The following is a 287,649-nucleotide window of genomic DNA, read 5'->3' on the forward strand; positions in this document are numbered from 1 at the left end:
ACTTAATTAACATTAATCACATTTTGTTTTCAATGCGATCAGCTGATTGTCTGCACATGCAAGTGAGCAACAAGCTAATTACATTTGGCTGAACATCTTGAGGTTTTAGTTCTTTCTGTACTTTTGGCTCTTCAGCTAGGACATTTCTGAATGACTTCAGTTCCGTCGCACGGAAAATGAAATACTTTGAAGCAAACTCTGGCTTCTATGTGCGAAAACACAAACTTGAAAATACATGGCTGAAAGTGGTGCAATAATTCAAGTCAAATGACGGCTGACGTCTACACATAGCACCCTTCCAACATGAGCTTACTTTTTACTCTTGCCCTGATTGAGATTACTTGAAGTTTTTCAGAATGAGGTAAAGAAGGCCGACTTTGAAAAGTGCATGTGTGGCTCATCAGGAAGTTGGTGTACCTCTTCTCTAAATAAAACGAGTCACCATTGGGAACGTGAATGATTGGGTTGTTTGTGACTCGGAATGCCTCCCACCTGTGCTGGGAAAACAGCTCTATTTATACAGTGAAGCATCCATTTGGGACCTCCTTAATGGGCGTGGGACTGGGCCAGCTCTTGTTTTGGCTGCTGATCTGACAGAGACTCTTTACCTGCCAAGATGTCATGTCTAATGGCAGTCTGATTCCAGGATGGACTTTGTGAGAACAGATTTTGATTACCTTGTTAAATGAATGCAAATGTTGAAACTGGGGCACTTGGGCACAAGAGTGTTTGCTTAATGAGAAAGGAGAAAATAGCCCAGTGAGGTTGGACACAATTATTTGCCATTGGTTTAGTTGTTTTTTTACATAAAGAAAAATATCAAGATGTTATGAATTCTTATCATTAGCATCATAGTGCTGTCATAAAACACACACAGAATTTTATCCTATATCAATAATAAAAATGTTATTTAGTTTTCATTTGTTAATAAAGGGATGCCCTGACTGGTTCACCAATGTTAATGAACTCGAAAGGTTGCCAAGATAGGACCATAGCAAGTTTAACTTTTTTTTTTTTTTTTTTTATAGGAGCAGTTTGAAATCCTTTGATTTGGAAACATTTAGATTAAATAAGTATGAATTATTTCCTTAATCCAATAGCAATAATTATGAGTTTGAACGTCATACCCTTAGTTAGCTTCAATAATTCAAAATCTTTTTTGAATTACAAGGTGTTGGGTTTGACCGGCATTTGCTCAAATCTGAGCTGCTTACCTACTGTGGTGTCTGGTATCATTTTGTGGGTAATCCTGGTGCCAGACCACCTAAAACATTTCAGACTGACTCACCTTTGTCCAACTGCAGCAACAAAATCAGTGTGATTAATGTCCAGTTCATGTTTCCTGTCCAAATTGAAAGTGCACAATATGTCTTTTACAAACCTATTTTTAAATTAGAACCTTAAAATAGATGTCAATGAACTAGAAAAATGGCTTATTATACTCAGAGAGTAGGGGGAAAATTCAGGTTAGAGCCAAAAATAGAGCCATAGTTTTGCAGTGAGGTCAGTGGAAAAACAAAATTATGGGGTGACCAACTTTCTTCCTCGCATGTCCCCTCCCAAAACAAAAACATCATTCATTATGCAAGTTTAGCTGGTTGTGTTTTATAAATATTGTCAGATCAGGAATACAAGAATTATAGTATGTCCAAATACCGTTGAGGTGAATATTGCCATTGGGAACAGCAATTTGCTAAATAACGCTACAAATGAAACCAACCCTGGGAGATGCATTCCTCAGATGGGCAGTGTAGTAAACACATCCACCAACTTCTATGTGGTTTATTTGGGCTGTCTGACTAGCCCCACCTTCCTCAATCACCCCTGATCATGATGAAAGGAGTTTCTTGGTGGCTGAGGAGTGGAAGGGGAGCGGATGAATGAACCTCTTGTACCGTCACGTCTGCATCAACAACTTCATTGACCACCAGTTGTGTTGACTTTAACACCAAATATAGAAGCGCTGCACGACGTAATGTGCCCTCTTTAGAAACTGCAGTGTGAGCGTGCGGCTGTGACGGCCCGGTGGTATGACATCTCCCACAGCCAATCATTCAGTACGTGTTTTCCACCTCCAATCCAACAAGGCTAATGGTGAAAACAGAGCCAGATGACATCACTGTGCTACCGTTACACTGCTACAGCAGTTTCATGGTCGACGAGAACACAAGGAACCAGGCTACACCAAAGCTATTATCACAAAAAAAGTCAAATTGCAGTGTGATAGATGATTGATACATTGATGTTTTAACACAGAATTACAACCAAAGATAAACAAAAATGAGAGCACAAAAAGAACACAGTTATTCTCCAAGATGGAGTCTTTTTTGCCCCTTTCCGACTGCATGCTAAATACTACTCTATATTGCACTTTTTTGTTGATGTCAAAAAGAAGATACTTGCCGATTCTACAACCATTTCTAGTATCTGATCAGTTATATTTCCAAGTGTGCCTTCAACAAATATTAATTAGGAATATCAATTTAGGTTTTGCTCAATCCCTCTAGACAACACAAAGTAGTGAGACCAGGGAAAAAAAAGCATTTGTACTTTTGTAGCTGATGCGCCACTGTGAGATTGTTAGTTTGCCCTCACAGAAGACGGTTGAGAAACCTCCTTCCTTTTTTTACATGACTGTTTATAAGCATTGGATGTTGTCATAGAAACTGTCTCTCGAAAAAAAACACACGCATAAGCACAAAAACAACAATGTGATGGGGAACGTGTAAACAAAGTGGAACATTTCCTCAACTACTAAAAATAAGTGAGCTGAGTGTGTATTGTACTGAGTGATTCATGTGTATGCCGGTTTAATATACAATACAGCATTTCAACAGGCCAGATGGTTGAAGAGTGGAGCAATAGCGGGGGTGAGGAGAGGTTCTACATGGAAAAGCTGTCTGGGTCTGGCCGTCTTCCTGATCATTACCAAGGGGTTTCCCACCACTCAGCAGTAACTCTGACCATCTTTACCCGTTTTTAGTTTCTCTTTCCAATTCTCCAACTCTCTCTCTCTCTCTGTCATACCACCCTGTTCTGTATTCTCTGAAGAGTTGGAACCTTTCCATATAAGGTGTTGTGACAATAGGCCAGAGGCCGACTTCTCCCTGGGAGCTAAGTGGTAGGTGTTTCCCGAGGCTCCCGCTGACAGACTTAGACGTGCAGGAAGGTAAACAGGAAGCAGATAAAAAGGGCTGACATCACAGCCTGTTTTCTTACTGCCTCTGTACGTTCATTTAAGGTAGTCAGATGTTATGTCTGTGGTGCAAGCCTGGGAAAGAAGCTTGCTCAACAAAAAGTTCTCACTCAGCAGAAATTGAGAAACAAAGTAATTTTCTTGTCATGCGGGCCTTACTGTATTTCTGTGTCTCCGTTGAAAATGTAGAACGCACAGAGATAAACATTTTTTTATGTTTTTCTGCTTTCTGTGCACTTTTTAGGCCACTTGTATATAGCCTAAGGTACAAATTCCAGCACACTTTCCAATTTTCGACAATGCAAGTATACAAAAGATTTAAAGATTTCCCGTGGTGAATTATGTAAAATATATATACTATATAACATATATCTTCCGTCTTTGTTGAGGAATTGTTCTGTGATGGCACCTTGACTTTGCCCTGATTTCTGCAGGTTAAAATTTTAATTGATGAAAAGAAGGGTGACAGATTTTTACTTATTGGTTTCCTTCAAAATTACATTTCAGTTTCATTATGAACTTTGACTGACTAACTTGACACTTAAGAAACAACATTTTTGCATGCATTTGTCACTTTCATAGATGATACTTAACATGTCAGTAGACCCTATGAGATGTTGACTCTGGTCGTATTTGCTGTGCACGTGCCTCCTTGATTTGACTGCAAATGAAAATTGATATTCTGAGCCTATCCAGGAAATCCCTTGAGTCCCCCTAATAACATTTTATTTGTTCTCTCAAAGTAGCAGGGTAGGTGCTAAGTCGAGATAATCAAATTAGGTCTCAATCTATGGCAATAAATAGAACAGCTGTATGGATATAACTTTCTCACACGGAGAACAATGACCCACGTAGGGTGACAGTTCAGCTGACGAAAACAGCCTTCAGGTTTTAGGTGGATAAACAGGTATAGCTAACATTGTTGACATTGGATGTGCAACTTATTATTTTCCAAGCGATTAATTGGTGAAAGATTGAGGTTTCGAGAGTATGCTGAAGAAGGAAACATTAGTTAGAACATAAAACTAGCACGTGGGTTTTGGTCACATAGGGATGATGAGTTGAGATATACTAAAAGCACTAGAATAAGAGTTTCTCTTCAAAGAAGAAAATCAAGTCGACAAACTGGTAACCTTTGACATTGTATGACTCATACTCTCACTCTGATAGTATACTAGCAACACCTTGCATTTGCATTGCAAACTCACGCCACCCTGCACACACAATGTTGCTATGGAGCAATGTGGAGCCTTTGTTGTTGATACTGGTAACCAGACATGGAGTAAGACAAGGTGACTCATCCAGAGAATAAGTGACTACTGCCTATTTGTGGACTGAAATGTTCCAAATGGCAGGAGTTTGTCACAAGAATTAAGTCTAATTGTATTTGTAAAAATAATGCGCTGTAAATAACCAAAGAGTATAAGACATAGCAGAGTGTAACTAAAACAAATTGTGGTCAAACTCTTGTCCTGTGCTTGTCATCTGAAAGGCTTCCCGCCATGTACCGTCAGTACAGGAGAGGCAGTAGACATAATTGGATGGATGGATACATTATTAAAAGGATGATCTGGGTGATAACTGTTGGCATTCTCTCTTTAACTTCCAAAATCTTCACCTGCAAACACCGGTCAATAGACTTTAAAAACATAACCTGCTTGTCCTGTATGCCAGATGGTCTTGAAAAAATCACTGCTGCTGCCAAAGAGCGGAAGTGAGAAGACTGACGACCAGACATGACCAGGGCGCACTTAAACCCATGGGTCAGTGTGTCACATCATGTCGCGAGCCTTCAGCACATGGCGCTTTGCATCTGTCAAGATGTCTTTACTTCCGCTTGGAACAGAGATCTTGTCGGGAATGTCAACACTTATTGTGTTGATGTTCCAACCATATGCTGTGCACCCACTCAGAAAAAAAGCTGTCTTGGTGTATTACCAGCCACCACATCATCTTGTGCTGCTCTTCTCACTTGTTGGTTTTGTCGCTAACCACAATGGAGATAGACGATTTTGTCGCTAACCACAATGGGGACGGAGGGTGACACACGTATTGTACTGACATAACACAGTTGGCTGCAGAGGATGTGAATTCAAGCAACATGTTCTTTAGTAAACCATAACAGAAGCAATGTTTTGTTCTGTTTTTTTTGCTCACTTTTAACGTTGGTTTACCACTTATATAAGAACATACATTGGCCACGACATCGACTGCACTTGCACAATTGAACATGACTAAAAAATAAAAACAACGGTATCATACAAGCTTGCAGACATAAAGAAAAAATACGTGTTTTAAGTGACACTGTGAAAGTAATTATTATGATCTTGTTTATGACCATAGCAGGTGAGTTCAGTCAGTGCAATTACTATTATGTTGTTACCCAATACTTTTATTTTTAATACAGTTGAGAAGTTAAAGGACAATTACAATGTTATGTTTATCACTATGTAAAATGTATCCAGAGTCTAAAACAAGCATCATGTGATTCTGAATGACCTCAAAATGTATGCATAAAGCTCTGATATTACGCAAGGGTGAATAAAGATGCAAAATAAAATATCTTCTGATGACTACAATGACAATTGGTTGTAATAGTTATAATGATTTGCTACTTTAGTGAGTGCAAGCTAGGCCAGTTTTTGAATGTGTTGTGATTCTTGGTCAAAGCTAATAAGGACCGAAACTCCGTCCTTAACCTGAATCGCAATCAGTCAGTATTTGGAAGTCAGACATGCACTTTGTCAAGGGCGTCTGTGTGTGTGTGCGTGAGAGATACAAATCAGCAGCCTAGTAATGTTTGACTTGTGGCAGGTGTAGCTTTGGGATTCATTCTAATTAGTTTGTCTCTCCTATGAAATAAAAAATGGTGATGACTTACATAAGATGAAGAAAGGGAAGCAAGTAGTTGTGTAATCCTGGCATGACACTCTTATCGGGACACACACTGGCCACTCTGAAGGTCAACTGATAGGTGACATGATTAATTATTCTTGCCCATAAAATATTGTTACATGAAATGTCATGTCATCACCCTGACAGAAAAATCTTCATAACTTTGAACATAATCATTTGTTCTATTCCATTCCTTTTAATTTTCATGTTCCCTTCAAAGAAATTGTTTGGCCAAAATTTTGAATGCTGTTTCCCGAGCGCGGCACCGCTGCTGCTCACTGCTCCCCTCTCCCCCAGGGGATGGATTAAAATCACACGGGGATGGGTTAAATGCAGAGGACAAATTTCACCACACCCAGGTGTGTGTGTGACGATCATTGGGACTTTAATCTTTAATCTTTAATCTTAATCTTTGATTCACAAATTTGCTGCAAATGTTTTCACTTCAATGATTCAACATATGTACAATATTATCTTTAAACTCATGTGGTCCATGTCATCTGGGGGTTGTTATGTCATACACAACTCGAAATAAAGAGCAAGCTTGTCATTTTCTGTGATGCAATGCTGAAAATAGCTCTGTCGCATCAGTTATTCTTGGATAATCTGTGATTTTCTAGAGATAATTGCCATGATTCATATTTTCTGTATGGTTCAATGTCAACATCGGTCATAAAGCACATTTGACATTAACACGAACCAGACGGAGTTCTCGTGAAACATTATTCAGGGTGCAATTGTCTTGTCACGTATTAACCAGCAGCAATTTTCGCAGAACTGGACATGCCCAATTCAAAAGAAATTGTTCTCATGCTATGTGATATTAAAATTCACCACATTATATTTTAAGAGGTATTAATGGTATAACCTAAAAATGATATTGATAAGTAGCACACCTTTTGACCCTTTATGCTTATCACTCGTGGATACTTACAGTGGAACCTTAGACACAACACATTACAGGAGGCTGGTTGACTTCTGATTTATTAAGTTTACAAACAAGTCAACATAGGACAGGAGTTTGAGAACTTTCATATCAGGCTATGTTGTTATGGCTGCCTTTGAAGGGCAAAGTTACAATGTATAAGCGGTGTAATGGAAGGCAAATTAAAAAAAGAAGAAAAAAAAATCACAATTCCGTCTGTACCTTGGGTTTAAATTCAGCGTTTGGTTCACATTAGAAAGGGTACAGAAGAAAAATAGACTTTTTAGGAAAGTGCAATATTAATAAATTGCCATTCTAACAGACAGAATTATTATGCTATTAAACACATTCATACTCAGAGTGGCCTTTTGTATTTGCTTTGGCATCTTCTGTAGCGGGACGGTACGGTGGGGCACCGGTTAGCACATCTGCCTCACAGTTCAAAGGATGCGGGTTCGATTTCACCTCCGGCCACTCGTACGGGGTTTGCATGCTCTCCCCGTGCCTGCAAGGGTTTTCTCCGGGTACTCCGGTTTCCTCCAAACTCCCATAAACATGGTTGGAAGGCCGAGTGAACACTCCAATTTGCCCATAGGTGTGAGTGCGAAAGCGAATGGTTGTTCATCTCTGTGTGCCCTGCGATTGGCTGGGTGTCCCCCGCCTACTGCCGGATGACTGCTGGAATAGGCTCCAGCACAACTGTGACCCCCGTGGGGACAAGTGGTACAGGTTAAGGGTAGTTATATGGATAGATCTTCTGAAGCGCTTGAGAAAGACCGTTTAAATGGCGCATTTGGATCACACTGCTTTTTTGTGTGTGCCGGGGTGATATTCAATTGTCCATGACGCCATTTCACATAAGCTAACATGTTTGACCTTTTGTCAAAAGTATGTCACAAGGCGTGATGTCCGTTAGTCAGAAACTGAGCTGGACTGTGTTTTCGGACTAAGCATGTGGCCAGCGCACAAGGCAGCTGCACTTCTTTTCCCCAACCTAATATGATCTGTGTGGTGAACCTTAATCATTGCCTTAACGTTTATGGATTTGATTACAATATTTTGATGAATAGGTACCGTATTTTCCAGGCTATAATCTGCAACGTTTTGCACAAGTTTTGAACCCAGTTTAGTTCAATTTGGCTTATCTATGGATTTTTCATGATTTTTATGATATTGTATGAGTTCTGCATATTCTCTTATATATGGAAATTAAACATTGAAACACCTCGGACATATAGTCCAGTGCGTCTTATTCATGAACAAAACAGGATTTTTCCCTAATTCTAGCTGGTGCGTTTTATATTCGGGTGCGGCTTATTCAGTCCAGGAATTATGGTAGTTATTAAAAGAAGTCATGGAAAAAAATGGCATGGGCCACATCAAATTCATGGATGGTCAGATCTGGCCGCCAGGCCTTAAGTTTGGCCCCCTTAAAATGGGAAATCCATACTTGGGTAACATCTTCATGGCTGTTAAGGTTTAAAGAATCGAGTACCTTCACAGACAGTAAAGACTAACTTTGCAGTGTATCGTCTGTTGTTCTAATATTAACCAACTTCGCCATATTGTAATGAGTAGCCAGACGCAAGTGTAATCTTTCCTATGTCACCGCTTCAATCGTCATCTTTTCCTTCTTGTCATCACAGGACAATTCTGTGAGTCATCGCAAAGAACACACTTGTGGAGCAAATGGTTCAGATATTCTCTGCATGAGATGTAAGACTATTTTTTTTCTTTAAAATATTGGTCTGTAATCTGCATTTTTATAGAATGCTCAGTCTTGATTTAAATTGTGGGTCACTTTGCAGGAATTAACAGTGTAAAGTGATTGCATCTGAATATGTTGAAAGTTTTTCTTTTGTATCCCTACATGGGCAAGTTACCAGTATTGGATTTGAGCCAATGTCTGCAAAATTATTTCATTGTTCCTTTCTGCATTTCATAACAAATTATTTTTGGAATGTGGAGAACACTCCCAAAAGAAACTGGTGAATGCTTTTACTTGTCGACACTCGTGCAGGGGAAACACCCAGGAAAAACTCATTCATCCTGTGTCAAGCAACACTCATGTATCCCAGATATAGCTTCCCAGTAACCCGCCTTGTTTCGGTCTATGTCATCAGGAAGTCATTCATGAGGTGGGCTATTTTAGGACTAATAACTGAAACAGGGATGACTCCTTATTACACTTTCAAGTCTGGGTGTCGCAGTGTTTCCAGCTGTGCTATTTTGTCTCCGCTTGCTTTCATCACCATGGAAACGAGTTCCAACCAAGAGAGAAACCCATAATCAGACTGACTAATCATTGCTGGGTAACTCCTTCTTGGCTCATGTCAACAACATGCTTCCGAATAGAATATCACTGCCAAAATTAGATTCCTGTGTGCTTAATTACACAATCAGAAGGACATTTTGTTTTAAAAGTTGAACTAAATTGAATCAAGCATTAAGGAGAGGGTAGGTTGGAAAGTGATTCACGCCATGGTCAGCATTGGAAATCCTCAGCTCAGAAATGTGTCACGGGAGTCCCAGCGAGAGCTCTTTCGGCAGAAAGCAAGACAGAGTTGACACAGTGCCTGGTGGTCATTGTGTGTCACAATGTGTGCTGCTGCAGCCTGTGCCAGTGGCCACCAAACACTAATTCCTTGTTAGGCTCTTTCAGATAAGTCGATGGATTATCTCTGAAGAAACCTGAAAAAAACGGTCTTGAACTTTACTTGTGATCAAGTGTTGGTTATGCAATAAGCTATGCAAATGCGTTGATTTATTTGATCCGGTTACCCGAGAGTAAAGAGTAGGCTGCGTTTATGTATGCAGCTGTCTAAATAGCCAATGAGGCCTTGAAGCACTCTATGTACAGTATGTTGATGGGTGTATGTGTGTGCATGCTTGCGTGTGGGTGTGTGTGCAAACTGGCAGCCTGCATGGGAAAATGTTGAAAGACACAGTTAATGAATTTAGCACTGATTTAACTTCGTCAAGCTAAAAAAATGGCTAAACATAGTGCAAATGGCTCTTAAATATGAACAACAGCGTGCAACCCACCTCATTGAACACCATTATTCTTATCATCTCTGTATTTCTTCTATTGGGGTGGGATGGGGGTTGTCACACACGGACACAAGTGATCAGGCTGGAATGCAGTCCATTAATGGAGTAAGTGGAAATCTCCTAGCCGTTCGTTAAAAACATATGCACATCAATCTCCTGCATGGACTCCAGCCATGTAGACCATCTCCTGCGCTCAATTTAAAAAAGAACAAGATGTGCTGTTTACATTTGGCAGGAAGCGAGTCAGCTGTGTTCACACCCACAATGCAAACGCCCGTTTTAATTCCACCCATGTGCACAGTTAGACTGTGCTTTGCGCTATACTTGCACTGGGCACAAAAATATCACCTATTCTATGCATACAAAATTACACAAGGTAAAGAGGCAGGATATCTTCTTACTGTTGTTTTAGTTACTTTAATCGTAATTATAACGTAAATATAATCTTTAACTAATTGAAAATCTGCAATTAGATGTTTCAATTTATAAACTTGCCAAGTAAAAGTCAAAGCTAAAGCAAACTGAATGTCATTCATATTTTCATTATAGCTAAACCATGAAAGGCTGCCATGAAGTTGCCAAACAGGTTAAGCTTATCTGGTTAATGATCAGAATGTATGCACTAAACACCAACACCTAAACACCACCAGCCTCGCACTAACACTAACACTATCAAATCTTCTCAGCTTTAGGACTAGAAATAGAAGCTATTATACACTTTATCCTCAATCTCTTTGTTATTTGTCTGTACAACTGAGCAAATCCGTTCTGAATGGAGACTACTCTTCGTGATGTTTGTGTTTCAACATGCTACTGCGCAAATACTACAAAATTTTTGTGGTCTTTTTTCAACAAAAATATCCCCGAATGTTCTTCTGAGTGACAGTTCACACTATAAAATAACTATCCACCCATCTCCTTCAACTGTCATTTCAGGTTCCGAATTTTATATTTTAAGTGTGTGAGTGCGTGTGTGTGTGCGTCTGTGTGTGCGTCTGTGTGTGCGTGTGCGCTTGATTGGAGGTGATTTCAGGTGTGGTGTGCTGGAGTCACTCAGCAGCAGTCTTCCATCATCATCAATACCCTACTTAAGACAGACTCAACCACAGTGTCAGATTTTCAATACTCAAACACAAACTTGTATATCTAAGTACTGCGCACCATTTTGCGACTTTAGAAAATCCTGATGTACTTTTGCTCCCAATTCCCAGTGTGCAGCACTGCCCATATTGCAAACACCCAGCAACCTTGGCACTGCTCCTGCTCCTATCACCACTCTACCCTGCTGAAAACAAATTCAGAATCATCTCCACTCCATACTTTTGTCCTTCAACTACATGTGGGTCCTTTTGGAATCCTGTCAATTAGTTCATCAAAAAGTAAGGAAAACCAAATCACCCCTCTATCCAGATACGTATGTGCCAAAATATAACAAAGCAAACATGACTAACATATTGTCGCTTATGTATTTGTTGAAATAAAATGCTACATTTCATACATTACCACCCACTGAGTAATCCTTTGCCTACGCAATGGGGCTGCTCTCATTTGACATTAAGGGCCTGCCAATGTGGGCAGAAAGCACAAGAGTGTCCACTGTTCTATTGTGAAAGCCCTTCTACACACAGACTGCAAGGACACGCAGTTACATTCCTAACAAGGATGACATTCTCTGCGCGACTGAGCACATTTAGTGTGTTGTTTGGTAACATCCACGGGGATGAGCATCAACAATGTAGGTCAGAAAAATAGCTGGTGGTTTTCTCCTCAATAAGTTTGAGTCTGATTATTAGTTTTATTTTATTTTGTAAAAGAGCTGCAAAGTGAAGGTGACATGACAATTACTTACTGCAGTTAAGATCTAAATGGCTTTAAATGCTCCAATGTAGGGAGTTAAGCAACAGTTTTGCCTGCTTTGCTTTATTGGTGAATAAATAGGATTGTGTCAGTGCACCGGCGACTTTGAAGGCATAGTGTGTTAAATCTGTCGTTAATCTACAAAGCAATTTTGAATTTTTAACTGCATGGGGGCAGGCTAGATAAAGTATATTTTTGCAGACCACCTGCAAGCAGGTCCTGCTTTGCACATTTAAAAAAGGCGTTTGCGTCTTTGTAAGCATGAATACAGTCGACTCCGCCAATCCAAGCGGTGCGTCACATTCCTTTTAAATGCCGCGCGAGAGGCATGCAGACAGTCCTTGACATTACAGACGCAGAAACTGATTTGCTCTTGTCCCATGGCAGGTTGAAGCGCAAAATTACGTTTATAAGGAACAAAAGTAAAAGAACTCCTCGAGTGAATGCTGTCTAGGCAGATATGATAAGAGGTGGCCCCTTGCAGACCCCTTTCCACAGTGATCATTTATGTCCGTGCGTGGGAACTACCCAACAAATGAACTTATTTGCAGCTTGTAACCCTATTTGAGCGCCTCATGCCTTGGAGTTGGAAAACATTACACTCTGATTGGCTTTTGTGGTTAGAATCACATTATTTACAGAGTAAAAAATTTTAGGAGTGATTTGAAAGGTGCCAGCATATTGTAGCTTGTTCCCAAGTTGTAGTGCAGCTCAAGTCCATTTTAGCTACTTATCAGCCAAAATATTATCTCTGCCAAGTTATGAAAATATCTTGATTAGACTAATTTTGTATTTCTTAATAAAAGGCCCGAGCTGATCTTTGAAAACACTGAGTTACGTAGAAGTTATATAGAAGTTTTCTTTTGTGTTTTGTGACGTGTTTTAACATAAAACATTACACATAAAATATGAAGATGTGAATCCTTTCGATTTACACTCCAGTTGAAATCCACTGACTGTTAAGGTGATTAAACACCAGGCAAAGACACAAGAGAGGGCAGTTATGAAACCATGACCCTAATTTGTCCATTGTTTAGGTAATGCAGTACAGACATAGTGTACCCCTACCCAGTCTCCACCACATACAGTTAGGCCCTTCAAAGACATTTCAGCTAACTATAGTCAGAAGGAATGTTCTCTCCTCTGTGAGCCCCATGACCTAAAAACTAAGCGAGGAGCCTGAGATTAGTGCGAGAGGTTAATGCGCGAATCCATGTGGGTCCGTTGATCCACCACCATAGAATGTCGCATACCATGACTTTAAGGGTAATGGAAAATGTGTTGGGCTCCTTGCATACCCCGAATTAGCATATCTGCACACATACACTGTGTGTGGCTCACATGTGTCTAGGTTGCAGGCAAACTGAACTCAAGCTATTGTACAATGATTAAAAGAGAGAATAGCAGCATAAAGCAGCAATATAATATTGGTGAATGGGGTTTTGCAAGACGCCCACAACTTGTTCCAATAATTTTGCATTGTAGTCAACTGCTCATGTGGCCAGACTTTTGGGACACGCATCACAGATGGGTATTTTTAGAGTTTAGCACATGTGGTACACTCTTGGAAGGATACATGGAACATTAAATTATACATCTCAGATTGTATCAATTAAATGTTCTGGTTGAGAATGTAAGAGGAAGAGCAACCAATGACATTATATAGTATGTGGCCACCACATGCAAATAAGGGTTGTCTCGCTTGCTTGAAATACAATATTGCTCCATCATCATTTGGGACAGCTTGAAGTGTCATTGACATGCAGTCACGCTAAGAAGACATGACATGTGCATTCATTTTGTCCTCAGGTAGATCTTTAGTTCATGGAAAGATTTTAACAGCGCCTCTACCACGGGACATAGCCGGAATTTTTCAGTAGGGGGGAGAGGGTGACAAAACATTCCAGGTAATACATTTAATTCATTAATACATAATAAAAACATGTTCACTGCATATATAAAAGATCCACTATCCTAACCCAACCTCAAAGGGTCTGAAGCAAAACATAATCACATACCGTCACTTTTTTCCATCTACAATTATTACTACGCAAGTGTAACACAAAACAGCTGAAGAAACTAACCTTTGTCGCAAAAACGTTTGAATCCATTTTCTTTTTTTTTTTGCCTACTTCAGGTAGTATACCGTTCAGCAGTATAGGAACCAGTTTAAGAGGTGGGCAATTTACCAAACTTTGTGGTTCAATCATCTGTCCTTTTACCTTTGATTGACACCGACAGTAGAAATCAAACCTTCCTCACATAGATTCTAATAGTGTTTGCATTAAAATCAATTGTAAATGTGTTTTTTAAACGTACAGTTAACATGAATAAATGTTGGCGGATTATTAAGGGTTTAAGATCGCTGCGTCTATTTGAAAATGACAGGAAAGTCAAGTCCCCTGGCCACCATGTAGCGCCGCCTCTGTCAGTCCCCCATGCAAAGTCCTGAGAAATTGCTGCAATTATTTTCAAACATCAAATAAGTAAAACTATCACCTTTTATAAAGAAAATGGTGAAAGCTTTGGCTCCTTTAATAGCGTAAATAGTAGGAAAATACACTTAAAATGTGAAAGCTATACGTATTTAGATTTTTACCATCGCTTTTTGGTTCATTTCGAAGGATCCTCAGGAGAGGTCCAGCAGAATCAGGAAACGTGTGGCCGTTTATTTTGCAAAGGTCTCAACAGTGACACTGGGAGTAACCGCCGCCCTTGGGCGACCGCCCACTGCTTTGACAGCTGAGAGGAAATGACACTGAGACTGGCCACTGATCCTTCCTGTACAGCCAAAAAGTCGACAAGTCACAGTGGGCGTGGAGGAACTCACTTGTCTCCCATGCCCAGCCAGAAGTAAAACATGCTTTGTGAGACAGCATAAAGAAGAAGGCTTTCCAGCATATATTTAATTTACAATCATTTTTACTCCAGGCTTCTGCCAAGTTTACTGTTAAAGTCCAAGCTTATCCTACATTTCAAAAACATGTTTCTTAGGATAACTAAAGACTCTAAATTAGTGAGTTTGAATGCTTGCTTGTCTATTTATCCCCTCGTGATTGTGACCAGTTGACAGTGGACCATGCTTCTTACCCAAAGTCAGCTGGGATAAACTTCAGCTCACGCACGCCACAAGTGCAGCCAAAGGTTTTAGCTTTGACTTGCATACAACCTGTTTATCAGGCATTCTGAGTATCCCCCCCTTTTTTTTTTACGTGTGGTCAACAACTTCCTGTGTTTGAATAAGTGTCTAAACACTACGGACTTCACTTCCCAGGATTATTTTTCCATGTAAAGTTATCTACTAAGATTTTGGCTCATGCCAGAAAAAAATGAAAGTATGCCAAAGGTTATCATTCACATGAATATGAGAAAAAAATATTTGGTATGGGTTGTATTTTGTTGAAACACATTTGCATTACCAAAGTTGGGTTAATTTGCAGTTCTAAAGCAACAGTTACATAAATAGAACATTTGAAATGAATCACACAATCATTAAAGAATTGGAAAAGTTTCCGTTTTTAAAGTTGAGTGTATGTATTGTTTATAATAGGCTCAGAAACAGAGCAAATATGAGTCAATGGTGCATTAAGTACTCAAGCAGTCACAATTTCCATTTATTCAAACTCTTATTTATATAAAGCGTAGATGTCATGCTAGTTTCTTCTTGGTTTAGTTGATTCTTGGAAGCAATTCACAGTAAATATTGTTAGCCACATGAAGAAATTATTGTTTGTATTTGTCGCTGTAGCACCTCTATCATTGTTCTTTTCAAGCCTTTATCAGTTCAAGTTTACAATCAAGTTGTCGAACTGTCAGGGATTACTGTAAATTCCTTGTATTTCATTTACTGCTGACCTTTTCAACACATCTGTAGAGATTACATGTGTTTCTAAAAAACAAGAAGTCTTTAAGTTACTATTGATCCGATTCTATGAGATATGATAGTCCTTGTTAAACGAGCCTCCACTTTCAGAGAAGTTGCCTAACTAAGCTCAAGAATTACATTGCACATGTTTGTCTTGATCCACTGTCCATTTCGTGTAAGTCAGCATTGTATGTAAAGCACTTGTCGTGCACTTCTATAGTACAATCAGCTCAAACAAAGCAGAGCCTCATTTGAAGAACACACGTGCACATAGTCCCTTTGACTGGGTAATATTGCGTGTGAAGACTAGAGTCTCAGCCTCCCGAGATTACGCAACACAAGGTTCGGCAATACCGACTAGCTCAATGGAATATGATCCTTTGCGTGCCTGCTCCCTGGAACATTTTCCGGCTACATTTAAATGTCTGTTTGGATTTAATTTAATGACAGGTTTTATTGCAAAATGAAAAACAAAAACACAACGCTGAATTTTAAATTAGCTCAGGCATCTTAATTAAAAATAGTTCCTCTGGAAGATATAAAACTCAGAAAAGTGAAACAAGGATAGAGAGGAGAAAAATGAAGTTAAATAAACAAACCTAACATAATTCTGTTTTTTAGGACTCAAATCAAATAAAGGCGGACTACATTTCCACTTACATAAGAATCCAAATTCCACATGTGGCTGCTATGAATCACACGGGAAGCTATGTTGCCGTTTGACCTCCTTATGCAGACCAACCCAGTCTCATCAAAATCCAAATACAATACAAAATCTCAATCTAGTAACAATTTCTAAACAGGATTTATGATCAACCCAATCATTTTTTGCATGCTGTTTCTTTTGTAATGTAACATAAAAGCAAAAATATTTGCATTCAGGAGTCCTTGTACATATCGTAATCATTGCCAATTTTGTATGAGATTAATCTATTTACATTTCTGTTACGTAAAAAGCATGCAAAAGAATATGTGGAGTAACTCCGATTTTGTTATTAACTGAGTGTTTCTCTAAGCTTGCATACTGTAAGCTATTGACTGACAAATGTGTGAAGAGGTGTGTGTTTGAGCTTGCATTTATGCACACTATTGTGTGGTGAATCAGTAAATGCTCATTTTGTTCTCAACGATTAAATCTACAGGTGTTACACAAGCATTGTGGTCTTACCCTTTCCTTTCTACATTGGCTCCAGCAACACTGTTTGACAACATGAGAGAAAAAAAAAAGACATTGTTCTGCTGACAAGCCAGACAGACAAGCACAAATGGTTGTGAAGGGTGCCTTTGTCAATTGGAAGTAACTTACCTTGACCCACATTAGGCAGAGGCCCACCGTTAATCAGCCTCTGGGGTGGTAAATCACTATCTAATGCAAACACACCATAGCGTGGCAGGACATAAAATTGGCACCAACCACAGCTGTTGGTTTTAAACTCTGAAGGCCCTGACCCGGCATCACTCCTTGGTTATCTCAGAATATTGCTTCACATATTGATGCTAGAAGAGTCAATGAATTGTGTTAGAGTGAACCCCCACATACCCATGTAATGCACAGACGCATTATTTAATGAGGTTTTTTTTTGTTCAATATACGTATATTCTAGTTCTTATGATGAAAAATGTAGCTGTGTAAAATACACTCAACGGAGATTCAGAAATACTGCCCTGGGAGGTTTATTGTTACCTCATTATCCAGCAGATTTGCTCTCGTTTCAAAAGCGTGTCAGTCAACAAGGTAAAGCTGCTTAAGAGTTCATGAACTGTTCTTGTTTCGCTGTGCCATAGTTGTGTATTTGTCAGTTGCTGTTCAGTCAGACACTTTTCAACAGTCTTTACTGTTACTGTGATCGTTTCACAAGAGGCAATATATGTTTCAACACTGTGTGTCTAACCTTGAATTTATGATGACATTTTTATGACTATGCGAACAAATTAACACATTGACACATATTCCACTCACGTGTTTTGTAATTTCCAATAATCACCATTATTTATTTAAAATGGAATAATTAATAAGGGGTCAGTTCCCCTTCATTAATAATGTCTACATTTGGAACGACTAAGACATTTAACTAAAATGTCAAGATTGGTCGAGCAAAATGTGTGTCAATGTGCCAGCAAGTGATGGTCAGAGATGACCTCATGAGAATTCAGATGGAAATTGCACAACAAAGCACATTCATCATAGTTCCAAATACCCTGTAAAAAAATAGTATACATATCCATTTAGTATCCATTTTCTTACTGCTTTCCTTTACAAGCTATTGCAGCTGACTTTGACACATCCTACTGTACGACCATTCTATGCTTTTTATTTTTTCATTTTTTCGACTTACTGCACCATCAAGTGATGGTCAGAGATGACCTCATGAGAATTCAGATGGAAATTGCACAACAAAGCACATTCATCATAGTTCCAAATACCCTGTAAAAAAATAGTATACATATCCATTTAGTATCCATTTTCTTACTGCTTTCCTTTACAAGCTATTGCAGCTGACTTTGACACATCCTACTGTACGACCATTCTATGCTTTTTATTTTTTCATTTTTTCGACTTACTGCACCTGCAGGCCCGTTGTCACATAGTTTGCCAAAATATACATAATTTAAACATTTAAATCGGGAAACAGCAATAAACACAATATCATGTTCAAAACAGTCTATTAAAGGGACATGATGTACTCCCATGGCGTGCTTTCTCTGTAGACCATTTATCATTATTACTGTTAGTCAGCTTTGAAGACGCTGAGGTGTCGATTTGCCTTGGGGGAGTTCATGTCGGCAACTAGCATTCCCAGCTGCTTGGTTTTGAGCTGACGGAGTGCCTGGGAGGAAGATGCAGCGTGTGAGAGTGCATCATGGAATGATGCCTTCGAGAAAGCAGACATACTTGAACTCATACGCCAAGTGCATAGTGTACATTCTCATAGTATTGAAATACAAATCAGCACGATGCAATTAGTCACCGGGTTGTAGGAGCAATTGAACTCGAACACCAAAGCAGGGGAGTCTCTTTTCTAAATCATTAGCCGACATTATAGTCTAAAGTACTCATTTGTTTGCAACAGCTCCATTTTAATCGCACAATTTTACATCTTGCTGTCCTTTGACTTTTTAAATTCCAACAAAAATCATTTGTTATGCCCTATAAAACTTTTTAAATATAATGTAAGCTGGAACAAGGATGTAGTTAGTTGAATTGCTTGGATTGGTTTCCGCCACTTTTAGTGAGATCATTTACATGACCACTTGTTGCTATGCAGAGCTCATAAGCCTAAAACCGTGTCACCCAATTGACCAACACTGGCACATCCAATCACACTCAATAGATTCTGTTCAGACAAATTAAGATCTAGCAGCACGGTGATCCAAGGAATAGAAAAACAACAATACAACAATAAAAGAAATCAAACAGCCATGGGATAGGGTAAATAAATAAGATAAATGAGACAGATTGAGATTGTTATTAAATTGGTTACAGTGACCAGAAAACAGATGACAGTATATTACTCTGAATGATGACCCAATTAAACTAATGGAACTCTGCAATAAAGCAAAAAATACCCTGAAATATGAAATAACAGATAGCAAACTTGGTGGTGTGTTTGTTGGAGCAATTTGAGCTTGATACACACATACTATTTTTGTCTGTACTGTAGACCATAATTCTAACTTGGCTTGGACTCGGAGCTCTTTAAACGTGGTGATAGGAAAGACGAAAAAGGGGATTGCAGAGTGTGAAGTTAAAAATAACCATGTGTTTTTCTGCACATGGCTCCAAGTCAAACATATGTCTCACTAGGATCGCATACAAAAAGCAAAAACAAACTCAGCAGCAAAACACAAGTCGTCTGCACATGCACTGGTAACGTCCCACTGTGAGACTGTTATGCAATGGATGACACAGTTGCCCTAATAAGTGATTGTTGTGCTGACTTCTTTTAGCTCAGGCAGGCACTGGCTAGACTCTTGGAGTTGGAGTCTAATTGGAGTTGTGTTGTTTGCTACGGTCTATGACTGCTTGATGTGATGTGTGGTATGGTGTTGGGATGTGTGCACAATACAGAGCCTGACAGTAAACACGCACAATGTTACATAAAAGTGTGCATGTCTCCCCTGCGGCACATTCTTCACACCTTATGATCACCCCACCCTGCTCCAGTTAGTTGTGTGTGCCACAGTGTCTGCTACGCTGCTAAAAAAAAACGGTTCGGAGTGCTTTCTAAGATGTCATCACATGGCTGCTATTGCAGTTTTTTTCTCAGTCGCCTTGATACATTTCTCAGATCAGTTGCAATTTGCAAAACACTAAATGAATGCAATTCAGTTCAAGTGAGAACTGCCTGCTCTTTTGAGGTGTGGACTGCCACTCAGGTTTTGATGACAAACTGAGTATTCTAAATTGATAATTATACCTTTGTGTATGTGGGCCATAGATTGCAGGAGACTATTTCATAGTTCACTTTTCAAAATTTGGCAAATTTCCAGTAAACTGGCTGATGTTGATCTGGCATACGTATGCAGAAACACATTATAAAATAAACCTGGATGTTTTGACATGTTGTTTAAAATGGAAAATAATAGATGGGAATTGCAAGGGGAACAAATACACTGATGCACAATATCTATTTAGTAACACTCTACATTTGACTTCCAACAATTGTGTCAAGTCATACACAAGTGGATGATCTGGACTGCATACTACATGCATTTATGTAATGTACTCCTCATTTCATTGTGATAAGTCTTATGTGGGTTTTCTCAGAAAACTCCCACTGGAGAATTGTGTCACAGATGCTCATGTGAAGTCTTAAGTTATAAATCAGTGCTGCTGCTGAAAGACTGTGTGCATGTCTTGACCTCCTCTCACGTGTTAACAATGTAGATTATGCCTATAGCCTTCTCAAAGATGCATAGTGGTTAAAAAAAAATCATTATTAATATGTATGTTAGATGAAGTAAACGAAATAGATGAGTCAAATAGATGAATAGTTTTAGAGGAAAAATAGAAGTTGTGCCTCCACTAAAAGAATGCTTAATAAATGACTGACAGAGATGCGTTATATAACAAAATGGTTATCCGTGTTATTTGCGTGGAATTGAAAGATGGCTCTAATTCTTTGAAAAACTGGAATGAAGACCCCCAAAAGAGTGGTATCATTAAAGTTGAATTGTTGAATCAACTTGATGAAGTGTCGAGCCAGTATGTTGTTTTTTTCTGTGCCGCAACGACCTTTGTCCAAACGTTGCACTGTGAAAGAAATGCATTTGTTCCTTTAACACTCTACATTAAATACAAAATCAGATTTGACAAAAGAAAATGCATATGGAGAACATGTATTGGACCTAACCTCAACTATTTTAAATGTAATGGTCACGACACCTTGTCTCTCTACTTGGCCAGTTCCTTCTCCAGAGTCTAACATTCTAACCCTCTAACAGTCCTGTCGACAGACACAACAAGGAGCTTCTAATGAAGACAATTGACATGTTAACAACAGTGACCCCTCAGTTTGAAAACTACAGAGAGCAATTGTGGCTCATTTTCAGATTATGTAACCAGCTGTCAGCAGTCATTTGCAGTCCTTTTGAACATCTTTACTTAGAACCTGGGCCAAGTCCTTACTCATATTACAAGAAATGCCATCTGCATCCAAAATGTCAACAAACAGTTGTTTAATTGTGATCTAACTTTTTTCAACAGTGACATTTCAGGGGAAGCAAAAGTTGTGATGGTCCACCCAAAAGAGTAAATTCTCCCTCTGCGTGCGAACTTAACCACATTGAGGAAAATGTATCCCAGCGCAAGGCTAGAATTTCCATCTGAAACAGATGTGGGTATGATGATTGGTAGCCTTTTTTTTTTGTATTGCATAAGACTTGAAATCCAAAACAAACTCTTTCCTTTGCCACTTGATTGTGGGCAAAGTTCAGTCGAGTGTTTCTTACAATAATCATAGTTCAAGATCTTTTCAATTTCTGTTACAACGTCTTATAATCAGGACAAAGTACCGCTGTTGTTGCTGTGGCGACCCGAGTCCCTTAATTCAGTGTCCGGTGGACCAGCTGGCTCAACTCACATGTTAAACACAAACACTGCAATGAAAAACACTTGTTGATTGGTCGTTTTGCATGTTTGACCTTTTGCTTCTAAGCTGCAAGCTGCTTCCCAGTTTGTGGAAATTTAAGTAAAACCTTAGACAGTCTCAATTTTGAGGCCAACTTTTCTATATAGGGTTAAGCAAAGGAAGTAAAGCAAAAACCTTCTTGTTTGATCTTAGTTCTTAGCAAAAATGAAATGGTTTTTTTTTGCAAAGGCAATGGAATCTTGGTAAGTTTCTAGTGATTTTCTAAAACAGAATGTATCCAAAAACGAATCTACAAAGACTGGTTTGGTTGAGGCTTCCTCAAGCATAGAGTCAATACTCAATACAAACAACTGCTGCTCCCGTTTGCTAATTTAAACAAATAATCCATCCGGACGCTTATTAAACAAGAGCCCTGAATATTACTCATTAGTTTTGTCACAATACACAAGTTTCACCCAAAAAAATAAAAATAAGGACATTGCGTTCACTGGCTCGTGATTTGATCCACGGAAGTTCTTTTTGTCTAGCTGTCAAGTCTCTGTGCTCACAGTGCTGGATGGAGGACAGTCCTATGTAGGAAAGCCACAACATATCAAGTTACACATAGGCTGCACTGACTGTCTACAAATATGTCTGAGGGAAAATGCTACTGGGGACAAACGACCAAGATTCCAATCTACTGGAATCAGCATAACTTCACTATCATTAGTGGCCACACGGCTTCTCACACCACTGGAAAGAGAAACTGGTTTTGGAGATTGCTTTCACCAATACTCCACACCTTAACATTGTGAGACGTGTCTGTGCAAAGTTTGAAGAGCAAAGCAGGCTTTTGTTTTAATGAAAGCACATTTGTCCCGAGTAGGAACCTCATGGCCTTGTGCGTCACCAGCCTGCAATTTACACATCACATGCTTTTTATTGTCAGGCAGCCAGTCTGTAGCTCACAAAGTTGTTTACAAATACACATCATTTTGCAGACTTGTCACGATGGAGTTCCTATGACCAGGAATGCACGCTTTGTTTTGCCTTTAAGGACACTGAATGTCACTGAACTGCATTGCTGATTGATTTCACAACCATAGCGGCGCAAAACGAAGTCAGCATGATTACACTTTTCAATTTTCCTGGACAATGCGTTCTTTTAAATTTAACACGCAAGACTATAGTTTGGAAAGCAGTCAAAGAACAGATCAGCTACAATTTATCATATGTTTACTGTCAACTGGATAAAGTTACTGAATAATTTAATTAGGCCAATGAACACTTGACATAATTGTTAGTTCTGTCAGTGGTAATAATTTCGCAAAACTATTGTGCGTGTAGTCAGAGTGCATCTCTATATCACTGCTATCACACAGAGGTGTTTTTAATGTTTTCATCTCAGGTAAACAAAAGTATTAAAACACCAACATGGGTCAAATTAAGACAAGTAGACCGTGATTGCATTCTGTAAACATAAGGTTTATTGCAAATGTGCAGTTGTATCCAAAGAGGGTAGCAAAAAAATGTTTTGTGGATACCTTACAGCAACAATACCGTTATCTTTACAAAACACAGAAATCTTTAGGACTAACTAGAAACAAGACTTCTCCTGTGAAGTTTTAACCCATGATCCTGCTGGTTGGCTTTTCTTTCTGCTGTTTTTATTAAAAAAAGAAAAGTCTTTGGTAGTTCGAAAACAACAATCAGCAGAGCTTGAAGTAGAAATCTGTTTCTCTTACAGGCACTGTTGTCATGCCATTGTTTTAAGTTGGCATCGGGGTAGCAACACAGCAGATGCTATCATCTGAGATACCGTCCACTGCTTCTTTGTTCACCCGGCGATTTTACTTTACGCCTTCAGTGTCAGGAAAATAAACTCCAAAGAGCATATATTTTACAAAACAACTGATTTTGTCAATAATAAAACAAACAACGAACAAAAAAACAAAACAAAAACAGAATATGGCCGGATGAATTTCCCACATGAGCAGCAAGCCCCAACTGCAGACAATACAACAGATTATTGATCAGTACAGTATATGAATCAGTTCACCAGCTTGATTATACTGCTCTAAGCTTCACCTCTGCTCATCCTGTTGATTATTTTGGTTTAAGTACATCAACGCGTAATACACGGAGGATAAGTCCTTGTTAATGTGGACGTGGGAATCCTTGAAACTAGCATTTGGACTTGGAACTCATCCAGGAACTGGGGACTCCCCGCTTGTTAAAACATCTTAGGCGGGCCGACAGGAAGTAGCCTCACGCGTTCCAAGTCGGCGCCGGCAGGACCAGCCCAAACGAGAGCAAAAGGACAGTCGCTGGCAACCTTCCGTCTGAAAGCAAGCGCTCTATCGTGTCCAGCGGGCCCGCTCTTGATTCGGTGTCTGGCAGAAGACACTGTTGGACGGGATCAGAGGACAGCCCTGACACAGCGCCGGTCTGACTTTTTGTGCTTATCAGAGTCAAGTGTTTGTCCCATCGAGCATTTGCGGCCACAAGGCCATGCCCTCATTGCCACGACAGTTTTTCAGCGGCAGCAATTGTGTAGCGCAATAACATGGAGGTCCATTGCTGAAAAGGGACAGTGGCTCTGCCCGCCCCAAGGCAGAGCCACTTACACAGCAGAGCCAGTATTGCGGCTACAGGTCTGCTGCTCCGACGTCACCTGCACGCTCTGATTGTCCAATGGGAGGAGAACATCTGTGGGGATTCGAGACTGGAACTTCTCCAGCTGCTCCGGACTGGCCAGGTTTTTCAGCAGGTAGTTCTCTCTCTCCAGCTGGTTGTTCTTTTCCGCCAGCTCCTTGATCTGCTCCTTGAGGATCTCCACTTCCTCCCGCACGGCGTACATAAGATGGTTCTTGACCAGGTCCTGCAATGTCCAGGGAGGGAGTTGGATCAGCCATTAGTGTTCATGACTATCTGCAGCACCGACGTGTGCATAAAGGGGCATGCGGATAATGACTATACAGTACAATGCAATTTTCCCCAATTGTGTTGTTTTACAGGTTGGGATTTCAAATAAGAATCTGAACACAATAGATTTTTCCAGATAAGGGATAACGAAACTAAACAACATATTAAAAAAGTCATGTTTCCTTATATAACTGCAACTTAAAATGACATTATTCTCAGTTTACATGATAGAAAGATAGCTCAGTGGCCTAGTGGTAGAGTGTCCGCCCTGAGACTGGAAGGTTGTGGGTTCAAACCCCGGCCGGGTCATACCAAAGACTATAAAAATGGGACCCATTGCCTCCCTGCTTGGCACTCAGCATTAAGGGTTGGAATTGGGGGGTTAGATCACCAACTGATTCCCGAGCGCGGCACCGCTGCTGCTCACTGCTCCCCTCTCCCCCAGGGGATGGATTAAAATCACATGGGGATGGGTTAAATGCAGAGGACAAATTTCACCACACCCAGGTGTGTGTGTGACGATCATTGGGACTTTAATCTTTTAATCTTTAAACAAAACAACTCCTGCTTGCATTATGCATTTTAGGGCATGTTGGGCAAGTTAAACTTAACACTAAAAAGAGCAGTCGGTGGTACTGCAATAGTAGTAAAAGGTCAAGGAAAGCAAACTTTGTAGAATTGCATAACATGAAGGAAGCACTTGTTTTGAGCGTGTGTTTGCAGCAAGCTTACCATTGCCTGCTCTATCTTGTTGTCAATGGCCACCACGCTAGCACCAGAGGCACTGTAAAACAAAAAGAGAAACTGTTAACTTGGAATCCCCCACAATAGTAGCCTTACACGAAGACAACATTTCACCCCCAGAGTACTTCCAACATGCATCGAACAGTATAGCAGCCAAACGAACACAAAGAAACACTGCAGACTAAAGAAGACATTTTGTTCGGTTGGCTGATTTCATGTCGGTCGCACACCGTGCCCTAAATTATTTGCAGCATATTTTTTGGGAGCAAATATCAAACAAGCAGCTGTCGACACGAGCATTGCTGCCTTTTTAGATTTTCCGGTGACAGACATTGTTGTTTTTGCAGCACACAAAACGCATTACTTTTTTCTTTTGGCTACCGCGTTCCAATATCGAGCGGACGTCGTGATGTTGTTTACCTGTTGTCAAGTTTCACTGACACGACATCTCCTCCGAGTAGCGAGGAGAAGAAAGATATCGAGAAGTTGTGCAGCTGGTACACGGCCACCTCCATCGACGTTTTAGCGAACATCTCCGTGCTCATGTTCAGTGCCAGACTCGTTTGAAAAATGCTTCTCGCCACGTTTGCGAGTAGTTTGTGTCTACTAAAATATCTAAATAAGTCCTCTTTGATTCGGTCGAAGCACCACCTTCCAGGGTAAGTGCTGTGTCGTGATCTTTTCAGCTTCGCTTCCTTAGTGGGCGACTGTCTGCTGTGCTATTTTCTGCACCCGACCACTATATAAACGCCCTGGGTCCGTGACGTCAATGACGTAGGAATATTTTAGTCAAATTAGCTGATGGCTTTTGTTTTTCTTGAGGGGGGGGGGGGGGGGGGGTGCATTTTCTTGAGGGGGGGGGGTGCATTTCAGTCCCCTGGGGAAAAATAATAACCTAAGCATTCTTATCTTCAAAAACACGAACTTTTGGATACAACTTTTGCATTTAATCTCATTGTTTTCAATGTATTCATAGTATTTCTGAATAAATAAACAGAATAACAGAATAAACAGACATTGCATCTAAAAATGTGCAAATGCTCACACTTCGCTTGATAGAGCCCACATACTATTAAGATCCATACCACACTTTGAGAATCACTTCTTTAGTTACCAATGCCTATGCAGTTTTAAGATTATTGCTGATTAGACATAAATCGTCAAATTATGCAACTATAATATTTATACAATTAGTGGAAAAAGTGGGAAGGCTAATATTAATGGTACTGGCTTGTAAAGACACAATGGCATAAATAAATATTTATTAAACAATGCACAGTTGGATTTGGTTTTATTATTTATATAAACACTATGCAATTCAGTATTGGTAACAAAAAGGTTTGAATTTGGACAAGCCAACACAGTAGTTTGTTGTTGACAAAATTTCATACTGTATTTGTTTCAAATGTGATGGTACAGATGAACCCGCTAAACATCTGCCCAAGTCACGCATACATTTTGTCATACAATAACAATACTCGTTTGCAACGGAATGTACCGTACTGCATGCACCAAGTACAACGTGAAGGTACTTTTCCATTCTGTCTTCAGGAAAATTTTCCCCCCTCTCACTGTCTGCATTCTATGGGCCTCTAGTGGACAAAAAGTATACAACAACAGGCCAAACGTGCAGTCCTATGGTGAGTTTTAAGGACATAGGAATTTTCCATGCGGCTGTTAGTGAATCCATAAAGAAAAACTACCGTCTTTTCCAGGCTTTGCTTTTCCATACTGTTTATTTAAAGAATCAAAACAACTTGTTTATGCAGACCAGCCATATGGAACTCGCGTGTATCAGTAATATGTTAAATCATATAGAGAAATTAGTTATGTGACCTTTGGACATCACGTCATTGGATTATTCCTATCAGTACCAAACCTCATGCACAATGTGAAAACGATTTTAGTGGTACATCTTGTCCACAGAGTACACCGAGGGAGAAAAAAACACACCTGTTGCACCCCCCCCACACACACACAATGTGCGCTCATAATTATTGTGCAATACAGCTTGTTTTCACACTGACCTTAAATAAGTGCCTGTGTATGACACAATGTGTGTTCCCATCCTAACTTTTAATTTGTTGCTTGTAATGAATACCATTGTTTCATTTAAGTTTTTGTATGATGCCAGTTGTTCCCAAATGCCACATACAGCATTGTCAGCAAACTATTTGCTTCAATTTTCTTCTGCAGTTTAACAGTACACTCACATAGGATTGATTGAATCTAGGAATTGTGTTGTTTGAGTGGGGACAGTCCACAATTATCCAGGAGTAATGTGAGGAAACAAATAATATTTCATGCAGATTATCTGTGAAATTACAATTTAGCTAATGGAGTTCTGCAAAATGAAACACACCCTCAATGCATAGATTTGCCTCATCTCATTAGTAGCAGAAAAAAAAACATTGCAGTCCAAACAAGTGTAGTGTGAGGGTTGACTTTTGATGAGCTTGTGAGGTTAAAGAGAGAGCCCACTTGCTGGGTCATTGCCAGGGCTCAAAAGGCCGAAGTCTGTGACAGTACAGCTGTCAGCTTTGATATCAAGCTCTGTTCTTGGGATGAAGGGCTTATCTAGGTTGTCACATGAATTTCCTGTAGTTGGTTCAGGATGCGCAAAAAAACTACAGACTATAGGGAACATCTTGGTACCGTTAAGTTATTCCCAATACGCTAAATGCAGGACAACAACATACAAACTGAGAAATGTTTCAATAGAAGAAATTATTTTCTTTAATTATGACACTCACAGGCAAAATAACCCTAACCCTCATCCTTAAAACGTTGCAGCCGTTCTATGTTTGGTGTGTGCAAATCTGTTCAAAAGCTTGCAAGGACGGGACCTTTTCCATCAAATGTTCCCTGTGCTATAGCCAACTAAGTTGTATAACACTGTGATTCATCTTCACCAATAGCTGAAAACGATTGGGGCGGAACCATAACATCAGTTTCCTAGCTCGTGGAGCACTTTAGGGCCAAAAAAACAAGAATGCGCAACACCATTGCATACTGCAAAAAAAGTCATTCACGTTCACAGAAGAACACTATCAGAAAAACATCGCTTTTCCATTTCCACCTGTACGTGTTTGAGTACAGAAAGCCTCGAGGCTTACCAAAGGGTGTCTGAAGGGAGCACTAAAGTGAAGTTATAACTCTTTGTGCACTCTAGAAATAAACCTTAACCCAACTTTCTTCAAAATACTCTGAAGTTGAACATTCGTGATAAAGATTCGCATCTCTGTCAGACAACAACCGTCTACTCACAACGATCAGCCACAGAACTTACCGCCGATCTGGCCTCTTGAACAGACTTGGTGAATATGGAGGTGAATAGCTGAAAGGTCTGTCATGATAGGCAAAGTGCTGCAAGTGACAGCCAAATCTATGGGGTGGTTCAGCCAGGTGGAGGGCACAAACTGATGAACGTTGAGGTAAATTTGCATCGCAGCGACATGTGTGACGCTGTCCCATGGTGGCCTCCAAGTAAGGCAGCACCCCTTTGACTGCCGCTTGTTCCCACAATGGCACAATGGCACAATTGAGAACAGGCAACATCTCTGGACATGCCGTCATGAGGGTGCGTACAATGCTTGAACTGACACGCCTGTGATGTGCCCTGCTCCACAACAACTAGCAAACAAAAAGTTTATGTTTGACATTATCCAAGCAGCTATTTTTTATTCATTCTTTTACATAACAGCCCCCGGTCTTATGTAACCAAAATGTTGTACTTATTAACCCCCCCAACACACACACACGCACGCACGCACGCACAGACACACACGCACACACACACCTTTTTTCTTCTTCTGTCTATTACCATCACTTTTCATTTCACGTCTATTACAAACTGAACAATCATTTTTGGACGATAAAGTGAAATTGGATGAATTCCTGCAGCACCTTGCACGGCACCGTGGTTGGCAATCACTGCTTTGGTTTTTGTATGAAAATGGCAGACGAGCCTGATCACCTCGCTTCAATGTTAACATTGCGTAACATTCTACTTCAACCCTTCAAAAGACACTCAAAGTGTTACTCTCCTCTTTTTGTACTGGATTTTTAATAACAGAAGAAGCCTATGATTTCTTTTTCAATATGAGAGTATATGTAGACCTGTCTTTGATAATTGGCTGGGAGAAAATGCCTAACAGTGTCTCAAACTACTTTCATGAACTAAATGCAGGTTCTTGTTGCCGAAAATGCTGACTGACCGTGATAATTGATTCACGCTCATACAAAAGGAACCAATCAACAGTTATAACTACCGTAATTTCTGGACTAATAAACCGCACTAGCTAAAATTAGGGGGAAATCCTGTTTTGTTCATATATACGTAAACCGGACTATAAGCCGTATGTGTTTGAAATGAAATGTCCTCATTTTTCGTCTTCGTCTTCTTCTATCTACCTGTATTACCAAAACAAATCATTTTACAATGTAATAAAAGATCATGAAAAATCTATAGATAAGCCGCACTGGACTATAAGCCGCAGGAGTCAAAGCTTGTGCAAAAACTAGAGGCTTATAGTTCGGAAAATACAGTGATAACAATGTACAATTTGGAACCAGCTACGTTTGTCATGATAAAATGACTTTTACCGCAACATCAAGCACTCGAGCAGTCTTAATAGAGCTATTTATTATTATATAAGGCCAGTTCTCAAAGATGATGGCTTTGGCCAAGTTTGGACGCAGTTAAGCGATTGCACTAATGATCCAGTGGGTGCGCTGCAAAATATCAGGATGATCTGGCTCGATTGTCAATGCTGAGTTAAACAGCAGGAAACTGTTCAGTCACTTTACCATTCCAAGTGTTCAGATTCAAAACACCCATCCAACTTCTATAGTGATTGTCCTCATTGGGCTTAGTACACCCCAGACTGGTCACCAGCCAATTCCAAGGAACTTATAGACAAACAATTAAAACTTGTGGACAATTTAGTTTTCAAGATTTTTCAATTCGTCTAATGCATGTTTTATGAATGATTGAGTGAATGGTGGTGGTGGGGGGGAGGTTTGCATGGCTTCTGCTGCATAAAGTCCCAGAACAGAAGTTTAGCTGGGTCAGAACCACCTGGCGGCATTCATCTTCTACTTTTCCTTCAGCATAGTGTAGACTTCAGCTGTTGGGACTCGGTGAGGTTTGTGCGTGTCGCTCAGCTGTGGAAGGTGGACACTGACGGCCGAGTACATACTGTACTGAACCCCAGCACAAATTGCTCGTGGTACAAAACAATAGAAATGCTACAATCCAGAAAAGAATGATTTAGGGCCTCGGGGTGGGCAGTTAATTTTGTAAAAGGCCACATGAGAAACTGGAACACTTTTCAAAGGCCAACCCAACAGGCCAACATCAACTTTGTCTTTATTACTATTTTTAACGTATTTAGAAAAAGCATATTGTCATGCTTCAACAAATCCTGACATGGTATAGGTATTGTCACAATTAGGAAATAAAAATTTTAAACAAAATTATAAGTGCTCAGTAAACGTACGTATATCACATTTTGAAAATTATAACATTAATTTTATTCACCAACTGCCACTTCACATTAGCCATTCCTAGTCAGAATTGCCAAGTATCTGGTGGGAATATAATATTATTTGCAGTGATCTATCATGATACGATGATGACTTGTACTACACCCAATACGGATGCTATATGACACTGTAGATTTGCATACAGCAAATCTTCTTGACACACACCCCACACACAAACAGACACTCACACCATATAGGAACACTTTTGTCATTTTAGCTAATCTTTTTTTTGGGCTCATTGCAAGAGGGGTCTGAATAGAGCAAAATGATTTCCAAGTTGGCAACACTGCAGACAAGACGTTGCTCTACCTTGCTATCTCGCTTGTACTAGTATCCATACGTTTACGCCTAAATAAAAGCACAGCATTCAAAATAAAAACACCACATATCTTATATTTTACTCAATGTATATTGTAATCACTGTAAGAGCCAGTAAGAGACTGTGATCGGGTCGGATGTGGCCCCCGGATCGTACTTACCCTTGGTCTTATTTAGACCCAAACCAGGCACCCAAATATTTTTTTTTCAGATTTGATGTTCACTGCAACGTCACTGGCTATAATCACACATTAACATTTCCTCTCACTTAAATGACAGACTGCACATTGCCAGTGTTCCCATAATGACATAAATGGCAGTGTCTGAGCCACATGGGTGATTCCTGGTTGGATTCACGCAAAGAGATCACTTAGTAAGGCAAACATTGTGGCTCTGGTTGTCAAGGCTTCAGTGCTGGAAATAAACACCCGACTTACATTCCAAACTTGTGAAATTTGTTCTAAACATGTAATTCATGGGCCAATGGCTTCCAACAAGAAATCCTAATTATTTTTACAAATATATAATTAGGCCTTTATTGAGGTGAATTCTTATAGGAAAGCAGTCTAGTATTTGAAATGTGTTCTTCTCTTGAGACCAAAGGGAATTTCAAATCAAAATGATCTGACATCATTGAATTCGACACAGCCTATCTTGCTGTCACACCATCTTAATCCAGTCTTAATTTCCTTGCTTTTCTCATCTTGTTCCAGTTGGGCTTGCAGCTGTATGACCCGAGTCACAAACAACTGGGACAAACCCTGGAGGGAGCCGTGCCCTCTGTGTGTGTATGTGAGTTTGTGGGCTTACTTGTGTTTGTTTGCGTGCAGTCGGCCACGTGTTCTCATCCGTGCACACCCCAGCATGTGTGAATTTCTCAGATGGGGATTTTTGGTGCAGCGCAAACTCTTGCAAACACTCAGTCCATTCCCACAGACTCCAGCAGACTTGCCTGCAGAGCTGTGGAGCTGACTGGTTGTCACCTGTGACATGAGGATGAAGAAACAGCTACGTTCCCATGGGTAAATGCAGACAATGTCATCTGCGGTTACTTCTGAGGGGACTGAATGTGTCGACAGCTGGAAAAACCGCTGGCTATGTGGATTGTTTACATTATGTGTCAGTTTTGAAAAATACACAATTTTAGGCTAAGATGCAAGTAATAGAATATAGAGTCAACTACCTGTACGTATAGTGGGAACAGTGAACACGGATCCCAAATTGCTTTGGAAGAAAATCCAAATGCCTAATGATTCTTGTATTCTTTAGTTTTTTTCAAGATTATTTGGTTTGTTTGGAATACATTTAAAGTTTTGGTGCATCCTACCTGGTTTCGGAGGACGTGATTGCTCATTGGTAAGAATGTTAGTGGGAGTGGTTGTTTGCCTATAAAGGGTATACTACATAAGAGCGGGGGACCAGTCCAGGGTTACCCTTCCTCTTGCCAGATGGAAGAATGATGGAGAAATAAAAAAGGCAAATCGTGCCATATCATTCTTTTTGTGTAGTTTTGATAATATAAATGTTTGATACATACGTATATTCAGACCGGGTCAAGGAATAGTTTTCACCTGAAGAATTTGAAGGTAAATGCATGCCATTTGTCCGGCAATCATCCAAATTCATAATGCTTTGGAAATCACTTCTTCCCATGTTAGTTTGTTTTATAGCTAAAAACATAAAAACAGACCAAAATTCATAGCAAAAATAATCAAAACATTTCACCAATTCAATTTTCTGTTTGATTAATCTACCACTTATCATGACCTTCTCTCTAAAGATGTTGATACTGTCTCCTGTTACACAATAACCAACAAGCATTGTTCCTGCAACCGGTCTTCCGCTGATCTCTACAAGCCAAACAAACAATTTTGTTCTTTTTCAACAAGAACACAAGAATGACACAGATCATACTTACGTAATTATCTTTCCATTTTCCCTATGCGTGGCACACTCTGTTGCCCATATTAGGTCATTTTTGTGCACGACATGACTGATAAGAATCCCACTGAACACAATGAAAATATCTGTACCGAAAATAGACAGAAAAAAATATTACATTGCACAAAAATTAATTAATTCATTAATCTAAATCATTATAGTGAACTATATAATTCATACAAACGCATATCAGAGTGCCTTCCAAAGGAGTAGAGTGCCTATACTATGTACTTGTCCAGTACATGTATAAACTACTGGGCTTTAAAAACATGATTGTAAGAAGAGTAATCTTAAATCATATTTAAGAGGCTAAGGGTATGTATTGTTCTGTGTGCCATACAGTACATACCGAAATATTGTTCTGGATATGCATGAAAGACGTACTGTTGTGGGAAACAAACAGAATCATTAAACCGTCACACTGAATGTTTAACTGTTGACTGAAACAAGTGACTCTTCCCCCGTTCTCACACAGGAACCAACCCGCCTTTTAGGGAAGACTGTCACTCTGTCAACAGGTTATAAAAGAATGCCACCCTTGAGAGCTTTGATTGACTGCTAAGAACACAGCCACTGTTCTGTAATATCTCAAGCAAGTGTTTTCACAATTCACACAATTCACAATTTCAATATTCACAGATTCAGACAATCCATAGTTACATTAAGGCTATTCACTTTCAGTACGTTTCACCCAAAGGGTGTTCAGCTGGGATAATAGGATGTCTCAGACTTGGTATATGTGTGTCACTCCATCACATCTATTCATTCAACTAACGAGGCTAGAAAAAAAACGGTAGTGGGGTGACGTGAGAAGCAAATAAGGGGCGGGCCTGAAGAGGAGTTGGCGTTACATTGTGTACCAAAGTTTTCCTCAGGCTGTCACAGTGGTAAAAACAGGCTCTGCATAGGACAGGCCAATCATTTATCTGGTTTATTCCACATGTGCAATGCACATTATGATTATTACAGGAAACAACAGATATATAATGAATTTGCCAAACTATTTAAGTCTTTGACCAGTACAATCTATTTCTCACAGCCCAAATTTATATTTTCATCCAGTCCTCCACCCTCCAGTCACAAGGTGCTGTCATAACCTTAAGAGACTGTGTTGAGTACAAAAAGGATGAATGTACAATTTTTAAAAATATGAGCACTTTGTACAAAAATTGCACACAATATTGACCTGTAATTTTCACAATCCCAAATTAACAGGGTCCTAGTGGTCTACAACTATTATAGATCATTAAGGCATTGATAGAGAATCTCGTTTTATAACAAGATAATCTACAAAAAACATGCATCCAAAGGTCAACGTTTATGCTTCGGTTGTTATGTCTTTAATGACTTGCACTGTCTGTGTAAGAAAAGGCATCAGCAAAACCATTCCAGCTAATTCTTTATTTATTTATTTTTATATGTGGTTCGAATATAGTTTTCTATCTAAAACAGAAAGGCCTGAATAAATCATATTTGATTTATGCTGCAGTGTTACAGAGTTGACAGTGTGCCTGTGATGGGTATAAAATGTCACTGAATGTTTACATGACTCAGATTCATTGCAAGGATGGTTATTAATACACAAATTATTTACATGTACAGGAATCCCATTTGCATTGAATTCTACCAGTACATAAACGGTGTTGAAAATCTATCTATCTATCTATCTATCTATCTATCTATCTATCTATCTATCTATCTATCTATCTATCTATCTATCTATCTATCTATCTATCTATCTATCTATCTATAGATGTGTGTGTGTGTGTGTGTGTGTGTGTGTGTGTGTGTGCGTGCGTGCGTGCGTGCGTGCGTGTGTGTGTGTACTGCTTATCCACATATACCGTATTTTCCAAACTATAAGTCGCTGATTTTGTCATAGTTTGACTGAGGGTAAGACTTATACTCAGGAGCGACTTATGTGTGAAATTATTAATACATTATATCATTTCACGTGTTATTTTCACACTAAACCACAAGAGAGAGCTCTCGGCCCGTGGAATAATTGGAACTGCAACTGACAATGAGTCTGACTTAAGCGATGTAGAAGAGGAAGCGCCACATCTTCTACTTCCGGAGTTAGCGGAGTTGTTTAAAAGTGACACGGAGGATAAAGATTTCATTGGATGTAGTGATTTGGAGTGACATGGATGGTTTGATAAACTTGTTAGCATGTTATTTATGCCATAGTTATTTGAATAACTCCTAATATGTTATGTTAACATACCAGGCATGTTCTCAGTTTGTTCTTTATGTGTCATGTAACATTAGCATACCGTATTCAGCCTGTTGTTGCCTCTATTCTATTTTTATTTTAAATTGCATTTCAAGACGACATATCTGTTCTTGGTGTTGCATTTTATCAAATAAATTCCCCCAAAAAATGCGACTTATACTGCAGTGCGACTTATTTATGTCTTTTACTTTTTTTATGCATTTTATGGCTGGTGCGACTTATAATCCGGAAAATACGGTATGTACATTACATCTTTAAATGTGTATAAAAAAGTCTGTGAATATCATAAATGCATTGAAAGACCATAAATCAGCAAATATGAATGAAGAGTTTGTTTCTGTAAATTGTTCTTAAACTTCTATTTAAAAAAAAAAAAAAAGAGGTCAAGTGAATATTTCTGCTCCCTCTATAAACAGGAAACATTTCCACTTGTGACTCTTGAACTTGGAGTGGGCCACAATACACACGAATTATCTTTTGACTTTCCTGGTTTCAAAGTTACACAGATGAACACGTACGAAAATACAACCAGCCAAGACAGTGATTGTATAATAAACACTGTTGGTGTGTACGTGAGGATTCCAAAGTTCAAGACACCATTATTGTGCGTCTCACAGGTGGCAGGTACGCAATGGACAAGACCAGCGACACACTTATGGACATGCAACGGTGTGCACTCAAGCATGGAGGCCAACCACACAACAATTCAGGTCCATGCATGCAGCTAAAAACAACAGGCAGACTCACAATCTCACACACAAAGTAAATCTACTGTACGTGCATGTCAGGCACGTAACAAGCACCCAAGCATGAAAAGTGCTGAACATACTGTAACAACAATCCGGTTACGACCAAGTTGAACAAGAGGTCAAAATAATGCTAACGATAAAATTATGTGCATCCGTTGAAGACGGCGAAATGTGGGATGAAACCCCATGCAAGCACGAGGAAAGCGCCAAACTCCTCACAAAAGACCAGCGCTGAATTTGAACAACCATCCTTAAAACTTAAACAGCTTGAATATTTACTGGAGTCATTCCAGTTTCAAAATCTTTCATCGGATTTGTCATTGGTTAAAAAAGAAGTGCGTATGAGGCCTTTGTTGTTCAGGTGCCCACGTAAGCAGCTATCTTATCTTCACGCCCAAACTGCAACAGGCAATAAAACAACTTTCTACCAGTGTGGCAATAGAATGTGACAGAGAATTAAACCCCATGACATTTGTTGTGCCTTCTGTATCATCCGGAAATGGAAATACTGTCTGAAAAGCAGGAAGCTATTTTAGGGAACTACAGTCGGATTGCAGAACAGAAACAAAATCAGGCATTTTCTTTTTCCCACACCCTTGTAATCTATCAGTATATTCAACATGTCTTTGTTTCAGACAATTAACCATTCACCACATTCATGTAATGTTCTTTAATTATATAGTGTTGGACCACAAGGATTTACTGCCACATAGTTTGCAAATTAAAAGGAACATTAGCAGTGGGACTGTATCATTACTAAATGTACCATAAAGAAAATGAAATTGTTCCTTTTATTTTGTGTCTCACGTCTGCCACCTTGTGCATGGCCGTTAGTCCTGCTCCTGCCGCCTCAATGTCTTCATCTGTCCCCTCAACAGCCCATGAAGCACACCTTCCTCCTCCTCCTCATTCAAATCTATTGTTATTCCTGTCCTTCCACACAGGCGCTGAGCAGTAAATCCCATCTGACATGCTTGAGCACGGCCTAACCCTGAGTCGGTGTCAAGGTAATTATCCTGTCACTGACCTGTCTTGTCACAGCACTCCCTGTTGTCTGGTACATTTTCAACTATTTTGGGCACAGGTAGACTACCCATTGTGGCATGCAACCTGTGAGAGAATGTTTGCTATGTAAAGTTCTGCAGTACTCATGGCATAGCTGTCATACCTTAGCATTTATTTGCATGAGTGCCCCTATGCATTTTTAAGGACATACACACCAAACTATATAACATTAAAATTACATTAAGGACATCGTCAGACAACTCTTATTTGTTTATTTATAGCAATTATTTTTTGACACACCCAATGAAAGTCCAGTGTGCATGTTCCCTCAAACACAGAGATAACCACAAACATAATTTGATGTAATGCTTCCTCCATTTGGCTGCAAGGCATCATGTTACGAAACACAATTCTCACTAAAGCCCCATTATGTCAACATCTTGTGATAAACTTTATAAAATATTGCGGTAGTGACCTTGACTCACAAATTTTAGTGGTCTGTAAATGTTTTTTCTCAAACCTTTTTAGAAAAGGCCTTATGTCACCTAAAAAGAAACACCAGACTCTCCAAATCAATAAGCTTATTACAATAAAAGTATACCACGGGACCTCAGAATTCAAATGGTTCATCAGACAAACAACCTCAGAATTCAACTAAAATAATCTGGAAAAGGTGGTCCAATCACACTTTCTGTAAAAAACAGACAACCATTCACCTCCACGTTCATACCTTCACTGAGTCACACAATTAACGAGAATTGTTTTTGCCCTTCTATGACAGTTTGTTCAAGAGCCAGTGTGTAGTAATACGTGCAATCTGAATTGATAAAATACAACAAAGGGCACGCATATTCAAGCATGCACACTCCAGAGCCACAGAGAGACTATACTTTGCAAGCCTACCACTCATTTCTTCAGCAGAAGTGCAAGCAAAATGTCATCACAAATGACTTCTATTCCTCCCTCAAGTGATGAGGTAAATGCATTGCATTTGTTACACATGCTGTAGTTATTGAGGCAGCAAATTTGTAATCGGGTGATTGTTTCCTTCCGGTATCTGTAGCAGTAAGACGGCGTTGACACATGTCAGCGTCCTGACCTGAGTACTTTGTGAGATAATTAGCGATTACGAGAACTACGATTATATTAAAAAAAAAAAAAAAAGTGTTTTTTTGAATGAATGAAGACTAAAAAGTATGAAAAGTTCCTTTAACTATGCCAAAATGTTACATACAATTTTAAATGTCCACTATAACTAAGTTTCGGGCACTGTGGCAACATACGACCGCTACTCATGGACCAGGCACCACCAGTGACTGGTTATCTAACATTAGTTTAGAATATTAGTGCCTAGACATCTCATATTTTGTTTTAATTCAGAGATGTGCAAGATGCCTGGTCAAACCTAGATCCACACTAATACATCATTAGTCAGTTTTAATTCTAAACACACGATTGTTTATTCCAGACCATTGCTTTCATGTTTGTTTTGTCGCTGTTGCCTTTAAGCCTTGTTATCGTAAGGTGGTCAGCCATAAACAAATACAAGCAGACAGATCTGGAAATTATAACAAAACAAGATTCCACAGTATTGTCAGGAGGGCAACCAGTTAGTTGGTTGATCGCAGAGACGAAGCGGCCGTGCAAACGACATAACAGGAAAATACAAAAAATGAGGAAGAGAGAAAGCGGGGAGGAAAGCGACAGAAGCAGAGAAGGCTTTCGCAGCTGTTGTTAGGTGGCATTTCCTCTGATTGGAGGCTTTGGCTGTACTCCCAGTTCTTGAGGTAAAACTTTTCAACATTGAAGACATTTCACTTGACCCAAATGCTCCCAGCAGCAGTGAAATGACGCCACACTATCTTATAAGCAGCAAACAATTAGGCAATTTAAACTATTCTTTTGTGTTGTGGATGAAGATTTGTTTATTTATTTATTTATTTATTTATTTATTTATTTATTTGTTTGTTTGTTTGTTTATTTGTTTGTTTGTTTATTATCTGGGGATGCCAATCTTGCTTACTTCATAACATTGCAGACAACTGCAAAATAACAGTGTAAGCTTCATATAATGGGATGAAGGGAGATAAACAGCATCGAAGTGTATAATCTGCCCTGTGCCATGCCTCATTATGCTTATATTGGCCATGTATTAATTAAAGTGTTACTATAGGCCAAAATATTTGTTTTATCTTATTTTTTTACCTTTTGACCCTGCACTGTCCCTTAATACACAAAATGAAGAAAACAATACGGCAACAACTCCTACTCACTAATGTGTGGAATGGGCTTAATTTGATCAGTGTTGGAATAATTGTTTTTGCAGAAGCGCTGGTCGGCCTGAACCGGAGGCCTCATATGTTCGCTCAAGCAAACGTATCTGTCTAGCTCTGGGGAGTTCTTAGACTCCCTTCCTTTCCTTATCTGTGAGAAGCCCTCACTAGTTATGAACAGAACACCTTTGTTCTTTGTTTAGTTCAAGAGAAGTTCTTTCTCTTTTATACCTTGTAGTTTCTATTGATAAATTGTTGTTGACCAGGACAGTTTTTAAGTTATCCCATATTTACTCAATGTTTGTTTAAGTAGACTTCATGCAAGTTATCTCACATCTACTTAATGTTTGTTGCAGTGTATGTACGAGAGGTATCTGATTATTTACTCATTATTATTATTGTGTGATACTTAGCAAGAAAGTCTAGAGCGTTGTTTTACAGGGACACGGCACCCAGCACGTTTGAAGATCGCAGCCTAGGACAAGACTGCCAACCAGCTAAGGACTGACTCTGCATTGGTGGGGTCACATATCGGCCAAGGCCTCGCACCACACAACATCCTTTAGTTAGCTAGTTGTGCTACAGCCACAATCTCCCCTCTCTTTAGTGCAGCAACGCCTCTTGTAACCAGGGCAACCCAAAATAAAAAGAGGAGTTAGCGGAAGAGGAGTCCAGAATTGGTGGAGGACTGTAAGTGGGCCTTCTACGTAATTCTCCTCGCGAGCAAAAGGAATACTGGTTGTCTTCTCCTCTTCTTTCAGTGTATAAAATAATGTCTTATGGTACTTAGACCTGACATTTGATCAGAATAATCCAAATGTGGTGTGTATATGAAGCATTTTTATTCCGATCAGGCTTTTACTCCAAATAAATGTGCCCATGTAAAGGTAGCCATTGAAACGCAAAACTGTAAATGTGCATTTATGTATGACAATAACAGAGCTGTGCTGTCCAATAACGCCCTGAACGCTAACATGTTACGTCTCTAACACATCATGATTGTTCCAAATATTTGTTATCAGTGGACGCCACTACCATTTTTTTTTTTTTTTTATATTCCTCCGCTCCCGCTGTCCGGCAGGTAGCGCAGGAGCCCCAGTGGCCCCCTTATCACCCAATAGGAGTCCCAGTGAGCCTGTCATGGCGGAGAGACTGAATAATTGTTGCATCTATATTCGCTACAGCTGGTTTTTATTGGATGCAAGTATCCTGTTTGTTTTTTATTTGTTTCTTCATTTTCTAGCTGGATAAAATGGGAGTGAGCTTTATTTGTTTGTACTTTTAATTATTTTTTAAATCAAGATGTTTCACAGAATTTCTTGCTGACATGAGCTACAATAGAATAAATTTACCAACGGTGGGGTTGAAAGTCAGGGAATATGTGTACAAAAAGAAGTCCTTTAATCCTGTCACAATAATTATTACATTGACAAAATGTCCAGATTTATGTAAAGATTACCTGTGTTTAGTCAATAATGGCATAATGTTTAGTCTGCCTGTTTGTTATGTAACATGGCAAGAACGGGACACTGTCTCGCCGCCAGACGCCAAAATAATATTGGTATTTTTCATCTCACAACACTTCGGGCCACGAGATGACCTTCACCTGCCGTACTTTAAAGGACTCGGCGTACACTTTCATTCATACAATTACATACGTATTGTACATGTATTTCGCAAAATGAAGTGAGTGTGTGAACCATTGTTGCAAATGATGCATTTTTTGTTTGAAACGGCATTTTCATATGTGTTAGTGAACTCATTTGACCGTAAAAAGATTTGGATTCTAAAAAGGTAACATGCAAATTTAGTCAACTCATCCCCATATTGTCAATTAATTAATTTATTTATCATGGAATATTTGTCCATGTTTCACTTTTTTAATTCATGGAAGATAATGAGAAGATGCTTTAATTTGGTAATTAGATAGAGGTTCTGCTAATCGTCATGTGAGCTACAAAGCTTTTTTCCCCAACCTATTTAGTGCAGATCACTAAACTAGGGTTTAATAAGTGAAGGGAAGGTCAGGGGTCGCTCTTCCTGGTCAGTAAAGCGGGGGGGGAAAGACAGCCCTGTTGACATAAGTCTCAGTTCACATCCACGCCAAAGCACTCTGAGGCACTGAAAAATTGACACCTCAAGTGTTACATAAATTCCATTCTTTTGTCACCCACTGCCAGAGGAGCGCTGGCCTCTACTTCCCTTTTATATGCCACCTTGCATTAACAGCAGACATAAATAGGTCTGTGGCATAAATGGAACTTTATGTGCAGGCAGGCTCTTGACAAGGATATGGATGGGTGCCTGAGTGGAATTTCCATAAGTGTGTCTGTCGACTGTTTGTGAGATGAACCCATTCCAGTGCAGTGGGTTCCAGTGCTGGGAAGTTAGCAAGAAAACAAGCTAATTGCTAAAATGAATACTTTGATCAAAAGAGTTTTATAGGCCTAAAGACGTTTCTTTGTCAACACGAGTTCAGGCTCTAAAATTATACCATCAGGTTACAGAGCTGGAACAAAACATGGAAATGATAACTTCCTTCATATGAGCTGAGGTCGTAACTATCATTTAAACAAGTTGGATAAAAACGAATCAATTTCTTCCCATCCAATCCCCCTCAAATGTTAACAGGATATCGAAAGGAGGAATCCTAATTTTTTTTTTAAACTCATGTTGCGCAAAATGACCTATGACGCACAGGGCGATTTTGATTTTCATAACTTTATGATTAGGACTTTACTTTGTTGTCTGCCTGACTGCACAAATTCTACTGGAATTATTTGAAACAAATTATAATCAGAATATCTGAACCTAAAGAGACATACTTGATGTAAGTACACTATGTACTGTACTGTATTCAAAAAACAAGTTCAATGTCTGTAATTATAGTTGTTTTGCAGTGGGACTTTTGGAAGAAGATCCGGCAAACAAACAGAACCAGCAGATTAAAAAAAGTGGAGTAAGAAAGTGTCATCAAAACTCCTGCCTGAGTCCACATTTTCTTGGCAGCGTCCCTCTTGTGAATCCAGCATCAGCGTTCAGACCCATTTCTGCAAAGCTTACATTGACTTTGTGGTTAAACAAATGATTCACATGGAGCATATATATCAATGCGGGTCTGAGTCAATTTTTCCCACTATGTCAGCAGAAGGAATGTAGAACTATGTCATTTAATGTCCCAGGCTTGATGGTACATTGCAAAAACTGCGCCCATTTGATCCAGGGACTGGGTTCAGCTGTTGCTTTGAGACGCAGGGACACAAAGACGCAAATGAGGTCTTGAACAGGATACATCTTGTTATTTGCACTCTTTTGACTCTGAATTAGGCACCCTCTTATCTCACTTCCCATCTTTGAGCTGAGGAAATATCCAAAAGCAATCACAGACTCACTGAAACTTGGCATGTTCTACTGTTTTAAATTTCTCAGAAAAAAAGAGTGACAGGGAAAGAGAGCGAGAGAGAGAGAGAGAGAGAGAGAGAGAGAGAGACTTTCTACAAGTTTCTAAAGCATGAGACTGTGTTTGTAACGTCAGCGGTTACTGATGTTTGCTCTGATAGTTTGTTACAAAAGTGTTTGATGGGCTTGAGATAGGGCTGTCAAGTTCTTGGAAACCAAACTTGCCGAACCTTGCTTTGTCCACCAGTGTGCTGCCGTGTTGGAACACAAAAGGGCCTTCTCAATATCTAAGCCACAAAGAATCTTTGTAAGATGAAGAATCAAAATTTAAGAGGAATGAAGGAGAGCCTAAACCCTGATAGAGGAATTATTTAGGAGCGATATGTTAAATGTTCTTTTTTCCGCCCAAGGTTTTGTTTTTCTCACATGTCCTTCGTTGGTATAAAAAAAAAAATGAAGGAAATGTTGCAGTTTGGAACCACCGTTAGGAACAGGAACCCATATTCATTAAAGTTAAAGATTGATTCTCATGATACAAAGAGTCATTCATAGTGGCGGGTCATAGTTCATTTAGTGGCAGTTCAGTTCATCTGCCAAGCCACAATGTACCCAACAAGTGGGCTCATCGCTTGCTTAAAACCAGCTGTATCGCAATAGTTCAATGTTTTGAAAATGAGGCAAACTCTTCAAATATGTTAGGGCATTATGTACATGCAGATCAAATTGAAAATTATGTGAACGTGTTTTCTGGTCAACAGTCACATTTCAAATCTCAACGTTTAGCAGACCAAAATAACTTAGCCAAGTCTGACACACTCCCTGAATGAAATTGATTTTCTTTCCTGTTTCTCCAAGCTCATTTCCTTGTTTCTCACTATTTGACATTTGACTCATGTTCAGGGAAACTCAAATGGCATGTTTGCCGCAACAGTTACCAACTGTTTATGAGAGCAGAGTCTCTTATGTGATTGGACTTGTAGGACTTGTACTGTGGAAATCTTGGCCTTTGCAGTAGCAAGCTTTTGGCAAGCACACTGCTCAAGTATTTCTAACTTAAGCACGAAGGAAGAACTTCCAATGCATGGGTGTGCGTGTGCGTGCGTGTGCGTGCGTGTGTGCGTGCGTACGTGCGTGCGCGCGCGTGTGTGTGTGTGTGTGTGTGTGTGTGCGTGTGTGTATGTATCTATCGATCTATGAAAATCCAAATCTGCATTTCCCCATGATCTTAACAGAGATCCCAGAAGTTTTGTGTGCCACATTCTTCCTTCTTCTGTTCAGCAATTTAAAAAAGTTAATTCCATGCCAATCAGACTGGGATAGAACAAATAATCCTTTGCTCCTCAGCCGTGGAGTCTTAAGCGTGAAAGACATTCGAGTCTAAAGAGAAAAAAAATGGACTGCAGATATTTTCTTTTTTCACTGCTGCAGATTCTTGCACGCCAGCTTGCAGGCTGATGAGCAGAAGAGTGCACTCGACCCCTCATGGCCTGGCTTATGCAAGGTGTGTCAACGTCTCTTGTCTATTTAAAGGTTGTAATTGTATCATATTGTCTATTTGTGAAACTATTACTCAGCACTGTCTGGTCTCATGTCACGGAAGGGGCTCTGTGTGTGTTTGTGTGTGTGTGTGTGTGTCTGGGTGCGCGTGTGTGTGTGTGTGTGTGTGTGTGTGTGTGTGTGTGTGTGTGTGTGTGTGTGTGTGTGTGTGTGCGTGTGTGTGTGTGTGTGCACGCGCGCAGAGGAAAGTTTAGATTGTGTGTGTTGACAGACTTCTTAACTATATGAATGTGTGCCATTGGCAAGGTCCAAACAGATAAACCCAGCATACAAGTCTCCAAAATCTCCAGCCTCTGCCCCCCCCCCCCCCCCACACTCGTTATATAAGCGCAACGACTGCCAAACAACACAACTGTGATGTAGACTGAGGCAAAGTAAATAGGAAGTTTTAAGAAATAGGAAAAGGTGAGGATGTGCTCTATTCTTTTAACAAAAGCGTGTTTGTGTGAAGAATGCAGGCTTGTGTGCTTTTACACATTATTCAATTAACTCTTTACAAAGCCACTTTGTATGCTTTTACACATTATCCAATTAACTCTTTACAAAGCCACTTTGTATTATTTTGACCCATTTTACATTGGAATTGTTTTCGCTGCCATTTAACCTCCTATTAAAGGTGTGTTTATGCGACAAACCCACGGGTTTACTTCAAAGAGTTCCCTGCAGACACCACAACATACTTTAAGGCTTTGCTTCAGCACGTTCCTTGACACATGGATATTGAAATGTTATGATTTACGAGCCAGTACCGACAAAATGACAATTGTGTCTTGATACTTGAGATTTCAAACTTGATGCTCAAGTTAAAATTTATTTTTTAGCAACTAAGGTGGGGGCAACAGTGACTACATTTAGCAGTTGCTTCAGGGTTTTTGGTTTTATGAAGATGTATTTACTGCGGTGGATGAGACGATGGATAATCAGCAAGCTGTCATGTGGAGGATTTGACTTTCTAAGTAGAATAGAATTATAATCCACCTGTGCTGTCTGAGTAGCCGGTTATGGAGGACAGAACAGCTTAGCTGGATTCGGTTGACTCATCAACAACAGCGTTACAGTGTGGGTCACCTTTATGAACTACGCGCGTTCATATGCGTAATCTGATATGTACAGTATGTTATGAAGGTCACAGTAAGGTTATAGCTGAGATATTATTGTATTGTTCTTTGTCTTCGTCCTGTGTAATAAATATAACACAACCAATTTCACCAACATTTGAATTTGCTGTGATTAAAAAGAACTGTTTTGCTAGAAAATATACAATATATTTTACTGATAAAGATGTTCACGACATTGTTAGTCAAATGTTTTAAGTGCTCATAGTTACACACCAAATCAAATCAATATTATACTAACTTCAGTGACTGCCTTTCTGTAAAAGCCCTACACACCCGAACAACCAAAGCGGCAATGTGCAATGTCACATACTTGTGACACGTTGCATCAACCGGTGCGGTAAGAGTGTGGGTTGATCCTTGTTCATGAACATTGTTCTGTTTAGTGAGACTGTTCCAATGTTAAATGTCAGCTATGCATCATGAGATCTCACGCAAAAATCATCCATCTGGCGGTTATTCAAACAATTCAAAAGTTCAAAGAGTTCATGCAGATAATGTTGTATTTCTTTCTGCTGGTCCATTTATTGAGTGTACTTTCTATTGGATATTATATTATTTTAATTACTAATGAGAAAGATTATGCAGTTGTCAACATTTTGAGTGTGCAGAGTAGAAAACAATCACATCACTATGTAGCTATATCTGATGTTGGCGCTAATTTGAGGTGGTTTTGTTCAAAGTTCTGTGTGTATAGACTTTTTTAATTTCATAGGGACATGCATGAACAGCATGAATCTGTTTGTTGTCAACTACGTTAGTCCCAAATGTGTACAGCAATGTATGGGTCTTTGTACTTAATTGTAATCTCTGATTTGATGTACAGCGTCTACTATGGATTGTGGTGCTAGGAGTTTCAGAATGGAATGCTATCCTGTAGACAGCCAGTGTTTTATTTTCCTTCCTTGCTTCTAAACCATAACCACACTGTCTTCTCTTGGTGCTTGCTATTGTGAGTTTTCCCATGTTTTCCTAATTCATTGCGCTGCAACGTAAACACCCCGTCATGTACTATGATCCCTCACTGTTAGTGTACACTGTTGGAAGTAGTCCGTTCAGATAATGCTCTCAATACATAACTGATCCTGTATTATCAGATGTGGCCTGCATGTCTCTGGGCAACATTAATTTCCCATGTGTCCAAAGGTCTCACACACTTCTGGTCATCGTTATATACGGAAGGTATCTTTTTTTGGATTGTATGACCGTGTGTTAGTGGATCGAATAAAGGCTTCTTGCACTGAAGCTATTTTCTGATTTGTATTTGGATTACAGAGTGGAGTTTTTATTCCCCATGGGGTCTGCACACAGCTGGATACCGTCTCCACGGCATTGTTGGACGGCTGTTCAGTAGTCCCCTGGACCATGGCCAGAGCTGGTGATCTGAGGCCAGTGTGAGGGACATTTGAAGGCGTCTTCTTGATCACTCCTTATATCGAATATATATGGGAAAAGATTATGCCTATCAACTGGTTCTTTTTGTTTTTCTCATTCAAAATGAAGTCAAAACTCAACTACTCGGTGCAACTTCCTGTCTTGCATGCAACTTATTCTTTTTTGGAATGTTATATTTTAAGCTTTATGATTTTATCATACTGGGCTTCAGGCAGGGAAAGTCTTGTTTGGATGACTTATTTCAGTTAATGATCTGATTTAGAGGACTGAATATAAAACTGACTGTCTTATCGCCACTGTTAAAAGTCTGTAGGTTTTTTTTTTTTTTCACTTGAGCATGTGATTGGGTAAGCATCAGAGCGGACGACTCTTTGCTCCCCTTTAGCGTGGCAAGCCGGGTGTTTACTGGCTGCTAAACATCCATGAGTGACTGTCTGAAATAAAGTTGACAAACGTTGAGCTCCCGTCCGGGTCGAGCATTGCTTTCTTAGTTAACCAGCACATTTCCTTTTAGTTTTATTCATCAGCGTTAACAAACCCGAATCCCCCTTAGACTTTCCTGGCTCAATATGCACGCAGGACTCAAAAGTCATAATTGACCTTTCAGCCCGTTTCTGTGACCCTTGAATCACTTACATAGATAAAAGGTTTGCTGGCCTGTGGCCGATGTTTAATTCTAAAAGATAACCTGGTATGCTCTCTATTGCTAAACACGGGCTCTTAAAACTGGCATATATGCAAGATTTGATACCCGGGGTAAAGTCAAGGCATACAACTGCTCTATTCAGGGCCTCACAAGCACTTGAAAAACACATGAACTCCAGTGAATCTCAACGAAACAGGACAGCTTCCTCACTCTTGTTTCAACTGACAGGATTAAAATGCTCAGCTTTTGAGAATGAATGTGCTCGTTTGTGCTGCCGCATGTGTGCAAGTGCAAACAGTTTTCTAATTTTGACAATACTAAAGTCTAGCTGTGACAGTCACATGATCCGTGACACTGTTGTCTTTCAGCACACTTTCAGGAACTATATGTTCTAGCTGCATGCAAACCTGTGTTTGTCTGGCAAACAGAGACAAGATCATTCTGGCATCTTTCCTCTGATGCTTGAATGCCAAACATGTTATAATTGTTTTAATAGAAAGTCGAAAACTGGTTTGTAAGTACCGTATTTTCCGCCCTAAAAGGCGCACCGGGTTATAAGGCGCACCTTCAATGAACGGCCCATTTTAAAACTTTGTCCATATATAAGGCGCACCGGCTTATAAGGCGCATAAAATAGAAGCTATACTGCATCAAACTGAGGTTGACTAGGGTTGCGGTATGCATCCACTAGCCAATAACCAACGAGCCCTCTGTAAACAATCGCGTTTCTCAAACGATCTCCTATAAAATGATCAGAACTGACTAAAGTTCGATCTAACGCATTGGTACTACTTACCTATGTTTCCCTTCCATATCGATCCGTAGATTTACTCGAAACATTAACAGAGCAGCCTATTTTGACATGAAATAGCCTGGTACGTATAGCAGCTATCGCAATAGCATTAGCCATCCGCAAAGTCTCACGAGCCTCAGCGAAGTGTAAACAATCGCGTTTCTCAAACGATCTCCTATAAAATGATCGGAACTGACTAAAGTTCGATCCAACGCATTGGTACTACTTACCTATGTTTCCCTTCCATATCGATCCGTAGATTTACTCGAAACATTAACAGAGCAGCCTATTTTGACATGAAATAGCCTGGTACGTATAGCAGCTATCGCAATAGCATTAGCCATCCGCAAAGTCTCACGAGCCTCACCTCGCAATCTCCCATGAGCCTCAGCAAAGTGTAAACAATCGCGTTTCTCAAACGATCTCCTATAAAATGATCGGAACTGACTAAAGTTCGATCCAACGCATTGGTACTACTTACCTATGTTTCCCTTCCATATCGATCCGTAGATTTACTCGAAACATTAACAGAGCAGCCTATTTTGGCATGAAATAGCCTGGTACGTATAGCAGCTATCGCAATAGCATTAGCCATCCGCAAAGTCTCACGAGCCTCACCTCGCAATCTCCCATGAGCCTCAGCAAAGTGTAAACAATCGCGTTTCTCAAACGATCTCCTATAAAATGATCGGAACTGACTAAAGTTCGATCCAACGCATTGGTACTACTTACCTATGTTTCCCTTCCATATCGATCCGTAGATTTACTCGAAACATTAACAGAGCAGCCTATTTTGGCATGAAATAGCCTGGTACGTATAGCAGCTATCGCAATAGCATTAGCCATCCGCAAAGTCTCACGAGCCTCACCTCGCAATCTCCCATGAGCCTCAGCAAAGTGTAAACAATCGCGTTTCTCAAACGATCTCCTATAAAATGATCGGAACTGACTAAAGTTCGATCTAACGCATTGGTACTACTTACCTATGTTTCCCTTCCATATCGATCCGTAGATTTACTCGAAACATTAACAGAGCAGCCTATTTTGACATGAAATAGCCTGGTACGTATAGCAGCTATCGCAATAGCATTAGCCATCCGCAAAGTCTCACGAGCCTCACCTCGCAATCTCCCATGAGCCTCAGCAAAGTGTAAACAATCGCGTTTCTCAAACGATCTCCTATAAAATGATCGGAACTGACTAAAGTTCGATCCAACGCATTGGTACTACTTACCTATGTTTCCCTTCCATATCGATCCGTAGATTTACTCGAAACATTAACAGAGCAGCCTATTTTGACATGAAATAGCCTGGTACGTATTGCAGCTATCGCAATAGCATTAGCCATCCGCAAAGTCTCACGAGCCTCACCTCGCAATCTCCCATGAGCCTCAGCAAAGTGTAAACAATCGCGTTTCTCAAACGATCTCCTATAAAATGATCGGAACTGACTAAAGTTCGATCTAACGCATTGGTACTACTTACCTATGTTTCCCTTCCATATCGATCCGTAGATTTACTCGAAACATTAACAGAGCAGCCTATTTTGACAGGAAATAGCCTCGCGGGTACAACAGCTATTCGGTGACGCCCCCTGACTACAGTTGCCGTAATGCTGGGAAGCGATGCGACCTTGTAATTTATTAGTCGTACTAAAACGTACTGAAACATTTTGGCAGAGCACTGTGTACAACCAGTATGGATCAACAAATTCATCAGTTGATCCATATATAAGGCGCACTGGCCTATAAGGCGCACTGTCGGCTTTTGAGAAAATTTTAGGTTTTTAGGTGCGCCTTTTAGGGCGGAAAATACGGTAAATGCAAAAAAATCGTGAGGCCCCAGTTTGTTTCTCAAAAAGTTTGTAAGTATAGGCGTTCGTAAGTAGAGGTACCACTCTATTTGGATTCACCTGCTTCAAGATATAACCCCCCCCCCCCCCCACACACACACACACAGACACCATTTTAAAATTCGTAATGTTATTTTTCCTATTTATGGATGGATGATGGCTTGAACCAATGAGCATTTTTGTAAAGCAAGTTCGACGAAATTTACTGATGTAAATATGAACGTTATTCAAAGTAAGCCGTGCAAACACAGACCGCAATGAATAAGAGTTAGTCTTAGCGAGAAGCTGCGTCTGACACACAGTACAATATTGTCATGAATGTTTGGGAAGGACTCTGAAGTTTGATCATAGATTATGGCTGACATTTGTTTCCTCATTTTTGTTCCAGTATGAGTGAAATACGCCCTCTTGCTCCTACATGTAATTAAGAACATATTTTACTTTACTAACCTTGTGTTTCAAACATTAAAGTATTCTTATATCACACGACAGCAAGTTAAACAAATTGGCATGTAGCATGCCAATCAAGTAGTCTGATCAAGAAAAGTGATCTAGCAACAACAGAGGTATTTTCCAAAATATGCCATCACTCAGCTGCAGTTTATATCAAATATATCAAAGCTTTTGTTTATTACTGACTGTTTTATGTCTGGTATACTGTGTACTATGCATTTGTTATCCTCAAAACAGCTCAAAGATAAGAGCAGCATTAACATGGGTAAAAATTAACTAGGTTTTATTTGGTAGCTACAATTATTTAGTAACTAACAGAGATAACAAGTACCCTTGATATCACTAGTCTAGACAAAATCTGGGTTCAAAGGATATGTGTTAAGTAATGCAAGGTGACCTTTTACTCTCAAGAATGAAACATTATACTAACTCATAATATATCTATTGAATAAGACAAAACAACCTCATATGTTGAAATATGGTCAGATTAATTTTTTTCACTAATTATTACAAATGGTCCATCGTAACTTTATTTACTCTATACAGTATTTTTTATGCAATTGAAACCAATTTAAAGCGGTGAAGATTTGTCTCATCAATCTGCGGAAACCGTGTGGTGGGACCGTCACCTTTACTTAAAATTGTAATTTATTTTGGACAATAATGATTCAAGAGTTTTTTTTTTTTTATTCGCCATGTTTGAGCGTGCCAAACAAGGAATTTGACTTCGGTAAATCCCAGCCTCTGTTCAACAAATGAGTAAAAATAGTAAGGTTAGCTACACCTAAATTAGCTTGTTAATTCCAAATAGATTGTTGTTCTGCTTCGTAGCAGAAGGACCCTGATGAGTCACGGAGATAAGTCAATGTTTCATAATGATATCAATTTCATATCAGCTCAGTATTTTACTAATTCCATCACTCATAGCTCCAGACCTTTACGAAGGTGTTTATGAAGATGATGTAGGACAGATATTAGCTTTTGTCATGTTTAAAAAGGGATATGCAGTGGGGGATGCTCAACATGACTGCGGACTGAATCAATATCAATCAATGCCAGCGTAATAAATTTGCATTTTTTTAGCATAGATTGAATGTATTCTCTGGGTAGTGGTGTGTCGACGTGAGTGTAAAAGCATTTATGATAGCAGTATAAGGAAGCGGTGTCTGCCGTTTATTTGATTTGACAGCGACAATATAGTATTCTCATTTTGAGTCTGAGCACTATGGTAAGGAGGCCTATTATACAGCGCTCACTCACTTAGTGCAAGTTGTAGCAAAAGAGATTAGGGGTCGTCTAGCCAAGGAATGTGCTTTTAAATCACCAACGCAACAACAGAGAAAAATTTGCATCTTCCTCAAAGTCATAGTGTTCTATAAACCAAGAAAACCGAAAGCCCTCAAATTTAGAATAATGAAGACTTTCCAGAACATGTTCCTATTCATTTTCTAGAAGAAATTTGTGGGGCGGGGGCACTTTCAACATGAAAACTGGTCTATTCTTCAACAACATGCAGCATCCCACAGTAAATATCTGCCACTGCACCACGACAGACATGTGATGCTGTTATACTTTGCCATAAAACGAAATATACTTACATTACTTAGTTGAAAATGGTTTATCAAGCGCCTCAAAAATATGTCCACATCATATATGAATTTTCACATAAATGGGGTGTTACAAGGTGTGTCAGAAAAGTTACAGGACTGATGTCCCAAGAGATATATTTGGAGCTGTTTGTTGTTTCGATTTCAAAGTCATTCCCTGGGTCCTAATGCCCTGTGCCAAAATTATTTGGTAAGCTTTCATACAATCCTGGAAGAATTTATATGGGATCTATGGTAGCTCTGTCAGCATGCCCGTCTTGATGTCCTCCTGGTTCTAAAACCTTTGGAAGCATCATAGACCCAGTTAAACCCTGGAGAGAAAAAATCTTGGAGCTGTTCCTGCTTTGAAGACACCAACATAAGCAACCAGGTAAGGTAAGAAGGGAGGTTACTCTAGCAAGGCGATGTTCTTCATAGCCAGGAACTCTTGGATGCTTGGGGCATTGTGCGCAACCGTCATTATAGACCAGCCACAAATTGTCTTAACCCTCTAATCCCTACTCTTACCTCTTCTCACAGGCTGAATAAAGCAAAGCAATTTTTTTGTAGATGTGCTGGTTGATTGTCTGGCCCATAGTGAAGGGAAAATATGCATGTTGAAATCTATACTTTATGACACCATCTCTGACACGCATAAAACATACATTTGGAGCTTTGTTCTGGCCTTGCTCAATGTGTAAAGGGCCTTAAATTAACTTCTGTTGAGAATTGGTGCTGAAGAAAAGAAACTAACCTTCACATATTTAATCTGTGAAGACCAAAGGTCTCCCAAGCAAGCGCTGTACAGTAACAGTCATGAAAAGGCACTACTTTAAGGCTGAAGTGATTCAACAGAAGCAAACTAACAATCCATCTGGCAGGAATCTATCTTTTCCTCGCAAACCTGTTTTTTTAAACACCATTTGGCAGTGATGCAAAGGCCTCACACGGGTTTTAATTGAGCCCTCGTCATAAAATATCACCCAAATTGATTCCATGTGATGTCATTCTCAATTTGTACAATAATTATGTGTTTGTTCCCTGCAGGTTGGATTTAGTTTACCTCACTTGGCTTTGCGGCCCAACAATGGCCTTTATTGTTTTCTACTTTAGGTGTGAAAGTTGAAGTTGTTACAGGAAACATGTTTGACAGTGTACTGTACAAATCCATTAACAATTCACCCAGTCGAGCAGGTTGCAAGGGTTAAGAAGTGATCATCATGTTTTGCAACTTATCAGATTGACGCGGAGATATGAATAGACGCCCTTTGGACTGGATACACTGTATTTAATTCTTTGTTTTGGACCTAAGTGAGAAACTTTATCATAACCACAATTAACCCGATCCTTAATGCCACACTATTAACACTTAGGTCAGCCTTTTGAGGAAAAAAGTGCTGATCCAAAGAGATTAGTCTGCTTCAGCCATCTGGTTCATGTAAAAACAATCACGAGCACATACTGTATATGCAAATAAATGTGGTGATGCACATGCACAAATGAGACATGCAAAATCAGATTGAGAAACAAACCTATGGAAGAAGAGCAGGATAGACAGCATGGTCTGGTCTATGTTGCTGTTGCAGATTCCCTCATTGAGCAGGAAGCAGGGGTCCCTCACTACCGACTCAAGCGAGTCCTGCCGCATGATGTTATTCAGCTTGTCCGTGTTGAGATTTTGGTACATCAGCTGGTTGCGGAGTTGGCGGAAGTGACTGACACTGGGACTGGTGGGACTCGCCAGTGTCGTGCTGAGGCCCTGAGACACCGAGTCATCGCATCCGTTAGCCAGGTCCAGGCAGCAGCTGCAGCAGTCCAGACCGATGGGTGAGCGACACTCATCGTCTGACATCTTGGAGAACAGGTGGATCAGAAAGGGAGGGTACGGCAGTTCCAGGCAAGGATATGAAAAGTAAACGCAAAGTCAGGAAGAAAGTCAATATTTTATTGCACTCATCAGCTTTAACAGATCTATAAAAAGGAAAAGAACCTGCCTTATCGTCACGCCTGCAGTCCAGGACCAAAATGAGGTGTAGCAGCAGGTTCAACTCCTCCCTGAGAAGTGCAGTCACACTGGGCCCCTTTGCCTTCTATCCTCGTATCACCCCTCCTGCGCCTTTGCTGCGTTTAGCCTTTTGTCTCGAGCCAACCCCGCTGCTGTGCGTTCCTACTGTTGCAGGAGAAAGAGTGAACACCCCTTTCCTGAACACACAAACATGCTCTCACACACATTCAGCGCGAGTGCACTTGAAAGCAACACCCAGAAGCTGCTTGCTGCTTATCACTTTTTTTCCTTGCACTTTTTTATATTGACTTGTGCTTGAGGACACAGAGGGAAGGAGCAGAAGCAAGTATGGTGACGGAGAGGGCGGGGAAAGCGCTGTGATTGGTAAAAAACAAGACTCTGTGGTTACACGCACCAGGGCCCTCCTCTTTTAGGTTTTAGCCAAGCTCTGTGCACATTAGGCAAGAGAGACAGCAAGGGAGGGAACATTTTGGAGCATGCTGGAAACGTGCAGCTAAAACCTGCCATGCTGACAGCAGAAGGATTGGCTTGAGGGAACACACACAAAGCCACGCTAGCAGGAATTCATTGCTGAGCCGTGAAAATAAGAGGAGGAAAATCAGTAAGGATGAATCATACACTCCAAATTAAAAGTATACAGTACCGTAGTACGTCCATGGTTAAGAGTACAGTATTATTATTATCTTCAATAATTGAGCTTTTTCCTGTGTGCAGCAATTTGTCTGTACAGAATTCTGTGTCAAATGTTAGTTTAATATGCTTTGTTTTTGGAATCAAGTCCCAGTTAGAGATGTCAAAATTAATCGATTAATCGACAACAAATTGATTATCAAATTAATCCATCCATCTTATTCCGCTTATCCTGGGTCGGGTCGCGGGGGCAGCAGCTTTAGGAGGAACGCCCAGACCTCCCTCTCCCCAGCCACTTCGTCCAGCTCATCCCGGGGGATCCCAAGGCGTTCCCAGGCCAGCTGAGAGACACAGTCTCTCCAGTGCGTCCTGGGTCGTCCACGGGGTCTCCTGCCGGTGGGACATCCCCGGAACACCTCTCCGGTGAGGCGTCCTAGAGGCATCCTGATGAGATGCCCGAGCCACCTCATCTGGCTCCTCTCAATGTGGAGGAGCAGCGGCTCTACTCCGAGTCCCTCCCGGTTGACTGAGCTTCTCACCCTATCTGTAAGGGAGAGCCCGGACACCCTGCAGAGGAAACTCATTTCGGCCACTTGAATCCGGGATCTTGTTCTTTCGGTCACGACCCATAGCTTGTGACCATAGGTGAGGGTAGGAGCGTAGATCGACCGGTAAATTGAGAGCATTGCCTTTTGGCTCAGCTCTCTCTTCATGACGATGGACCGGTACAGAGTCCGCATCACGGCCGACGCTGCACCAATCCGCCTGTCGATCTCACGCTCCATCCTGCCCTCGCTCGTGAGCAAGACCCCAAGATATTTGAACTCCTCCACTTGGGGCAGGATCTCATCCCTGATCCGGAGAGATCAGAGGATCGGAGGACCATGGTCTCAGATTTGGAGGTGCTGACCCTCATCCCGACCACTTCATACTCGGCTGCGAACCGCTCCAGTGAGAGCTTGAGATCACGGTTTGAAGAAGCCAACAGCACCACGTCTTCCGCAAAAAGCAGAGATGCAATGCTGAGGTCCCCAAACCGGACACCCTCAACGCCTCGACTGCGCCTAGAAATTCTGTCCATAAAAGTTATGAACAGAATCGGTGACAAAGGGCAGCCTTGGCGGAGTCCAACCCTCACTGGGAATGAATCCGACTTACTGCCGGAAATGCGGACCAAACACTGCCATCGATTATACAGGGACCGAACCGCCCTCAGTTGGTTCGGCACCCCGTACTCCCAAAGCACCCTCCACAGAACTTCCATGAGACACGGTCGAACGCCTTCTCTAAGTCCACAAAACTCATGTGGACTGATTGAGCGAACTCCCATGCACCCTCGAGGATCCTGCCGAGGGTATAGAGCTGGTCCACTGTTCCACGGCCTGGACGAAAACCACACTGAATCCGAGCAATTTTCTCTTGCATTTAGGATTGTAAGGTGATTGCAGCACCTGGATACTAGTGTGAATGGAATGGGTGAAAATGCCAATATGCCAACAGATCGCAGCAACCTCTTTTTCTTATGATCGATTGGGGGGGAGGAAAAGAGCTTTTTCATTTTTGGAACAATGAACTTTCAATTATGAACTATGAACTGAATTAATATTTTTAAAAGTTGTGAACTGAACTTTGAACTAGTTCATGTAGAAAATGAACTTTCCTAACACTGACTGTAGCTCCTTCTTATCTGGCCTGTTTGTTTACAAATACGTCAAGTCCGTTTTCGCTTCTCATACAATTTCACATTGAGTAAAACATAGTCATACTGCTGCCGACGAAATGCTTCAAGAGGCCGTAAATAGCACACAAAATCATCACACATCAGACCTTGTTCCTCGTGGTAGAGCATAATGACAGGATAATTGCCTGTGGTATGTGTGCAATGCAATGCAAAGTTGGGTAGCAGTGGGGTGAATTAAGCAGAGTGAATGGCTGACTATTGTTTTATTGAATGTGCAATGATGTTCTCTGGCGGCATGCACGCGAGTTGGACTAATTCAGGCGCACACTCCCCTCTTGTGGTAACTTGCTAACACAGCAACTTAAGTCATCAATTTGTCAAATTTCACCTTGATGCTTTCACTAGAAAACAAGAGGGAAAAACAACAACCAGATTGTTGATTGTCCATAAGACATGAATTGGAAATCCTACTTGAGTTATTTAAAAACGACTATTAAAAACTTTTTTTTTTTTGCTGCAGACAACAAACGTCCCTTCCACAAAACATGTGACTAACATATTTTTTGCAGTTTTAGGAATGCAGTGTGATCACAACCTGCTTTCCAAATGGCCTAAGGGAGGCATATACTAGCTATCTCGCCATCAAATGAAATGCAATCACAGCCTAAACTTGTGTAGGAAAATCGGCCCCATTGACTCTCGTTGAATTAAATCATCAACATTATACTTACAAATGTGTTAGTTATGTGGAGTGTAAAAAGATACTGCATCCTCGAGGGCAGATTTTGTCCTGAGAGGGACAAAATGTTCACAACTCTCGGTTCCACAATACAGCTCATCAAATTACAACCACAATAATAAACTTGCAAATCTATTGTGCATATGCACCTAATGTTGTGGACAATGTATTCCAACATAATTTTACTCTGTAAATCCCGATTTCCCTTTTTATTTATTAATACTGAGCTCCACATTACAGTAGTCTATGTGGTCTTGAAGATTGTCCATAGAGAATAAGTAATTTTGGACGTTAACATATTTGGGTCAGAAATGTCTTCAGAATTTAATTGTGAACTGATGTCAACATTATATATACATTATCCATTTGATCAAAACTGAAAGTGTCCACTATAAAAAGTAGGTCAATGAAACCAGGGTACACATTTTTAAAATTCTGCACCCCAAAAAAGGAATTAATTATGTCCTGAAGGTGTATATGTTTTCACACACTTATGTCAGTGTTGCCCAGGTCTGGTCCTCAAGAGACCATATCCAACCTGTTTCCGATCAATTATGTGTTATTAAACATTTAACATTTGTCTCTGATTTGCTGAGAGAGAGCGGGAGAGAGAGAGAGAGAGAGAGAGAGAGAGAGGCTCTCTCTCTCTATGTAATCCTCTATGTAATGCTATAAATGTTCAGTCAAACCCCAAATAGTAGAAAATTCCAAGAATTTAGCAACTCCATGTTGTCACCACCAATCACTGTCACTATTAAACTGGCTTTTCCACGAGTATTGTACTACCAATATATTGACACAAGAGGGCCCTGAAAGTAACCAAAACACACCATTGAAATTTGCTATAAATTCTTCTTCCTCCTCTGAGACCGGTCAGACAGGATCAAACAAATTCATGCACTGCTTGGTGGGATATGGCATTTAATCCCTTAACCTTTTCTTCACAGTCCACTCATCTTTGTAAAGGCTTCGGGTAAGGCTTCTGTTCAAATCAAGCACAAACTATTTGTTGACTCTTTCATCACTGGGAAAGTCCAAAAAGTAACCATTGGTACTCTGTGAAGCAGATACAGGCTATGAAATAAGCCTCGAGGTAATTTTCACGAAAACAAAATGTTTTTCCTGCCCCCAACTGTCAAGGTCAAATCTCGCAGGCTCTTTTCACAGTGAGACTGTCTGTCTTCTAATTCTCTTTTAGCCTTATCTCACACTCACACTCACTCTTCTTTATTGACTTTGACTTCTATCTGCCACTGTTTGGCCTCAGTTTGCTTTCTATCAGCTTTACTCGACACGTGTGACTGGTTTGCCGTCAGCGGTAAACCCCTCGTTGTGCCCTGTCACTTGTGCTTTCATGGAAAAGCTAAAGAGTAGACATTTCCGAGGGTTTTTTTCTGTGCTTGCCCCCGCATTATGATCCTAAAGTCACTGTAAGGAACATTGTTTGAGGTCCAGCATTCCGCCTAGGGCTGGTAAGTTGACTTTTTCTCTGTATATTTTGCTTATTTGGAAGCATATTTAAAACAAGTTACTGTATAAACTAATTTCAGACCTCACGGTCAGTCGGGCGGTGTATTGAGGGTATGCTAATTTTTGTGGTTATCAACTTGGCATTCAAATTTAATGGAGAGGAGATAGAAAGTTGTGATCGGGTCAATTCTGCCACTATATAGATGATGTTTTTATTCATGTATTTGTTTGCTTATTTATTTAATGTATTTTAGACATGCATATTCTATGTCTCTCTGTTCCTCGGTTTCAAGATACTAACAAAATACAGTAAATTTGTTCAAGAAATAAGTACATTTAAGTACATTTTATACGTCCTTCTAGAATTCTTCAATCAGAAAATTGGGAAGAATGAATTAAGGTTTACTACCATGTCTTTGGCTGAACTTGGATCCTAAAAGAAATGGGAAAGAATCACTTATTTCTGTGCCTTCTTGATGTGTATGACACAAAAAGCATCACCGTCTGTAAGAAACAGCTCACAATATACGCGTGGAACTAAAAAAAATTATAAAATATATGCATAGAACTAAAAAATTAGTTTTAGTAGTGAACCTACAACTGCTGTGTTTATGCAAGCACCATTGCTATTCACATCTGCTTGCGCTGCTTTGGCGTACTTTAAAGCAACTTCCACAAAATGGAGCTAATTGCAAATAGAAATCAATAGATCATTGATTGTCTTTAATGGGGGCAAAAATAAGTGAAAGTCCCTGGCTAAATGGCACTGCTTGTTCAAAATTATCTTTATACAGCACTCTGGCTTAACCCTTTATAATTCACTTGTTGCATGTTCTAAACCTCTACTTTCTCCATTTTTGCAACAAATTGTTAACCTATTCATGAATTAATGGCCCTGCCTCCTTTAGGAGACGAGATTATCTGTGGCCTCGGCAAAATCAGCAAGCTGAGAATTGTCCAACTGCACAACAGCGACTGCTTTAAAACGCCACCTATTTTTGAGTCAATTGTCCTCAGCAGATCAGTGAAAGAATAGATGTCTTTATTTTGAACTTTCCAATGCTTTGGTGATGACAGACGAGTCTAAAAACAGAGTGGAAAACCAACAAACGCCCTTAAAAGCTGTGATGTGAGAACTGTTTGGGGATTGATTGACTGCTGCTGATAAATGCATGTTTGTTTGTTCCTGCAGCTGTCTCTAGTAGTCGTCATTTGTGCGGCCATTGGCTAGTCTGGGAGGATATGCGTCTCAAAGGCACATTATGGGGGAAACATGCACTGGCTGCAACTATTGGTGAAACATTCATGAGAATGTAGGATTTCGTTATCATAAAATACTCATTTTAAGAGTGCATGAATTTCTGCTTCTGACAAAACAACATTTTTATTATTATGTGAATTTGTCCTAAACAACATAATCTTTACAAAAACAAAATTTTGATTGACACTATCACATTGGTATTCATTTCAAAATGATTTGTTTCATTGGGGGTCTCAATCAGTACAAAGCAGGAGTGTTAATAAAAAAGGCGTAAATTCATACATAGAAAAAAAAAACGTTTTCCATTGCTCTCTGTGAGGTCAAGCAGTACATTGAATCCATTCACTTAACAAAATCAAAACCTTGAAAATCTAAAAACGTGTTGGTATTTTTTGTACCCCCTGGTCTATGATGATGATTTTCCACACCGGTTTTTGTTTCATAGAGGACTTTCATCCTTTATTTTCATTTTTAAATTGATGAATTGTCTACAATGGCGATCCATCTAAAATTTCTACATAATAGACTCTTCTTCTTCTTTTTTGTAATGAAAATTAACGTTACAACTTACAACAAAAGACAAGGATAATCAGACATGTACTTTAACAATCAGCAATCAAACCTAAAAGTTTAGTTTTAAGATATATGGCTCTAAATTCTTCACATTGCATAATTTTATACCAGTCAGCCTCAAGTTTATTCCACCAACCTCTCTTTCTTTCAGTATATTGACATCAGATTTTTTGGTGGCTGGTTAAAAAAGAACTCAAAATAAGGGAGCTAATATGGAAGCGGAATATAAAATGGATGGATAGAGCATGCGATCATGACTCATTGGTTTGATACTAATGTATGTATGTATGTCTAATTATTAGTAAGTTTCAGAAAGTTGGCCCTCTTCCCTGAGAATAATCTCACAATTGGTTGAGTATCACAGTCACACTTTAAATTTACGCTACATTTCCTATTGCCTTTTTTTTCTCAGCCAGATCTGGATCACACATCTGGATAATATTATTTTAATAATCTTTTTTCTTGACTGCAATTGCTTTTATGGATGACATTTTGATTAATCAAATCACCAAAAGTGCACAAAGAATCAATTAACAGTCAGACACTCAATGGAGGTAGTCCATTTGGGTGAGCTGAATCTTCCCTTAAAAACTGGGGCATTCAATGAAATAGGACATGTGGTAATCTTGTTCGCAACGCTTGTGCTTTTCCAAAGTCAAAATGAAGACCATGAAATTGTTGCATGCCCTCTACATCATTTCACATTGAAAGTTTGAAAGAGGGCACATCAATGCATGTCAACATTCCACAGGAAAAATGGTTTGTTCACAGTCTCAACATGCTGTTGTGGTGTGTTTTTTGTCATTTTTTTCCAGCGCGACGTACCGACAGTCGGGTCGACGCCACCGGGTGTATGTGTCGGATTACTCGCTCTTGGTCTTGTCTTTTTGTAATAAAAAAACATATATATAATAAACATTGAATAATAATGTTATGCCAAGATTAGATTGTTATTTGCAGGTGCGGCCCCCAATGTGACTGTCTGATCCAGTTTGTAACCCCTGTTGAAATTTGGTTGAACACCGCTTGCGCTTTGAATTCCTTTCCTATTTCACTCAAAGGTTGACCCATCTGCGGTTGCCTGGTAACCTCTGTCCAACTTATATGCTTCGATTCCAGATATAAATATTATGTTATTATACCAAGGTTTGCTCGACTGAAGCTGTCTGTCCCGGGAGTCTTATTAGTTTTTTTTCCTGCAGGAATAGAAAAAGGCATAGCTGGCGAGGGTGGGGGTGATTCTGATTTATAGGCTGCCTCCCCAGTTGCACACAATCATTATACTCAACTTCTAAAATGGGGAAAACATATTTACATTGCCTTTACATGGAATGCAATATCATAACTTGAGCAGAAATAGAGTATATTGTATCTGTATGGATACATTGTTAAGTTTTGACTCAACACTGCAAGAAAAGTATTAATTTAATAATTGTTTACAGTGAGTCCCAACCACAGAACCGGTAGTGGCCGTTGGACCGACCCCTGCAGGTACAGTCAAACATATTTGCTAGTCAAAATATTTTAACGCCACATTGGCAGCTCCATGCTTCTATATAAAATGCCGATGTATTTGGAAAGTTTCTTTGCGAAGGGGAAAGGGTCCAAGTCAAGATTCAACACAAGATCTTATATTATTGTATTAAAGAAAGAAAGAAAGAAAGAAAGAAAGAAAGAAAGAAAGAAAGAAAGAAAGAAAGAAAGAAAAAGGTGCACTTCACAGATAATACCAGGAGACAGACACACTTGAAATATTCATTCATTCATTCATTCATTCATTCATTCATTCATTCATTCATTCATTCATTCACATTGGAGTCCCCCAAGCATTGCCAGTCCACGATGGGTATGGAAGTGTTTTATAAAGTGGTCCGCAGCGGAAAAAAAGCTACGGGACTACTGATTTGATAAAATTTGTAATTGTGGCTGCATCTTGTGGTGCTTATTTAGCAACTTTGTTGGTTTGACAAAACCATCAAAAGTCAAAATGATACATTTTCATCCTCATCACTCTGCATAATTTGTCCTTTTCAACATTCTACCATTTGATATAATATCCTATGAAAGATAGGGTCAAATTGGTACATGTTTATCTGTCAGGATCCCATTTTAAAATGATTTTGCTTACTGCTAATAAGGTCGTAAGATTGTTTCGTGGGAACACTCCACTGTCATCTGCAGTTACTATTTGATGCAAAAGACAAATGGCATGTTGTAGACACTGGAAACACACGTTGCTCATGGGATATCTAATCTCTGCAGTGCCTCCAGTGTTTCCAGGAGTGTCACACATCAATAGTCTAAATAAGAAATGCTTATATCGTGAGAGGAAGCAGCTCAATTTTGAATATAGCTTACATTTCTGGTACACACGCGCACATACACACACGCACACTTACACGCGCACGCACACACACGCGCGCGCGCGTATATATCTTTGCAGTATGGATATTTCCATATTACTTTCTTCAAACTGATTGGCAAAAGGGGTCGTAAATAAAGTAGCTTCATAAAATACTTTGTATTGTGAATGTGTTTATTAGAGATCATTCATATCATGAATGTGTAGCACTGTGGGGAAACGAGTCTTAAGAGAAAGTGACGCGGACGCGAGGCATTGAGGCTCCCAGTGGGCTGGTCACGTGTCCACGCCAGGGGAGCGTCAATTCTAGTTCGTGGTTTGCCTCTCTTTCTTTTGAGGACAGAACACTCATCAGAGATTCAGTCCCGCGATCTTGATATTGTGGGGCGTCATAGTTCACACAACCCACGCCGGGGTGTGACACACCCATCCACCTGATCCACGTACTCGTCCAAACTTCTGTCTGCTGAAAACGCTGATCCTGTCAAAACGCTTATGGGGGGAAGAAGATCACAGTGAGTAACACGCACCTTAATGTTGTCGTTTGCGAATGACTCGAGTGCGGATGACATTTAAAAACAAAGCGACGTGCATTCGATTGACGTTTATTGAGGAATGCATACAAATTGTAATATTGTCATCCACTTACCTAATGTTGTTCAGCGGGTTGTTAAGCACAGAATAATGAAGACGTGTTGATATTCCTTGCAAAAATATTTTTGTCATTTTCCAACAAAGAAAGTAGTCTGAGATGAACTCCCACTCCTTATATGATTTGCTGGCACGATTTAGCTGTCAGATTACGGCGCAGCTGCACAATTAAATTAAAACAAACACAATAGCTGTCTCCCAAAAATTTGCCTCTATGAAGATAATTATGCAGTTTTGCACCAACACTGAGGCATTTAACGGCGATCACGAGCTAGAGGAGAACTGCAGTGCATATGCTGAAGTCAAATTACATCAATTTGAATGGATATTCAATTTATACTTATAAAATTGTTTCCCAACCTTTATCAACCTGAAAATCTCAAGGCACACCACCATCAGATTATATGTCTCCGAAAAGTGATTACTGGATGCAGGTTGATTATGTGCCTTCAGTCATATAGTGGTAGAACTTTTAATTGTTCTCCCCAATATGGCACTGGCATACAGAAGAACGAGGACACAATATTTCTTTTGAGTAAATTATGTATTTTTAGACCATGCATCCATCATCGGAAAATTCTACCTGAAATTTGATGAATTCTCATAACACACCTGATGATCACTCACATTAATATGCTTCAGTACAATGGTTGGAAATCATTGCACAAGTGAACTGATCGCTTTCTCAACATTTCAAAGCACAAGTGAAACCGAATTACCACGCTAACTTAGTTACTTACTCCAGTCTGTGTTTAATGCGGGCACAGGCTCCTCTGTTTTTTGAAATGGCCCATTTCCTCTTGAAATTGTAAAAAGATCAAAACCCAATTTGTACATTTGCAAACAGACAACAATGTTGATATAATTTGAAACTATTCAAAAACTATAACAATGTCTCTCTCTCTCTCTCACACACACACACACACACACACACACACACACACACACACACACACACACACACACACACACACACACACACACACACACACACACAAAAAAGTCCATACATACATTGTATGTTTGCCACTTATTTGCTTCAGTGATGTGCCCGAGGGCTTTGATGACATAGGACAGAAAAGGATTTGTAGGCAGTTTTACTTTCAGTTTTACTTGCTTGACGGGTGTTGGCGAAATAAAAAATAATTTGCAAGCCGAATTCAAATACCACTTAAGTTTTATGTGTTGGGCATATCACCTCAAAGCAAAATACCGTGCTCAAGATAAGCTGCACATTTCTGAACGTGTCTATCAGCCAACAACAAAAAGCTCATTGAAAAACCATAAATATTTTTTTTGGGGGGGGAGGTGAAAATCATGCTTGTTTTTACTGTTTGAACACTGTCATTTTGAATGCAACTAATGAGTTGCTCATGTTGTACACTAAAAATTATTTAGCGAAAGATTTCTTCTTCGTTTGTGTCTTCTGGTCGGTTATCGTTTCAGCGCATAGAGTTTCTGGTTCATTGAGTGGTTTTTACTGTCTAGTTGGAGCCAATTTTTTTGCTGCCCTCTTTAAGTACCTAATTGCTCCTAAAGGGATTCTGCCAATAGAACTTGACCCTCTAGGAGACATTTTGTTCCAGTTGGATGCATACAAATGACCCCTAGTATATATCATGCATCTGCTCACACTCTTCTGTGCCTTATTGCACCATGGGCTGACAGTTTTTTTTGGTGTTTTTTTTTTAAACACGAGTCACATCCGGTACATGCAGGGAGGATAACGAGTCATTTTGTTGTTGATGCTGTAGGTGTATTGATGGCAGTTATGCCTGCTTGATCCCTGTGACCTACATTACAGAGTAAACGTAAGCGTCACGGATGATCCATTGTAGAATTGAACTTTAAAAATTAGATAAAATTGAAAAATCTTGTAGACTTTAGACAACAAGGGATTGAGTGCAGTTGGTTTCAAGTTTCTGGACTGGAAGCATTCACACGGATTCAATTTAAATTTAAATGTAAGAAAAATTGTTGAATATCTAAGAGCTAAAAACCTATTGATCGTTGATTATTATGTGAAATGCCTAATTTTCTGTTGGATATTCATAATTGTTCTTTAACCAAGCAAACACGTTTCATTCAAACGTGATTGTTTGATAGAATGTTGCGTCAGGCAAATATAGTTGCACTTGCATAATGGTGACAGTTTGACCCTGTGACACTTTACTACGTACTTATTTCCTATGGGCAAAGTCAGAACAAATCAGAAGTTGACATCCGAGAATGAATTGTGTGTGTGTTTGTGTGTGATTTAGATGTTTCGCTCCGCCTCAGTTTTATTGACTTTGACTTTGACTTTGATTTCTCCTGCCAAAACCCTGACAACCTTCCTCCAAACATCATCCATATGTGCTTCCTTTGAAATAAGTATTATATTTTACATACTTCATGCTGTGTGTATATTATAATGTTGCTCTACATGCTCATTTATAGCGAATCCTCTTCGGTGAAACAGGAAATGGCTAAATTCTTATTTTGTGAAAGAAAGAAAATCATACTTCTGTTTTGGGGTGGAGAAGTTATCTTAGCTGATTCTCGTTTGTGTGAGAATTGACTATTACGCCTCATGTCATCTTGTCCGAGGGAGTTTCACACAGAACCCCTCTGGTTATTGGAGAAGAACCAAAGTCCAGCTTCCTGTGGAGAGCAATGCATTTGATGACATTTATTATCTGAAGGATTAGATTACATAATGTTTTTGCACTGCACTGGGTTATAATTAGAGCATGGCAAATGTTTTACTGTGCAATTCTAAGAAATCTTTAAAGAACTGTGACAGATCATTTTGGAACTGGTACTTTAGCTGAAGGGCGCAACTAATGTGTTTTTAGCAATCCTGTTTCCTACCATAACCAGCAAAAGAAGTCAAAATTGCATCCAATCCTACACTTGTCTTGATAGATTCTTTTTAGCTGTTTCTGTCCTGATTTCTTCTGACTAAGTCTGATATGGTTCGGCACAGGATGTCAGTAAAGGCCACATCCAATTTGGTCTATGAAAAATAAAAATTATGTTCAGTTACTCATGCTATCATCCTATTAATTTTGAGCAGGCGATGCTAAACTGAGGTTAAAAAATGTAATACTGTGTGTCACCTTGTAAATATTAAGTTCTGCTGTTGTAGAAGCTCATTTGGTAAAAAAAACACATTTCATGGTGTACGCCATTAGATATATCTTCAGTTTTGATTGGAACTACCAACAGTCATTGTACCAAATTCTTCAGATCGGTTATAAGAAAAATTAATGGTTGGTTGACTGTTTTCTCTGCCCATCAATTAAAGGTGAATCAATGTCTGAATGGTTGGAACTCCCATTTGCCAGTGTTGTATTGAACAGATAAAGGTTTGCATAGACGTTGCTCATATAGCTGTCACGCAGCCTTCGTAAAACGGCAAACTAATCAAAAGTGAATCAACAAACAGTTATTTTGTTTGCAGCCACATATTGCACTCCATTTTGCCTCAACTGACACATTTAATCAATCCATTTCCGATTCATCAATTATTGTGCTTATTTTTAGTTCTCCCCCACTGGTGTATTGAATGCAATAGAAAATCCCGAAGATGTTTGTTGGGATCATTTGTGGTTATTTACAACCCATTCTTCTTAGTTAATGAGAACAGCAGTTTTGCTTGCTTCATTGAAGCCCTGTTGTTGTGCAGCATTGCTCAGTATTAGTGAGACAGACATGAAAAAAAACAACCTCAGGGGAGACACAATGTAACGCTACCACACAAACTTCCACTGACAGGAGCACCACTTCTCATCTACAAGCTACTGGTGTGCCTCACCACTCATCATCTGTTTATTATTCAATTACTCGGGTCCTTGAGTTCAAGATGGGCTCAGTGGAGTGGAAAACAGACCCACTGATTGATAAGCGTTTGTCTCGGCTTGCAAACTTGAATGCATAAACTGTATGTCAAAGACATCTGTGTTAAAGGTTAAAGGTGTGTTTTTCCAAAGGCCTGCAGAAACTTTCTATGACAGTGTGCCAAAACGTAAACTCCCACTGTGCTTACAGACATCTATCACGCAGGTTGTGTTGACAAACAGTCGGCAGCCAGATAAAGAGGCAAAGAGAGAGACAGGTGGCAAAATTCACCTCCCTTCCCCTTCTTCTCATGGTGGTTTATTCTTCAGCTGTCAGGTGTCTTTCAGTCCTACTGGTGGGCTTTTACTTGGTAGTAGGAATGTAGGACCAAGCTGTCGATGAGATTCACAGGAGCCTATGGTGGGAGAGCAGTTGTATCCTCTGGGGAACAGCCGCCAGAAAGTGCTACAAATTCCCAGATACGGAACCTGCTCACAAATAAAGACATGCATGTCAAAGCCCCACAAAAGACTGAATTGAGTCCTTTAAGGGTTGGCTCAGTTAAAACCCTGACTCGAGAAACTTTTTTTCTCCTCTGTGCCCTTCAGGCACATGTTGATTAGCAAGTCAACGAGGAATTATCATGCTGCATGACATCCTACATTATATGATATTATAACATGAGTCTATCATACGTGATACTAATTCTAATAGCATACACCCCTCATTAAATCTGTAAGAAAAATGTGATTCCCTCCTGCCATTTACAGCCAGATTATCTCTGTCACGTCTTTTGATGACTTGATTGGAATGTTAATTATTGACGCTCATGGAGAGTCATAACGATCAACCATTACAGAATGCCTTAACTGCGGCTTTACTTTATCTTTGGAAATATCTATCTTTGCAGCTTTTTTGAGCATTCTTGTGAATACTGTGATTAAGTCTGCTGTCACGTGTCATATTTCCAACCGTCAATATGAACATTGTAGGCAGTTTTCTTTCTTTCTGTATTTTCCTAGAGCTTGCATCGGTTTGCACCATTGTGGGATGGGACATGGCATGCTCACAGTCAGTCATCGCAAATCCCCTCATTTACATGAAAATCTCAGCGGTTTAAGCGCATGCGGGGCTTGACATTAAGGTAGCAGAAATAGATTTGCTGATTTATTACCTTACCAAAGCATGTTGGCAAATCCATATTTGAACATTGGCATGCATCCTTCTCCAGCATTGAGCTTTTCACACTCAAAACAAAGGCTTGCACTATCACCCATGTTCTTCCCTCTCCCAGTACAATTTTGCTCTTAACCCCCCCGCACAAAAAAAGCATATTCTCATGCCGCAGCACTACTATGTGCGGAAAATGAGTTGGAAAAAGCTATTCCCACCATCCCCTTCGTTCTGCAGCTGTGTGAAGATGATGTAAGACAAAAAAAATGCTTTCCTGCTACCAGTGTGTTTGTGGATGACAGGCAGATTTCATTCTTTGAGCTCAATTCTGTTGCATGTTTTTTTTGGCTTTGATGCTAGCAACTTATCGTGGAATTTATCACGTTTATTATTATATTCTACCTTTCTCTCTGTCGGTCATATCGTTTTAATTTGTTGTATTTATCCGCCACACCTGAAAGATCGGTCCGTGAAATTATTGTCTGACATTAATCCGGTCCTTGGTGCTAAAACCTTTGGGGACTGCTGAATTAGGGAGTAAATTATTTCAGTATTCATACTATTTGTGACATTTTTGGTGGTGTAGTGTGCTGTCAGTTTTTTTATGTGAAGAAGGTGCTTAGTAAAAGTTTGCTTTAAAGGTTGATAAAAGTTTCTGGCACTGCAAATATATCATATTTCATACAGTATCAGACATGCCCATCTCATGCATTTCACAGACATTGTGTGGTTTGTGTGATTTGCTACTCCTTGCTTCATGAGATTCAATATTTTCATCTAAAAACTGCACAAGTAGGGCAAGCTATTGTGTGATGTTGTGGAAGGAGCACACAATCCCTTTGGGTGGTCAGGCAGTCAATGAAGGATTCACTTAAATGTAGACCTACTTTTCCAAGTAAACGTCAATCAACATTCTTGAAATATGTGTGCAATTAAAAAAAAATGCTAATCAATATGAAAAGTCATACTAAATCACCCTACATACTACATTGGACACACCACCTCATTTTTCATGACCAGATGATATCTGCTCCGGGCACATAAGGTCTGACCTTGAAGTGCAGTCACTGCCCACACTGCTCCCAGCAGCAGGCTTGATAGAGGAAGTGGTCTTTTAGAGAGACAGCTTGCACAGTCTGTGTAAGGCAAAAAATAAGTGCCACAAAAAAGGGCCAGATAAAAATAAGGGTAGCTGCTTGCTCCTCTTGAATAAAAAATGTAGATCTGATACTGAGCATAATCCGAGCAAATTAACCAAATACATTCTAGTTGGCAGTACATGACAACTGGTCTGTATCATGTTTTAAAAGTTAAAGTTAAAGTCCCAATGGTCGTCACACACACATCTGGGTGTGGTGAGATTTGTCCTCTGCATTTAACCCATCCCCATGTGATTTTGATCCATCCCCTGGGGGAGAGGGGAGCAGTGAGCAGCAGCGGTGCCGCGCTCGGGAATCATTTGGTAATCTAACCCCCCAATTCCAACCCTTAATGCTGAGTGCCAAGCAGGGAGGCAATGGGTCCCATTTTTTTTATAGTCTTTGGTATGACCCGGCCGGGGTTTGAACCCACAACCTTCCAGTCTCAGGGCAGACGCTCTACCACTAGGCCACTGAGCTGGTAAAATCCTTATTTTGCCATTTGAGAAGAGCAAAACATTGAAACTTTTGTCTAATGTTACAACCACAGACTGAATAATAAATATACGTGTTGTTAAATGATTCCCTCTCTGACAGTCAATCAAAATTGAGGATTATTGATGTTGAATCAGAATTGGACTCTTCATTACAGTATCTGCAGGTGTACCTAATGCTGTGGTCACAGAAGTCATACTTTAAGCATTTGTATTCTAATCCTTTCTACACTGTTTTTGCCATTATTCACATGTCCTGAGTGTTGTTAGTCACCTATATGTTGAACAGAGGGTGTGTTTTACCGAAGTCAAATTCCTTGTTTGGCACGCTCAAACATGGCGAATAAAAACTCTTGAATCTTGAATCTTGAATCTTTAACCGACTTTATTAGATCATTCTTGCATCCCTTTTAAAGCGTGAAGATTTGCCCAGAGTGTTTGCGCAAACCTTCTTGATGGCCTCATTTTCCTTTGTATGACATGACTTTTTTAATCCCCTGTGGCACAAAAGAGATGTGAGCCCATCCTCCATCGGACAGTGTGGTCAAGGCATTTTCTCATACATGACAATGACATTTCTGAAGTCACTTTAAAAAAAACATTGGGAAATCACACATGGCACCAGTAACACTTCTGAATAACATTCTTGTATATTATAAACAACATAATAGCAATATTTTGCTGAGTTCAACTAACTACGTAATGCTACATACTGAGGTGTTTTGTCGTTGTGGTCAGCCCACTGAAAATTGTATGGTTATGCCCCTGTCTGGGGGGTTTTGTGCCTCAGTGACCCTAAAGCCAAAAAAGTCCATGCAAGTGCTGTCTCCACTCATTTGACGAACACCTCACTAGGTTTAAGGGCTATCCCAAGTGAAGCTCTGTCTTGAGTTGGGAAATCCAGGCTGGACTTATCTCTTGGAGATTGGACACAGCCACTAACCTAATTCCATGAAGAAATACAACAGCAGATACGTATGTGGGTGCTTGATGAGTAACCCCCTTCCACATTTCTTGCAGTCCCTTTATGAATGCATACTTAGAAGTAGCCTTTCCACCCTGTACACCTCCAGCCACCGGTATAGCAATTACTTGTGAACACACTCACACAGCCGTTCAAAGCTGAGGTCTTTGTGGCTGCAAGACGAGCTCTGTTTCATTATGCATTTCACAGCATATGGCTCCCACCAGTTGCTTTGTATTGAATTTCAGCAACAACAAAAGCTCACGTGACTTTGCTATTCAATACTTCAATAGACTAGACACAGCCGTTTCGATGTCTGTGGATTTTCGAGTGTTTATGCCCTCTCCTTTTTCGGATGTCAAGTCAAAGTCAAAGTCAAAGTCAGCTTTATTGTCAATCCCTTCATATGTCAAGACACACAAAGAAACCGAAATTCCGTTTCCTCCATCCCACGGTGACGAGACATACAAGTAGGCGACACAAAACAAAAACAAGAAGGCACAAACCATAAATAATAAATAATAAATAAAATAAATAAAATGAGCGATGAATAAAAACAGACCAATAACCCATTGAATATGAGGGGCAAAACCGAGCCAGTGAGCATACAGCAAGAACAGGACGCTACACTGAAAGGGGGAGCGAGTTCAGGATCCTAACAGCCTGGAGTACGAAGCTGTTGGAAAGTCTGGTGGTGCGGGAGCGCAGGCTCCTGTACCGCCTCCCAGAGGGCAGAAGTTCAAACAAAGAGTGAGCGGGGTGACTCACATCACTCACAATCTTGGTCGCCTTGCGGGTGAGATGGGAGGTGTAAATGTCCTTCAAGGAGGGGAGAGAAGCACCAATAGTCTTACTAGCCGTTTTCACAATGCGCTGCAGGGCCTTCAATAATCATGTACTAGAAGTATTGGAATAAAAAACTCTTACATGAACTGAAATTGAAGAATACTAATCATAGAATTGAAATAAATAGAAATAATAGAAGAAGAATAGAATTTTTTTATTTTTTATTTTTTTTAGTCTTCTGCAAAGACTTTTTGTGTGGTGGGGTTTCTGTTTTACATTTATGTGGTTGGAGGTCACAGATGTTTGACCTAAGAAAGGCTCTGCCTCACAATGCTTGTTTTACCCATCCTTCTATTTTCTATTGCGCTTGTAGTTGTTAGAGTTGATGTTGAGCTGGGGTCTATTGCAGCAGGACTTTAGGCAAGAGGTGGGGTAGACCTTGGAATAGTCACCAGTCAAATAGAAGGCACATAGACAACTAATCTGACTCACATTCACCCCTATGGATAACCTATGGAGACTTCAGTGCACTTTTGGGAGTGTAGGAGATAGCCAGAGAAAACCCATCCAGCGGGCATCATGTCAATTCAACATCAATATGACATGTTTGATGTCAAATTGATGTTGAGTTGCTATCAAATGCCCACTGGGCACACAAATACGGGGGATATTTTGCAAACTCTCGAGACACCGTTCAAAGTCAGAACCTCTTAACTGTGAGCCGGATGTGCTACCCACTCAATCAGTGTGCTGTCCTATCAGTTATCGGTCACTAAAAGTGTTCATTATTAAAGTTCCTCCACACCAGACTCATCCAAGCATGTTTTCGCTAAGTTGAGGGCAGAGAATTGTCCCAAAATTAATTGGTAATAGAATAGAATAGAATAGAATAGAATAGAATAGAATAGAATAGAATAGACATTTGTCATTTTTACAGGCATAATAAAAATCAGTTGAGATGAAGAGGTCCGGCCCAATCTGTTTGATGAAATAAAAACTTTATATCTTTTGTACTTGAGCATCAAATAAAAAATATTTATTGTAGTATGTAAGTTGTATCCTTTGTCTTAACGAGTGTGTTTACAGAGAAGACCTATAAAAGTGAATGGACAAATCATTATGCTGAGCTTTTAGGATGCCGTCAGTTTGAGAATCCGTGACTCATCCAGATGTTTCCTGCACTTGCTCAGCTGAAATTTAGTGTGTTTTTCCGAGAGACACTAGATGGCACTCTGGATATGTTATTCTGTAGAAGTGTGATTTCCTCTCCTCCCAATTCAAGTCGGGTTTAGGTGGTACAAGAGCAGAGTAGAATTGGGCATAAGGGTGATTGCTTTCATGATACGTGGGAATCAGAATGTGTGCTTGTGCATGTATCAGAGAGATCACCTTATTTTATCTAGAATCTCAGGTATTGAAGAATAATTACAACATAAGCAATATTATGGTACTCTTGTCACATCAATGCAGCAGGGTGTACATGTGCGCCTGTGAATGAGGAAGGGAGGGAAAAAGGTGATTTCCCCAGCTAAGATCGTCCTTATGTCTGCAGCATTTACATCCGTGGGTGGGATTTGCTTCATTTTCTTGCATTTCTTTGCCTTCCTGCTTATTTCCCTCCCCCCCCTTTCCTCTGCTTTCCTCCCCCTTCCATTCCTCCCTTTTCATTTTCCTTTATGTTTTTTCACTCATTTAGTCTTCTGTACTTTGCTTTCCATTTCAGGAGTTTCTTACTGAGCTTCATTATGCAACAGACCGACAGCCTATTAATGAATGACTTGTTTCTGTGGATCCCATTAGACTGGCCCTCCGCATATACTTGCCAAAGCTGTTGTGTATCTCCATCCCATGTGACCTTTTCTTCAACCGAACCAACAAATCAATCACAGAGAATGCTCTCTTTGCTTTAAACAAGTGCTCTCCAATATTTATCCACACTAATTAAGGCACTTCATAGTCAAGAGAGCTGTCTGGCAAATTTTGTGCGTGTGTGTGCGTGTGTGTGTGTGTGTGTGTGTATGCGTGTGCGTGCGTGCGTGCGTGCGTGCGCACGTGACAGACTCATCCAGGCAATATCAAGCCCATCAAAACTCAGGTGACAACAGAACAAAAGCATTTTCACTAAAGCAGCCTTTACATACCAAGATTAGTAAACAAGAGGTTGTGTGATTTATAGTATCATATAGTGCCATTTAAAAGCTTATGGACTTTAGGCATGTGAAAACTTCAAAGAATTGGATATTTGCGAGCGCTGCAATATTGTATCTTCAAAGGGCTGCAAAAGAAAACTATGACATGGCACCTTAAGGCACGTGGCACTTAGTTGACACTGATTAGCAATGCAAATGTTTAGGCCAGGACTGTATTCCCAGCTAGCTGTATTTATATTGATGGAGAAAATTAGTGAGCTATGAAGGGCTTCAAACCTTCAATTCAAATGTAACACAAGCTAAATATTTTTCAGTATGTGCGATTGGCTGCCAACCACTCTAGGATGTACGCACCTTTCGCCCAAAGTCATCTGGGAGAGGCTCTAGCTCAGGGGTGTCAAACTCATTTTTTTCGCGGGCCGCATTGTAGTCATTGCTTCTTTCGGAAGGCCATTATGACTGTCAACCCAAATAAATGTATGAGCACCTCATATTATATACAGTAAAAGCTACAAAACAAACTGACAAATAACTCGTTTTCAAATCAGACGAGTAAAAACTAGTCAAATATTTAAAGAAAAAGATATTATTAAAAGTGAAGACAATTTGCAATTCTAGTAATGACACACGAATTTGATGCACAATTTGTCTTCGCGGGCCACATAAAAACTGGTCAAATATTTAAAGAAAAATATATTATTAAAAGTGAAGACAATTTGCAATTCTAGTAATGACACACGGATTTGATGCACAATTTGTCTTCGCGGGCCACATGAAATGACGTGGCGGGCCGTATCTGGCCCCCAGGCCTTGAGTTTGACACCTATGCTCTAGCACAACCTCGACTCCAGTGAGGATAGCGATATAGAAAATGGATGGAGGGATTGGATAGATGAAGTCCAACAGCATTATTGAGTAAATATGGCTTTTTTTCGCTAACTCTTTGCTGCTCCGACTCCACTGCTCCAGCTCTCCCAGGTTGATGTATGCTTTCTCCATACTGCATGTTTCAGATCCTTCAGCAAAGAAATTTGATTATTGATTCACGTACAGCCAGTTCATAATCGTCTAATGTTTTGCTCTTCAGCTGAGTGTGCAGGTGTTTTGTACTCATAGTGGAAGACCTATGACCTGCGGCTGAGACAAAACTTTCTTTTAATGGGCAGCATATTTATCTCAAGTCTGTATCACTATTAGAAAGAATAATGGCATTGTTATACTTCCAACATGTTAGCCAGTAACAGGTGTCATGTTGAGTTTGAAAGTACCCCTGACTGCCTTAAATTCCCCTTGTTAAAATCGCTTCGATAACAATGTGTCTTAGCGCGTTGAGATGCTCGCCTCATGCTGCTGCCAAGGACATTTGTCATTTGTTCATTTCCATCTGCAAAATTCAGCAGCCCAAAAGAACTCAAACAAAGGGTGTCCTGTTATGAGAAGTTCAAGCGGGTCTGTGTTCTTTTAACTTGGGAGTCCAGAAAGTGTCTGCATTAATCCATTTGCTTGCTTCTTTGTGTCCGTCTTGCGCATATGTGTCTGACATGAGCAATTTGGGAAAACCCATGAGGTATTGTGCCACTGTTCTCTGTAAGACTTACCACAAAGGCTCCGTTTGATGCTCAAACTCTTTAGAAGCCTGTAGATCAAATATGCCCCTGGGTGGGTAATGGGCTTTATTGTCAGCGATTTGCTTGAGGTTTGTATCCTCGGTTTGACTCATGGGAATTGTTTGGCCTTGTGTGGTGCATGTTTCAGCTTTCAGTCTTATCATTGTGTAAAGTCCCATATTACGTATGAGCCGATGAGGGATAAATTAAGTCATTGAAGGCAATGCAGGGAGGGAGTTCACTCTCGCTCGTGTTCTGCCAATTCATGTGAAACTGGAGTAGACCCGCTGACGCATTACTTGCGCTTTTAAAAAAATCATTCAACAATCAGTTACTATGTCTTCTCTTGAACTGCATTACACAAAATCTTCAATGGTAATGAGGCACATTTTTTTTAAAACACTCCAAGTGACACCGCAAAAAGCCACGATGCATCGAAATATCCACAATATTTAATATTTTTAAAAACTCGCGATGCACTGAGGCCGTGAAAGACAAACTGCAAAATAGTGAGGAATCACTGTACAGTCTAATGTTCAGTTCTCATGAGGGCATATTTTTCTTTTACAAAAATAGTTTTGTTCAGAAAGCAATGTCATTTTTAAGAAAGCAGCATTTTCTTGAGTTTTTTTCAATGGGTGAATTTTAAAAATGTCCTTGCTCAGAAACCTTTGGAAAAATAAGACTGGTACCGTAATTTTCGGACTATAAGTCGCACCGGAGTATAAGTCGCACCAGCCATAAAATGCCCAAAAAAGTGAAAAAAAACATATATATGTATATAAATCGCTCCTGAGTATAAGTCGCCCCCCCACCCAAACTATGAAAAAAAACCGCGACTTATAGTCCGAAAATTACGGTAATTGAAAATTCTGGTATTTTCAGTGTACCGGGTCCCTTTTTAGAATGTGTTTCACAGTAACTACTTTTTGGAGCATAGCTGCGGGTGTATTGACGCTTTTGGCTCTGAAAGTTTTTGAACAGTGTAGGGCTTTACTTTCCATGGAACTTTCTACTTACTTTTAATATACTATATTCCATTTTAGTTTAGCAAGAGTGCAATTGATGACATGGCCCTGCGAGTGTCAACAAGACCGTTCATGGTGCTGAATGAATTTGTACAAGGTTCTACCTGCTTTGTAACTTGGGTCAAGAAAGGATAAGACATTTGCAAATTGGTGGAGACTGGACACTTTATTCTTCACCAAGAGGATTCAGCACAAGTTAAGTACGTGTGTGTTGTAATATTTCACTCAGTAGAATTAAGAACAAATCTCGCATATTTATTAAGTTTAATGACTCGCACTGAATCAATTGCTCGTGATGCAAATCTTTACTGGATCAAGTTCTGATGCGCCTTCCCGATGTACTGTTGAGTTCTAAACAGTTTTGTGGGACCCCATGTGTAAATCAATTACTGTCAACTGTATGTTGCCAAAATTCAGAAAAGTACCAAAAAATAAATATTCACTTGAACAATTTCTATAACACATATTTGACCACTTAATGTCTTTTCTTTTCCTGTTGTGCCATCCTCACGCTGTCTCGTAACACACAAAATCTGTAATTTGTAACTCGTTTGGCAATTAATTAATTGTTTGACACAATAGTGGCCTGTAATTTCCCTTTCTTTTTTAGGACGTCTTTTTTTGCCAGCACACAGAAAACTCAGATACAAGCTTGCATGAGTCACTCATACATTATCCTACATTATTTGATGTTTGTTTGCCATCGAAGCCATTTGAAGACAAGCTGCTAGTCCCTCTAGCGAATGACAGCAAGTCTTGGGAAGTTTCAAGGACATGCCGAACTGCATTCATATTCATGCATGGTTTTCAAATGTAAACGATTACCCCAAGGATTATGGTAGCAACGCTTCCTCTCGCTCACAGATTTCTAGATACTTGTTTTTTTGTGGGGGAGCTGCACAGCAGTTTGAGTCTCAAAGGACCAACATATTTTAAAAAAGTGTTCCCATTATAAGGACTTGCATTTTTAGGCAGTGATTGCAGCCTCACAGTAAATGTGCAATGTTGTACCGACGTTGTTCCCTTACTATCAAATTGTTACACCATCAAATTAACTTTACTCACTTACTTTCACTTACTTACCATCTGGATGATGCTGATTACTGTTGCAAAAAACTTGCAGTGACCACTTAATAAAACAGGCTTATTGTTCATTATTTACTGACGAGCTGTCTCGTCTGTGAAGCCTGTCATCTTCATCACATTGTTTCTCTGTCAATGGCTGACTTTGCACTAGCAAAGCATCCTTGACAGCCAATGTGATCAAAGAGTGGCAAGAATGCCTAAAACAACATCAGGCACTGTATGAAATATTTAGATGGTGCAGAGGAAGACGGTACAATGAGAACAGAGCAAAGCTTGAGGAAATGCTGCAGGAAGACAGAGGACTTGGAACGCTTGCACTCATCAACCTCTTTCTCAAGGTCAATTTGATGTGATCCAATTCTTCTACTGGTTGTTCTCTAGTAAGTAGCTGAACGGCAAAATTCACGACGGGCATTCCATCCGGGAATGTACCCATAAAGTTAGTGGTTCAATTAGGATGTTCCTCCGGCGTTTCACATGTTGACATCATAAGACCTAGATGACAAGGACTGTTTAGCAATACTTGACAAAGTTTCACATTGATTTTGAAAATTATGGACCGGATATGGTGTCCTCCGGGCCAAAGAGGAAAAGGACCATGGTGATTGTCATAAGCATAAAGTTCAGAAGCCTGCACTTGTCATGGTATGAGAATGAGTTAGTGCCCATGGCATGGGTAACTTTCACATCTGTGAAGGCAGCAATAATGGTGACACATTTTGGAGCAGCATATCCTGCCAGCCAAACAGCATCTTCCAAAAAGTCCCATCTTAGTGAGACAGTAGTTTGAGTATTTGTAATCGTAGTGCATTCCTTCCAATTGGGGATTGTACGTTAGCAAGTTCTGACGGGATTTGCCAGCGGTAGCGTCATGTCATTCTCAAACCAGGAGAGAAATCGCTTTATACTTTCAGGGAAAAGATTTGAACCCTGCATCAAAAAAGAAACCCAGCTCAGACCAGCGCCTGAGTTTGTGTTTTTTGTTGCTCATGCTGGTGCTGCTTGTGTCACCAGCAAGAGAAAAACATCAGTAGCAGCAGAAGCAAAAGAAAACAGCCAAGCAAGATAAACATGTTGCTGGGGTCCAGCTGGTCGCACTGGTGTCACCAGCTACTAACATGCTCACAACAGCATGATGGTGTTGCGCAACACAACAAAACCATGCTGGTTGATGCTGTGTTTGTTTTTTGGTTTGTTTGTGTGAGCAGGGAAGATCACACAATAAATATTCATGTTGAATTCATGTCCTCATATAGCTGTTGCAAGGAAGAGATTACTCATTAACAACAAACCAATAAAATGGTTTTGGCACACTTGGGACCCACTGCGTTAGCATTCCCAACCAGACTTACGTGTGATACACTTTTATTGACCCAAGCACCTTTGGAAGGGGTGGTCGTGGGCTTGCGCATTTCACTGGCACTTGCACGAGCACCCAACAAAACCACCATCTGCTGAAATAAATGGAATGACTCTAAATACAGTAGAGTACAACTTTATTTATGTAGCGTATTTTACAACAGCTGCAGCTGTAACAAAGTACTTCACATACAGCAATGGGGCAACCACAAAGACAATGAAAACAGTGAAACACTCTATAACAGAATATATATAACACAAAAATAATTGGAAAGAATAATGTAATGGCATAATTGCAGTTTTCCAAGAACAGAACAACTCTTTTTTTTATGTGAAAACAACAAAGAATACCAACTAAAGGCATTTGTTTTGTACAACCTAGCTCTTTTCCATAAAGGTATATCTTGAGAAATACTATTTTGCTTTGACACTTCATTTCCAGGGTGTCTTAGCTCGAGCCGACCCCAGCATTACCTCTGTTCAAAGCTAGATAGTAGTAATTGAATACGGTAACACAGTCTTCCCTCTTGTCCTCTGTGCTCCAAACTCATGATTAGCTTGTGTATAATGCACTGCAAACACCAACTCATTTTGTCATGTTCATAGTTTGTTTTCGATGGCCAATATGAAAAGTCATTTTCCAATTTGGGCAAGGTGGATGTGGTGTTGGACGTTAACATGATTATAGTACATAAAGCAAAGTATTGAATAAGCCTGTCAGTGGCTAGTGGTCACAATCTTCTTGAGATGACCTACTGTAGAAAACTGTGGCTTGGCTAAGTGAGTTAGCTGCTCTCATGAGGCAATTTGTACTGTGGTTCGTTCGGCCAGTTAAGGGTAATGGTTGTAATGGGCGGACTTCCATCACTGCAGTGAGGAAACTGTGGTTTGGAGTACTGGAAAAGAGGGGTGCAACATTTCTTTTCATTGAGAACTAAAGCTGAAACTATAAGTAGATAGTTGGAGGCTGAGTCATGTAGCTGTTTGCTTGAAAGAGCTTCATGGGTGTAGTCCATTGAGCAGATTGAGCTTCAATTTTACTCAATGAATGAATTGCGAAAATTGTGAAGGTACAAGCTTCACAGGATGATGGCCAAATAATTCCCAAACACAGTCTTCAACCTTCATCACAAAAAGCCTGACAAGTTTGTGGCCAGAGAGGCCTTTTATCCATTGCCGTGGCTTTTTAGGAGTCCGCAGGTTAACACAAGCTCAGCTCCCCCCACCCCACCACCACTTGTGCACTATATGTGGAAATAAAATACTATTTTAACAATTATATTTTTGACACTGGCTTATGACAAGAAGGATAGTGTCTTGATTATTGTGGTGACCTTGAATCTGTCAAATTGGTGGACAAGCTTAGCCATTGCTTACACGATTGTGTGTCATATGTGAAAATTTTATTCCACACAAATAGGATCCTGCATCTTGACCATTCATTAGCTTCTTCTCTTTGTGTCATAACAAATGTAGGGCCAAACTAGATTCCACAAAGTGATTTGTTACCAAAAATAGTGCTTACACTTACTACTTGTAGGCAAAAGACATGAAAAATTGAGACGTTAGTTTGTTAGTTCTCTTGCATTATATAACATTGTGTTTTTCTGCATCACATGCATCAACCTGTCTTTTTGCGTATATTCATTTCTGGACCTTAAACACAAGCAAGAAACATAGCCCCAAGCGCATTCTGTAGTTTTTGCATTCGTATGTGCATGTGCAATTTTATCGCAGATGAGGCATCCTTGATTTGCAGCAATCCAAAGTCACTAAACTTTCATCTGCTTGAAAACATTTTTTTTATAACGATTATATAACCCTTTATCATTCCTTCCAACATTATAATCTGCTCCACTGATATATTTTATTACTGGCAATTGTAATTGTGTGTGCGTTTCTCTGCTTTTGTATGAGGTTAGATCAAGTTGATACAAATACAGTGCCAATTTTGCATTCTAAATAAAAGTAAAAACAGTTTTTAAAAAATAAAAAAAAACAAAAATAAAAAAACTTTATGATTGTTATAGGATGTACTTGAGCCAAGTAATCCTGATTGTAAATTATAATTGCCAATTTTTGTCTTTTCACAGTGCAATAAGTGTGCAGAATTTTCGAAAGTCACTTTTTACCCACCAGTTCAGGGTGTAGTCTGCTTTTCGCTCGTTGCCGACCGGGAGAGGCTCCAGCAACAGGATAAGCGGTGTTGAGAATGGATGGACTTTTAACCCAAATATTGAACTAAATTGACATTAAATTTAGAAACAACTGTTACAGACTTCCACATCTGGTTAGACTCTAACCAGATCAAATATTGAAGAATCGAAACTTCTGGTGTTATTGATTCCTGATGACGAACCTCGGGTGTTTTGTGTCCACATTGGTATTGTTTGATGCTTACTAGGCTGCCTCCAAGCCCACAGGTAGTATACAGCCCCTCCCTCCTCTCCCCCATCCTCTTCATGTTCTATTTTTAGCTACGCTATGCCGGATTCTTCCCTGGGATTTTCCCTTTCTCTGCATCCCAGACTTTTTGAGTTCCTACCACTCCAACAGTACCTGCTTGATCATGTATGCCAATGCATCCTCATGAACTTTATTTTAAGAGGAAGTGCTACTTCAATTAAATTCAGTCCCTCTGTGGAAAGTGATTAATGTTTCATATGCTCTGCAGAGTCAACGTGAGGCGTGCATGCAGTGAGTTATTTGCAATAAGATCTTACTCATGTTTGATTCTGTTACAAGCAGATGGATCTCCTCTCAGATATGGCTGCACTTGTTGGTCTGTGGAGATGAAGCGTCCTTATCTGAAGTAGGCATGTAGAATTTAACCTCCTTTAGGCTATAAGTATCCTGCTTCAAGATCTGTTTGTGTGACTGTAGTGTGGTGATATAGTTCTCAATTTAAAGCAGTCCCCATTGTCTTGACAGCATGTCTGTTGGCAAAATACCCAAGGATCAAGAATTATTGGCATTTTAGAAACAGACAAATGGATTTTTAACTGTTATGCAGATTCATGAAGAGTTTGTATTAAAAATAATAATAGAGTGCTGACCATCCATGTTTACTGTTTGTTGAAATGGCTGACCATGCTTGAGGTAAATCACATTTTGTCCACCGAGAAACGAGTGGTGTGACACAGACGAGACTGGTGAGCCGTGTGTCTGTTGCCTCAAGTGGCATTTTGACTAAGGACAGACCTGCTTTGCAGCATTCTTTCATGACTCCCTCATGCACCCTTTGCACAGGAAGCTGACAGGAATGAGAAGAATCCATTTGTCAAGTTTCCAGACCTTTATGGCGACAGACTGCGACTAGGTTGATCTAGATATGTGCAACACGGAAAAAAGCGTAAAGGCTGGATGGAGAGTAGAGTCAGGTAGAGTCCAGTTGTTTTATTTGTTATTTGACTTGGAAGACTGAGAATTTACACAGACATACTTGAAACTTGTATGCATTCTTCGTAAAACCGTTATTATGTTTAGATGACATCTAATAAGTATTAGCTGAGGTAGCTGGGAGCAAATAACACTTAATTTGCCTCTCTTGAGAAATATAATATTAGCCAGCCAGAATTATTAATAATTAGTACAGTGGAAACTCCCCATTGCCAATTATTAAATCGTTTAGAAATACCAAACAATTTTAAGACAGCCTGGGTCACTGAACAGACTCAACATTGGAGGTTCCAATTTTTCAATAATCTATTCTCAGTCACACTTATTAGACTTCATTCCCTTTGCTTTCCTCTTGTGTCCTGCTGTCTCCTCCCTCCACCTCTCTGGCGTATGGCTTCTGACAGCTCAGGTAGCCTGCAGCCTCCCTTGGCCAAGTACAGCACGAGATGAAAGGCTTGCAGCAGGAGCTCGTTCAAAAGTACCGTCTGCGCTACCTGAGCTGCTCTTCATAGGCACTGCCAGGCAGATGGAGTGCAGAGGAAGAGTAGAGGGCAAGGAAGAGACAGAGGGGGACACATAATGTAGATAATGACAGACAGAGAAAATACAGTGATGAGAGACCAAAAAGATCTGTTATGGTTGTCTTGCTCCAGATGTGGAAGTCTCTCACAGTGACCAAAGGAGCTTGCATTTCTTCTTTTCCTCCTGTTTCTTATGATTTAGTACACCCATACTAGAGGCCGCCAGGAGACTTGAAATGGATTCTGAAAGTCCACATATTTTCATGTACCGAATCAAGCTGAGGTCTTGACAATGTAACCATCTTGCGCCTTCCACAAATTCTACGGACCGTATTATCTGCGGATGAATTTCAGACTCGCTGCCCAAAGTCAGCATGTATTGCATCATGTATATTAACTCAACTAGGCCAGGTTTTATCTGCTCCCTACTGGACACGCAGAAAATGTCAGAACAGCAGGAAGTCATGCAATCATTTAAAAATGCTGCCACCACATCAAATGTTTCTGTTCTACTTTTGCATTGCTGTAGAATGGAATGAATAATTCTCAGACAGTGCCACTCAACTAATGAGATGGTCGGTGACTCGACTGAAGAAGCTATATTTTGATGTTTATGGTCTCTCCGATTGGATTTCCATTGCATGCACCTTAAAACATAGTCACAGTGTATACTAAAATGTCATGGCTAAATGATCGATTTCTTTAAGCTAATCGATGCAAGTTCATCCTCAGTTAAAATTGATGGTCTCCCTGTGCAGTAAATATGTCTTGCAGTATGCCCTGATTAAGTTTAATGAGGAAAAACATTGTTAAAAGTCATCGTGATGATTAAAGGGTACTTTACAAATGCAAATCATTTTAATGAATGACCTTCTGTGATTGATTGCATGGCTCCATGGGGCACCGGCATATATATGATGTGTCCACTAGCTAGGTTAAGTATCGTAGGCCTGATCTGGAAGATTCAACATTGGGGTGTTGCAGTAACATGAAATAGTAGGTACTAAAACACTTGGCAGTTGGTGATAAGGAGAAACTCGGGCGGGCCAAAAAGCAATCAAATTCACACTGCCCTGGACATGGCTGACATCTGCTTGATGAAGAGCTCTGCCATCCCACCAGAACATAACAAAGGAATCGAAATGTTAAAGATGAGACGGGGTGTATTTGTAACCCTTTTGTTAGTGTAATCACATTTATAGATAATCAGTTGTGCTGTTACCTCGCTACTGACTGGCAACCGGTCCAGGTGTAGTTCACCTGTTTTTCTACAATGTTAGTTAGGAGAGGCTCCAGCTCCCCATGACCCTGAACAAGCCTAAGTGGTATGGAAAATTGATGGATGGAATAGATCATTTGGTTGTTTGCTTCAAGCTACTCGCAGTATGTTTTACAATGTCGCTAACTGAGGGAGAACCCACCTCCTATCAGTTTCGACATCCACCGCCCCTCCCGAGCCAAGCCACTTCAACAGCTCTTTGTTGCAACGTTGGTCATGTAGTTGGCATCCACTAAGCACCTTCCCACAAAACGTGCATTTAATTAGAAACAATGGCATTAGCTAATGCCCAGAAATGTGCAGACAGGCTTGTATTAGTTGTAGTTACAATGTTGTTGAGCCCTACAATTGGCATCCGTCTACGAATTAATTTATCTCTTGAAGTGAAGAACGCAGACACTCAGAATCTTTTCATGCCTCTCACAGTTTCTATCCCTCACGCTCGCTGCCGCTTTTCCTGTTCTCCCTCTTCTCCAGCTTCAATCGAGCATCTGATCACAGGCTCGGGAGAATGGGGGATAATGAGATTAGGCCTGTACATGTTTACACATTCTGATTTGCATTGAGCTTTTCCTGTCTCTCAGTCTGACCCACATTTCGCTTCTCCTAGTTTGTGCTTTTCATGTCGCAATTCACTACCTCCCTCTGGTTGTGTTGCAGCAGTGGCGTTACATGCATGTGCAAAAGATATGTTTTGTTAGCTAGATAAGAGAAGCTTCAACCATTTCGCCAATGTGGTCTCAGTTGGTTGCAGCCTGTCGGATCCAATTGACCACTCGAGTTTATGCATTCTGGGCACGAAATGTGCTGTAATACTGTCAATATACGTGATGACCTTTTTAATAGGGGGCAGCATGCAATTGCAAGATGTATTTGAATGTGAGATTGTGCAGTACACTTGCACTATGCACACAAAAAAGCAGTCTTTAAGTGCAGCCACCCGATGGTCTCAGAGCTCCATAAGTCCTCAATTTTGATACACCGGAGCTTTCTAAATGGAAAGAAATTCCACTGTTGAGACTACAACTAAAACAACTCAAAAGCACTAGAATCTCAGGTTTCCACTGCAAACATTGAGAGGAAACCCAGTAGGCAAATTTGATTACAGAAGCTTACCACGAAGGCCTATATGATTGACATGAACCGATTGTGGTGATTTGGGCAAAGTCGTTTTGCTACTTTAATAAAATTGTACATATGCTAAAATTGACAAGAGGAAATTTATTACACAATATTTGGTTACAATGTCAATTACGTATGCACCCAAACATTGATTTCTGACTACCATCTGGCACTATTGAGCCTTTATTTTCATTCACAGGTTGTTAGACAGAGCGGCTGTATCTAATGTTACTGGCGGTCACCACATATGCTCTGATTTACAGCCTGAAGGTTGAATGTCTCCATCTATCTGTCACCAGTTCGTTTACAATCGATCCAGCCTGTGGCAATAATATATATGTTGTAAATACTATGAAGGGAAGAATTTAATTTAAAGCTACAGTAAGGTGTACTCCATTGTAGCCAAGTTAAAGTATTAGAGTCATAATGTTGCGGATTTGGATGAATATTTACCATTTAACATCAAATTCTCACCAGCTCACCATTGGTTTGATTTATGATTCAGGGGGCTACGATTTGATTTGATTATAAATGTCAGTGAATCCTTTTTCACTGCTTTTAGAATTCATGCAGATTTGTTTCTGTGAATGCCATTCTTTTTTTGGGCCAAACTACTTACCGGTACTATTTTTAAATGTATTATGTACATGTATTTACAATGTACACAAATGTTTTTCAGTATTGCAACAAGCTACGACTGTTTTTCAAAAATAACGTTACTATGTTTTTGGTGTTTTATATTTTATATATTTGAATGCAACTATCGCACGCACACACGCACACACGCACACACACACACACGCACACATACAAATCAATTCCCAAATCAATAACATGTTGCACATTATGCATGGTGCACGCTGTTACCTCGGCCCTTGAGGACCAAGTTTGCACACCACTACTGTAGAATGTGTACTCCATTTCTGGAATAAAAACAAGCCAAGCCAAATATAGTCTTCTGCCTAAACCAACAATTACATCTGTGATATACCCACGTTCAAGCAGACTTCACGGTATAACCAGAACTTGTCTTGTTACATTATTGGAGCATAAAAGCAGCTCGTGCAAGCCAACAGTTTATGACAGCTGGCAGCAAGGAGCATGCTCCCAAGCCGAGTTGCTAGTCGAGCAGATAATATGAATGCAGCGTTACAGAAGCAAGGATGTGCAAGGAGTGCTTGATTCTGGATTCCTTTTAAAGGCTCTAAACATGTCAAAAGCTTGTCATATGAACTTGCACACATTAATTTGTTGTCATGTGAGATTGACATGTAATGCTTGTTGGTGACTGTGTCTGCCACGTGTCACCTCTTTTTTTCATCACTGTGGAGTCTGGGTAATTGGTGTCAAGTTTTATCTTCTTATTTACTTGTGCCTGTTAAGTGAGTGACATTTAGAATCTCCTTTTAAGACGTTTTTGGTGTTGCCTTGAAAAGAAAAAGACCCTCCTGGTTGATTTTGAATCGTATTTGACATCAAATGTAGCAGAGCTCCAAACGTACTATATTGTCCTAGTTGCAATATTCAAACCCACTTTCACGAGATTCTTGTGCAGATGTCAAAACAAGATCTCCGTCGTTCACTGTCAGTATGCAATATATATATACAGTATATGTATATATTTTAGTATTTCAGGAATAGCTATTCGTGACCGCTTGAAAGTATTGGTTGTATTCATTATTAATCTTATCACTAAGATTTCAGCTATTTACCAGTAACAACCAATATAAGACCTGTCCAAAGAGGGTGAATGAGGTAATGTGACAATGAGAAGAAAATATTTGCCTTCCCTCGGTTCAGCGCACAAAACGCACTGCATACGCGTGTACAGTCATGCGCACGCACAAGCATTCACAATTCAAAGGTCATGGCATCTTTTCATTATTTTGTGGCTTAAGTGAAGCCACAAGAAGTTGCAAACATGCTGAGCGATTTAATCAAAGCAAGCATAAAAATATACAGTCGCCTTTTTAGCTGCTCTGATGGATGACTGTGGAAATGGTTTGGAAAAAAAACCTCAACAGATTGCCGCAGATTGACCGGTCAAGTTATGATAGGACTCTGCTCTCAATGCAATGGAAAGAGATCGACGGTGAACAGACTACAACACAACCATGGGGCAATGGGTCAATTTCTTGTTTGTACTCCGATGTTCTGAAACGAATACGTAGTGTCTGTTGATGGGCCAGTGCTGCACAATGCACCCCAGATGAGCTGCTGCTTGAGAGGTGGGGGAGGAAACAGGAAGACGTGATGCATTTCCTCTCCCACTTGCGCTGGTCATTTGTCATGCAAGTATGCATCATGTGTGTGTTCTGGGTGGCCAACTGTGCAGGTGGTGGTGGCGACTGTGATTGAATACGAAATGTATCTCAGTGGCCAATCGGTAGCTGGGGAACAGTAGAAGGTCCGGTCTCGTGAGGCCACTTTATATTGTGTCAACAACCTCAGTGGCCCAGCCTGCTCTCATTCCGTCACCACGTCTGTGTCCCATTGCAACAATTCATCACACTTTCGTGCCAAACTGTTGACGGAATAGCAACAACTTGACTGTTGTGATATTTCAGTCAGCCGACTGACATGGAATTGATTTGGAATGTACTAATCTATCCACAGGATGGATGACTTTGTCCTTCCCACCAAGCTGGCTGTAGAAGCTGAGAGTAACATTGCTGCATTGAGGTGAGATTGGAGGCAGCAGGCATGGGAGTGAGTACAAGAGTAAATGCGATACTGATGGCACAGCAGCAAACTTCTGTTGACGGCCTTCCTCTGACTGTATTTCAGGTTTTATTAGTTGTTCATTTGCTTGCGCCTGCTGAACACAGGGCATTACTCCACTTTTATTTAAGGTGCATCCCAGTGGCTAATGTGTCTGCTAAATCATTGTCAGCTGCGGCCTGGCATTAACTTGCAAAGTCCCAGAGTAAACAAACAATATTAAGTGTTGAATTTTCAGAGGCTGAAGTTTCTGAAGTTTGTAAAGCCCAATATTACCTTTCCAATTTTGCAAAACTAGGGTGTACAACCATTCCATTCATTTGGACATTTTCTATTCCAAAGACCCTGATCAGGCAATAAGGCAGCATACAGTATGTTATGTCCTGATGTTCTTTTTGGTATTAATCAAACTACTTTTAAAACTCCGCACTAAATCTACTCACCCATTCATACAGCTTATCCTCATTTCGTTTGTTGGTGAGTAAAACTGGTTGCCAGCTAATTGCGGGGCACATAAAGACTAACAACCATTCACACATGAAATTGTATCTAAGGACAATTTAGATACTTAAATTAACCTTGGTTTTGTAAGTTTGGAAGAAGCCAGTATAGCTAGAGAAAATCCTGGTGCAAGCCTGGGGAAAAAAAACATGGCAACTCCATACAGGACAGCATGAGAACTTCTAACCTCTCAGCTGTGAGGGAGGTGCCACCCACTAGCCACTGTGCTGCTCCAATCTAGATCTAATGAGCTCTGCAATTCTGCTCCGAATGGTTCATAAAGAAACAAGATTCTGTAGGATGCAGTTTAGTCCAACCTCACTTGAAACTGTACACGATGATGAATAATGGTGAGATTGTGGAGAGAAATAAAAAGCAATGACGTCTGTGTGACTCTCTTGATTACATAGACGTGTAAGGTGAAATAAGTAAGACCGATGATTTAGTAGCGCACACACACCTGCTTGTTTGGCCATGCCTTGTCTGCCACATAGCTGAAAACAGGACCTGGACACTTTGCAAAAGTCAAGACAAAACATTGCATTGGAATTTTATTATGAAAAGGCATCTGTTTTTGATAAGAGAGAAATGTTTGGTATTTGGCACGAGCAGTCGTGGAATCTTTGACGGGGCAAGAGTTTGAAGTCATTCCTTCGCTCTCTCTTTCCACGTGCCTTATACTACACAATTTAAGACAGGTATCGCCTGCCACAATAAATCGGACTGTTGTCCAATTAATCCAGCAATTAGAGCCTTAAACATCGCATCAATTATGAATGTTTTTTTCTCAAATTCAGATGTGAGATTATTGTAATCACTGCCTTGAGGCCTTTTTGCCATTGCACTGGATTCTGTCTCTTTTAAGTCTCTTTATTGCCCAGAATTGCATCATTCTGCACAGAGAAAACTAAAATTGTTTGTTGGACTTAATTCTATCATGAAACCTGCACTAAGGCGGTGCTTGGTGACCTTGTTATCTGACCCCTGGCAGCAGGTGAGGCATTTTACATTGCATTGTGACATGAATTCGATGCTCACTGTAGCATGTGCACTGTAGTATGTGCAACTCTTTAAGATAATATATGGTCAAAAAAAATATCTTTATGCACACTCGTCTTTTGATTCTCAGCATTTCAGTTGTGGTCTCACATAAATGGGTTTGAATCCTCTTGTTTTTAAGTTACAGCTAGAGAATGGGCAATGCTTTCTGTGACCTCATCAAGTTGGAATACTATATCATATTTTAATTGTGTTCCTTCCCCTCAGTATTTGTTTACCTGTAATTGACTTGTGTCCAGTCCAGAGTGCGTCTTGCTAAAAAAGCAGCTGAGCGATCCAACTCACCTGTGACCCTGAACATGAAAAAGCCGAGAAAAATGGATGGGTGGATTTGATTAATTGACTGTGTCATTTTCCCTCAAGAATAGGAGCATTTTGATTCAACGATCTGTTTTCTGTATGTGTAGGTGTACTTTACTTCCCACCACCGGAAGATAGACATGATACGATTAAAATAAACGTAATAAATTCTCCAGCATTTCTAATGAAGGTAAATAGTGTGGGCTGTTCATCATGATGTAACGTGGTTTGCACCTATCTGCTGCTTTATGTGTGTGGATTGATGGCCTCTGGTAGGAGGAGCTACTCTGCAAACTCCACACTCCTCCCTCGCTCTCTCTCTTTCTCTCTGTGAAGAAGTTGAGGCGTCGACTTCCCGAGTTGGAATATGTGAGCCACTAGAGCAGACACGTCAGTGGGCGCTCCTGTTGTCTTGTACCAGCTTTGCGCCGCGCACTCCGTGGAAGCGTTTCACCGAGAGGAAGTTGTCAAACAGTATTCGGAGTCGCTTCTCGTCTTCGGCGTTTTTTCAACTCGTGCAGTATTCTTTTTAACTTTGCCCCGCTCCAGCTCCACGATGATAAGCGATCAGAGCGCTCCACATGTTGGGCTGGTAGGTGTTTACGCGCAGACGCGTCTCTCGTGCCGGGGTGCCATGGAGTCGCCGGGAAAAGAGCCGAGCCGCGGCATGCTGTCATTTTACAATTAATTGCATGTTTTTCGGATGATTTCGATTTTGAAATTGGTCAAGCGTGTGCTGCTGGTTTGAAGTTTGAATTTACCCTCTTTGTGCGTAATGCGTCATTCGCTTGTGATAGACAGGTACGTGCGTCACTTATGGACGACCCGGGTCGAGATTGGAATATTGGGGGCCACGATCAATTATTATTACTCTTTACTAATTTCACATTTTAAGACTGTGTTTGGAAGCTGTGACTGTACGAACCACAAAACGAAATCTTCTGTTTGTATTACACATTTTTTAAAATCACGGTTATTGTTTGTTTCATTATTGGTGGGATTATAATGGAGTTGCGCGATTGGGAGGAATGAGCGCCGGCTTGATGCCCAGTTTGCCTCCAGAAGGATGCTTAACTCTCCTACTGGTGCTCTGTAGTCATAAGAGTTTTATTATACAGGTATAGAGTACAGTAACACTTCATTGCTTACAAACAAGACACCCTAACATTGAAACAACTATACCTGACTTGCTGATACAACAATATCATTACCTTCCCACATGGTGATAAAATGCAGAATCTATCCAGAGAGGGTGAAAAGTATGACAATTGTATTTTAGCTCCTGCAGGCCTGAATGTGTGAACATTGATTTCCGCCGTGCTCTGTCATCCTCCTGAGCTCAGCAGACTTTATGAGAGATCGTTCACAGTAATATTTTGTTGAGTCTTGGGGCTCAGACGGAGTGAGATTAGGAGATTAATTTGACTTTTTATTTTTTTATGTCTTTATAATGTGGAAATTTGATCCTGTGTGTTTATTGAATTTTGAGTCCTTTTTTTGCATCCCGTCCGTCTTAGTCCCTCTCTTCCTATGTTCAGTTGATGTAATCAGAGTAAATTCATGACCATCTATGATTTATTCTTTGACATAGTGGTCATTCACCCATATGGGAAAATGCACTAGCATTAGCAGATAGTAGTTTCTTATCCTTCTATTTAATTTGTATTTAATAACATTACATATTTTATAACATTACAGAATAATTCCAGCACACATTAATGATCCCTGGCTGGATTTTTTTCTTTGATTTTGAACAAATTGAATAAAATCCTTTACTGTTAAGTGACTATAGTGTTACTTTATTAAAACTTTCCAAACCCAAGCCTTTTTTGCAATATCTGAAAAGATGTGGTGACACCCGACTGACTCTGTTGGGATAATTCTTTGTGACTTGATTATTCAATTGAAGAGTCGTTAGGATGCTAAAAGGATTCGAGTGTGACAGCCCTAGTAAGTTTACATAGGATAGTGCAGTACTCTAGTGATCCTCATTTAAAAGCACAATCCGTATAAGTGCTTGTAAGCATTGACAGTAGCTTGAACTGAAAACAAAGATGAGTTAAAAAAATATATATTTCAGTTTTATTGGAAATTTGAAAATCCTCATTATTCCTAGAAATCTTTAGGCTATTGACCCCTTTATTATAACTTTTATTGTAAATAAATATCAGCTCCAAATGTCATTGTTTTTGTCCTCCTTTTATTACTAAAAATCGGTATCGATATCTGCGGTGAAAAAAATAGAAACATATCATCTACCCCTAATACTGTATAACAGTACACTCCCAGCACCTGGCAGTCATTTCTATATAGAGTGACTGACGTACAGTATACTACATATCTCCAAGCTCCATATGGTCTCTTTTCTGCCTGTCTTTATCTTTAGGCCTTCCACTTTTCCTCTTGCATTACTTGCTCACCTGCCCCGTTCTGCCGCCGTACAATTTCTCTTCAAAGTCTCTCGTATATTCAGCTCAGTCAGTGCACAAATGTGGTGCACCGCAAAGTGCATGGTTTGCACCTGCTTTGTCTGCTGTTAACATGACTGAAATTTAGGGGGAATGTGTCACACTACATCTAAAAGTGACACTGTTTACTGTAGACGATGCTTCTCTTGCAAATGTTTGTGCAGAGAATGATATTGCTGACTGTTAACTTTAAAGCCCGTGCGAGTGGTGTGTTGACTTAGAAACATGATGTTTAAAAATGTTAAAGCAGTACAAAGCAGTGAGCTGCAGGCAGTGTGCGCCCTTCAGACTGACTGCCAGTTATAATCTGAAACGCATGAGACCCAGAATACAATAAAAGAATCAAGAGGGCAGAGGGCCATCTCTGTAACTTCTTGGCTTCTCTTGCTTTTCTTATTCTGCCACTGTTGCAATCCCACTATCTTCAACAACTGGTGCAGCCTGCCCGTGTGAAGAGTTAGACCATGTTTTGCGCCAGCCGTACAAGCGTGATGCAGTGAAAAAGGACTTTTTGTTTTTGCCATTTTTGAGAAGCTTCTTTATGTGCCGGCTACAACTTAGAACAGTCCCCCAAACTGTGTCGTCAGGTAAACACTCAGCCAAAACACAATTTTTTTTGCCCTCTGCTTTTAGTGGAAAAGAGCCCAGTTTGAGATTTGTGATTCCACCCAGACAGGAAAGAGTGAGTGAGAGTGTTGTTTCTCCACCCCAGCCTAACAGCAGCTGAGGATGAAGAGGCAGCTGACGTCCTCCACTCAGCTAGTTAGCTGCCAGCTGCTTGTGTTCTCCTGCTGCGCTGCATATGTTTCCCATGATCCAACCTGCTGGCACCAGCAGTATAGGCCCACGCCCAACCCCTACCTCATGTCAACAAACCCCATCCAGACATATACACACACACACACACACACACACATAGGAACACTTCCATCACATCATCACCCTAAAGCTCTCTGAGTTACCACACCTCTTATCTTCTTGACAGGCAGAGATGCTCAGAAGTTTGTCAGGGGGAGGGGTGTGGTTCATAGGATGGAAAAGCATTTTTTTTTTTTTTTTTACAGAAACGCATAATTTTACTTCAGGTTGTATTTCCATCAAGGTTTCAAGGGCGTACAGTATATTTAACATTTGTGGGTCTGATTGACTGGTGTACATTCTTAAAATTAGTTGGTATAAAAAAGATACAGTTTTTAAAGCAAAATATATCAGTACTTTTTTCGGTACAGCACACCCTGCAACCGCAGTACAAACTTTTGTGGAAACATTTTACCAACAGTGATTATGTTGGCATTGGCCATGGGAGACATTTTGATTGGAAAGTTGAAGCAGAGAAATATGTACCAAGAAACTGAGAGGATGAGGGGGACAAGAAGAGCCAGCAGCTTCAAGGTATTCACAATCTATGAGGAGTGCCATATCATGTACGAAACAAAGCCCATTTGCTAGTAATTATAGTGATACTGCCCAAGTGTTTTGTTCCGCTATGAGAGTGTGACATGTAACACAACAGTGTGGGTTCAGTATGATGTCGAACATTCACTGTCCCTGCTGCTACACAAAGTTTTGGCATTATGGCTCACCCTACTGCTGGATTAAGGGCCAAAGAACAGAGCTGCCCCCTTTTTCTGTCTTTGTGCTGATACAGACTGGTAAGACGTAACAATGGTGTGCAAAATTTAGCCCGGAATAGGACACAGCAAAGAGGCTGTTCGGGATAGAGGAGGGGGAAACGTGATTGGAGTCCAAGCAAAGCAGTGAGTGTGAGGGATTTGGCTTCGATCCGCCAATTCCCCAGATGTTTTTATCAGCATATTCTGTTAAGTCTTCAACCAATGCTCTTCAAGCTTTCAGCGATTACTTGTAAAAACAAAACAAAAACAAACAAACAAGAATCCCTTTGATTTTGGAGGGTATCACTTCTGGGTTAATGCAGAAGACTCAGGTCAACGCCTCAAATGCATAGCTCAATTGTTTTTGGTGCTTTGCCTCTCATAATTTCCATTCGATAAACCAATGCCTGCTATTGACTGGTCACAATTCCATGAAGTCAAATTGATATGGCTTTACTTAACAAGGACAATAACAAGGACAAGCACTCCATAGAAATGGATGCATGAACATCCATTATACAAGTGCTGTTGATGTACTCACTGCATTTATTTTTTATTTCCCATTATGATTGAGGTGTAAGTGCAACACCATTGATATTTAATCCAATCCAAAAAAGGGAATAACCAATCCTAAAAAAGGGAGTAAATACATACGCATTTACTCTGCATTTCACATTAAAATCACCCCCCCATCCATTTGAGATTGTCAGTCACCCAAATCAGACGTGAAGCAAGTTTTACATCCCAATTTATTGCCTGCATAATCAAGATATCCCTCATCTAGCTGCTTGCCTGAAATATTTGAAAATACGGTTCTAGTTATAGACTTTCGATAAGGCTCTGGGAAGTTTTTTTTTCGTGGTGGTCTCCAGGCTATTGTTAGTTGTAACACTGATGTAGCAGTGGGCATTGTTAACCTTCATGGTTATTCTCTTTGGTTTTGTAAGGCCCTGGAGACTGACTATTTTCAAAAAGTGTCTGTGTGGGGCATCTATTGTTTAGTTAACAACCTATTGATTTATGTTGGCCTCAGACACATGGCTACTGGGAGGGGACGAAAAGTGTTTTTGTTCTCAAATACGCAATTGCAATTGTTTTACAGCCCGCAGAAATTCCGCATCATTTGTACTCCTACCATGTCATCATATTTGTGTCAACATTTCGGATTTTTACTGCCAGTGGCGCTTGGGCACCTCCCTACCACCCAGCTGAGTCACATAAAAAGGGACAAAAATTAAATAAGAAAAATACTTCAATATATACGTATGTACCGGTATATGATTTTATTTGAGCATGATGAGTAGTTTATGGTTATTAATGAGTTAAATTGATTTATATATATGTTTTATCCCTGGTGTTTCAAATGGCATACAACGGTTAGAGCACATTGAACATCGCCGCCTCTTGTTAAAAATGTGACATGCTCAGTAGGGCCTCCTGCAATACACTGAAGTTGGGTTGCTGAATTGACCCAGTAGCATTTACTAAATGTAGTTACCGTTAAAGCCGTCATTATTTGCTGTCCAGCTTCCAGTGGCTCGTTCTTTTGATTGGAACGTGATGCAATACCAGTCAACTCACATTAATATCTTCCTATCTATGACAGTGACATATATATATATGTATATAGTGACTGGTCAAACAAAAAATTCGCGTTTTCATCAGATAGCAGACGTTACAATATTCCTGTGTGGTCACCTGTTCCCAATTATGCAACAGCTGACCGAGCTGCAAATATTCAATTTCAATTATATAGGCCGAGAATTTATATTAAGATCATTGTTATTCAGTTCTTACTCACCATTCATACTTTTTTTATTACATTTATGCCTAATTTCTAAAGTGAAATGGGCACCTTGCTCGATAAAGGAAACACAGCTTTAAACATTTGGGTTATGAGACATTTCGCGGTTGTTCCGTGTCCCACACAAATTTAGCACAACTTGTGCGCCACATTTGTCACATAGACTCTGAAAATCATCAGTTGTCTACAAACACCCATGATTTGTTACCTATGCTTATTGGAATGAGAGCGAGCACCTGCAGATGAGACAAATGAGTGTTCATTAATTAATTAAGTAATTAGTAAAGAAATGTATGTGAGGCAGTTGAGGTTAAACTCAATCAAACAGCAGTGGGGGAAGACAATAGCGTACTCACCCCCATCAAAGGAAATGCTGTACATTAGTGTGGTATAAATAGCCAAGTCTGACTTTGTAATACTAAACAGCGGACCGGAACCACTCCCACCCCAATGAACGGAATCTCCGTTGGGTCACCCCAATCACAAGTATTCACTATTCCCCTGTGCCTCTCACCTCACCACTCCTTTTAGTTTGATCTATTTTTGTGCTGATTTCTCTTGACCTCGTTGTTTTTCTGGTCATCTCTCTGTTTACTCTTGCATGCATTCTCCATCTGCCCCCTTCCCCTTTTCTAGCAATCATGAATAACTGAGAGGCCTAGTAACACATCTTGCTTTATTAATGGTGCCTCTTCTTGAGTTGAAGTGGCAAGTGCTCTCCATGGATGTATTAAATTTAGAAGGGGGTAAAAACATGCTTGCATTGTGACTCAATTTATAGAATTATTGATGTAGCTCTCATATGAATGCGTTGATGGAGCCTGTTTACATTAGGACTATCATTTCACATTTAAAATGGGTCATCCCCTGCTAATATTAATACCTAAAAACTATACAATACAATTTTAGTAATAAAAAATGAATAATTTAGGCATAAATATATTGTGGTTTACATTGAACATGTGACTCAGATGGCCACACTTAATTACACTTAACTAGCGGTGCCAGAATTAATTAATATTGACAATTAATTGACCATCAAATGAGTCAACAACTATTTTGATAATTGATTGATTGTTTAGAGCGACTGTTTAACCTACACTAGTCAAAACTCTCTGGTTTCAGCATCTCAACAGTAAATATTCTATAATTATCAACTATCCAAATTCTTTAACAAACATTGAGTGCATCATTATCTCCGGTGTGGTATTACTTAATTATCTTTTATTTGGTTTGGATAAACCATTAAGTAATACCGCCCACAAAACAACCACAAAGATCTACAGTAATTGGTGTAAAAGATGTATTTTGCTAAATATTTTAATACAAACAATCATGATTATTTGATTAATCAATGGAAAATTGATAGAATAATTGAATAAAAATATTTGATAGTGACAGGCCTACATTATTATCTAAGTGTAGAATTACTGAATTTCCTACATGGCGGTTGCTCAAGCCACCCCATTTATTTAAGCTTTTTTTTTAAATGGAATCATGACTTTCATAGTGGAATATTTTTCTCAGATAGTGATATGTTGAACATTTAAGATAAGGGCACCATTTCTTGAGACATTTCTGCTAAGATATTGTGAATTATAGAGTGAAGTATCATAGCATCACACCGTGGCACAAGACAAAACAATCCAAGTGGTGTATGAAATATAAAAATGTAGTGTCTGCCAAAATGAATCTGAGTGTGTGAAAGTGACAATTCCAGCAAGCTTATCTGTGGTCTGTACTGTTTTTGTGTCAAGTGGACAGTCTAAGTGCTGTCACACCAAAACACTGTCACTGACTGTTTGGTGTCACATTTTGCATTAATTTGACACTTGAAAAGCATGTAATCCATATCATCCATGTGGTCAGTGTGTTATTAATGCATCTGACGCCTCATGGATTAGCTATCTGCCTCATTTTTGCACAGAATCCTGTGCAATTTATGGCAATTTAACCCAGGAATTTATCATCAATCTTAATACAGATGTTTTTTTTTTCTTGAATGTTTTTTCCAGTTGAATGTACTGTTTGTGCGGGTGTCTTAGGAATTGCTATTACTCTCTAAAAAGATTCTGTTTTGGGAAGCCCACAATGCCGTTTATGTGGCGCAGATTGCTTTTTTCCCCCTACTCAAGTCTGGGGTATATTTACATATTTATAGAAAATTCCAGTAAAAGGTAAGCTTGTAAGGAAGCTTCATGCTCTCTCTCACACACACGTAGTCATGATCGTGGTATAAAATCAAATCTGATTAAGTGTCAACTGTTAACACTAGCAAGTTTGCTTTCTGCACCACTAGCACTTCTTGAATTCTTCATCTCGTACTGCATGATCACTACTATCGATGATAGTCGTCACTGTATATTAAAATTAACAGGTTTGAAAAAAAGAATACAAAAGTACAAGTTGATAATGATTTCCTTCAAGATTGAACGATGCCAAATCTGGTAAACTGCAATTGTGTACACTTATCAAACACTCTTGTATGTGTCTGGATTTAGAAAACACAAAAGTAAATACAGTTCCAGCATTGTTTACTAAGAAATGATTAAAATGTCTCCAAAAAATGCCCCATCGCACAATATTAAGTCTCTTGCCACACATTTCTTTTGTTTGTTTGCTTGTTTTTTTTAAAAACCTTTCATGTCCTTTTATTGGGTTTATAAGATAATTGGAGTTGAAAATACCCAGGATGCCCTTTTCAAGCTATTTTTGTTGGCCCAAATTGCCTGGCAGGTTGCTACATTGACTATTCATCCTTGTCTTGTTCATAGTTCTCACAAATAACTAAAAAATATGCGTTCAAAATCTGTGGGGTTATTTTCTATGTGTCTACTCCCCTCATTTGCCGGTTGATACCTTCAACTCGGGACTTTAGTACGCTGCGAACCAACCACTGCATTCAACTTGTTCAGGTGATAAGTTGTTTCTCTTTTTCCGTTGTCTTAAAAGATGTTGAAGTACAAACGAAACAGACGCGACTTTGTTAATAGAAGCAATAGACGCTAACCTGCATTAAGATGAAGATTCCGGATCATTTGGGACACTTGTGTTGAGCACGAGTTTCATAAAGAATGATGTAGTATTTTTTTTTTAATATTATAGCTTTATTCTAAATAATGGCGTTCGATTATATTTAGTTTCTGAATAAGATTCGCTTTTGGGGTTATACCTGCAAAACACGGCCTCGTAGGCTGTATGCCAATGAGCTTTATTCATCCTGGTCTTTCCAGCATGCTTGGCCACATCTAAATATGTAATAAGCTGTGGACCCATCTTCCTCAGTTCATGTGGACAAAAACACATTCATAATGTAAGCATCACTAGAAGCAAGAGTGTGGTTGCACTACAGTGATGTTTCCCGTTAAATCCTCTGCAGCCCAAAGAGATGAGAAGGCTTTTGACTGTGTAAATGTATTATGCACTGGCTGGAAATTCTTAGAGGTAGAAGTGGAAAGGCCACTGTCGCAATTATTTTTTTTTTTCAAGGTACAACTGCATTAAACCATTCAATGGGCATCAATTCCCTCGCATTTTCGATTTTTAAGACACAATCATTGAGATAGTTGACAGCCACCAAATCAACCAAAATTACATTTCTTTTGGTCTATGCAATAATAAATAAAACAAAGGTCCCAGACATGGGTTAAAGTGTAACAACTTAGCAGTGGTAAAATAACAAATATAACTGTCAAACGTACACCTGGGTTGGAGCGTGAACAAAACAAACATGTCTTCCATTCAAGGCGAGCACACAGAGCAGACAGTGAAATCCACACCACACACAGCTAAAATGTAGAAAAAAGTGACGGATACATAATCCAAGCTAAAGCTTTGCTCAACCATACAGAATGCAAAATATGAGAAGGCAGAAAAATGTACACACACACACACACACACACACACACACACACACACACACACACACACACTGTGCATATTGTTAATTTGTGGGTTTGACCTACAGGGCATGAACATTCAGGAACTTGTCCCCCAGCAGACGCCCAGTCCATGTTATTCCATTAAGTGCTACCTATTGGACCACAGAACGGAAACCGCATCTATGCCTGCTGCTGCCCTTTTTTTTTAGTCCACAACAGATGTAGGAAAGTGACCTTGAAGTGTAAAAAGTTTAGTTTTAAAGAATTTGAATTGTTATACATTGACAAAAGCTCACACCGGAATGTTTTTACTTTGTAAGTTGATATTACACTGCCTCAAATACATGAAAGTTACCTTTCATGTGCAGACGTGAAAGCCATTTCTAAACCGTTCTGCTGAGTGCAGTGAGTGGGGGAATGGAAACACACGTTTGGCTGTGCGACTGTTTACATTTTCAGAACAGGCATCAAACGTTAGAATGAAACCAACCTTTTTCTAAGGCTGAGAAAGAGTGAGAATGAAAGACTGGAAAGTCAGGTTGAGGCTAGGAGTCGAAGAGGAAAATAGAGGAAAATATGAAACATTTGGAATGGATGAGGGGGGGCGTGTGCTAATACCTTTGTTCCTTTTTATCCTGTGAAGCAACTGCTTGCAGGCATATTGCTGGCGTCTAAGACTGCTAAGGGACACAAGTTTAAAACAATATGTGTGTATGTAATCTTGTATTCTGGGGTCAGCAGGTCTTTTGGGGGGTGTTCGCAAGTAAAATGGCTGGTCCCACACTGAAACACAAACTCCCAAAAGAACTGGGAATAAAATGTCCAAAATTCAATCCGATAAGGTTCCTGAATTCCGCTGGATCCACTTAAACAATGTGCTGCTTCTTAGAGGTTTAAAAGCTCCGTTAAGCGCATTAGGGGAAATGCCATGTTTCGAGTTTAAGAGTTATGTTTGCCAACACTCTAGAATGAAAGTATTCATGCAGCTTGTTCATATACATGACTTGTGTCCTTGGACGAAATGGGAATGATGTCTCTGAATTGGACAAACAGGCTAGTGAGTCCTCGGAACGTGGTGTGTTGGCCTCTCGCTTGGTATGTGGTTACGTCATAAACTAGTGAATGAAAGCTCCTTGTTTGACTAAATGAGACAGGCTATGATGCAGATTGAGAACATTTTGATTTGTGATTTGACTTGTGCCAGACTCACGATTTGGAGGCTTTGATTTACAGGCATATATTAAATCTTTGCCGCATAAACTGTTCCCAATAAAAGAAATCTAGTCTAAAATAAGCCTCTGCTAAAGGTGTAATTTAGTTCCTCAGAGTAGATGAGTGTTTTTCCATGATGGGATTACAAATATAGTCTTTCCAATACCACGGGGGGGTTAACGTGACAGTGTATCCAAAGGCTGTTTTCCATGACGACTGCTGCTCCTTTTGATTGTTTTGTCACTCTCCAGGACTTTCAAACAATGAGATTCCCCGCTTCTTTTCCTGTCCTGTTGTGAAAGTGGAAATTCACGAGAGGATTAGCCTCGAGATGCACTTGAGGAAGGGAGGGTACTGGGAATGCGGTTGTTGTTATGGTGAGGGACGTGTTGGGTGTCATAGGATGTGGAAAACCATGAATTTATCAGATTGAAGACCATTGCTCTCTAATGATTTTAGTCATAACTTAACTGATGCTCTGTGACCTTTTTTTTATTTAACTATCCATCATAGGCGGTTTGTCAATAGAGGGCACTTGTGCTGCCTAAATCAGTCACCTGGAAGGGGGCAAAAATTACAGAAATGAAATGCATTAAAATGAAAAAATGAAATACATTAAAATATATGTCAGGGTCTGACATTAGTGGAGCAAAGTATCACAAACGAGGCAGGACAACCATGTGCAACACGGGCTCTATTTAGGGAAAGGGAAAAGTAGACAAGGATGGCTGGAACGGCAGCAAAGCAGGAGCACAAGGCGGGCTGACGACTCGGTCAGCAAGCGTGCGTCGTGGTGGCAGACAGGGGCAAAGCAAGCTCGTGGTCAGGCAGATAGTCAAACAGAGTCCAGGCATCTCGCTACACAGCAAGTCAGGAAGCAGGAAATCAGGTGGCAGGCATACGTGCGTCAAGGCAGACGTACCGGCCAGGCGTACCGCTACACAACGGATCAGGCAAACGGGAATCAGGTGGCATAGCAGAAACAGGGGCCAGGCATACGTGTGTCAAAGCAGACAAACCGGGCAGGATTGACGAGACGTGGCGGCGCAGTTCCGCGTTGGCGACGCGCGCCCAAGACGACTAGCGTGAAGGCCATGTCAGCCGGCCAAGCAGGGCGAGAGCGGAGTGGAAATATGACACAAAGTTATGTTGGCTCTGTCAGAACCGACACTGGCCCTGACTTGAAGAAATACTCAATGAAATTTGCAATTATCAGTATGTAGGCCTAATTGTGGATGAAATACTGAAGCGTGTAGTCTCAGCTTCCAAAATGAACGCAAGTGTGAACGATCGACACAGCCACTTAAGAAAATACCCACATTACCCACTTTTCAGTAGACGGTATAGTAGGTGATTTAAAACATTACATAATCTATCCATCCATTTTATACTGCTTATCCGGAGTCAGGTCACGGGGGTAGCTTCAGCAGGGAAGCCCAGATTTGCTCTCTGCTCAGTTACTTCATCCACATAATGCTCTTTACATTTCAGTGAAATCTCAAAGTGCATCGAAAGGTTGTCATGCTGGAGCTGTACAAATGTGATTTCATGTTTTGCTTTAATTTGGATTAGTGGCAACAATAACCATGCTGATAAATGTGTGTGAGCACGTGTGTCTTTGTGTGTATGTCTGTGTGTGTGTCTGTGTTTGTGTGCATGTGTGTGTTCACCACTTTTACTGTGCAGCTCTGGCCCTAAGTGGCTCCCCTTACTGTGTGCATTGTTTCCCCAGAGTGACACGGCTGAGGCTTAATAGGCCTGCTGATGGTGTGTTAAAGTGCGGTGTTAATTATAACACTATGCTCCGTTAAGCACAGTCACATTGACGTTGCATCACTTGAGCTTGAGATGGCCAGACTGCTGACTCATTCTCTAGTTTGGATGATAAACAGAAAAACCCATGCTATCAATTTGATGAGCTAAATCGGTTGATTCCTGTCTTGTTGTTTCTGTTAATAGTTTTTGCGTCGTAAGACACTCTGGTGAAGGAGACATTTACTCGAAAATAAAGTATTGGTTTGTTTTTCTTTATGATCATGTATAACCAGACGTGCATGTAAAAATGTGGTCATGGTTCTCAAATGGGCACCAGAGGTTGGGCCCACTTCTGACTTCCAATATGGGACCCTGTGATTAACACAATTCTCTAAGGGCAAGCTGTCCACTTTTCCGACACCTGTTGACGGACTATGGCACAGCGACATGGAGATGAGCAGCAAACGTAATTGTTAGTGTGGAGCAAACCTGATCAAGCCAATTGAAAAATGTAAAATTCTAAAGCAGTATTTGGGTGGCATCAGAAGGTGCATCCAATAAGATAGGGATGGCTGAGTGATCATTGTGTGCCAACAGCAATAGACCAAGCTGCGGGTAATGCCTCCCAGTTACTTCCTGGTTGGCTGCTACTTAAAGAAACATGGGCAAGCTTGCACTGGCGTGCTGTCCTTGACCCTTGGTCTTGCTCTTGCCACGTGATCATGGTCTCCATTTAACCAAACAAAGCATTTACCCATTTGAACACTACATTTAATCTGTATTTTCTAAATTGTCTGCCGCATAGCATTTTGACTTAATTGCAATGTTTTTAGAAAACAAGAAAACATTTTTTGGATGGATGGATGGATGGATGGATGGATGGATGGATGGATGGATGGATGGATGGATGGATGGATGGATGGATGGATGGATGGATGGATGGATGGATGGATGGATGGATGGATGGGAAAATCCCATCTTCAAATTCTTGGATCTCTGAATCAAATCTGATCTAATGGTAAATTATTGAAAGGTTACTGTTTTTCTCTCTTTGATCCAGGAGAGATTTTGGACAAAACTTAACCACCTTACGAGTAGCATTTGAATAATCATTTTTAACGATAGATGGCTGATTGAAGTGGTTCTGCACTGCATAATCTTGTTTTTTCTTTCTTCACTCCAGGTAAAAGGCCAGCTTCTGTGGGATTTGATTTTGTCTTTAGATCGGTTCAACTGAAGATGGAAACACTGGAGTCTGAGCTAACCTGCCCGATCTGCTTGGAGTTGTTTGAAGACCCTCTGCTCTTACCGTGCGCCCACAGCCTGTGCTTCAACTGTGCCCACCGCATCCTGGTGTCACACTGCTCATCCAGCAAGCCGCTTGAATCTGTTTCGGCCTTTCAGTGCCCCACCTGTCGTTACGTCATCACGCTGAATCACCGCGGACTGGAGGGGCTTAAGCGCAATGTGACGCTGCAGAACATTATAGACCGCTTTCAAAAGGTCTCCTTGAGCGGCCCCAATTCGCCTACTGAAAGCCGGCGCCTGCAGCGGCCCTACACCGCCACCATTAGCAGCACAATAGCGGGAACAATTGGCGGCGGTGGTGGCGGTGGCACGAGCGGAAGCAGCGCCCGGAGCAGCCCGGCCACTTCCAGCCACCCCCACCAACACCCGCACGCCAATCACACCAATCACATTAACCACACAAACGCCAACCACAGCCCGGCGTTTGTGGCGAAAATGGATCTGCGTATCTGCTGCCAGTTTTGCGAGCAGGACCCGCCTCGCGAGGCCGTCAAGACGTGCGTGACGTGCGAGGTATCGTACTGTGATCGCTGTTTGCGAGCGACGCACCCCAACAAGAAGCCCTTCACGAGCCACCGCCTGGTGGAGCCTGTGCCGGACACGCACCTCCGCGGCCTGACCTGTGTGGAGCACGAGAATGAGAAGGTCAACATGTACTGCCTGGTGGATGACCAGCTCATTTGTGCCCTCTGCAAACTGGTCGGGCGCCACCGGGAGCACCAGGTGTCCTCGCTCACCGAACGTTTTGACAAGCTCAAAGTAAGTCTTTCATGTTACTTTTGCAATATGCTAATATTAGTAATTTATTGTATTTTAATGGTGAATAAGTATGACCTGACTTTGTTTAAAATGATTTATCTTGAAACACCACCATTCCCATTCCTATATCTCACAATTTGTCACAATATCTTTGGGTGTTATTCCCAAACATTAAAAATTTCATGAGATCCAGTCCTGCCTCATTCCCATAATGTGCACACACATCATCACATTTCATTAGAAAAAAAGACAAAGGCCAGCTTTTAGGACTGTGTGCCGGTGAGTGGAGACAGGGGGTGAGCAATAGGGGAGGCAGTCATCATAATAGTCGATGAGCTGGCATTCCATGTGACCGCTAAGCTTTCAGAGTCTCATCGTAAAGAGAGAGAGCGCTGAGTCAGGTTGGAAAAACAACAGTGGTACGAGCTGGAGCTAATTCTACCACCAACGAGCGAGCTATCATTGAAGTTGAACTCGTGCTGAGCGACCTGACGGGTCTGACTTTTTTAAATAGTAGGTAGTAACGGTTGTATCAAAGGGTTGTTCTTCTGCCCGACTCGCATCGTATTCTTCTTTGTTTTTTCTTCTTCTTGTCTTTCTTTGTCGATTTTGTCGACAATGATTGATATTTAGTTTTTTCCTTGTTTGTTTCATACTGTAGTATGCAATTGATGCGCCAAAAGATATATTGCTGCAATCAGACTAAATTGGGTACTAATTATAATTATGGTAATTCTATGATTTTTTTTCCAGTTTATCAGTAAGTCTGTGTTAAGGTGGACATTACCATGTGAAATGTGCATTGCATTAGCAGCATTGAGAGGGAGTATTTTCTTCAGTGTGCCACAACCCATCTCGAGGGAAACTGAATGGTAGTTCTCAGCTACAACATAAATCTGGTTTTAGAGAAAATTAAATCCCTAAATTCTGTGTCTGGCTAACTTTAGCATTTATCATGTCGGCAAAATTCAACATGCTGCATCATCAGCTTAACCCACAGGAAAACTGTGTTTATTTTTGGTAACGCGTGATCCTGCCACCTCATTCTTTTTAGACTGGCAGAGTTTATAGGAAGAAGTAGCTGGCACTCCTAATGCTTTCTCTACTACTTCATGGCTTTCTTGTGGTTCTTTGGAAAGCTCCCTGCAGCCAAGGCTTTGAACTTTCTCTACTTAAAAATCCTCCCTCTTGTCCACATCTGGGACAGAGGCAGCCCGAGTCCTAGCTCTACTGTAGAGCTGTCAAGTATTAGTTAATGAATAATCTGGTTTTCAATCATGCAGAGGAGGTCTTACTAGGGCATCCTATCATGGAAGATGTAGGTCAAGAAGGGCTTTATGTATCCAGCTTTTTTCTGCTCCATTTTGGAGGGGGGAGAGTTTTCTATAAAGTGAAAGGTACCTTTTATACGTGAAGTGTCGCCTACCAAGGAAAACCACATATGTCCATTTTCAATCATGGATCGTCATCTTAGTAAAAACCTTTGGAATATCAATGGGCATTTGCTATTGCAGTTCTTAAAGTTGGCAAGTATAACCTCAGGGAAGTAATAAAATTTGGCACGGCCTTCCTGATGATAAATGAATCAAATATTTTGATTTGCTGCATGTTCACTTTTACGTTCTAGCAAAAAATAAGATGGCTTCTCTTTAATTAAATAGGTATTTCCACACATTTTCTTTGAGCTTCTGGAATATTTGGTTGTTAAATAAATACTGTACGTATTTGATGTGAATATCAGGTTATAGTTAGATGATTCTAAAACCCGGTAACTGCATGTATTTCATTGACTACATTGAAAAAGTGAAGGGTTAGGTTTTTTCCACACATGACTATACATGCACTGAAATGAGCCACCGCAGCTAAACAAGTGCCCTCTGTTAGCTGTGGTCAATCCTGTTCTCACGTCATCTGATTTTTGACCCCTTTATTACCCCTGCTCTGTGTGCACTGGGAGTCATACGTTCACCGATTTCTCACACTTTGAGGAGCAAGCAGGATATTCCACCATGAGCCAAATCTGTAAAAGGCGGAATTCTGTCTCTGCTGCAGCAGTAGGGTGAGTGTTGTCCTGGCCGCGGATGAGCAGAGCTCTTTGCCTAGAAGTAGTCAATTGTGCCTTTTAATCGGCAGGCCTATAAGTGCATGTGTCATTCTTTTATATGCTTGTGCATTATTGGATTTATTTTAGGTCATTTTGAGCGAGGAAACAATAAAGTGGTTTATTTCTGATCAAAACTAAAGAAACCCAATGCATCATACTTAAAGCACATTTCTAATGTCTGGTCACAAAATGCGATCATGTCTAGCGTAGTGTGGTTGTCTTAAGCTAGGAATTGAAACTCTTAAAAGAAAATGTTCCCCAAGCTCCTGCTCCAGTGTGTGCTTGCCATGTTCACTACTGTGACAAATTTTGTTAATATACATTTAAAAGTGTGACATAATGACAATCAAAATAATTATTCCCCTTGGAAATTTCAAAGGAACGAAGGAAATGGGCACTAAAAGAGAGTAGAGGATTTCACAACCCCAAAACGCTGATGAAATTTCAGAACTGTATGAAATACAGTTGATCACATCAGATACAAATGTCTTTGTTCTCTCAATTTAAACATTGTTTTTTTTTCCCCAAGCTTAAGCGTTTGAGGGTTTGAAGTGTGTTAAATTCTGCTAGCATGGCCTTTGTAAAAGGTTTTGACAGAGCTCATGTGTATGTGTGCCTGATTATTGTACATAAGTGTATTGCAGAAGATTTTTCAGGCATTTTTCTATTGGATTATTTCCTGTTTTGGAAAAAGATGGTCTTTCCACTTCCTTCAGTTCCTTCAGCCCTTCTTTTTCTTCACCCCCCTCAAGCCACCTTCCACCAGTATCCTCTGCTTCCCCTGCCAATCCAAGCTCCTAAGGCAATGTTTAATTTCGTGTGATGTGTGCATCACATCCACTCCCACTCCGGCTTCACTCCCACTTTAGCTAAATTGAGCTTGTGCACGAGTGCACGCATTGTCACTGTTTATGTGTACTCAATGCCTAAAAGCACTACTACAGTAAGAGCAAAATGTGGCACAGAAGATTTTGAAATTAACATGAGCAACAACATCAACACAATATTACAATCTTGTTAATGCAGTCCTTAGTATAACACAAACAGATGTGGCGTGAATGAAATAAAACTACTGCATTCTGACAATTACATAGTGTGTTACTTAATACTTAGCTAACAGATATTTGTAACAGATGTGTTACAAAATACTTAACTAACAGATATTAAATAAAGGTGAATTCTATCTATCTATCTATCTATCTATCTATCTATCTATCTATCTATCTATCTATCTATCTATCTATCTATCTATCTATCTATCTATCTATCTATCTATCTATCTATCTATCTATCTATCTATCTATCTATCTATCTATTTTTGTGAGCCAGCTCAAAATTATACACAGTATCCTTTAAATAAACATTCGTGTTATGTGCTGTGAATAAAGTTAATTCACGCTCCCATTTTTTTCACCAGGGTTTGTTGAGTCAGGCTTTTCTTCTAACAGATATTTTTTGTTTGATCGTCATAATTATGGAATTCATTCGTGGGCTTGATTAGATGGTTCAGCGGGCCTGATTGGACCCCTGCGGGCTGCCAGTTGATGATTCCTGGTCTACTCCCTTTTTTGTCATATTTTAGCTGTGCACCAAGCTGTCAAATAAGAAAAAAAAGCATTAATTATTTTTACATTTGAACAGCTTCGCAATCACTACCTTCATACAAAATATTTTGTTGAAAACTGGTACTAATGACCAATTGTATGTTGAAAATTAATCCTGAATGGTGAACAACCGCAGTTAGTTACAAATTAACCAATTATTATTTTGCTCCATGTTTGTGTTTGTTTAAGTCCATACCAAAGTTCAAATAACCATTTTCGGTTCTACTCTGCCACTTCTCACTTTTTGTTAAATTTTCTTCCTTCACAGCAGCTTTCTTTCTGTTTTTTTACTATATTGTTTATTCCTTATTTAGCACTTAGCCAGTGGGTGTTGTTTAAGCGTTGCCTACAAACATGCACACACTGTCAGTGTTAGAGAAAGGAAGCCCTCCGGTGTGTGTGTGTGTGTGTGTGTGTGTGTGTGTGTGTGTGTGTGTGTGTGTGTGTGTGTGTGTGTGTGTGTGTGTGTGTGTGTGTGTGTGTGTGTGTGTGTGTGTGTGTGTGTGTGTGTGTGTGTGTGTGTGTGTGTGTGTGTGTGTGTGTGTGTGTGTGTGTGTGTGCGTGCGTGCGTGCGTGCGTGCGTGCGTGCGTGCGTGCGTGCGTGCGTGCGTGCGTGCGTGCGTGCGTGCGTGCGTGCGTGCGTGTGTGTGTGTGTGCGTGTGTGTGCATGTGTGTGCATGTGTGTGCATGTGTGTGCATGTGTGTGCATGTGTGTGCATGTGTGTGCATGTGTGTGCATGTGTGTGCATGTGTGTGCATGTGTGTGCATGTGTGTGCATGTGCGTGTGTGTCAAAGTCAAGTCAAAGTCTGCTTTATTGTCAATTTCTTCACATGCCAAGACACACAAAGAGATCGAAATTACGTTCCCACTATCCCACAGTGACAAGACATAGTACACAATATACAGTACATACAAGTAAACAACACAAAAAATAAAAACAAGAAGGCACAAACAATGAATAAATAAGAGTGATGACTAAATAATAAATAAACAAATAACATAATAAATAAGATGAGCAAAAATGGAGCAAGTGTGCAGACAGTCAGAATATAGCGCAAAAGTACAGGAAGCTACGCTGTGTGTGTGCGTGTGTGTGCGTGCGTGTGTGTGTGTGTGTGTGTGTGTGGGAGGCTAAATAATGGCCCTCGAAAATGTGTATTTACAGGTGTGGGGGATGTGGATACGGATGATATTAGGTCTGATGTGGGATATGATAGAGGGCTGTGAGTGTGTTGCCAAAGGGAAACCACGCTGTGTGGAGAGCTGCTGGGGATGGAGATCACTTAGGCATGCAGACATAAAATGAAAAAGATGAGTAAAAAGCTTTTATCGTACCACTTGAAGAAGTGTGCATGAGCAGACCCTCATTCTATACACACATGCACATGTACACCCACTGTCATTGTCTATGTGCTGCCATCAACGTATTGACGGGTGTGGTGGGTCATGGAAGGAACAGATTTAAAAAAAAATCAATCCCTACCTGTGCATTGTGCCCACATTAAAGAGTAAGGACACTGTAAGCTTTTAAAAGCTCTGATGTCAGCGTAATGCTATGCAGAAAGAAGAGCACAGTACTTATCTGCATCTCCTTTGTATGTTTCACAGCATTGTTCAGATACTTCCATTACAATTCATTCATTAGGTGCTGATAGCCTATTTTTGCAAGTGACCTACAGAAATAGATCTCTTTTGCTATATTTTAATAGAAAAGCAGCAAATGTTTATTTAGTTCATATGGTGCAGAAATCCTCCCACCCAAACCACAGGCTGCCCTTTTTGGTCAGCATGAACAAGCGCCATACTCACCAGCATTTCTCACTGACGACTCTCTGTCTACTATGTGTACACTGAAGGTTTCAAGAAGAGAACATTCAAAGCAAGCAAAATTTCCATCTTGGCAGCTTTCCTTTACAAAAATACTATTTCAAAAAGCCAAAATATGGCTGAATGTTGAGGCTCTTCCAGATGTATTATATTTTTACATTGCTGTATTTGTAAGTATAATCTGTATTAATATGAATGTTTTCCACAGGTTGCTGCTAGATGCAACATGATAAGAGGATTTATAAATGCATCAAAATGATTAACTGAAACGTTATTTACCACTTGGTCCAATCATTATTACGCAAACCTTTAATATTATACTGCTTTGTTTAAAAAACATGGTGAATAAGCACTCATAAGTATTAATTTGTGGTGCAGATGCGATTTATGCAAATAGCAAGGGGAAACTTTTTGAGGAAAGTGATGACACACACAGTCTATTGGCATAGCTCTGAGGCTCAATTCAGGATAGCATTTCATATTTACAGAATTTCTTTAAAGAGACCACTTTAAAGCACACAAAAACCGGCAGGTTCCTGCCTTTCCTCCCATAGCAAGCTAATGATTGGGGGCAATTCATAAAATAATATTTATAGTTTGTGTGCAATATGTGTGCATCAACACACAAACACATTCAAACATATTAAAGCTTACCGATGGAGCATTGGTTGATGCATTCTTATGTAGGGTTTGTTTTGTTGACTGTCCTTTGATTCTCTGCAATGACTTTGTAACTATGCAAGCGTTCTTCTTCCAAAATTGAGATTTGTCAGTGGGCGTCATTTGCGAGATACTCAGTTTGAACGAATGCCACCAGTGTGAGACGAACACCACGTCTTCACTCGCCCAGGGACGGCAGGAAGTTCTGATTCATCGCTGGTCCTAAAATAGCACATTGGTTAGTTTGCTTTGGCGCTACACACAGTGCCCAGTAGTCACTAATGTTTAGTACTTTGCTTTTATTATGGGATGTTATGGTTACAGCTTTAGTTTAGATTTGCTTTATTTAATGAGATCCAATACCCGCGCTGTATCAAGATTTTATCGAGTGGCAGCATATTTGTGTCATATTTTGGCTACCTTTGCTTCATGACTGTGGAATCTTTAGGGAATCTAGACCCGATACAATATGAAGAAGCATGAAGAAAAATGCACAAGATTAAATGAAATTGCGTGATCAAGTACATACATGATGAAAATAAAGATAACCGGAGTAGGATAAAAATGAATTACCAAGCAAGTTTCCCTTTGAAATGAGCAGCTTTCTTTCCATCATACTACTGTTCCTAATACAATGAAGGACTTTAATATTCAAAGTGTGCAGTCTTATTTTGGGAGATGAGCACCGATGGTGTCTTGATTGTTTGATAGAATTCTACCATTACTTGGGTTCATATCACTTGTCAGTTTGTGGTTGGTCTCAAGGCTGTAAACAAAGAATGAAGGTTAAATAACGTGAGTATAAAAAAAAAAAAAAAACAGAAGTAGGAAATTGCTGGGGTGAGGGAGTTTCTTCTAGTTATAAAAATCCATCCATCCATCCATCCATTATCTGTACCCTAATTGATTGCTCAGTAAAGTTGTCTGGGGAGCGGGGAAAAAGGGGTCTTTGTGTTTGGTAATGTGTCCTTGAGTTACAGACATACTGTCCTAGTATTGGGTGCTTGCTTTCCACACTCTGGGCTCTGCTACCACTAGTAGAAGCAAACAGCCAGACACCTTCAAGCTCCACAATAAAACACAGGTGTCAAACTCAAGACCTGGGGGACAGAACTGGTTGGAAAAAAAATAGTGTGTTGAATTTACTCCATTTTATTCTGTCAAGTGGTTGAAAAAAATAAAATAATTTGAATCCAGAGACAAGTGATTTCATAGTCTACTTAAAAAAATTTCTTTGGGTCCAGATGATTTTATTTTGTGCCAGCCACTTGATGAAATAAAATTAAGTAAATTCATCATTTTTTTGCTGTAGAGGCAAATTGTGTACATACATCAACTTCATGTTTCTTGCTAAAGCACTCAAATTGCGTGTGTTCCAGGCACACCTCTCAGAGTAATTTCCTCTTCAGAATGTGTCCCAGTAGCTATCAGTCATAGTAGTCCAGTTCAATCAAACGTTGCCTTCAGTCAGTCAATAACAGGAACTAATTTGGGTCATCTAGTAGGATAGCTGTAAAGTTGTCACGTAAATTTTTTTCTTTGTAAGCTGAACTTTTGCTTTCTGAACCTTTATAACCTCTTTTTGCAAGAACATTCCTGACAGCTACAGTAATTCCCAGATTTGAACAAGGCAGTTCAGCTCCTTGGGGAGTCATACAAAGAGTGTCCGCTCCAGATATCCGCACCAAAAAGACCACGATGCAGAACGAATGGATCGCCAGGAATGTGTCTTTGCTATTTACGGGAGGTCATCCCAGTGCCTATCCACAGGGGTTTCCCCTACTGACTGTGGCCACGTAAAGAATGCTAAGCCATGGTCCTGCTGAATTGCATCAGTTGTGTCATCACATTAGGTTGTATAAGATGGTGCTGGGATTCAGCATGTGAACTGCTGCTCTTGTAACTTATAACAGTCTGACAGTGTTTGAGATCCAGATATCCCTTCCTCCCCTGCAGTATTCTATTTGATCATTTATTGGTCATCCTACCATCGTCTTCCACAGTAGCAGGCTTAATATATAAGCACTACTTTCATCATGTGTTAGTTATATAACCTCATCTATAAATACATGTTAATGCCATGATTAACTGGCCTGCTTGACCAGAGCTAGATCATGCTGCTCAAATTGGAGGAGCCAGAAATTCTGATCCACACATCTTTTTGATAGTATTGGAAAGATTTTGATTTGTGAAAGAAGTGGATGTACCGCATGTTCATGGTTGAACAAGGTGTCCTTGTCACGCAGTCTGTGATTCATATTGCAGGCCACTAGTATGAGTTGTTTCAGGCAATATAACTGGACATTGTTGGCTCAACATAAGTTGCTTGAATCAAATGAAATGTGATCTGTGTGACAATTGATCTGAGGGCAGCACAAGGTTTTGCGATGTGTTGGGTGAAAATTGTTATTCACACTCGAGTAATGTTTTGTTAGGTGCTTGAGGATGTAAAACAAGATGGTGTGCCACTCAGAAATGTGAAAGTTCAAAGAAATTCAGTTACTGATGAATTTAAAATGCATGGCGTAATATCACTACCATTTGTATTATGCTGTTTTCTGACAACTATGCTTTGTCTGTTTCTTAAAGCAGCTGCTTCAACCACGTTTAAATTTTAACTGAAAGAAAATGGCATTAAGGCTTCAAGTGGAGACTCTTGCTGTCAGATGAATTCTGGCATAACAGTAAAAGCACAGGCAGAAGTAGTGGAGGACAAGAAGATTCAGGTCAGGGCAATGCAGAAAAATTGGGGAAGGGCGACAGCTGACATTGTGGAAGAGTGATGATGAGGCATCGGTTGTGTCAGGAAAGAAAGAACAAACTAGTGGGAAATGGAAAGAGATGTTATTAAGCTCCATTGCTCAAATTTTAAATGACATGCACTCACATTTACTCACCAACCTTCAGGGAAAGCTTCAGGTTAGATATGTGTAGACTGTGTAATATTGCAAAGTTAAAAAAAACATTAAGTCATATTTTGAGTGTATACAGCAAACATGTTTCGACCTTTTGAAAGCAAAACAAATCACTGATGCACTGATACTCTTTTCAGTTTAATAGACAAAGGTTTTGAGAAACAAATTTCCGGTGCTCTTCACGTGCAGTTTTTTATTCGGGGAAGAGATGTTGCGATGGCATTATTTGCAATCGAACCCCTGAGTCAGAAACAATACATATTACATCTGAATGACCTTGAGTAGACAGTCTAGTTTGAGTGTCACACTCACTTTTTACTTGGTCCTGCAGATAAGAGAAGCTACAAGTTCAACTCAACCAGCAAGCTTTACGTTTTGACTATTTGTGAAGTGAATTTCCCGACTCCCACACATCGTGTTATGGTCTTTGTATTAGAGGTAAGATTATCTGTACTGTCACTTTGCTATGCATGTGCGAAAGAGCGCAAGGACCGCTGCGGGGGAAGCTGTGTGACTGTGATGAAAACTGTTGTTGTCGGTCGTTGTGGTTTGATGGTGACAGTGAGTACGTGGCTCTGAATGTATCTTCTGGAATCAGGAGGAAAATATCCCATTACGCTTTGTTCGCAATTATTTGCAGTAGTTCTTTTCACCTTTACATATCTCCTTGCTAGCCTGCATGTGATTTCATTCTATGAGTGTGGTCTAATCATTTATACTGCGGACTCTAAGTGGAATTGCCCCTCCAATAATTAAAGTCTATATACAATAAATAGTAAAGCTTTCATGTAGTATAGAGAAAAAGAAGACTCCTACTGAAAAGCTTGAACTCATCCATCAATCCATCCATCAATTTTCTGAACCGCTTAATTCTCATGAGGGTCACGGGCATGCTGGAGCCTATCCTATCTGACTTCAGGCAGTAGGCAGGGTACACCCTGAACTGGTCACCAGCCAGCAAGGCACACATAGACAAACATTCACACTCACACTTAAGAGCAATTTGGAGCGGTCACACGGCCTACCATGCATGTTTTGGGAACGTGGGAAGAAACAGGAGCACCCTGAGGAAACCCGCGCAAGCACAGGCAGAACGTGCATACTTCACACAAGAACGCTGGAGCCGGAATCATACCCTGCACCTCTGAACTGTGAGGCGGCCGTGCTGACTAGTGTGACATTGTTCATCCACTAAACTAATCCAACACCTTGCAAAAGAACAAACAGAACATTTCCTGGAAACTTAAGCGAGATCAACATATCTTTAAAAGGTTGTATGTGACTGATTGAGCAAACAAGTTTGTTGAGATAAAAGGAATGTTTCTGCCAGCCTAATGCCTACTTGTAAGAAATCAGCTATTGAAGACCCACTTAGCAGGTACTGTATTTAATGGAGGTGTTGTCTCTAACCCTAAAACCTTTCAGTTTTGCAGTCATGTATTAACCTGTATGGCCACTCCTAACCAAGCCTTACAAGGGAACCTTTCTTGGGCAAAGTGATACCTGTACTGGAAGCAGCATACCTCTTTGCAGCCATGTAGCTCATCACCATACAAACTGTATAAATCTTTAGCTTAGTCTCTGCCTTCCTTTCTGTAAGAACAACTCAACATGCTGCTTGCACTCTTGTGGCATTTCAGAGAATGTCTAAAAGCGCAACTGTGTCATGTTCATTTCCCCAGGAGCCAGCGCCTAAACCCGTTCGGTCAGAATGCGTTTTTGCAATGCAGACCAGTTGGAAGGTGACAAATCTCTGTAAAATTCACGTAATAGGTTTGACTACAGCCTTCAGATTCCAGACTCTGTTTTGCAGTAGTCCTCAGAGGTTACTTATATTCTGAACATAAATGATTAGGAAATAGAGCTACCTTATTTAAGCTGTGTATTTTGACAAGCGCTGAAAAATGCTCAGACTTGAGAGAAAATGCTTTCAGAGCGAATCCGTTACGTTTGCAAAAGCAGTACCTCGTTGTATATTGAGTAAGCAATACATACTGAATACATTGGCTCTAATTCTATTCACCCTCTTGTGTTTTCTCATTTGTCCTGGTATCAATGCTATGTGAGTATTATGTACTTGCCTCTTCTTTTCTGTTTTTCACCTGCACAATAAATCCTAACATTTGATTCAGCATGGCCATTGTTAAGAATTCAGTTTGGCCAGCAGCAAATGAGACTCGCTTACTGATTCATGAGCAGCTGCTTGTGTTTGGCGTCTATTTACTCGAACCTAAGCTGTAGCTATGTACAAGACTGGAATCTCAGCTTCAGAAAAACAGCCTGTATTTACTTGGGAGCTCATCATACTTTGTTCGGTTGTCGTCATTGTTTTTCTAAATCATGTATCATCTGTCTTTGCAGAGTTTATGGCTTAGAGAACGTTAGTCACAGAAACATATCAGTAATATACCCAACAGAATCTTATCGAAGCAGTGACTTGACTCTGAAAATGTATCATATCACAGCCAACAGCAGCAATCTGATGATATTTGCCAAGGATTAGAATTGACAAAGGTAACAAATCACACTGCACCGCGCTGAGATGATGAAACAATTTCAAAACTCTCCACGTGTTCATTTCATATATATTCTGCTGCCCGCGGGCTTCGAGGTAGTTCTCAAATCAGTGGGCAGATGAAGGTTTCACACACATGAGGTCCAAATACGTATATTGAAACTGATGAGCGGTTTTAGGATGAGAAATATAATGACAGCGAATAGTATATCAGCCTCATTTTGTTTTAAACATCTCCCTAAAATACATTTCAGACTGAAAACTACAAAAAGATGTAATAAATATTTTTATAGGTAATTCTGACTGTTTCACCTTCAGTTATTTGCATTCACTTTGCTTACTTCACAATAATAGTTGCTAGTAACCATAAAATAAATTAACTCACATGTGGGATACGGCTACAATGGGCAGTTTAGAAAAGATTGGTCAAGTATTTGAAGAAGTGATTCTTTGTACCCTAAAAATATCATTGTGACACTGGTCTCAGCAGAAACGATGATTTATTAGTTCCTTTAATGCACAGAGGGTCTGGGATCTTGATCCTCTGTCCTCCATGGGGCCAATTCTTAAAATATAATCACATTTATCTCTGTTATAACTGGCTTTCCCTCCCTTGTGAAAGCTCTGTTGAGGTTTATTGTGGTTTTACCTTTTCATATTCCTTGGTGCTTGTTGTTTCTCTCCAAGCAATTCAATTTAGATTTTTCCATGAGGACTTGAACATAAATGTTAGCATTTTATTTAAGTGCTTCTGGTCATGTTTTTTATACCACGACTTAAAAACCTTGAAAGGTCACATGAGTTCAACAGTAGGTCAAGCGATAAAAATTAACAGTTTTTCAATGGTGATATGCAAAAGTGTTAAAGTTGCAGCTACTTTCACACGTTACAATTAAAGCCGTTAGTGGCTGGGTGAGGGGATGAAGCTCGACCCGCATTGTTTACCCCCTCCAGCTCCCACCCCATTCTCTTAGTCTCAAGGGTTGTGCCCAACAGAATGCTATCCTTAGACAAAAAAAGGTTTCCCAGAAGGCTCATGTTACTGACATGATTTGACTTTTTAAAATCCTCTTGTTCCTAACAGCTGTAAAGCAAGCCTGCTTCTATTCTACTTCCCTTTCATGAGTTTTAATCTCTAGCTTGCCTTTAGTTCTGTCTGTGTCTCTGTCCTGCTGAATGGCTTGTGCATAGGGGAGGATCTTGAATTAATTAAAAGGGGGGGAAAGACTTTGAAGTCGGATAACTTCCCCTCAGGCCGTTTCGACACATTTTTGTTGTTGTGGTGTCATAATGGCTGAACGATTTAGCAACTGGACTTTTTCATCTTATTCCACGACAAGGCGGCACAGGATTGGAAACCCCATTATAAAGTTTTCTATCTTTTTGCTGTTGGTGTGTTGTTTCACGCTTGAACTTGACTGTCACCTTTCCATGGAACATCTTTTAATGTTGCTGAGGAAAAGTATGAAAGTGATGCATCCCTGCATGCCTCAATATGAGCAGTGTAATTGGATTGCCTGGGTTAGAAATGGCGAATTTGTCACAGTTGAAAGCAAAAATGCTACAGTTATTGGAGTATCTTTTATCATCGACAAAAGGCATACCATTATACATTGTGGAGTCTAATGACTTGGCTTTCACACTTTTTTTTTGACATTGTCAAGAAAACGAAACATGTTCACTTGAACCATTGCCTGCACAATTTGTGTGTATGCGTGCGTGTGTGTGTGTGTGTGTGTGTGTGTGTGTGTGTGTGTGTGTGTGTGTGTGTGTGTGTGTGTGTGTGTGTGTGTGTGTGTGTGTGTGTGTGTGTGTGTGTGTGTGTGTGTGTGTGTGTGTGTGTGTGTGTGTGTGTGTGTGTGTGTGTGTGTGTGTGTGTGTGTGTGTGTGTGTGTGTGTGTGTATATATACACTACCGTTCAAAAGTTTGGGGTCACAAAATTGTTTGGGTGACCCCAAACATTTGAACGGTAGTGTAAATATTATTATAATAAAATATTATGAATTAAATATTATAAATTATATCTTATATTTGTATAAGATTATATATAATCTATGAATATAAATATACATATATATTATAAGATTTTTGACACAGAAGATTATATATATAATCTATAAATAATTATCTAAATAAATATATACACTACCGTTCAAAACCCAAACAATTTTGTGACCCCAAACTTTTGAACGGTAGTGTATATATACACACAATAGTGAACAGATTATTTCTATTTTCATTACTTTGTACTACTAAAAATGCATGTAATATCAATATTTAATGAGAACCAATTTGAGCTCAACTAGCATTCTACAGCAGATATAAAACTTTATTTATATCGCGCATCAATAACAGTTGAAAGTCACTTGAAAGCCACAGAATGAAAATGGCTCTTTGAATGAGTGAATAAAAACAACAATTTAGTAGCTCTTATACCTTGTGGCTGATAAGTGTATAATTAAATTTGACAGGGATATCTGTTTATTTCAAAGAGACGTGGGCAGAAGCTCTTCAACATCATGATGTCATGTAGGAGGATTGGCCGGAGTTGTGATTTAACCCGAGACGATGTGCTGTCAGCTGCTGCGGTTGTAACTGTAGCAAGATGGACAGAATAAGGGCTGAAAATGCATAACGCTGAGGGAGTGAGGAGACAGACGATCAGGTTCAAGCGAGAGGTGGTGCTGCAGTGAAGGACAGGCGATGCCCAAGAGACAAATAACAATGAGGATGGAGGGCTGTTGGGGATTGAGCTACAAAAGCTTCGAATCAAAGCAGCAGTCAGTCTATGGCCACTGTGCCACTCTGTGCCATCTCCATCTCATCAACCGTCTCCATAGTTCTTGCAGTCTCATCACATGTATTGTCAATGCTAGATGGTGGTACTGTGTTAGTATACATCATTCTAATACTCCGCATACCTGCCCTCTGCAGCCCTCGCCACCCCAAAAATCCCAATTGAGCATTAAGACCAAACCTAGCCTTAAAGACACAATTAAGATATATGTGGAAGCTGTGTTTGTGTTTTGACAACAATTTGAATGAAAATATTTTCCTTGACGAAAGCTTAGTGTGTTTAGCTTGCTTATTAATATCCCTCCATTTTCATGTATTTTTTCCACACTCAACTTTGCGTGTGCTCACACTTACGCGGGTGTATGTGTGTGTTTGTAGGCTTATCAGGTGAGCCCTGGCAGAGTGTCAGATGCGGTAATGGAGGCTTCAAAGACAAGCGCTGCGGTGAGTTCTCTAGCTGTCCATTACCAACTGACCACCCTCACCCACTCATCCCTTCTGCTGGGGAGCACACAGGTAGACGCCTGAAAAGGATGAGAATGGAGAGAAGGCAAATTATTAAGTCAGCACAAACCAAAAGATATGCAAGAAAAGATATGAGGAAGAGGAGCAATGGGGCGGTTTGAGCAGTGACCAGGTGGCGGTCTGATCCTCTTCTTCTTATGCATGACGAGAACTCCTTAAAACCCTGCCGCTTTTCTGCCGCTTTGTTCTCGTCACAGCTGTTGTTTTTTTGTTTGCTTATTTGTTTTGGAGTTTTTGTCGCTGCCCGCTTTACTTGCTCCCTTTGAAGCCTCTCTATTTGTGGCCTCACTTGTTTCCATTCATCTTTATTTGGCCGCATGAATGTTTGAAGTGCAATTGACCGTCAAAGCCTATGATCGTTACATTTCTGCGAGGGCCATTGCTTTTATTTTCTATCGTTTCATTATCACAAGTCATTAAAATACTACAACATTATATTCGTCGTTTAAATTATAGTTTGGGATTAGTTTTGCTGTAGAAAGACTTTTAGAAAGATTTGAAAGTTACTTTTTCCATAAAACCTCATTAATTACAGAACCAAGTTCCAGTCAATTGTTTTTTTTTTTGTCTTTATTTTTTAATTGAATTTGATCGTATTCATCTTGGGCTTCTGATGTTGGAAATGTAAAGATGGATGTGCATCGCTTTAATCAGTAACTTGTTCTCCTGACTTAAACATATTAATTGATTTAATTTAATGAAACACAATGCCAGCATCGGTCAAGATATTTGTGGCAAAAGGGGATTGCACAAAGTATTAACATTAGGGGTGCTAATAATTGTGGCACACATGATTTGATGTATAAAAATGATTTCTTAATGTTTTTTTCCCGTTGAATAAATATACTTCAATTAAAGATTGGATTTTCCATCTTTTAAATTCTGGTTGCATATTTTTCGGAAAATAAACTTTATTAAACGCTAAAGAACACGTGTTTTGTAAAATTGTTTACTACAACAGGCGACAAAACAGACATTTACATTTGGGTTGATGAATTATGTTCTTTGTGCCTGCACCTTTTTTCTGCCTCTTCTCCACAGCAAACCTTGGAGAACAACTTGACCAACTTAGTGAAGAGGAACAGTGAACTGGAGAACCAAATGGCCAAACTTATCCAGATCTGTCAACAGGTTGAGGTATGCAGCATCTTTGTATTTTTAGTATGTGTGTATAATATAGGATCATTAATTGGAAGTCAGGCCTGGCCTGGATTTTATTTTCAGTGTACTGTTTGATCCAATACTAGAATTTTTTCCTGTCATTTAATTTCCTTTATGGGTTAAGGTTTTAGAACCATCAGCATTCAATCCATTATTTAAATGAACTCTTCCTGGTCAAATATTGAGAAGTCATGTAAATTTAATTAAAATGATTTCTGAGCAATTTATTCAAGAACTACGCTGCAATGTTGTTTTACAGTCATCTATAATAGAGGAGGTTTCATTTAAAAGTGGAAACTGCTCTTTTACTGTCTGAGTGCAATTACTCCAATTGAGCATTGAAATACACTGAGTGAACTGAGTTCAATGGCGGGTGCACAGCTTCGGAAGCTGAATGTGGAGGTCTTATTGAGTCCTTCCTGTGTAGTCAATATTACAACGATCCTCACAGAACATTCCCAAAAGGGTCGAGGGGCTGTTAAGTAATTTAAAATATGGTTCGGATTCAACACTGTACTGTCTTGTGTATAACAGATTGCTAACTGATTATGTCATGTGGTAATTGGCTCATATCCGCTGTCTGTCATCTGCAGCCTTCTGGCTTTTGTTTTAATTCCTTGTCTCTCAGTATGTTGATTTTTAGGGTTTTTTTTGTGGATTGAGGCCTCGTCCTCAATGCGTAGTTGTTAAAAACTCAAAATAGTTTAACTTCAGTATTTATTGATATTTAAATATAAAATCTGAGAAGATGTGCACTGGTGCCTTGATTTAAGAGTTTAACTGGTTCCATGAAAACACTTGATCCTCAAATTATCTTTCCCCATTGACATTAACAGAAATTCCATTAATCCATCCACGAAAATAACAACATAAAAATTTGTGACATGGATTTTAATAATTAAAATACATTGTACTTTGTACTGTATGGAAATATACATACACAAATAAAATTACATTCTGTGCATCAGTTCAGGCTTCAATGCCTATTGATATTGTTTTACTCCCTCTGATGTGCACACTTTGTCCAGCAGGGATTAATAGAATGCATACATGAATACACAAAGAAGGCAGTCTATTTTGAGCTCAGTAAGATGCAGTAGTTATTTGTTTTTTACAGCTGAAGAAAAAAGAATGTGCCTCTGAGTATTGTTGTATTGACTGTATAAATGAGTTGCTTCACCGTTTGTTTCAAATAAAAAAAAAAAAAGCAAATAAGCGGTATAATGTTACAGCACAGATGCAAGTTGTTAGACCGTCAATTTTGCATCATTGCACATTGGTGTTAAGCCAAAAGTTGGGTAAAAAGTCAAACCCTTAACTTTTTGCTTGCAACTGAAGACAAAACTGAAGGGTCACATCTCAAGGGTCCTACTTTGAAACACACACACATATACACACACAGAAATTAATATTTGTATGAAAACCCTTGTAGTACTAAAATAAACATTCTCCCAGATGAGATTTGACTGTCCTCCTTGAGAAGTTACAGACCAGACTCTATTTTCTAAAGAGTCTCTTTGAGTATCTCCTCAGCCAATCAATACTAATTGACTACGGCGTGATTCATTAAGTGCAGACAAACCCAACAGCATGGGGATATTGTCCGTTGTCTGCATGCAAATCGCGTATGCACGTGCCTCAGACTAAACAAATAGAAACTAAAATCCTTTACTTTTTTTCTAGAACATTGGGTGCTTTATAGATTTGGCTTTGCTGAAACAAAATCCACCTGTTCCTAAACTAAACCTAACACTTAATTCATAAAGTTGACTATATATATAACCACATGACATTTATTATTATTACTATTATTATTATGTTATTTTGAAAACCTGGTGTGCTTGAGAAAATCGAGGGCAGACTGAATCAGTGCAAAAATTAATCTACAAAAGTTCACTTAAATCTCTGATTTTAAAAATTGTTTCAAAATGTTGTTTACCCGTCTACTTAATTCATTGCATATATATATTTTACTACCTTCTCACATATGTGGTTCAGTTGGCGTTAGTTATAAGGTATAGATTAATGTGTGGCTTAGAGACTTAGATCTGAGAGTTTTGGTGCAAATCAGGATGATTGTGATGATTGGGAATATTTCCTGACATTTTTTGCTGTTAGTCGCTGTAGTAGCTTATGGTATTGTGTTTTCCCCACCATTTTTGCAACTCCCCAAAGTTCCTTTCTAGTAGTATGTCCTTGTAAAATGGCTAGTTTAATTATTTATGGGAGGAATATGTGAGGATAGTGTTGGTATTAATATGAATAGAGACTAGTCACCTTCAAATGGGACCAGCCCAGTATCAGACCTGCAAAGAGAGAGTAGGCACAAAAAGAGCAAATTATCATAGAAATGGTTGGAAAAATGAAGAGCGTGAGACAAAGGAAAGTGTCGAAAAAGAGATGTAAAATGGAAAGTACAAGGTTCAGTTTAATGGCGAGGTGAAGAGGGCAAAGAGAATGTTGGTTGAGTGAGCGTGTGCATAGAGATAAATCTGAGGAGCTTTCTGGGCGACCTCCTTGTTTGCATCAACCCCGATCAAATACTTATCCAATGTGTCAGCACACATAACAGCTTCCGTTACATCCTTTGTTCTTCTTTTTCTTTTTTTTTTTTTTTGAGCGGGGGCGTGTTTATTTATTCATTTTTATGTGCCAGGCGTTTCAGAACTTGATGCATTGTTTCTGGTTCATTAATTGTTGATGAGCTTACATACACCATCCTTGTGTCGCTGATACAGAAAGCCAAATAGGGAACTTCCTGCTCATGTATTCATGGAAGGGTTGGTGAGAAAGTGTGCATTGTGCAAAGACATGCGAGACAATACACCAGGAGAGACTCCTTATGTCTTCTATTTTACTATATAAAAGCTGTGGGGGTTTTCCAGACAACTGTGGAGTGTGAACCCCAGAAAACTTACTTCCCCAAATGACTATCATTGTGCATGCCTTATTTGGAGTTACCGTTTTTTTCCGTGTATAATGCGCAAAATTTAACTAATTTATTGTCCTAAAATCTGGGGTGCGCATTATACATGGGTACAAATTTTTTTTAAATTTTTTTCAAAAAAAATTTTTTTTTTTTTTTTTTTTTTTTTAAGAAAATCATGGTACAACAAAACTGACCGACAATAGTGTGTTTGTACTGTGCTCTGGTCATTTCGTCAAAGAAGGGATAATAGTCCTCTTCTCTTCTTGACTGACAATGAATGTGATAGTTTAATACAATCAGCAAATAACAAAATGCGTATTACAGGTAATATTTTATTTCACAACACTTTGCCTTGTTCCTTTCGTCTCTGCTGTTCACTTCAAACACGCTCGATACGAACGCAATGCTCTCGTATCAGACGCTTGCTCGATCACCTGCTCGTTTGCTGTCACAATGTACCCTACACAAATCCGAAACATTTGTTGCGGCTCCGAGTCACGAGGGGCAAGTTTTGGTTTCCAAGGGTGTTTTAATTCCTCTTCAACGTCTCTCCCATACAGAGCCGCCTTTTTCACATGTCCGCACGTCACTTTCCTCTCTTTTCATCTGATCGCGGTGGTGCCTTTATGGGCAGTCGGAGAAATCAACGCCAACAAAAAAATATACATCCAGCCTAGTTAAGACCATACCAAAGACTATAAAAATGGGACCCATTGCCTCCCTGCGTGTGTGACGATCATTGGGACTTAAAAAAAAAAAAAAAAAAAAAAAAAAAAAAAAAAAAATTGGGTGCGTATTATACATGGGTACAGGCTTTTTTCCAGCATCAACATGCCATTTTTAGGGTGCGTATTATACATGGGGGCGCATTATACACGGAAAAAAACGGTAATTTAAAACAACCTTCATTTTTTTTTTGCATCTTTAAAGTATGGCAGTGGATTTGATTTATCACTATATAAACATCCATTCAGATAAAACTTGAACCACAAAATGTCCCCGTTCTACTATGCAAATAGAAATTGGCTCTTGATATTAAAAATTATTTGACCCTAGATGTTGACTGTAATTAAGTTTGTTTGTTGTATAATTGCAGGCCACCAAAGTTAATATTCTCACATACATGGTGACTCATTGTTGTCAGCATTTCCTCTATTTTGCTTGTTAGTGCTAAAGTGATATATTATTGAGTACAAGTCACATTGTCCAAGTTAAAAATTTTTTTAAAGAACTGTACTTTTACATTTGTATTCTGCATCAATTCAACATAGTAGCCTGAATAATTCAAGTCCTTCAGACCAACACCAAGTCCCATTATATCAAATTCATGTCGACAGCCAACCGATAGAAAGGTTCAGCTCAGTTGCTGGACAATTTTCAAACTTTGGGATCCCCCTGAGAAAGCAAAGTAAAGTTTTGACAACATAAACACGTTTGTAGTGCCGCTTGCAAAAACGTATTTGGGGATTTGTTCGGTGGTTAATTGGGCAGTGTTTGTCTTGCAGCTGACACTCTGATAAATGTTCATGCTGAAGGCTCAATCTGGGAATTGTCACATCATTAGAATGCACATACAACTTGGCTTATTTATCTGTCGTCAACAGCCTTGTCTCAACAATTCAACAGAACAAAAGATTACATTGAGACATCACACTATCAAATTTGACTCAATCATGCCATTGTCTCGCTGCTGAATACTTCCCGTTGGCCATTAAAACAAAATATATAAATGAATGCATGTCTTTCCAACATTGTGCTGCAAATGAAACCAACCGCATGATATCGCTGATTACAACCGGAGGTGAATTATATTCTTCATTAAATACTTTCCTATTCAGTGATTTCACTGACTTTGATGTGCATCATCGGGATCATATTAGACTACATTGATTTGTTCAGTGCTATTCCACAAACAACCTTGCTTCCTTTACGCATTTTATCAAACGGAGTCATGTTATATCTTGCCAAGGCTGTTATATTTTCATTTCTTCAAGGTTTTATCGCATGAGTTCTAATGAGCTTTGTTGAGTAATTAGGGGAACATGGTCATAAAAAGTAATCTGACTGATTGCTACATGTCACACAGCCAGAATTTTATACAAATTTAAGGACAAAGTCTAAAGAGGATTATTCTTGCTTGTTGCTCATTAGTTGGCATGGGTATTATATATTCAGAATTTGCTTGCATTTTAACATTTTAAAATGAGTAGTGACATGTAAAAAAAGTCCATGCCACACTGAGAATAAAGTGTCTCATGTCAACACAAATGCTAAGCAATTAACATGCATTTGTTGACGGATTTTTTTCCAAGCACGAGTACAAGCTGGTGTACCTTGAGATATTTTCATGTCTTTATGCGAATGCAAATACTGTTCTGTTCCTTTAAGGATAGTCGTTCCCTTGAAATGTTTTGACAAAATACATTTTAACTGACAAAAGTTTTCAAATATCAATCTTGCGTGGTGTGATGCTCTGTTCTTACATTTGACACACTTCGTTCATTGAACATTAGATCAAAGTTCATTCTTAACATGAATACATTTATGGAGGGGGAAATGTGGTCATGAGTAATTGATTATTCCACCACTTCATAGTCAAAATGACTGACATGATTGTGCTCTGTAGTATAACAAAACGTGTCTTGTATAATTATATAATCTTAATTTTAAATTGCTATGTTTCTATTTATTGAAGTCTGCCTTCCATTTTTTTGTGATACTTTAAATGTAATTCATATGGAATCTAATCAGTTGTGATTTTTTTTATTTGCAATAACTCTTTTTAGCTTTAGTTGTTTATTTTGTTAACAACAACACGTAATGTCTCTGAGATGTTTCACTCCTTCACAAACATTGATGACTGCATAAGTCAAAGAGGCATGATTTGATCCGGGATGGCGGTCAGTGAGTTTCAAAATGGTGTGACTCTTCTTCTCCAGGTAAACACTGCCATGCATGAAGCCAAGTTGGTGGAGGAGTGTGACGAGCTGGTGGAGATCATCCGCCAGAGGAAGCAAATCATTGCTGTGAAAATCAAGGAGGCCAAGGTAAATAGATCTGCCGATCACGTGCTGATACCGATTACATTGATTCATTGTATTTAATTTACAGCTACAAAAACGTTTATTTTCTTCTGTTGTTTCCATGTTAATCGATGGATTCAGATTAAAAGACACATTTTAATAACTTGATTCTAAAAGAGGACATTATTTCAAAATGTCGGTGGAGAAAATGGGCAAGCAAAAATTGCTTTGTAATATGTCAAAAAACTAGGCAAAATATTGAATACAACATTCAACAGTGCTTTCATGGAAAACTCAGAGAATATTTACTGTTAAGAGGTATCTAAGATTCTTTGTAATGAAGAAGCGGAAACTTATCAAGGATGAGACCCCTTTTGATGTGTTTTGATGTATGCCTTTTGCACTGCCTGGCAGGACTACGTCCGTCCGTGAAATATTTGCAACGAGGTAGCACGTAGTGAGAGAGCAGATGGCGGAACCCATCTTCCATCACAGAGAAACTTTGGTCATTGAGTCCAATTCATTAATTTTTGGGGCTTTATTTGTTTAGCCTTCGAACTGTCACGCCCATACGGCCGGGTTTTGCCCGGTGTGTGCTGCGTTCACTGCTGTTTTGACTGTTGCCCTCCATCTGCCTTCTTGTCAATTCTCTCAAGTAGGCCTTGAAAACCCACAATCTTCTGGCAAATGTTCTACAAATGATGTATTAAATTAGTTGCTTTGAAGCTTTTAACTTGCTGGTGCTGAATGCAAACTTAACATCACTCACAAATCGCATAAAGGTTCCACATGGCAAGGATCATGATCGGTAGCTGACCAGTCACAGCACCATTATTCAGGACACTTTCATTCTCGGAAGAAAACTTATTTAACAGGACATAGACAGGGAATAACGCTTGTCTGGGTCTGAGATAGTGGAAAAGGGTGGCACAGAATTACACACTTTAACCACTAAGTGATGCGTTAGTTATTAAGAGGAATGAATTCCAGTAAGCACAGATGTTGACAAATGGATGAAGTCAAGCTAAGATGGAAAAGGAAGGCAGTGGCAGGCTGGGCTAACCAGAGGGGGAAAGGCAATGATTCATATGTTTGGTAATTGCACTAAACAAGACAGTTTGCGCATCAGTAGAGATGACTGATGACCTGCTTAGCTGAGGAGAGGAGAGGAGGCAAGAATAAATATCTCTATCAAAAACTGTAAATCCTATCTCATCACAAATATTCCTTTTTTAAATTGAATTTAATTCCGAGGCCTGCAATCAATAACGCAACTCAATAACAGCTATTGGATGTGATTCATGGGAATTTTAGTGAAATGGAAGTTGCAGCTTACCCATGAATGAAGTTAACTTTAAAGAACTTACTGGGTGGACATGATTGAGAGTTTTAGTTTCGACAAATGACACTACATACAATAGCTGTCATCTAAATAATTTTCTGGTTTTCAAATTCAGCAGTATATTTTATTTACTATATATTTTATATTGTATCACTAACACCTCTCACTGTGACATAGGTATTATATGGTACGTACTTGGTTGCTAGCAACTTTTCATCTAATCCTTTGAAAATGTATTGTTTCACCCAAAACATTTCATGTCTGCCTTTCTCTCTTCAGCGCTGTCAAGTTTAGGCCATGAAAGTTCACATGAGTAATTGCGAATTTGCGAGAGAGTCCGATTATAAAATTCCTGACAGGACAGGGACCGTGAGCAAAACATATTTTGTAATTGTGTCAAGCTTCAAAAATAGAAGCTGGTGTCATCTGTGTTGATCTGTGCAAGAGAATAACAGGATTATGCAGGCATTGATCACAGCGGGTATGGCAGAACAAGTCGCTCTCATTCTCTGTCAGTTCCTCTTAAGAACGCTGTTGCTCTTGAAGGAGCGGTTTCATCTCTGTTCCCATGTCCTGATGTGTTTGCCTTTATGTAACGTTCTTAGGCCATCCCCTATCTATATTTTTATTGTAATGTTGAAAATGTGGTTGGATTCTAAAATATCCCCAAAAAATCTATTTTTTTTTTTTTATTGTGGTGATACAAGAGGATGTACATTTTGCACTCAAGCTGTGAATATTTTTTGTTTTGTTTTTTGCTTTGATGTGCAGGTAGAAGCAGAAGGAAAACAAATTCACATAAGCACCAAAATAGTTTGGGGTTTATTTGTCGAAAAGTGGGTCAGAGAAGTTTGGAGCTGATGCCTCACAACTCTGTCTGGTTTCAGTTTCGCTCCGCTAACGTTTTGAACGTTTTTGATGCTCTTCTCCCCATGAGCCGAACTGTAAAACTTTCCTATGAAAGAGTTTCAATGCATTGTCATAAAATGAGACTGACTTTTTGTCTCTTTTTGAATGAGGCTGAATATTACATTGTGTGGGAACGTCACATTAACAATTGTCATCATGAATTAAACATTCTCTAATTATCTCTTCAGTCAGTCATGTGCATCTCTGCCTTCCATCCAATCTTTTGAAAAACAAAATTGACTTTTTAAGTGTTGTTCTTTTAATAAGACTAAGATGGAATAACATTGTCTTCCGTTTTCTGCTCTTGCACACAAAAATAATGTATGACTAGGTCCACGCTTTATAGGCAATTTGGATTATTTGTTAAATCTTTTTATGTCATTCACATTGCGAAAACAAATGTGATATTGAATGTGAAAGAAATGCCTTTGTGAATAGCACACGCTCACAAGGCATGATGCCACGTGACGCAGTGTTTATTGCAGTAAATGTGGGCCTCCGTGTTTGTCTCAATCTTAACGCAGTATTTTGTGCTCGAACTGACCTTTCCCAGGCATATGTTTATAGTTCTAAAGCATCTTCGCTGACTGTATTCGTCTCCTTCTTCCGCCGTTGCTTTTTCTGCCTGATTCAATTCTAATGCATTTGTGGCACCCTCAAGGATTTTGTGCTTGAACTGACCTTTCCCAGGCATATGTTTATCACATTGACGCGCGGTGAGGTTCATGACTGGGGAGGCACTGACGCATCTCATATGACATATTGTCCAATCTAACAATGCTGTTGCAGCGTCATGTTTGCGTGTGGCCAACAAGCTTCATGGATGGCGTTTATAGTGACAGCAGATTATGAAGCTCAACGTGGAAGAGCAGATAAGATAGCCAGTTGACAACTCCATTAGGTTGCCAGCTGAGAGCAGCTTCTAAGAAGGAGCAGGCTTTCCAGCAACAGACAGAAGTGCACATTAGGTAACGCTTTGATTCTCACAGAACATTTGATGACAAGCTCTTAACCAATTCCCTCGCCGTGAGATTTATTTCCCCCAGAGTGCCTGTTTGCATAATTCAAGTCTCATAAGCAAATGAAAATTGAAATAAGTAATTTGTTGAGGTCATTGAAAGGTTTATCTGCAAACGCTAGTTTTATGGAACTACCGTGTTTTTCCATGCATAATGCGCAAAATTTAACAAATTTATTGTCCTAAAATCTGGGGTGCGCATTATGCATGGGTACAACAATTTTTGAAGAAAATCTCCCTCGAAATAAAACTTGAAATCACACCTTTCTTCTTGTTTGTTGTCAATCGCGCATCGCATTCAGCCATCCTGCCCAACACACTTAGTCAGTAAAATTCATAATTGACGACACATCGTTTGATGCGATGGTGCAATCCTTGATGGTGTGTTATTGTCAAATATTGTTTGTTTTTAATCTCCATCGCAGACCAGATATCATATGGAGGCCGCCATTACAGTATGCGCAGAACGGATGCGCAAGACACGTCAGCTATATAAAGAGCGAGAGTTCAGTTCTCTACCTATTAGTTTCAATTCACAGTTTAATTAGCAGTTTCAATCAGCAAATAACAAAATGCGTATTACAGGTAATATTTTATTTCACAACACTTTGCCTTGTTCCTTTCTTCTCTGCTGTTCACTTCAAACACGCTCCATACGAACCCAATGCTCTCGTATCAGACGCTTGCTCGATCACCTGCTCGTTTGCTGTCACAATGTACCCTACACAAATCCGAAACATTTCTTCGCTATCGAGTTTGCTAGCGCATGCGCAGTGATACTGACCGGCAGAATAACATCCGGTTGTTCCCAAAGATGATCTTTTTTCTGAAATAATTTTACGTTTACGGACTTAAGTAAGAGTCAAAATTTGGGTGCGTATTATACATGGGTACAGTCTTTTTTCCAGCATCGACATGCCATTTTTAGGGTGCGTATTATGCACGGGGGCGCATTATGCATGGGAAAACACGGTATGCTATGTTTGACAATAACTGTAGCAAGGCACAGAACATCGCTTTGGTTGAATAGTTTCTCGATAATAGAAAACAAACTAATGCTGAACTCCAATGTTAGCTTTTTTTCGCAACGCATTCAAGAGGTCAGCACCAGAATGAGGAACCAAGTAGTTCACCTCACCTCACACCCATAAACTAGACCTCTGTCCACTAGCTGCATTCTTTCTCCTTTCCTGCCTTGCCTGTCTGTGCATCCTCAAGTAATCTTTGTCTCTAACAATAGCACAGAGCTCACTTGTTTTTGGAGCTTATTTTTCCCAACAAACGTCACCAACTCTCATCAATATAGTGCAGTCGTCAGACGAATTCTTTTGTCTGCAACATTTCGGTTTTAAACCGAATATTAATGTTTTTGTCGTCTTTTTTTTTTTTAAATGCAACTCTCACCCTGACAAGAGTTTCATGCAAACACTTTCGACCTGATGAGTCTGTTATGGAAGTGCAGAATATTATTCCAAAATGTCAGAAAAATAAACATGTAAAAAGGGGCAACAAAGACAAACAAAATGAACTAGGTGACCTTTGGAAGTGGTGATGATTGATGAACCATAATGTTCTGATGAATAGAAAACATTAAGGAGGATTAAGAACCTTTCAATGTATAGCATTTGTTCTCCAGGTGATGAAGCTGCGTAAATTGGCCCAGCAGATTGCCAACTGTCGTCAGTGTCTGGAGCGCTCCAGTGCCCTCATCACACAGGCAGAGCAGAGCCTGAAAGAAAACGACCACGCCCGCTTCCTTCAGACTGCCCGAAATGTCGCTGAAAGGTGAGTGATGGAAACAGATACGTAATTTGCATCTTCTTTGAAAAACTCATCTCTTTTCACATTTGATTTGACTGAACCTCACTGAATACTCACGTGCTTGTGGTGGCGACAGGGCCCCTCATTTGGTTTTAGATTGGAATGTAAGTAGTACTTTTTATGGAGAGGTAGACCTATAAAAACAGTTGGTTAGTTTTTTTCAACATTTCAGATTTTTCAATCTTTGTCTCTCCTAAATACATGCCAGAGTTGCCATGGCGACAGCCTCCTCCCAGGTACTCATCCCTGATGTCAATCTAAACGAAGCTTTCGACAACTTTGCCCTGGACTTTTCTCGAGAGAAGAAGATTTTGGAAGGCCTTGATTACCTAACAGGTGCATTGTGCAACAAACTATCAACACAGACACATTATAAATATCCTTTTTATAGGAGCTTTTTACAGCTGCTCTTTCAGTAGTTTTGCTTGGCTGTGTTGATGCATTGCCATATGCCATATTCAAAAGGAAAATAATGAATGAATAAACAAACACATTTCATAGTCTTAATGTCATGCTTGTGTATTTATATACTTTTCTACTGCTACTACTGTCCCATGCAGCACCCAGCCCGCCGTCCATCCGAGACGAGTTGTGCACAGCGTCACACGACACCATCACTGTTCACTGGACATCTGAGGACGAGTTCAGCGTCACATCTTATGAGCTGCAGTACACCATATACACTGGCCAGACTAATTTCATCAGTGAGTCATGTGACACACGTGCACACACACACAAAGTACTTTCATTGGAATGTCAATCAAATGTGTTTTAGAGGGATTTTATCGAGCTAATTTTCAGATCAAACCACAGCATGAAAATATAAGAAAGTGGAACATTTCAACTCTCTATGTATAGCTGGGTGTTTTTTGCAACATGCTCAATATTTTATTCGATTCTATTTTAGGCCAACCTAGATTTTCCCCCTTTCTATTGTCAATGTTTCAAGCGAAACAGAGCTGATCTGCACTGAGTCCTGCGAATTGTAAAAGTGGACCAATGTGAGCAACCACAGTGAGGCTTGTTTGAAGAAGTGTTTGAAAACACGCGTGAAATGTTTGAAAACATGCGTGTTAGGCTGATTGAGCACTCCAAATTGCCCCAAGGTGTGAGTCTGAGTGCGGATTGTTGTTCGTCTCTTTGTGCCCTGCGATTGGCTGGCAACCGGTTCAGGGTGTCCCCCACTTACTGCACTATGACTGCCGGGATAGGCTCCAGCACGCCCGCGACCCCCGTGGGGACAAGCGCCACAGAAAATGGATGGATGGATGGATGGATGGATGGATGGATGGATGGATGGATGGATGGATGGATGGATGGATGGATGGATGGATGGATGGATGGATGGATGGATGGATGGATGGATGGATGGATGGATGGATGGATTTATGACCATAGGTTGCCAAATCAGCAGCTGGGATACTAATCCAGTGTACCAATGGAATTACTTTGAAGTTAAGGGGCTTAGAAACTATATGCATATAATGTTTTATTTAAGTTACATTTTTGTTTCTTCATAAAGATTGCAGCAAATTATTGCTCCCTCGATAAATAAAACTATATCTAGCTTACCGTGGAGGAAGAAACAGAATGAATGTGAAAATCAGAGTGGATAATGGTTGTAATAGAGGTAATATACCTCTTACCGAGGATGACATGATTATTGTACATAATTATGCACACTGCACCTCCCGGCTTTAATCTGCCTCTTTTACCCCTTCATCCTCTCGACGCTTTCCTCTTGAGCAGCCCGACTTTTCTGCATCTAACCATGAAAGGGGAGTGCCCTGGCCTGTTTGAAACATCAGGATACATTTCAACTCTGACTCAGACATTCAGCCTCGTGCTGCCATTCAGTCCTGAGAGAGTCACAGCAGACATTAAGAAAGACAGAAACCATTAGGCCTAGCAGGCCACTTAGGTTTCTACCATTGCAACCTAGGTTTCTACCATTGCAAACATTCAAAGCGGCTAAACGCTTCCATTTGAGTACCAACTGATCTCTCCCCTGGCATCAGTCTCAGTCCTCCTGGGGGCAACAAGAAGTGGAAAGAGTGGCCTTGCAAGAACTGTCTGTGCTGATTCATATGAGTACAGCACAGAAAAAAAACAGGCAAGTAAAAAGGTATTGTGCAGAATGAAAGCTAAATAACAAACTAAGCAAACATAAGAGGTCTTGCACTATGAATATATACATACAGTAACATCTACCTTTACAAGCTTCAAGGAAAACAGGCAATGAGTCAAGTTTGATTTTATGGGACTGACTCAATGCTTAGTCAAAAACAACAACGAGCCAAAAGTAGCAAAAGAGAATCTTTGATGGAAGCAATTAAAATTGAATCCAGATGCTTATTAATTGATGAAGTTCTAAAATTGCAAATGACCCACATTTGAACCTTGTTTATTTTTTGTCCTCCTTAGACTACTTATAAAATCCTCTTACCAGTCTGCATGATCCTTCTGTGGCATCCATACCACAGCCAGCAATTTCTATACCATTAGTAGCCTAATATTACATATTTGGTTTATTTAAAAGAAAAGAACATCCTACATTTTAACATGGTTGTAAGCTAACCTAATACATTATGATAGAAACCTCATCTAATTGCACAAAACAGAAATTCCAGAAAAAAGATCTCTACATACACGTTTGTTTCCTGCAGTGCTCCTCCCATCAGTTGCCACCTTTGTAACGCATGATGCCACCATCTTCAAACTGAAACTGCACCTTGATATGTTGTGCTCTTTGCATTTACAAACTCTACCACCCACTTACACAAATATACATACGTACTGTGTTGAATTCAACTCGAGCTACATTATTTTTACTTCAGCCCTAGATTTCATAACATTCAAAACCAACAATATTTGCTCTTACAAAATACAGCAAACCTTAAGTTTTAAGAATTATTGTAATGTATTTGTGATCAAGATTCAGAACAACCAATGCTTCATTCTTGGCAAATGTTCAATGTCAAGTTTGCTGTTTTTTCACTGAACAAAAACCGCGTGTTTCAGGGGTGACAATCATGAGCAAACATGCCTACGGTTGCCCACCCATAAACAATCTCACCTTGAACTAAGCATTCCATCATCAAAGAAGAGTCGTGATGGTCTCCTAGGGTAGCTACCATGTGTTTCGCTCATATCATCTGTCGAGGACGCATTCATTTTCTTTCCCACCGCCCAGTTTCCTGTTGCTACAACCTTACTTTGAAGCCGCAGTGTTTTACAACGCTGTGAAGCTGATGACAGCGGGCATTTTCCTCACATTTTCTCTTTGAAAACATACCATTGTATAACCCTTTTTTAATACCAGATTAAAATAATATATATGAGGGAAAACTGTGTCAGTGGTTAACATTAAAACTATTTACTCAATCACAATTTCTTCATGGCAGTCACTTCAAAATAACTCTCCATCTCAGAGTTCCTTCCCCTCATCCGTTCTTAAAAGCAGCTCACATTTAATGGCCTTATTTGCGTCCTGTGAAGTATTTATATTTACAAGAAGTCTCTCTGCTATTACTTATGTATGTATGTTGTTGCCACCCCGCTCAATAATTCATGAAGTCCCAGAAGGTTTGAAGTCAAGATTGTTCCCAGAGCTCCGGATTGCCACCACAGGGAAAGATTTAAGGAACAGGGAGATGAGAAGGAATTATTGTAGTTTCGTCTATGCTACAAAACCTGAACCTGTATGGCGATTCAACAAAATGGTTTGTTTTATTTGCTGTTTGAATATGTTGATTATTGGCAGTTGATGTAAATCTAAAGAGAAGTGTTGGGAAAAGTGCTCCTTTGCCAATCTGGCTGATAGCATACTTCACTGACACTGTCCTCTTACGTGTGTACAGTAACAACTTGAGAAAATGATCAAAATGTACTATTCTATCAATTAGAGACTTTGTTTTGCTTTGGTGCTTACTTTATTTCGGATCTAAGAATGTCTTGGATAACGCTGGGGTTCTGTGTGGAGTTTACATTTTCTCTCTGTGTTCATGTGGCTTTTCTCCAGCCACTCCACTTCCTTCCACATATCAACTTGTATTGTAGGTTAGCAAAGACCCTAAATTGTCCACAAATGTGAACTTGGGATGAGCTACCGCCTCTTACCCAAGGTCAAATGGCATAGGCTCCATCTCCTTAGGACAACATGGCTGGATGGATGGGCTAACATCCTATATAAATAAAGGCTTGTGTTTCTCCTGATCCATTTGTTTCTTTGGACCAGAACACAGATATTTGTCCACATTGGAGAGAATTGAAAACAAAATTGTCCTGTAAATTAGACTTGGGAAGCCTGTAACAATAGTCAGCAATACAGAAGCATGTCTATTTCTTTTAAAATTAATAGTTTTGATTACAGTATTGAGAAACAAAAAAAAATCTGAAAAGCAAAAGCATCCTAGTGGTGAAAAGTGAATTACTATCGGCACATGGCATCGATTCAACTACGGTAGAGATCATGTGAGCTTGGCCTGTCTTTCCAGACATTTGAACATGACAAGCTTTCACATTTTTTCACCCCCGGGCTTGTAGTGCACTCTGCACATATCCCCCCTGTCGTATCTCTGTCTCCTGTTGTTAAAGCGTTCACGATTCACGATAATGAGCGTAACAAAGTCAGCCCTGGCCAGGGGCGCATGGCATATTAAACCTGACGGAAAGGTAACGAGACGGATCACTACGTGCACATAAATGTTGCATAACACCTGAGGCCGTGGGCTCGCCAAGCTTTTGCACGGTTTGATGACTCGGTGTGCTTTGAGGGGAAAGATAACACGGCTCTGCTTAAAAGTTGGGGGAGCATGTTGTGTTGTTCCCAGTTGAAAATCAAAGAGAAATGCTGTGCTTAACCTTCCTTGTTAGCATAACACTGTCGCTTAGGGCAGTGTTTCCCAACCAGTGTGCCGCGGCAGTGGTCAGCCACTTGCTAATCGTGCATGCGTGGCAAATCGGAGAATCTTGAGATTTCATGTTGTGGCATCGGCACATACTCAGTTTATGTGTATGTTGCTGTTAGTGTTGGCTCTCATTTGAACACAATGTCTTTGGGGACACAAAATGAGAAAAGGTGATACATGTCCTGCTGTCAGGATCACCAGGCTGCAATGGACGCAGAGAGAGCACATAAAATACATAATATAAAAAAATCAACCCTGATCTTAAGCTCCCAAGAGGGAAAGGAAAAACTAAAAAAAAACATACTAAAAGAATGAAATAGTCGTATTATTTTATTTCATCGTATTTATATATTTATTATAAATGTATTATTTATTTATATACAGTAAATGTATTATTTATTCATATAAAGGCCGGTCCGCGAAAATATTTCTGACACGTAACCGGTCCGTGGTGCAAAAACGGTTGGGGACCACTGATCTAGTATTTGCTTGTGAGCTGCTCCATAAAACCATATATATTCCATGCAATATGAGCGAGGGTTCCGTAGTCTGGTGCTCTGGACTCTCACCCCAGTGACCCGGGTTCAAATCCCAGTGAGACTTAAAATATTTTATCATAGAAAATTTTGCAACACAGTTGCTTGTGTGCTGCCCCATATAACCATAATAACTATTTGCTTGTGAGCTGCTCCATAAAACCATAAAGGTTCCATGTAACATAAGCGAGTGTTCCATAGTGTAGTGGTTAGTGCTCTGGACTCTCACCCCAGTGACCCGGGTTCAAATCCTATTGGGACCTAAAGTTTGAATGAAAAAAGGTTGGGAAACACTGGCTTAGGGAGTTATTGCGTGTGTTCCAGGTTTGTACAACTCTGCTGACAGCTGGATGATTGTGCCCAACATCAAGCAGAACCACTACACAGTGCATGGCCTGCAGAGCGGCACGCGCTACGTCTTCTTCGTCAAGGCTATCAACCAGGCAGGAAGCCGCAACAGCGAGCCGGCCCGTCTCAAAACCAACAGTAAGTCATGTGGCCCTTGTCTGCAGGTTCTCGTTAAATATTTACAAGCCGTATTAGTTTTGTTTTTGATGGCTCGAGCATTGTACAAGTCCTTTAGTTTGTACTTTTCTGCACAGTGACGTTATGGTGTTTTTTTATGAATGCATTGTTCTCCCTCTCACTAATGGATGGGAGTACTAATAAAAGTTATCTAGGTATTATACGTGATTTTCTCTCAATGAGCTTACCTTTGATCCCTTGATCCCAATATTTCGGAAACACCAGAATTTCCGGTCTGTAAAGCACTGCTTTTTTCACAAGCTTTGACTAATGCGGTCAATTTGTGGATTTTTAAGGCGTAATGACGCCACTACTACGTTAAGTACTACTCCCAGTTCTACCACTCAGTCCTTGTTTCACACCTAAGCGCGTTTACAAGAATGAAGGAGTGTCCCAATTCTCAAAGGGCTTCAGATCACAACAGGAAGCGGCGACAGCTCCGAGAAATAGCCACAAGCGATCAATGGGCGGCCTGATGTGAGACAAAGCCTTTTGACGTGACAAAACAAGAAGAAGAAAAAATTACCGATGTTTACCAAGTGTGTCCAAGGTAAAATGGTGATGTTGCAAGACTTGCTTTGGAAAATGCTTCTTTCCGTCTGGAGAAGCCTTTTATACAAATCACGACATATTAGGTTTTTTTTTTTACAACCATTCCTTTGTTTCTTGCCCCATCACAATTCACAACTCGCACGCCATCATCTTTCTTTGTGAGCACTGAAAACGACTGGTGAAACTGTCTCACAAGGTAAGAGAACTTCTCTTTACACAAAGAAAATAAGTCAAAGATAAGCAGAAGATACGTAGATACCAATAACAGAAAGAATTCAATCTGTGGTATGTAACCTTTTTATTGTGAGGAAAAAAAAGTTTTCACCAAACCCACTACGAGAGATGACACAGTGCTGACAATGCCTGTAATTTCTTCTTTTTGCTGTATTTGCCAGTATTTTAGAGTGGCCCCTTGTCTTGCATTTAAAAAAAAAAAAAAAAAAAGCCCATAGTTTGTGTTTCTGTAACAGAAAATATTCATACAAGAATTACAGTGTAAACAAAACAATCATGAACACGAAAATATCAATTAGCCCTAATGAACTCAACATCTTTCTTGGGACCCTTGAGCTTCCCAACAAGGTGTAAGGCCTGATGTAAAACACACAAAGCACCAACGCAGCAGTGATTGGGAATGACTCACTGCGTTTGACTGCCAAGGATGTTTGTCTGATATCATCATCACCATGGAGGCAACAGAAGTTATATAAATCAGTGGAAGTGGAAGTATTTAATTGTTTGAAGTTTACTTTTACTTGCTCTCGGACTTCTCCAACAGACGCATTTCATTTTGACACCAGCATTAACTCATTTTTATATAAACCCAACTCGTACATACAATAAAAGGGTGTCATAGAAAATTGCGTAAAGTTTTTAACAGTAACATTTAGCAACAGAACATTTGGCATTCTTATTAATATTATAAATGGCTAAAGTAAGTAATCTAAGGTCACCATGGTAATGAACACAACACCACTGTTCTTTCTATCCCAAGGCAATGCACTCTGTAGTGTTGAGGGATGTAGAGTTAGAAACTCGAGCCATGTAGCTGATTCGGGATGTTAAATTGCAAAAGTATTTCAGTGAAGCTTAAATAGAGTGGATATGATGACTCCTCTGAGCGCCTGTCAGCAGCCGAGCCGCCGCATTGAGGATTAACCGTAATCTGAACACACTGCTGAGTAAAACAACATGAAATGCTAAAAAAAAAGTTGCGCTTGAAGCCACTTCAAAGTTTGTCAGACTTTTCTTTGAAAACCAAAATAACCAACTTTTTAATTGCAGTGCATCTCTAAGACCAAAATCCTTTTATTCCACTGGTTGAGCTCTGGTATATTTAAAATGATTATTTAACATATAAAATAATGTTTCATATGCATTCTGTTTTTTTTGCATCGCATAAAGTACTTTGGGACTCTGTTGCCAACGCTGCTTAGTCGTGCCACAGTGCTAATCTGTTTACATCACCTACCTTTCACTAATAAACGTCTGCAAATGCAAAGACGCACCTTATGGTGTGACAAGTAATGGCTACTGGTGCGTGTTATCACTCACATTGTCTCTGACGAGCAAAGCCGAACAAAATGTATCGTCGCTTCCACACGCAACTGACTGAGTCGCAACCCTTTGCTTCCAGCCAGTCACAATGTCATGCCCATGCAAAAGAGGCTTGAATTGAGCCGCCTGAAAAACAAATATTCAAATGAGCACAAGGGTAATAAATGCTTAAGACGCCTAAATTATGATGAACATATAACGATGAATGATTTTAGGGCTATGTCTGTGTATCATTTGTATGGAGACAAGTCCCAGACTACATGTCCTGACCTACCCAAAACAAATGAATGAAAAGAATTTTAAGTTTGGGCTGACGTGACCCATTTAAATTGTAAATTTTTACATTACACAATTTTTACAATTTATACAGTCAAATTGAAATGATACATTTTGGATGATATCAGAGACATATTTATCCAGACACTAAGTGGTGAATTTAAATCAGACAAATTAAACATAAAACCCCCTTTGTCTGTGAGATTTAAATTTAAAACCATTAATAAAATCAGTTAATTTAATTTTTAAATTTTATTTAAGTCTCCTCACAGGATGGATGGATAAAGTATCTGCAGATATGTGTTGTGATACACCCATAAAGATTCAGTAGGTTAGTTTAAATGTCTGGTATCCTAAAAAAAACATTTTAGTCATTTCACAGCAGGGAGATTCACTATGCTTCGCTATGTAAAAGAAAAACAAGTATTCAAATGTTTTATTCAACCTGCAAATGTTTCTGATTAGCCTTTTAGCAGTAACGGGCTTTTTAGCAGTTATTGATAAATGTCAAATCAATATGTTGCTTCATTATTTCCTATCCTGAATACTTGAGTCAAAGGTGGTTCCAATTGCACTTAGCGGATCAAAGTTCATTACAGGAAAAAAAAATATATTCTGCTTTTATTTCAGGCCCCTTCTGCCTCACCCTTGTGCGAGATAATGCTGTCTGTCATTTTCTGTTTAATCCTCACTTTGAAGACTTCCTTCAAACACCCCTTCCCTGTGTCTTTGTTTGTGGATTAGAGCACCGATGTGATGCGGGCATGACATGCAATCGGGGAACATTTAGAATTGAATTTGGGCTATCGTCTACTTTTTTGCAATGAAGTTGCATCACAATCTGGCTACAATAAGAAATGTACTATGTTAATTGAAGCAAAAGTGGCATACCTGTAGACAGTACCAGAGTATTAAGATGCATATCTCATCATACCCTTATTAGCATGTCAAAACTGGTTCAAATAGGTTTGTTTGAATGAGTTGGATGTGCAAGAACCTGACCAGACTAGATACCTGATACTCATGATATGCTTTCAGCATCACACTTCAGTTTATTTTTCCAAATGCTTTTCGAAAAACCTGCAACAGACGCCACCACTGTGGCATAATAAAACAACCCTCGTGATAAAGGCTTCCTTTATAAGCGTTATAATGTTAGTGTTTATTAAAATGGATCCATAAATTTGATTTACTTTTCGGCTCTCATATTTTATGAGTTCCATATTCTCAAATGGACTGTCTTGGTGTCTAGTAAAGTTGGTTCCATAAAAAACTTCCATAAGATTTAATAATATTTTTGCTATAAATGTTCAGTGGTGCAGACCGATCACACCCTGCTTAAAGTTGAGTGTGCTTAAAGAGCAAATGTAAATTAAGCGTACGAGTGTTGTGAGGTGCAGCCTCGGTGGTGTACATCATTTTAATGGGGAAAATTATTTTGAGATGTCCTCCGTGCAAATGCATCACAGTCAAATGGCAACATAAATGAATTATGCTATTATTTTTTAATGAAAAAAATTTTTCTCTCTAGACTTGCATGGCTAGTTACGATTAGTTAATATGCATTGTTCAAGTGTGACCTTCAGTGACACAATTCACAAAAAAAGTATACCATAAAGAGATGGCAAAAGTTTAACTTTCTTTGAATGGTTTATTTTCAAATTGGATTCTTCTCTGTCTCATGCTGTCTTTTAATCTCCTCACTTTCATCCCTGGCACTCTGTCCTTTGATCCCCGGGACTTTGACATACGATCATCTCCTTGTGCCCTTTTCTCCAGCTCATCTTCCCGTTTTTGCAGCCATCTGTCACTTTAGCCTGAAGGAAACATTTTCTATGACAGGACCTTGGGTCTCATGGCAAAGAGATGCTTAGAAAAAAATCTTCAAGCTACTCTCGTTAGATTTTGAAATTCCATTCACCCATGCAGTTAAAGACAGACTGAAGAAATCTTCCTAATACCCAATGTTGTGATTTAATCCAATGTTGGCATCAACCATTTTACTTGTCTCTTTTTGAGAGCGTAGTCGTGTTCTACTGTTTTAATAACACCAATGGTGATAGAATTGCGTTCAGGAGAAGGCTTGTCATCCAATACATTCATGAAGAAATGTCTGCTTTTCACTCTTGGAAAGCAGAAAAGGTCCAATTGTTGTAACACTGGTAAGGCTTTCTAAATTTTCTCGTAATAGATTGTTTCTAGGTTTCACACACTGGCTGTCTCGTGCAACACAGTGGGCTTGATTGAAACACCACTTAAAACCATGTTGTTGTTACCCTCTAAAGGCTTTCACCAGCTTTTAGGTTACTCCAGACTCAAAGAGTGAAACCCGACTATGGCTTAATGCAGCATTCTACTATTGTTGATAAAGGTTTCACTGCGCTTTAAGGTACTCACTGCAAAGAATGTGTCGCAGCATCATGAAAGCATGTATGAATTAAGTATGACAAAGGGGATGGTCGACAATTGTGTGACCTTTTACTGCTGTGACCCATACTTCCCCATTTTTAATTCACACTGGCCCTGGACCATCCATTCTCATCCTAAAGTGGCGTGAGAAACCTCTAAGTGGAGAAGAGTAAGCATGTGGATAACAGAAAAAGTGAGAGGGAGAGTGCACTAAAGACACCAAATAGCTTTTTGCAGGGACGAGTGTCTGCAGACGTGAGTGCCCTCAATCTTCTGCTTTTTATCCACCAATACAGTCGACTCACCCGTGCAGATGAAGAAAGTAAGCCAAGCTCTGGCACGAGGTCATAAAAGTTCCAGGACTCGCATCTCATAAGATATATTTTACATACAAAATACAGAAATTGTTTTCATGGAGCGTTCACGTTTGCTTGGGCGTAGAGACGATTATATGTGCCAGTGCAAGCCTAGTTTACCATGGTTGGTAATTATCTTAACTATGGGCGCGTTTGGCAATACACTCAGAGCGCACATTATGTCCATTCATCTGCCACACCTTATATAACAAGGTCATGGTGTCTATAATGCCTGCACTTTCTCATTTGTGCCTTTCACCTTTTTAAAGTAGCATGAATGCACCGGAAAAACTCATAAGGAAAACATGAGTGATGTAAGCTTCTCTGCTCCAATGCACTTCAATTGTTATGCTCCATTTTAACCCTTCCATAAAAGGAAAGCTAGAAATAAAATATTAGTCATTAATTTTGAGCTTAAATCACAATATTATGGGCATGAAATTGAATTAAGCTAACATCTGAACATGGCACAACGTAATTAGAGTGTCTGCTAACAGGACAAAAACCACTTTCATCCAGACACAGCTTTCTGGCTGACTTTTTATTGAATTCATATCAGTAATGTACACAGTTGCTATTTTAGATGTGTGTGGTTGCATCTCTACAGTCTAATGTTGAGTGCTACAGGTCAGTGGCTATCCGGCCCATATACCGAGTAAATCTTTAAACCTATTTCTCCGACATTCCAACATTAGCATGACTGTAAAATATCTTCTTTATTCTATACAATTTAATTTTACATGTATCCTAAGAGTATAGCATTGGAGCTTTCTTCACATCATATGTAATTTATCATACATTACATATTGGTTCCACTATGTACATGTATGTGTATGACTATAGCAAATACAATGTAATTATCCAGGGGGATAAAAAATGCTGATACTCAAACGTAAGATTCTTGTTGTTAAGTACCCGAATATGTGTGTCTGCACGTGTGTGTGGCAATATATGTAGTATATGTGTGTGTGTGTGTGTCCTGGCCCCCAGATGTGAGCCTCTACTTTAACTAAGCCTAAAAACCAGGCTGAAAATATCATGAGTCAACGTGCCTAGGGGGGTACACATAGCTTTTGAGTGTCTTTCAAAGAGACTGCGATAATATTTACCCAGCGTGCATCCCTGACGAGAGACGTCAAACTAACTCAGAGGCTTTTAGGTAAACAGTGGGAGATTGCGCGGAGACGAGGGAAGAGGAGACGATGGCGACGGTTATGTGGTGTTGAGTGGAGAGTACAAGACAAATATTTCATATTTCTGGCAAGTGGGAGAGATTTAACATTAAATTTACTATGCCATGTTTAACAGTGTGATCTTATCACTGTACTGTTTGGTTAAGCGTGGCATAATCTGCTGTAGTTCATAGTACCTCATAAATCTTTCTAGGTCGTCCCCAGACGAGCTTTCCATCGTTGCTTCCAGTCATCCCGATTCCCCATACATCTGGCCAGTTCATTAGTGTACATACATACATTTTATTAAATATTTAGCGCGTATTCATTTTCACTTGATGCCAGATGGTTACATTTACAAAACGTACCCAGTGGAATGGAGCTGAATGGAAATCGCTTTTTGACTAACAGTAAAGCCCTTCCAGTCCGTAACAATGCACTGCTTCAAGGCAACCGTACAAAGAACAGCTATCAAAGGGGCAGACAGTTTGAAACTTGTTTAATTGGTACAGCCTCACAATAGAATAGCAAACCTCTGGTTACCTCCATTTTTCTTTACCAGACATTTGGTAGAAATGTGAACATGCACTTTACTTTGCATCTATCCTCAATTTATTAGAATGAACAAGATTCTAGTTGACAGCTGCTTATTGGTCTCACAGACCTTTAATGCTTGGTGGAGGCCTGCACTGTCTGAGTCTGAATGTACCCTTTCTTGGGTACAATTGCAACTGGTCAGACCTCAAAGCAGACACAGAGCGTGCATGGAGATAATAAAAGGCTTTATCCCGACTAGAGTGAAACTGATAAATAGATGGGGGTTGGTCATACAAAATACAAAGTGGAAACAGAAGATGCTACTTATGAGGAGCAAAAAGGACAAACATAGAAGCTATATTTTGTTTGATCAAGCGGTTGCATGAAATATCTGGTTCCAAGTCGATTTTTCAAATGTATGTATGGTCGACTTTAAAAAAAAAATTATCTGGAGAATGAAACACATTTCAATGGAGCAGTGACTAAAAGAAGGAAAGCAAGGAGGATAATAGCAGATTTAGCAGAAATAGCAGATTTTCTTTCTATAAACGAAAATCACAAAAAAGAATTCAACTAAGAGCAGAATCCAAAAGGGACTGAGACAATGCATCTCAGCAAATAACAAAGATCTACGGATCATCTGGCACCCTCCTTGTGTGGCCGCAGGCTAATCACTTGGCGCTGATTCCCAGTTGCTTCTTGGTGCACTCTTCCTTGTTTAACTCCTCCCCATGACACTTTAGGGAAACATAGGAAAACGCAGGGTGAGCCGACTGAAACAACGACTCAGAGTGGATCACGGTAACAATTAATGCATATTAACCTAACCTCAGAATACAACAAACTTGCCCGAAAATTGAGTGGCATCTGCCAAATAAATAGCTTTAGGATCTTGTGTTGTGTGTTTGATTAATGCCAGTTCAACTCACGAGTGTGTTTGTCCTCACGTTCCTCCCCTCCAACCTCAGTCGCCCCTGGCTCACAGGAGTCGTCCCCTGGAAAGCCATGACAGAGGGCCCCAGTGTTTGCAAGAGGCTGCGCTGGCAGCGATAAGCAGTTCAAAGAAGCAAGCGCATTAATGTAATTGGCTGCCAGCAGCACGTTGGCCTCGTCCTCTCAAATCCACAAGCGGTTTCACTCAGCAGGCGGATTATTGGGGGGGGGGCGAGAGGATGAGATTGAGAGGACAGGGAAAGAGAGATGAAGGGAAGGACACAGAGAGCGAGGGGATCGGGTGCGAGGGGGGCTCATTGTGTCTCATTAAGCCGTGGGAGGCTGAGCGAGCCAACAAGCTAGAGGTGTCACAGTTAAATGTCAGGTCTAAGAGGGATGCAGATGACAAGTTTACAGTGACAATATTCAGCCTGGAATTATCCCATCAACTTCTCCCCTCAAACTGTCTCACGCCTCATTTGCCCTCTCAATTTTCCACCCGTTTCGCCCAAATTGCTGGTTTCATTATGTGAACGCTTAAAACTCAAGCGTTAACAAAATAGACCTCAGAAGCACAACGATCACCACCAAGTTTGAACTATCAACAAAATGGGAGAAAAACATGTTCAGTATGTTTGTTCGTTATAAAACAAAAGCAATTTAAGTCAAAATAACGTTGACACCCTACAGATAAGTGTTGTTATTACCATTGTGCCAAATTTGAATTTTAAAAAAAAATCACTGATGTAAAAGGGGCTTCAAAATAGTGAAAAATGCAGAGCAAATTGTCAAGAAACTTTCTTATGCCTCCACATCCCTACAGTTTTTGCACCAACAGAGCCAGAATCCAATTCTGATCCAGAAGACACTGGCCTACTTATCTAATAATGAACCTCATTCCTTTTTCAGTCTGTTATATTTTTTTTTTGTCAAAATGTATTCGTCTAGCCTCATTGGACTTAAAGCCAGGCTCGCAGTAAAATACATCACGTGTTTTGTCACGTTATCAGACAGTTTTCTCAAGTTCTTCTGTAGTTGGGAAGGAAGGATTCAAGCTGCTCACTAAACTATAAAAAAAAGAAAATCATCTCCACAATTCAGTTGTGGATATTTCTCAGTCTTTGTTTATGTTTGCTTAAACCTCCTGAATAAAATTTTGCCACAGTTTATTGTGACTAACGATACCGTCATTGCTCTGTGGATTCAAACCCGTGAACAAATTGTTGTAGAGTGGACTATTTTGTCTCATAGCAAATATTGCCCAGGTTTGATTCATTTGATTTTTTCGTACTTTGTGTTACATTTTATTCCTGAGACGTCATTTCCACTGTCACGCATTTGCTGTCAGTATTGACACCCAAGTTGCCTATGGAATTGTTGCAAAATGATGGCAGCGTTTTTCCACCATTCCAACTTACTCAAAGTTTCCTTCTGCTAATTTTGAAGTCTGTGTGATGGCAGGCACACAGGAGGATGCCGGCTGCCTTTCTCCACTCTCACGAACTGTTTTCACCAAGGCTGCGAGAAGCTTTGAAGTTTCGACTGCGCTTTCCTTGTCTCACAAATAACTTTCCCCTTATGTCTCTCCTTGAGGTCTCTGCAAACACTTCTCAACCCACTTTTTGTTCATATTTCCCCTTTCCTGCAGCTGCTGCCATCATTTCTTCTCCCTCAGCTCCTGCATTGTCCACACCTTTGAGCGATAATAACTATAGACAATATAGGAATGACTCAGCACTGTCACTGTCATTTTGAATTAGTGGCTTAAGCGCTGTGAATTGTTGTGGTTGTTTGGTCTGTAATAGACCAACTGCTGATAATAACAATTCACTGGTTCTTGAAACTCACATTCTAATGCATCTGGACTTAAGCATGCAGGTTGCTGTAGGTGCTGGATAAATGACTACAGCATGTGTAACGATTGCATTGCACTCACTTGAGGGAATACGGTCATGACATTTTGCCTGCACCTCTGCTGACAAAATTGGTGGTAGGCTTTAGACGTGTGGTCTCTCTGTTGCACTGTTGTGTGCGAGCTTCAAAATGCACGCAGTTTGTTGCATTGTTTTAGTTCACCACTAGATGGCTCTAAAAATGCACACTGTCTCTTTACTATCTTTCATTAATTGCCCAAAAACCTACTGTTTTGAGGTACTTGTGTGTGCTCAGGTCGTGTGCTCAGGTCAATGTCCTACTTTAAGATTAGAAAAGTGGGGCTTTACCACCATCTTGTGGCATTGAAGGGCAATTGTTAGAAAACGTTGGATTGTGTTGACAATAATCACCTTGTTACTAATATTTGTGTATTGCTAGGTCAGCCATTCAAACTGGATCCCAAAACTGCGCACAAGAAGCTGCGTCTATCCAACGACTGCCTCACCATGGAGAAGGACGAGAGCTCTCTGAAAAAGAGTCACACTCCCGAACGCTTTGGTGGAACGGGCTCGTACGGGGCCGCCGGTAATGTGTTCATTGACAGCGGGTGTCACTACTGGGAGGTGCTGCTGGGAGCATCCACATGGTGAGAAACTCGCACACACACACTTCACAAACATGATTATGAGTGCGTTATATAAGCCCGTAAGGAGGTTTGATGAAGTGAAATAGCTTTCTTTTGGGAGTTTTAATCCAGGCTCTTACACAGGCGCACATCCACAAGAGTACAACAGCACAGTGTGTACTTTTATCCTAATTATATTCTTAGCACTAATTGGCTCTGAAGTAGACCGCTTCCTGCAGGAAGGACCCCAAGTGCCTATGTCTGTCTTGTGTGTCCTCAGCATGAGGTAGCTTGACTGTGCAAGTAATTAAGGAGGACACTGCTTCTTGGTGGTTAATATATTCCAAAACGTGCTTTTATCCCCACAGGTACGCCATCGGCGTGTCTTATAAATCAGCGCCTAAAAATGAATGGAGTGGCAAAAACTCGTCGTCGTGGGTGTTCTCACGCTGCAACAATAACTTTATGGTGCGCCACGATGGCAAGGATATGCTGGTGGAGGCCAGCCTGCAGCTGAGGCGTCTAGGCGTCCTGCTGGACTACGACAACAATTCGCTGTCCTTTTATGACGCCATGAACTCTCATCACATTCACACCTTTGAAATCTCCTTCCTCCTACCCGTCGTACCCACCTTCATGATCTGGAACAAGTCGGTCATGATCCTCTCAGGGCTTCCCGTGCCAGATTTTGTGGAGGGCATGTCTTTAGATCATCAAGAGCAGCAGCAGCAACAGCAGCAAATGGGCCTGTGCCGGCAAGAATCCCCCTATTTGACCGGAATGAAGGCCTGCCACTGAGGGGACGGTACACCGAGGAGAGTCCTGATCCAAGTGGTCCATGTGGCTGCCGAGTGTGAGTGAGTGAGTGGACGTACATAATAACTTTCTACTGGATGTAGAAAGTGTAAAAATATGCACACCACTCTATAAAATATTACACCTTTGAGGTCATATACGATGTTTTAATTATCCATCAGAGGTTAGACAGTTGGAAACATCTCTAGAGTTGACATTTATATCCCAAACTCACTCAGTACGTTTACATGGGAGAATAGTTTATTGTATCATTTTATTGACTTGTATCTGAATTACTGCAGTGAGCTTGCAGAGTTGAAACTGAGTTCTAGCTAGATCTTCTTTACCCGGAGGCTTTTTACGTCACTCCGCTCGTGTTAATGCAACTTAAAAAAAAAAAAAAAAAGACAGACACGAACAAAATTCTTGTTTTTGTTTTTTTTAACATGGCTGACAAGCACGCTCTTGTACACATTGCACATACTCCAAGTTGTGACTCTCAGTCAGTAGTTGAAGTGTTGGCTTTGACTTCCCATTGCAGGTGACTTATAGGGCCAGTGTGAGTGAGTTGCAATTAAAAGGACAGCACTTTGTATATTTGCTCGGTTTTTCCGCAGTAGAACATGTTAACGTACTGACTGAAGAAGAGGATTTGCTCTGTCAGGCAGGGTTATCATTTCTTGACCTATTGTGGGCTTACTACTTGATTCTTCCAGATTTCAGTCAAGGTAGAGGTCCAAGTGCGAAAGAGAAAGGGTTTCCACTTGACCATTGGGATTAGTCAAATATATTTTGCATCATAATCTAGCCAAAACAACAAATATCACTGATCATGTGTTGCTTCCTCACAATCTACTGTAAATTCCTTGACTATACACTTGGAACTGACACAATTTCTTGTTTGCATAAGGGGGTCAATTTTGCATCGTGTGACAACTGAACTTGTATAATAAGAGTTTTATTGAAAAAGATAAATGTTATTTATGACAGATGTTTAATTTTATTATTAATTGTAACAGATCCACAAAAGACTATTTAATAACACTATTTACCCTCTATTGGTGTTTGCTGTAATTAGGTGCCGTGAAATCAGTGGATCTTAATGGGAAAGTGACAGCTTGACTGTCCTTCACATTGCTACTTCCCAAAGACATTATGTTGTGGTTTTTAGCACATAAAATATCGACAAACAACTTCATAATGCTTGTTGGGGGACGGGGTAGATTTGACACTTTAACTGTCACAATGTCATAGCATGGTTGTGTTTTTCTGTCGGGTGTCCACACACATGCACGCACAATCTCACATTTTGATTTTGTTAAGCTTGGCCTGTTTGTGATAATGCATGAAAACACTGTAGATTCAATGTGTGATTTCAGTAGCTATGTCAAGTTCGACACATCTGTCAAATGCACACCTGCACACTTGCTCGCAATGAACTTACAACTCATCTGTTGCCACCCGTTCAGTTCAACTTAGTCCATTGCATTGTGGAGGGTGACAACTTCACTCATGTTTTCACATCGAAGGTATGACAGACGGTTTGACACCAAAATCACAACTCAAAAATCATAAAGGAGCTGCTGTTATTGATGTGTCAAACATTGCTTTCCCTCTCTCTTAACAATGGACAAGTCGTCAAACATTTTATTTGTAGCCTCAACCGACAGTGTTTTACATTTTAATTGAGTATTGTTTCACATGAGTTTCATAGGAAATTTACATGCTGTGGGCTTTGTAATGTTAAAACTGTCTAGTACTAATATATCTCGGCTTTGCTACAATGGTAAACAATAGAGTGCAGACCTCCACCAAGGCCAAACGAATTTTGTTGAAAAATCTTGCCGTGCTGGGAACTTCACCTCATCAGAAGGAATGTTTCCGAGTCATCTGTGCAGGTGTGTCAATGCATGATATGTGCTGCAGCTTCAAAATTTCTTCCACTTGAGTTGCTTGTCATAAATTTGGTGAATTTTCTTTTGCGAGGGTGTTGCCAGGTTAAAAAAAAATGGTCTCATAACATCCATCAAGCATATCAAATAGTTTGCTTTGATTTTTTTTTTCTTCATGTTACAAGTCAATACAGTGAAATATTTACAGAAAATGATTTCCAGTCGCCACCAACCAACCCTGGCAGTGCAGAGGAAAACCCTTGAGACATTGCAATAGATTCTCCTTCTGTTGCTTTTGTGTAACTTGGTGAGTCATTTTTTTTTACATCTCAGAAAATGCACTTTCCTCTCATGTTGGCATTTTAGTAAACAGCACAAAACAAGCAGGATTGCTTTTGTGAACTTTGCCTGAGAGGAAAATAATCAATGGAGGAAAATAAAATAACTAATGGAACTGTAATAAATATTACAGTTGTATATTGTACACTATATACAAACCAATGTTATTTATGTGAATCTAAGTCCAATTAAATGTCTCATCCAAAAAAGCCCTTTTGTTTTTCTTTATAAAAATGAGTGGATTAACGTCAGCCTAGTTGTCACGAGAGTATTAAAGGATCATGGACAGTAGGGTCTCAAGGCTGGCAGGTCATGTAGCGCTGAAGGGTCAGCGGTCAAACACGGCAATAAATTTCAGAGTATCGCACACAGTGACCATTGAAACATAAACTATTTGCTCTTTATTTTGTAAGCTGGTTTGCTGTCATGCAGTGTGAAATGTCAATAAAACAAGGTATTTGAAGCATTCTAAAAGGATACAAAACACAAGTTAAGCCATTTCTTAAAATGTGGCCTCATTGGGGGGGATGACCACATCAGCAGTCCCGCTATAATGATGTCATCATCCAATAATTTGACAGCCAGATTCTCTGGTAATGTCGTCATTGACGAACATGACAGCCATTTGATACTGCAGGCAGCACGACAACAAAAAAGCTGCTCAGTCCGGCTCATCAAAACGCTGTGGAATTGCTTAGCCAAATTAGGAGAACTAGGTCAGGCGAAAACGAGGACCAATTAGTGATAAACCTGCAGGACAGGGTACATGTAAGGTCATGATTTCAACATTCCCACAGCACACTCAGTGGAGACTCACCCATAATTAGCCCAAGAAGGAGCTAAACATGGCCGCCTACCTTAAATGTGTGGAGATGGACGACAGGGAACTTTTGATGGGAAACCGTGAAATCCACTATTCATGGTGGCCAAGAAGAAAAAAACAAAGCTGAGCTGTGCTAAACCAATCTGGAGTTGGAGAAGATTAAACCAAAGATCACCTTAAGTTGGAGATGGCTGAAATTGAGTCATGCTGGAATCGAGACAAATGCAGGCGATTTAAAGAGAGAAGCTCTGCTGAATGAAATGAGCCAAATGGTGCAGGATATCAAGCACTTGACCCTCAAGTACATGGTAAGTGCTCACTACTCACCACTTTATATTTTAAAGTAACCTAAATGTTGTCCTGTTTGTTTTCAGGAGCTTGTGATGAGTACATTAGAAGGTGAGTATACGCTAAAGGTTGGGCAAAGACAAGCAGAAGGACAGGAAGTGCTCTTTATTTGGAAGAACTATGAACCGTTTAATCTCTGTAACAACTCTGTAGCCGCATAGGTACAAAAGCCTGCAAGAGGCTGGTCTAAGAGAGTCAAGTGGCCCTCCAAGTTTGTGAATAAAATGAAATGTAAAGCTTTGTTACACTGTTTGGCAGCCACCGTAAAGTGTAGATATAGTATGCACTCCACAATTTTAATCAAATTGGGTTTCTCATGTTGGACAATGACTTTTTTTTTCCGGACGGAGAATGGACGGAGAGACGGAACCGATGAAAGAAGCCCTTTTCAATAACGGACGGGGATGAGGAACGATTATTTTATGAATAAGGACGGAGTGACTCCAATTGCTTGAAATGTACCGGTAGGGACCCCACAGTGAGAGCTTAATGGAGAAAGGGAGCAATATTATGAAGTCTGATCAATAGCTGGTGTCCCGATCTTTGTGTCTGTGTTGTCTTCGCCAAAACAACCCCCCGGATTACTATTTACTGCACGGTGCCATGTTGGCATGCATACGTTCGTACGATGCTATGTCCCCACCACTTGCTATTGAGTGATAAAGCAGATTGCTTACCTATGGATGGAAACCTTTTTTTTTTTTTTTTTAATCACGAGGTGACCTTAATAAGGTGCGCCATATGAGGAAAAAAAGCCTACTGATAAATCTGAGGAGTGGATGGAGACTTTCACAGGATAGCTTTTAAATGACAGAACTCCTCTTGCGCCTTTTAATAATTTGTTGTGTATTTGCAACGATATCAACGTTGGTTTGAAGACTACTCAACATAAAGCTAAAACATTATGGAAGCCTTTATGAAATATCTTTCATCATGTCGATTCCACTCCTTCCCGTGTTTTCCCAACCTCCATCTTTTTCAAGAAGACTTGTCGAGTGGGAGGAGACCATGTTGTTCTCCTCAGGCTGCTTCACATCAGTACACCCACTCGTCTACCTTTCATGTCCTATAAATAGGCAATGCACCCAATTATAATTGCCAAAATAAGATGCTTGTGATTCTTCCTGCCTGTTTGCTGTGTTTCTGGCTGGACACAGTAACATCACTATCTTCGGCGGACTTGTTTATCCTATAGCAGATGAACCAAATATTGAGAAATGAGAAGTGGAAATGCCAAGAGGACCAGGTTCATTTGGTGCAAGCATAGCTAATGTTACTTTTCAGATTTTATTTTTCCAAATATAAATGGACACGGAACCAAAGCGATGATTATGGATGAAATTGGCTAAAATGGCCGAGAGCCACTTTTTCTTTCTTTTTATAAGCACTTATATGTGTGTTAAAAAAAAAAAAAACTCCATGCACACTCTTGTCTGCTTTAAGGCTTAAAGCATCCACACATCGCATGACAGCTGATGCTGAGCTCCCATCAGGCAATGGTAACAAATTAATGGCTTTGCTCTACTTTTCAAGCGTTTTCTCTGATTTTGTCCAAAATAATGTGAAATAAGTGAAATTATATATTTCAACTCTAATTGCTTAATCATGAAAAAAGAATTGAAAGCATACTTGTGTCGAAATGTATATGTCTTAGTCTAGCATGTCTGCCGTGTTATTGGAGCCTTGCTTTTTGCCAATGCCATCTGTTTGCATCAAGAAAAGTGACCTGTAATGAAAAGTGCATTTGCTGTGCTTGTGTGCTTGCTGAAGCTCGCTGTGTGCTCACTGAGTCAGTCCAGGGCGATTTGCCTCAAGTCAGCTGGAATTGGCTCCAGTTACCTGTGACCTTAAGGTTATGGTCTAACGAGGGTGGCCCATTTTTCACTCAAAACCTCCTTATGAATTTTTTGATCAGGAAAATTAATTACTAATCTTCCCTGGCTGCAGCTCCGCTGCTCCAAATTTTTCCAGTTCATCCATCCAGGCATCCATTCTCTGCACAGCTGGATTTTTCGAAGTCAAACTTCCAGGGGTTGTTGCGTAGCTGCCTATCAGGCACGAGATGACTACAGAATGAGAAAAAGACAGCCAGGAAACAATATTATAATATTTTCCCCCAATTCCTTCAATGACAAAGTCAGGCTGATGCGTGAAAAAAAACAGGTGAGCAGTTTTTTTCACATATAATGAGTGTCACTAAGATGTGCTGAACGTCGTTATATAACCAATGTTAAATCACTTAAGGTGTCTCAATTTTAGTGCAGATGTCATTTTCACATACAAACCTATTACATATACGCCAATAATCAGGCCAATCAACAGTCCCTTTAATGAAGACAACAACTAGAAAAAATTATGAATGGATGAAATATTTTGGGTTGTTTTTTTTTTCCAACAAGCAGATGTATTTAAGATTGTTTGGTCTTGCCAGGTCTGCACTGCTAGTGCATTTGAGTTTGTAAATTGGTGTTCAAAGTCAGGAAGATTGTGCCTGAAGCTTATACATGTAGGATCGGACTTCAGGAAAGACAACTGGAGACAACGTTTATCACCTTCAGCAGCCAGATGACTTAACTTTTCAGGAATGTTGGACCGTGTGGAAATGTTCACCCGAATCAGAGGAAACAGTCCAGTCGGAGAAAAGAGATGAAATACCAGGTTTGTATACACTTCCCTTGATATGCTGAGTGCAAACTAAAGTGTGATCCGAGCTACCCTGTTTTGCTTTGCCACAATTTATTTGCCATCCATATTTCACTGGCTTCATCTTCTCCCACTCACTCATCTTTACTGTTTTCTTTTGCAGTGTCGCTACATTACATGTCTTCTCCTGAACTTAAGGACCTCCCTCCGCTTAGATTACAAGTCTCAAGTGTTCAAGTCAGATGAGTGTCAGATGTTACCAGTGTCGGGGGGTGGATGCAAAGTACGTAAGTCATCGCAGAAGAAATGATTTCTGAACTGATAGAGAGCCAGAAATGATAAATTCTGATTTTTTTTCTGTCAGTCAGACTCAGAGCACCTTCAGCGTTTTCTGATATGATGCCTGGATTTAGTCTGCAGGTGTCACTCAAGAACAAGTCTACGCTTTTTACCCTCCTCCCTCTGAGAGTTGCATTGCTTTTGACGTTAGGATGTGTTGGAGCTACGTGACGTTCTGTATTGTCTGCACTGACAATGTGTTTAATTCAGTCGTCCATATTTGGTCTAAAGAAAAGTGATATGAGGTCTTGATTTGGATGTCTAAACCGAGTCTAGATTTGGCCTAAAATACTGACCGGTTATAAACGGGTGAAGTTTCGTCTTAACATAGAACGTCGACAACACATCTAATAAATGTCTAAGGCTCAGTGGGTTGCTGCCAACTATTGTACAAAATATGCATATGTTTGTTTATTTCTGCGAGTAAATTGTCACCATTCATCACAATTTCATTTCAAGCACAGTTAACACATGACTTGCTGAAATGGGCAACGGGATGAAGCAATTGTGCTTATCTAGTACTGCCCCACCTATGTAGACTGTTTGGCAGGAATATTTAAATAAATCATTTTATGAAGTTAATTTGTAATTTGACTAACATTACATTATTTGTTTTCGGGACAGTGACAGCACATTGATTAAATGTGAATATAGATACAGTAGAACCTCTGACTTCGCTGGTTCTGTTATGAACAAGTGTCCTTCCACAAAATCTCAGCAGCTCACAAACTTCACTTACAGTAGGTTCTGACTACTTTTATGAACCATCACTGCCACCTAGTGAATAATATCCACGTGTACATTGTCAACGGTCCTTGTCCCCAAATGCACCACATGAAAAGATTCAAGTGTGACTAAAGGTTGCCTATGTTAAAGTTTAAGTCCTAAAAGTACTTTTTGTCACCAAAAGAAATCAAATAAAATCAAATGAGATGGGTAATGAAGACACATGCTTGAGTGTTTTTGTCAAGATTAATTGAGAGGTTAAAATAATAAAATACAAATGTCATGATTTGACAACGTAAACACCAGTGGTGTTATCTCTGAATAATCATTTACAGCCCCTTTCCTACGCACTTGTTTTCGACACTTTTTCAATTGCAGTCACCCATGACTCACTTGGACAGGCGACAGTATATGAGCCTAAGAAGGACAAGAACGGTAGATAATACAGTACTTCATCTACACACTCACAAGAAAACCTTGTTTTTCTCTATTGTATGCTTTGGATGAAATTCTAGAAATGACAGTAACTTACACCTGTAGGTTGACGCTGTTGTAAATAGCTGTGCATTTCTCCCATGTAAAGGTGTACAAGGAACTTTGAACTGGAGTTAGTTCCTTTGGATTATCGAAGAAGATAACATGTACCAATGCCCTCTTGTTGTGCTTGCATAACACTTGGTTCCGAATATGATGATTATATACAACCATACATTAGGACACTCTGTATTTTTCATAGTTTCTCGCTCTAAAAGTGATGGATAGAATTAGCTTTTAGAATTCTATTTTAGTAGGCCCAGCAAATTTTAATTGCAGGATACGTAGATTTGCTCACAATGACAATTTCACTTTCACAAAAGAATACCAAACACACGCACACACACACTTCAATGCACTATGATGCAATGTTGCGCAATGGCCGCATGCCACTGTGGAGTTCCAGCGCGTCAGCACAAAAAAAAAAAAAAAAAAAACAGAAGAGTGCATGATCCTGTTCCGAGTGACCTGACTGACTGTGCGGGGCAGCAGGACTTATTCTTCATCATCATCGTTATCAATGGTGAGTCTCTTTTAACTCCTTCCTGCCTCGTGCACTCTCCGGCATTACTAAGGAGCTTTAAAAAAAAAAAAAAAAAAAAAGGAGCGTTTTTCTTATTTTGTTCTTGTTTTTTCTGTGTGCCATGGGCCAATAGGAGGGCCCCCTTCTCCAACCCACCCTCTAGCATCACTCTGATTGGACACGGTCATGGTCAGGTTCATACACTTCATGGCCTCATTTGATATAAATTGCAACAATAGCGTCCAAATGCTTGACTGGAAGCCTTGCCAGTACATTCATTTTTACGTTAACTTGTGAAGAGCACACAATGGAGAACGGTATGTGGAAGTGGGATGATTTAAACATGTTTGATGCTGCTGATGTTGTTGTCACTGCTGGCACCAAATTTACTTGGAAGATAGCATGTCTTCTCTTATTTAATGTTTAATTAATTTCATATATATTATATTATGTCTATATTATTACATTTGAAAAGGTAAATACACCTGAAGAAATTTCTTCTTAGATACTTTTTAATTTTTATTATTTTATCTGGAGGCATGGTGGCATGCTGGTCAAGTGGCTGGCACCTCTGTCTCGCAGTACTGATGTGTGGGCTCTAATCTCAGCTCGAGCCTTCCACTGTGTAGTTTGCATCTTCTCCCTATGCTTTTCTCCAGGTACTTTCTCCACCCCTCCAAAAGCATGCATGTATGTTTGATTCGTTGAAGACTCTAAATCAGGGATGTCAATTAATTAATTAAAGGGACCACATGAGACAGGCTAACCGCGACTTTGTCTGTATTCGTTTAAATGTAGTATTTAGAGAAAGAGATAGATATAACAGACAGACAGACAGACAGACAGACAGACAGGCAGGCAGGCAGGCAGACAGACAGACAGACAGACAGACAGACAGACAGACAGACAGACAGACAGACAGACAGACAGACAGAGTTTAAATATGGTATCGGGGTTTCTACGAAAGTTTGGAAATATGAAACTAAACATGCATTTACAGGTCTGGAAAAGTATGGAAAATGGAAATTAGTGTATAGACAAATATACATGTTTGCCAGACAGTTAAAACAGCTCTATTTTCTAAAATAAAAGATCTAAAACAAATTGATTGATCCATGTTTTTTCAAGTTGCTTGAAAGCACAAATACAATGCTTGTGTGAGGGCACACGTTATCACAATATGGTCTTGGAGAATACGGTATTCTGATTGGCTTAGAAGATACATCAATGTGCATCGTCAGCTAACAGTGTAAATGACAAAAAAGACAGTTCAAATGGTAACTTTCTGGACAAAAATCGGACAAATAGTAAGTGTTTTGAATCATGTCAAACCAGAAAATCTATTTGCTAGAAAGGGATGACAAGGAGCGATTAGATTCAAGATTCAAGAGTTTTTATTCGCCATGTTTGAGCGTGCCAAACAAGGAATTTGACTTCGGTAAATCACAGCCTCTGCTCAACATTTAGGTGACTAACAACACTCGGGACATGTGAAAAATGGCAAATATTCTCAAACATCCCCTGATCTTAAACTCCCAAGAGGGCAAGGAAGAACTCCAGCTAGGAGAACTGAGAAACCTTGAGAAGACACCACAGATGGGAAGGTCCCTTATCCAGGATGACCAGGCTGCAATGGATGCAGAGGGGACACATAGTACAAACAGTGTAGACAAATTCAAAAAAGGTGTGGAGAGCAGGATGTTATTGCACAGTAATGACTCTGAGACTCTAAGAGTTCATCAGAGCAACAGCCTGGGGGAAGAAGCTGTCTCTGTGTCTGCTGGTTTTGGTGTACCGAGCTCTATAACGCCGTCCGGAGGGGAGTAGTTCAAACAGACTGCAACCTGGGTGAGAAGGGTCTGTAGAGATGTTCCTTGCACGTTTCCTGGTCCTGGAGAGGTACAAGTCTTGGATAGATGGGAGGTTGATTCCAATTATCTTTTCTGCAGTCCTGATTGTCCGTTGCAGTCTGTGCTTGTCTTGTTTGGAGGCCGATCCAAACCAGACAGTGATGGAGGTGCAGAGGACAGACTGGATGATGGCAGTGTAGAAGGTCTTCAGAAGCTCTCGCGGCAGGTTGAACTTCTTGAGCTGTCTCAGGAAGTACATCCTCTGCTGGGCCTTCTTCCGGACAGAGTCTATGTGGCCGGTCCATTTCAGGTCCCGAGAGATTGTGGTTCCCAGGAACTTGAAGGTGTCTGTGGAGAGAATAGTATTACTGCGGATAGTGAGGGGTAAAGGTGGTGAAGGGTCTCGCCTGAAGTCCACTGTCATCTCCACGGTCTTGAGCGGGTTCAGCTCCAGGTGGTTTTGGCTGCACCAGTGGACCAGCCGCTCCACCTCCTGTCTGTACGCAGTCTCATCACCGTCCTGGATCAGTCCGATGAGAGTGGTGTCGTCAGCATACTTCAGGAGCTTCACAGGAGAGTCACCTGAGGAGAAATCGTTGGTGTAGAGAGAGAAGAGCAGTGGGGAGAGAACGCACCCCTGAGGGGCTCCAGTATTGGTGGTCCGGGTGTCAGATGTGATGCCCCCCAGCCTCACACGCTGTCTCCTGTTGGTCAGGAAGCTGGTGATCCACTGACAGGTGGAGGCAGGCACCGCAAGCTGGATGAGCTACTGTTGGAGGATGTCAGGAGCGATGGTGTTGAACGTCGAGCTGAAGTCCACGAACAGGATCCTGGCGTACGTTCCTGGGGTGTCCAGGTGGTGCAGGATGTAGTGCAGTCCCATGTTGACCGCATCATCCACCGACCTGTTTGCCCGGTAGGCAAACTGGAGGGGGTCAAGCAGGGGGCCCGTGACATCCTTCAGGTGGTTCAGCACTAACCTCTCGAAAGATTTCATGACCACAGATGTCAGTGCGACAGGTCTATAGTCATTCAAACCTGTGATGGCGGGCTTCTTGGCCACTGGAACGATGGTGGAGCTCTTGAAGCACGAGGGCACCTCACACAGCTCCAGAGAACGGTTGAAGATCCGTGCAAAGGTGGGCGCCAGCTGCTCAGCGCAGACTTTCAAGCAGGAAGGTGACACGCCGTCTGGGCCCGGTGCCTTCCTGGTCTTTTGTCTCCGGAACATCTGGCGCACTTCCTCCTCGCGGATCTGGAGTGCAGGCGCGGCCTCTGCAAGAGAGAGAGTGGGTGACAACGTTGATAGAGGTGTGGACAGAGCAGTTGTGGGGAGAGGTGAGTATGTAGATTGTTCTGCAGGAAGTCCCGTTGTGTGGGAGGACCGATCAAACCTGCAGTAGAACCTGTTTAGCTGGTTAGCAAGCCTTGGGCTCTCCACAGGACGGGAGGTTCGTTTCTTGAAGCCCGTGATGCTCTGCAGACCTTTCCACACTGTTGAGGGATCAGGATTGGCAGAGAGGTGTCGCTTCAGGTTCTCCCCGTAACACCTCCTGGCTTTCCTGACCTCTCGGTTCAGTGTGTTTCTGGTCTGCTTGAACAGGTCGCGGTCGCCGCTCCTGTAGGCCTCCTGCTTGACTTTGCGCAGCCTCCTGAGGTTCGGTGTAAACCAAGGTTTGTCGTTGGTTAGATTTCCTTAGAAAGTTATGGGATTGGAATGACTCTTAATCAAGCACTTGAGGGTTGCAAAGAAAAAGCATAACGTATGAAATTGTTAATTAACATTATGCAAAAATGACTTTTGTAGTGTTTGCAAAACTTCATGAAGCAGGTTCAGATGAAAGTGTGAAATTAGGCACATGTTCTTGTTTGTTTTTGTTAAGAATGGGCAAGTAGTTACCAGGGATCAGTATTGAGCCGACGCTGGCCTCATTTCAAGGTATCGAGGACTCACAAAGGTCATCGATAGCAGTCACTAACACCCTCTTGTGGCCATTTCTAATACACGGAAGTAAATGACATGCATGGCTGCCAAAACGTTTTCTGAACTGCATCTGTCCATCCTCTCAAATGCACATTGGAATCCAATTTTTGTAAGTAGTATGTTTAGAAGGTTTATATTAATGCTTAGAGTGCATTATGAATATGAAAAAAATAATATGAAAATGGGGACAAAGCAGTACAGAAAATGGATGGATGGATTAATGAGGTCCATTTTTTCTGGTAAATACAGTACAGGCAACATAGTGGTTTTCCTTCCCTAATTTGTAATCATTGCAAGAAGAATTGTCTTTTATTTTCACATTGATAAATAAACAGCTTTTGCATGTCATCCAGCGGCTCGGTGGCGCACTGGGTAGCACGTCTGCCTCACAGTTAGGAGGGTGCGGGTTCGATTCCACCTCCGGACCTCCCTGTGTGGAGTTTGCATGTTCTCCCCGGGCCCGCGTGGGTTTTCTCCGGGCACTCCGGTTTCCTCCCACATCCCAAAAACATGCTTGGTAGGCCGATTGAAGACTCCAAATTGTCCCTAGGTGTGAGTGCGAGTGCAAATGGTTGTTTGTCTCTGTGTGCCCTGCGATCGGCTGGCAACCGGTTCAGGGTGTCCCCCGCCTACTGCCCGTTGACGGCTGGGATAGGCTCCAGCACTCCCGCGACCCCCGTGGGGACTAAGCGGTTCAGAAAATGAATGAATGAATGAATGCATGTCATCCATTGATCTGAATAAATCCTGTGCACTATGCAGTGCGTAGCACCATGACTGAGTTTTGGAAGGAGCACTCCAGGGAGGCCACAGTGCAGGAGATGATGCTGGACTCGCGCGCAGTTGAGCTGACACAGCAGGAACTACCCGAGATCTTGTCTATGTTGCCCAGTCTAGCTGGATGTCGATTGCTGGAACTGGGGGCCGGCATTGGGTAAGCGTGCAGTGGTGGTCTGGATGCGTACGTTTCTGAGTGCAGACTTGTTCTTCTGATTAATATTGCATTTGTGGAATATGAATTAAATGGGCAAAAATCCACCTTTTTCTATCCATCTAACATGGACAGCCATTTTGCCAGTTGCTATTAACTGAAAATGACATCACAGTTGCCAGTTCTCAGGTCACAACCAATCACATCTTAGCTTCAGAAAACTGATGAGGATCACCAGTATATAGAATTGATGGATTATTTGCTGGTCACTAACACCAAATTGTACAATAATCTAACAAGAGGTTTATATTTCAAATCTTATCATCTCCAATATACATACAAGACTGAGACACATATGCTTGATTAAACAGTCGATACACCAGCCATCTGCTGAAACAGGCAGACCACGTGACTGCTGTGGATTTCATGGAGAGCTTTGTGGAGAAGAACAGGCAGATCAACGGGCATCACAAAAATGTTACCTTCCTCCAAGCTGATGTCATGAAGCTGGAATTGCCCTCAAACAGGTGTGTACGGCAAATGTGCATCGTCCAATCAGAAGTCATCATACTGATGGACACAATTGTATTGACTCTCACTTCTCCCATCCTCCTCAGTGTTAACTTTATCTTCTCCAACTGGCTGATGATGTACCTCAGTGACGAGGAGCTGAACTTGCTGTTAAAGAAAATGCTGATGTGGTTGCAGCCCGGTGGCTTGCTCTTTTTCAGAGAATCATGTAACCACCGATCAGGTATGAAATTCATCCAGTTTATCCAGGTCAATATTTGTGTTGGCACTGTGTTGGCGTAACCGTGCACACACAGGTGACTGTAAAAGGGAGTTCAACCCAACATGTTACCGCACTGAGGCCCAGTACAACCATCTGACCACTTCAGTCCAAGTGGAGGATGAACAAGCGGCTCAGAAGTTTGGCTTCAACATCATACTCAGGAAGAGGGTCAAAACTTATGTTGAGGTATTTTGCTTTGGATTGTTCACAATATAGAATTAAACCTTAACAAGTTGACTTGTTCAGCAGTGTCAAAAAACCGCTACTGAATGTGCTTGGCCTTTTACCTCCAGATGAAGAACAACCCAAATCAGATCTGCTGGTTGTTGGAGAAGGCTGCACGTTCTTCAGACACAAATGAGGCATTCAGCACCTTCCAGATGTTCCTGGACAATAAGCAGTACACCAGGCGGGGCATCCTGCGCTATGAGAAGATGTTTGGCACGGGCTATGTCAGCACAGGCGGGCCCAGCACCACCAAGGTCAATGTTAAAGTTCCCCTTTTTAATTTAAAATTACAATAAAAGCCATCTAGGGAACAGAAACTTTAGATAGTTTTCATTAAAAATAGAGCACAGTTGGGTATGTGGTTTAAACGTATGCCTCGTGTTTGAATTTCACCTCAGGCCTACCTGTATGGTGTTTGCAATTTCTCCTTGTGACCGTGTGGGGTTCACGTATCAAAACCATGCATCTAAATTTCCTGTAGGTGTGAATGCGCATATGAAAATTGTGAATGGACAGGCAACAAGTTCAGGCGTTTTCGGGTTAAGGGATTGAAAATGAAATGATCAAAACTGAACAAGTTCCTCGGACTTTGTTCTTCCCTGAATTACTAAAAGAAAACCGTATCTGGCCTCGGGGCCTTGAGTTTGACACCTATGAATTATCTAATGTCCAATGTGCCTTTCACAATGGAGACTGCAAACAAGTTCATTATATAGCACAACCTGTTATCTGAGGCTAAGAGGGATAGGTGGCAGCCTCTGGACATGACAAGATGCATACAAAATGGATGGATGGATGGGGGACCAAGCCCCTCCTCAAATCTTTATCAGAGTGATATCATAGTTTTTGGTTCATGCCGGAATCAAACAACTTCATACAAATGCAGGGACATAGAGCATCATGGTAGAAAACAGAAAATGAACTTTGTGAACTTGTGACACTAGGAATTTGTAGATCTGCTCAACTTGCAACCTGGCCAGAAGGTTCTGGATGTTGGCTGTGGTATCGGTGGAGGCGATTTCTACATGGCAAAGGTCAGAGCCAATTAAGAAAATCGCCACATCAAGCAAGTAACAGAATCTTGACAAGTGAATGTTGACAAATTAGAGTTGGTCATATTGTATTTCAGACATTTGGAGTGGAAGTGCTTGGCTTTGACCTGTCAGAGAATATGGTGGACATCGCTATTGAGAGAGCACTTACTGAGAGGCTGCCATCGGTACGTTGAACGGCTCACACACCAGATAGCCGTACCATTGAGTGTCACGGTTGCAATCATGGATGAATATTCTGGCCGATAGGTTGAATTTGAAGTTGCTGATGCCACTAAGAGGTCGTTTCCGGAGGGTTCGTTTGACGTCATCTACAGCAGAGACACGATCCTCCACATTACAGACAAACTGGCTCTCTTCAAACGTTTCCATGTAAGTTGCTGTTGATTTTTAAAGCTTAACACAGTATACATTTCTTAATGTAACAAAAATTCTAATTTTTTTTTTTTTCAAAACTAACAAGGATATTTTAAAGCTTTAATTGTCATCCTGTGATACCAGTCCATGCCGATATACCGCACAGAAAGATTTGGGCTGTTTGAAATTCCAGGATCGACTTCAAATGCACAATAACCTTTACATACTGGAACAGTCACATTATAGCATAGAAGCTGCCATCCTTGGATATGTTTTAGTCATTGATGTCTCAAACACCTGCTGTGAAGTTTACCGTTCAGGTTCTTGAAAGAGAACTGCAAGTTGGGCAAACAAAATACTAACAATGAACAGTTGCACGTGATTTTTTTTCAAAAGCTTTGAGAAGATCGAATTAAGTTCACTTGTAAAGTTTGATAGAGCATTTTAGCTTCATCCTGAAAGTTAACCCACTTAGTGTGAGTCTTCATGAGTCTCATGAATTAAAAGCAAACTTTTTATTATCCAAGTAAAGTGCATGCTCTCTTCATGTCTAGTCATGGTTAAAGCCTGGTGGCCAGCTGCTTATCAGTGACTACTGTTGTGGGGAGAAGCCATGGACCCCCCAATTTGAGGCTTATGTCAAACAGCGGGGCTACATCCTCTACACGCCGTCACAGTATGGAAAGGTAAGCACACAGTAAAGTCTCGTTATGTTAAGGTTGAGGCCACCGTTGCCCTAAATGACCCAACCCCAATAATGATTTAAACTATCGGAAAACAATTTCCTTTGTCCAGTCGCGGACTCAATCTCATCTCTTGACTTGTCTGGTAATGCAACCTAAAATATCTTGTTTGAGATAAAAGAACCAGTGAAGTGTCTTGACTTGTCCTTTGGAAGTTCATTTTGGAGTGACCTCACCTCATTGCTCCTGTTTACTCATGTTGTCTCCTGTGTCCGCTGGCGTAGTTCATTCAGGAGGCTGGCTTCTGTAACGTTCAGGCAAATGATCGGACAGCCCAATTCATCCAGGTCATAAAGGAAGAGCTCCAAAGAGCAGATCTAATCAAGAGTGAATTTATCAAGGTTGTCATTCTCCCAACTAACTACAAGTCGAAATGTAGCCGGCTCTCTAACTAGGTGTCTCTGCAGGAATTCTCTGAGGAGGATTATAGTGCCATTGTAAACGGCTGGAGGGAAAAATTGGAGCGTTCTAACAGCGGAGACCAGAGATGGGGCCTATTTCATGCAAGAAGGAACTGAGTGATTACCTCTAATTGAATAAGAACTCCTCGAACAAGTGTGTAGGGCAGATGGAAAAATCTGTCCTATGTCCTTCTGACACATGATTAAATCTGTGTTTTGTTTGACACTAATGTGTTCCGTGTTGACATTTGGAAATTGTATTTATTAATTTGCCTTTTTCTCTTTTGAAGGAATTGATCATTACAATGATCTAACCTGTGTTCTGTTTTTACTGTCTATCGTTGAAGGAAAATTCATTGATGACCTCATCTTGTAACAATTCAATAAACCAATGACAGTTATAATAATGTTTTGTTCAACAAAATTAAGAATTCTGAGTACAAAAAAATATCCATCCATCCATCTTCTTCCGCTTATCCGGGGTCGGGTCGGAACGGTTATGTAGTCCTCACAGGAAAAAGTTTGGCGACCCCTGGCTTAGACTGATTAAAAAAAATTGTGCTTATCTCTACTGCCGCAGGAGAGCGCTAAAGCCTTGACTTAAAATACTCATAAGGGAACCCTTTTTTGCAAGTATCACTAGCATAATAACAGAGTTATTATGGAAGAGGATTAGGGCCAGTGAAGAAAAAATATCATCATAATAAAATCTACTGGGATAAAATCCATCTCCACAACCATACTGGTAGTGGTACTGGTTGTGCTGTACAGGTGCATGGACTTTTTTTCTGTGAAGAACCCAGAGAGGGTTATTTGGTTATGATTTATTTCATAAATAGTGTTGCTTGTTTCCTGGATTTTTTTCTGTGAAGAACCCAGAAAAGGTTATTTGGTTATTATTTATTTCATGAATAGTGTTATTATTTATTTTCTTATTTTATTTTTTTTCTGTGAAGAATCCAGAAAGGGTTATTTGATTGTGCTTTCTGGAAAACAATACATTTTTACGTTTAGGCACTCCTGCAATCGTCACACTTTTTTGTTACATCTGACTTCGGCCCCCCATCAGAGAAGAGAAAGGTTATGTGGCCCTCACAGGAAAAAGTTTTGGGACCCCTGGCTTAGACTGATTAAAAAAAATTGTGCTTATCTCTACTGCCACAGGAGAGCGCTAAAGCCTTGACTTGAACTACTCGCAAGGGGGTTCCTTTTTGCAAGTTTTAGTATCACTAGCATAATAACAGTTGTATCTACGGAAGAGGATTAGGGCCAGTGAAGAAAAAAAAAGGGGGGTGACAGGATTCTGACTTGTTTTTCTCAGAATTCTGACTTTAAAGTGAGAATTCCCACTTCAAAGTCAGAATTTATACTTTAAAGTGAGAATTCTCACTTTATTCTCAGAATTCTGACATTTATAATGCTGTGTGTGAGTTTATTTATATATAAATGCTGAAGGTTTTAATAAATATATTTTAAAAACAATTATTTCAGCTATGAAGAGCACGGGTGCACCATGGACTAACACCATGAAGTGACATCCACCAGATAATAAATTCTCTAGTCCCACTCACATACCCACACATACACAAACACGCAGTCCATCCTGCCTTTCCCCCCACCCACTGACTTTGATAAATATGCTGACATTTAACTGAGGCACCCAGTCTCTTTGAGCCAGGTCTTTGTGGCGCATACAAGTGCGCACATTGACGATGGGAGTGTCACTTCTGCCTCTGCTGCTGCTGTGCGCTGTTTGCCGGGCAAGGAACATTACTGTAAGGGAGTATTTTATTGCTGCTGTGGAAATTGGATGGGACTATGTCAGTGCGGGGGATGGTGATACAACATCTGACCAAAGGTGATTTTTTTTGTTTTGTTTATCTAATGTGGTTTGCTTGAATTTAATTTTCATTGTACAGTATGATTTACTTTCATTATAGGTTGTCGTCCAAAGGCAGCCCTCAAAAGTTTATCAAAGCAGTTTACAGGGAGTACACAGACGCCACGTACAGTGTCCCTAAACGAAGACCACCTTGGACAGGTTTGTGACAGCAGATAATCACAGTGATCTTGTTCTTGCATTTCAAAAACCAGTGCAGCTATGCTGAAATGCTATAAGATGCATGTGTACGGGCAGCGAGGGATTGATTCCTGCTCAGTGACGGTGTGCATGTGGGTGCGACTGGTTGTCCGATGTCAGCTGGGCTAGGCTCCAGCACCCCCCGCGACCCTTGACAGGCCAAGCTGTGTTGAGAAAGGATAGTACAGTCATGATGAAACAGAAAAGGAACATTAACACTCCTAAAATGTGTGTGTGTGCGTGTGTGCGTGTGTCAAAGTCTCAAAGTCTGCTTTATTGTCAATTTCTTCACATGCCAAGACACACAAAGAAATCGAAATTACGGTCCCACTATCCCACGGTGACAAGACATAGTACACAATATACATACAAGTAAACAACACAAAAAAATAAAAACAAGAAGGCACAAACAATGAATAAATAAGAGTGATGAATAAATAATAAATAAACAAATAACATAATAAATAAGAGGAGCAAAAATGGAGCAAGTGTGCATACAACAGACAGTCAGAATAGAGCGCAAAAGTACAGGACGCTACGCAGAAGGGGGGAGAGAGTTCAGGATCCTAACAGCCTGGAGTATGAAGCTGTTGGTGAGTCTGGTGGTGCGGGAGCGCAGGCTCCTGTACCTCTTCCCAGAGGGCAGAAGATCAAACAAAGAGTGTGTGCAAGATCAAACTACATTGTGTGGCCTTAAATCCAGAGAAAATTCTTCAGAGCTGTTAAGATTCCACAGAAGCTTGGATATTAACTTTTAGTTTTTGTTATGTTTTTGTCATGCTTACAGGTATTCAAGGTCCAGTGATTATGACTCAGCCCCGTGAAACAGTGGTCATTCACTTCAAAAACCTGGCGTCACAGCCTTATAGTATCAGCCCAGTGGGTATAACATACTGGAAGCAATCTGAAGGTACTGAATAAGCCATATGTCTATATGTGTATGTCTTTGCACAACTTGATAGCAGCTAGTCATCATACAGGATTCTGTTCTTCCTAAAGCAGACTTGTCTTTTGCGGCTCAAACAATGTGTTATGTAAAAGCTATCTGAAAATGAGGGGAAAAAAGATTACCAAAAAATGTGTTCTGTAAAAGCTATCTGAAAATGAGGAAAACAAGATTACATTGTTACTCTTAGGTCTCGTGAAGTGACTTTGATGGTCAAAACACAATCACAAACCTTGTACTTTTTGTACTTGTGCTGACTTGTTATCTGGCTGTACGAGCCAAAAGACGTCGTCCAATATATCCCAGCATGAATTAAAGCGTTCATAGCCAGAAAGTTCATGACCTCCTCTGAGCAGTGGCATGTGTCATTTCCTGAAAGAACTCATGTCTTCCTGCCACAGGATGATATTCCACAATTGACTTTATCATCATCTGAGATAAACCACCTCCAGCGAACTGAACTCTTGAGCAAGATTGTAAAATTGTTTTTGTTTCTAATGTTTTGTAATGTTGCCCCCCACCAGGAGCTGGCTATGATGACCTCACAGCAGGCAAGGAGAAGGAGGACGATGCCGTCTTTCCGGGAAAATACCACAAGTACGTGTGGGACATCAGCGCCGCCGACGGACCCACAATCGATGACCCCGAGTGTCTTACCTACTCTTATTCGTCCCAAGTGGACCCAGTCCGTGACCTCAACTCTGGACTTATTGGTGCCCTGATCATCTGCCAGTCAAGTCAGTGTTGCAGAAGGAATGAATGAAACAAAATATAAGCGTGCATGCTGTCCTGTCATATAATAATAATAATAATAATAATAATAAATTACATAATTATTCTTTTCGGGAGTGAAATCACACCTGTTTTCTGAGTTTAGTCATGTGATGTTTGATTGTTACCTGAGCCCCGAGCAACTGTGATGTAATTTTCAGTCGTCAGCAAGTGGCAAAAGAGTCGCACCCTGAAATCGATTAAAAACGGGTGGTTTTTAAATGCTTAATTCATAATGCACGAATGCCATATTAATCAGAATACTGAGCTGCATAAAACATTTTTGCGTTGATTTTCCATTAAGTATAATAACGATTCAATATGTCTAAACAGTAGGCTATTTTGACAAATAGTTCCATGTCCAAAATGATACAGGTATATCCTGTGTTCAAAATTCTAAGTTGGTTAAAATACTCCTTAAAATTATGAAGTTACAGTAACAATTTAAATTGCTTCCTCAAAATTGTTCCAGCAAATCGAGGATAATTGGATAATTGTCCAAATGTAAACACAACCAACATTTATATCACAGATCACAGATTCCTCTCATTTCCATTTCGTTGAAGATATCCATTGAACAAAAATGAAATTAACTTCTAATGTGGCCAGGAAGTGAATGTTAAATGAATGGTGAAGATAAAAAAATGCAGAATTTGGGAAATAACCTGAGAGAAAATGAGCAAGAGAAAAACCCGTGTGGCTCCACTCTATATTGCCCGATTGCATTACACACCATTACCACACACATCCTTCCGCCTTAAAGGCAAATACGTAGCAACATATATTGTATCATAAATCCAGAACATTTTCTCCACTATTATGAAAGCTTTATGATTATGAAATGTTAAATACTCACATACATATTGTATGTTAAATGCAATAAATTCAACTGTAGCTGTATTACTGCAAACACCACAGCAACTTTTCAAACATATCAATCAACATTTTAATCTGTAAATAATATGAATAGCCCATTTTCTCTGCCAGCATACAGTAAGTATACTGTGAATCGTTTTTTGAATGAAAACATCAAGGCCTCAACATATATATTCTTTTTTTTAAAGTGTTTCAAACTGGATTTTTTTTTCCAACAGGATTGACCAGAAACTCCATGCAACACACAAATCTTCACATCCTGTTTGTCTGTGCATGTTCCCCCAGGTGCCTTCAGTAAGGACAACAAGAGGAGGAATACTGCGTTTGTGCTGCTCTTTGCAGTGTTTGATGAAAGCAAGAGCTGGTATGGGGAGGTGGGAGAGAGGAGAAGCAGAGATAACATTCAGAAGAACAACAGGAAAGAATATCACACCATCAATGGCTACATCAACTCTACTTTGCCTGGTGGGCAACTACAGTGACAAGATGCACACAGCGTTGGTGTCATTGTTAATGCGTGCCTGTGCCTGTGCCTGTGCTCATGCAGGTTTGACAATGTGCCAAAAACGTGTGTTCTGGCATATGATTGGTGTCGGCACTGCCCCAGAAATCCACTCCATCCAATTCCAGGATCACACACTGAAGGTGATCCACTGAAACCTTTCATTCGACATTTTCCAATTAACATAAAAAACCCAGAATGTTCTAAAAGCCATAAATTGGATTTAATGCAATCTTGTAATGCAATCTGGTTCAAGGTGTATTTGTCTGCTTTTGCTTTTCCAGGTGATGAAACATCGCAAAGTGACCATGGAGGTGACCCCCATGACCTTTGTCACTGCAGAAATGAAGCCTGGCGACCCAGGCCGCTTTCTCATCAGCTGTCAGATACATGCACACCGCCTAAGTACGAGAAACTTTTTCACATGAATGTCAATCCAATCATAGGAGCTCAAAGTGATGTTGCTGGTGTGCATGCCCAGATGGCATGAGAGCAATGTTCAAGGTGGAGAACTGCCCTGGGCCTGACCTTCGCAATGCCAAAGAGGACGACTATGATGAGTATGAGGAGGACAACTACAACATCATCAATCTACAGCCCATGAAGCCACGCTCACACGGGGGACCCGTCAGGGAACAGCGCTCCAAAATCTGGAAACACTACATCGCCGCTGAGGAGGTCATTTGGGACTACGCTCCTCATCACACTGCCACAGACAGGTAGCACGCAAAGGAAAGCAAAGTTACAGAGGGCAACAGGAAATGTAACTAAATTCAAACATTACTCTTTCAAACATGAGTGAGCTGGAGTCCAGATTAATGCCTGAGGTCCCTCGTTACCACGACTACAAGTATAAAAAGGTGGCTTATGTAGAATACGCAGACAGATCTTTCACCCGGAGAAAAAACACAGTCAGGACACTGATGGGTCCACTCTTGAAAGGAAAAGTCAGTGATCGATTCCACGTAAGTCAACCAAGCATCAGTGGTCAGAGACAATTTTCAGTCTTGGCTTTAAAAACAAATGTGTTCAACTTAAATTTGATGAATTCTTGAATTCTGCCTCCAGATCACATTCAAAAACCTGGCCAGTCATCCTTTTAACATCTATCCCAATGACCTCACCAAAGTCTATCCACTGCTGTCCTCGACAAATGGTAAGCCACTTTTGCAAGAGTGGTAAAGAATACACAGGGTCATTGGTTAGTGTACACACGTATGCACTTGTTTGCTTGCCTCTCGAAAATAGTTCTTATTTCAATTGCGTTTTATGGGTTATAGGTCACAATGATGGTGGGGAAAATATTTGAAATGATTCTCTTTTATACCACAAAAAGATGGCATTTGTAAAGACAAAACAAAAAATTGTAAGATACCATTTTTTTTACAGAAGGTATAATTAAGAATGTATATTTGATAAAACATTGAACAAACATTTGATACCACTTTGCACACCCCAACAACTGAATGAGTAAGTATTTCCAAACTAGGTACTACAAAGTGCTTACTATGAGTAGTCATGAAATATCCATAGTGTGTACTTTCTCTTGCTAGTTTCATTGTTCACACTTAACTTATTGTTGGTCTAAATCTTACATCTAATGTGAATGTGTGTTATAGTTGCAGAAAATGACTTGCGCACAATGGAGGTGCCCCCAAATGGGACCTTTGTGTATGTCTGGGAGCTAACCATCGATGACGGACCCTTGGAAGAGGACCCTGGATGTCTGTCACAATTGTATCAGAGCACCGTGTCCCCAGAGAGGGACCTGGCCTCGGGGCTTGTGGGCACTTTGCTCATCTGCAAAGCTAAAGCCATTGACACCAGAAGACGCCTGGTGAGAAGATGTGATGTGTTGATACCCCACCGTTAATGAAAGGAAAGCCATGATGAAAATAACGTGAATCTAACAAAAGACTAAATAAATGTGAAAATTAACCAATGAAAATCAGACATTGCTTTTAAATGGTGGTTCAACAGAATTATTTTAAACAATCTCACGAAACAGGGCTGGACAACGATAATCGTACCCTTGACTTATTACTTAGTGGCAAAATCTTTTGAGACAATCACAGCAATCAAAGGACTTCTCGAACATTCAATATGATTTCTGCACCTCCTAGTGGGTATCTTGGCCCACATCATAAGCAAAATGCTCCATTTGTCTGAGGTTTGAAGGGTGCTTTCTCAAGATGTTATGTTGGCGCCCCTTCCACAGCACTGGCAGAGCTTGATGGGAGGTCACGGGGGCACTGCCCCCCCCCCCCAACAGAAATATGCCTGTGCTTGGACCCCCGCAGGTGCCAGGCCAGATAATTGACTTTTAGGTATAAATCCCAACCTTTCCAGGAATTGTTTCCCAGATTTCCCCGGTCCCCTGTAGGGAGCATATAATGAAGGTTTATCAGCATTTTGAAGATTTGTTTCATTTTGCAGACTCATTGAAATATACTTGGCCATCCCATGCACCCTCCAAGGAGAAAAATAACCCTATCCCCCTAAGTGTTCCACAGATGTTCATTTGGATTTAGATCAGGGCTCATAGGATGCCATTTCACGAATATTTTGTTCTTAGCCTTGGATGTTTTCAGCTGTGTGTTTTTTTGTCATTGTCCTGTTCCGGGAACCATGACCTGCAAGGTTTTCTGACACTGCAGCACATTTTTCTAGAATACAATTATAGTCGCACTATGATGAGGCAAGACATTTTCTTTCTATTTACAAGAAAAAAAACATCAACTTATAGTTATGAGATTTCATAGTATTCTGCACCATTTCAAGACACCCTGTGTCAGATTCAGCAAAGGACCCCTAGAGCACAACAGCACCTCCTCCATGTTTCACAGAAGTGACAGTTTTGTACGCCTTAAAATAATTGTGTTGAACCACTATTTTTAAGTAAAGTCGGATTTTCAGTGCTTAATTTTAGTCATTTGGAGCATCCTATCTCAGATTCAAGTTATTTCAGTGGCCACAGTGTTGTTGTTTTTACTAACGGAGCGCTACTAATAATTTTGTCCACGTTTGAATGTCACATGATTAACACCAAGGATGCCATTTACATGAAATCAGTGTTTCTTATATCCACGCTTCTGTCACAGTTGGCACCTGATAAAGAGTGGACTGTTATTTTTGCTGTCTTCGATGAGAACAAAAGTTGGTATGTGGATGAAAACATTTACCAAAACCAGAACTCATCCAGAGACACAAACCCTGACCTCTACAACTCAAATGTCATCTACAGTGAGTTCTCCCTCCACTCTATTACAACTCTGCTGTGGCAGAACTACAACAAAAGTGTGTATTTCATCTCCATCTTCCAGGCATAAATGGCATTATGTTCAGTAGACACAACTTTTTGATGTGCCAGAGTGATGTCACTTTCTGGCATGTGGCCAACGTGGGCACCCAGAGCGACTTCCTGTCTGTCTACTTCACTGGAAATCTTTTTCAGCATAATGGCCTATATCAGTCGGTCCTCACCCTCTTTCCAATGACAAGCATGACCATTATCATGGAAATGGACATGCCAGGTAATCTCATTTAAACATCAAAACCAACATTCGATACATCAGATACACCGTAAAATTGCATCCATTGTGCTGAGTCTTTTGATGTCGCCCTTGTAATGGTGGCCTGTGTTTTGTGGCCGACCTCTTGCCCAAAGACAGATAGATACCCAAGACCTTAATGAGGGGAAGAGGCTGCATATACAAATTTGCCAACAATTTTGGTCTGGCTCTCAAAGGAGTGCCCGAGGTTGTTGATGCTTGATGTCTTTTTTGGGCCTGTCCAACCTGCTACAAACAACTATCATCCCATAAACCAGGGGTCACCAACTCCGGTCCTCAAGGGCTCCTATCCAGCCTGTTTTCGGTGCAGCCCTACTTTAACACACCTGATTCAAATGATCAGCTTGAATTAGATGTGTTGCGGTTGGGATGCGTCTAAAACAGGCTGGATAGGGGCCCTTAAGGTCCCTACTTGGTGACCCCTGCCATAAAATCTTTGGGTCTTGAGGTTTAAAATTTAAGCCTGAGAATTAATCCTCCCAAATATAGCATTTGTTTATGCATTTCCTGACTTCCTGTCTTCTCTCACAGGTGAGTGGGAGATCAGTGCCTTCGATGGTACTCTCAAGAGCCGGGGGATGAGCATTCATTACAGCGTTTGTCCTTGCCACTATGGAGACACTTTGGTCGACCGGGATGGGGACATCAATGATATCTCTGAGTGTGTGAACGTACTACCAAAAAGCAGGAGACCTCAGAATACAACAATGGTTTGGGTGTGCAAGAACTTTACTGACAGTCCAAATGACACTGGTGGCGATAATGAGTGGACTGTGAGAGGAGACCAAATCTGTCAATTGAAGCGGGTGTCTTCAGAGGGAGGAAATGCAGCAAGTGCACTTGAGGGAGGAATCCCAGAGGAGGTCTTGGAAGAATTAGAGAGAAATGGGAAGTGGATTGTGGATTTGAATGAGACTGAACATGAAAGAATTGGCAGACAGAGAAGACAGGCTGAGGGAAACTGGACACATGAAGACTTGAGCGCTGCAGAGACCGGAGATGATGAAATCAGATGGCAATCTGGAGGACAGACCAAAGAAAATGGAACAGACCTTGGTGTCGAAATGAACCCCAATCAAAGAAGCGTAATGTCGCTTGAAACAAATGTGACGAAGGAAGAGAGCAATGAGATTTTACCGGACACAAATCCAAACCTCAAAGACAATCTTTTAACTGAAAGCAATTCACTGGAACAACTCTTTAGAGAAACCCACATTGCGAATGATTCAGAGGAGCTCCCAGGGGATTCTCTATGGGTGGATTATAATTCTACATCCAGAAAAAACCCAACGGGAATCAACCTGTCTTTCGATTATGACGAATACAGCCAAGAGGTAACGTTGCCGCTCAGGGAATGTGAACTGTCCACTTAATCACATCCCCGAAATCCTTAATCCCACATTGTTGCTGTTATTTCAGGAGAACAACACATCTGATGTAATTACCTCGGACAAGATTGACTTACGATCTACAAAAACAATATACCGCAACTACTACATTGCTGCAGAGGAGATTAGCTGGGACTACGGCATCAAAAAAGACCCTCATCTTATTAAACCTGGGTACGAACAGTATTTCCTATAAAGTCACACAGTCACTTTCCAAAACCTTCTGAGCTGTATGAGCAACACATTTTAAAACTTCATTCTTTCCCACGAGGGTCCTCTAGTTTAAAACTACCATATTGCAGTTACAAGTGAAACTAAAAAGATTAAATGACTGTTTGTCTGTGCATACTATATATGTTTTGAGGTACATTGTACCGCTTTTAGCCCATTAATTGGCGCATAGTAAAAACAAAGCCTTCAATCATTTGGGTTTTTTCGGTGCAATTTTTGCTCTTGCTCAGTTGTCCCTTTGCCCCTCTAGTTACATGTAATTCTGCTTTGGTGTTAGATTATTTCATTTGAAACCTCCAAATAAATCTTTCTTTATCTGATGTGGACAGTCATTTTAGAATGAACCAGGATGTCTACTTTCCTCTAGAGAGAAGCGTCGTGGAATGAGGAAGTTCCTTCCAGAATACAAGAAGGTGGTGTTTAAGGCCTACCCTGACGAAAACTTTCTTGAACCTGACAACAGAGGAGAGCTTCACCAACACCTTGGAATCATGGGCCCTCTCATCAAAGTCAAAATTAACGAGCTCCTTACTGTAAGTAGTTAATTAAACTAAATAAACTGAAGTATAATTTTCGGTATGGTAACCTTTGTTCACTTGCTGTGCCCTATTCAAGGTACACTTCATGAACAGGGCATCCAGGCCCTACTCGTTTCACCTTCAGGGAGTTTATGATCGTACTCAAGGTGTTGGCATTGCACAAAGAAATGACCCATTGGTGCCAGGTGGGGTCTCCGGAGACCCTGTCCCACCTGGAGAGTCTCGCACATATAGCTGGAGAATCACAAAGAAGCAAGGTCCCACCGATGAGGAATTTGACTGCAAGGCTGGCGCGTACTATTCCACGGTGGACAAGGTCTGCATAGATCCATAGGTCCTTTCGATTGTATGTAAGGAATGGTCAGGAAAAAAAGTGAAAGGTTTTTAATTCGACATTATTACTTTGTATGTTCAAGATCGGAAACTTTCACATGTAATTTGCCACATATATTCCCTATTTATTTAAAAAACGTTTATTTCGAACATTAAAGAAATACAAGAAAAAATAAAAATACAGAAAAATGATAACTCCATAGCACAATAGAATATAAAAGAAAAAAGATATTGCATTATAATTTTCCTTTATCGTAAAATCATATTTGTTCAAAAAGGGAGTAGAAGGAAGCCTAATTGAATTTATGAATTGTTTTTCACAGCCACCAGTTCAATGTCCAGCGTGAGGAGATGGTTCTTTGCCATAATACCTATACGTCTGAAATTGCACCACAATTCATGAAAGTTGCAATCCGACTTTATTGCTCAGTGTCAAATCTGTGTCAACTTGCACTATCCTGAAGTCGAGTAACAATGTAGTGAAGCATTCAAAACCGGAAGAGACTTTATTATTGATCGTATTTGTATTTTGTTAAATTTCCAGGTAAATGTGATTCATATTTGTGTGTTTCTGTGCCAGGAGAGGGACCTCCACTCAGGTCTGATTGGCCCACTGCTCGTGTGTAAGACTGGGACTCCGCTGCCCGTTAAGGAACAAGGAGTCGGACCGCTTGTCCGGGATTTCAGCCTTCTCTTTCACACATTTGATGAGACCAAAAGCTGGTATCTCAAAGAGAACCTTAAGAAGCATTGTGCCCCTCCCTGCCAAGTCAACCTGGGCGACCCCTGGTATCAGATCAGCAATAGGTTTGCAGGTAGGTGATATTGTGGTGTGAGTAGCTGCAATTTTTGATTGTTTATATTTCTAATTGATCATTAATAAGACTTTAATATTTTATATCCATAGCAATAAATGGCTATGTGGCAGAGACACTTCCTGGTTTGGTGGTTGCACAGCGGCAGCGAGTAAGGTGGCACTTGTTAAATGTAGGGAGTGATGGAGAGTACCATGCTGTGCACTTCCATGGTTTGCCTTTCACACTACACACCGGGGAGGAGCACCGCATGGGCGTCTACAACCTCTTCCCTGGTAAATACGAACAATTATTGATTGTAAAGGCAAGGAAATAGTGTTTGCGTTTGATCATGCAATTGGACCATACTACCCTTCAACCGTGTGTGTGTATCTGCTCACTCGAGGTGTTTTCGGCACCGTGGAGATGATCCCCTCCACAGTCGGAACATGGTTAGTTAAGTGCACTGTCGGAGACTACCAGCTGGCTGGAATGAGGGCTAAACTGTTGGTCTATGATCCAGGTGGGAGCTTTTAAACTAAAGTCGACATACTTTGCTTTTCAAAAAGGAATATGGCATACGTGCCGTGTCTACTAAAATATACCACAGCCATAATTGATTTTCGCTCAGCAGCCAATTTATTTATATTTATTTCAGTTGATAAACTGGATACGTATTCTGAAATGCTTATTATGGTCACAAATAGGCCAGGTTCATGTCAGAACAAAATGTGACCCAACCTCCACCAATGATTAGTTTTTTTTTTTTTTTTTAGTATGACAGAGGGGAGTTTTTTGACCTGCTTAACATGTGCCGTAAGTTCCTGAAGTCTTCCTCAGAAGCGTCAAGGCTACAGGAAATGGCCAAAACATGTTAAGCAGGTAAAAATAACAACAACAAAAAAACGCCTCTGTCTTAGTATCTTTAAATAATTTGCCAAGTGAAATCAGTATGGATGTATGAACATTCACCAAAGACTCCACTCACGATACTCATACTTTGGAAACAATCCAAACTTACTTCATTAGATGAAGTACAGTACCTAATGTTTTAGATGTTGAGTGTCAATACAGTCCATAAATGTAATAGTAACTTAGGTTATTATCATATTTCCTGAGTTTTCTTTTCTTAATACAGAATGTGCTTTACCTCTGGGAATGAAATCTGGACGCATCCAGGATTCACAGATCACTGCTTCAGATCACATAGGTAAAAAAATAATAATAATTTACAGACATTTAAACAAATTGTGAATATATTTGTGTTATATTCCTATTTATTTAGGGCATACATTGAGGCATAAACATTAGCACAAGGGCCTGTAATGATTATTACGGTTTGCTGCATTGTTTGAACATTCAATATTAACTATGTTTTCACATGTGTGTCCAGATAGTTGGGAGCCCCATCTGGCGAGGCTGCATCAGTCTGGTTATATCAATGCTTGGATGGGTACAGACAGCCTCTCCTGGATACAGGTTGAACATGCAGCTATTCCCCATGCTGTCAACCTTTTACATTTATTTAGCTGCCTATGTCCTGTGACCGGTGATTTTCATAACCATTGAAGGTTTTATGATATCAATGAGCATAACATTGCCTTTATTCATTATAACCGATGTATTATCAGGTGGACTTGCTGAAGCCAACTCTGCTGCATGGCATTGAGACACAGGGAGTGAGGGCAAGCCTGAGGGAGAATTTCATCCGACTATTTTTCGTTTCCTACAGCCTGGACCAGGAGACGTGGATCACCTACCAAGGGAACTACACAAAACTGCCCAATGTGCGAAATCCACACTTCCACCACTCACCGTGCACGTCATTATTTTCACCTAATTAAGTTTTTCTTCCATATATTTTTGCTCATGTCAATGTACCTGTTTTATTTGCCAATGTCAGCCTCTTGTTTTTTAAATGACCTAGATAAGGCAAAAAGGTCAGACCAACTTCTTCCTAAAATCTAACCATTTTGTGACTCTGCTTTAGAAATTTCACGGGAACACGGACAGCTCCACAGTGAAGCAAAACCAGTTCTCACCTCCTTTATTGGCTCGCTACGTTAGGATTCACCCTGATATCTTTGTGCGGAGCCGTGCACTGCGTCTGGAGCTGCTGGGCTGTGATCTCAACAGTGAGCCTGAACTTTACAATACACATAGTATATAGTGGAGCCTTGACTTACAAGTTTATTGTGACATGTGGTCGAGTTACATATGTTGCCGCCATTGAGAACGAACACCTGTTGCTTAAAGAGTTATACCCTCATGGATGCTGATTGCTAAACCACCTTTGATGCGCCAAGCTAATGGACCTTCCTAAAGCAAGGTTACATGGTTGTTTGGACAAAACAGTGTCACTCTGCCACACTACTGCTTACTGTGAAATGAATATACTGCCACCATGCTTGTATCTAAAAAATATATATATATACTTAAAAATAACCTCGTAAATGGGATCACTGGAAAGTCAAGTCACTGCTGTACACTGTGGCTCATGATCAGGAAGTGGCTGATACGTGTGTGCATGTTCATGTGTGTGCAGGTTGCTCATATCCGCTTGGCCTAAGGAGCGGATTGATTTCTAACATTACCGCCTCCTCATATCGTTCGTCAATGCTACATAAATGGAGCCCCACCCTTGCTCGCCTCCATCAGGAAGGCAGTTCCAACGCCTGGAGGCCCGAGGTGAACTCCTTTGCCTTTGCCCTGTTCATGTGTAAATGGACAATGATAAAGGTTCATCACTGTTAGCAGAGGAGCAGATGGGATTTTGAAAATATAGTTTCAAACCTTACTTCCAAATACTAACCCTAATTTGAACCCTACATTGAAACTCCAACCCAAGTTTGAGACCCTACTTCAAAACCCTAACCTCAGTTTGAAAGCCTACTTTGAAACCCAAACCCTAGTTGGAAACCCTACTTTGAAATCTTAACATTACTTCAAAACCCTAACACTAGTTCAAAACCCTACTTTGAAATTTAAACCCTACTTCGAAACCATAACCCTAATTTTAACCCCTACTTCTAAACTCTAACCCTAGTTTGAAAACCTACTTCAACACCCTAACCCTAAATTCTCAGTCTATTATTACTGTGACTATACTCGCCTATTTATCTTCACACAATGCAAAACTGAGGTGTGACTTCTTTTGGACTTGTTATGAACGGTCAAATGCCACGTTTGTGATCTTGGCGAGAAGTCGAGTACTGCTGCTGGCCAACTATTACACAGTTGTTGCCAGTCATTCATCTTAGTTAGATGCTCCAGGGGAAGTCAAGTCAAAAATGTGCCATGTTTAATATGTTTGTGTGCCCCCAGTACTCTAAACACTATTTTGTTGATGATGACTATTTATTTTATTTTATATTATATTATGTCAATATTAATCAGAATACTATGGTTTGAAGTTTTAGAGCACATAGAACATATATTATTGTATAGAACATTTTTAACCTGACCCTTATACTGCTTGGTTGGAATGTTCCATTCTGTAGTTCATCTCGGTGACAGCATTCATTCATTCAGCATTTCCAAGCAATTTCAAGTAGACACTTGACTTTTATGAGATCTTAAAATTACATTAGGGTCTTTCCGTGGCCTAAGTCCATTCTTTTATCTTGCAGCCAAGCTATTATTCCTTCTCTCTTTCAAATGATCTTTCCTAATATTAATCCTCTCTGGCAAATTCCCAGAACAACAATCCTCACGAGTGGCTGCAAGTGGACTTGAACTCAATCAAGCGCATCACAGGGGTCATCACCCAGGGGGCGAGGTCTTTCTCGACACAGATGATGGTCACAGAATTCTCGGTGACTGTCAGTCTCGATGGATTCTCATGGAGCAGTGTGTTGGAGAAGGACTCGCACAGGGAACAGGTACAACAAAATGACACATACTAAGTTCCAGAGATGTATGCTTCATTTACATATACTGTCTAGACAGAAAAAAAATCCCACATGGTCTACCCGCCACAACATTAGGCACACAATTGATTCATTTATGCTATATTTACCTGTAAAGATTGCTTGTTCCTTTTTAGATCTTCACAGGTAACAACGACCCAGACACAGAGGCCCTCACAGTTTTCCAGCCGGCCCTGTTCGGCCGCTTCATGCGCATCCACCCTCGTGGCTGGATCAACGACATCGCTCTGCGTCTAGAAGTGCTGGGCTGCATCACACAGCAGGACCCCTAACATGCATGTTACACAAAGCACCTTTAAGATGCACATTAACTCTGCGCTAAAGTATTGGATCTATTCTTCCTGTTAGAAAAGTAGAACAGATATGTTGTGGTAATGGAGAGAACAGTTGTCACTTTAAAAGTAATATTTGCCTCGGACATGCCAACATGCTCAGAATGTAAGCTTGTGTAAATATTTCACACAGTGATGGATGTATACTGTTTGAATGCTTGCTCGATGTTGTTGGAAAACTACGAATGGATGTATATTTCTGCTTCGGTAACATTTCATCTAAATAATACATCTTAATGAGTTGCACTAATCTTCATTGCATACTTCAGGTGTGACAACAATATCAACAATATTGATACAAACACGTATATATTACTTTATTGTAGTCACAAAGTAACTGCTTTGTCTTTCTTTAAAAAAAAAAAAAAAAGGGTAGCAGGAAGTGGGGAAGAATTCTTAGTTTCCATTCACTTTCGATACTCGGGAACTTTCATCCTGCTTCGTTCTTGCACATTATCTTGGCCTCATGCGCCCGCTGTCCTCAGTGTTCCTTAACTGTTATTTTGGCTTATCCTGCCGGAGCAGGCCGTCCTGGTACACACAATGAGCGACCGCACTCCCAAATTGTTCCGTGACAAGCTGCAGTTTGGAGGCTTGTCTAAAGAATGTGTGACACGGTAGTGTGAAAACATGATCAGTATGTTTGTTAGTCCAAATTGCCTTTATCACCTTTTTATCAGCTGAGGAAGTTTCCAGGCAGAGAGGGCAATGGAGAGTAACACTGGACAGGACGTACATTTGCAGAGATGTCATGCTTAGCTGATAGGGCTCGCAAAACAATGGCAACGTGCGTAATGTCAGCAAGAGAAGGCAGCACCTGGTTTCAACGCTGACTGACTGAGCCTTGATGGGATCGTGCAGAAGTCATTATCCCATGCTCACCTGGCTGGTGTTTGATCTATGCTTAAAACAACCAACAACTTACTCAATCTTTCATGGTGTCAAACTCAAGCTCCAATTTCTGATACGGAATATGGTTGTGCATAAATGCTTCAAAAGTAACAGGTTGTTACAGTACAGAGCTTTTTCTATTTTTACCTTTAGCATCGTATTGGAATGATATACCACTCTTTTTTTCTTTCATCACAACCAAAGTACATCTTCAGCATTAACATAAATTTCCTGTGTTAATTGGCTAGAAGAAATCACATTGTTCTGTCTTAAGATCCATTTTCATTACTGCTTGTCTTCATTAGTGGGTGAGCTGGAGCTTTTCACAGATCACCAATTACCAGTCAATTGCAGAGCACATATTGACAAACCTTTAAAAATACAATTCACAACTATGGACAATTTAGAGTAGTGATGGGCTGCGGGCCAATTCTTGAATAGTCCTTCAGTTAATTTGTTAAATAATTTGGCCCCTTCAACAAAATGGAGTGACCTGCCCTATGACACGATATCAACCAAGTGAGTGAGTTGACCTATTAGGGGATTTTGATTGACATTAACATCTTTGAATGTACTGATTGTGGAAAAAAGGCTCAAAACACTGCACTGGCTGGGGTTGAGGGAATATCTCTAGTACACAGGTGTCAAACTCCAGGCCCGGGGGCCAGATACGGCCCGCCACATCATTTTATGTGGCCCGCGAAGACAAATTGTGCATCAAATTCGTGTCATTACTAGAATTGCAAATTGTCTTCACTTTTAATATCTTTTCTCTAAATATTTGACCAATTTTTATTCGTCTGATTTGAAAACGAGTTATTTGTCAGTTTGTTTTGTAGCTTCTACTGTATATAAGGTGCTCATACATTTATTTGGGTTGACAGTCAAAATGGCCCTCCGAAAGAAACTATGACTACAATGCGGCCCGTGGAAAAAATGAGTTTGACACCCCTGCTCTAGTATGTCCATCAAAATCGAACATTAGAATTAAGATAATTTTCATCCAAATCTTGGTTTGGGTTGCATTAGATTTTGCTGGAGTAGCCTGCGCCAATTGGGACTGCACACAATGTATTCGTAGAAAAAAGAACTTTGCAACATACTGGAAGTTCTTGAACTCATGTGAGAGTGGGTAAGAATTTTCCAAAATGTAGACATTTTCATGTTAAGATCCCTTACACGTGTTTTAGTGTGACATCACAACAAAGAATTTTTTTTCACCTTCCGCTCTCACACCATTGTGGCATCCTTACAATATTTCCTGTTGCACACTCCCAGGTCATGAAAAAAAAATAAGATTTTTTTCTGCTGGTTTTGTCTAGTCTTATTCAATCAAAAAATCTCAACTGAATTTACTGTGTGGTTGTTTAATCAATCATATATTGGGTATTTACTTCCACAAAGTTTTATATAATTGTGTTTTGGGGGATTGACCTCAAAGATTTTTATTTTACAATGAATGCATTTTCCAATATTCCAAGAGCCTTGGACTATTGACAGTCAAGATTGTAAGGGTGGAGGAGGCCCTCTGTTGGATAAATATAGTATTGCATGCAACGTTTTTACAAGCACTCCTGTGTACTCTATTGCACAGTTCTGCAATGTAGTCCATGGTCCTGACACAATGTAAAATTTAAGATACCCCGACCTTATTTGTCTTAACATCTGTAAAATAACAGCAGGGTTTAATTTAAGTGATTAAAAGTGCTGGTTACATTCTTACGGAATAAAAACTTGTTTTTAGTGCACATAGTAAGAAACGACCAGAGAACGCTATGAAATCCTAAAAGACATTCCGGACATGCAATATAAATCCTTTCGTTCAAGTATTTCAACTTGGCCTGTGGCCTTGTGATTAAAAAGTTCACTTTGTCCTTGTACAGTGCTATCTATAAAGAGTTCTAATCAGAGTAGATTTATTGATACATAATCCAGCCTAACGAGGGAGAGTCACTGAGGACTAAATGCCTTACTGAACTCCACCGTGTTGCTATGGTGATAAGTACAGTATGTCACATGTTTGTGGACATATTTTGGCCCCTACAGAGTAGTGTATTGTATTTTGCTTACCAACCAACACAGTATTTCTTTGTGTTTTCAAGGGGGTCTGGGTTTAATCTACCCCATTTGAATACATAGCAGAGAATATGAAGTGCAGTCTCAAGTAGAGGTAAAAAAAACAAAAACAAAAAACAATGAGAGTAAACATTCTTTTCATATTAGGTTTTTAATGTTGTTTTAATTGAGAAGAAAATGCCTTGTCACATAGATTACGTTGACACACATAAAACAGATTTTGTAGCAGCTTGAATTAATTTCAGTTTTAGTTACATTTAGCCAGCTGGCTTTATTTTTGCTGTTGTTATCTATAAAAAGGTGCCTACAAAGCGAGGATATGCAAGGATGTATGCAAACAATTGTTAATTGAGGCAATTATGGCTTACTATAGCAACCTCTCAGGAGGTTATCGCACAGCCACGCGTGTGTCAGCAACAAGCACAGGAAAAAAAACACTGACGCAGTAGAAGGCTATGAAATCAGAACTATTACAGTCATTAGAATGACAAATAAGCATCAATAACACAGCCTGCAGAGTTTGTCGAACAGGGAGCAAAGGCCCATATGTTGCTGCTTAGATAGGGAAAGAAAAAAAAAACATTCACCAAAAACGCTTTGAGAGACTGTGGCTCTGGCAGATTAATCTTGCTGGTAATCACACCATGTCAGCGTGAATGAGGTGTCATTGTGTACGTTTTTGCAAAATCATGGCTCAGTTTCATACGAATAACATGCAGACTGTAAGGTCCTGCTTGACATATTGATGGTATAGTTCACAAACAAACAGTACAAGAACAAGGCCAAAGATTTGAGGTCAGTAGATCAGAAAAAAGATGGCACGTTTTCTGAGAAGAATAACAAAAGTGTCTACATTTACTCATTCTTTTTTAAAAATCCTCATTTTCTGTGTTAGTTCCAAAAGAGTCAAATGAGGTGAGAGTGATTTGGGAGTAGTGAGTGTCCGCAACTGTGAAATGAAATGTAACTTAAATATTGACGACTTAAGTGATTACATACATACGGCCGAAAGCTCAGTGCAGCTTCATTAATTTGTGTGCAGGACGAATTTAACAAGTTTGCCCTTCTATGTGCAGTCAGCGAGGATGAATGCACCTCACCTGCATGGCGTCTCAAACACCAACAGATAAGTACAATATTTTTAGCGCGTGACTTTCAGAAATGAACAGTAAAACTTTCAAATTGAAATTAACAGTAGCATTCAGAGTAAAATATTATATGCTTATATTGCGTTCTTGCTTGGATAGAGTTATTATAAACATTGGATTGACCCACTTACCGTAATTTTCGGACTATAAGTCGCGGTTTTTTTTCATAGTTTGGGTGGGGGGGCGACTTATACTCAGGAGCGATTTATATACATATATATGGGGTTTTTTCACTTTTTTGGGCATTTTATGGCTGGTGCGACTTATACTCCGGTGCGACTTATAGTCCGAAAATTACGGTAGTTCAATTTGAACTGACTTTTTGGGTTGTACAAAATAACCCCCTTTTTTTAACAAAACATCCTAGCAAGCTGGGTCCAATGTTGGACCCAAATTGGGTTCTTTTTGACCCAGCGGTCTCAAGAGTGTTGACCATGGGCTCAAAAAAAGCTGTAAATGACTGGCTTAGCAGATCCAGAGCAAGAAACCTAAAGTTTTTAATCATTCTTCATGTCATTCTGTTTCACCCCCCCCCCCCCCCCCACACTTTACTTTGATGTAACATGACAGTATTATGTACAGTGGAATCGCCAAAAAAAAACACCGCAATATGTCTTGTGTAGCTATTCGAGAGTCCAGTTGGCCAAAACCTACTGTATTGGTCATACAAGTAGCAAAGATTAAACATTCAAAAATAAATTATTTCTACAAAAGCAATAGGAACCTCGCAGCGGTCGCTGCTCAAATCCTAAATACTGTATAATACAGCAATGCCTTGAGTGACGGGGTGACTCATCTGAGATTTAAACCCTTGTGAACATTTGAGATATGAGTGCTGTATGGTGGCAGTGAACTCAAAAAACTCCAAACTGTTGCATTTTGTCACGTTGGACTTCCACTGTACATATAACTCATGTTTTCAGTTTACACTACATGAACTGTAATGTTTAAAAAAAAAAAGACAAATAGCCAAGTAACAATGGTTATATGTATTTTTAACTTTGGCTGGGAAAAAGAAGGCAAAGTTTAGCAGATATTGATGTTGGAATTTGGTGTGAAGAAAACCTGAGCTGAGGAAATTCAGTAACTGTTCAGACCGGTCTGAAAAGGTAGATTGGTTTTTAATTGAGGTTACTGCTGTGAGTCAAGTGTCTCACATGTAATACTCGTCCACTATCAACAACTACAAAAAAAGAAAGGTTTCAGAAAATAACTGATTAAAACAAGATGCCAAATAATCAAATATATTTATAATAAATATATACGTATATCATAAAGACGGCTCGGTGCCGCACTGGGTAGCACGTCCGCCTCACAGTTTGGAGGGTGCGGGTTCGATTCCACCTCCGGCCCTCCCTGTGTGGAGTTTGCATGTTCTCCCCGGGCCCGCGTGGGTTTTCTCCGGGCACTCCGGTTTCCTCCCACATCCCAAAAACATGCTTGGTAGGCCGATTGAAGACTCCGAATTGTCCCTAGGTGTGAGTGCGAGTGCAAATGGTTGTTTGTCTCTGTGTGCCCTGCGATTGGCTGGCAACCGGTTCAGGGTGTCCCCCACCTACTGCCCGATGACGGCTGGGATAGGCTCCAGCACGCCCGCGACCCCCGTGGGGACTAAGCGGTTAAAAAAATGGATGGATGGATAGTATATATGTAAAAAAAAAAATCAAACCGTTCAAATAAAAGAACTGTCAGCACTTCCAGCAATCTATGAGAATCTTAGCGATGATTCATACTCTATTTTATTTTATTAAATAAATGAATATCTTATCAAATACCCCAACAGAATAAAAATACAATATTACAACAACATCAACATGGTGAAAACTCTACTGATGTCTAACATAATGAACAGAAAAATAAATGGGCAAGTCTATGCGTAGGTTGTATCTTAGTAGTTTTCTACAATTTTTTATTGGCAAAAATTACTCAACATTAATTGGTGACTGATTAGGGAGTTGTACAGTACGGGGAACCGTGGCTCAGAGGTAGAGTCCACAGGTTGAGGGTTTGATCCTCAGCTATTGTGACCACATCAAAGTGTCCTTGAGCAAGACACTGAACCCTCAGTCACTCCTTATTGTATGTCATCAGTGGATGAATGAGGAAGCAGTGTGAAGCACCGCAAAGGTAGAGAAGCGGTTTGAAGGTGATAGCCCATGAAAAAGTCAAACAGCCTGTATGTGTTAATTGAGCCTATGACTGAATGTTCTGTCAAATTGGATGTAAAAATATAACAACCTGTATGTGTTAATTGACCTTATGAATGTTCTATCAAATTGAATGTAAAAAAATAATGTAACACTACTCCATCAATCTAGCGAGTTGTATTTGTATGCTTAAATGTTTCTTATTGCCAAATGATTAAGACCACTTCTTTGTAGCACATACCAGTGAACATAAATCTCACTTCAGTTTGCAGCTGTTAACATGTTAACTCTAAATATGCAATTTGTAAATGCTTGAGCAATAATATTAAGCAAATTATTCAACATGAATTAAACTTGGATTACGGTGAAAACCCGTACATTGTGGTTATTCGATTTAAGGAAGAGTTATCTTGTGTACCTAGCTAGAATTAGCTTGATTGTTTCGTCACATGTTTTTTTTTAATATATATATAAAATAAATGTAACAATATCTCAGTCCATCTATGGCTCTGTTCAATAATCTTCACATTCATTTGAAGATCAGCATTTGTGTCTCCTTTACTCTTTAGGGATCATAAGAAATGATCCGTGCGATTAAAACAATCTACAGATGAAGAGAAAATGTCTTAGCCAAGGTAACAATAAGTTATTCCTGAAGGCTTTGATGCATGTACAAACAATTATGGCAGGCACTTCCTGAAAGAACCCCGAAGTAGCAATGAGCTATTTGTTACAGCAACTATTGTTTCCCGGAGCTGCTTATTTGATTGCTGCTTATTTGATTTGTTTGTTTGTTTGTTTGTTTGTTTGTTTGTTTGTTTGTTTGTTTACTTTATTTGCCCCCATAGTATTTAAAAATGTCTTGCACAGCTTGGGATCTTTTTGAGGGTTGTACAAACTGTTCTACAAAATGTTTTGAACATGCACCCAAGAGAAAAGCAAATTTTGTGAGAATGAGTAGAGTTTCCAGCGCTTTACCGAGAATGAGGAATGCAGAAAATCTAGGATGATTTATTTATTTTAAATATAACCTTGACATTGTCTCAGGTACATATGCTTTCCCTTCATTTGGGGCCTAAAAGCCCAAGGAGCAACGCTCGCATCAAACTTTATTTTTGTTTTACGGCAACCACTGGAAAAGATTTGAAAGATTCGCCGGCTACCCAACAAAGATTAAAGATTGAGAGCAGTGTCACAAGAACATCAGGTATGATTTCTTGTATATGAAGACACAACACAAAAGCTACATGGCAAAATATTAGTACTAGTGTTAGTCAGGCAACAACATGGAGTTTTAAATTTTTCTGAACGTTCCTATGTGGCGTGCATTTAGATTGTTGCTGGTCAGTATTAACCTGAATGCAATAATTACATTCAGTATTTTAATATTAATGTGCATATAATGTTGTTGCTATTATTAGGCGACACGTGAGGTGGTTACCATAGAGTTGAAAGTAGTGAAATTGATATGATTTAGCGGTTGGCCAACTATGCCCAACCTCCTAATAAAATGCGACCAATTTTACAACTGTATGGGTGATGATACGTCTCAAAGCGTTTGAGGTTGTTCATTGATTCACTGTCGGAAGCGACAAGAGTTCAGAAAGTAGCGAAACATGCGACTGTACCTTATCGCTGGCCACTATTTTATGTCATCCTCCTAACGCGCTACATTAGAGGAAAGCAGGATTGAATTTTTTTCTTTTACGATGTGTGAAATCGAGCGTTTCCACCAGTCGATAACTGACATGGCCACCAGTACCACGTAAACAAAACGACAGTTCCTGGTCATACCAAAAGTCACTCCCATAATTCATGTAAAGGCTCAAGGGGCCGAGGAATAAGGTGGACAAAAGCATGAATGAGAGGATTAGTGACTAACACAAAAGAAGGAAGATTAAATCTTTCCTTCTGGTGAGATGACCCAGTTCAAGTTCACTGTTGAAGAAAATGGTAGAAGGGTAGAAAGAAGAAAGTCTCTCTGCAAGGGAAAAGTTCCAAGAGGCTAAGATGCCATTTTAAATGTGAGAAAAATTCCACTTGAAGTCATTAAGACTACCCTACCTCAATATAACTGACAGTACAGAAAAGAAAAAAGATAAGAGTACTTCATGATTAAAGCCGTAGTTCATGTGGCATTATTGAGAACTCTCCCACCAAAAGCTTCACAGAAATGTAAAAATGGAAACGAAAAGCTAATTTTGCACGGAATGTGAGTGACCCAGCTTTGTGTCATCCATCAAGCATCCGACATGAAATGCAATATGAACAATATTTTCCTTGTGCTTGCGTATGAAACGCTTCTATGAAACGTTAACTTGTGTCTCCTATGAAGGCGGCTGGTAAAGTAGCAAGTACATTTTCAGGTGAGGAGATTGCTGTTTTTCACTCATGATATTCGCAACGCAAGACATTTCCCTCACCGTTGTTTCGACAGAAAAACAAAGAAGATAAAAAAGTAAAAGCTGGAATCATCAGCAGAGGTGGATAGTGCACTCAGAGAAACTAAGTTTCCCTGTAAGAATGCAAGTATGAATGCTTGTTATTCTTACAGAATTCAAAGACATTTTTTGACATCATCACTGATGTTGACTGAACAGAAGTTGCCTGTCAATCCGTCAGTCAAAAGATCAGTTTCCTTTCTGTGATGTAATTCAACTTAATGCCGTCACGAGTTGGCGCAAATATACCATAGAATGTACTCATTTTCCATTTTCGAGGTAATGGGATAGATCACACTTTCTGATGAGTACACCGTAAAATGTTTCCTCAGTGAAAAAGTACAGTTGGACCCCTGCTATTTGTAGGGGATAGCGGAAAATCAGTGTATAATTGACGCCTATTATAACTGAATGAACCAAAAAAGACAGATGATTGAGTAAACAGGGATATACAGCCAATAACAAAATATGGGTTGGTTTCCATAAATTAAAAAAAATACATATTTAAATACGTTTAGAAAAGTATTAGGGCAAAGAAAATCCACAAATAGGTGAGTAAATATGCAGGGGTCCACTGTATACAGTTTACATTCATATCTTTAAAAGATTCCATTTAGACTTCCAGATCATAGCAAAATATTAAGCTTTTGAGATAAATCCCAATTATACAAAATCTCTTCATTTCAGTCCTCTTGGAGGATATTTTGCTGCCTTCTCAGACTGTGTTTTGCTTCACCTCCTTAACTAGCATAGCGGCGAGCCTTCTTATCATCACCACTCCAGCTTCAAACTTGGTCACGCAGTTTGTCTTGACAAAGATCCACTCAGCAGGGTCGAGGAGGAGGCGAAATCAAAGGTCAGGCAACTGGACAGTCTCGCCAATGTAATTGGGAGAAGGGTAATCTAAGGATGAGAAATAAAAAAAAAATGGGAAACATTGTGACGCATATAAACGTATCGTAGTTACCGTTTCTAAATTAGATGTGCGTCTCAGCGTCAGTGTAGCCGGGTAGCATGTCTCCATTGGAGCAGCTTTTTGGTGTCGGTTGGGCATTGGGTAACATATGCGTGGTCGTCTCTTCTGGTGCTGCCCCCGTGCTGCCACGCGCCAGTCGGCTGTGTATCAGGGGTACAAAGAACAGCACCACTCCTCCGATTATGGGGGGCACACCGGCTACCGAGAAGGCTACGGTGTAGTCCCCAAAGTAGTCGTGTAGCAGACCTGCAAAGTGGAGAAGGAATTGAGTGGTATGTTATGGGTTCAATGAAGAAATTCACGGTTAATGAACTCATTAACAATGTTGCACATCCGGATGACACAGTGTTGATGGTTTCTATAATTGCAACTTGATAATTGGGCAATGAACAGGTGGTTTTTCAACAGATTGAAACAATCCAGGTTTACAATTAGTGCCATTGAATACTGATAAAGCTAAAAAAAAAAAATGCGCACCTTCATCTAATGTTTAAAACATGCTGCGGTGGAGCTGGGATCTTTACAGATACAATGCAAAAACCGATTTTTTTTTTGCATCGCTCTATTTCAACTGATACTATATACGAATAGACATTAAAAGGAATTTCCAAACCTCTTATTCAATGGTTTTCACAATGCTATCTTCTTCCTTTACTTTTCTTACTTTGAAGGAAACAATCCTTAATTTTATTCATTTATTTATTAGCATTAGGCCTTGGAGGTTAACTATAATTTATGTAGAGGCGAGATTAAATAAACATTCATTTACAACAATTTGAGTTTTTTCTTCCACCTTTACAGACCAACTATAAAACAAATCTCAGACAATAAAATGCAAACAACTTAAAGTGCATAACGACAACAACAATCACAATCACCTACACCGACAAAAATATTCTTGGTCTATTCGAACTTCCCACTGCCAAGAATGCAAGTTTAACAGCTGTGCTTCAGCTACTCGACACTCCCTCTGTTTACAGATGACGCAAAGCAAACGCATTGAACATGCTGAAGCAAAGGGAGGTCAACGGGTTCAACACTGCAGCATGTAGTCCATCGAAGAACCAGTTTGTGAATTCAGAATGTGGACACTGTTGCTGCCCATTCCATTGGAGCGTCTGCCCAGGTAGTCTACACATGTACAGCACATGTGGGCAAAGTGATGTCACTAAGTATTGACATCATCAAATAGTTATTTAAGTTTATCATCCAGAAATACTTGTTGGATGGCTTTAGTATACATAAATCAAATTGCTTGTCAATCCTTGAATGAACATGAACCACAACTCAGATTAGGGGGTGCAAGGGACCAAAACTTGTCACAGATCAAGTATCAATGACCTCTGACCAGCATAAAGATTTTCCTACAGAACTCCAAAAGATTGGAACCTGTGTCAGTTGGGGGGGACTCATCTTTTCCTTGCAAATAATCAAATAGTATGTTTTAAGCATGTGTAACCGTGCTGCCTTTACCGATGGACTCACTTGGACTTTTCAGAGTATAAATAAATAAATAATGCTTGATTTTTCTATCAACCATTTTAGATTCTAGAACAAGTTGACCAAGCCGCAACCTGCACCGTGGCCGTAACTATAGTGTGTGCAATGAAAGATCCTACCAGAAGTCTTAAAAGTTTCATATTATTCTGCCATTTGTTGAAATCAGATTCGGGGAGAGTGCTGAAAAAAAGCAGTAAGAACATGCCTGAGGCAATTAACAAACGCTTTGTCCTCTGTGCTCTTATTAGGCGGCTGTAATGATACTGAAGAGAGAGGTTTGCTTGATGGAGCGTAGGGAGCTGAAAACAGGCTGAGCACAGAGGGCCTAATATGTACGCTTCTTTAGCCTGAAGACAAATGCTCAGACACCCAACAGTTGGCTGCAAGCCCGTACCATCCCACTCTTCATAACTAAACAGTGCTATCTCCACCATCACTGTCTTTGCTGAAGTATTTGACTTTGCTAATATTAATAAACTCACAGCTCTTGTTGGATTATAACCGTCAGTATTACTGTGTCGATTAAAACAGATAGAAAAGAAACTAGTCCCTCACCTGCAATTGGTGGACCTGCAGTCATCGGAAGAGACATGAGCCCAAGCATGTATCCAATGGCCTGCGAGGCCTGCATGGGCCCAACCAGCTCAAATGCGATGGGAGCCATCATGGTAAGGAAGCATCCGTCACACAGTCCCAGGAATATACACACCACCACAAGTTCCTCAAAGAGAAAACACTGTGGGATCATAATGGACATGAGTCCCAGTGCTATGAAGGATGCCACCTATTAAAGACAGAAGAAACGGGTTATATTTTTCTTCTCAATTTTTCTTCCTGTTTTGAGGCACTGTGACGCACTGGTTAGCACGTCCGCCTCACAGTTCAGAGGGTGCGGGTTAGATTCCACCTCCGGCCCTCCCAGTGTGGAGTTTGCATGTTCTCCCTGTGCCTGCGTGTGTTTTCTACGGGCACTCCGGTTTCCTCCCACTTCCCAAAAACATGCATGGTAGGCTGATTGATTGGAGAAGATGCAAACTCCACACGGAGGGAGGGTCGGTAGTGGAATCGAACCCGTAACTTCTGAACTGTGGGGCAGACGTGCCAACCAGTGCATCACTGTGCCGCAGCAGAAATTGAAAGCACCTTCCCTTGGTAACAATAAGAAAAGCGCATTCTAAGGACACGAACAAAGTGTTGTAATTTGAAACTACAAGTACACAAGAAACACATTGCAGTTCACCTCAAAACTACTCTATTCTACTGTGCTCGCCTTTTCTACTCTTAGCGTTCAATCACCCGGAACAGTATCCAGCAGTTTTTCATTATGGAACTCTTTTGTGCATGCAAATTAGGATTTATCTGCAGTCAAACCATTTGAATTTATTTAAACTTATACTGAATGAACTTTGATTCAATGTACCAAGGTCTGTGCCAAAAGTTTAGTAAACAACCACAGTTGTGCAAATGAAGTTAATAGTTAATTTGAAGTTACAGATTGTTGTCTTGTCTTCTTTCTGAAATACAGCACATGGTGTTCTATTGATCTTCCCAAAAAAAAGTATAATAACGTACGTATATGTGAAATGTTCTGTCACAGCACTTACAGGTCATGATTGGTCAGACTTTGATCATCCTGGAGCTGATCAATGGGTGAGCCTGTGCCATTCTGGTTATTCTATCCATTTAATGGTTGTTTTCCATTTTTTTTCATGCACACACCTCTAGGGGGTTTTTGTGCAATTTAAAGTGTTGGAGAACCCTAACCCTAACCCTTAAATAGGAATAACGGATTCACACCTGTTTATTCCACAAAATTGCCAAAATTATTGTGAACACCACCTTTTGTACTTTTTTTGTTTTACTAATAGCCCAATTTCACAAAGTGTGCAGATCATGAATGCTTAGTCTTGTTGGATTTGTGAGAATCTAATGAATCTACTTGTACGTTGTTTCCCATGTAGCTATAAAATATATACCGTATTTTTCGCACCAAAAGGCGCACTGGATTATAAGGCGCACCCTCATTGAATTTTTTATTTTAGAAATTATTTCATATATAGGGCGCACCGGATTAAAAGGCGCATAAAATAGAAGCTATACTGCAACAAACTGAGGTTGACTAGGGTTGCGGTATGCATCCACTAGCCAATAACCAATGAGCCCTCTGTAAACAATCGCGTTTCTCAAACAATCTCCTATAAAATGATCAGAACTGACTAAAGTTCGATCTAACACTGGTACTGCTTACCTATGTTTCCCTTCCATATCGATCCGTAAATTTACTCGAAACATTAACAGAGCAGCCTATTTTGACATGAAATAGCCTGGTGCGTATAGCAGCTATTATTATAGCATTAGCCACCCGCAAACTCCCATGAGCCTCAGCTCGCAGACCCCCATGAGCCTCAGCAAAGTGTAAACAATCGCGTTTCTCAAACGATCGCCTATAAAATGATCGGAACTGACTAAAGTTTGATCTAACACATTGGTACTGCTTACCTATGTTTCCCTTCCATATCAATCCGTAAATTTACTCGAAACATTAACGGAGCAGCCTATTTTGAAATGAAATAGCCTCGCGGGTACAACAGCTATTCAGTGACGCCCCCTGACCACAGTTGCCGTCATGTTGGGAAGCGATGCGACCTTGTAATTTACTAGTCGTACTAAAACGCACTGAAACATTTTGGCAGAGCACTGTGTACAACCAGTATGGATCAACAAATTCAGCAATTGAGCCATATATAAGGCGCTCTGCATTATAAGGCGCACTGTGGTTTTTTGAGTAAAATGTAAGTTTTTAAGTGCGCCTAATAGTGCGAAAAATACGGTACTCTAAATCTGGATTAGTGTTTTTAGTCGCATAAAACTACGACTATTCTTCCAAACACGACTGTAGATATACTCACGAAGAAAAAAATTAAAAGTGTATGGGCATGAATGATCTCAATGTGATCCAAATGCTTAAGAGGGTTGCACATTTATGTGAAATGCGCAAACTCCTCGAAAAGATGGCGTGTGTTCTCCTTGAGCACTACTGCCACCTTCAGCTTGGGCATCTTATAATAAGGCTAGGATATACTGTAGCATTTTAATAAATACGATCCAATATTATATGGCAAAATATGTATTAATATGACAAAGTACATATATATTGAAATTTAGGAAGCTGTATGGATTTTGCTATTCCGCAAGAAAAATGTAAATAAGCATCCCACCGGATGACAGTAGATACAATAACTGATCAAGCTCTGATGGTCACTAAATGTTCAAGGCTCCAGACGTGCCCAAGGACACTGGCTTCAAACTCTCTACTGTCATTAAGTTTCTGACCTGCATGTAGATCTTCCTCAGACCTGGAATGAGGTCCCCGACTTTGCCAAAAGTGAGACGTCCCACCCCCGATGATGCTCCGATACAAACAAGGAGGACCCATTCCTTCTTGGTGCCCTTAAACTGCTCTTTGACAAAGTTCATCTGTCACACAAAAACAAAGACATGTGAAGTCATTTAGTTGAACAGACAACATTCTGAAAAACATCCTCATGTTTTGGTTTATACATACATAAATAACTAAGTGGATTGTGTACTCGGTCAAATGTTAGCTTTTGGAAGAGCGCAGCAGGAATGTAGTATGTGAATATTTATATGGGTGAGAAGGCAGCCCACTCCCTCAAACCCTTAAATCAGATCCAAATAACAAAACGACCCTCTGATGTCTTTCCTGAGCCTGTTGGACTGTTTGCTCTGCTTTGAACGGTTTCTTATGCATACATTGCCATAGGATAAGAATGTTTCAAGACGCAGAGGGGCCATACAGGAGAGGTTTCCTGAAGCGGTCAAGTCATTACAAAGGCCGGGGCTGTGTTTACACCTGGGCCTGGGCCTGAAACAACAGTTCTGGAAGAGGGAAACAGAAGCTGGAACATACTCACATCTGGACACATCTGGGGGTCAACTTGTCAGCTCTGTATTGCTGCAGCTTTACACCACGTCCTTAACATTTTGTTCAGTTTTGTAGATAGATGTAGGAATTGATATGAGTGCACCATAATTTGATATTGAATATAAGCTTTGTAGTTTCTGGTCCCGAGGCCAAAAGAAAATTAAGATTTCCCGCACTGTACAACCCTGACATAAATGCTCCAAGTTTTTCCAAGTGAGCTGGGAGACTAAATATTGAAAGACACGTGATCACAAGTCCCACATTAAACTATACTGTTTTTTCCAATTATATGGTAAAGAGGTCAATATTGTTTCATTCTCAGTGACATTCCATGTAGATAAAAAATGATACGGCATGTACAACATGGAAATTTGTTTACTCTCCATGATCGACAAAAACGCAATCAGAAAAGAACAGACTGAATTATTTTTACTAGCCATCCCGAGGCGGAGATACTCTAAATAAAGCATTCAGTGGAACAGGGGCATAACGTTCTTACCAGATGGACATAAGGCACAAAGTAGCCTAATACAGCCGTAGCAACTCCAAATGCCCACACACGGTAAGTGAGGATGCGAAACACTCGCAGGTTGAAGTATTTTCTGACCCCCGCCAACACCTTGTGCCACCAGTTCCCACTCGGAGGAGTCGCCCCTGCCTGCGTTTGAGGCTCAGCGGGGCCCATTGGTCCCATGCAAGGTCCAGCAGGTAGCAATGGCTTGAACATTAGCGCCAGCAAGGCTTGCACAAGCATGAAGAGGCTGAGGATCTGGAAGGCTCTGCTGAGTCCCAGCGGCTCCACTACTTTGTTCAGCAAAACCGGGAGAACCATGGAGAAGAGGCTGGCTCCTGCCGTCACCACACCGTTGGCAAGGCCCAGGCGCTGGCGAAAGTAGTGGCCAAGGATAACCAAAGAGGGTTGGAAAGCAAAGGAGGATCCACAGCCAAACAATATTCCGTAAGTAAAATAGCGGAGGCTCAACGAGCTAGAACAGAAAAACAAAGACTAATTAACTGGATGGCATGACAGATTGATTCATTTACACATCTGCAAATTGTTTTCATGGGAACCTATTTTTACATTGAGATTATTTAAATAAGGATGCAACATGGACACTGGTATTATTTCTGTTACTCTCCAACTCTTGAACTATTTACAAAGTGGTGGACCTCGCCCCATCCCTGTTTGTGGACACCTAAGCCCTTCAAGGATACTACTTTTATACCCAATCATGACACTCGCCTGATCCCAGGTAACCTCTTCACCTGTGGCATAGGTTTTACTTTTTTTTTTTTTTTTCCCAGTCTTTTGTAGCCCCTGTCCCAGCTTTTTGCGAATGTGATACAGGTATCAGAGAGAATATTTGCAAAAAACAAAAAACAAAAACAAAAATAATGTTTATCAGTTTGAACAATAAATATATCTTTGTAGTGTATTCAATCAAAAGTCATTTGAAATGTTGCAAGTAATTGTATTGTGTTTTTACTTACAATGATGTATTTAAACAACATCCCCAATTCATTCGGTAGTATTTTTCAATTTCAAGCATTGGAATGGAACACATGGATGCACCACACATGCATGTCTTAGTGTTTTAAAACGGGAGGTTTTCAAAGTTGTTCATTTTCATCCACCACTGAAGAATTCATATTTGATTAGCCCAGTAGAGGATGCATTAGAATAAATTTGGGTCAAAACATTATATTCATGAGCAGTCCCTATTTATCTGCATTTCTTTATTGAACAGGGAAGAAATTACAGCTTACTTTGCAAAAGACGTGCTGAGCAGTCCAATGAATGCCAAGAGCGCCCCACTGACGGCAGTTTTCCGACAGCCGAAGTGGTCCGTGAACATGCTGACCACCGGTGAACAGAAGAAAATCATCCCCATGGCGAGAGCCCCGACCCAAGCTGCGGAGATAACAAAGACATAACAGACAGCATTAGATCAATAGCAATGTGTTGCAGACATCACTTGAAGAAAATTAAGGCAATAAAACAATTGCACCACTGTGAATCAAAGCACGTGTTGACAGGAGATGGGATGTCTACACAAGGACACGTGGTTATCTTTTCTTCAATGGAAAGAACTAAACTAGAAAAAAAATCGTTGTTTGTGTGTGTCACATAACTCACATATGAGTGAATCAAAATGGAGAATATCTTTAAGAAAAGCATTGTAAGTCGTCGTAGTTTAGTAGTTTCTTGTTTAAAAATCGGTTGTTAAAGCAACAGCGGATGTATAAAAAGTCTACACATTACAGCTCCAAATCCAGCTTGTGCAAAAAAAAGATCAAGATTTAAAAGCTTTTTAAATCATTATTATGACGATAACCTGGAGAACTCCTTTGGGAAAAAAAACCTAAAAAAAATTCCTGAGAGAGTGAGTAAAAATAAATAACTGCAACTTAAAATGTTTTCAGAAATAACCAATTACAAACAAACTCATGCTAAATAGCAGTCATCACATACCTCTGATTATCCCAAACTAAATCACACTCACTCTTGGAACTTTTCCTGTCATTATTTTGCTTGATTTATTGCACATTTGAAAAAAAGACACATTGTGTGAGCTTTTTCCTCTGATTCGGTGTGACTTACAGTACTATTTAAGAACACGTGTGTAATTCATTGTAACCTTTACATATGAATACACAACAGGACCAAAAACTGCAATATGTTCATCCATCAGAAAGTGGAAAGTTGGTCTGTGGTGCAATGTCCACGCAAAGTCAAAAACTGCAGTCCAAATGTTTCAATGCAAACAAACAACTGTCTGGCTGTAGTTACCTGGGGAACATAGGTATAACATCTCTGAGTGAAATCAACCAAACGTGGAGGCCGTGTTATTCCAAGTACCCTTCACATCACCCCCAGGACTGAGACCAAATAGACTAACACACTCACATACTTCAGGTCATGTGAGTGTGTTTGTTCATTTGGGCAAACTGTTTCTAATATGCTGTGCCATTATATACACTACACCCAGGGTATTTTAGCAAACATTTCTCTTCTCAGTGGTGATAATGCAACAAATAAATAGTCGTTCAAATTTGTTCCCGAGACTCAAAGGTGACTCGGTTCAACAACATAACACTGTTCGCCTGCAAGCTGCGTAGAATTTATCCCACAGCAGGGGGACTTATTTGGTTATAATTGCAAAAGATAATATAAAATATGAAAATAACAAGGATTGTCCAAACAAACCAGGTGAAATTATTCACAAGCAACCATAAACTTAAAAACAGTGGGGAAAAAGTGGGGAAAAAAAGAAAAAGAGAAAAAAATGTTTTTGGGTGGTTGCGGTTAAGGTTGGCGCAGGGGGTGGGAAGAGCTGTCTACGTATAATGAATGTCCACTTGGCTAACATTGTTCTGTTCAGCATTTTGCAGCCAAGGGCAGACTGAGCTTTTTTCAACACGCTCGACTGAGCTCTCTCTATGATTCCTCCTTCCCAGTACACAACGACCACTGCTGAGACAACCGCTACTTCCAATTCCACCACCACTTCAGTCGCTTCTATCACACAGTTCCTGACAAAGTGACGAAAATTAATGACCACAGTCTTGGATGAGCCTGCCACTAAGGTTATTTTGTTTTTTTTCCTGCAAGAAGAACTGGATTGGTTCTGTGATTCCAAACCCTATCCAAATAAATGAAGATTCAGCTGTTCACTATTAAAAAGATGGTTTGCTTCAGAATTGTTCATTATAGATTATGTCTATCATTTGTTGGCAAAGAATAAATAGACTGCATTTATAGCTCCCGTGACCATTTTACAGTGGAACCACATTCATTACTAAGATTGCCAAACCTTTTCAAGTTCCAGTTCCATCAAATTAAAATGTAAATCACCAATGAATGTTGCACAGAAGCCACTTTTCACTCGCTGAGTCTTTTCGCTCCAATTTGCCAATTTGCCCTTGAATAGTCCGAATCAAGTGGGCCCGTTATAGACTACAGCAGTCTGAAACTGAAAGAAATGTGTGCCAGAGAGAGAGAGACAGAGAGAAGCGCCAGAGCATTGAAGAAATAAAATTTATTTTTTTTGTGTTTTTTGCTGTAACGAGGGCGCCATGCAGTCAGCTTCCAGAAAATTTTGGGTACTAGTTGCTAAAAGTTTAAAGAGTAATATTTATCAACAAAAAAGCAATTCTTAAGTCATTGAAATGCAACTTCAGAAGTTGAACCATTCATTCCATGACACTGGTAGATCTCTGGTTTAATCATATTGGGTGGGGTGTTACATAAGACATCATGGAAATAATCAGTTCTAATGCCAACCTGTCACCATCATACTTAACTGAAATTTAATGCCAAAGACAAAATTCAAAATTAGTCCTGAAGCAAGCAGAAGCTCTAATGCAGAAACACAAAAAATGCCTTGGTTGGTCAAAACAGAGAACCCCAAACGGTTGAATTGTGGGTATAAAACGAGGGTAGCTATGTTCAAGTGATTCAGATTGTTACCTACCACCAGGTGGGCCCTGGTTTAACCAATCACGGCTCAGCTTCAGAAAACTGCTCAGCCGTCATTGGTTGTGACCTGAGATGCTGACGATAATGTAATTTTCAGCCGAACTGCCATGGATAAAAACAGGTGAATTTTGCCTATTTAATTCATGTTCCACAAACTGGACAATGGGAATGTGTTTTGACTTGTTGGGTGGCACAGAAACATATTATTTTAAACAGTGGTCCTCAACCCCCCGAGCCGCGGACCGGTACTGGACCGTGGATCATTTGGTACCGGGCCGCACAAGAAGTCAGGCAAATACCGCTTTGTTCTCACATGAACATTTATGCATCCATTTTCTATCGTGCTTGTCCTAATTAAGGTCACGGGTGAGCTGGAGCTTATTCACGTTTGGTATTGGACGAGAAACAGGCTACACGCTCCACTGGTTGCCAGGCAGTCACTCACATGGCACATCTTGGATAGAGTACAGACAATAAACCATTCACACTCCTATTCACATCTGGACAATTTAGAATATTTAACGAACTTTAACTAACAAATGCGTGATTTTGGAATGCAAGACCAAGGCGGAGCGCCTGAAGAAAAGTCACATAAAAGATTTTTCCTTCTCACACCATCCCCACTGCGTATAAAAGCAGAATGTGTTTCTTTTTCCCTTCAGTGTGGTGATTGACAGAGCAGAGTACAGCTGAGTACACACCTTGACATTGCAGGACATTTGCATGAGTTGGCGCAGTAGGAATAAAGCCTCTTACATTGTGTAATTACTGAGAAATACCAGACCACCAACAAGTAATAAACACCCCAAGCTCTCGTTGTTGAGTTAACGGCAGTCCAGAAAAATCCAACAATTTCACAGTGGAAACTCCTTGGTCCAGTACACTAGAGGTGTACAATTTTATCAAGGAGATATGTCGCTAAAAATCAAAATTTAACGAGATATCAGCAAATATGATAAGCCCTCTGTTCAAATCAACAAAACACTTCTTTACGTGTCTTTTTTTGCAGCACATAGTCAAAAAGATAACACACAAAATGTCAGCATACTGGCTGACCAGTTTTTGAAGCTGAGCCGTGATTGGTTGCAACCTGAGATCTGGCGACTGTGGTGTCATTTTCAGTCGACAGCAAGTGGCAGAATGGCCGCCCCCTGAGATGGAGAAAAACGGGTGGATTTTGCTGCTTTACTCATATACCACACACGTAATATTAATCAGAATGTCGTGTTTAGATTAGTGGGGGCACATCCAACATATTGTAAAGAAAATTAGGGGGTTTACTTCCCCTTTAAAAATGCCTGCATTGTTAAGAGTTGTTCCATAGGGTTACCGTACTTCTATTGCCTTCATTTTCATCAGGATTTTTTCCAATCCAAAAGGATCTGACTAGCATTCAAGAATGATTACGGTTCGACCGCATGTTTCTCTCTAATTCAGTCAAATGATAATGTAGATAAAAGGAAGAAAGAAAATGCAAGAGAAACAATACTCAGAATAGTAAATGCAGACAGAAATATATTAACTTGTGAGTCAGGTTCAGACCAATCACTATTCACTGAAGATAGCGCTGCAAGAAGTTTGCGTGCCTTCTTGTTTTATTCATGCTATACTCTTTTTTTTTTTTGTATGGTTGGCTTGATTGTAATCCTTTCATATTGGATACTGGACAACCAAGAATTATCGAAGGGGACTTAAGCAAATGGGAGACAAAATCAACTTCTCTGTCTTGCCTTCCCACATCTCTCGGGTTCCACAGAAAGGAACAACAGGTCAACTCAACAACTCATTGGTTCGCATTCCTCCAGAGCCTTATGAACTAAACAAAGCTGCCATGAAAGACTTCTGACACATGGCATGCCCCCCAGCTTAGACTTTCTTCACTTGTACCTACTTTGAAGATAATGTCGGAGGTTTCTTAATCCCTCACCGCATCATGACCTCAACCTTTACTTGTGACTGTGGATGCAGTCTGGAGCGATTTCAAAAGGCAGAACCTCCCTCAAGAATCTTTTGTTGTGAATTTAATTGATGAATATGCATTTCTGAAATGCATCAAGGGATTACTTGAGGCGTGAGACCCTGAGAAACTTGGATCAACATTTTCAGTAGCCTGTTATATATACCAGAAGCATGCAGGTAAACAGAGGGGAAAACAATGGCGGAGTTCCGGTGGAGGCGAACTTTATAGAGAAGTCAACTCAACTAAAGTCAATTCCTGGAAATCTAATAATCACAAGCCTCATAGCATTTCCTGGACAGTACAAAACAGTTACGTCCTGCCAAGCCTTTTTTCCCCCACCTGATACTTTCTGGCAGCAATGTGAGGAAAAAGGAAAACTGAATTATAACAACAATATTTAATTGATATAAATGTGTTTGGGCAATAATGATTAGAAACAAAATTTTTCACCACTTGATACAATCAAGGTCTGTCAGAAATGTTTCAGAACAAGCTACAAAACATGAGCAACGTTTGTGATGAGACTATTGAGACTTGCTAGGGAGAGCCAAACAGGAAGTACAAATTATAATGAATATTTTTATTCACATTGATACATTAATAAACAGGATTATTTGTTGAGTTCAAATCTGTGTTTTTTATTCAACTGATAAGTTTCACCTTAAAATATAACTTGAATGAACAACCAGAGAAGTGTTTGCCAAATTAATTTTCTTCAATTATAATGTTATTATGATTGTGAGAAGCCAAAATCTAAATCCCAATTCAACCTCAGTTAATTGACCAGCTCTATCATCAAAAGGCAGAGCCTTTAAATGAAGAGTCCGCTGTCACCAAGGCTGAAGACAGCTGTCCTCTGCAAGTTCTTGCCACAGGCCCAGACCAACAGTTCTACAGTGGCTTATTCGTCAGTGTGCGAGAAAGGGTGAAAACTGTGTGTGGCAAGACGACAAATGCATCCACAATACGCTCAGCATTTCTGAGTTCTTGGCAAACAAACACATTGCTGTCCTCAAACAACATCCCATCTGTGTAATTTTTTTTCTTCCTTTCCAAGCTCAAGGACGCCCCATCAAGTGGACCTGCTTTGAAGATGCAAGTTGGCGAGACAACTGAGCTGTGGAAGATCCCAGAAGAAACCTTCCTGGAGTGCATAAAAGCATGGCAGAGAGGTCTAGAAAAGTGACTTTAACTCGCAAGGTGGAAACTGGTGGTTTAGATTTGAAATATATCATTTGTGACGCCAGTCCAGGAACATTTCTGACACACCTTGCATTGGGTCTTGACTTGTATTTGATCCTGGTTTTCAGTAGAATACACTACCAGGCAGATGTTCTCAGTAATCTTTAACTAGATCCACATAACCTGGATGGTGAGTTCAATGGATGTAGCAAGTGTTAGTCAGATAGATAACTTAATAATGATTATTGTTAATTATCAACCTGATCCACACAAAAAATCCAAGTCGCTTTTCATGGACAAGCTTCATTTTTGTATGTTTATTACATAGACCCAGTTCTCCTGTCAGACAATGTATGTGTCCTACTTACCCACTTTGAACTGAACCGTCTTGTCCTCGGGGTCTGCATGCTCCCTCACCAGCATCATATGCAGGATGCCAAAAGAGTTCTGAATCCCGAAGATGGACCCATTGCACCAGGTGGCTGCCAAAACCACCAGCCAGCCAAAACCTCCTTCGGGCGGTTCGAATCCTCCGCCGTGCCTCTCAGCCGTGTCAGTTTCGAGAGCCGGGGATGAGATGAGTTGCACGGCGCTGTCCTCTTGGGGGAGTTTACGCTCGCTCCCCGCTGAACGCTCATCCTTCTTCGAGCCCGACTCGAGAGCAGCATCGCCTTGCTCGTCCGGTGGACCGACTGCCGACTGCTCCGCCCCGGACACCACGCTAGAAGGCTGCGCCGGGTTGTCTACCCCGTTCGTCCCCATCCTTTCTGGTCTAGCGTTGAGGCGACTGCTGGCTCTTGGCGCACATACGTGAGATATAGGTCACTGACATAAGCGTGGATTTGAATAGCAGATTTGATTGGTTCTCTTTCAAAACATTGTGGTTGACAAGCACCCTACGCGCTGCTCACGGTCTCGGCGTCAAGAAATAAAGCTGCGAGCCGATTCAATGTACGCATCCAGAAATTAAAAGTCGCCGCTGTCCAGTTCTCTGATTAAAAAAAAGACTCTTAACAGAAAGAGAGTGTGTTTACTTTTGGCTGCTCGATCACCAAAGAACCCGCCGGACCACCAACCTGCATGCGAGCACCTCGTCTCGGCCTAGGCACCACTTTGTCCCCCACGTTAACGCAACGAACGTTGACCTCCTGAGTTCAACTTTCCGAATAAAGAGGGACTGACTATTTCTTGTGTGCGTATTCCATAGGTTGCGTCGTTCTGTCAACACGCCAACCAACAGACGGCCGCCGGTAGGGCCGTCATTCAACAACTAAACTCACGCCCTCCTTTCCTGGCAGTAGTGGCAGACAGGTCGATACAAATGTTGATAGGGTCGATACCAACGTCGGCTAATAGAGGTCGATATCGTTCTATGAAATAGATATTTCAGTTGTCCCATGCATGGTATGCATTGCTGATTACTATAGAGCTAAGTTCGATGACTGTGTTTGTGGGTTGCTAGTCACTTGTCTCCTCTACCAAAAATGCAACTTAAAGGGGCTTACATGTTGTGTAAACACACCAATTATTGAAAACATCAAATAAATTATCCATGAAAAAACGAGCTGCTGCAATACTCTTATACCTGACAGACCCAGACCTCTTACCCAGACACAGAGGTTTACCGGTAGTCTCCTCATAATTCTAAGAACTCTTTTCGAAAGAAATAACCGGTCCAACCAATAAAATTTAAGCTGAAAAATAAATATAAATAAATTGCTGTTTCCCACTACAGTTTATTACAATGCACAATACAACTTCACCAGGAAATTTATTTCGTAGGACAGAAAAAGAAAAACACAGGAAGCAGTTCACCCAGGCACAAGCATGATGCATACGTCTCTAAATATCAAGTATGGAAAAGAATCAATATTTGTATCATTCAGATCGATATCTGCTTCTACATTGACAGTGGGGTGACCACGGGCTCGACAAGGGAAGCGATGGTAGTTCGTCTCCTATCGGATTTACGACCTGGGACGAACGTGTCTCGCTGGATTCCAAGATCGCAAGCATGCCTGGCTCCTCCCACGTGTTATTCTGTTCACTAACAACTCATGCTAGGTGGAGCAAACATTTGTTAACATGCGTACCTAAACGTGATAGTTTCTCAGTTCGGAGCATCACAAATCTGTCCCAGCTTTCTCACAGCATTTGTTGTTGCGATCTCGAAGTCGGCAATTTTCTGATCACGTTAACACAACGACTAATTCATTGAATTACGCATCTAAGGTTGCCATTAAAAGCACCATATAATCGTTGGGGATCGATGTATGGGTCGTGATCATTTGCTCTTTAAAGAAGTACGTCAACAGAGCAATTTGGAAACAAATGACCCACTATCCCTCTGTTTATCAACTGTTGGGTATGACAATAGATGATACACAGACATAATGAAAAATTGCGCACGTACGAGTCAGGCGAATATGTGACTACAGCCCCAGTTAGAATATTTGTCTAAATGTTTTCAATGACGTGATCATCAAAAAGTCCTGTAAAATTTGTATCGTATACAATAACAGTAATGATAAAAATGTTGTACTGTCTTGTGTTCACATTAAAGGCATTTAGTGAGGAATTTACATTTAGGGCATTGTGAGCTGTATTTTCCCGGTACTCTTTCTTTCTGTTATATAAGCGTTTCTTATGATAAAATGCGCAGTAACCAGAATTTACCACGAAGTGGTGCTGCAACTCTGTAAGATTGATGAAAAATAAAAAAAACTTTACTGGTAACATGCAGAAACCCAGATAAATTGAATTTAGCCTAGGACTAAAATAGCAAAAAAATGCACATCATATTTTTATTTCAAGGTGTACAGTATTTTCCACATAAAACATTAGCAGACGCAAATATTAGTAAGAATGAACACGGTTTTGACTTTTTGTTTTCACAGCGTATATGTTGACAAATTCACTATGAAACATAAATTATAGCCCCTTTCCTTTACACATGGTTTATTTGGCATTATCATACTTATGGACAATAAAAGAAAATGTCAGGGTTAGTTGTTGGGCCTTTGAGAGTGCCCTGAACAGTTTCGATGCACCGTGAAATAAAAGAAACGTGTATTTCCCCCCTAACAGATTTGTTTCCTCATCATTTCTATTTGACAGGTCAAATTGTTGTTGTTTTTTCCCAAAGATTTGTTGTTAGTCATATTTTTTTCAACGGGGTGTGTTCACTTTCTTTATTGGCTGTAGATTCTGTACTTCTGGAGGCATGATCATAATGTAACACTCTCGAGGGTGTTCAGTCATTTGCTGACTCCTGGTTTGCAGCATTATTATTTGCCATGCCTTGGTGCAAAATCAAAACCGTCATGACTTATGACTATGACTGATGTTCAAGATGAAATAAAATAAAAACCGCAGCGGGTGCCCATTCAACAAATTAGAAAATATCTCAAATTCAGCCAGGGACTTTTGGGCTTAACTGTGCTTCATTAAAATGATTTAGATGAGACACTGCGTTCAGCTGATCCTGACCGTTATTAAATCGTGAGTAGCATTAATTCAACACATCTTGTTGGAAATGGTTTCATAAATGGTTTCATCCTACAGTGTAGTTTCCAAGACTCTTTCATATTTTCCTTGATTCATCATCCCTCAAATATGATGAATTGATGAGTCATTAGATGGGGACGCAATATCATCATGTTTACATGTTACTATCCAATCACAGAGCTTTCGGTAAAAATGGGGATTGTAAAATCCTAAGAGAGGTGTGGGTAGAAGCGGAATCAGTATGTCTAACAAAATTCAGACATCATGAGGCCCCCACATTTCTCAGACAAGTCCTGAGAGGAACACAGTCAATGGGAATTTATTAGTTTGAACTTGCTCAGTGGGAGTGGTCAATATCTTGAATGTTGACGCATTGAGAAATAATTAAGGATCGTTTTCCATGACTATGTGATGAAAGTGTAACATCAGCTACAATCGCACAATGGTTAGGATGGCACAGTCTGTGCAACATGCTGCAACATGATGCAGTGGTGGGAGTGGAATTTTGCACTGGCAAGCTGAATTTTATTTGTAGTAGCATGACTCACTCTGGGTTCATTTATTCCTCGGGGGCCTTATAGCACCAAAACTTGTACAAAACATCAACGGGCTGGGTATTCCACTGACAGAGTAATCAACTCATATACATGATAAACACTCACTGGTTGGACATTGAGAATTTCGCTTAAGATCAAATGAAATTTGATCTGTACAGGGAACATCACATGGGCAAATCGTTGAAGACTAAACAACCATATCGGCTTTGGAATCTACATTGTCTCTATTGCACAACCTGACCAAAGAGATTTTGTCAAGTCAGGTATGCACACTTAAGCGTGAAAAATCTGCTTCAAACATTATCTTAGAGAATAATCAGTTTGTTTTGCAATGTTTGAATGGTATATGGAGATTTAGCCTGATGTGCTCTCTCTAAATTTTTTAGAAATGAAACAGCTATTGGACAAACCACAGTCATGGTCCTCATCTCGTCACTGCGCAACTTTTACGAGCTCTCTCATTCAAGTATTGTGAATTCGTCATCATGTTTGACGTGTCTTTACGGCATTTAGCACTTCCTCAAAGAGTATTCATCGATTACTAATTGACGACAGTGCATTTCCTAATGGAAAAAAGACACTGACTGACATTTTGCTACTTACAGGAAATTATCCAATTCCAAAAATATCCATTTCCAGCAAGAGTTGTGCCATCAACTATAGATTAAAAATTATGTGTGTATGTATATATATATGGACATATGTATATATAATTTTCAAAATAATAAATACTTCAGACTGTCCAGACGACTGATATGAGTCAAAGTGTGATAAGTCACACCAACGTGTACCATCCAGTTATATGTTTGTGAAACTTATCAGCGCCCGCATATCTGGACAGGATGGCGCAAGAGGCCCAGAGGAGAAATAAAGCCAACACTACCTGGAGATGTACAAAAACCATGTGTATTAAAGAGACTCTTCTACATTTTCATAAAAAGGTTTGGCTGTCAATTATAGAATGATGAAGCTTAAGTGCTTTACAACTAATAAAGAACATGGGACTTCCACGCAAATGCACTCCCACACCTTCAGTGACTCAAATGTAAGCAATATAAAATACAAAACTACAGAGTCATACAAATGTATTGTGTAGTTTTGTTGATCCGTTTTGTATCTTTCGCCTCAACTAAAATGCTTTCCATCTGTTCATAGTCATTCGTTGTGGTTTGACACAAATTCTCTCTTATCCGGTACATCTGGCCAATATATCCACATATACACACACAACTGTGAGGACATCTAAACACCACATTTTTTGGTGTCATGTGTAATGTGCAGCATGAATGTACAAGTCCGTGTACTGTCGTCTAATTTGGCCGAACTCTTCAAAGGGTTGTTTAAACTTTTCAATAATTTATTGTTACTTCATTTGCCACTATCAAATAGTCTTCACTTCATATGAACACGATTAGATTAAGGCAGGAAAGTTCACATTCTCACGATCTCATTTCGACGTTTGTTTTTACATAACGGTGAGCAGTAAAAAAAAATCCTCTATTTGAAGGAAAACAATGATGAGAGTGAAGGAATTTACTCAAGAAAGGGAATAGTTTTTTGTCTTTCACTCTTTTTCAAGAATAAGGAGAAAGAACCTGCAATCTTTGCCAGCTTTACCCCACAAAGGGCTTAGTCATTGTTCCACTAAACTCACAATGGGGACTTCAAGAGCTGGATGGAGACTATCAGAAATAAACATGCATGCATTCCTTACCCCCTACTCTCAAAAGCACACCATGATGCTGACTTTAACGCCCTATTTACCAGAACACCTGCATAGTTTGCCGGAAGTTTTTAACATAGCTTTTAGCTTAAATAATGAACAACAGCTGCAAAAGCACAGCACACACAACAAGTAATGGCCTCATTCATGCAGCAAACCAATTGGTATGCTGAGCGTTGAGCGAGCTGATGGTAACATCACAAGCACCGGTCCTGAAAACACATGTTCATATTAATTCCACTGAAGACAAATAAAAGTTTTAGCGCAGCTTGAAGCGCTATTGAGAAAGGCAGCATGGTTTAAAAGAGGGGGGTAAAAAAAAAAAGAGCAGAGGCAGCATGTGACAGAGAGACGGGGGGAGGGAGAGGCACTAAAGGGAGAAAAAGCGGGGATGTTGAGGAGGAGGAGGTAAAAGAGGAGGAGGGAAGTTTTTAGAAACTCACAGTGAGAACACAAAACAGCAAGCACACACGAGGAACAGCAAAGAAGACACTTGAAATATTCACCATCACCAAACAGGTACAGTACAGCAATTTACTTTTCTGTGTCCAAACTGCCAGGTCATGTAATGGTTTATCCTTTGTGATTGAGTTATCCGCATTGGTATTCAAAGAAGGCAATCATCTGGAACAGTTTTTGTTGCACAAGGGATTACCGTTAAGTTCCCACGGAAACCTCTGAGCTTGTCAAGGCATTCATTTGGTGAGACTCCAGTTGTTAGGCCCATATTGTCTTTTGTGGAGCTCAGGAATATTTTTCCTTGTGTACATTTCTCATAAAATAAATTCCACATTTTTCCAATTTCGGTAAAACATCAATTTACAAACTCAGGGGTGTTCGTTTTATCAACAGTAATTTCAAAAGAAAAACATGATGATTTTGTTTTTATGGTTCCTACTGTGTTTGCGGCATAATGCTCCATGCTGATTATTTTCTTCCTCTTTGAAGCATTACGAACATCATTTTCAAAATGGACACTTTACATTAGGTACACTTGCGCTTTCAAATGGGATGCACTGTGTAATGTGTCTAGTTATTTAGTATTATATTGTTCCTACTGTGTTTGAGACATTGTTCTTATTTTATGTTTTTGTTTCTCCGCATCATTTTCAAAATACACTTAACTTTAGGGACACTTGCATTGTCTAATGTGACTCCAACGCAAAAAAATAATAACGCTCGTCCTAAATCAAGCGAGTCTTATAAGTGTACCTAATGTAGCTGCTAAGTCTATACATTTTACCAAACATCAGAATTGCCTAATTTATTTATTTTCTTACTTTCTCAGAAAAGGAAAAAGCACAACAAATTCAACATACAAAAAGAGTGCGCATTACCATGACTCGGATTTCTTAAAATCTACACGGAAATAAAGAAAAAATACTTAGCAAGCACATTGGTATTTTTTTTATTGCTTGTGACAGTAAGGTAAAAATCACAGAGGCAATTCTAATTTATACTGAGGCTAACGATTTGACAGAATGACAGTTGTTTGAATTGGTCAGTACAGATTATTGTCATTGCAACATTATTCCCCATCATATTTATGATGTCTCTCAACAGACATGACATCACTACGTTGGAACCCAACTGTGCTTCTCCTTTTTCTGAGTGCCTGGCCTCGCCTTCACTCCCACCTCGTCGCTGATGCCGCTTCTACTTCTCCTCCCATCACGCATCGACGTTTCACATTTATTACTGGTCTAGGTGCAGATTACGATGAGGATTATGATGAAGTGGGTGACTCCGTCAGTAAACGTCCTCCAGAAGTATTCGCCACCACAAGGATGAAGTTCCTACAACGGGAGCTCTGCAAGTTTAACCCCTGCTTGGAAAATCAAGTGCCCTGTGCCAAGCTGTTGGCCGAGACTGGTTGCCTCTGCCCTGGCATCAGTGGGGTTGACCAGCCTCCTTACCCACCACGCTTACATGCAATGATGCCAATCCATAAGGGGGCTAACAGGGGCAAGGTTGAGGTCAAATGGTGCGCTCCAACTTCTGTGGTGACTCAATACAGAGTGGTGGTGGAAGGAAAAGACGGAAAAGCTATAGAGTTCGGGGAAGCTTCTCGACAAGGCTTGGTGGGCTCTTTGGAAGTTGGAACCAAGGTGTGTGTGGAGGCAGTTAACAAAGCAGGACACAGCATGCCCACAGAGTTTTCCTGCATGCGATATGACCCTTCCTCTTCATCAGACTATGAAGTGTTGGCAGGTATTATCGGAGGAGGGATTCTTCTCTTGCTTCTCATCTTAGGTGTGGTTGTCTGGAGGTGTTATAAGAACAGAAGCACAAAGAGAGACTCAGCTGATGGACTTGGAAATCCCTCATACAGCACAGAAGGTACATTGTGATCCAGACAGGACAATCATAGTAAGATTTAAACATATGGGGAAACAGTCCAAGAGAGGATTGTTTACCACATCAGGTAATGTGTAAATATAGATAGTAAATTATCAGCTGTTGTTTTTCTTTTTTAATTCTGTACCTTTTAGGGCTAGGACTACCTGTTTTTGCTGGCAATTGACTTATGTAGATATCTAGTAAAGTTGAATATTTTTGTGATCATGACTGAAACTTTGGTAATAAAATAATCATGTGTGGAAAATAACTGAATATTTTGCGTTTTGTTTTATGAGGCTAAAATGTTTTTCTTTCCTCAGCTTTGGAATTATTTGGTGTGAGATAACATTTAGGTAGATAAATTAATAAGAGAGACAACATTATTTTGATATTAATAACAAGTCAACACTTTTTTCAATAATATATCAGACCTCTTAAATTGTGACGGATTCTTATGATAGTCTGCTGATATAGTATATAGTAAGTAATCAGCCTTTATAAAGTAAAATCATAATTTTATACTGACTGTTTTCACTGCCTTTGTGGTTGTCCCATTTCTATATGTTACAGCTGCAGCTGTTGTAACATGCGCTATAAAATACATTTGTGTTGTATTATAATGTATGGTACTCCAACATTTTAAGACTTTTTTTTAATTTGTTTACGGGAGCACATTAAATCGTTGATATTATTGGTTGAGAATAGAATAAGTCCCGCCTCCTCTGGGAACACAGGGCAATGATTTGTCACAGAACAGCACGGAAAAGGTACGGTTATGGTCATAAGCGGAAGTGACGCAGAACATGTCGCGAGCCCTGCAGCTACCGCGAAATACACTTACTGCATTGAGGAGCGTGCAGAGGAGCGTATCTACAAGAATGGCGGGGACAGGTAAGTGAATACATAGTTCAACTATTTTCTTAGTCCACCGTGATTTTTGGTTTATTTCTTGAAACATCCTTTCATAGTTTTACGCTCAGTTTAGACACAACCGTGTGTATCGTATTAAAAAAACGAGACCTTAGCTGAGTGAAGTAAAGCCATGCTTATAGAAATACGATGTTTATTCATGTGTCACTTGGAGGACAAGCAGTGACTCAGCAAACCTCAAGCAGCAGGAGACTTAACCCGGAAGTTTGAAGGCTCTCCAAGCAGCAGCAACCCAATACAAACACAAAAATGTATTAAACGTAAACATTGGCATGCCTATGTAACAAACTACACGACAGTGACAGCGGGGTGATTAATTAATTTATCTATCTGCCTGTCTATCTACAAAACAATATTTTAAACTTTTATTCTTCACAGGTACTGTGAATCACAGGGGATCGCTGCCTTTACACTTAGAATGAATGAATACAATGTAAACAGTGATGACCAATCTTTTTTTAAACTGAGAGCACTGTCTGGCTCCTGATTGGTGCGAAGAGCTTACCAGTTTGATACAAACTTCTGAAATAACAAATTTGCTCAAACCACATTTAACTCATGATAGTCATTTATGTGACTACACCGATCATGTGAATGTTTTTGAAACTTGACTCCATGTTTGTAATCCGGTGTGAAATTCAATTTCTGTACTCAAGTTTGCACTCTGTAATTGTGTCCTATCATTTGGAGTCCGGCCTAAAAGAAAGCATTCAATATGACTGTAATTGTGTTGTATTTCTTTGTGCTTTACAGCCACTATGGATGTATCATATGATGATCTGAAAGCACTCATGGAAAAAGGACAAAACCTACTTCTTGTTGATGTCCGTACTCAGCAGGAAGTGGACAAGGGACACATACCTGGATCACTTCATATCCCAGGTCAGCCCGCCTCCTTCATTACGTGTACAGTAGTCAAAAACAGATATGCTGCTTAGTCTCGTTTGGAATGCTGTCATGCATGTCTTTCTCGCTTACATAAAATATTTGCATCTAATTTCACTCCAATAACCCAGTGGATGAAGTACAAGGTGCCTTTGGGTTGGAACCAGAAGCCTTCAAGGCCAAATACGGAGTCACCAAGCCGCCGTTGAACTCTTCAGAGTTGGTCTTTCACTGTCAGATGGGAAAACGAGGGGCAACAGCCACAACCAAAGCAAACCAACTTGGCTACTTGAAGTAAGACAATTATTTTGTGCTCATAAAGTACCTGGTGAAGTTGAGGCCTATTGGCTTTGGTTGTCTACATTTTTTATTTACTCTTGTTGCTTGGCAAATTGTATGCAGGTGCATTTGTTACTCACAGAGTCAGCACTGCTTTTGTGTTCCTGTGTTTCAGTGCACGTAATTACGCCGGAGGATACAAAGAGTGGTCTGAGAGGGGACGGAAGTGACTTATTGAAGGAGAATGTGGCCGCAGAATAAATTCACATTTTTGTGCTTATCTGTTGTATCCTGTTTTATTATCATTTACACTCCATGTTTTCAATAAAGAGTGGTATTTGCCCACTTGGGTTTGGCCATCATTGTCAATCCATTACACTAATAGATATATATTATGCTATATATAATTATTGTTCTTGTCATGTTGCAAAATTACAATACAATTTTATACAGTATATATCTTCTCGTCGAAGGAAGTCTAGTGTTGGTATAAAATATGAAAATAAAGCCATGCAGATGTTGTCAGGGCGATATCCTGATTTTTTTATTTTATGTATATAATGTAAGGATAATGTAAGAGTCTCAAATTGCGGTTCCTAAAGTCATGGCACCTGTGGCTGTCTCACACGACAAGATGCTGGAAAAAATAAAACAGGTAACTAATGTGTTTCGCAAACCAAACACACGTAATTCAAAACCAAAGTTTTCATTACCAGTGCTTTTGTGGAGAGCAGCCTTGAATGCTTACGACATTTTGCATTTTCCAACGCTAATTAGCATAGCAACACGTAGCATACTATACTTGCAGTCATAGAGAAGTATTCGTCAACCTTTTAGGCGCTACGGCTCTTCGTACTATTGGGAAAGAAAAGTACCTGTCAAGGGGCCCTTTTGGTCCTTTTCTGGGCCGAACCAGGATCTACACGCTCATACTGCACTGGTAAGTTCTTATTGACTTGTTTTAACCTGTTTAGATACGTTCTCGGCTACAGCTCATATTGCCAAAGAGACAAATAATTATAAAGCTAGTATGTACAAATAAAGGTTAGTAAATTATTAATGTTTCACTAAGAAATTAAAAACCGTGTCCGCTCTTTTGATGTACGTGTTAGTTATTTTAATGCCCTATCATCAAAACACGCTCGTCAACAATTTTTTTCTACGTTTTTTTTTAATTGGAGTTGCTAGTAAACTTTTCTCAAATAATTTTTGCCATAATTAGATCCTGCTCTCTCGGCCAGCTAGTAAATGACGTCATCATTGGATTATCTTTTTAAACACAGAGCGTGGTTAAAACTTTTTTATTCTGTTTCATAAATGTTCCTTAAGGTAACCCTTTAACAGAGATTACATAGCTTGTTTTGGAAGTGGAACCCTCCCAAAAATATCTTCAGAAGATTAGAAAAGGTTTATAGGGCTGCTGAAATAGGCTACAGCTTTGTCAAAAAGTGCAAATGCAGGATCAAAGGTCAGGAAGAAGATCCAAGTTTAAGCGACCTCTGGGACAAACAAGGAAGTGGAAGGCCGTCTTCAGCCAATGATTCTGGAAACAATGCTGGAGTCAAGGAATGTTCAGAGAAGACGAGAGAATCGCAATTGATGACATAACTGAATTTCTTGGAATGACCCACTGCAAATATTGTTTTTAATACGTTACACTTAAAAATCCCTAAAACTTGACATGGTGGAAAAAATGTAAGATATTTTTTAAATCAGCATCCAAAATAAGTTTAGGGACACATAAAACCTCTGATTAAAATTTGCTGTTGCAATTGTCTACAGCTACAATATTGCATATGTACGACCTTACTTTTAAATGGGATTGGTAGATTCGCCTACTTTAGAGCAAATATGTCCAGCAAGTAAGATTTTAAAGACTAATTAACTTTTAATTTCCTCACTTACAAAACAATGCATACCATATAGCCTGCAGTCATTCACGTCTGTTCTTGAGAGAGGAAAGCTAAACAAAGTCTAAATAAAGAATCTGACCCCCCACCCCATGGGGTGCAGTTGCAGCTGCAGGTTCCAAATGGAGAAGAATCCAACCGGAAACACTCCAAAATGGTATGTACACTCACGCACGCATATTATGTCACTTTGGGACAGTATTTATTTATTTATTTATTTTTTGCATTAGTCCTCACAGATGTAAAGTTTCCCCGCGCCGGACCTATTCCGGAGCCTGACCTAAAGGATCTGTGCGCTTTCACTGATGTGCACGGCTTCTTGAAATTAGTTCTTACCTTTCAGGTAAAAAGAACATTAATTGTTTACAAATAAGTACTTTTTTACTGTTTGGGACTCTATTTGCTGCACAGATAAAGGATTTTTTATGCTTTGGTCCAGAGTGGTCTACCCGTGTGAAAGCTTTTCTAAATTTATTTAGTCTGGCCAATGCAACGGTAGGTGTGGTGCTGCCTAGACATATTTTGACATTCTTGTATTCAAGTAGTCAAAGAAAATGATGACTCTGTTTTCATAGATCAGCGTGCAGCTGCGATGCAAATTTCCTCAGCAGACAATTCAGCAAGAATTTAGGTTTGTGCCATTTATTGTCTCTGTTATACTCTATACTGTAAGTCTGTCAGAAATTCTCGGAAACTATGTGTTATTGTTTCGTATGATCAGTTGAGTCAAACAATATGTAAAAATTTATTCATTAAGTTCAACTCTATTGTTTTCATCAATATTTGATCTTGCCATCTTCATTGCATTGCTTCGATTTGAAACTTCAGCAAAATTAATGCAAAAGCCAAGTGTCAGAAACCAACTAAATGTATTTTGCCTTTAAGCAACTGTTAGGACCAACTTGATAACATAATGCTGTTATTCTTACAGAGCGGGCTTCACAAGGAGACTTACATCTGCAGTGAAACCGTCGCTGATGTTGGATGTCACCTGTCGTTCCTTGTCAGTAACTGACGGTTCAGTTCTTGTCAAGAGGAATAAGCACAAATTTTGCCTTTCCGATCATGATAGTCCATTTTTTAGGTTCAGCAATAGATTTATTATTGTGCTTGTCGTCTGCAGTGGTGCGTAGCTCTACGAGGTCCTACTAATAATAGTTTTTTTTGCCTCTTTCTTGTATCTTGTAATAATGGTAATAATTTGACAATAATGAAATAATCTTGTAATGACATGACAGAGTTTTTGATGAAGCTGTATTATTGAGTTTTTAATGCACTACTAACTAACTAAACAATGCAAGAGGCTGAAAATATTATGCTCCCATGATCAAAAGTTATTTCAATGTTTGTTAAAGGTCTCCTTCCATCTCTTTGGCTTTAAAGCGCTGACAAGCCGGTGGAGAAAGGAAGGTGGTGTCCTGGAGGCCACCCTGTCTTGGGCAGCATGTTGCCTCTCAGCATCCCACCTGAGAGCATGGACAGCGGCCTGTACGGCAAACTCAACATGCAGCTCGTGACCCTGCTTTCACCTTGTGTGCTGCACTACCCCAACCTGAAAACCCTTCTTACACACGTGGAAGTATCCTTTCCTGTGGAGTGAATGGGTGACTGTGCCTCTTTACTTGAGCCTGGGGTTCGGTGCCTTGCTCAGGGTACCTCGACTGCAGTCACCAAGCCGACTAACAACACAACCCGCATCGTTTCTTAACTTGTGGTTAGGTGTTGGCTTACACCCCGACTAATGTTCCCATGACATTGCCCTTCGCCTTCTTCCGAAACCTCCCAGTTTATCTGGACTGCCGAGAATTGTCAGGTTAAAAGCAATTTTTACAAGGAACAGCATACACAGATGATGCGTCCTTTCCAGAACACGGCTGCATCTTGAAGTGATGTTTTGAAACATGAGTGAATTGTTGAACATAATGTCAGAGCTAAACGGTGTTTGTATTTGCCAAAGCGTGGGTGCGATCACTAAACTGGCTTGGGTTGACTTGTTAAAGCCTTAATAGAATACATGGGAATCATTTAAATCCAAGTATGTACCGGTAATTAAAATTTAACAGAATAATAGTTTCCACATTGGAAAGAATATACGTGCACTTCTCTCTATGTCACAACAGTGAAAGGCAGTTTATTATAAATTCTGCTTCTGTCTCATGCAAAAATCTGCAAAAAGATTAGGTTAATTCACTCTGCTTAGTATTTAGCAGGAGCAAAGTCGCAAGAAAACATGGGCGACTCTCTTTGGATTGGCTTGTTTTTCCCCTTTGCTGAACAAAAGATTTGTTCCAAGTTATTTTAACAAGCACAGGGTGCCTGTTTTGGTGCATAAAATTACTTCCAGGTTTGAGAAAGACTCCAGCTTGTGTTTAACTTTAAACTCGCTTTCTCTGAGTTATCCTGCATACTTGCCTCTGATTGAGGTATATCAACTAAAAATTGGGTCACATGAAATTATATGAATCATTATTTCTCGAAATGCTACGTACATTTATGAAGTTGGTTTTAGCATGTGTTCACATCTGGTTACGCTCACACAATGCGGTTAGAAAAAAAAGAGTTGTTTGTTTTGCTTTTGCCCTAAGCTTAAATCAAACTGCTCAAATGCCACAAGCTTGCGCTTGAGCTTTTATGACTACGTTTTAGATATTTGATATAATAGATATAAGATATTTGACTATACATTTTGCCTATTTTGTAAAATTACCTGTCATGTCAGCTAGTCACATGACTTGGGAATATTAACGGTCAGGTCCAATACTCATTCTTAACTTCGCTGAATGATATAGTACATGGCACAGTTGCATGCATTTGCAATACACCTTATTAAGCATTTTTCTAATGTTGATGATTGATCGTTGTGGTATTAAGAGGTGGATTATGCCAAGCAAGTCTCTACCAAAGGCTCAGGTACCAATTGTACCACCCCACCTCCACTGAAAGGTTACGTATATCTTGTCAAATGTATTCATTTCAATGGCAATCTGTCTTGCAATTTGAAAAATTAGTTTTCTGCAGCCTTCATCGGTTATTTAAAAGAAATCCCAATTTTTTCTGATGCATCCTATACGTACATTCCCCATAAAATAAATTGAACGTTGTGTCCATTGTGTAAATTTGAAATTGAACAGAATTGTCAGTCAATTTTACAACCGTGCCACTTTTAGTTGGAGTAGTTTTCATTCAATATTCATAAATTTCAGTGACACTGATAGTAACATGATATCTTGGCCTGATTCGAATGCACTTGTGGTTCATCTTTTTCTTGTAAAAAACACTGCAGGAGAGATACTTTAACACACTCCACAAAATAAACCTAATGCTCTAGCAGCAAATGTTCTGTGGACTTAAAGTGTGTGAACTAAGCCTCTGCTTCGGTCTTCCTCTACAGATCCTTCTGACAGCAGCATTGTGTACACTTTGGGGCACGAAACGTGCCAGGAGCCTGAGAAAAGGTTGCATCTGCTCCCCGTCCAACAGAAACTCTTGATGTTCCTCTTCCTGCAGCACACTGACCAGTTTGCTTCGCAGCTCTCAGATGTCATGGGTGAGAGATTGATGGAGAAAACCCAGGATTTTTAGTCACTCGTCTGCTGGGGAGAACTTGAGTTTGAGGATAAGTTGTCATTTTAGTCACTGATGCTTTAATTGAGCGCCACTTGGAGGACATTCTGAACAACAACAGGCAGGCGGTCACAGGAGTGCTGCACACGGAGTTAAGTAACATACTGAAGGCTCAAGATTGCAGACAGAAGGCAAGTAAAGGCTTCGACACGCACGCACGCAAGCACACACACACACCTGTCCGAGTGTGAGTAGTAAAAGTGTTATGGTGTGTGGAAAGGAGCAAGAGAAACTGCTTGCAGCAGCTGAGGTCATTCTCAGCGCATCTGTCAGTATTGTGAGCTGGAGCACCAACCTGACCTTCAGAAAAGCCTGCCTGAGTTGCATGCAGGTGACATTTTATTGCCCCGCATCCATTTCGATTTTCCCGAGGGCTACAGTCCATTCACTTACTGTATGTGTAGGTGATCAATACTCATGAACTTGCGGGCTCTCTCCACGAAGCCTTACTGAGAGTGATATCATGGAGATGTGTCCCCAGCAAAGGGTGCTACTCTGTTCAGGTACCTGGGATGCTTGTTCAGTTTGTATCGACTTTCATGTGATGAACTATTTGCTAATTTTCGTGTCTGTTTACCTGACAGGTTGAAGAATGTCTCGAAAGTGTCCATGAAACTTGAGCAGAAATTTAATCCTGTGTTTTTTTAAAGACGTTTGCTCATGGTTGAATTGTGTAGAAGCAATGGTTAAAATAACAGTTTATATACAGTCACACTATTGCTTTTTGCAAATATACTTGAAAAAGCCATGTAACTATAGTGGACAGTATACTATTGACAACCAATAGTGAATTGTCCACATTCATTAAAGGTTACTGTAACCCGAACCCATTCATGTGTATGCACATAAAAGATCAACTTGACCCAAATAAACTCTTGACTGGCTCATGAACTTGAACGCTATCATTTTTCACCGGTAAGCTTATCTTATGAGTGCAGAGCTGTGTTATTGCTTTCAACAACTTCAAACGAAACCAAACTGCCATGGTTGGCAATCACTAATTTCCAACCAAGATACGTACATACGAATAATGTACCGTGAAGCTCATCAAGAGTGCTGTGGGTAGATAACCAACTTCATTGGATATTTGTACAAGATATGTGATTGATTAATTGAAAATATGTCTGTGTATAGTGATGGGAAGAACAATTATTAGATACCAAAAGGTACAATAAATGTATCCACTTGTTACCAGAAGTCAGGCCTTCCAGCAAGTATCAATTGTCATCACCAAATGATTCCCGAGCGCGGCACCGCTGCCGCTCACTGCTCCCTTCTCCCCCAGGGGACGGATCAAAATCACACGGGGATGGATTAAATGCAGAGGACAAATTTCACCACACCCAGATATGTGTGTGTGACGATCATTGGGACTTTAACTTTAAACAGGCCCAGACTTCTCATGTATTAAATTGAGATGAGATTATAGTTTATTTCAGTATACTATTCAAAATTAATATTTTTGTTTGGTGGTGGTCTGTCACTTTTTTAATATAAAATTGGTGTCTCGTAAATGGAGCATGCACAAGCAAAAGAGGTGGTAACTTGAAAATGAATGTGTAATGTGCATTCCAAAACAGCAGAGGGCGGCTACGTGACCAATTTTCTGTTCATCCGCCGGGAATAAAAAAAGAAAAAAGAAAAACGGAAACGGAAGAAGCGTTCAGGCACATTTTCGCGGTAAAATGGAACGGGCGCTCTCCAGTGTTAAGTAAATCTCGTAATGGCAGCTGCCGTCGGAGTTAAAGCAATGTAGACTTTTCCTACCTTGAAGTTTATTTCCAAAGCTTGGACCCGTGCTATGACGTGCGATTCACGCAATTGCTAGCCGCTAAAGCAATACTGGACATCGAATTGTGCTCTGCGTTCGGTGTTGTTTTCCTCGTAGATAAGTCATTCAAGAACAATGTCACCGATAACATCAGAGGACTTGAAATCAGAACTCGAAATGTTCTGCATAACTTGTAATGATGACTCCGCCTTGGACAAAAGTAAGTAGCGATTTTAATATAATTCTTCTCCACTTTATTTTGTCTTTTTGCATTGACAATACCTTTCTCTGTGTTGTGTGTGGCTCTTGTGTCCCTAAGTGGTGGAGCAATGCATTTGCAATAGGATCCAGGCAGATGAGTGGGTTTTGGAGTGGGTTGCATACAGCACCACAAAAAATGGACTGTTGCTTTCTGTAGACACCTTGGACCAATTTGAATACGAAGTAAGAAACACTAAACCCATTTCATGTCTGACATTTTCCCCGCTCAAAGATGTTCATTGTTTTTGTAGGTGTTAAGCAAGAGGAATAAATCCAAGCAAAGCTTCAAAAGGGAAGAGCGAAACAGACCTAGAGACATTACCACAATACAGGACATGTATCCTTTATTAAAGTAACCATGAAATGATTTCAGACTGACCTGTCAAACTGAAAGGCCATGTGTCACAGACCTTGACTTCTCCCTTCAGAATAAAAGCTGAAGAAGAGGAGGATAATCTCCTGGACTGCTACTCTACTCCTGCAAAGGTTAGTTGATACTTTAGTGTTTTGCTCTTCAAGTTGTTTATGTGATAGATACGTCCACTTTGTGTCTTAGCATACACGCCCTGAATTTGTGCACTTGTGTGCAGGGCTCTCAGAAACGGGTGCTAACCACTCCAGAAAATCCTCACTCAAAGAGGAGCTCAGCCTTGTTGACCAGTCCCGGCGTACTGCTGTCTCCTGCCTGCTTTTCTCCCGGGTATTCTGCCATAAACGTTCACATTCAAAAAGTACAAACTCTAAATTTGAGTCGACAGAAACTGATTTTTGTTGCCATCGTTTGTGCAGCGCCACTCCTTCTCAGAAATACAGCCAACGTGGAGGCAAAGGAGAAGTGATGGTCTCGTTCGGAGCTGTGCAGGGTACACGTTGGGCTGGCAGGAAGGCTTCTGGTGCTGAGGTACAACTGGAGCTGCTGGAAAGGGCTGAGGAAACCCTGCATTCCAGCTACAAGTACATGTTCCAGAGACTGCGTGACATTCGCAATGGTGAGGGAAGGGAAATGAAAGGAAGACCTAACAGGGTTAAATTTGTCAAACCCTACTGTCAATTTTATTTTTTGCATAATGTGCAAACCTTCAATAGATTTTCGATTTAAAAAAAAAAAAAAAAAAACATCAGCTTGAAACAGTAGTTGATGAGTTATTTAATATTTTTCTTACACTGGCTCTTGTACATTTGTAACCTTAGCAAATACATTCAATCCGCAATAGAGGCTGAATATGTTTAAGTGCCACTTTACACACTGTTGCATCTTCTGTCTTATTCGACAACATTGTATTTGCATAAACCAATTGTTGTTTGTGTGTTTCTAAAGTATTGACTGAGAAGATTGAAGAGCTGGGAGAACAGCTCCAGTCCCACTTCAACATTGAAGAGTTTTCTCCTGTCTCACTGCCAGAACAGGTGCAGCATACTAACAAGCATATCTATCGTGGAATTTTCATTTTGTGAATGTTACAGCCTGTTTATATTTGCTCTGTGTTTCTTTCTTCCTTATTCCATTCTTCTTATTACACCAAAGTACAGATAAGCGGTATGGAAAATGGATGGAACCACTATTTTAACGCTGATTATGTGGAGCCATCGTTTACATTCTTCAACTTAGATTGTCCCAATGCTTTCAGCCTCTCACTGATAATTATTCTCGGATATCTGTAGTCCTACATAAAAGCGGACTACTTTTGTTTTGATTCAAAATAGGACAAGCCTTCACAGTGCCCAAACATCGTTTTTTTTATTTTTTAATATTGAACTGCCCACTCTTGCATCACTAACCTGTACAAATGTAAATGTTGTGGTACATCATGGGTGGTACGCTCATGTTGAGTTTATCCATTATGTAGGACTGCATGTCAGTTTTGGGCCAGGTGTGCTGCGACAGTAACGGCAAGTTGAACGCGCAGTCTGTGTTGTTGGAAGCGGGGCCAGAGCAAGGTGGTCAGCAAGTACATCTGGACCTGTCAGAGCTCCAGGAGTACTCCCTGTTTCCGGGCCAGGTGAGTTCAGTGAAAGCTCCTCTAAAGGGCTTATTTCATAGTTGAAGCACCTTGCCCACTTCGTGGCTGTGGTTACTGATGAACAAACTGTGGTGGTTTCTCCTTTACCTGTGCGCTGAGACTGTGTGCAACAGGCTATATGGGCCACCTAAAGTAACAGAGTGTGCCATGGAAGCTGGGCTGAAGACTCAGCCAGCATCCGACCGAGAGCTCTCACACCAATAATTCTGATCTGCTCAGTGGAAACACGCGCTCCTACCCTTTTCAAAACATTTTCCATTCTCTCCAGGTGGTGGCGATGGAAGGAATGAATACCACAGGAGGGAAATTGGTGGTTTCTAAACTCTATGAGGTCAGATTTAAAAGACATCATCCAGGTCATTGTTTTGGAACCAGATCTTGTCTCCAGTAATTTGTTTGGATCATGCTGATGTTTTTTTGCAGGGAATTCCACTTCCCTTCTACTCATCAGCTGGTAAAATGGAGTCAGATGAAGGTAGGGAAGGATGCCTTATCTATCAGTTGCTCTGCTGTTTACATAATGAATCTCGGCCACTTGTTTCACCTTAGGCAGGAATCAAAATCGAAATGTTTGTAATTTTCTGTCGTAATCTCGTGCAATTCCCAGAGCCGGTCAATGTGCTTGTCGCTTGTGGACCTTACACCCCTTCTGACAGCCTCAACTTTGAACCTCTTCTGGACCTGATCCACGTCATTGGGCGGGATCGTCCTGATGTCTGCATACTGGTAAATTCTCTTTCAACCGAGCGATAGCACTTGCATGTCTGCAAAATTCTGACTGTCCATTTATAACATGAGTGACCATTATATCCGTATTTTATTCTGCAGCTGGGTCCTTTTGTTGACTCCAAACACGAACACATTGAGGTACGCTCACCGCTAGAGGTCATTCTGCATCATCAAAACTACAAAACCAAAATGTGTCTGCTTACATCAGTCACATCAAATTCTCTATTTCTTCAAGCAGAAATCCCAGGTGACTGAGCCTTTTGAAGCCATTTTCTCGAGATGCATCGAAAGCATTGTGGAAGGCACAAAATCGTATGTTTCACTATCCTTTTCCGCGCAACATAGGAAACTTTTGAAACAAAGTCCATTTGGCTTAAAATAGCTTGTTGAAGTGCAGTTGATAGCACATTTACTTCATAGATGACAGCTGTACTCGAGCCCTCCTGTGTTGGAGTTTGCATTTGAATCCGTCTGTTTTTGTGAGTTGTCTCCAGGTTATGGAAGGCCTCAGATGAGTCTCAGAAAGTCCTTAATATAAATCCCAATTAAATGAAATTAGAGGTCCTATGCAACATACACCCCCCCCCCCCCCCCCCACACACACACACACACAAAGTGCCAAATGGTAGAATTCTAGCACTTATAAAGTAGGAGCCCTCACACAATCCTTTATTTGTCCCACGGTGACAAACACTTTAGAGCATCAAAGTACACAGTTTGAAGTGGATATGGCAAAATATTTAATCATATTCCTGATGATTGGCATTCAGTCTTTAAGATATTTCCCGATGCTTGTTTTCCTTTGGCAGTGTCGGTTGTCGCCTGGTGTTTGTTCCTTCCCAGAGAGACGTCCATCATCATTACATCTACCCGCAGCCTCCCTTCACCCTGCCCAACCTCAGCAAGAACCCAGTCAGATACTTTTTTTTTTTTTTTTTTAAAAGTAATTTCTGGCTAGACAAACCTAAAAACATTTTTCATCCCTGCAGCGTGTGACCCTGGTTTCTGATCCTTGCACGTTGCTGATTGACGGTGTGACCTTTGGCTTGACCTCTACTGACATCCTGTTCCATTTGGGGGCAGAAGAGATCAGCTGGTGAGAAGGCAGTAGTGGACAAATAGCAGTAATTTTGGGCCACATTTGGACACTTTTACCACTGCTTTTAAAACATGGATTGTTGGGTCATCTTGAGTACACCACACACACACACACACACACACACTAGAGACTATGGAGTCTCATGTTTTCAAAATACAAGGTGTTAAAAATCAGGAGACCAAGTATGCCACGATAACACTCATCCATCCTGCCTTTACAAGCTGAACACAATGAGAATTAAATTAAATTATTGGACTTTGTCTATTGTGTGCTAATCTCCTATTTAGCCTTTTGTTCTCAATTTGTGCTGCAGTGGCGCTGGATCGGACAGATTTTCCCGGATTCTGAAGCACATACTGACCCAGAGAAGGTAGGCTGGGAAAAGGGAAAAAGTTTTCAAAAGCTCTATCGTCCTTATGTTACATCAGTGTTCAACCCCCCACCACCCTCTGCCCCTCAGTTACTACCCGCTGTACCCACCTGTTGAGGATGTGAACATGGACTATGAAAAGTTTCAGAGCTTTGGTCAGCTGCCACTCACACCGGACGTTCTCGTCATTCCATCTGAGCTGCGCTACTTTGTTAAGGTACAGAATGACCATATCAGATCCCCGCCTTTCATCTATTAATGTGTATTCATCCAAACTCTGCAGGATGTCATTGGCTGTGTTTGTGTCAATCCCGGACGCCTGACCAAAGGCCATGTGGGCGGGACTTATGGAAGGCTGCTGATTCAGCGTGCCGCCTCAATAGTTGACGACAGAAGAGTCAGCTGCTGTTTGGCGGCTCAGGTGGTTAAAATTTGACTGTAATAAGGACTAATAAAGCAAATGTACCCACCAGAGGCCAGTTTCAAACCAACCAGGTCTCTCTCTCTCTCGCTCTCTCGCTCTCTCGCTCTCTCGCTCTCTCGCTCTCTATCTATCTATCTATCTATCTATCTATATATATAGATATATCTCTATATAGAGATGTGTATATATATATATATCGCTCTCTCTCTCTCTTATATATATCTCTCTCTCTTATATCTCTCTCTCTCATATATATATATATATATATATATATATATACATACACATACACACACACACACAGCTGGGCAGGGTTGTCTGATCATCTTTATACAGACTATGGTGTTTTTACCAGCCAGCAGCAATAAATCAAAATTGCTACCTGTGTGAGTTTTTGTATGTGTAATGTTAATATAGGTTACATGTACAACATCGATAATTGACCAAACACTGGTGTTTATTTTAATATTTTGGTCTCAGTGGAAGGGGGGGGGGGTGAGCATACTACTACTACGACTAGTACATATTGCCCCTATAACATCAATTAAAACAAAACATAATTATACATGTATAATTTTACAAAAATGGACGATGCCACTTCCTTGCATAGCAACAAAAAAACGAGTATCACACACTTTTTAGGTAGGCACGCTCCTTGTAGGAAAAGGTACTACAGACAAAATAAATAATAGCTATCAGTCATAAAAATGGTCAAACTCATCAGAGTCGCCTTGCTGATCCGTGTGTGTTTCTCCTCGGAAAATCTCCACATTGCAAATCACTGGAAAGCAAAGAAAACCTGAATGGACATCCACAAAAGTCAAGTTTGCATTTTTGTTTGCTCTTCTTGATACCTTTTGGGGTTGTACAATTGCGTTTGACTGTTTCCGTGTCTTTTTCTCTGTAAAATAAAATATGGAGTTGTATTAATTTAACAAGTAATGCTTTTTACACTTCTCCACCTCTTCTTCTTGACTTACTCTCTTGTCTGAGGATGAGGTGCTAGGAGATTCTCAATGTCATCATCTCCAGGGTCACTTGAGTCCTCATCAGATGTTGCTGTTGTGGCTCCCTCGTTGCCATCGTCATCTTCAGAAGCCTCTTGCGGGGTGAAGTGCACCCTGGGCCTGAAAGCACATCAATTGTGTTCACTTCCATAATATATGGAGAAACCAACTGAATCTGTCCAACTTCATAAATTCAAAATCCACTTGTTCTGTTGAGGTGAGATGATGACGTCATCTGAATCTCTCTCTGCTTGCTCCTCTTCATCCGACTCGTCCTCACTTTGATCATCATGCTCTTCCTCATCCTGCAACAAAGCCGAATCCTGCTCTTTATTCTGCCTCTTCAGCTTTTCTGAAACGTCGTCACTTCCTCGGTCTTTGTCAGACTCATTCTCCCGCTCATTTTCTGGTGGCACCTCTTCATCATCGCTGTCCCCCTCCATATCACTCTCTTCTTTCTCATCACTTTTGCTGTCTGCCTCCTTGTCTTCTTCCCGTCCTTGATTGTCTTTCTTTCCTCCGACTGTGTCGCTTCCACCACTCGACTCCTCAGACCGGGATGGTGAATTGCCCCTGCTGCTATCTGACTGTCTCAAAAGACTCTGACTCACTTCATGTTCACTTTGGGTTCCGCTGATAGAACGGGTCTTTGAGCTTTCTCGCTCTCGTGTCTCGTTATGGGTCGTCATCGGTAATCCAGCTAGTGCCGTGATGTTCCTCCTCATTTTGCTGCTGGTGCTGCCTTTGTGTGATGATGCTTCACTCTCAGATGTCTTTGCCCCTACAGATGAAGAAGTCCTCGATGATCTGATTTGAAAAAGCAAGAAGTAAAATGCTATTTCATTCAAGTGCGCTCCATTTATTTTGACCGGAGGTTCTCACTGGAAATGACAATGCGGTAGAATAGGATTGTTTAAGTCTGTAAACAATCATTTTAAAACAAGTCTTACTTCTGCGAACTTCTTCTGTTTTTCTCTGAGGTGTTTCTTTTCTTCTTCTTGTCACACTTCATCCGTCCGCACACACTGCTGCTGCTGCTGCTGGTGTTGTCACCTCTGTTTTCAACATGCTCACTGGACAGGCGGACTATTTAACAAAGAATGACAAGCACATTAGGACACAAAAATACTGTACACGCACAAAGAGCTATTTTCTATTCACACCTGGTTTAAAATCTAGTTCCTGAGATAAATGAACGCTCATCCTCCTCGAGAAGCTGCTTGTCTCTGCGTCCTCCGCGGAGGACCGGGGTCCGTCCGCCTGATCGAGAGCCCATCCTGGTGCATTTTGTGGTGGGGTGGAAACGAGATGCTGGAGTTGGAAGCCCTGAGGACATGGAAGTAAAGTCGATGGGAATATAGAAGTTGCCATGGTCTGGTCTGAATGGGAATGAGAAGGAGAGTCCATGAAGGATGGATAAGAACCCCCTTGGCCATTGTATGCTTGTGTCACAGCATCTTTCTGTGGCTCTCTGCCGTGACCTATGCAAAAATATCGTACATGTTGTTAATGACAGGGAGACTGATGTACAGTGCACCACGTCCATTTTCTATTGCACTTACTATGTGAATATAAAGCTTTCCCAACAGAAGATGTGGACCCATATTCTTCTTGTCTTTTTAGACACATCTTCATATACTCTGCCATCATCTGGTGGAGAGAAATGCAGTATAGTATTATTATTATGATCACATTAATTAAAACACATTTAATATGATGAACAGCAAAAAGTGTATGTCTGGCCTCTTCACATCAGTAGTCACTGAATCTGTGATGTCCTGTTTGGCTGCTTTGTCATGCAAGAATTGATTCTGTATGTCCCTTCATAACAAAACAATTTCGCCACGCAACAGGGTAGCTTGATCTACCTCACTGCCTCTGTTTTTATTCATATTATTATTTAATTATTCATCTGCTCTGCCCTATGTTTACTTGTCTTATTGTCTTATTGAGTTGCTCCCCAATTTTGTTGTATCTCACCATACAATGACAATAAAGTTTCTTATCTTATTATCTTATCTTACCTTATCTTATATTGAGATATTTATTGGAGATGCAGTGAGACAGTACAGTTTTTTATAGAGTAAAAAGAACAAAGCAAAAATGACAGAAAAGACTAAATCATAGGGGTTGGATTTGATCTAGATTGCCAGCAGCCTGTGACTAAGATGTGACAGGGCAGGTTGTGGTTTTATATGTAGATATTTTTCTATTTCAATTTCTTTTTTTATGAACTGTTAAGGTTTGCTAGATTTGCTGCGTTTTGTTCAGGGGCAGATATAGAAAGGTCAACAATATGTTAATGTTAAAGATGATTACCGTTTTGTGATGAATTTGTGATTTCTCTTTCTGTTGTTTCTGTCTGCAGGGATAGCTCTCCACAAGAAACTGATCATACTCCATCTATTGGAATCAAGCGGGTGATGAGCAGGATTGTACATTCAAAAGAAAGATAAAGCCTCTTTGATGGTTAGCGGCCATGTTTCTCTACCCGAATCGACTTCATGGCAGCGGTGGCGGCCATCATTTCTTTCAGTGTGTCTTGAGCCGTGTCAAACTTTTGCATCAGCTCCTGGTTATGATGTCGGGCGGCGCTCTCTCTGTCCTTCAGCTCCTGCCAACGTTGTTGCAGACGTATGGTATGACTAAAAAGAACATGTAAAGACAATTAAAAGAACAAGAAAATAACTTATTTCTCCACATGTGTGCAACAATACTAAGAATAAAGTTCAGATACTTACAGCATTTGGTGTCTCTGAGATGAAAAATCATATTGTAATGCAATTGGCTTTTGGGTACTGGATATTGAAAACATAGAACAACACTATGAATCATTAGTTTGGAACTTATACTATTGCACAGAAAAATAAATAAATAAGAGCCCACATCTGTCACCCCTGGGACAATGATCTTACCTTCTTTTGTGCATATTTCCTCTCAAATTTCTATAAATGCTGAAAGTGTTTACATTTGGTCTATTCAGATGACCAACTGACATTAAAGTCTCCTCAGATGCAGCCATGGCTGCAGATTTGCAAAGGCTGTTGAGATTAAGGTCACTTTGGGGTGGGACCAGAGGCAGGAAATCCTCTTTGAATTCAGATCATTTGCATATACAAGCACATTACCTTTGATTCATTTGATTCATTTGCATAACCATAAAAATAACTACCTAACTAAAGTTCTGAAGTCTTAGTGTATGTATGTATGTACACTACCGTTCAAAAGTTTGGGGTCACAAAATTGTTTGGGTGACCCCAAACTTTTGAACGGTAGTGTATATTTATTTAGATAATTATTTATAGATTATATATATAATCTTCTGTGTAAAAAATCTTATAATATATATGTATACTTATATTCATAGATTTTTTATAATCTTATACAAATATAAGATATAATTTATAATATTTAATTCATAATATTTTATTATAATAATATTTACACTAGCGTACGGTAGTGTATGTATGTATGTATGTATGTATGTATGTATGTATGTATGTATGTATGTGTGTATGTATATATACATACATATATGTACGTAAGTACGTGCGCGTGCGTGCGTGTTTGTGCATGTATATGGATGGATGTTAATTTAATTTAATTTAATTTAATTTAATTTGTGCATCGGTACATATTCCAGGCTGGAGGAAAGGAAAATGCACCCGGCCGTTCCAACACAGTTGTATTTTTAGAAAACACCAATCGTCGAAACTTCCGGGTTTGTTTAGGGGAAGAAATGTATAACCATATACATATATATATATATATATATATATATATATATATATATATATATATATATATATATATATATATATGTATATATTATGTATATATAAATGTTTACAATAGGCATGATGTGGTTTTATTGACTCACATAAACAATAAAATGCACCAAACCTTAGAAGTTTGTTATCTAAAAGGGGCGTTAATTTCCCAAGCTGCTGTTATACAGATAATACATTATAAATACATTTAATATTTACCTACCGGAAGGCAGCCAAACGCGCACGGATGTGACGTCACCCAACTATGGGAGGTACGCAAAAATAGTATCTAATAACATTGTTATGCCTTATCTATGTCGTTACAATAAATCGGAGCCAACACACATCAGGTAATGTAACACCTTTCAAGTTTTCCCTCGTTACTTAACAGAGTAACAGAGTAGTTTGTTGGCTGTCAAAGCTTGCTAGCTTCCACGGCGCGTCTCTCAAATCAGTTTTATCGCTTTGTTGCAGTCTTTGGACTAGCAGGAACAGGAGACATGACGAGCTATGCAGCCATCGTGTTTCGCAAGGTGGAGAAGACGTGCCACTATCTTCCTGTGATCTTAAACACCTTCTTGGTCTTCTCCATTACCGGGGAGGTGAGCTACTTGGTGCTGGTTGAGGCTCCACTGCAGGTTGAGCAGAAGAGGACGGAGTGGTCCTCGCGGTGGAAATCCGTGCACCTGCTGGCCCAATACTTTATGTTTTGCAACATTTGTTGGAACGCCTTGCTATTTGTCCGAACCAGCCCCAGCATCAAAGGCGTGTTCCTCGGAGGGGATAGTGTGGGACAGGGATGGAGGTGAGCAGGTTTTGTTGTTGTTTTTAACATATATTCAGGTCAATGAAATTAAACGGACCTGACAGTTCTGACATTGTTATTGCTGCTGTTGTGTTTCTGTTGCCCAAAACTAGGTTGTTTACTGATTTGGTGCCATCACTACTGTGAATTGTCTCAACACTGTCATCTATGTTGTGACCTTTAAGAATGATCCTTGTCTTTTTACAAAATCAGGTTCTGTTACGCATGTGAGACGCACACGCCGCCACGCTGTTCCCACTGCTACGACTGCAAGGTGTGCGTGCTGCGGCGGGACCACCACTGCGTGTTCTTTGGGCAATGCGTGGGCTTCCGCAACTACCGTTACTTCCTGAGCTGCTTGCTGTTCATGTGGTCGGGGTTGCTGTACGCCACGCTAATGAACGCTGAGGTCTTCATCGTCATTCTGAAAGAAGGCGTGACTCTGCACAGCGTCCTGCTGCTGCTGATACCCTGGATTATGCTGATTTCAGGTAATTCATTTATAATGTGGTACTTTGACTTATGAGTGACCTGAGTTTATTTATTTTTTATGTGATGCTTGGGCCATTTAGAGACATAAGGGAATATTAAAGTTGAGGTGGTTTCAGCGAGTGTAGGGTGGGCGCAATCCTGAATCATAGTCATGGTAATGTCCCTCTTTCCCACCAGGTCAGGTCTCGGCGCGTGCCTTCGCTTTCGCCTTCATTGCCGACACATGCGTCGTGGGCTTCCTGTTGGTCTCTGCCTTCTTCTTCTTCCACCTCTTCCTGCTTTTCCGGGGACAAACCACAAGAGAGTGGTTCTCGTCTCGCCGCCCCTACAACCTCGGACTCCTGGGCAACTTGCGTCACACTTTTGGCAGTTGCTGGTACCTTTGTTGGCTCTGCCCACTTATCCCGTCACCTCTACCTGGAGATGGGATACACTTTCAGGTGACGGGATCACTCGAACCTACACGATAATAACACCTGAGCAAAGACATCACTGAATGACTTTTGTAAAGGCTGGACTCTTAAAAGGTTCCCTCAGTAAAACATTGTTTCCCAAACAGGAGTACTCAGCACTGAAATATTTCACTGAATATGTGTGTTAATAATGATTACTGTTTATGTTATGGTTTTATGACTATTGCCATTGCCCTCAAACACTCATTATCATGTCATTATCACTTAGGACTAATGGTAGTAGCAGACTGCCAAAAATATATTCCATGTATGCAGTTAGTGTATCGAGTCCTCAATTAGTGAAACACTACCATCCTAAACCATTCAATGTTTTTGTAATGGGTCATTTAGAGAACATAACTGGGGAAAATCAGACCAAGGGTGTAACTTGCGAAGGACTCCATAACAATTATTTCATACGGCATGGCTTACTTTACCAGAGAATGATGAACATAAGCCCGTGGCACCACAAAAGTGACTAATTGACTATCCATCAGCTCTTACTGCACCGGTTGCCTTATTAAGACCCTTTTAAAAAGAAAATTCCCCCCTGTGGTAAATCAGTTATTGTGTCTTCTGCCAATAACTTCTTTTACAGCCAAAAATATTTTTTCTCAATATTCTACAGGTATTCTCTACATTGTGTTAAAACATTTGCTGTTGATTTGTATATTTGACCATGCTGAATTAAATAGCGTCCAGATGATTTCATGTGACCATCTTTGGCTGCAGTATTTTATATTATACAATTTTGTGAGTAAAATTGGTTCTGAGATTCACAAGTGTTCGTGAACTGAAGTGAGTCATTTTGCTAAGCCTCTTAAAATTATCGTTGTACGTTGCCAATTAAAATGTATATTTACAAGTGGGCAAAGGCATTAGCAATTTGTTGATTTTGCGTCACGGGGGATTGAGTAGCATTTTTCTTTTATAACCCAACTGGTACTTTATTGTCGAACCCTAAAAGAATCCATCACACTCTGGCGTGGCTAACCATCAAATCTGGGGGAAAAAAGGAAGAAAAGTGTGGTAAGTGTTTGTTGTACAGAAGATATTAGCATTTGACTTGAAAGAAATTAATTTCGTGACAGTTTGGTTAAGTATTGGTAAATTGCGTACTTTTCACGTGATGTTTAAATCCCTCACTTTTAATATAGTCGCTAGTGCTAGCTAGATAAACTAAACTATATTATTGTGGTTTTACTTCTAGCAGTTTGGCATTTTCCAGTCAATAGGTTTCACAATGAACACTCTTTATTTGATCACAAATTGGTTGCATTATTATTTTTGTCCTGCTCAATATTTGTAGGACGCAACAGATGATCCAGCACGTGGAAGCACAGGCCTGCAGGTTACCACTGGGGGGAGACCTCGATGTAAAGCAGTCCACTGAAATTAAGCTACAAGTACTGGTAGGTTACGACGTGCATAACTGTGTGCTGTTTCTGCCTATGGAGCGTTTGCAAATCCCTACCTGCAGAGTTATTACATTTTCCTTTGAATTCTGCATATTTGAAACACTCTTTCTTTTTTACATGTCTGCAGGAGAAGGAATGCAGTGAGATGAAGGAACAAAATGCAAAACTGATTGAAGAGGTTTGACAACAATTCTCTGTTTTCATCACTGTGTGCTGTAAAAGGCAACTTGCCAAAATCAGTAAGCAACAGAAACCCTGTGCAACACTATTTATTTACTACATTTCATGATTTACCAGGTTCAGAGGCTCCAGAAGGAAAGAGAACAGGACAAGATGAGCTTAAGCAGGTTCAGTGTTGCCCTGAAAAACAATGAAGTAAACTTTAGCTCAATCTAATTTCTTACATCTTTGGAGCATTTGAGGGAGACTTTCTCACTTATTTGTTCTGGGTGTGTCAGTTAAGAACAGAAGAGGCTCAGATAGAACTGCAGCAAAGGGATGAGGTCATTCAACAGGTATAGGTCTTATTTAAATGCGTACCTTGTTTCGTCGTCTCTGCACGCACAATCGTATTATATTTTCACAAGAGTTGGCATCATAATAGACCATGTCTTTATTCTTTGGTAGAGCAAGTTGCAACTACAGCACGTCGAGGAAACTGTTGAGGAGTATTCCAATGTCATCAAGGTAAGGATGGTTTGACTTGTATGTCATCTCGATGTATTTGCCTTAGTTTCAGAAAAACTGACCATTTCTTAACACGTCATTGACATGTTGGATAAATTAATAATAACCCGTGTGAGGTAGGCCTTTCACAATATTTTCTTTCCCAGTATGTATCACAATTTCAAGGGAACTGTAATCTCACCACAAATCTTGTATGGAGACATACAGACTCGGTATGCTGGTCTCGCCTCATTAATAAATGTAAAAAAAAATAAAGAGTTGCGTGTGACTGTGAACCAACAGGACCTACGCAAACCAAAATGTAACTGAACCGTTTAAGCGGGTTTCGAAAGCCCCTCCACCTCCCGGGTGTACGCGCACATGTGAATGCCTAGAAACGAAGCAGCGCGAATAAATATTGATGACATGTAAACAAACACACTATTAAATGACCACCTGGTAAGTCAGAAAACATCATCGTGTCCATTTTTTCCCATCGAGTAATGAGTCGATAATGTAATTGTTGTGACAGGCCTAGACAAGTGTAGGTACTTTACAGCCTGTGTCAAATTTTGTTTTGTTAAACTTGTGATATTGTGCAGATGCTGCGTATTAGCCATAAAAAAACATCGGAAAAGTACTACCAATACAAAACCACAGGTTTTTCCAGACACATTTTATAAGACAATGTCTTTCTATAACACATCTGTGTTTCCTTGTGACCAGAGGAATGTGGTAATGCTTAAAGGTTAGTTGTTTTTGTGTTTTGGAGGATCTCAGGCTGGCAAACCAGGAGCTGAGGAATCACTTGGAGGACAGAGAGGACGAGGCCTTGCTGTAAGTAAATCCCCAAATACTACAATGGTGCCATGAGATATGAGTGACCCCGCCTACAGGTTTTTGGAGTTAAGAGCCGTTGTGACGTTCTCAGTGTATAGCAATGTCTGTATTATACTGCCCCCAGGCGTTTAAGGCATGTACTGCAGAAGGAGCAGCATTGAATTAAAGCAAAAACACATGGTAACTGTTTAATTCTGGACTTTTTTGTGTATGTTTTTACAGTAAAATATTACAATGTGCTATTCTCATTTTCTTTAGTGTTTTGTGAAGTAGGAATAGATTGTGGCATTTCTATTCTTTTCTTGTGGAAGGATTGTATAAGATACGACTGTTTTGAGTTACGCGTGTATTCGGGGAGCAAATGAAGATCGTATCTCACGGAACCACTATACTCCGTTTTCAAGAAACAGTTGAACTATGTCTTCCTTGTACACTTTTTGAATTGATGTCGTCACTGGTTTCCAGAACTGTTCTCAGTGATTTGATGGAGAGAAAAAAGGAATCGCATTTTGCGGCAATGTCTTTGGCAGAGGAACTCAAGCTTTTCGCCACTCCAAGTGAAATGATGGTACCCTCCACGGATACAAGTCAAGTATGAAGCCATTTTCACATAAATAACCAGAGCACACTGACAAACTATTTGATTTAACTTTATGAAAGTAACGTAGGCGCTCACTTTTGTTTTGTGGACAGGAGGAAACAGACGCAAATGAAACTACCAGACCTCCCACCAACTTGCAACAAACAAACTGGTGAGATTGCCAGATCATGTTATGTATTCTATTGACGATTCAATTCACCTGTAGTTCAATCGTTTCCTTCTCCTTCTAGGTGCACACAGGCCAAGGAATCTTCCACCCAGAAGGTGTTTATCATCTGTATGGCCATAATTGCTATTTTGGTTATTCTGGCTGCAGGGAGTTATGCACAATATTTCGATTTTCCTCCGGTCCATCACCTATGGAGGATGGTGCGCCTGATGTTACAACCCTACTTTCATTTACACTATGGAGCCTTGCCTCCTGTCTGAGCCAAGCAATTCTTTTTGTTGTGTACCTTGGATTCATTTCTTGGCGAATACCGTGTTTTCAGTTCTTTTAGTGGTTGAAAAATACCGGCATGTTTTGTCTGAAAGTCAAGTGGTATATTTGATCTAATTCCAGTCAGACTTCAAGTTGAACACCTGTTACATCGCCCCAGTATGTGATGCCTTGTGTAGGAGTATATTGACAATATGGTCACAATTCTTTGTTACTAAAGTAGCACATTGGTGAAGTGTTTCTGCGTCTTTGAATTATTAAAAATATTATCAATAAAATATTATCAACTTAAATTGTGAAATGAGAATTGAAACAGGATGTCGTCATTGACTCCCATAGCACTATAACTCTGCAAGCTAAAAGGCGCCCTCTGGTGGCGCAGTGTGCCATCGCTCCACGAAAACGCCTCCTCTCCCTTTTCCTTTATCCAGCATTCGCGTGCAATCAGATGTTGTGACACGAGACGTGAGGATATGAGGACTACTCGACGTTTTAATGTATGCGGTGGTTGATGCTTCGACTGGGCGGTTTGACACGGACTCCTTCCATCTGGGTTGGATGCTGAGATGCTGCTGACGGGCTGAGCCTCTTGACTGGACTCCCTATCCGTCGGAGGGGAACCAAGAAAGACGATCGTATCCTTCGATTTATAGCAGCAGGCTGCGTTTTTGACTTATTGCTGCGCGCAGGGGAGCGGCCACGGAACGCGTGAACGAACGGCGACATGTTCTGAACGTAGAGGCCGGCGAGTGGTGTCGGCGGCGGGATGAAGGCGGCGAGGAGACCGAGGCAGAAACTGCTTGTCCCCCGGCTCTGCGTCAGTGGACTCGGTCTGCTCGCAGCTGTCTGGGTGTTGCATCTTAATGATGTAGCAGTTACAGGTGCTTGCAATTGCATCTGAAAATTCCCTTTTTCTGATTCAAACATATGAATAATTTAGAAAGCGAAAAAAATATTTTTAATTAATGCATGCCTTTAGCAATCAACATTTTGATCACTAAAATACTCGCAGTGTTGTGATTTTACGATATAGCTTACCCTCTTTGCAGACTATGGTAGAAACTCTGGAGATGTTGAAATCTTCTTATCCAAAAAAGAGGTCATCATCCAGAAAGATGACAACAATCAATCCTCAGACTCATTCTCCAAATCTGGTAAGACATTCTTTGCGTGGGAGAGAGGGGCATTTCCCATCATTTGGCGGTTCTCAAAACGTTTTACACCAACTTAGTACCACCTCCCCAAAAAAACAAAAACAAACGTTGCTCTCATATTAGCACCGCCATAATGATCAACATTAAAATATAGTCGACCTAACCAGTGTTCTTAAAAATGATGCAAGGGTTTCACTAAAAAAAAAAAAGTATTGTCATGAGCCACTGTAACATTATGCACAGTGGGAACATTGATACAGTGATTAAATTCAGGAAAAGAAAATCATGATTCAATTAAAATGTATTGCATATAAATTAAATAGGAACCATATGCAGTAAATGTTTTTTTTACTTCCTAAAGATCAAATGCAAATGTAATTGAAATATAATTTAACTGTACTTAAAAATCCAATTGAACAGACTTGAAAAGTTGGGAAAAAAATAATTTATTGGATTGAAAGGCTGATTCATTTCAATTTAGTTTAGTGGTCATGCACAAACAATCTGTGTGCACTTTGTCTTGTGAAATCATGATGTGCCCACCGCAAATTGCTGAGTATCACAACAATGGCAGGTCTAAACTGCACATTGAAACGTTGATGCTCACAAACTGTATGTAGCCTTTGAGGGTTCTGGTTGCTAAGAAACTAGAGGATGCGTCGCAAGTTAGAATCAAAGCTGCTGACCTGCTGTAATGACCTGCTGATTAGTGAACCCATTCATTAATAGCTCTCCATCTCATCACTTAAACATGTTCTCCGGTAGTGGGCCAACTTTGAGGCAGGTGGTCAGAGGAGCTTTTTAAGGTGAACGTAGAGAATATCCAGTCCCCTCCTAAAGTATTGGAACGCCAAGGTCAATTCCTTTGTTTTTGTTGTACTGAACACATTCGGGTTTTCGATCAAAACATGAATATCAGCTAAAAGTTCTGAATTCCAGCTGTTTGTTCATCAAGATGTGTAAAACAACTCAGCTCCTTTTGTTTAAAGCAACCCACTTTTCAAGTGAGCAAACGTCTTAGAACAGAACAGACATTATTAAATTATGCATATTATTTAGTTAAAAACTAATCAACATAGGATATTTCTTCTCTCAAAGTCTCCTTCAAACAGTGGCTGGTGATAATGACTCCTTTGTCCAACGTCCTTTGTCCGCTTGAGTTCACTGTCTGACCTTTTTAGTAATGATACTCAAGGAGAAGTTCACGTTTGCGGCTCTTTGGAGTGAATAACGTAATTGAGATTTGTCGAAGAGATGGCAGAACTCATGTTGGAGAGTCACAAGAAAAAAGGCGAGAAAACTAATTTGGGAAGCAAGTTAAGCGTCTTCGTCATACACTGAGTGAAGGTTCCAACAAAGACACTTTTGTCAATCCCTCTTTGTACAGTTGTAATGCTTTTAAAGTGTCTAGCAAAAAAAAAAGCACAAAAGGTTGCCTCAAAAACAGGGTTCAACCGATTTTCTGTCTGATGTTGAAAACCTGACGAAGTGAATTATTCATGCTTCAGTTAATAGTCGACTGTTTGTTGTTGTCGTTTCTTGCGCAGCCATCAGCGAGTTTCCAGAAGACATTTTTACTCTGGAGCAGCGGAGACAGGGAGCTGTCGTCTTTCACGTGCTCTGTGTAAGTCAACACAGAGCTGAGATGAAAAATGGAAAAATCTCTTCATGTTTCTTTCAAAATCAATCTGGTCTTTTCAGGCGATCTACATGTTTCACGCACTAGCCATTGTGTGTGATGTTTATTTCGTGCCATCACTGGAAAAAGTCTCAGAGGTGTGAGGGCCTTTTCATTGTGATGTATTTCCAAATGGAAATGAATGTTGTTCCCTCATTTTGAAAAGAAAAAATAGAACATCAAAACATTCCACCTTTGATGAACCTCCTAGAACCTGCAACTCAGCCAGGATGTGGCCGGGGCAACCTTCATGGCCGCCGGGAGCTCTGCCCCTGAACTCTTCACATCTTTGATTGGTCAGTACCAAACTCATTTCGCCCATTACTTACTCTACTCTGGAGTCAACACAATCACGCTGCATCGGCGAATTGCCAGCACTCATCAGCATCTTGACCTGATTAGAACTGTAAAAAAACAAAACCCAGAGGAAGCACGAGAAACCAATTCTATTACAGAGTGAAATACATGATGAGAAAAAAGATATAAAGATATGAGCTGGTAAGAAGACAAACAGTGTGGTTTCAAAAAGAGGTCACGTAGTAAAAGCAACAACAAAAAAAAGAATAAAAATGCAGTGGGAGACAAACATTGCTTTTAGGCACTACTTGATAGAAGATTTTACAGAATTGGAGTCAAGTGTCATGCTTGTTTCTTGCTTTGTCGTTGGTGCCTGGAACCGGCCTGATTCAATTCATGCAGTAAAAATAAAAATAATGGTCCTGTTAGTGGTGGGAATAAATACCAGATAAGCAGTTCACTAATGCTTCACACAAGAGAACCCTTTTTAAGATAACAATTTTCATTGTTGTCAAAGAGACCAAAGTTGTTTGTTGAAAACATGACAGATTTTTCACTCTGGGGATGATAAGTTGTGACCTCTGGTTCTCTAGCACTGGTTGGAAAAATGACTTGATATAGCATTGTCGAGCTGCTGCTGCTAGGCGGACAATAGTATGACTGATTGCAAAAAAAACCCATTATTCACATCATGCTACTTTGAGTTGATAAATACCGACACAATAATTTTCAACCTATTTTCAGGAGTGTTTGTCACAAAAGGAGATGTTGGTGTTGGAACAATTGTGGGTTCGGCAGTCTTTAACATCCTGGTCATCATTGGTCTCTGTGGCATCTTTGCAGGACAGGTCTTAGAGACACGCACACACAAAATGGTCACATTTGCTGGAGCTGAGAAATAAATGTCAGATATTTGGATGTTCTCTCTTCAGCCAATCTCTCTGAGCTGGTGGCCGTTGTTTCGCGATGCTGTCTTCTACATCTTGTCCATCATTGTGCTCATTGCGGTGAGAAAGCCCGCTCAGAAACCTCAAGCAATTTCTTCATCTCAACAGCGTACTTGTCCATTCTAGACAATATGATTCTGATACGTAAATTCACTCTGCGGTGTCATTGACTTTTTACCTTTGTGTTTACTTGTGAACTTACAGGTGATCTACGACGAAAAAGTCCAGTGGTAGGACAGGAGAAAATTAGTATCCATCCACCCGGTACTGTAATTTGAGTATTTCTAAATGTGTGTCTTTATGCAGGTGGGAGACCATAATACTGATCTCCATGTATGCAATGTATATAATCATTATGAAGTGAGTCTAATCTCCTTTATTTCCTTGTCAATCTGAAACTGCCATGCCTTCTGAAGTGTGTGTGTGTGTGTGTGTGTGTGTGTGTGTGTGTGTGTGTGTGTGTGTGTGTGTGTGTGTGTGTGTGTGTGTGTGTGTGTGTGTGTGTGTGTGTGTGTGTGTGTGTGTGTGTGTGTGTGTGTGTGTGTGTGTGTGTGTGTGTGTGTGTGTGTGTGTGTGTGTGTGTGTGTGTGTGTCTGGTGTCTGGTGTCTGGTGTCTAGGTTCAATAGCTGTCTTTGCAGCCTGGTTGAAAGATTTTGCAACCAGGCAGGTCAGCCGTGTTTGAGCGGTCTGCGACGTGCAACGGCGGTGGGGAATACCGGCGACTGTGATGCAGACATTGTGCCGCTTAAGTCGGGTACATCTGTTTCTTTTCTCTGGAAATTTACGCTACCGTGTGGCTACTTTCCCGCTCAAGTCAAGTCAAGTTTATTTGTATAGCCCTAAATCACAAGCAGTCTCAAAGGGCTTCACATAGACAAAAATTGACAATTATTCTCAAAGCATCCCCTGGTCTTAAGCTCCCAAAAGGGCAAGGAAAAACTCAAAAAAACCCTGCCCGGGGAAAATGAGAAACCTTGAGAAGGGACCACAGATGGAAGGATCCCCCTTTCAGGATCACCAGGTCTCACTCATGTGAGAAACCATTAAAAATGGAGCACTTGGAGATTTGAATAACGGCCAACATTTTAAGATACAATCATATGTGCAAGCTGCACACGTGTCTGCCTTTAAGTGATTTCCTTCCTCTGCTTTTTGCCCACACCTTGATCAGACTCGTGTGCTGTGGTCGGTCAGGACTCGGGGGTGGTGAGGGTGGATGAGCTGCTCAACCTGCATCCGCACCAGCTCACCTTCTCAGAGGCAAGCCTCCGCCTTCTCATCACCGCGCATTTCCCCCCCTACACCCGCCTGCGCATGGCGGGGCGCACGCTCATCAACGAGGTACACCGCATGGCTCACGCCCTTTTACCAATTCCCTGCTCTCAGGCTCTAAGTGTGCTTGTGAACCATTTGAAACAGATCGTGACCATTGGCCTCACGGCCAAGTGATATGGGTTTAATTATTCATAATTCATAGACATATGCCAAATGGTATGATTTTTTTCCCCCATCAAAAGTTTGTTGCAAAATACAATTCATAGTGGCTAAGCGTCACGTAGACCAGAAATGGTGTGGAAATGGCGTGCGCCACCTGGGCTGCCTATGCCCCAGGATCAGGAGCCTTCAAGAACAAAAAAAGATACATTTCTGTATCTTTTCTTGATACTATCATTTAGAAATAGCTCTCTATAATATTGTAACATACTTTATAAAACATAGTAATAGCATAATTAAATCGAATGTAAAGAAAGAAATTATTTGTACATCATGACTAATTAACTTGTGTGCGAGTAGGTCACTGGGGTCGGAGACAAGTTTTACAACTAGTGTGAGTGACATATTAAGATGCAGTAATAGTAGTCATTTTTGCAGAGTGTAAAGAATATACGTATCAGTATTTTTAAATCCCGTAATTTTCGGACTATGAGCCGCACCAGCTAAAATGAAGGGAAATTCTTATTTTGTTCATATACATATAAGCCGCACCGGACTGTAAGCCGCAGGTGTTTTAATGTTGAATTACCATATTTAAGGGAAAGGGGATTGTCAGGAAAGAGATGACTCTTTACAAACACACTACTCTTCTCCCCTGTGACTGACATGAGCCTAATCACATGTGCTTCCGCCAGGCAAAGTAGTGCCGCGCTACAGCGGCCCCCAACCTTTTTACGAATGAGTGTATAAGTGTATTAGACAGGCAACGTTGTGTGGTTTTGTGTAATTCTTTGCTTCATGTTAAGTCTGACGGTGGACTTGAAGTGGCATTAAACAGCTTCAAGCCTCATTTTGAAAAATTGCTCATTGTGACTGGATTAGAGTTGTCCTCAGCAACATCACTTACAAATCAAAGCACAACAGCAACTGCCCAATGGCTTGATTGTGTTCTTCCTTGCATGGATCCTCACCATTTCCCTGCATGTGATGACGCGTGCATGTGGCTCATCTCTGCTTGTCTATCCGCTCACATCGCCAGCTATTTTACTCCAACATGAACTAACCCCCCCAACTCTGCAGAGTCGTACTTTGGTTTAATTCGGCATCCTTCCCACAGAGGCAGAGACTGATCCGAGCTCAGGTCGGGGCCAAAGACGGCAACGCCTCAGCGGACGACGGTTGCGGTGCCGGCGGGTCACGGGGGAGAGAGAACGGGTCAGTTTCCGAGGCGGAATGTCAGCATTTAGACGTGGGGAGGGGAGAGGGAAAGGACAGCGGTGAAGCGGTCGCAGGCGCTGCTCAAGTCAAAGAGGATGAGGAGGAGGAAGAGCAAGAGGGGGAGGAGGAAGAGAGTGAACCCTTCAAACCCTTCATCATACCAGGTGAGCACTTGATGGTGATTGTTTGTTGACTCCGATCATATCATCTGTGATGTAAATGGTTGAATCTGTAATCACGCTTCTGAGGTTGTGTGTGTGTGGCGCGCGTGGCTGTGATTATATTGTCAGATGGGCCGTGTGTGCGTGTTAAGTGGCTGCTCTCCTGGCCGCTGAGCCTCTTGCTTCACTGCACGGTGCCCGACTGCAACCTTCCGCAGTGGGAACGCTGGTACCTGCTCACCTTCCTGGCTTCCACCCTCTGGATCGCCCTCTTCTCCTACCTCATGGTCTGGATGGTACGAAACACACTCATAGGCAACGATAGACAACTGAGTCGATGAGAAGGACAGCAGGCTAACTCCATTTTTATCCTTATGCGGCTGTTTTCAAAGCAGAATTGCTCACATTGCCAGCCAGGGAAAAATGGTTTGTTTCTCCGTTTTTTCCGTTCTTTGGAGTTTCATTCCCTCATAATCGATGTGACGAGCTGGCGTTCACCCTCGAATCTTTGACTTCAACTCTAAAGATGAGCTGATTGCAAATCCAATGTAATTCAGTGCTGACATCTACTGGCATCTGTTTGTCATTACAGTTATGTTCAAGATTGAATTTCACATAGCTGACGAAAATATATACATATGTTGGCGGTCGCGGCAGTATACGGTTGGATCACAGTTGGCGAGGATTAAACGTCCACGTCAGTGAAATGGAGTTTGCCCTTTCCAGTTCTTGTTGGCTCAATTGTATTTCCCTCTCTGTCCAGGTAACCATCATCAGCTACACACTCGGAATTCCAGACGTCATCATGGGTATTACCTTCCTGGCAGCCGGCACCAGCGTACCTGACTGCATGGCCAGCCTCATCGTTGCCCGACGAGGTGCACACTTTGTTACATTTTAATACACCGCCACTATGAGTTTGGAATCCGAGAAGGTTTAAACGTACATTTCACTAACTAGGCTCTGCAAACTCAAGATGAGATCGAGGCGCTAATCTTGTTACTTCCATTGCACGTTTTCTCGCAGGCTTGGGCGACATGGCCGTGTCCAACTCCATTGGAAGTAATATCTTTGATGTGCTGCTGGGCTTGGGTTTCCCCTGGGCACTGAGGACACTCATTGTCAGCCATGGCACAGTGGTAAGTTTGAACATTATATTCCGCTAATTGAGCTTCATGAGACATTCCAATGTGGGGGGATATTCTGTGAAATGTGATTATTCCTCAGCATTCTCACTGCAGAAAAAAAAGTCAACAAAGCAGAAATACATTCATATTAAGTAGGGCATGTTCGAAAATAGACTACTGCTGCATAAATAATCTTGATGTTGACATCTTTGAGAAGTGGGAGACAAAAACATGAGCATAACGCAGGCTCACATTTGAAGGTCTATATGGACTCAAGTTTGAGGACATGCATCGTTTGTTAATTCAACAAGAGTGGTTGGACATCACGCCTCTAAGTGACCCAATACTTTTGTTTCTTAGGTAACAATCAACAGCAAGGGCCTGGTCTACTCCGTTATCCTGCTCTTGGCCTCAGTTACACTCACTGTAAGAACATTTGACTCAAATTTGTTCGATTAATCATCGACTTCTTCGATTTAGAAGTTTTATGAATGGTTCTTTGTCCCTGCTTGAGGTCCTGTGCATCCATCTAAACCGCTGGAAGTTGGACCGCAAGCTGGGCCTCTGGCTTATGCTGCTCTACGCCATCTTCCTCTTCTGCTCCATCAGCTTCGAGAGGCTGTAGACTGGAGGACACAAACACGCTTTTTTTCCCCCTCACTGGAATGAATTTCACGCCTCATGCCTAAAGAGCTCCCTTTTGATAAACAAGTATTTTACATGGTTTTGTAACGCCACATCTGCACCTCGGCCACAGATGGCAGATAATAATTCAGTTTGTATTCGACCTACTGTACTTTGTAATGTGAAAAAAACTTCATTATTATTTCACCACTGCCAACTTTATGGGAGATTACATGCTATGTAGTTGCTTCTTGTTTACATTTTTTTAATGCAGTTTTATCATGCCTTTGATGTGTGGTGGTTGTAAATGACTGGCTGATCATGTGCTAGCGATTGGTGTGTTGGTTATGTTCACAAGCAGATTTTGTGCTTGGAAAAAGACAAAAACTTGTTTTGTTTCTGGATGTCTGTGCCAGGCGGGTGCACTTGGCTGTGTTGTTAATTAAAATGCTGCATTATGTGAAAACAGTGATTTCAGTTGCAAGATGGAATGGAGCATAGTGTTTTGGGAGTTTTTAAAAAGTCCAGTATTGGACTTTGAAATGAAACCAAATCTTAGCTGAATTGGGGCTTTTACTTGTTGCTGATTCAGCCTAAGCAACCAAGGAGCTCTCTACGATCCTCAGGAAGTGGGCGAGACTGGGATGTCCAAATCAAAATGAATCAGTCTTAATATGGCTTTTTTTAACAGGCAGAACTGTGCTTTTGTTTGAGGATACAGTCAGACACTACAGGGAGCTGAGCAAAAAAATATTGGAATTTCTCAAGTAAGTACACAATTTTTATTTAAGTCAGGCTAGTCGGCGCTGACGCTGAACAAATGTAAAAAATAAAAAAATAGTACAACAAAGTACATCATTTTACAAATACGCAGAATGGAGGTCTGACATATTCAAGGAGTCAAATGAATCCAAATGTCACAGTCATAACAGAAATACAAACAAGGCAACACAGTACATTGAATGTTTAAGAAGCTGTATATGTGGAAATGTACGCCACATACTTTACAAAACTACTAGAAAATTCTCCCAATACAGATGGAATATCCTGTATATATATATATGTGTATATATATATATATATATATGTGTATATATATATGTGTATATATATATATATATGTGTATATATATATATATATACGTATATATATATATATAAAACCTCATGTCCTTTTTTTTTGTTTTTTGCTCCCTCTGCTCCGTTAATTTATGAGCCTCCCAATGTGATTAAAATTCAATAATTCAATATATATATATACACATATATATATATATGTATTTTAAAAAGACAAAATAATTAGGCGAATGCATTCACTGGGTTGTTGCTGACAGTGTCACTGTGCGAGGTCTCTACATGTCTGAAATGTGGCTGTGGTAGCTTCATAGTGAACTAACACCAAGCAATGATATGGGAAAGTGATAAGCAACCTTGTAGCCTTGTGGGCACCTTTTGGTGGATAAATACTAATGGAAAAATGATAGTCAACCATAACGTAATGTTCCTCCTTCTGAGCCCAATCAACAGAATATTATTTCGGCTCCATCCGGCAACATAACGAGCCGCATGGCCTTGGTGAAAATCTTTCAATGGAAAAATGCTCCAAAAGACCCGATGAAGTACACAGACAAATGTCCCTACTAAAGTCCACTAGTAACCAGAACAATAATAATAATGATGATAATATAATTCCCCAGCAACATACTGTTTGTGTTGTGTTTTGTAAAATAGATAATTTGTCGGAAAACACAGCATAACACTACACAGTGCAGATGCGGATATTTGCTGTGACGAGAGTCCGTTTGCTCCCGGGAGTTCCCATGGAGACAGTGGTTGCTATGGTTACCACATGCCCGCTCTGTCGTCTGTGTCTGATTTGTAGCAGCAGTCCAAGACAGCTGTGTACAGATGAATGTATGAAGACAGCTACGCTGGCAGGTCGGTGCTTCAGTATGAGCCACACTTGAACTGATCTGAGGTCTGTTTTGGAGTCATGCCGCCCCCCCCCTCCCCGTCCCCGTCCAGATGGAACAAGAGTGAGCCGGTTGAGCTACACAGAAGTGGGTGTTCTGACGTGTTGCTTTGCTCAATGCTCAAACGGTGGTCATGTGACAGCGGGGGTGAGCCCACCTAACTGGCGTTGTCACTCAGAGCAGGCGCTCTGGTTCTGCTGGTAGATGGAGGCTTTATCCTTGAGCAGAGCCAGGCACAAGTGGCAGCTCCAGCTCCCTGCAAAAACACAAATGGGATGTTGTGTTCGCCAACAGATTTATTGAGCAATTATTGAGAATGCTTTTGATGATCTTAGGAAGGTGGTTTGTTTGTCTAACCAAATGTAACTCATGTTCATGATTGCGCGTTCGTTTTTGCTTCAACTTGCAACTGAACAATTGAACTCCTGGAGACATAAAAGAACTGTTTTTAAATGTTTGGATTAAAAGTTTGTCTGCTTGCTTGTTCCAGGCTTTAACACGCCCCCTTTTCAGGGGACATCAATTTTTTAAATATTTTTGCTATACACGGCAGGGCTGAACCGTATTAATAAATAAAAAATAATGTGGATTGATTCACGGATGAAGAGATCTATTTCCTAAAGCACACTGGATGATTTCTCACTGCGGTGGGAATCACTGACGACAGACACTTGCTATCAAATTCGAACATTTACGTTAGCGTTGAGTGTCGTCTTACCCTCAGGCGGTTCCGTCATGGGGGGACTGAGGCAGTACATGTGGTAGCCTCGGTCACAGTCGTCACAGAACAGCAGCTGGTCCTGCAAAAAAAAAAAAAAAAAATTTCAAGCTCTCTCAACTTTGACTCCTTTTTCTAAATAAAATCAAAGGGTGACTTATAACTCATGACTTCCCACTAGAACAAAATGCTGCCTTTTTCTAGAGAGAAGCAGATATGCTGGGGCAGGGTGAATAAATCTATTGATGCTCTTTAAAGGCTGTGTTTTCGTTGTTTTTTTATTGACACTGGAGATTATGTGGGTCTAGTTTTGGTGGACCTAGCGTTCGAAACGGTGGACCACAATATTCTGATTGCTTGTTTGCAGCACCAGGTTGGCATTGCTGGAAGTGCTCGAGTCATTGATCTTATCTGGCTGGTAGGACTTTTTGTGCTAGCCTCGGTTGCTTTGAGTCCCGTTCTGCCCCACTGTCATATGGTGTTCCACAGGGATCAATTTTGGGCCCTTAATGTTTTCATTGTATTTGCTGCCCCTAGTTTCATCCTACGTAAACATGGCATTTCCTTCCACTGCTATGCAGATAACTGTCAGAGCTATGTCCCGCTGAGGAACAAAAGAATGTGTACTCCTGATGTGTACTCCTTTGATTTCCTCTTGTCCCTTGTAAAACTTTAATTGTGTTCGTCTCGACTATGCAAATCGAAGCCCATGCTCACATCATTCTCTGACGTGCCGCAAACATTGCAGCACTTGCACTCGATGCACTGCCAGCGGTAGGTCTTCACTGCGGCCATCATTACAGGCGTGAACTGCAGACATGTTGGGTGGCCTGCGGGGTTAAGGGACCAGACACAACTATGAAACCAGCCATGACCATCAATCTTTATATGCACAATGAGCAGTGTGTTGGGGGATGGGGGAGGGGGGCGACGCTAGCCGTACCCGAACGTCCACAGTCTGAGCAGGACACGAGCTCTTCTGATTGGCCGGTCTTCTGGTTCAAGGTGGAGTCTCCCAGACAGAAGTCGCAATAATCGTTAGGCAGTGCTAGACCATTGGGACCTTTTTTAGTTGCTACACAGGAGAATAAACACAAACATAATTAGAAAAAGCATACCACTTATAATAAAAATAATACCTTTTAATTGTAGTTAATTATTGTTATACTTGTTTGTAGTGATGTAGAACCCTATTGAACCTCTTTCCAGTGCGTTTTTTTATTTTAAGTTTCTTCTTTATTTGGCTGCGTGTCTGCTTTTGCGGCGCCTGCATGTGAACTCACTGATGGACTGATGATGCCCACGTCTGCCTTGCTTCCCAAGTAAGATCTGTTAGTCATAGTGAAATTTGATGGATTGGATGGACATCAATGAAAAATGCTTCTTTTTTTGGCTGAAACTTAAACCCTATTGTATTGTATTCCATACACGAAGCAAAAACAGGAGAGCACTTATTACTTAGCATAGGTGGGCAATGGGTACTGTCAGTATTTCAGGCCGATCCACAAGGGCCCAGTCCATTCCTCAATGAGGACAGCAATCGGCGTCGAAAACATAATTCCCACTTCACATGCTGGCGCAGCACAAGCAAACGTTCAGCCAAATAAAGGAAAAAAGGAATAAATAAAAACAACAAACACATGCACCGAATGGTGATTGGTGAAATAAAAACAATGTCAGACATGTCACTTCGGTCTGTGGGACCGAATGTTTATTTTGATCTATATTTAGCTGCGTGGGATGTAGTACTAGTAAGTCCATTGTCTACGCTGACAGACAGACTGACCTGGCGTGAAATACTCAATAAACACAGACTGACAATAAAAAACATTGTTACTCAGTGTCACGTTTCGGGCTGAGGTTCAAAGCAGGACAGCCTTGCACGTCACTTTACCGCGTGCAGGCTTGTCGCCTTGGAGCGACGTCATCTGGTAGCGCTTGCTCATTGGCTCCTGCCAAATGACGTCCCTTCTACGTGACACAAAATAACAGGGCCACAATTCCCAGATGACTGCTTGACCACCTCCCATCATGCAGCGACTAACTGAGCAGTAAGCCGAAAAAAAAATCCATTATCATCTCCAAAATTACGGAAAATGTAGTTTCAGTTATCATAAAAAAAAATTAACACTAATTTTTATTTTGTTAACAAATAGTTTTTTTCCGTTTTGGTTTCCTTAGTTCCTTCATTTTGATTAACTTTAATAACTTTGTTTTGGACAGGTCGCCAACCAATCACAGGGCACATGCATACCAAACAACCATTCACACTGGCATCTTAGGACAATTACAATTAGTTATTAATGAATATACACCCTTCAAAATGCTGGGTTAAAAACAACTTAGTTTTGGTTGGAAATTGGATCGACCCAGGAACTTCTTAGGTTGTTTTGCCCAAAACATCCCGTTTTGTTGTCCGAAACAACAGCAATTGCAACAACCCAACAATTATTATTATTATTTTTTTTAGAATAACCCAATGTTGGGTCAAATTGACCCAACTTCATGGGTCGGTCCAATTTTTAACCCAGCAGTTTTATTTGTGTATGTTTTGAGTGTGTAAGTAAGCATAATTAGCCACAGAAAACTCACACCAGCACAAGAAAACCACAATATGAAACAGTGTTAAAATACCTATTTGACACCATTGCTATCTTTGTAAGAACTGAAATATTTTCTCTTCCAATAACTCATTAGATTGTGCAAGTGAATCTAATTATTCCAGTGATTGCACAAAAAACAAAACAGAAAAACAGCTGTTTCCAAACAACCATTCAAACCTTCTGAGACTGTGACAAAGAGAAACAAAATCAAGCATGTACACTAGCTGATGTGTACTGAGGTATTTACAGATTTGCACGCATATATGTACATAAATATCTCTGTATACACACAGTACATATATGTATGTATAGTATGAAAACACACACGCACACAAACACACACACACACACTGGAAACAAAAATAATAAAAAATTATGAATATGAATGAATATCAGTTTACACTATCGTAATCACCGGGTGAGTCTTTTTCAAAATGAAAGCGTGAATATAGGGGGGGGGGAAATAGACGCAAGTGGGGGACAAAAAAATGAGGATATGATTTTCCTCTTTCAAGCACACACATGCTACATAGCATGCAACCCCCTTCCTTTCTTTAGCTCTTTCAATACTTGAGTGACTCACTCTTCTGCTCCTCAGGCTGGCGAGGAGTGGGTGGTGCCTCAATCTCCTCGCGGTCCTCACCCTCCTCCTCCGCCAGGTGAGAGTGTGTATAGTGGTAGCTCAGGCCTGGGCGGTTCTTGTAGCGTTTCCCACAGACTGACATACACACATGGTAATACACAGGGGTTATAGTGATGGTTGAATTACCATACCAAAAAAGGGGCTCTCAGGTGGAGCCAGAAAGAAGCGCTGTTCATTGGCCCACAGCAAGCATTCCTCTTTGAGCTTCATTGACACCACATGTATTTTGGAAGATGCTAGCCCAGTAGTAGCAAGCTCATACAGCAGAGTTGAGAACTAGCACAGAAGCCAACGATTATACAGTACAGCCAAAAAAAGGGGGGAAAAAAAGACAGCTTCTCAAGGAGAAGGAATGGGAACAACCTCCAAGCGAGCAATTTTTAAATATCAACTCAAGTTCCAGAAGAAGTCTTTCAGATCACATCATGCACAGCAGTAGGCTTGTCATCTTTCATTGGGAAAATTCAGAAGGCTTCATTGCCAACATGCATGACATGAACACAGATGAGAAAGACAAAGAGTTTTGACTCACTGTCGCAGGCGTACGGTTTATCTCTTTCCTCCAGAGCCGCGGCCGCTGCCTCGCTTTTCTTCTTGCTGTTCTTGTCACTGCGACCCTAAAAAACCCAATCGGGACATGTCACATCCTACAAATTAGTTTTTGTCACACTACCAAAATGATCACTTAAATATGGAAATGATACCGGGACAAAACCCAATAAATCACTAGAAGCAGTCTTAACAAATGAAAGGGGGGAACACGAAATAAAGAACGAGTCAAATGAAAAAAAAACAAATCTTGACAATAACATGCTCTCTGTGTTCCTAGCCTAAACATGGCATTCTGGTTAATATAGCATTCAACTTTATAACTTTAAGCCGCAAAATCCACCCGTTTTTATCCATCTCGAGGGACAGCAATTTTGCCCTGTACTGATACCTGCACTAAACTGAAAATGACACCACAGTGCCAAAGGGCTCAAATTGCAAACATCACGCGAGCTTAGTATTTTAATTAATACATTGCTCAGCTCGATTAATGACGCTACACAAATGAAGTTGCCATGCATGGCCTGGCTTTAATAGTTGCCAAGCTTCAAACACTCACCTTGGATTTGCTCTTGCTTTTCCTCTTGGGGGTCTCATCCTCAAAGTCTTCATCGTCTAAGTCATCCAGATAGTCATCATGGTCAAGGACTCTCTGCAGTGAAAACATCACAGGGTTTAAACTCCTTTTACCAAGACGCTATCCTTTTATATTTGCCAGCTTTCCCAGCAACTTAAATAGGATATTCAAATGTTTGTTCAATACCTGTTCATCTGTTTTTATTTTGTAACCCACTACCACCTGGTACTACTGCTGACGAAATTAATGAAACCAACCCGCGCAACATCATTATTATACATTACCAAAAACTAAAGCCAAACCTTGCGGACGCGTCCGGAGGATGTGTGCGTCGTCGTCGAGCTAGCAGGGGGGTCTATGGTGGCTGGATCGTCCTCGGAACCTCGGACGTCTGCCGCACCACTCCTTCTGTCAAGGGGCTCACCTTTCAACAGAGCCTCCAGACTGCTCCCATCCACCGCTCCCAAGGCTTCTCGCTTCAGGCCCAGTTCCAAATCTGCTAAATGCACATGGGCGCAGGTGTGTCAGCATATATGGTCAAATGGCAATGCAGCATTTTATTGAAAGCATTTCATGGTCCTGGAAAAAGGGGAAATGTCTTAGGTGGTAATGCCTGCTTTGAGAGGGGGGAAGGCCAATCGGGGGTCTTCGGGGGGATGAGAGCGCTGTTTCTTCCTCCAGCGACGAGCTGGATACGTGTACAGTTGACCTGGAGCAACACCTGAACAACATATTGAAGGACAATACATAGTAACGTTTGAGACCTGTACCACACAAGATGGACAATTTAATTCAATAATAAACATTGTTAATAACGTGTAACATTCATAATACAGAGTGGCCAACCGACGGAAATTTGCTTCAAGAACAATTTGTCTGAATGTGCATATTTTAACCTTTTGTCAAGAACATTATAGTTGTTTGTTGCCAGTTATAGGAATCTATTAAAACTAGCAGCAACCCGGGCAGAATCCAGTCATTCGTTGGCATTCAGCTAACTTTGCACTCATGCATTACATCACCGGCATGATGTCGAACAGAGAGCAAATTATCTACCAAGTATTTTTACACAGTTTCAACCATCTATTTAAACTAGCAGCAATCGGGGTTAGCTTTCAGCTGACTTTAGACTCGTGTACTATAAATCCCCCCCACACTAATGTATGAATATTTAACGAAATGGCCGCAGCTATATCTAAAAAAAAAAAAAAAAATCTGTTAATGTGCTGTAAAATAGTTTGTAATTGTCTTTTCTACCTGCGCTTCGGTGTCGCTTCTCCATCCAGATGTAGCAGTTAGACTGAGCCACACCAGTCTGCGAGTCCAGGAAGGGCATGAGGATGCTGCGCTCAGCACACAGTCTGGCATTGTAGCTATGACATTGTTCCATGGCATCCCGGTAATACTGCTCCCCCAGCCTATAATTTGCGTTGTCAGCAGAAAGAAATGCCAAAAATAATAATCAGGTGTTGTAACAAACATGGATAGACAACTACATTACGTTTAAGCATTTATCAATTTTTACAACTTTTCCCCTCGTTAAGGTTGCAGATAAGTCAAATCCTATCCCAGCTAGGACGGAGCAGCAGAGCACATACAGAAAACCAACCAATTTCACTCACACCTACAGACCAGAGTTTTTGATTATTATTAAAAATAGTTTCGGGGAGGCCTGACAATGTATAGAAATGTGGGAGATATTGCGTTACTCTTGTTGCAGCTGGCAGAAAAGAAGAACCATATCACGTGTTTCTGAATCATATCTCATGAAGTTCGATTGGGTAACCAAAATATTGGAAAGAAAACTCATGGCGATTCCGGCTCTTTTCTTTTAAAAACTACTGTCAACGATAATCACGATAATAAACACATTCCGCGTAAAACGCACGAGTGGAGCGTCGCGACGTCGGTCGGAACAATAGGTTGATTGTTAGCACGACTTTCTTCACAACAAAGCAACGATCAACAGACAGGTTTATCAGCGGGCAAGCTACTACCGACCAAGCAGATGAAAATACAATGTGGTCAGCTTAAGTTGATGGTGTTGTGTGAGTGGTATGCGAGTTACAGCCTTATCCATCGCTGTGCTTCGGTTCTTTGCCCGTGGCTCACAAGCTATCCTTAGCACACACAAGATAACGTTATTCTCTTGGGACGCATTTTGTAATCAAAATCGCATGTGCTGTGTCTATGGTTTCCAAAGGGCTGTCGCTAATTGTTTATTCACTATGAATTAAGGTCATCACGACTCGTGGTTTTTGTTGTAAAAAAAGATAAAAAGGCAAACTTACACTTTCACAACACTGTCGACGGCCGCCGCCATGTTTGGTTAGTGCAGTTGTGCGGTGTGACACTGCGCAAGCGCACTGTTGTCAGCAACGTAAAACCACTGCGGCAGACGTTGACAGCGAACGCTGCAAGGACCCTTTTTTCTGTAGAAATTTTTATTCATCGTTATTTTGAGGAACTAAACATGAACGAAAACTTACCAGAATTTGCATATACGTCGGACCTGGCGGAAAATTTGCTATTTTAAAATTACCATCCGCGATCAGGAAAAAATGGGTGTGTAGCGTCTCCTAGAGGGGGTTATCGGAGCTCTGTCCCGGTGCGGGACTGGGAGACACGTGGGGCAGACCAAGCAGGGGCACCGTAGGGGCTGATGGCAATGGGGATGGAGGGGGACACACGTTCCGTTTATCAATTGACAATCTTTAAACAACAAACGGGAGATAGCTCGCTCCCGGTTAATGGAGACAGCAACACTGCCTCCCCGCGGATGGGAAAGGGATCGTCTTTCAACACGTGACTAATATGTGGCAACGCGTGTCTACGTGTATGTGTGTGCATTAAAACCCTAACAAATTCAACTTTGAAACCGTAACCCTCGTTTAAATCCCAACCCTAGTCTGAAACATTATTTCAGGGTTTTAAACAGGCTTCGAACTAAGGTCAGGGTTTCAAACTAGGGTTGCCAACTTGGGTTAGATTTTCAAACGAGGGTTCGGGTTTCAAAGTAGGATTTCAAATTTGGGTCAGGGTTTCAAACGAGGGTTAGTTTTTCGACGGAGGGTTATGGTTTCAAACTAGGGTTAGGGTTTTGAAGTAGGGTTTCAAATTAGGGTTTCTACTAGAAACTTTCTAGGTAAGGTTTCAAACTAGGATTAGGGTTTCAAACATGGGTTAGGGTTTTCAAACATGGGTTAGGGTCTCAAAGTAGGGTTTCTAAATAGTGTTAGGGATTCGAAGTAGGGTTTCAAACTAAAATCAGGGTTTCAAACTATACACGTATAGGCATACACAAATCCCAGTTCCAATGCCTGCATAAGCTCAGGCTCACCCCTGAGAGGGCATGTGACATAATTGTGGCATATGTTGTTCTCCATAATATTGGAATTATTAGAGGAGAGCAGCACCCTGCCATACAAATAAATGACTCTGAGAATGAGCATCTCATCCTTTCTGATGTGCAGGATGAACCTAATCGCACAAAATAATTTTGATTTAAAAAATAAAGGCACATGCACATGTGATGTGGTTCTTCTTTATTCCCTAAGAGTACAAAAGCAACAGTCAGGATTTGTAATATAGTTCCAACCATAAATATATTTGACTAGATATTCACCATGACAATGCACCCACCTCAACCGGCGTTTCAGTAATAGAATTTCCAGGTCTGTTTTAGCAATCTGCCGATCCAGGTACACCCTTTCTTTTTTGTTATTTTTAATTGTTGTCATGAGGTGCACCCTGTAGAACTCCTTAACCGATAACTGGGAAACATCAGCCTCTTTAGGCTGAGGGCCAGCTCCTCAACCTCTGTCAGAGGTGGTGGTGGCGGCCCTCCACTCGTTTTTCGGGCCTCTGCCTTTCTGTTGGCTGAGCAGAACTCAATGTTTGTTTTGAAATAGTATTTTAATAAGTGTTGGTGTAGGCTACAGCATCATATTTTAAATTACTTCAATAGGTACAAAATATAAATTTGTTTGTGTAAAGTGTTAATGCACGAAGTATAGAATTCACTGAGAAGACATTGGAAAACAACATTTTGTTTGTGGTTTAAATTATTTGAAGTAGCCACTGAATTCATATTTTAGTTTAAATTAATACTGAGTGTGTTTAATAGCCTAAGTCCATTTAAAACAATGAAATTAAAATAAAGCAAGGTGCATGCAGGTGGATGTTCTGGAACCGGATACTCAAAGTCTCCCATCTCAGAGTAAGTCAACTCAAAGTTCAGGGATAGACTCAGTGTATGTTGAACCTGCTTTCTGGAATACCCCCTGGACTTTATGTATTTATTTGTATAATTGATTACGTAGTTGGTTAGTCTTTCAGGGAGGGAACCGTTTGCACCACACTCCAGTCCAGATGGTGGCGGTAATGCTCAGTGAAAGCTGGTAGCCACCCGCCATTAAACACCAAAAAAGAAAAAGACAAAACTACTACGCATGCACCAATTTGAATAAGTGGCGGGGAAGACAATATCGCAAGTCTCATGGTACTTGCTAACAATTAGCATTTCATTAGTGAAAAAAAGATGGTGGAAGGTCCTGGATGTACATTAAACGGCGAGAGGATAAGCGCGAGGGTACAGAAAGGACAAAGAGTCAAAGAGATGCGAGGCAGCATGTTCACAACGAAGGTATGGTAAAAATCTGTGCAACTCGACCATAACGTCTCTGTCGTGTATAGTCCGTAGTGACGTTCGTGTGTTTGCAGGGATTCAAGCAGGAAATAAACCACGCCATCCAAAGGCTCAAAGGGTGTCAGTACACCGGCGTCGACACCTTGGGGAAGGAGCTCTTCTTGTATTTTGGCACTAACGCGTTGAGGTATGACGTTAAATGAATGTGATTAGGCAGTGGTTCTAATCATTCGTGTCCAAAGTGGCACTGTAACACAGTGACAAACAGTGCGAAGGTGTCGTTTTTCTATTATGTAAATTTAACAGACAAATGATTAGGTACAACAATGTACTTTATCAAGTGATCGACTTGCTCATCTCATGGACCTTGGACACGTCAGTCAGGTCTTTAAACATACCTTTTAAAGAATACAAACCCATGTATGAAAAAAATCAACGCATTGAGGAAAGCAAGAGCAACGGACAAGAAAAAAATATTGCAGTTTCGAGTTAAAAAAAAATCTTGTTTTTTTTTTTATTGCTATTTATGATGCAATTAGTTGAAAAGATGTTTTTTTTTTTTTTTTTTTTTTACCAAACAGAACCAATAAAATGAACCTGTATTAAAATAAAAAGTATCCGAGTTATTATATCTAATTGTTTTGGTTTCATAGGTTAGTATTATGTTAAAATAAAGGTAAATGAATTAATATGGAACGGTTTATTTTTTTTACCTACTTTGACTTTGATTTGCAGTCTTTTAAGCATTCACTATGACAGCGCCACAATTTTCTACCAAACAAGTTTGTACCGTAAGTCATGTCTGATTACAACAATAATACAAATAAATCGGTGGGTTTATTACTTCAATGTTTCATGTTTCATAAAACAATCATATGTAAACATGCGGACTGCACGTCTCAAGCACTGAACTTATCTAGATGGAAACTGAGAAAAAAATGGATGAATTGGATAAAAATAACCATATAATTTATATCAGTTTATTCAAAAACAGATGCCAATATTTTGAAGGGACAGTGCAGTCAGCACAAACAAATGAATTATGTTTCGCTTACTGGTGGTCTGGTCCATGATGTCAGAAAATAGGCAACTGGTTTTTTTTTAACATTGGTTTCCAAAGTGAAAGGTGTTTTTTTTTTTGTTTGTTTTTTTGACTGAACACAGATAATCTTGGATGCACCCACCTCTTTTTTTTTTTTAACAGAGCTATATTTTATATTATATTAAACTTTAATGGGGAGCTCGAGGACCAGAGCTGGACCTCCCCTGATCTAATAAAACCCAATATAAGAGCTTTATCAAAAGAAACTTGCCTCCACAAAGAAAATAATGCTCACTTTTGATTGACACTCTGCCATGGTGACTCTGCAAAAGCCGTTTCCCTGCTTATATCACTTGTTAAATATTTGCTTTCATACTCTTCACTAAAACTGTGAGTCCTCTATTAGAGTCCACTTTGGCATGAACGGCTCGATGCGAATCAACGGCGCTCAGAAGAAACATAGCGTTGGCAGCGGCTCCGTCCCCGTGCTCGAAATCCACCTGGACAACGACAAAGTGTGCTTCTTTGACAGTACGGTGGAATTGAGGTAAGCCCAATATCAGACTGGATTGAGGTTCCATGAGTTCACCTTGGGTAGCAAACCCCGTCCAGTGAGCGTGCACCAAGTGATTTAAACTCAGTGTAAGTACGCACGTGTGCTTGTGTTCAAGTGTATGTGGAATTTTTGTGTTATCACAGGTTGAGTGGTGACTGCGAGAAGCGTGTGCAAGCCCTTCAGTCCCTGGACGTGTGCTCGCCCGTGTTCATCCCCTCGCGCTCGGCCGAGGCGGTGAGACGCCACGGCAGCAGGATGCTCTGTGACGTCCTCCTGGACCAGGCCGTCATGCCGGGAGTGGGGAACATCATTAAAAACGAGGCTCTTTTCGATGCGGGCCTACACCCGGCCGTGAAGGTATGGATGATGGATGGTGCGCAGCCGAAAATGGTGGTTTGGGAAGTGAGACAAACAGAGACTCTTTGTAACTTTCTGGTATTTTATTGAGTGATGTGTTTCAGTGTGGGGGGGCTAAGACACAAACTGAATCATTCGGAGATTTGATATGATTTCAAATATAAATATTATTTAGAAATGTCGTATTAAAAAAACTGGAAAATGTAGAATACTGTACAGGGATCCCATTTGGTCCGCGGGCCGGTCTTTGGACATGCCTGTGTTACACATAACTCACTGGGGTTGTGCCGTCCTCAGGTGGAGCAGCTGTCGGACGAGCAGCTTCACCATTTGGTAAAGATGACGCGTGATTTCACTCTTCTCTTTTACAAGGTGAGATGACACTCCCTTGCTAGTGTTACATTTTTGGTGTATTTTTTAAAATCAAATTTTTTATTTTCAAATATTTTATACCTTTTGTTTTTTGCGTATTTTGTAATGTTTTATACAAATTTGAGCATAAGATGACATATATAATGGATTATTTTATCCATTATATATGTATATTTGTGTATTCTGTCTACAACCCATGTTTGTTTCCGCATAAAAATTATCAAAGAAACATTTACATATATCTTCGCTTTTTGGTGAATATGTAGTGTTTTTTTTTTTTTTTTTTTTAAATAAAAAAACCATTTACTATTTTTCTCATGTATTTACAAATACCTCAAATGTGTGTATTTTAGCTAGTATTTTTTGTCTATCTTTTGTATTTCTGGCAATTTTTTCCACCTAAAAGTTAGACTGGAGTTCTAATCCTAAACCCCAAATTTATGATGAACATATCTTACAGTTTAAAAATAAACATGCCACATTCTTTAGAACATTTTTGGGTAAGCTGACAATTTCTGTAACCCGTAGATAGCTTGTTTGCAATTGATGATTTAGTCAATATGCTGTCTATATAACTTGAACATGCTGATGGCGTCATCTGGCATTTTTACACACTACCCTCTCCTCTTTGTCTCTGCCAGTGTCGCAAGTCTGGCTCTGCGCTGAGCACACACTACAAAGTATACAAACGTCCACGTTGCGGCCGCTGCTCTGGCGCTGTCACCGTCTGTCGTCTCGGTGACAACGCCAGGATGACGTACTTCTGCGAGCGCTGTCAAAAGTGTGACACCACCAGCATCTACATCAGGTGGGAACTAAACATTGTTGTTTGGGTCCCGAATAAAGTGACTGGTCAATGTGGGATTTTAATTAGTTTGCTTAAATAATGGTTTTCTTAGAATAATTTGTTTCGCCTCAGAGTTGCGTTTTGGTGGTAAACTACCTTCCACGCTCAAAGAGCTTCCTTACACATACAGTTGGCTCAAAATTAATCCACTTGGGGTCAAAAAGGGACCGATCCACTACTTGGGCCAATTTGACCCAAACTTAGTTGATTATTTGTTTGTTTTTTTCCATTCTTGCCACAAAACAACAGGATAGTTAGAAGCTTGTGTTTTATAACTACACATAGTTAAAATACTACTTCAGTCAGCTATGGAACCATTTTTCTGTCTTCAACAAAGCTTTTCGGATAGAAGGTTTCAGCTCCGAGAAGCCATCTTTTGCAAGCAGATGGGCTTGGTGGGGAGCAGGGAAGTGTTTCCAGCGCCACCAATGTGCGTGTTCAGTGTATGTTTGCCAGACAGCGCTTGGGCTCAACACCTCCTGGCTGGTGTTTGTGCGAGGCTTAGCGAGGGCTCCCCGCCGAAAGCCCTTCAAACACATTACACAGCTGACAGATCAATCTGCGAGGGAAGTTTGCTGTCAGCAGCCATCAGCACGACTTTATCCTTCATCCATCTCTCCGTCCATCCTCACCATGATTGGCGGCCTTCTTGTCAAACATAGAGGAGCTTCATGTTGCGGCACTTACATTTAAATGCACGCCGCCTGCTACTGGTGTTGCCTTGCCAGCTGTTACAAGTGTAAATGTTTAGTTGGCTTCCTCCTGCAGTTTGTGTATCATTTTCTGGGTGGTGGCTTGGGTTGGTACTTTTTTTCCATTTTGCAGTATTTTTCAATATTCCCGTGGTAGTATATTTACAAAATTCTATGTGGCCCGTGAAAGCAAATCAAGCATGCCTATGATGCTTGCTAAGCTCTGTACCAACATTTCAAATTGTCTCATGTACTAAATAATGATAAGTTTACAAACCCCGTTATGACAGTAACTTGAATATTTCAAGAAACTATCAAAGTCAAAGACAAAGTCTGCTTTATTGTCAATTTCTTCACCTGTCAAGACACACAAAGAGATCGAAATTACGTTCCCACTATCCCACTATGATTTTTGACTTCCGATTTCAAAAATATTCATCAATAGTCAAATCAGTACATAACATACTGTATGTGAAATAATATTCCATTCCTTACATTTGTGTTTCCTATTAAGTGAAAAAAAACATTTTTGTATTATTCTAGTTTTTCTTGAAATTATTACTGATATTTCTGTCTTATTAACTAGTATATACAAGAAATAAGTACAGTAAAATAAAACTGTTGTTTTTTTAAATGGCAACGTTTTATTTTGAGGTCTCATGTTCGCAGTCAACTTCCTGTCAGAAACACCTTGATTAGCTGGGCAAGCAGCGGGGGAGCAGCCAATGAGAATGTGGCAAAGAGGGAGGAAGAGGACTGGACATGTCACCTGTGCACACTCCTGAACCGGCCCGCCGCCAAAAGCTGCGACGCCTGCCTCACTCCCAGAGCTCCGGGTAAAAGTCTTGTTAGTTTGTGTAATAAATCGTTTTTATTTTATTTTTTTTAATTTGATTTGTTTATTTCGGCAAGTACATAATCAACACTTATTTCAATTTCATTTCACATTTTGTTTTACATGACTTGATGTATATATATTTGTTTTAGCAGTATCACACTCGTGTTGAATTTAACAGTGATCATTTTGATCACTATATAATATTATATTTTGCTAGCATTTCATGTTTCAAGTTTGGATGCTTTGAAATGGCCCAAAGGGAAAAGTTGTGAGACTGCTGGACATGACAATGTGGTCTAATATTGTCATAAAAGTGTGCATTTAACAAGCTATGTTTTGAGGGGCGCTTCTGAATAAATATGAAATGTCTCTCGCTTCCTCTGCAGTCCACAGAGAGGACGCCCCTGCGCCCTGCTCCACCGATCTGGTGCGGTACGCCTGCACTGCCTTCACAAAACCCCGAGAGGAGCGCAAACTGAACTGGCGCTCCGCTTTCGGGACGTCCACCCTGCTTTTCTCTGATTTAAGTGAGGTGCCTGAGCTGTCTCACGGGGAAATGCCGGCCTCATCCAGTCGGCCGTGCAAGAAAATGAGAATTGATGGCAGTCCCTCTAACAAGTTGGGGTGAGTGACTCGCTCATGAATAACAATAATAAAAGCTTCCCAAGTCCGAGGGTACTCAACTTTTATTTTCAGGTTATTCCCACTCTAACGAGACAAGTTTCATCTCCTCCTTTAGTGCACACACAACACTAACAACACATCACGGTCCCGCCGGACCCCCTCACTTGCATCACATGTGCATCAAAGTCACAATATTAAGAGAATAAAATTGGATTTTTTTTTTCTCTGTACCATTTATCCTCATTTGGGTAATTTTGAACTTATTAGAATTGTCATAGTAATGCGAGAATAGTGTTTTTTTTTTTTTAAAAAACATGGCATCTCACAAGAACAAAATCATAATCTTAAATCAAAGTTGTAATTACATATATGAGTAATTTGCTTTTCCAAGAGGAAAGTGCCATTTCAGGAAAATAGTTTTACTTAAAAAACTCGCGCTGTTACAAGAAAAAAATAATATACAGTGGCCACTTGGTATTTGCGGGGGTAAGGACCATGCTGGCCTGCAAATAGCAAAACTATGCAAATAATTGATGATGATTATAATTGCACTGGAATTAGAAAAACATCTTTAAAAAGCAGGAATATACCACCAAAATTCCACACATTTGTTTTGGCTTGCCTTAAAAATTCTAAAGAATATTTAAAAATATTAGATAAATATGGGGGGGGGGGATCCATGACTATCTGGGGCTCAACTGTATTTTGTGAAAAAGCCGTCAATCTCTGAGAAATAAAGCTTTTTTATTTCTGGAGAAAACACTACAATTTAGAAAGAATAAAATCACTATTGAGTAAAAAGACTCCATCCTGCAAAAAAAGTATTTTATTATTTTATAGCTGTTTTCTCTCTTCTATTAGTGCGCACACAACTGCAGGAATGGAGCGCAGCCCCTCCAGCCCCAGCACCCCACCTTTGTGTGCATCCCACGGTCGCCCAGCTCTCCTGCGAGTGGTCCACAAGGACGGTGACAATAAAGGACGACGGTTTTACGCCTGCACACTTCCCCGCGAGGCAAAATGCAACTTCTTTCAGGTGAGAAGTCACACTCCTTGTGTCTGCACATTTTGCTGACACTAAGGATTAGTATTAGTTCTATTATCTATTTGGGAGGGGGGGGACTCTTCTAGATGTTTTTCTTGAATAAATCAGTTTTTTATACCAAATAAGCTCCCCCCGCACTTTTTTATTTTATTTATTTTTTTAAATTGCAACATCACAATTCAGCAAGTTTGTGTTTTGTTTTTCCAGTGGGCTGACTTGCATTTTCCCTTCTGTCACCATGGCAAACGATGCGTTGTGAGGACTGTGCTCAAGCTGGGACCCAACAACGGCCGTGACTTCTACACCTGCGGCTTCCAAAAGGGTAAACAGTGCGATTATTTTCAGTGGGCAGAGGGCGGACCTGGCCGTTCTATCCTGCCAGGCTGTTAGCATTAATTTAGGGCTAAATTATGTTTAATTCATGACAAAGAAACACATTAAAGTACCATACTTTCAAAAAGGATGATATTGTATCTAACGCATAAATGTGTATTTACTTTTCTTCTCTATAATGTGTTATAAAGATTTTATATATTTATTAAAGACACCAAACAAAGCCTTTCGTCACAATTGTTACTTTATTGTTGACAATTTCTCTTCAAACCTTTGGGTTAAAAAAAAAAAATATTTTAAAAACAGTCCACCGACTTTATAAGTGGTACATCTGACTCGCTGTCAGACACCATGTAGTGAAACTTCAATAAGCCTGGCACCTTGTTACAAGCTGCACCTTTTTAAAAAGAGCAAAAGCAAATCATTGGTTTGTTGTTAGGGAATAAAAAAACAAGTAATCTTGCTCAACATCTTTTTTGTGCCTGTCCCTTAAACAGCTGAACTATTGGGTTGTCAATTACATTCACACGTACTTAATGAATCCTCTGGGGATGTTTCATATGGATTTTCGTTGGATGTTTTGGTGAGTGATGGAAAAGTTATCTTTGTAGCCTCTGGGTTTTTGTCTTTCTGCTATTCACATTTGAAACAGTTCTGAGGCACATTTTCATGTTTTATGCACTCTTGGCTTCAAATTGTAATATATGTATTCCATTTTAAGGCTTTCAAGTGATTCAGAATCAAGTTTTGGACTCTGGATATGCCCAACAAAGTCGACTTAAAAATAGCTGCAGGTTTTCAACAATAATATGACTTGTTCATAAGCCACAGTGTCTTCCTGGTAGATACATTGTGGCTGATGAACAAATGAGATCGTCAGTATGTCCTGATCAGACTAAATTACAATGTTTATGCATCACCCTAGGTACTTGTGTTTATTTTACCAACAAAACAGTTAACACTGTTGCCCCAGTCAAACACATTCCTCAAGTTCCCTTCAACACAGCTGGCATTATGAAGTACATTTTCCATCGCTCACTTATCTTGAAAATGTAACCAATCTTATATTAGTTCTACTTTTAAAGCCAACAATTTGTTGAATATTGTCTCTCAGGTAAGTAATAATCACGTTTGGCATTCTGGCACATTTAGTGACATCCATGTGTGTAAGTGAATCCAAACACTCACCATAATGGCCTGTTGCGTTAGCACAGATGATCGCCCCAAAAAAGTCAGCGTAATGCCTCTTAATCCTGGAAATGGCCATCTTGCAGGCTGCCGAGGGATCCGTCCCGGCCCTCATCAGCTCTACCGCCAAGTAACTGTCGGCAGTGTGGAATTGGACAGGCGTCAGGCCAACTAATGAGCGCTTGTCATGGCCACTAAGCGGGCTGTCTCTGTAAGCCTGGGGTGCATCGCTGTCCCTCAAGGCGGAACACTCTACACTCTTCATAGGACAAAATAATGTACTCCTAGGTCAGTTTTCTGCAATTTCAAGAAGAAAACTGCAGTTTTGACAAAAAGTCACAATGTTACATGAAAAGTTCTTCAAAAACGTCTACAAGAAAAAGGTAATATGACGAAAACGTGATCTTTTAAGATAGTCGCAGATAAGAAACACAGTAGCCCTTGAGTGCCTTGAAAGGCGCCTTACAAATAAAATGTATTATTATTAGTAGTAGTCAGTAGTAGTCAAGGCTTTCTGCAAATAGTAACGTTTTGAGAATAAAGCTGTATTTCCTTAAGAAAAAAAGCTGTCATCTTGAGAAAAAATACAAATTATTTTCTTAAAGTAAAAAAGTCAATCTTATAGGAATTAAGTTGTTTTCTTGTACACAATGTTCTAATCTTACAATAAATATATTTTTGAACAAAACTAATGTACGTGAATTCACTGTATCCCCCCAACAAAATTTGTAATACTAAAAAAAATAGTATTCATAACCTGACTACTTTTGGATAGTTATGCTTGCACAGCAACATTGGAAAGCTTACAAAAATGCATTTTCAAATAAATAAAGATGTTCCTTTTTTTTTTCTTTCTTGAACTTAAAAGCCACAATCTTGAGAGGGAAAAACCCCCCCATCCATCCATCTATCTGCCAAATCAATTCTTGTTCCCGAGGGTCGCGGGCGTGCTCGAGCCTATCCAAGCCGACTTCGGGCAGCAGGCAGGGGACACCCTGAACTGGTTGCCAGCCAATTGCAGGCCACACAGGGACGAACAATCATCCGCACTCACACCTACGGGCAATTTTGAGTGCTCTATTGGCCTACCACGTATAATTGTGGGACGTGAGAGGAAACCAGAGCACCCAGAGGAAACCCACGCAAGCATGGGTAGAACGTGCAAACTCCCGGAAAAGAAAAATCTCATGGAAAAAAGTGAAATCATAGGAACTTGAACTAAACACAAATGTTACTGCTATACTAGCAGCATAAAAGCACAGAGGAGCTACCTGGGCAGAAAGCGCATCATGAGGTCCCCATCTCCAGTAGCGGCGGCAGCTCCTGCCAAGCTGTCAGCGTATGCTCCCGCACCCACTACAGGAGAGTCTCCAACTCGACTGTGTGTTGACATACAAAATGCCTGGACATGTATATTTGCCACTGAAGTCACAATAATTCACAAAGTCCTACCCTGGAACTTTATGAGTGAGCCCATTCGTGGACGTCCCTGCTGCCACGTGGCCGTATTGATCAAACGCGATTATACCTGGTAAAAAAACAACAACAATTGTACATTACTAAATTGGAGGCAATCTGAAATGATCATCCAGCTCATGCAAATCCATAAAAACCCACCTATGGTGTCGTGGGAGCGAATATTAGTAGGAAGGTGCTTTTTTGATTGCAGCTGCACTTGGGGTTTGTAGGGAGGACACGATTTGGATGGGTTGGGAAAAACATTCTGAGGAAAAAACAGGATTTGAATTATTTATATACGTTCATTTTTTATTTTTTTTAAATAGTTAAGAATGTGACTTACTGAATACATATGTTTACTTAAAAAGGCCCTAGAATAAGTTAGGTAGATTAGAAAAATAGCCACCAAAATATTTCACATTTCATCAGAAACGAGATCAGCCTTGTGCCAATGATAATATAAAATCATATATGCCTATAATTAATCTTAGCTCCTTTAAGAAAGAAACATTGTCTCTTAGCAAACCTAATTTGCTAAAAAAAGCAAAACAAAAAAGATATATACTATATCAAAACTCATTACAAACAGTACACGCACACAAATAACATTGATATATATATAGTATATATATATATATATTTATATATATATATATATATAAACATAAACAAGTGAGTTAAGTACTTTCTTGGTGCTATACTTAGAAGGTCAGGATGAATCAAACCAATGAAACAAAAACCTTCTAACCCTAACAAGCCATTTTCTTCCCACAAATAACAATTATTAGCATGCCAGTCGAGTTCGCTGCTCAATATCTTTTTGTAGCAGCATGCCCGGAGCAAACACTGATGAACATACTGGCACACTTACCTTTCGGTAATTAGGTTGGCAGTTGTCCTTCAGCCACTGTGTAAAAATATCCAGCGACTTGACGGTGGTCAGGTCCTCAGCGATGAAGCCCATGTTTTCTGCGAACACTGTCGCTGCAAAAAAAGACGACATATGGCCTTCTTAGAATTTGTTGACACAAGAGCCAATTTTACAGCCCTAATTTGCTCTCGTAGCAAAATGTAATCGCAACTGAGGAGCCAGACACGGTCCATCCAACAGGCGTTAACATGCGTCGGATGAAACCGGAGCACTCAATAGATGCCTTCAGGTTGCTTTAAATTGGTTTAGGAATAAATTTCACCCAGGGTGGCTTCGAACACCAATTTAATCACAAAATGTAGGATAATGAACGCTCATGAGAGCCTCTGCCCATTTTGTGCCGTTCACTTTTTTATTTTCAGGTCAATTTTGGCTATGTTGAATCCAAATCAGTCAAATTTGCTAGGGGGCGATTCATATTTGTTTATGCCATTTTGATCCCACCTTCATGTTAACATCAAATAATGCAATCCTTAAAAATGTCCATGCGGACTACTAGCTTTCAAGTTTGTCCAACATTCAATTCAAAACCAACTCTGGTGAGTGACGTCGGCGTTACCGGCGGCTGTAAAGTTATCTGGCTGTTAACTTACTAATCTGTTATTGCGTTTGCTTTTTTAGGCTACACCGATTCATTACATTGTGTTGGCGGGTGTAGATGACACGTGCTGTTGTGGTACACATTACACTTTTAGTGAAACAATCCCAAACTTTAGCCAATTTGTCTTTTTCCTTTTTCCAGACTCGCCGCTAACACGCCAACCGAATTCTTCACAAAATGGTTCATGCGGCTGCAGTAACGTTGGTCCACCTGGAAAGATGAAGCTTTGAGGTAGTGGTCTTTAATTGAGTCCGTTTTTGTAATAGAATTATTCAGCTTAGTCTATGGATTGTTAAATAGTACTTCTTTATCATTCAGTTGTGTTACATTTTTGGCTTCGTGTTTTTCCACATATTTACTATATTTATGACCTTATATTCGTTAAAGACTACGATGCATTCTAACTTGGAGAACCCCAGTACTGCTTTTTGAGTTTCCCACCAGACGGCAATACTTTTTACCCCATTCGGAACATACAGAAGAATTTCATACCATTTTACGGTTTATACAAGGGCACGTCATGACTGAAATGATTACTGTCGCTCTTTATTTCAACTAATGGTATGCACTCCCATTATCCGAGAAAATACGACACCTAATCAGTCACTCCATTGGCAAGCAAAGATGGCCGTGACAATATGCTCCAATTTAAATCGAGTGCTGTAATGTTATTGGAGTGATTGGTTGTCGTGGGGAATATCTGCGACACTGGTGGGATTTTCCCCGACACATAACTGAGGCTTCACAGAGTTAAATTGTCTGAGGGGGACACAAACCAAAGAGAAAATATCTCGTTAGTGGCAGTTCTCCTGGAGAAAATGCCTTAACGATGGCAGGAGGTCAAAGAAGAAATGTCCAGACTGACTTGGAAGTGGAATATACGCATGCAGGAGAGCATTTCTCAAATATGCGTAACATTGAAGATCACACCTGATGATTTGGCTGTTGTTTTAACTACACGGAACCTACAATATGGACGGATCCGACAGCTGAAAGAGAGAAGGAAAAACATCGCCTGGTCTGATGGGTCTCCATTTCTGCTGACACGTGATTAGTGTCAGAATGCGGTGGAAGCAACATGAAAGCATGCATCCGTCCTGCCTTGTAACGAATTGCTTTCATCCATAAGATGTTTTCTTTGCTCTCTGAGTAACAACTAGATTTAGAAGCTACAACCTTCCCCTGTGTATTGTTACTGACCACAAACATCACGCTTACTTCGAGCTGGATATGGCTCTATGTGGTTTAAATTAAGATTTCATGTCATGGTTAGAAGTTCAGATGATGGTGCCAAGTCCGAGTTAGGGTTCCAAATTAGGATTTCAAATGAATTAATTCAAATTATGATAATAATTGATAATGTTTTTAATCCAGTCTAAGGGTTTTCCAATTTGTGTTTTATGGTTAGGGTTTCAAGCAGGGTTCAGTGTTTCAAGTTGAAGTTTTAGGTGAAATTCAGGGTTAGGGTTTCAAAACAGGCTTTTTGTATCTGTTTTTAGTCATGTTAGTCATTTAAATGATCCTTTCAATACAAGATTAGTGTTTCGAATTAGGGTTTCAAGTTTAGGTTTGGGTTTCAATTTAGGATTAGGGTGTCAAGTTCAGGTTTTTGATATGATGTTTTAATCCTGCTTTCAAATTAGGATTTCAAGATAGGGTTAAGGTTTTAAATTACAGTTTCAGATTTCACTCGAGGGTTAGTGTTCCAAATTAAGGTTTGAAGTCTTGTTTAGGGTTTCAATTTAGGGTTAGGGAATAATTTTAAGGTTTTGAAATCTATATAGTGTTAGGGGTTAGAAATCAAGATTTCAAGACAGCGTTAAAACTTTCTAAGATGGGTAGTGTACATATTGAAAATTGCTTTCTATGCAAATTGGAGTTGGAAGTGCGTCTCAGGTGGTAAATTTCACACTCTGATTGTTATACCTGATTCTCCCACCAGCATAGTGTGCTTTGTGTGCTCCATCACAGCTCTTGCAACGCCGATGGCGTTCTTGATCCTCCTCAGGTCGGCCACGGCGCCCACCTCCATCGTGTTACTACTCATACAGACGCGGTTAAAAGTTTCGCTCCCTTACTCTCTGGAATATACAGTATACATATATCTTTTTTTACCCATTCATAATCATTGCATCCAGCGTAGTTTCACCGCTCTCGTCTGGGCTCCCACCGTAGCCCACACTTCCGTCGCATTGCTCCTTTTGACAGCGCTTGCACCCAGCCTCCACAGCGTCCAATACCGAGCCACCGGACTGTAGGGCCGCCCACGCTGGACAGGGAACACAAACACATAACACTTTGATTGTTACTAGTGAATCCAGACAATTGTTTCTCATTACATTACAATTGTTTGAAGATATGTAATTGCTGAAAACGTGTAAAGACTGAGATGCAGCTTGCAACCAAGTATGACACTCTCAAGGCACTTACATTTTGGATGGATCAGTTTTGAAGCCAGCATATTGGTCATTGTTAGTGGAAATCACCTGTCATCGTAAATCCATATTTCAAGTGGAGCTTCTAGTATTGTCTGTGCACCTTTCTTTTTCTTCTTGGGCATAGGCTCATGTTTAATGCTCAGAGAGAAAAAAACCCTCTCCGAATACGTCTGTTTATTTTACTCATTTTGCAAGCATGTGGATTTACAATGGCAGCTTGAAATGTATCAAGAGTCAGTTATAGACGGATGTAATAGAGATATTTTACAGCCTCTGCAAATAAATAAACCCTAAGTACTTTAAGTTTTTTTGTTCAATTGTGCGGCACGGTCTAATGTGGCCAACAGACCTAGAGCAACTCAGTGCTTAGGGACCACTGGGATAAAGGAACAGTATTGTGCTCGTATCTGTCTACATGTGCTGCTTCACCATTTGTGCTCAACTATCTGTTCCTTGATAATAATGTTATCCACTAAATTGCTATTTGTTGTGAAGTTGAGTCACCTGTCACCAAATAGTGCTCATAACGCAAGTTTAAAGTCAAATCACTTGTTTTTCAAGGGACCACTGTATACAAACACAAATCTCAACGAATAAATATTCTTGTAATATAACTACTATTTTGCCAGAATATTATATGTATTTTTTCTTATTCATTTTTAGCTTAAAAATCTGCCTGATCACAGACACAATTTGTGCTCACAAAAATTATTCTTGCTTTTGTTCTCTCACACTTGATGGCTGGGCAGGTAGTACAGAACACAACAATTTGTATCCAAGCGATTCAAAAGCTATAGCTTTAAATTCACTCCTTCAACCGGGCACACATCCGCAGATACCAAATTGCTGTCACAAGAAAATATGATGTAACTCGGTGGCAAACATCTTCTGTCGTCATTATTTTTTTATGCTTCCCTATGTCCACGTGTGTGGGGGTAGGGCTTCTTGTTGCGCCATGCCCAGTGTTGCACTGATGTTTTAACAGAAACTTTAGAGTACAGCAAAATCCCAAGGCCGACAAGTTGCGCTTACTATAAGATACCAGTAGCACACAGCGAGTCAATTTGCCCGCTTTCACACCATCAGCTTCAGGAGGCTCGGGAGAAAAATGATGTACAGCCGATAAATTAAAGAGTTTCCATCTATCAAGCACGGGAGATTTTTTCCAGTTAACTCCCATCTTGTCCAGATTTCATCTGTCAGAGCAGCTACGTGGAGCGCACCTGGCGGAAAGCCGCCTTGACAGATAAAATTCCGAGTAAATGCGAAAGTGTTTTCACTTCCAATCTACGACTTTCTGGTGCATCATCCTCGACACACAACCCAATGGAGCGAGGGCAGACCCTCCCTGGGTTGGCAGTTATGAGTCCCACTCGGTTTCAAACGCAGTCGCTGATGCTTAAGTTTCACATTATCACCAGATAACATACCAGCTATGGATTTGAGTCGAGATCAAATCTCAACTCTCAAAAATCCTTATGAGACCCCTTAAAATCTGCCTTTTTTTGCGACAAAATGTCATTTATAAAAAAAACCCCACTTTTCTCCCTCCATTGTCATTTAGTGTTAATGTGCTTAAAATTCCTCAATATACATTCTTTTAGTTGTTCTGGTAATCTACTTTTGATTTTTTAGCTGTTGTATTTGCAAATGCATCTGGGTCCCGCGCCTTTGCTTGTGTGAAGTACTTAAGTAGTCCTGTGAACGAAATGTGCTGTATTGCCTTTAAAAATTGTACAAAAACTATGCCCATTGTTGTGGATATCTGTTCTGCAACTACTGCAAACCTTTGGTTGAGGTTATTGCAGCCAAATTCATTAAATCCTAGGGTTCACTTATTGTTTTCCCCCACCCTGTCCTTTGAATGTTTGTGTGTGCGCGCGCGTGTGTGTGTGTGTGTGTATATATATAAGTGCAGGGGTCACCAACCTTTCTTAAACTGAGAGCTACTTCCTGGGTACTGATTAAGGCAAAGGGCTACCAGTTTGACACACAATTCTGAAATAGCCAATTTGCTCAATTTGGCTTTCACTATGTGGTATTATTGTCATTTCCAGTTCACGTGTAAGTGTGATTTTAACAAGAATAGCAAAAATACAGTCAAACCTTGGTTTTTGACCACAATCCGTTCCAGGAGGCGGTTCGAGAAGCGAATTGGTCGATATCCGAATATATTTTTCCCATTACAAATAATGGAAAAAATCTTAATCCGTTTTAAGACAAAAAAAACCCCGCCTTATTTAAGCATTTTTTCATTTGCGCATATTTGTCCGATCGCGCAACTGCAGCGCACCGTCGAACCCGCAACCGTAGCGCGTCGCCCACCGCGCAACTGCACCGCGCTGGTCGCATTATTGTGACAGAGCCGTCGCTGAAATTTACAAAATATTTTTAAAGTCCTGATGTACTTTCCAAAATTTAAGTGGACCTAAGTGCGCAGGGAGCTTAATTTTGTCCGATCACGCTACTGCAGCGCACCGCCGAACGCGCAACAGTATCGCGTCACCGACCGCGCAACTGCACCGCGCTGGTCGCATTATTGTGACAGAGCCATCGGTAAAATTTAGAAAATATTTTTAAAGTCCTGATGTACTTTCCAAAATTTAAGTGGACCTCAGTGCGCAGGGAGCTTAATTTGGTCCGATCGCGCAACCGCAGCGCGCCGGGCGCTCACTGTCGCGTTGCTTTAAGAGCGTCTTTGTGTTTTAGGATGGCTTTACTGCTCCCACTTGCTTTCTTTGGAGGCATGATTAGGGGTTAATACAATCCTCAAAGTAACAAAAATACAATAACAACGGAGTCAGTCGGGATCCGGGCCGCGCGGTCGGGTTTCTCGGGTTCTCCCGGCTCATCTCGCGAGGTTCAACCTCCGAATTTTGTTCGACCACCGAAGCAAAGAAATCTCGATTGTTTTTGTTCGAATTCCGATTCGTTCGAGAACCAGGACGTTCGAAAACCAGGGTTTGACTGTAAAATAAATAGATGCAGTTCACTGACAAGTGCCGCTATTTGAGCTAATTTTAGAACAGTCCTGCGGGCGACTCATGCAGTCCTCACGGGGACCTGGTTACCCCTGATATAGTGCATAACATATCTGCCCCCTAACCCACACGCACACACGCCTCTTACCAAATCAAACATAAATTGGAACTGTATTATACTGAGACAACACATTTTGATTTAAAACAACGTTATTTGATTTTGAAAACCAGGTGTCACGCGCTCGTCCCAACGCGCTTTCTACTGTAATTCATAGAAAGTGGCGAAATTAAAAACCAAAGAGCGGTTGGCTTGATTTAGTCTTAAATCTTAGTCGTAGTCTAAGTCTTAGTCTAAATCTTAGTTGAAAGGCGAGCTTCACCGCAGTTCTTTTCGAGTGTTTGCTGTTTTGACTGCAGTCAAAAAAATAAATAAAAGAAATATGAAATACCTGCAGCCGTCGCATTTTTGAAGCTCCATGTAGTGATAACCAGTGGTAGCGAGGCTTGTCCAAGCGCGAGCAGGCATATTAAAGAGAAAAGCAGCAGAGATGTCGGCATTCTGACCTTAAAACACCTCACTCGACTATTTAATTTTGTCAATTCATGCTCAACCGACAGAATAGTTTGCTTCACCTCTAATTTCAAATAAATTATGTTGCGCTAATAATAATAATGAAGTGCCAAAATTTGGTTTTGCAGAGAAACATCACGAGTTACTTCCTGATCACGTCACATGTTTGACAGGCATATTCTTAAAGGAGCCGTGCCGTAAACTTGTCAAAAATAGTAAACAGGACCATGGCATAATTTGGTGGAAATTTCGGGGGATTATGCAGTTTGTACTTACGTTTTCAAAATAAATTCAACAAAACCAAACACAAGTGGCTTTATTATTGTCTAATACAGTGTAAGATGTTTTAAAACTAGATGATTTGATTAAAATGGTAAACTGATGCAGGAGAAAAGGCTGAAAGAACTAGCAAAAACTTTCAGTGAGATATTCGAATACTAAAAATCTCTTAGTTACAGTAAACTCCCTCAGTTATATTGTGGTATATTTTTTATTGTCTAATAAAATTCTTGCCTCAGATCCCTGGGATTAATTGTAACTAACACTTTTTTAATTTACAAATTCCTACTCAGATGACATCATTAACTGGTAAAACTTCTCAAAGAAAAAGTTATTTTGAGCCTAGAAATGGAAAATAATTTAATGTAATCATTATGAATATTTTTTTTACGCTTTGCATACTCCCCTTCCTGGCCTAACCATGTATTCCTGACATGTTTTTGGTTTGGTTTCAAAGACGCAATATCAGATGAATTTCAGGGTTTTGACATGTCAATTCTGTGATTAACAGTCAACCTGTCAATCACAATTGACCTCACCTCTTGCCAGCTGTCGTTACTCCTAAAGAAATAAAAAACAATAGCATTTTTATTTGTTACATTGTTATGTTCACCCTTCCTATGTGGGAGATTTTCTATTCATAACATCCATTGCATTGACAGCATTAGCATTAATTAGCATTGTAGCTATGGAACCAGTGGGTTCCCCTGGGCTTTTTCAATTGGAATGCTTCATACAGGTGATATCATGGCTACATGCTCATTATTGACTTGCAGATTGGCTCAGAGTGTTCTGGTTTAAGGCGGTCGGGATCGAAACTGCGGAGGAACAGCTCGGGGCCGGGCCTTTGTGGCGTTCCTCTCTCTAGGGGGTCTTCGTTTTTAGTGCACAGAAGCCTCAGGCGGATGTCTTGGCTTGGGATGCTCTGTTTGTGCTTGGCAAATATCAACAGGCGGACTTGTTGCTGGCCGTTTGTCAGTCTGCTGTCTTTGATGGCACATTGGGATTATACCAGTGAGTGCAAAAAAAAAAGTGTAGTGGAACGTATGGTGACGTAGGAAAGCAGTATGCACACATCTTTGTCCTGGCTACTCAAGGTACGGGACTCGGGAATTGCTTGGTTAAATGTTAAGAAAAACTTGACTTGACTTTGAACTTAAATACTTGTCTTGTCATTAAATCTTGCCTATATACATTTGAAAATCCACATTTTCAATATATCTGATCATTATTTTGATTTTTTGTTTCTTGTGCAGGGGCCGCATCAGTATCATGCAGAATCTGAAGATTAAAATGGCAGCCAAGGATTATGCATTTGATACAATCGTGAAAAAGTGTAGAGTAAGTATACAATAACAAAGTGCTTAAAGTACAAGTATCTGAGCAAAATAACCTTGATAGAAATTAGACCAGTCAACTTGTGGAATACGACAAGAGTAAACTTAAGCAAACCTCATCAAAAACAGACAATTCCAATTCCAAAGACGTTGAACTGGTCACCAGTCAGCTGCAGAGCACACATAGAAAAACAACCGATATTATTATGATTATTATTAACAATATTACTACTACTACTAATAATGATAATAACATTTTACCATTTTAATGATATTAACCCGCAAAGCCAACATTCTTTCAGTTTCTCCCCCAGTGAGAATGTTTACTGTGACTGAGTAAATCAAATATGCAGTGCTGAGAAACTTTTTGGCACAAATGTGCTAACACGGCACTCCACCGCCTTCACACCACATGCTCATCCAGATCCCCCCCCCTCCCCCCCACACATATCTCCTCAAAATAGCGTCTCTCCCGCCATGGGCCTCAAAGAGACAAGTGGATGGGCTACAATGACTTCCTCACAGCAAACAAGATCAAAAAGTAACAGCAAGCAGGCGGGTAGGGGGGGACTACTAACAATGTGGTCTGACCTTGAGGAGGCGCCTTTACATTATTCATACCATGCATACAATTTTCTCTGATATTTTATTCATTGTTCTTTTTTACTTTTAAACAAAATGCAGTCTTACAGATTGCGAGAAGAGAAAACAGATGAGAGTGCAGCGACTTAAACAACATCACCACTTTGAAGTGATTACTTCAATAATCACTCACAAGCTGCTTGCTTATTTATTTTGTGCTGCAGAGATGAATCGGTATAGGTGAAAAGAAAACTAGTTGAAACATTTAACTGACTGGCAAATTTGATGAAAATGCAAAAATTACAAAGAATGTCAAAATATTTTGAATAAATAAAATGTAATGGAACAGAAATACACATATATTAGAATGTTTTTAAAAACATTAGGAAACTCATTAACATAAATAAAAAATAAGATCAAACAATAAAACAATAAAAGAATATACATTTATAAAATACAAATACAAAAGTACACAAAATACAAATATGTGAAGAATGTAAAACTATTGTTAAAAAAGGCAGACTTTACCCTGAACTGGTCGTCAGCCACTCGCAGGGCACATAATATATCAATAAAAAATGTGAAATGAAATAAACATCCTAAGAAGGAAGAAAGGAAGAAATAGTCTGTGGGGACTCATTCGAGTTCAGAGAAGAACGTGACCCAAATCTATCAGGCGTCACTTGGGAAAAAAGAACTCCTTTCTGACGTTTATGACAACATTGTGGGAATCATTATGTTAGTTTGTCTTTCAAGGGCAACCAAGAAATTCCAGTGAGCGTGTAAAATTATCGTGTTCCTCTTTTCTCTGTCACGTGGTGTTGACAAATACCTGAGCTAGCGTTTTGTTGAAAGCGGCCTTCTTTGTTTAATCAAGGTCTGGTTTAATGAAATGACATTTAAACATTCATCATTGCAATGCATCCATTTTTTAGTACAGCTTGCGCCTATCCTGTCAGAGAAGAGAGCACATAAATAGTATATAAACTGACTCCGGGCTAAAGGCAGACCACACCCTGGACTGGATATTCACAGGGCACCACCTTACTAAGAACCCAAACATCAACGAAACAAACAAAGTATGAATGGATTAAGAATACTATTTAATAACGACTAGTATAAACATTGTTTTGTCACGCTTAAGACAACATGATTCTGGTTCGTATTACATCTCGACTTAATTCTGCGTTTTTCCATTTTGGTGTCATGCAAGGTACTAGCCCAGCTCGCTGTCAGACATGGCGGATTAACAACAGATTAGCGCAGCGCCCGCGGGGAAGTTCAGTCACGTGTGTGCCGCCATATCACTGGGAGGGAAACGTCAGAAAAATGACAAGTCATAAAAAATGCATAGCCAATCAAGCACAGTGGCGTTGCAAAAACACGTTCAATGCTCGAAACGGGTGTTGAATGGCAGACTCGTGACTTTTCATTGACATGCAGTTTTATAGCCTGCTACACAATTTTGTAGTATGTCACGCCTTCAGTGTTGTTTTTCTTTTTTTTGGTAAAACAGAGGTACCCAAATAAAAGACTAGTCAAGAATTTGAAATAAAGGGTTGGTAATTTTGGCAGTGTTGTCAAGATACAAAAAATTCCAGGGGCAAATTCAATATAAAGCCGTTTTATCTCCAAATTCGATTAATTGAAATAAATCAAGACGTTTGGACTTGGAGTAAATTTCTTTGTATCCCAAAACATGTTATGTTCAATGACATCTGAAGACTCTAAATTGTACAATTGCGTCTTTGAAGCCTTTGATTTTGTGTTCATTGAGGAATTACCAAAGGACATATTTTGGAATATTTTTGGAATTAAATTACTCTGCAATGGATACACTAACATAATTAATAAAACGTCAAAACAATGTTTTTCTAAAGAATGCAAGATATATGGTTTTGTAAACAAAATGTAATTTGTCTTCTATGAACAAAGCATCACACAATTTATAGTTCAATGAATTTACGGTAATGTATTAGTTCTGGAAACATCAAAGACGATTTAAAAATCAGTTATAAATCAAATACCTGTTAAATATTTTTGGGAACATCAAAAAAAAGTTTGAGGCTTCTATAAATGTATTGTAGTATTAATCCTACATGATTTTTGGAAACATTCCATTGAACATATAATGTGTGGAGTGTGTGTGTGTGTGCGCGCGTGTGCGCGTGTGTGTTTTATAAACATCAAATATAATTTCATCAAACAGAAATGTTTATAAGTTTGTTTTTTGCTGAATGGCACACAACTCATATTGAGCTGCCTTGGTGGAGTTTTCTCTAAACTATTCAAAGCATGTTCTTCAACAATGTACAGATGCTCAGCTATTCTGAGCACCATTTATAATGTTCTTTGGCATCTTTTTGTCGACAACAGTTTGGTGATAAACGGGATTCTAAACATGTAGCTCCTTTCCAAAACAAGCAATTAAAATGTTGACATCAAGCGATTACTCTTCCTTATTTAATTGCTGATTTCATCCATTTGAAAAAAGCAAGACATACGCAAATCTCAGTGGCTCGATCTCAATGCAGTGGTGCTTCTGATCCAGAGGATGGGGCTGAAGCATTAACCACAGTGCTGCCGTGTTGCTGGCCGGGCACATGCCCTCCAGTGCTAATGATGCTGCTGCCTCTCTTTGGTCAGAAAATGAAATTCTAGCTCCCATCGAGACTGATAGATGAAATACATTTCCGAGTGGTCCAAAGTGCAACGGGAAGCCCGCTGAGGTGTCGGGAATCTTTCATTTTCACTATCACAACGGATGTCATACATGCTGGGATGCCATATTAAAAATGTATACTGTACTTACTGTGAATTTCATGAACTCAGTATAATTATGTAATAGGATACGCCAGCGATTCTCACTGAAGGTATTATAGAGCGTAAATACATGTTTGGGATCAAAGACAGTCTTGAGTATTCTTTTCATTGAATCTTATGCAACTGCAAATTATGCAACATACATTATACAGTACAATTCTATCTTTACAGATAAAAATACAAATGATTTTGTTCAACATCAAAGACAATTTAAAGTCTTCAATGATGTCTTGGTAAACATTAAAGGCCTAAAGGCATTTAAATCTTCACTAACTAAACTTTTTTAGACATACATGCAACAAAATTCCATAGAATGAACTAGTTCACACTTGTTAACAATGTGTTGCTGCGAGCTATTAATCTCAAAATATTGGCATTTCTGCATTGTTGCATTGTTGTTCACCTGGTATACAAACTCACATGGGTTTAGTTATTTGAAACAGCAGCTATGCGAGGCCGATCTGTCATCTTGCAAAGAAATTCCTAGCAGCAACTGTCAATGGACGCAACAATTGTGAAACCCTGTCATTGCTGATGATGTGAAAATTATGATGACTGACATTTATATGCATTAGTTATTTAGGAAAATCAGAGAAAAATAATTTGCATAATAATTGGAAACGCAGCGTATAGGTCACTTGAAGCATACACTGCAATGAACAACAGTGGAATCTTTAATAAAATCTAATACTAAATATTAAAAAAAAAAACACCTTCAAGTCAAGAGCAATAAATTAAACTCAGTGGAATACAAAACAATTACAGTAATAGTGCAAAATAACTAACAAGTAACAACTAACAAGTCGTAGTATCACTGCATAATAATTGACAGTCACATGAAATTTCCCTAGCCGTTAGCTCAATTTAAAAACCCTTATTCCAATCAAATAATGGTTTGTCATGACAAGAAACAGGCTGTAAAAGCGTATGCGATCCTATCTGGCCGAGGCAGTCGAGTTGGGTGATCAGACAGGTGGGCTGAAAATGCTTTGTAGGTTCAGAAGACTTCTTTAGACTGACCATTATATACATGTAACTCTGGTCCAAAATTGTGTTAAAATGCAAAAGTAGTTTCAGTATACAGTAGTTTACTTATATATGAGTAAAACAAAGCTGGCTATGCATGTATGTTTGCGTGAACACATTGGGCTCATGAATAACTTATTAATAAAATGAGTTCCCCTTAATTGCTGAAAGAGGGTGCTCCATGCTTATTTTCGGTCCAAGCCAAGCTGCCTTCTTGAACCGTGTCTTGTTTGTGTTGCAGACAACTTTATAGACTTAAGCTGGAAGCAAGGCTACCAGCAGTCTCGGTGTGAGTTCCCCAACATTATCTGTAGAAAGATATTGTTATGGAATTCTATACATGTAATTTTGTGATTCTTTATCTGACTAAAGTAAAACTTAAAACGCACAGCGATGGCGCACGGATTGTCCCAGTCGGGTTGTTCCGATAAAAGTCAAACTTTTAGTTCCCTATCGATTTAGTTTCAATGACCCTAATATACAGTACTGCACATGTAACAATGGATGTTAAACCTTTAGTGATCTGCCTTCGCACTGAACAACTCAGGTTGTTATTTTGCTGTACTTTATCATACCAACTTATAGCATGTTGACATTTGAAAAATTGTGCTTGAATATTACCGGAATTTGTGACAAGCAGTAAAACCTTTATGAATCAGCATTTGCTTCTTATCTACTCAGGTTATGATCTTACCACATTAGCATACCGACTGTTAGCATTCCGCCAGTTCCATTTTGTATATGTCTGACAAAGAGTTTGAAAACTAAATCTTAACTGTACATTTGAGCAAACTTTGGTTTAAGGCCACACTACCCAGGAAGAAATATAAATATAATAAAATTATAGCAAGGTCCGAAATCCTTACAGCAAATAAATCCTGACGTCTGAATTACCCCCAAATTGGCTTTTTGAGGAAAAAGATGGTAAATGTATCACAAAACTACAGGTAGCACTCTGGGGAGTTATAGTCCTCTTCATACATGAGAGCAAGATGTGGCCTCTTTTTTCTTTCCTCTCTAGCATTGGCATCTTTATTAGCTTTTTTTTTTCTCCAGCTGTTTGTGGCTCGCCTGAGACGCTCTGATAAGACGCACAAGCATCTCAAAAGGGGGGAAAAGCTCAGCGTGACGAGCAGGAGGAGGGGAATTGTTTGATGGAGATGCCGATTGGGTTTCTCGTGTGTTTTGCGGACCTGTCTTTCTACTAGAGAACATTTGAAGTGGGCTTTTCCCCCCCTTGTTTTTAAGTCTTATCGCCACAACAATGCGGAACGGATTAAAGGCACCTGGGGTGGCTCACCTGGAAGCTCGCAGGTTTATAATGTTGTTGAGGTTCAATGTGTATCCTGCAGTTTATAAGGCTGTATTAAAGTAATTTAATATGTGTCAGCATTCTCACATGGCCATACAGCAGTTACACTTTCCATTCCTGTTGTAACACGCAAGTAACCATTGTTTGTCCACATTCCAACCATTCATAAAGCTTTAACAACTAAAGTCCCCCCTCAAATACAGAGGTGGGCATGCTGTCCCAGGGATGGGATCGACAAATGTCCATTTTGTGGATGAAGGACATGGGATGACAAAGTTCAAAAAAAGGTCGGGCTCAGCCTCAGGACTATTGAAGTGGGTTTTTGTCTGTCCGCGTAATTTTCTCTATCCGTTTCTTTACCCTCAGCCTGTCCGGCGGACCGTTTCGGAACATGAACATGAGAGTCTGCCAAAGATAGGGGTTTCCTTTTCTGCGTTGTCTCATGTGTAATCCGTCCATTCAGACCAAATGTTAAAAAAAAAAGTTTGTCTCTTCATGCAGGAGGTGGCAAAAGGAGATCCAAATGAAGTAAAGTGATTTTCCTAAAATCCCGTTGATGAGTGATAACCTTGACAGAAATACAATCGAATCTGTTTGGTATTTAAAGGGCGGCTAAAGAGAGGATGGTTCATTTTTCACTAACTAGGCCAGTTTATGTATTTTCTTATCAGGAAAATGAAAAAGGTTAGCATTTTGTATTTTATCCATTCATTTTGGAGAAATAATGAAACAACAAATGCTTTTAAAAAGACCCACTTTTAATAAGGAATAGGGGCACACATCCCTTCCCTCCATGTATTGGTTGCTGACGTCACGGAAGGAAAAGATCACAATTTCCCCTTTGGTAATCATTGCAAAGACTATCACTTGAATGTCCGATAACAGCTATCAATTGGCACCAACATTTACATGGACATCTCTACTTATGACTACTACTTCGAAATATCACAAGGATTAGCCTCTCTATGGCTGATTTAAGAGAAAGAAATGAGCAGCTTCTTTGGACATTTTAAGCGATAGTCTACAATGATTTTCAATGGGGAAATCGTGATCGCTTCCTTCCGTGACGTAGTCAGGCTGATGTTTCAAATAAAGCAGACTCCGCCCAAAAGGTGGGTGTCAGTAAGTGCACTGCCCTTCTGTTCCAAAATTCCGTGAAAACTCGTCTGAATTATTTTTCAGGGGGGAATTGTAGCACTGACATTTTTTAATACAGTTCTATCACTTATGTAAGTGCCAATGTTGGCTCGCTTTACTGTCCCTTTAAAAATCTGACTTTCTTTCAAGTGAGCTTTTTAATTTATAGTTATATTAAAATTTACAACAACATACTGTACATTCACAGGACCACGTCACAAGATGTCATTTGCCGCCCTCCAATTGGGTGCATAGAGGAAACGACATCTGGTCACGGTAGGAGCAGGCAGCTGCCCCTCCCAGAGAAAGTGGCCATGAAACATTATTAATTAGCCGCAGGAGAAGCTTGTGCCAATGAATGTACAGTGTACAAGCACTGAAATTGCAGGCTGCAGTAATCACAGCCAAAGTTCTGAACATTTTTTTTTTTTAGCTATAAACAATATCCCAGAATGGTGTTGAATATATTAAAACACAATCTTGTGTTTGTCATGTATCCAGTAAAACGTCTTGTTTTAAGAAAGTACAGATTTTCTTTTCAAGGACAGAACTCAACTTTGATTTCTTCTAGCTCTATCAGTATTCTTTTTTTCTTTTCTTTGTGCATTTACAGGATATGCAGGGAAATTCTGACAGTCTGACATTATGAAGCACACAACCATGGCAATCTTTGTTACTACAGGAAAGGATTACTAGTTAGGCTGTTTATATACAGTATATACACTGTATATAGTACATATACTACATATATGGCTGCAATAAGTGTAAAATGGAATTCCCCCTCCTGGGACCAATCATGTCCTGTTGGTGTTCTCGCCCTTATGTCGTTCTATAATCTGCTGTTGAGCCTCAGTGGAACATATGTAAGCAATGGGAGATGACACCAAGCTATTTTCACCAGTTGTGTATATCTCAAGGTGTGAAATGGGTATTATTATTCACCCCATCCCAACACTGCTTAAAATACCCCAGCAGGTTATGTTTTTTTTTTTTTTTTTTTACAATACATCGAAGCTGGTGGATAAAACAATATATAAAAAAATAGATTTAACTATTGTATTTTACTTTGTAGTTTGTGACTGTAATTGTAATCTCAAATTTAGTTGAAATATTTTGCTAAAACACTCCAACTCAGTTGCCAGGCTTGCAGTAGGAATACGTGTGGCCGACAGAAGAGATGGAATCCACTACCTTATTAATTAGCCTTCAGATGCTGCAGGCCAACCAGCTAACACATTTACTGTAATGAGTAAATAATTGCTTGGCGGGTCTTGTGTCATCACATCTTTTATTAACAATGTGACTTATCTCAAAATTACACTTGAACCCCTTCGAGTGGCAATATTAATTTGAAGCACAAATATTCATACTTTCGTCTATATCCTCAGGATTATTTTCGGTGTGGCTCAAAATGTAGGATTCTTATTTAACTAAGTTTTCATTTGATTCCTTCGAGTTTGTTTTGAATTGTCCAAAGACGTATTGACAAGGGATTGTTATCAAATAATTGGAAAAGCAAACCCAATTTAAATCTAAGTTCTTGCAAACATTTAACTTTTGGATTTGGTCAAAGGTGGACTATTGTTTGTCTTGTTCCATATTGATAAGACAAGTGATAACTTTCGCTGCTTAATAGCAAATTCAGAAGTTGTCGATCAATATATGAACTCGGCTTGATAGACTGCAAGTCATTAGAGGCTTTGGACAACGTGGATTTATTTATTTCCACTATGGACTCAGTGGATGTCAGTCAGGTTTAGGCAGTAAGGGTTGGACTCATTAAGTAACTCATGATATTCCAATATTTTTATCAAAGTGATATCAAGTTGTAAGAAAAACATTTAAAGAAAACAAAATTGTAATGCATTATAATAGTCTGATTATGAACCAGGAGGTAACTAAGTTACAATGAAAATATTAAAATGAATACAATTTTGTTGAATTTATTTTGCGAAAACACTCATATCTCAAATAATTTTTTATTTGCCATTGTTTCATTTCAGCCTCCAAGCAAAAAAAAAACAAAAAGTGAGGGTAATGTTTTGCGATTTGCAACTTTATTATTGTGCTTTATACAAACATGATAGCGCACACACAGTATTGACGTAATTAAATAGAATGCTAAGACATCAAATACGTATATTTTGCCACTGTTTTTGCTTCAATTCAATTGACATTTTGCGGCTTCTTCCGATGTGTGCGGCTTGGCCACCAGAGGGCAGTATAGAAAGATACAATGTTAGTTGATCTTAATAGAGAATAAACATTATATACCTGAGATTATTGTTATATTAATTGTCTGCATGTGTTGCTTAACTATTTGTGTTCAAATATCTATTGCATGAACGGTTATAGTAAGACTTTTCCATTATTTTAGCATTACGGTAGCACTGCTTAAAGCAAACCTATTTTTTATTTAAATGTGTGTAATTGACTTTTTAATGTAAAGTTCTGACAGTAATGTTCAACTGGGAGTGGCATTAAGCAGCTTGATGCCTCTCTTTTAAGCACTGTTCAATATCTGTCAAACTGCTGCGTGGTGTGGAGTAAGTTTAGTTCTCCACCACCATAAAATGCTCACACCTAATTTTTTCCCATGGCAAATTAAGCAAAAAAATGTGCAAATGACGGCTCGAATCTCAAACACTTCTTAACTTGGATCACCTGTATCTCTAGCCACCACTATAGTTTCTGTAGGAATGCTGTTGGCTTTAAAAAGGCCTTCAGATTCCATCCCAGTGTGAGTCCATGCCGCTCCGTCAAGTGTGTGCTCAGAGAAAAACACTTCTCCAAAGATTTAGCGCTTTCTAAACATCCTCCAATTGATGGGATTTATAACGGCGTCTCTTCATTTAGCTGCTGATGTTAATGGCCATCGGCGGGTATGTAAATAATCCACCGAGTGAGAATTATGCATGAGAAAAAGTGCTAATTAGCAGGAAGCGGTGCCTGCCCCTGCTGTGTAGCGTGAAACGATCTCATCCTCTGGTAGTTAAGCATTGTTTTTTTTTTTTGACAACTTGTCTTCTGTAGTCCTTTACTTCGCGTCTCACCGCTTTCTGTTCATTTTCACCTGCCGTCCATCTGAGACTTCCATCTATTTATAGACCTGTCCTCACCTTGTTACAATATATACTGTACCTTATGCATAATTCAGATTTGTCTTTTCACCTGATTGCGTGACATGTATGAATGCCTCCCCCCCTCTCCCCCAACTACGCCTACCTGCCAGAATAGTCCCTTAAAAGCTCTTCTCGGAAGTAAAGCAACAGTCAAGAGTCTGTTTGGACACTGATGAACCCCGTAGGGCTGGTTATTCGACTGCCAGGTAATTGGGTTCTTAAAGTGTATATGTACAAAAGCAGAACTGTTGCGTGTATCACCCCACTGACAAACCACTGTGCCGAGGTCAATCTCAGGCGGCAAAGTCATTCTATGTGGCTCGAAGGTGGCAACTGATCTGTGGTTTCCCCCTAAGAACTGGAATCAATTGATTGCAGATTATTTGACTCTCTGTTGATGCCAACATCGTTTTGTGACTAAGGCAAGTAGTGAGCACATTTGCTGAAAAACCCACTTAGCCATATTTTCTTTGCCCTTTCTGAAATGGCCTTAGCAAAGCTTTAGGGTCTAAGCATGCAGGAAAACTTGTAGAACGTATCAGGTTTGACAAAATCATCAAAATGTTATTAGTTTATGGTGCAATTTTTAAAAAATGGCTTTGTGGCGCCCACCTACAAAATTTCAAAAAAGCAGCTCCGGTTGTATGTTTCACCTAGCTCAAATGAAGTGGAAAAATGACATTCTTTGGGGTTCATGTTTAATAAACAGTAAAGTCCAATTGGGGGTGGCATCAAACGGCACGAAAACTCGTTTGCCAAACTGTTCGTATCTCAAGGCACTGCTGATACATTTTCAACCAGACAATTGTGTTTTCTTTGAGCTATTTCTTGTATCTGCCGTTGTTTTGATTTTTAAGAAAAGCTTTTTGCAATTTGAAGATCCTCCATAACATCCATTATTGTTGTTTTTTGAGGTGCACCTGAAAGTTGGTAAGAGCAGAATGTTATCAAAAATGTTATATGTTAACAAGCTTTCTTTGTAAGAACCCATTTCAGTTTTCAGCCTTTGTCGACGTAGACGTGGGTTTCAAA

The 287,649-nt window shown here is 40.2% G+C and overlaps 14 protein-coding genes and 1 long non-coding RNA gene across 37 annotated transcripts; 9 read left to right on the top strand and 6 right to left on the bottom strand.

The window, feature by feature from the left end:
* Positions 1–23,324: 23,324 nt before the first annotated feature.
* On the bottom strand, positions 23,325–54,689 carry tsc22d3 (TSC22 domain family, member 3). Of its 3 annotated transcripts, XM_037261552.1 has the most exons (4): positions 54,389–54,689; positions 53,927–54,246; positions 25,518–25,569; positions 23,325–24,741 (listed from the first exon to the last, which is right to left on the bottom strand). In XM_037261552.1, exons 2-4 carry the CDS (start codon positions 54,244–54,246, stop codon positions 24,484–24,486), a joined length of 630 nt encoding a protein of 209 aa, XP_037117447.1. In that variant the 5' UTR covers positions 54,389–54,689; the 3' UTR covers positions 23,325–24,483. The 3 variants fall into 3 exon arrangements, with proteins under 3 accessions (XP_037117447.1, XP_037117448.1, XP_037117449.1); XM_037261553.1 differs by lacking the exons at positions 53,927–54,246; positions 54,389–54,689 and adding an exon at positions 28,819–29,120; XM_037261554.1 differs by lacking the exons at positions 53,927–54,246; positions 54,389–54,689 and adding an exon at positions 25,950–26,266.
* An 8,800-nt stretch (positions 54,690–63,489) lies between these two features.
* On the top strand, positions 63,490–151,747 carry mid2 (midline 2). 5 transcript variants are annotated; one of them, XM_037261489.1, is made up of 11 exons: positions 63,490–63,651; positions 104,214–105,097; positions 119,900–120,037; positions 121,088–121,183; positions 127,076–127,183; positions 132,065–132,213; positions 132,458–132,585; positions 132,810–132,953; positions 138,020–138,181; positions 148,326–148,533; positions 148,881–151,747. In XM_037261489.1, the coding sequence occupies exons 2-11, from the start codon at positions 104,270–104,272 to the stop codon at positions 149,308–149,310; spliced, it is 2,391 nt and encodes a 796-aa protein (XP_037117384.1). In that variant the 5' UTR covers positions 63,490–63,651; positions 104,214–104,269; the 3' UTR covers positions 149,311–151,747. The 5 variants fall into 5 exon arrangements, with proteins under 5 accessions (XP_037117384.1, XP_037117383.1, XP_037117382.1 ...); XM_037261488.1 differs by lacking the exon at positions 63,490–63,651 and adding an exon at positions 88,333–88,398; XM_037261487.1 differs by lacking the exon at positions 63,490–63,651 and adding an exon at positions 90,635–90,889.
* Positions 151,748–157,306: 5,559 nt separating this feature from the next.
* Positions 157,307–166,220, top strand: pmt (phosphoethanolamine methyltransferase). Of its 4 annotated transcripts, XM_037262273.1 has the most exons (13): positions 157,307–157,464; positions 159,683–159,686; positions 162,071–162,242; positions 162,611–162,766; positions 162,857–162,993; positions 163,067–163,218; positions 163,326–163,514; positions 164,205–164,294; positions 164,390–164,479; positions 164,562–164,684; positions 165,224–165,355; positions 165,637–165,753; positions 165,820–166,220. In XM_037262273.1, the coding sequence occupies exons 1-13, from the start codon at positions 157,312–157,314 to the stop codon at positions 165,928–165,930; spliced, it is 1,626 nt and encodes a 541-aa protein (XP_037118168.1). In that variant the 5' UTR covers positions 157,307–157,311; the 3' UTR covers positions 165,931–166,220. The 4 variants fall into 4 exon arrangements, with proteins under 4 accessions (XP_037118168.1, XP_037118167.1, XP_037118170.1 ...); XM_037262272.1 differs by lacking the exon at positions 159,683–159,686 and having other exon boundaries at positions 157,315–157,474; XM_037262275.1 differs by lacking the exon at positions 159,683–159,686 and having other exon boundaries at positions 157,353–157,464; positions 162,048–162,242.
* Positions 166,221–167,461: 1,241 nt separating this feature from the next.
* Positions 167,462–182,356, top strand: f8 (coagulation factor VIII, procoagulant component). Its single transcript, XM_037262011.1, has 27 exons — positions 167,462–167,671; positions 167,754–167,854; positions 168,681–168,803; positions 169,364–169,576; positions 170,772–170,951; positions 171,034–171,131; positions 171,273–171,393; positions 171,470–171,707; positions 171,788–171,953; positions 172,057–172,144; positions 172,608–172,825; positions 174,090–174,231; positions 174,312–174,521; positions 175,092–175,894; positions 175,980–176,122; positions 176,547–176,712; positions 176,795–177,034; positions 177,632–177,866; positions 177,959–178,141; positions 178,252–178,368; positions 178,984–179,055; positions 179,239–179,324; positions 179,477–179,632; positions 179,836–179,980; positions 180,391–180,533; positions 181,544–181,726; positions 181,891–182,356. The coding sequence occupies exons 1-27, from the start codon at positions 167,526–167,528 to the stop codon at positions 182,044–182,046; spliced, it is 4,872 nt and encodes a 1,623-aa protein (XP_037117906.1). The 5' UTR covers positions 167,462–167,525; the 3' UTR covers positions 182,047–182,356.
* Positions 182,357–185,205: 2,849 nt separating this feature from the next.
* On the bottom strand, positions 185,206–187,492 carry LOC119129203. Its single transcript, XR_005099144.1, has 2 exons — positions 186,520–187,492; positions 185,206–186,347 (listed from the first exon to the last, which is right to left on the bottom strand). It is a non-coding gene; the product is annotated as an uncharacterized LOC119129203 (long non-coding RNA).
* Positions 187,493–188,571: 1,079 nt separating this feature from the next.
* slc16a2 (solute carrier family 16 member 2) lies at positions 188,572–206,141 on the bottom strand. Of its 5 annotated transcripts, none has more exons than XM_037261721.1 (8): positions 205,930–206,141; positions 205,222–205,649; positions 198,999–199,143; positions 197,731–198,217; positions 196,619–196,762; positions 193,841–194,069; positions 191,777–192,031; positions 188,572–191,712 (listed from the first exon to the last, which is right to left on the bottom strand). In XM_037261721.1, exons 2-7 carry the CDS (start codon positions 205,613–205,615, stop codon positions 191,787–191,789), a joined length of 1,644 nt encoding a protein of 547 aa, XP_037117616.1. In that variant the 5' UTR covers positions 205,616–205,649; positions 205,930–206,141; the 3' UTR covers positions 188,572–191,712; positions 191,777–191,786. The 5 variants fall into 5 exon arrangements, with proteins under 5 accessions (XP_037117616.1, XP_037117614.1, XP_037117613.1 ...); XM_037261719.1 differs by having other exon boundaries at positions 205,906–206,141; XM_037261718.1 differs by having other exon boundaries at positions 205,888–206,141.
* A 4,866-nt stretch (positions 206,142–211,007) lies between these two features.
* LOC119129091 lies at positions 211,008–215,423 on the top strand. The gene is made up of 5 exons (XM_037262131.1): positions 211,008–211,159; positions 212,204–212,980; positions 214,664–214,792; positions 214,927–215,089; positions 215,250–215,423. The coding sequence occupies exons 2-5, from the start codon at positions 212,206–212,208 to the stop codon at positions 215,302–215,304; spliced, it is 1,122 nt and encodes a 373-aa protein (XP_037118026.1). The 5' UTR covers positions 211,008–211,159; positions 212,204–212,205; the 3' UTR covers positions 215,305–215,423.
* Positions 215,424–217,406: 1,983 nt separating this feature from the next.
* On the top strand, positions 217,407–221,499 carry zgc:195212 (DUF4554 domain-containing protein). The gene is made up of 10 exons (XM_037262556.1): positions 217,407–217,479; positions 217,560–217,615; positions 217,916–217,987; positions 218,368–218,563; positions 218,704–218,797; positions 220,376–220,531; positions 220,618–220,739; positions 220,829–220,939; positions 221,013–221,111; positions 221,193–221,499. Exons 3-10 carry the CDS (start codon positions 217,962–217,964, stop codon positions 221,226–221,228), a joined length of 840 nt encoding a protein of 279 aa, XP_037118451.1. The 5' UTR covers positions 217,407–217,479; positions 217,560–217,615; positions 217,916–217,961; the 3' UTR covers positions 221,229–221,499.
* A 759-nt stretch (positions 221,500–222,258) lies between these two features.
* On the top strand, positions 222,259–227,359 carry pola2 (polymerase (DNA directed), alpha 2). Its single transcript, XM_037262399.1, has 18 exons — positions 222,259–222,599; positions 222,699–222,823; positions 222,892–222,977; positions 223,069–223,126; positions 223,231–223,340; positions 223,430–223,629; positions 223,959–224,047; positions 224,488–224,640; positions 224,930–224,992; positions 225,085–225,136; positions 225,269–225,387; positions 225,490–225,528; positions 225,629–225,702; positions 226,200–226,302; positions 226,380–226,486; positions 226,803–226,859; positions 226,950–227,076; positions 227,143–227,359. The coding sequence occupies exons 1-18, from the start codon at positions 222,515–222,517 to the stop codon at positions 227,293–227,295; spliced, it is 1,800 nt and encodes a 599-aa protein (XP_037118294.1). The 5' UTR covers positions 222,259–222,514; the 3' UTR covers positions 227,296–227,359.
* Positions 227,360–227,747: 388 nt separating this feature from the next.
* Positions 227,748–231,416, bottom strand: LOC119129327 (protein starmaker-like). Its single transcript, XM_037262487.1, has 11 exons — positions 231,206–231,416; positions 231,032–231,088; positions 230,782–230,935; positions 230,610–230,693; positions 229,853–229,940; positions 229,454–229,771; positions 229,241–229,376; positions 228,495–229,097; positions 228,264–228,410; positions 228,138–228,184; positions 227,748–228,064 (listed from the first exon to the last, which is right to left on the bottom strand). Exons 1-11 carry the CDS (start codon positions 231,310–231,312, stop codon positions 227,979–227,981), a joined length of 1,827 nt encoding a protein of 608 aa, XP_037118382.1. The 5' UTR covers positions 231,313–231,416; the 3' UTR covers positions 227,748–227,978.
* Positions 231,417–232,285: 869 nt separating this feature from the next.
* zdhhc24 (zinc finger DHHC-type containing 24) lies at positions 232,286–234,014 on the top strand. 2 transcript variants are annotated; one of them, XM_037262395.1, is made up of 4 exons: positions 232,286–232,332; positions 232,535–232,865; positions 233,079–233,356; positions 233,535–234,014. In XM_037262395.1, the coding sequence occupies exons 1-4, from the start codon at positions 232,326–232,328 to the stop codon at positions 233,825–233,827; spliced, it is 909 nt and encodes a 302-aa protein (XP_037118290.1). In that variant the 5' UTR covers positions 232,286–232,325; the 3' UTR covers positions 233,828–234,014. The 2 variants fall into 2 exon arrangements, with proteins under 2 accessions (XP_037118290.1, XP_037118291.1); XM_037262396.1 differs by having other exon boundaries at positions 232,293–232,410.
* Positions 234,015–238,128: 4,114 nt separating this feature from the next.
* On the top strand, positions 238,129–246,886 carry LOC119129156 (sodium/potassium/calcium exchanger 3-like). 3 transcript variants are annotated; one of them, XM_037262234.1, is made up of 17 exons: positions 238,129–238,663; positions 238,823–238,927; positions 240,475–240,551; positions 240,629–240,703; positions 240,817–240,901; positions 241,647–241,750; positions 241,835–241,909; positions 242,054–242,079; positions 242,156–242,209; positions 242,468–242,604; positions 243,022–243,191; positions 244,402–244,666; positions 244,793–244,959; positions 245,427–245,541; positions 245,690–245,802; positions 246,151–246,216; positions 246,305–246,886. In XM_037262234.1, the coding sequence occupies exons 1-17, from the start codon at positions 238,540–238,542 to the stop codon at positions 246,413–246,415; spliced, it is 1,869 nt and encodes a 622-aa protein (XP_037118129.1). In that variant the 5' UTR covers positions 238,129–238,539; the 3' UTR covers positions 246,416–246,886. The 3 variants fall into 3 exon arrangements, with proteins under 3 accessions (XP_037118129.1, XP_037118130.1, XP_037118131.1); XM_037262235.1 differs by having other exon boundaries at positions 238,129–238,654; XM_037262236.1 differs by having other exon boundaries at positions 238,130–238,663; positions 243,022–243,110.
* Positions 246,887–247,662: 776 nt separating this feature from the next.
* Positions 247,663–255,862, bottom strand: dpf2l (D4, zinc and double PHD fingers family 2, like). Of its 3 annotated transcripts, none has more exons than XM_037262111.1 (11): positions 255,769–255,862; positions 254,735–254,895; positions 254,091–254,198; positions 253,780–253,973; positions 253,460–253,552; positions 252,884–252,968; positions 252,292–252,426; positions 250,049–250,180; positions 249,823–249,935; positions 249,106–249,187; positions 247,663–248,643 (listed from the first exon to the last, which is right to left on the bottom strand). In XM_037262111.1, exons 1-11 carry the CDS (start codon positions 255,798–255,800, stop codon positions 248,558–248,560), a joined length of 1,221 nt encoding a protein of 406 aa, XP_037118006.1. In that variant the 5' UTR covers positions 255,801–255,862; the 3' UTR covers positions 247,663–248,557. The 3 variants fall into 3 exon arrangements, with proteins under 3 accessions (XP_037118006.1, XP_037118005.1, XP_037118007.1); XM_037262110.1 differs by having other exon boundaries at positions 253,780–253,976; XM_037262112.1 differs by lacking the exon at positions 252,292–252,426 and having other exon boundaries at positions 253,780–253,976.
* A 2,059-nt stretch (positions 255,863–257,921) lies between these two features.
* Positions 257,922–272,981, top strand: neil3 (nei-like DNA glycosylase 3). 4 transcript variants are annotated; one of them, XM_037262012.1, is made up of 11 exons: positions 257,922–258,122; positions 258,200–258,312; positions 259,574–259,714; positions 259,867–260,080; positions 260,378–260,452; positions 261,094–261,260; positions 262,646–262,827; positions 263,216–263,453; positions 264,315–264,489; positions 264,706–264,820; positions 269,151–272,981. In XM_037262012.1, the coding sequence occupies exons 1-11, from the start codon at positions 258,018–258,020 to the stop codon at positions 269,237–269,239; spliced, it is 1,614 nt and encodes a 537-aa protein (XP_037117907.1). In that variant the 5' UTR covers positions 257,922–258,017; the 3' UTR covers positions 269,240–272,981. The 4 variants fall into 4 exon arrangements, with proteins under 4 accessions (XP_037117907.1, XP_037117908.1, XP_037117909.1 ...); XM_037262013.1 differs by having other exon boundaries at positions 262,661–262,827; XM_037262014.1 differs by lacking the exon at positions 269,151–272,981 and having other exon boundaries at positions 264,706–265,054.
* Positions 265,058–275,172, bottom strand: aga (aspartylglucosaminidase). 2 transcript variants are annotated; one of them, XM_037262018.1, is made up of 9 exons: positions 274,878–275,172; positions 271,125–271,278; positions 270,936–271,048; positions 268,349–268,461; positions 267,637–267,742; positions 267,472–267,547; positions 267,291–267,398; positions 266,020–266,153; positions 265,058–265,222 (listed from the first exon to the last, which is right to left on the bottom strand). In XM_037262018.1, the coding sequence occupies exons 1-9, from the start codon at positions 274,984–274,986 to the stop codon at positions 265,128–265,130; spliced, it is 1,008 nt and encodes a 335-aa protein (XP_037117913.1). In that variant the 5' UTR covers positions 274,987–275,172; the 3' UTR covers positions 265,058–265,127. The 2 variants fall into 2 exon arrangements, with proteins under 2 accessions (XP_037117913.1, XP_037117911.1); XM_037262016.1 differs by having other exon boundaries at positions 265,126–265,228.
* Between the last annotated feature and the right edge of the window lie 12,477 nt (positions 275,173–287,649).

This window comes from Syngnathus acus, chromosome 10 (assembly GCF_901709675.1).
Source record: "Syngnathus acus chromosome 10, fSynAcu1.2, whole genome shotgun sequence".
Lineage (NCBI taxonomy): Eukaryota > Metazoa > Chordata > Actinopteri > Syngnathiformes > Syngnathidae > Syngnathus > Syngnathus acus.

Excerpts from the sequence above, each read along its gene's own strand:
- tsc22d3 (XM_037261552.1), bottom strand. The coding sequence starts at position 54,246 with ATGTCAGACGATGAGTGTCGCTCACCCATCGGTCTGGACTGCTGCAGC. Across the intron at positions 25,570-53,926 it reads ATCCTGCTCTTCTTCCATAG|TGCCTCTGGTGCTAGCGTGG; the intron begins GTTTGTTTCTCA and ends TTTGTTTTACAG. Across the intron at positions 24,742-25,517 it reads ACAAGATAGAGCAGGCAATG|GACCTGGTCAAGAACCATCT; the intron begins GTAAGCTTGCTG and ends TGGACATTGCAG.
- mid2 (XM_037261489.1), top strand. The coding sequence starts at position 104,270 with ATGGAAACACTGGAGTCTGAGCTAACCTGCCCGATCTGCTTGGAGTTG. Across the intron at positions 132,586-132,809 it reads AGGCCTTGATTACCTAACAG|CACCCAGCCCGCCGTCCATC; the intron begins GTGCATTGTGCA and ends TGTCCCATGCAG. Across the intron at positions 138,182-148,325 it reads GGCCCGTCTCAAAACCAACA|GTCAGCCATTCAAACTGGAT; the intron begins GTAAGTCATGTG and ends GTGTATTGCTAG.
- pmt (XM_037262272.1), top strand. The coding sequence starts at position 157,315 with ATGCAATGTTGCGCAATGGCCGCATGCCACTGTGGAGTTCCAGCGCGT. Across the intron at positions 157,475-162,070 it reads CATCATCATCGTTATCAATG|TGCGTAGCACCATGACTGAG; the intron begins GTGAGTCTCTTT and ends TGCACTATGCAG. Across the intron at positions 162,994-163,066 it reads ATCATGTAACCACCGATCAG|GTGACTGTAAAAGGGAGTTC; the intron begins GTATGAAATTCA and ends GTGCACACACAG.
- f8 (XM_037262011.1), top strand. The coding sequence starts at position 167,526 with ATGGGAGTGTCACTTCTGCCTCTGCTGCTGCTGTGCGCTGTTTGCCGG. Across the intron at positions 174,232-174,311 it reads CAACTCAAATGTCATCTACA|GCATAAATGGCATTATGTTC; the intron begins GTGAGTTCTCCC and ends TCCATCTTCCAG. Across the intron at positions 181,727-181,890 it reads AGGACTCGCACAGGGAACAG|ATCTTCACAGGTAACAACGA; the intron begins GTACAACAAAAT and ends GTTCCTTTTTAG.
- slc16a2 (XM_037261721.1), bottom strand. The coding sequence starts at position 205,615 with ATGGGGACGAACGGGGTAGACAACCCGGCGCAGCCTTCTAGCGTGGTG. Across the intron at positions 199,144-205,221 it reads GACGGTTCAGTTCAAAGTGG|CTTGGGTCGGGGCTCTCGCC; the intron begins GTAAGTAGGACA and ends TTATCTCCGCAG. Across the intron at positions 198,218-198,998 it reads CTCAGCACGTCTTTTGCAAA|CTCGTTGAGCCTCCGCTATT; the intron begins GTAAGCTGTAAT and ends TTTCTGTTCTAG.
- LOC119129091 (XM_037262131.1), top strand. The coding sequence starts at position 212,206 with ATGACATCACTACGTTGGAACCCAACTGTGCTTCTCCTTTTTCTGAGT. Across the intron at positions 212,981-214,663 it reads TCCCTCATACAGCACAGAAG|CCACTATGGATGTATCATAT; the intron begins GTACATTGTGAT and ends TGTGCTTTACAG. Across the intron at positions 214,793-214,926 it reads TGGATCACTTCATATCCCAG|TGGATGAAGTACAAGGTGCC; the intron begins GTCAGCCCGCCT and ends CCAATAACCCAG.
- zgc:195212 (XM_037262556.1), top strand. The coding sequence starts at position 217,962 with ATGTTGGATGTCACCTGTCGTTCCTT. Across the intron at positions 220,740-220,828 it reads CTCAAGATTGCAGACAGAAG|GAGCAAGAGAAACTGCTTGC; the intron begins GCAAGTAAAGGC and ends GTGTGTGGAAAG. Across the intron at positions 221,112-221,192 it reads AAGGGTGCTACTCTGTTCAG|GTTGAAGAATGTCTCGAAAG; the intron begins GTACCTGGGATG and ends TTTACCTGACAG.
- pola2 (XM_037262399.1), top strand. The coding sequence starts at position 222,515 with ATGTCACCGATAACATCAGAGGACTTGAAATCAGAACTCGAAATGTTC. Across the intron at positions 223,630-223,958 it reads ACTGCGTGACATTCGCAATG|TATTGACTGAGAAGATTGAA; the intron begins GTGAGGGAAGGG and ends GTGTTTCTAAAG. Across the intron at positions 226,860-226,949 it reads CACATACTGACCCAGAGAAG|TTACTACCCGCTGTACCCAC; the intron begins GTAGGCTGGGAA and ends TCTGCCCCTCAG.
- LOC119129327 (XM_037262487.1), bottom strand. The coding sequence starts at position 231,312 with ATGGCTGCATCTGAGGAGACTTTAATGTCAGTTGGTCATCTGAATAGA. Across the intron at positions 229,377-229,453 it reads GGAACTAGATTTTAAACCAG|TCCGCCTGTCCAGTGAGCAT; the intron begins GTGTGAATAGAA and ends TTTGTTAAATAG. Across the intron at positions 229,098-229,240 it reads AACAGAAGAAGTTCGCAGAA|ATCATCGAGGACTTCTTCAT; the intron begins GTAAGACTTGTT and ends TTTTCAAATCAG.
- zdhhc24 (XM_037262395.1), top strand. Across the intron at positions 232,866-233,078 it reads AGTGTGGGACAGGGATGGAG|GTTCTGTTACGCATGTGAGA; the intron begins GTGAGCAGGTTT and ends TTACAAAATCAG. Across the intron at positions 233,357-233,534 it reads CTGGATTATGCTGATTTCAG|GTCAGGTCTCGGCGCGTGCC; the intron begins GTAATTCATTTA and ends CTTTCCCACCAG.
- LOC119129156 (XM_037262234.1), top strand. The coding sequence starts at position 238,540 with ATGAAGGCGGCGAGGAGACCGAGGCAGAAACTGCTTGTCCCCCGGCTC. Across the intron at positions 240,552-240,628 it reads TCGTCTTTCACGTGCTCTGT|GCGATCTACATGTTTCACGC; the intron begins GTAAGTCAACAC and ends TGGTCTTTTCAG. Across the intron at positions 244,667-244,792 it reads CAAACCCTTCATCATACCAG|ATGGGCCGTGTGTGCGTGTT; the intron begins GTGAGCACTTGA and ends TTATATTGTCAG.
- dpf2l (XM_037262110.1), bottom strand. The coding sequence starts at position 255,800 with ATGGCGGCGGCCGTCGACAGTGTTGTGAAAGT. Across the intron at positions 253,977-254,090 it reads CTTCCCCCCTCTCAAAGCAG|CAGATTTGGAACTGGGCCTG; the intron begins GCATTACCACCT and ends ATGTGCATTTAG. Across the intron at positions 252,969-253,459 it reads AAAGCAAGAGCAAATCCAAG|GGTCGCAGTGACAAGAACAG; the intron begins GTGAGTGTTTGA and ends TGGGTTTTTTAG.
- neil3 (XM_037262012.1), top strand. The coding sequence starts at position 258,018 with ATGGTGGAAGGTCCTGGATGTACATTAAACGGCGAGAGGATAAGCGCG. Across the intron at positions 259,715-259,866 it reads GACAGTACGGTGGAATTGAG|GTTGAGTGGTGACTGCGAGA; the intron begins GTAAGCCCAATA and ends GTGTTATCACAG. Across the intron at positions 264,821-269,150 it reads CACCTGCGGCTTCCAAAAGG|ACTCGCCGCTAACACGCCAA; the intron begins GTAAACAGTGCG and ends TCCTTTTTCCAG.
- aga (XM_037262016.1), bottom strand. The coding sequence starts at position 274,986 with ATGCCGACATCTCTGCTGCTTTTCTCTTTAATATGCCTGCTCGCGCTT. Across the intron at positions 271,279-274,877 it reads CAAAAATGCGACGGCTGCAG|CGTGGGCGGCCCTACAGTCC; the intron begins GTATTTCATATT and ends TTCCCTGTCCAG. Across the intron at positions 267,548-267,636 it reads TCGCTCCCACGACACCATAG|GTATAATCGCGTTTGATCAA; the intron begins GTGGGTTTTTAT and ends TTTTTTTACCAG.